The sequence below is a fragment of the Syzygium oleosum genome, unplaced genomic scaffold (assembly GCF_021117445.2).
Source record: "Syzygium oleosum isolate NSW1041296 unplaced genomic scaffold, Sole_v2.1 Sole_v2.21, whole genome shotgun sequence".
NCBI classification, from domain to species: domain Eukaryota; kingdom Viridiplantae; phylum Streptophyta; class Magnoliopsida; order Myrtales; family Myrtaceae; genus Syzygium; species Syzygium oleosum.
In genome coordinates this window covers 3,676,586-3,943,625 of record NW_026607505.1, presented here as the reverse complement: position 1 = coordinate 3,943,625, position 267,040 = coordinate 3,676,586, and the positions used below count along the sequence as shown (strand labels likewise).

Sequence of the window (267,040 nt, the reverse complement as noted above, 5' to 3'; positions counted from 1 at the left end):
ACTCCGATCTGATTGGTCGGAAATCTGACGTGGCAATTTTTTATTAGTATTTAAAGCCGACGTGGCTCGCCAGAGAGTACAGTCAGCGTGCAAACAATAAAACGACATCGTTTTATTCACGATACCTACACGGCGCCGTTTTATTTAGCTTCTTCTCCCCAAAATAAGAACCATAATCCCCAAATTGAAAGATGGAGGGCGGAAGCTCAGCAGCGGCTCACATTCGGGATACCTAACCCGCGAAAATCAGAACCTTAAATCCCCAATTATCAGCTCGCGCTTGCAGATGGAGGGCGAAAGCTTCAGCAGCGGCTCACATTCGATTAAAAAAAGCAAATTAGATGGTGAGTGTTACTGTTTTTGTGGGTTACCGAGTCCGAGAAGAACATCTTGGACTCAATTAAATCCCGGGAGAAGATTCCATGGATGCGGCAGGTATAGAGAAGGCTCAAAGTGCAAATATTTCAAATGGGTTGATGCCAAATTCTCCGGTCGAGCCACAGAAGTGATCTTGCAGCTACTTGAAGGACGACATCAACCTCCACCTACATTAATGACGAGTTAGATGATGTCGACTCAATGCAAGCTCAAATGAAGGGTTTAACATCTTTAGTCGACCATTTGAAGGGGGAAGTTTCAAGGCTGAAAATTGAAAGAAACTTTTATCGAGCATTGATTGTGTTGTTGTTCTCTTGTGTAGTATATTCAAATTTGAAGTGAGCAATGAGAACAAGTTTGTATGTCTACCATAATCGAAGATGTGGAATATTTACTTGTATTTGGTCATTTGTAAGTAAAGTGTGTTACTGGTTTGCTGCAAATTGTATGGAACAAAAGGTTTTGTTCCAATCTATGGTGGAAATGGAAGGTTGGAGTTGGAATTCATTGGTTGTGAGCACTTCAAATTTTTTTTGCTTGGTTCTGTATTGTATATATTGGTTTGCTTGGTTTTTGCATCAGATGTAATGGTTTGCTGCAACCATTACTGCAAACCATGAAGAAATTAAGGGGTGGTAACAATTCACGAGTAACTATTTCAGTGTCATAAGTTGTAAATAGTGATCGTTTCAGTGTCAAGTTTTTCTGAAAGTGATCATTTTAGTGTCAATCGCGATGAAAAAGTGATCACTCGTGTTGCATGAGTTTAAAAATAAGAACAAGCCAGTTTCAACTATGTTTCCATTGGCTTGCACTAGTCGTGGTGCATGTTGTTGCACCAGTTGAGTTGCTGGTGCATCTTATTCTTGCACCAGCTCATACAAGTGTTGGTGCAAGAAGACGCACCAGCACCCAGAGTTGCACCGAGAGCTGTGTTGGTGCAACAGGATACACCAACAGCCACAATTGCACTAGTGTTGTCCTAGTGCATCTTGTTCTTATACCAGTACTTGTATTTGCTAATGTAGGAAGATGCAGCACCCACAACTTCAACCAGCAACAATAATCAACCAACCACTTCCAAAAACAACATCAGCCTCATAACAAGGTGCAAGACAAGAAAATAACAAAAACATTGTTGCCATTGACATTGATTGGTTCTTTACAAAAATAAACATGTCCATAAAAAACATCAGTCCCCCAATCAGTCAACGATCCCCTCCCACCTAATATGTCAAAGCGAACACATAAAAACAATGACAGCAATCCCCATCAGTGAAGATACCATGTCCAGCACTCTCCCATTAGTTAATATGCACAACACCCCCGGCTCCTTTTCCTTTTGCATTTTTGAATTGATTCATAATTCGAGCACTCTTTCGAACTGGACACGTAGGTTCGTTAACTGGCATTTCTGTCACATTCTTCTTAGCATCAACATTTTTTTTTGTAGCACGTGTCATGTGTGGGGACCTCTCCGTAGGAACATTGGTCCCATGATCAGTCGGTTGAGATGGAACTAGTACTGGTTCTGTTGGTTGAGATGGAACTGATACAACTTTATTTGTTGGTGGATGTTTCGAAGCTGTACTCGCTGTCTTCTTCTTCTTCTTCTTCTTTGTGCTCTTCTTTGGCTGCGCCCTTGACTCTTGAGTTGGCCCACCTTGAGAGATAAGCACCTCCGAACTTCTTCCAAGCTACAAGAACATAATTATATTGTTAACCAAATGAATCAAAATACCATAAATTAAATACATGAGTCCTACAAAATCTTACATTGAAAATAGTCATTCCAGTACGTTCATTTGTGTAAATCCCATAACCATATTGCCTTATTCTTTTTCCAAGAACCCCTCTTGTACGCTGTGGTGCATCACTTTGAGCAACTTGTGGAGAAGCAATTTGTGCAACTTGTGGGTGAGCAACTTGTGGGGCTCCCTGTCCTTGTGCAACTTGTGCAGTTGGTCGTCTTCTCACCTGAGAAATACATAACAAAATTAAACTCAGTCCATAAAAGACAAACACAACAATGTATAGCTTACTGGATATTTTTTCCTCGTTTGTTCAACAGTGGACTCAGTTGTTATTGTTGCTGTCCTGCCTGTACTTGTCCCTGCACTTGGGCCTAGAACAGGGCCTTTTGTTGGCCCTTCAGTAGGCCCAACAGCAACCTCTTCAGTAGGTGTTGTTCCTGGCCCACGATCAGCTCTTGCAACAACTTCTTGTTCACGTTGCCTTTTCAACTGACAACCTTTCTTATTGTGCCCTTCCTTGTGGCAATAGGAGCATTTTATCTTCACCCCGGTCTTACTCATCCTTTGACTTGATGCCTCTCCCTCCTGTATTTTTCGTTTTTTCTTTGGCCTTCCTATTTGCTTCTTTAGTGGCAAAGGTAAAGGGCCTTCACAATTTGTTGGCTCCCAAAATTTGCTACTTCGGATAGGCTGTATCATGAATTGGTACGAATTAAGGTATGAGCTTTTTTTGTACCAATCATGTAGGTAATCCTCTGGCCTTTCTTGCTTCATCAAAATGGCACAAATAGCATGGGGACAAGGAATTCCACTTAGTTCCCAGGCTCGGCATGAACACTTTCTTCTATCTAGGTTGACCACATATTTATCATTATTGTGAATGATCTCATATCCATTTTCTCCATTCCAAACCGGATGGCAGAACCTACTAGCAGCAACGTTCGCATCCAATTTCTTTACAATTCTAGGACCGCATTCTCTGCTCCACTTGGTAGCCTCATCTCTTTGCATGTGCAGTCTGGTCATGACCATAACGCGAATATCATCAAGCATGCTGATGATTGGCTTGTACCTGGCCTCTAAAATTCTGCCATTGAAAGCTTCACTGAGGTTGTTGTCAATTATATCACATTTAAATTCTTCACTGAAGAAAGCCCGACACCAGTGCTTAGCTTCTGTCTGGAATAGTGCATCAAAGCCTTCCTTTGTCAGCTGCAACAACCCTTGTTTGGCTAATCTGAAGTCAACCATGTTAGTACTCTTCGCTATCTGCCAAAACTGCTTCTGCAGCATATCTCCTTTGTAGTTCTTTGCCCAATTTGCATATATGTGTCTCGCGCACATTCTATGCTCAGCATATGGCATAAACTCAGCCAATGCAGGAACAAGTCCCTACAAAAATTCAAATCAACAAATACAAGTCAGAAAATACTCAAGTAATTAATATTAAAAGGGAATTAATTCACAATGGTATTACCTTTTGTTGGTCGCTCATGAATGCCCATCATCCCCCATCGTTTATGTCAATGTCAACCATTAAATTCTTGAGGAACCAGGACCAAGTATCATTGTTCTTAATCTTGACAACTGTCCAAGCTATCGGAAACATTTGATTGTTGGCATCTCTCCCCACAGCAGCCAACAACTCCCCCTTGCATAAACCCTTAAGGAAACATCCATCCAATCCTACAACTCTTCTACAACCAGCCAAAAAGCCCCGTTTGCATGCATCAAAACAAACATAAAATCTATCAAACCTAGGCCCACAATCAGGCAGTGGCCTCTCTACAACCTCAGCATATACCCTACTAGATGGGTTTTGAACCACGCATTCGCGGGCATAATCCCATACCTGCGCATATTCTTCCTTGTACCGACCCATCAAAATTTGCATCACCCTCTGCTTAGCTCTCTTGCACTGATTCCTCGACACATTAACTCCTACCTACTCCTTCACTAACTGCTTAAACTGAGGGCATTTGATCTCGGGCATTGCTTTGATTGTATTGAAAAAATGTTTCGACAACCACACACTTGTTACCCTTTTGTTATCAAAATGAATTGAACAAGTATGTTCCTCCTGGAATGACCTAATCTGGAATGACCCATTCCTACTCACAGCGCCGTACAGCTTCCAAGGACAATTGGGTTGTGAGCACTTAGCTCTCACAAATTCCTTCGTATTTCTAATGAATTCTATGCTCCTCTGTTCAACAATAGAACTCTCCACAATAGCTTCTTTTAATTGTTTTGCATCATCAAATTTCATGTCGACACACATAACAGATTTATCGACATTTGGATCATAGCAAGGGTACTTACTTTTCCTTCGACAAACAGGTTCTTCATTATCATTCTCTGAACCAGCAGTTTCATTGCCGCAACTTTCTGTATCTTCACTTCCATTACCTCCAGCTGGAACTCCATCCAACTCAAGCCTTTCTCCTAAAACTGAAAGTTTTTTTCTGAAAAATTCCCTTTGATTTTGTCTTGACTGTTGGAGTTCATCATCGTCTTCATCACTTAAGAAATTGACAATTGGCAAAGCTTCATCTTCTGACACACTATATTGAGCAACTTCCCATTCTAATCCAACTAAGTCTTCATCAGCCACATCTTCAACTGAGACTTCACCCACGTTTCTATCAAAATCTGTCTCCCTCTCCTCCCTCACTTGGCTCTCATGTTGCCCTCCATCTAACGTAGACTCATCCCCAACCTGATTACTCGCTTGAATATGATCATCATTTCCATCATCCTCATCAGCCTCATCATCACTATAATATTCAACATAGACCTTAGCTTCATCGCCGTGAAGATAATGGTAAATGATATCCTTAATACCATTATCGTCACTAAAAAATCTCAAACCACCATTCAATTCCTTCCCAGGAACACAATAGTGCAATTTTTGCACTTTGCATCGACAAATATACACTAAATCCCTCACAAAATCAATATATGATGGCTTCCCAACATTGACGTAAATAGTACATTGATTCCCACCACAATATTCCCAGTCGTCAGCGCCAATAACAAACTCTCTACCATAGCAAACAATGACGCCTACATGATTCCCCTCCATTTCGATGCTGCACCCAAAGAATAAAAATAAAAAGTCATTCATTGGGACCACATAGCAGAATCATCAACAACTTTACATTTAATTGATTAAACAATTATCGAAAGAAACAAAGGAAGCCGATTTATTCAATTGATTAAACAACGTGAGGTCCCAACACCCATTTTTCAATTCGACCCCATTTGGTCCCCACAGAAACACTAACTAACTAAATAAAGTCGGGTCCCCAGCACTGTCCCCAGCACTCCAACCAGTTTCCCTTTGCGCTGAGCCCTCATTTTCCCCTCCACGCCCTATTTTTCAATTCAATCACATTCGGTCCCCACAATTTTGCCCTCCCCACAAAAGTAATTAAACAAAAGTGAGGTCCCCACCATTTTTCCCTCCCCATAAAAGCAGTCCAAGCCGAGCCCTCATTTTGCCCTCCGTGCCCCAATTTGCCTGTTGAAACCCTAAATTCTCCACCCAATTGACCCACGGCGAGAACATGACAAACCTGAGTGAAGCGGCTGAGCGACGGTGGGCCAACAAACAATGGCGCAGCTACGACGACGGCCGACCGACGGCGGGTGAGCGACGGTGGGCCAGCAAACAATGGCGCAGCTACGACGACGGCCGAGCAACGACAGGTGAGCGACGGTGGGCGAGCGACGGAAGGCAATCGAGGGAGCTACGGCGAGCGAGGGAGTGACGTGAGAACTCAAGATTCGAGCCCTAATTTTAGTCCCCCTTCTTCAGCGACGTCGTTTTTTAAATGCAGTCCACGTAGGAAAATGAAGCGACGTCATTTCTTGTAGAGGATGGAAAACGACGTGTTTATGTCATTCCACGTGGACTGCGATTTAAAATATTTGCCACGTCAATTTATTTTTCTTTAATATAAATGCCACGTATTAATTTGGCCGGAATCTCTCGCCGTTGGCACCAAAGTGATCATTTTTCCTCCGATTTGGCACTTAAGTGATCTAAATGGAACTTTTGGCACCAAATTGAGCTCCGTACACAACTTTTGGCATTTCTGCTGTTCTTCCCCCATTTGGACCCAAGGCCCAAGGGGAAGGAATCTCATACTCCATTAGGCAAGACGTCCCCAATCTGATTTACACGAACGATGCTAAACCGACGAAAACTAAGATTGACGTTGTAGTACGGGAGACAGCAGGACCGAATTTTTTCCATCCTCAAGCGGTGTTTCATGAAAGAAAAGGCACGAATCTTTGCAGGCGTGAGTTCATATGCAAGATATGACATCCGACATACGCATCTAAGGGGTCATAATTTGCAACATCCTAAACCAAACAAACTCGAACCATTTATATGCAGAAAGACAGTCGTTAGAGTGCCCGCTAAGCCGACATGATTCACACTAATGTTTTATCATGTCCTGTTAATGACCAGCATGTACTTTTGCTCCTCTCCGAGGAAATAGTCCGCCTTCGATGCCAAGATTGCAACGTGAGAGAGTCCTTCGCTATTTCGTCACATCAAAAGTGGCACGGAGATTGGATATCATGACTGGACATTCTCTTTTCTCGTCATAGTCAGCATACTCACCTTCTGATAAGTCAATATTCTCAAATAACATTCCCTCCAACTGCACAAAAGAAAATTTAAAAGGCAAAAAATATGAGTTGACCATTGATGGAAGCATTTTTTATCCCCTCGTATAAACATGTTTTGAACGCAATTTTAGAACTGATCACTTAAGCAAATGCTCTTTACTCATTACTGAGTCAGACCACAGATCACAAAAGATGGCAGGGAGGGACATGATGATTCAAGGTATATGATTGTTGATGTGCCTAGGAGTATGCACAAAGAGTAAAGCAATTTAAAGCATATCTGGACTCAAAGGTAAAAGAATTAACATAATAGAACAGACAAAGTGAACACCCTTGATACAATTCGTACTATTGTACTCATGGCATGGTCTAAAACCTGACGGACATTCAATTGTCAATTCAAGTCTGGGATAAAAACTGATTGGGCATATAAAGCATGAGGCTTAGCGCAAATTAGGAGATCGATACTAATAGTGCCACCCCATGATTACACTTCTTCATCGGACCTCATAAGTCATACCAAAGGATCAAGTCTGCAGTTAAAAGTATAGTCAAGAGAATGACACTCCAAAACGATTAAATAAACTTCAATTAGGCTATCCATGTGAAACTGTACATGGTCGTAAGAAATAATATGTACCCATGACCAAGAGAAATAGACAGCTGTGCTTCTTGCATTGTTCCCTTATCACACGAAGACCACATTATAGGAACATAAGAACATAAACATGCACATATATGATGACATAAATCATTTGATAATGGTGACAGAACGCTTCACCAATGCAATGCGCAGAGAAAAAATCATATCCAACTAATCATCGGTTAAGAGAACTTACAGAGTCAGCCTTCCAAAGACCACGAAAAGAATATTCAACAGGTTCATAGCCTCTGCAGTCAAATAACATCAATGGTGCATATTTCCCTGATTCGCTGTCTTCCTGTGTCAGTGCCCGACCTCGGCCAGGGATCATTGTCACAGTTCCCTCCCTCTCGCAGAACTTGCACTGTGAAGGAAAGGTATACATTCAGAGGATTATCAGCAAAATCAGATGAATCAGTTCACTATTAATTCAAGGACAGTCAAGTAGTCAAACACTCTATATTGATAGCAGCAACTAATTGACAGATGCATTACTACATTCGAGGCTTTGAGCATGCAAATAACTAACTTTTCACCACAAATCCCTAAGAAACCTAACCTATTTGACAGATGATGGCCTCTGCACCGTGTAGAGACAATATGGGGGTTACCTTTTGAACAAGATGAGCGGTTCCCTTGCTATTAGGAATCGGAAAGCTTTCCCCCAGCGTCAAACATGTCTCCTTCTGAGTTACCTCGCCACACCTCCCACATCTCATCTGAAAACAGGATTATTAGCAAACAATGCAAACGCAACTCGAATGTCAATAGCGAAACCGCTGTGAAGGAGCAAATTTGGTTTACAACGCAGAAACTCTGTCTATTTCATGCTCGCGGCGTAAAATGTTATCCTCCACATTAATTCGGGGTGAGATATCCAATGCATTCATTTGTGGAAGGCATGAAGATTTCCACAGGGAACAGAACGGAACGGGATACGATGTGGATAAGAAAAACAACAATTGCAACGATCGTCGTTGTCAGTGCTTGACTAGGAGGGCGTGCGTAGCTAAACACGGCAGGAGCTCACCAGAAAACACAAAATTTCACGCTAACAGCTCCAAACGTTGGCGATCCAGGTACATAACTCAGTTCGCTACAGATTCTAACACGAGTCAACAAGCACGATCGCCAAACCGAACTTAGCCACGCACCTCCGCAGGAACTACTCGTCAAGAGAATCATCGCGATAGGTACGGACGAAGCCACGAACCAAAAGCAAAACGAGGCGAAAACGAAATGCACGCAGAAAGCCAATCGAGCAAGCAAGCAAAGCAAACTCGACGAAAACGATCCGGAAATATCACCAGCCGAAACCAGAGCAATCATCAGCTCGGAGCAAACATAAGATCATCGCAGAGAGGAGGATAATCAGCAGGACTCAAACCGAATGAGAATCGGGGAGCTCTGCGATGCGCCGGCGGCGCGATTCACGCGGGGGCAGCGGAATCGAAACCGGAAGACGGAGGCGGAGGCGACTGACCTTGAAGAAGTAGGAGAAATCGGGATCGTCGCAACCGTTCTGAGGCTGGAGATTGGCGAGGCTCTCGAGCTCGGCGTTGATCTTCAGCATGTAGTTCACCATTTTTCCCCACCTTTCTTCCTCTTTGAGCTTCGAGAACTGAACGAGTTCTCTCTCTCTCTCTCTCTCTCTCGTTCGTCTCCCTCTCCTCAGTCTCACTGGATTGCTCCGGGCGAAACGTCGGGGGGCTTTCTGTGAATTTCTAATTGTTCTGAAATTTCACTTATGTCACTAGCAAAAGGAAAAAAAGAAGAAAAGAAAGCTTATTTACTCATATCACTAAATTTTGTTAAATAAAACTTTTAATTTATTTTTACAACGCGTCTAGATTTGTTTTAGAACGTGTCTAGATAGAATTTTACTCTTTTTTACCTTATCTATTTAATATTGGTCTCGCGGTGATTGCATTTTTAGTTTTTTTTAATTATAAATATCTTATCGCCGCTATATATAATTGATGAAATGTAGATTCGCAAGTAATTTTTCATAATTGATTTCGAAAAGCTTAAACAAAACAAGCAGTATACACAAAATAGGCTTTATATGATGAGAAGAGGTTAATTGAATGGTTTTTTTTTTTACGAAGAAAAAAGATTTGGTCGTAACGGGACTTATTTTGTTAAATAATATAAATGGTTATAAAAGATAATTTATACATATATGCATGTATATGTCTTCTCGATTTTTTAAAGTTAAAATGAATATCTAAATAGGGATAAAGGGAAAAAAAAAAAGGAAAGGTGAAGGAAGTATGGAGGGAAAAATGGAAGATAAAGTAAAAGAGAAAAGAAGAATTATGAGGGAAAAACTAAAATGGTCCAAGCCCTAGAGTCCAATAAACCCGTCCTAATAAGGTAAAAATTTAGAGATTACAAAACTAAGGACACAAGAAATTTAACTCGAACGTGCACGACACGAAACTTCATTCGATTCGGTCGTAGTGCGATAGTAATTTTCTCAACCTTGTTCATATTCGACAAATTTTCAAGAAAATCCTCTTTTGTTCATATAATCATCAACCAAGAATATTATGATATCTCACCAAAAAAGGAAATGCCAATCCAAGATCCATGGGACAAAGGTAAGGACTGCCCCCAATATACCATTTCTCCATTCTCACTGATATCCTGATCTTTAATCAATACATTGCCAGAGATAGTGCCAGAAAATTACCATATTGCAGCAAATATTTCCCTTCTACAAAATTGGAGAAATAATGCTCAGTCATGTCCAAATTTGAGAACCTAAGAGGGGACCCAAAAAGGAATGAATCCACATCTAATTTAAAATAGGGATATCTCATGAAGGGTCATCAATGAATCCAGAGTTCAAGAGGGTTTTTTTACTCATTTTGCTCCAGGGATTTCGTTTGGAACAAGTGGAAATCCATATGGGTTCTCCGAGTAAACTCGCCATTTTGTTCCTAGTATTATTCCTAGTCGATCATGCGTCGGTCGCGCAGTTTGTACGTGGGCGAAGAGATGTTCGGCGAGAGAGCAAGAACGCGGCGAAGACGATCGAGGTTCTTGGTTATCCAGTCTCATGTTGATATGCTTTCTATGAAGATACTGTGATATGTAGGATGCCATGTAAGTTTGACTTGATGTTTTGGCAGACAGAAGATGGGGATGTGATTGACTGTGTTGACATAGAGAAACAGCCTGCTTTGGATCATCCCCTTCTCAAGGGTCACAAGATACAGGTTTTGCTTTCCAACCGGGCACTGCACATTACGCATATTATATCCACGTAAATTAGCATGATAATTCAGAAACCGAGTCTAATTCGCATTGTCGAGCCCTTTCACCTGATGCCAAAAAAAAATTTGTATCATCTAGACTTGATTAGATGCTCGAGAATAATCGTAAAGTTTCTAGTGTACAAGAGATAATATGTAAGTTGATCCTGATGCTGTCCCTATTGACACAGATGAAGCCCAGTCCAATGCCTGAGATGATCAAGACCAAGGATGATAGGAGCAGACAAGTGAAGATTGAGCTAAAGAGCGTGAATTGTCCACGGGGAACGGTTCCGATCTTGAGGACTAATATCACAACTAAACCCACCCCGCCGGTTAACTCTAGGGGTTACGGGTTCGGATTCAGATCATCTCGAGTAGAGGTTGAAGTAAACTCTGCTAATATATTTGTATGGAAATTTGGGGAGGATAAACAGTTATTTTGACAGAAGATGACAAGCTGATACTTTCTGAATTGGCATTTTAATGACACCAATTGACATCTTATTTGCATTACATTGCAATGGGATCTCCTTCATTTGTCTAATTTCGCCTCTTTTTGCTCGGAATTTAACTTTGTGCTTTTATAATTATGTTTGTGTGCGCAGGATGCTTATGCTACAACAATGGACACGAGTGGTGGTTACACAGGCATATTGGGGTGGGTGAATGTGTGGAACCCTAAGGTTGAGATCCCTGACGAGGCGACTGGAGGTTACATTTGGGCTCAAACGGGTCTTTCTGGTGACAAAAACCTCAATGTTGCTGGGGCTGGATGGACGGTGAGGATTTTCCTTTTTCTCCCACAAATTTCAGAGCAAGTAGGATTAATTTCAAAGCTTAAATCTTCTGTGTCGGCAGGTGAACCCGACCGTGTTCGGCGACAATAGTACGCGGTTTGTAATATTCTGGACGGTAATCCAGCTTCGATCGCTCAAAACTTCGACACGTCCCTTGGAAAAGCTGTTTTTCTTTTGTCTCTTCAATCTACTTCTTGTGAAGCTTGTCTACTGAGATATTCATGTCTGTTCTTCCAGAGAGACAACTTCATCAAAACAGGCTGCTTCAATCATATCTGTCCTGGGTTTGTGCAAATGAGCCAACACCAGTACTTAGGAGGTGTCATAAGCCCTATCTCCGTATACGGCGATCCCCTTAAACAGTACCATATCCCACTCCTGATTTTACAGGTAAATTCGCTTGCTAATCCACATATAAGAAGCTCATCTGTTGTATCAGTGAACTCAGGATACACCATTTTATGTCAATATCGTTTTCTTCATCAGCATACATATATCGTCGTGCACGCGTGTGCGAGCATCATATGTACGTGCACAAATGCATGCCACGAGTTTATTTAATATGGGAGTTTTCGCCTCAGCTACTATCTTTTTTGCATAATAACGAAACTATAATCCCATATCTAATGTATTAGTCTCCTGGCGGGTGCAAACACTGCGAAGTGAGAACTCAGTAAATTCCTTCTTTCTAGGAATTCCCTACACGACATCAAGCATTCATCTTTTTTCTGCCACGAATCACCATTCCTTCCCTGTCCTGCTATAACACGTCTCGATTTCATTGCAGGACAGCGGGACGAAGAACTGGTGGTTAGTGTTCCAGGGCGAGGCGTTTGGGTACTGGCCGAGTGACATCTTCACGGAGCTATCGGCGGGAGCTGAGAGCCTGTCGTGGGGCGGCAAGGTCTTGCGGAGCAGGAGCCAAAGCCAAGATCACCAACGGAATGCTTCGGAGCCCGAGATGGGAAGCGGGCACTGGCCGGAGGAAGGCTTCTCGAGAGCATGTTACATTGACGGCATCGGTGTGGTGAACAAGTCATCGGAGAAATCAGAGCCAAAGTCTCTCACCTTCATGACCACCTCGAGGGAGCGCTATGACGTGAGGGTTGGGACCTGGGAGGGTGCTCAGGGATCGTCCCTCTTCTTTGGAGGTAGTTGACTGTGGATTTTGGAGGACCTCGTCTAAGATTAACAAGCACAATCAATCAAGTTCAACGAATCTTTCCAATTATTTTCCTGGTACAACTGTTTCTGTAAGAATGGGGCTACTTCAGCCTTCTAGGACCCTCGAGTTGTCGACGTCGTGTCGATGTTCTAATGGGTAAAACTGCCCGATTTTCCGTCTAACATTGGTTGCTATCCAATTGGCACAACCTCCATTTGCCATTCTCTCAACCAAACTGAAATTACGACTGCCAAAAGACTGCATCAAACTAAGAATATCTTTAGAGACAGATCACTTAGATCCGATGAGGACTCTCTCGGGTACAGATTACTTTAGATGGGAGGCTGCATCTTTTACCAGAACGAGCTTCTCGGGTATAAAATCGGCCCATTGCAACAAAGAAAGTCGTTGCAGACTGGGTTGCTTAAGCCCATAGCCTCGGAACTGGTTGTCCGACGCCCCCCTCGAGCCCTTTGGACTTTACTTTGCTCCGAATCTTTCTTCGATGTATTCTCGGACTTTGCTTTAATGAATGAGAAACTCTCTTCTCATATAGCATGAGGACCAGCATAGAAGGATGACTCTCATGGTCAATCGAATTGATAAGGATTGAGTGTTGAAATGATGGCGAATTGCTCGATAGGTTCTCCAAGTTGATGAGACAATGAGATATATTTTATCTAGGTATGAAGACACTAAAAGTATCAAAAGTTTTGTTCTACACTTACTTTGGTATCAAAATTTTCGCCAGTTCACTTTAATGTTAAATTAGAGAAAAAAAAGATCACTTCAATGCCTCCGGCGAGAAATTCTGACAAAAATACTATGTGAACTTTCTTAATGACATTGCATGAAATGAAGTGGCGGGCTTGCCTAAAACAACGTTGCATGGGCTTCTCTCAAAATAGGCACATTGTGTTTGTCCTCTCTCCTTCTCGCTATCATTCGATCGCCGTCACTTGCTCACGTATTGTCTCTGTTGCTCTCACTCAATTACTCACTTGAGGTTCGTCATTCTCACTCCCTCGCTCAATTGGCTGGAAAAATTAGGGCTCGAATTTGAGCCGCTCGCCATGTTTCTTCTTCGCTGTCGAGCCGCTCGTCATGCTCCTACTTTCCATTAGCAATATTGAGCTATTAATTTTGGGGAAAACTGAATTAGGGTTTCAATTTAGGATTTGTATTTGGGGCAAAAGATGTAGACGACGTCCGAGTATATATTAGGGGTGTACAAATAAATCAAGAACCGTTTGGAACTGGACCGGACCGCCCAGAACCGGTGGTTCCCATGGAGATCGATCTGGTTCTCAATTCCAATTTATTGGAAACGGTAAATATTAGTTTGATTCTCAATTCCAATTTCTTAGCCATTACATGTCATTCTTAACTATACAAGCTGCCTTTAATCGATTCGCTCATCATCAACAATTTTTCGAACTTGTTTTCAACCCAAACAAATATTAAAAAAATGATTTACCTTCTCCGAAATGAAATTTCTTTTAAAAAAAAAAACAGCAATTAGAAATTTCAGCGAAACAATTGAATCCGGCGATCCGCGACGCAAGTTTTGACCTCAACAGCACGCGATGTGCGATAACCGGGATGGCGACTACCGTACCCAAATCTAGTGCGCGCCGCACCGCAACCCAGCCCATTTTTTTGCTAGATTCCCCTTTTCTTAAATTTTTTTTTTAATTTCCTCGAGTGTTTTTCATGAAACAGAGAGACAGATTCACGAACTGCAAACGAGCTTCGCAAACTGTTGCGCTGTCACCAACTCATTTCTCACTTCGAAGCAAGAGATTTGATCAGCTTCGCTAGAGAGAGAGAGAAAGCTGGCGTCTTCCGCACCTCCTCCGCCGGCCCAGACGCAGGTCCCTCTGCCACCGGACCCCGGTAAGCCCGCCTTCCGATCATCCTCCGAATTCCGCCGTTCTCGCGAAAGTGTCGGTCCGGCTGAACACTCCGTCCCGATTTCGGGGAGTCGATCGCTCTCTCGAGTCGAGCCCCTTCGTTTGTAGGGTGGCGAGGTTGATGTTCCTTCGTCTGCCTCGCCCTGTGTTGATTCCGGTGAAATGCCGGAAGGAAGGAAAACGCGATGCGATGTGACGTGACGTGACGTGATGTAATAAGTGTCAGATCGCGAGAAAATTTGCTCGCGACGGAGCTCTTAGAGTGTGTGAAAAACCTAATTTGTTGAGCGCTGAAGCCGCTTGCTTTTAATCCGGTTGGCTAATTCTCGCGGCCTTTGGCTTGGTGGTTTCGTGTTGAGTCTTGTGGAACTGTGCTGGTGGACGGGCGGTGGAAAAAGTTATTCGAGAAGCCGCCTAAGGCGGCGGTGCATTGGGATTTGCCGTCATTCTGACTATGTATTGTTCTGTGAATGCATCGCGAAAGGATTTTAATTAAATTTACACTACCTTGAAGGCTGCTTGATGTAAAGAAAAAAAAAAGAAATTATGTGAATATACAGATTGTAGATTGTCTCGAAGTGAGGCATTTGTAATAGAAAGTAAATCTTCATTTGTAATAGCAAGCAAGTGGGATTTACTTCGTTTTTTCACTTGTCTGTGTCACTCGTTCCATAATACTTTTGGCCTCTAAAAGTCTGCATTTCCATAGAGGTATAAAGGTGGAGAAATTATGAATACATAGTAATTGGTGGAAGGAAACCATACTTTTAACACGTGCAAGCCAAATAGGAACCAAAATGCTTAAACTAATAGGTGGAAGGAGACTACGTGTATTTGAAGAGCATATAAACCCCGTAGATAAGTGATGTGGGACACATTAACACATAGAATTATCCGCTTCCTTTTGCCTCCATATGCCTTTTAAAGGAATGTTGCCTATCTAGCATGTCTACATCTTCTCTTGTTCTTCACGCACCTACAGCTTTTAGGGTGATGTTGAATGTTTTTGTCGTCTTTTATGTTGTCGACCGAAGAATGGAAGTTCTTGGTTCTCAAATCACAATTAAGCTGCTTCAAGTGCTGATTCTTTCTTTACTACTTTGTAGTACAAAGTGTTTCTTTCTTACCCGGGGTCGGAATCCGTCTGCTCATTGTAGTTGTATCAATTGTACTACCTAATTAGAATACACTGTCATGTGTCATTTGTACGCTAAGATCTATTTCATCGAGCTCGAAACTCTCTTCTTTTTGGTTTTCAAATTTGTTCACATACTGTAGGTGAAAAACCTGTAGAAGATGGAGCTCAACTTTCATTGGTTCCCATTCACATCGTTAGTTGTGCAACTCAACTTCCAGCTGAATTTCTGGAACCCTCTTCTGATAGGCAATTAGTAATTGGTTTTGATTGTGAGGGTGTTGACCTATGTCGTTATGGCAGGCTTTGTATCATGCAGGTATGTACTCCTTTTCAACGATGTTGACATATCATTGAGACATCCAGCATCAATTATCATATATAGAGTGATGATTACCATCAAACATCAACCACGTGATTTGCATTTTCACCTTTTTGATAAGGTGTAAATATGACATCACTAACACTTTCACTTTCCTTTAGACGCCCAATCACCCATATTGGAACAATGGATAAGCATAATTTACAGGACAGATGGTTTGCAAATGGGGGTAGAGTCACATAATTAAACTAAAATGTAACAATTGGGCTCAGGTAATGTTAATGTTCAGCTAATAGGCTATGTAATTTCAAAATTCAATGGCAGAGCCAGAGAATGATATGCGTGTGTACATACGCAGATGATCTGATTTTATCCTAAGTGAATGTATGAAGTAATGTGGTAGGTCTTGTCCACTGTAAGAATAATTCTATGCGTCCAGTTCATATATGCTGTTAAGAAGCAATTGGATCCTATTTTCCATGCTGTGTTGCTTCCTTAGTCTCTTTCTGCTCATTGAATGTTGAATGTCCTTTAGGTTTTCGTGCTTGTAATCGAGTAGAGTTTCCAATAGTTACACCTAAGAACTCATTTTTTTGGAAAATTAGAGTTCTTTTCTGATGATTCAAGCATCGTGTAATCTGCAGCTAGCTTTTCCAGATGCTATATATTTGGTTGATGCCATTCAGGGAGGTGAGATACTCATGAAGGCATGCAAGCCTGCACTCGAGTCTACGTACGTCACCAAAGTTATCCATGACTGCAAACGAGATAGTGAGGTCTCTAACTGGTTTTATTTGCTTTTGCATCTCAACCATTCTCACATACATTATGACGCACGGTTCTTGTGCTTGGACATTTGATTTTGTAGGCTTTGTACTTCCAATTTGGCATCAAATTGAATAATGTTGTGGATACTCAGGTGAGCATTTCGTATGAAATTTCAGTCTTATGGTAGGCTTTGTCTTTCGTTTATGCAACTTGATGCAACAATTGATTGAGGAGGCTTACTTAAGTTTATAAAATTATTGGGAATAACAAATTGTTGTGATTTAAGCAGATTGCTTACCACCTTATAGAGGAGCAAGAAGGAAGGAAGCGATTGCCCGATGGTTACATATCTTTTGTCAGCCTTCTTGCAGATCCACGCTATGGTGGTATGGTGCATCTTCTGTTATCGCTCGGGCTCTTACTTTTGGTTGGGGGGCATACTTTTTTGCATGTTCTAGGATCAAGAAAAGTACTCTGGGACAGAACGTTATGGTTTACTCTTGTCTTCCTTCAACTCTTGTGTGGTTAATGATTATCAGAGTGAAGAATGTAGGGAAGAACTACAGTGCTCTTCTTTGATTTTGTTTGTTTGAGGAGTGATCAAGATACTCATCTTGGCTTCTCACATGTCATGTCTATGGGAACTACAATATGAAATGACATCCAAATTGCACATCATGTGGTGTGTTTTAATTTCGTCTTCTCTGGTTTTGATACAGGCATATCTTATCTCGAGAAGGAAGAAGTTCGTATCCTCCTTAGGCAGGTGAGTTGTCGGAATTTGATTAGCTGTGGTCATCGTGTGGAAGCCAATTGTTTTTTGTCTTTGCACTCACTCAACCAAGATTGATATCTGGTTCAGTTTTCGTTCTCATGAGCTGTGATGCAGCAATACTTGACACAAAAATGCTAAATATGCTACAACAAATATCTTTGTTGTTGGAGATTGCTTTGAGCTTTTGCTGCTACCAGTGCATTGCTTTTAGATCAGACCATGCTCAGGAATTCTAGTTCTGATATTAAGGCTATTCAACAACAGTGAGGTCAACGAAAAGATTGTTTTATTTCACCTACAAATGTTGTGGCAATCACAATTTTTACTCTGTAAAAGGGAATTATTAGTTGTTAATTAACTTAGCAGTAGTGTTTACCCTTTCCAAATTCTGCCAAAGAAAATTTTGAATGCTAACTACTATCTCACTAGTGATCTGATCCTCTAGACTCACATACTATCAGCTGAGTTACATTATGGAGTTCTTAAGCAGAAGCCAATCAAGAGATGATAATTTTTTAGTACGGTTCATTAGCTCAGAGTAAATGGCCAGTTAAAAAATAACTCCAGTTTGAACAAATATATTAGTTTACATGTTGGTGATTGTTTCATTTATATGATAGCTCCAGTTGCTCTAACTATGCTCGTGACTACTAATGTGCACCTTTCTAGAGAGCTGCACAATGTGCCCAGTGCAAAATATTCTTTTGCCTTTCACTAATGTGCGTGTTTCATTTACAGGACCCTAAGTTCTGGACATACAGACCACTGTCTGAAATGATGATACGTGCAGCTGCAGATGATGTTCGATTTCTTGTTTACATCTATCGCAAGATGATGGAGAAACTGAATGCACGATCCTTGTGGTATCTGGCAGTTCGCAGTGCTCTTTATTGTCGATGTTTTTGCATCAATGACAATAATTATACTGATTGGCCATCTTTGCCTACAATTCCAGGTTTAAAAATTACAGATAAAAATTTTTGGACTAGCTTTTGTTTATACTGTAATTTTTGGAAACTGCTAGATGCATCGCTTGGGGAACTAGGGCTTGCATTTGTTGACTTTGTCACCCCATCCTTCTAAGTCATTCGCGGGTTTCTGCTGGTATTTAATATGCTCAGAATTAGGATTGAGATGGGGAATTATTCAAAAGATAGAAGGTTCGTGCAACTTTTTTTCCCGTTTTCAAATTGGAGCATACATCAATGACAATTTAGATCGTACAGATGGGTGGAGATTTCCAGTGAATGACTTCCTGAGGTGCTTTTTCAGAGCTCAGCGAAGTTAACTTGGATAGTATAATGGTTGCTTAATGTGACTGGCATAAATCAAAACCGCTATTTTCGGGGCCATTAATGTCTTCTTCAAGTGATGTTGCTTTCTACATTGCATGGTTGCATCAAATTTAAGTTCCAAACTTTTTAAAGGTACAAATGTGCAATATAGAGACGTTACGTTAGCTTAGTGCCATGTCTTTGTTGAGATAAGGTGCCACCTTTTAACTAGGCTTGTAGAAATTGCTTTGCTTGTGGATATGCCATCTTATGATTCACTTTGTAATGCTAATATTTTATTTTTCAACATGAAAATAATCATCAGATTTTGTTGTTAATGACTCGGGATGCATCACTTGCAGGTGGCATAGTATTATAAAAACGACTTAATATGAGAATGTCAAAAGAGTTTTGTACTTTGAATGCTAAAACAAGAGCCTCGACTCGAGGACTAATTTCAGAGTACTTCACGTGTAGATGACATATCAGCAGTGGAAAATGCTCCAGAGGAGGAAATCCTCTCTGTTCTTGATGTTCCACCCGGAAAGATGGGACGTGTTATTGGAAGGAGAGGTGCTTCAATAATGTCTGTTAAGGAATCTTGCAAGTAGATCTCTCTGTCTCTCTCTCTCTCTCTCTCTCTCTCTCTCTCTCTCTCTCTCTCTCTCTCTCTCTGCGCGTGTGCGCTGTCATGACTATCTGTCCTGTTGAAAATACATGTCTGGTTTTCCTTACCGTAGTCTTGCTTTGACAGTGCTGAAATCTTGACTGGAGGTGCCAAAGGTCCACCTGACAAGGTTAGTTACCAATCTGCTGCATATATTCACTGCAATGTAGTTCAATTCGCTTTAGGGAGAAATCCCATTGAAGCTTTTTGGTATGATCTGTTCTGACAACTTCCTCCTTTAATAAAAAGCCTCTTGCTATATATAATTATTGATGCGAGTTTCTCAGGTGGGTTTAATTTCGGTGTAGGTATTCATCATAGGACCAGTAAAGCAGGTGAGGAAGGCAGAAGCCATACTGCGTGGGAGAATGATGGATCTGTAACGAGAGACGGCAGTTGCATCGCTTCTCTCATCCATTGTCTTCACTATTCATGACAATGATGGCTTTAGCGGATATTGGAATTGGCTGTTGAAAAAATTGTGCTTGTTCTCGCTAACTGTACAGTGAAATGCTTCGGTTGCTTTTCTCTCACACCTTCTCAATCAATATGCATACACATTGAATCCAAACTGCGCTTCATTTGGCAGTTGCTCCACAATGAGCTAGCTTGTTAATAGAATTTGCCTTTCTATCCAGTTTTAAATCCTGTTGGCATGTTTATCGCTTCTCGAGGTCGACGCTATGCAACGCTACTCATAGATTCATGACTCAATGCTTAATAATACCGACACTTTCAGCTGTTTAAATGATGGAGGGCTGTTTTCGATCCGATGCCCTATACGTCTAGACTGCCGTCACTTGTTTCTTCTTGCTCGGTTGTCTTCTTGCATCTCTTGTTATGATTACAAAAACCTGATCGACTCTAAAATTTTCCATGGGATTACTACCTCGTCGATCAATGCCATTCTGTGACAGAGTATGGATATATTTATAGCTTGCCATAGTGGCACTTGCGATTTTCCAAACTAAATATACTGAGAGAGAGAGAGAGAGAGAGAGAGAGAATTCTAACTCCGATGTGAAATGTTCAGGCTTATATTCTCGTTTTATTGCAAACCTCTAATTCGCTATCACATTCCTCTACTGGGTTGAAATTGAGCAGAGCAACCATTAAACTCGGACAGTATAGCCGTTCCATAAAACTAATGGCCCACAGAACTCAATAACCATCCAATTCACACAAGTTACCTTACCACAGCATTCATCGACTCTTAATACTTACAATATCATACCAGAAATGCTGTTCGGTGTCCACACAGAAGAAACCCCAAACCGTTTCTCTTGAGACAACATACTTTTGGTGAATACTCTCAAGACAAAAAAATGAGAAATCAAACGAGAAAAGGGAAAGAATGGACGAATTATTTCCTGAAGCTACCATACTGAGATTGGCTAGCAAAGCTTGAGAAGAAGTCATCTCCACTGGTCGCTTGTGATGATGTAAAACCTGACATACCAAGACCAGTCCCTGTACCCATGGCTCTTCCCATGTAAAATGAGGTTGGGGGACCCTTTTCCCTTTCATCCGAACCATCACTTAGCCCACCAACTACACCCACATCTGCAAGTGAAACCTTCTTGGCTGCAAGTTTGTATGAGCAAACAAAACATAGCCACATTAGTAGGCTTGGAGACACTTCCCAACCATAGTGTGAGATTGTGTCATAGTACAATAGGCATAAATTGCAGCGTGCAGTGCGTGCAAAGTGTACGGAGCACAAGAGAGGGGAAACAGCCATTCTACATTCCAAAAAACCAAGTACATCATCATTTGGCTGAGCCAAGAAGGTACAGCAGGAGACATATTCAAAGGAAAAAATGTGTGAGGCTGACCCGAATAATCACAATATGAGAATGAGCCAGATGACTGATTTTGCTAGAAACAATTTAAAGGTGTTCTTGCACCCCCAACAGGACACAATGACTTGAAAGAATTCACAGAACTTCAGCATTTGCATAATTTGTATTCCATGACACATAAACTGCTTCTGTAAACAACCCCTGATAATTCGAAGGGATTGCTAATTAGACCATATACATCCATATCACACATTTATTTTTGTATTTAAGTTGAACGTGTAAGAGTTATAAGAATGAGGCCAGGGAACAACTGCAATGCCACAAGACGAGCTTAGATATACTTACGAGCAGATATATTAAGATCAATCAGTCCACGGCTGAGGGAATCTGCCCAAATTCCAGACTTGACATGGAATGCGTCCTTCTTTGGTTGTGGATTCGAGATAGCTGAAGCCTTCTTACTTGAGTCACTCATGTTGGAATCATCGACGGGGTTTTGGGAAGGTCCTGCTGATGTTGAATCAGAACTGAAAGTGAATGAGCCAAAAGGATCGGAGCTGTCAAAATTGTTCAGTGGAACAGCAGCAAATGGATCCACTATAGGGTTAGTGGGAACAGATTGTATGGGCTTGGTTTCAGGTTGAGTAACCGGAGCTGGCGCAGCAAAGAGGTCAACTGGTGCAGAAACTGCAGAAGAGACAGCAGGTGCAGAAGCAAATAGATCCACCTCAGTCCGCAAAAGAATTCATATAATCAACACATGCGCAAAATCATCGATGTTAGCTTGTGACCGAAAAAAAGAGTAGCTGCCCCTAAGAGATCAAATTCTTCCTTGCAGTGAAAGGATAGCAAGAGTGAGTTACAGAGCCAGTAGTAAGCAGCATCAGATAGTCCACAATTTAAAAACTCAAGATATTTCACCTTCTTCTCAGATGATTCTACTGAAGGAGGTGCCGAAACAAAACTTGCATCAGCGAAAAGGTCAACCTCAGATGAATTTTCATTCAAGGAAGGAGCATCAGTCGGAACAGATATTGGAGCATCCAACAGATCTCCAATCAAGTCCTGCCCAAAAAGATCCACTTGGTTTGCATTTCCAGCACTGGACTCTGCAAAAATTTTAAGCTGACTGTCAGATAGCAAACAGGCTCCAGCAAATTTTCGTTAAAAATCAAACATAAATTTGCTCAAAGGCCTGTCTGATGAGAGGGACATTCACTCATTGAACACTAATATGGGCCAAGGAATAATATCATGCTTGAAGCACAACAATAACAACTTTGAACTATTTCCAGCATCAACAAAACTAGTTTGCAGCTACCCGATAAGAGGATGCTCTCACAACACATGCATTATTTATGAACTTCCGATGATTTTAGGCTGATGATTACAAATCAAGGATCATGCAACTGGCCGCCAACGTCAGATTGTCGTACTCTCAGTCCCACATTAATACCCCCATATTTAGTGAAAAAAGTTTGATTGACAAAATACATTCTTCTGTTGAACTCAGCTCGGCTATTTAAGAAAGGAAAAATAACTTATGAATCATGATCCAACAAACAGTAAAGGAGTAAGGAAGGATGCAGCTAAGAAGCATAGACATTTTCTAGGTAAATAAGCAAATTATGCCTGCCTCGGAGAATCAACAGATAACACGCGAAAACAGAAGGAAACTAAATGAGGAAGAAATAAAACATACTAGATGTGGAGGTCCCTCGAGGATCAAAATCATCAAAATCATCATCATCATCATTGATTGGTGGGGCCTTTGTACTTTGCGAGGGAGTTGGTGATTTTGATGCAATAGATGCCTTAGCATCTTTGCTGCAAGAGAATGTATTCAGAGATATGAATAAATGCCAATACACGACAACATGGAAAAGAAGGCAGGAAAAGCAATGCTAAATGATCTGAGCAGGGAAAAGACTTGGAACGAAATGGATGCAATGACCGTCACACCAAAACCATGTCTTGTTAAATCACCTTTGGTAACAAGTTCCAAATCAACCCACAAATTTTCACACATATGATGTCTGCCCAGATGCCGGTAAGGCCTAAATACTAAAGAAAAACTGGAAGTCGACCAATATATGCAATGCAAGCGCCAATCTTCAGCTAAGAGAAAACCCTAGACAACCGTTAACAACCCTCCCCCCTCCCCTCTTCCCACCAACGGAAACAGAAATAGAAAAAGAAAGGAAAGAAAACGAAAAAAATAAAATAAAAGGACGGACAGAAAGAAGCAGCAGCAATAGAATGATCCACCAGCAACTTATCCTTACAAGAAATTCTATGAGGAAATGTGGATGATCTTCCAGCATATCTGTGAAAATAACTTATGGAGCTCTAACCTGCTAGAGCGAGCAGACCCCATCTTCGACTCACTCCCTTTCTTCTCAGTTTTCCCCCCTTGATCTGCCTTTCTGTAAGAATCCTTTTCCTCTCTATGATCATCTTTATAACTGTCGCTAAACCGGTCACCTTCTCGGGTACTACTTGCACCTTTGTAACGATCACCAGTGTCAAAGCTACTGCTACCAAACGCAGCACCGCCATATTTGCGTGAGATTCCAGTAGACGAGAGTCCAAAGTACCTGTAAGGGTCATTCACATAGTTTATCCACTGAATGTGGTCCATAAATGAATCTCAAAAGCGTAGAAGGAAAAAATGCATTTCGGTGCTTCAAGGAAATCTCACTTGTCCCGGTTTGCTTCAGCTTTATTTCTTACTTCCTGTATTTTATCTTTATTGTTGAGAAGAGCAACAATGTTTTCAGCCTTCTTCCTCACATTTATGCCCATATCCTTCCCACTTGGCTCAACATATTCAAAACTTGAGAGAGACTACACCAAGTAAAGAAGATAGTTAAAATGGATATTAAAAAAAAAACCTTCCCTTCTCCGACCTATGGAAATCACAAGAAGTGTTCTCGATAATATTCATGGTTATACCGAGATTTGGAAGGTATGTTCAATAATGTCGTCAACCGCACGTTCTGAACCATGTGCCACCAAATACTCTATAACAGCCAGTGCCTGAAAAATATTTTTCAGACAGAAGAAAAGAGGGTTACCATACACCAATACTCCATTTGAAATGAGAGAACATCAGTTCAAAAATTGAAGAGGAAAAGAAGATGGAGCTAATGGAAAAAGTGAAGATTCAGCCAACAAAGATGATAATCCTGACTTGAAGTGTTTGACCCATAAGGTATGTAAAACTTTCATGGTAGTGACGATTCTACCTTGTATACATAACGCCAATCCTTTCCAGTCTCGCCCAATCTCGTCCAAAGGACATTCATGACCATTTGACATTCCGTGCTGAAATAGTTGATAAAAAGTAGCTCTTTGAGTTAAATTATAGCAGTTAATAATTACTAGAAAAACAAATAATTTTCTTTAGCCAACCACCAACTATTAAACTATGATAGAAGAGCTTTAAAAAGTGTAAGGCATGAAGAATTACAATTTCTTAGTGGCTTGTGCAATCTCTGCCAATGCAGAACCATGAGGACCCCAGGGTTCGTTGTCCGTAGCATCCAGTACCTTTATCACCAATGCCGATGGAATCATGAGTCAACATATGTATGCATTCACCGACTTGATGTTGTAATGAGCCAATAAATGCTTAATGATGAACAATCAATTCCATCCACCTAAAAAGGTTTATGATGTTGATATAGTGACTTTTTTCTACATTCTAGCAAGTGAACAGGATGTTTGGTGTTTTCACAGCAGAAGAAACTCTAAAGTAACAGGATACCGGGTAAGAAGCCATACTCTTGGCAGAGGACAGAACTAAACTGAACGCACGATGGACAATTAGTTAGATCCTGGCACCTTTCTAATATGCTCTTCATCTAAGCATCTTGTGGATGCTATGGTTAAAAATTAAATGAAATACAATTTGTGGGCCAGGAGCGGCCTCTACAAAGGATGAAGCTCATTGTCGAGAAATTGCCCAAAAGTTGAATCTTGGCCCAAACCCAGAACATTTTGCTGGTTTTTCCACGACCAAAAAAAAAAAAAAAAGCTATCAGCCAGACCATGTAGCATAGTAGGAATTGACTCACTGCTTCTACAGACCTCTCGATGAATTTTTAACTCATGAAACAAGATATCAAGACAGAAGCAAATGAAACAAGGAAGAAAGAAGCTCAACCAACAGCTGCATAAGATGTGATAATGCCATCGGCATTAAAGAAAACAACCGTGCAATACTTGAATATCAATTTTAACAGAGCCATAAACGCCATACAGCATCACTAATTTCACATGCATGCTGCCGAAGGACAAAACTAGTCTGAGCAAATCAGGTACTGCAATGATGCTTAAATCAAAATCTAAAAGCACACAACTTCCAACTCTCAATAGTAAGTAAGCTGTCTGCCAAAGAATGCTAAACCAATTCCAACTGCTGCACTTAATTCAATTTTCCGGAGCATCCGCACATTCCCGTTTCTCCAAGTTGAGGATTAAATCTACCCACAGAGCACCACCGACACCAACATACGCATCCCCAAACACATGAAATCTTAAACATCCGGAAATCCAAGCTCAACCGCCTAGGTCAAATGAAAAGCTAGCAAAATCTTCCGGCTGCGGAAAGCAATCCGCTCCACAAAAGATTACGCCGCGTACCTTCTGTTCGATCTCGGGGACCTTCAAGACCTTCAGATTCACCTCCCTCTTTCTGCTCAAAGAAAGAAGAAAGAAACAGAATCAACCGACGAAATGACGACGGCATTGCACCTAATCCAAGCTTCCGGCGAACGACACGGAATTCGTAATAACCGCAAAAAGAAAAACAAAGAACCGATGAGAATCCGAAGCTCACATTTCTCGAACCGTCTGATCGAAGACCTTCATGAAATCCATGGCGGATCTGCAATCAACCGAAGGAAGAACACGGAGGTCAGTCCAAGCTAGGAGCCTCTCGAATCAATGCGGAGGATTTCGGATGAAGCAAGATCCACGGAAGGGGAAGGAGAAGAAGAAAAAGAGAGAAGCAGATTTGAGTTACGGAGGAGAAAACCACGGAGCTTCAGATGCAGATCTCCTCCGGTTCGGCGGTGATGAAGGAGACGATCCGACGGAAGGTTTTTTTTTTTTTTTTTTGGGTTTGTGGTGGCCTGGTGTTCACAAGCGGAGCGAAGCATCTGGTGATGACGGTGATGATTAAATGTCTTCCACTTCTTCTTTTTTCTTTTTTTAATAAGCGCACCGAAAAAGTCTAGAAATTTAAAATTAATGTCGTTAAAGATATCAAACTGATATCATCTCAGACCAATTCTTATCTAAAATAATCTCATATTGATAGTTTACGGCACATTTATCTCAAATTAATTTTTAAAGTGTGGAAAATTTAAAACTCCGTGTCTCTGAACTAAATTTTCCCTCCTTCAGAAGTTTGAGATCCAGCGTAACTGATGATTCGGATTGAGGTTTTTGGAAATTTTCATGGAACGAAAATTAGATTGATAATTAATTAATTATTATTTGTAAGAGGAAAATTAAATCAATTAAATGTGCCATGAAGTACCAAATTATGATTTTCAATGATATTGACCCGAAAATTTAACGAGTTTTCAGTGAAGTTATAAAGGTTTCGGATAGTGCAATCAAAACATAATATTTGTCTATGACCAAAAAAAAACTCAATATTTGTACATTTGATAAAAATCCCCAAAAAATAAATATCCTTAATTTTTTTTATCATGAAAAAACACAAACTTATACATTTGTGTCATATAATTATGTATTTCAATGTCATGCATGGTATATTGTATGAGTTCAAGTTTTTTACGACACAAAAAAAATTTTGGGTGCTATAATAGATAAGTTTAAAATTTTTAGTGACACAAAAAAAAGTTTGAAATATTTTATCACAATAAATATAGTTTAAGATTTTTTGTATTATTAGACCCAATAGATATCTTTATGATCAAGTCAAAGGAATATTACGTCACAAGAAATATCGGTCCTCGAGAGTTGTGCCAAGTACAAACTCAGGATATCGTATTTTTTTTATATGCATATACTCTCCTAGTGAGTTTCGGGTAATTATATTCAATTTTTTTTTTGAATAATTATAATTTTTTTCTTAATAGGACTTGGCATCAGGTCAAGCCTGAGTACTTGCCCGCGCATGAGATTTTCCCATGCCGACTCACGTGCTTGACCCTGGCAAGGTTGGCTCGAACCTAGTTGTTTTAAAAAAAACCTTTGGTAAAAAAAGTTTGTGTTCGACTATTAAAAATGATGGAAAATTAATTGAGGAAGATTAATGAAAAATACTCATTCAAATAAACCAAACTGTTATATAAGTACATATAAGTACATACTTCCAATAATTTGGAAAAGAAAATTACACTTAGCGGTGCTCTAATAATGATTACACACAGACCACCGTATCTCTGACCATATGATAGCTATTTGTAAAATATTTGTCGTAGACCTATCATATCACAAAATCTATTATCTAGTACTGAACAGGGACACGTAAGGTATCATGGATGGCGACAAGTGAGTAAGTTACAAGCTATGGTGGAGAGAATTGGCAAAGTGATGACTTGCCCCTTCCATCGTTTTAGAACGTCAACGTTATCTTTATGAACTCTATCAATGTTTTTGGAGCAGTATGTTCCCAAGTACAACTCTAGCTTATCAATAGATCGAGATAATGACCTAACAAAAGGCCGTGGGGGTGTTGATCTTCTTACAAACCAAAGACCACACAGGTTTCTAGACTCTATTTAATGGGGACGCTTTCTCTGTCTGTAGCATGGAATTCAATGTATCTAATCGACTGACTTATGCAGGCTATGCAGTATACACATTCCAAAACCAACTCATCTTGCCATCTCCATTATGAATGTGCTCAAAGTATTTGACATATTGCTGAAAACCTGCAAGAAGCCCCTAAAAATTTCAGCAACCCTCAATCTAATTGTATTAACAGCAAGAGATGGGCAACTTTCATTTTGAGTGGTGGACTAGAGTGTCAACACACCCATCGCCTTACATGTCTTCTTCGACATTTGTACATTAATTTTTACCTTATTCTTATGCCCAAAGGGAATTTTAATCTGCCTTCCTATGTCATGTGCCTGACCTCTAGCTATTCAATAGTGTCGGGGGAAGGTTTACTTATTTGTCCTACAATTCCTCCCAATCATTTGGTCACCGTGCCTCGCCGTCATTAAATTTAGCTAGTTGCCTTGACAGAGCTAGCACATATACATTGTTATCACGATACTCATTGAACGAGTTCCATGAAGATTGCATGGTGAAGTCCGGATTGTGCTAGGATGATCAGACACGATATAGAACACGATTAAGTCTTCGTAAGCATAAACGAAATAAATGAAATCGACAAGCGATTTTAGAGAGCAAGAGCGTTTGGAAGTGGTATGCAGTGAAAGATCGGAAAATGGTAAAAATATGAGTTAACCCTGGGCCCTATTGGATTCGGCCTATCACAAAAAGACCCAAGGGGCTTGGGCCCATGGGTCTGACTTGTTCCAGGCCCAAAACAGGGCACAGCCCGTTACCCAGTCCTAAACGTACCCAATTGATTTTATTTAAAAAAAATGACATAAAAGACCTCTGAATTTTAATTAAATATGTAATATTATCCCTGAACTTTTAATTTACTCAGTATAGTCGCTGAACTATTGATTTGTTTAATGTAATCCTTAAAATTTTAGTATATAGTCAATTTAGTTTTTATATTAAACGAAAAATGTTCAATATTATTCTTGATCTCGTTTTTATAAAAGGGTAAGATTGAACTTTTTTATATAGTTCATGGATTTTATTAAATAAATTAAAAGTTTAAGGATCACGTTACATATTGAGTTAAAGTTCGAAGATCACATTGAATAAATTAAAAATTCATAAATCATATTACACACTGAATCAAAATTTAAATGCCATTTGTGTCATTATCCCATTCTATTTCTCAATATATACATATAATAAAATAATTTTGCCCCTGTATTTTCCTCGTGCTGGCTCACCACCGTGCCAAGAATATCTAACCTCTCCGACTTCCCACGTATATATAATCACTTAAGCCCACCGTTTTGCAGCCGCATCCCCTCTCTCTCTCTCTCTCTCTCTCAGACGGAAGCAGCGAAGTGTTTTCGTCTTCATCCCCGATCGAGCACAAAAATGGCGGAGGAAGAGGTTCTGGTGCTCGAGCCGGCGGCCTCGCCGCCGCCAGATCACAAGCGGAAGCTCGACGATTGGGAAGCCGAGGAGGCTCCGGAACCCGTCGGAGAAGCCGATTCCGACTACAATGTCCACGTCTCGGCTTCTGATTCGCTGGATGCGAAGCGTCCTCGTCTCGACGAGAAGCCTGAGGTTCCAGGTAATTCGGTCCCTCTGTGGTTTTTTCACCTACGGCTACTGGCGATGGTAATGTTTCGTAGCTGATAAGCTGGATAGCTGATTTTAGGCGGAGATTAGGTTGAGCTTCAACGTATGGGTAGCTGCGGATATTGGTTGTAAAGATGCAGAAGTAGGAGGAATGATTGTGCTATTGAGTAACTTCGGTGTTTGTTTGTTTGTTTGGATTTGGGCGTTCATTTCGTGCCTCTAATTCACGAAATGTGGTTGACATTTCGTCTTGCTGTGCAAATTCAGTAGTCATGTTAAGGGACTCCCTCATAAACTCGTCGCATGTCTTCTCTTTTCGGCAACAGCTCATGGAAATGGATACCAAGACGACCAGCGAGACGACCCTGTCGAGGAAGGAAATAAGGGAACCGCTGCGAATAATAGCGAGGTCGAAGAATCTCAGGAAGAGCCCAATGAAAGTGGAGAAGCTGCCGATGATGAAAAGGCATCTTCTGAAAACCACGAGGCCAAAGATGTCAATACAGAGTCTCAGGACAATTCGCAAGAAACTTTGAAGGAGGAAGCGGTGCCTTCTGCGGATGTTATCCAACAAGATGTGTCCGTGCAGCAGCTGCAAGTGTCCGATGATGGTCACACTTTGACTCGCAAAATTGAGGTCCCAAATAATAAGGTGAATTTGCGGAGCTATTTGTGTAAATTGTCGGTCGAAGTACATGGAATTCCTGTTTTGCTCTTTTATAGGGCATAATTAGTTTTAACGATATTGAATTATATTCGTCTTTGTAAATTTATTATGCTCTCACAGAGTCAATATCAGAGGTATGTACGTCCGAAGTTGGAAACTTTAACATCAATTGTACTTGCCTTCCCTGTTTCTTAATTTTGGATGAAGAGCACACAAGTTGAACTTTTCTCAGTGAGCAAGAGGTGGCATGTCTTAGCGAGTCTGCTTGATCTCTACGACATACGACATGTTTTTATTACAAGTATGACAAGCGAAATTGTAAGCTTCCAATGTTAACTATTAATTATCAGCTTCAAAACAGAATAGCCATGTGGGAACTTCCCATGCATATATCATTTGCTTCTTTGCTTCATGGAGTCATGTTGATCCTTCCAGTCGAGATTGTGTCATGGTGGGTTGACTTTATAGGCATCAGTTATTATACCCTTATTTATATAGTTTTGCTCTTCTCTTTGTCGTATGGCGTTCAGTACAGTCATCTTCGGCTAGAGTTGTAAGAAGGGATGTTTAAGGGGTAACTAACATGTCAGTGCCTGATGTTAAGTAGTCTTCAAGAGGTAATATCACTTGGATAAGTAATATGGTTTTGGAAGAATGAGATATACTTTTTCAGTCCCTTTCCAGTATTAACTGGATGGAATTCATGTTTAAGCTATGTATAATGAATCTGCTGTAGTTATTGTACTTCATTACCAAATCTTCTCTTCTTTGGAGTTCTACCAAGTTTTTGGTTTTGAGCAAAAGGTGAGATCACACATGTTTGGCATCATGCATGCAGGTTGGTGTTCTTATTGGTAAGGCTGGAGAGACCATACGGTATTTGCAGTACAATTCAGGGGCGAAAATCCAGATTGTCAGAGATTCTGAGGCTGATATGTCTTCTACAACTAGGCCTGTGGAGCTAACGGGATCTTTGGATAGTATTAACAAGGCTGAGAGGCTTATAAAGGATGTCATAGCAGAGGTTCGTGTTGATGCTGTTGGTGCATTTTCTTCCTTCTCTCCTCCTTTTTTCCTCTGCTTTCACATTTCCGATAGTGAAACTGGAGCAGCAATATGTTGCCCTGCTTTAGTTACATTCTTAAAAAGCGGGAGGTGCACATAAAATGCTGGGTACCAAGATCTACAGAGGATGCAAAAAATTATGAAACAAGGGAACTTCTGTTGTCTGGCAGGGTGAAAAAGCGTAGTTGACTTGCTTCCTCTGATTAACTATAGCGTTTTCTGCACAAGTTGTTTGCTTATGCTGATTCTGTATGTTATTTATGATTGAATATATCTTCCCTTGAATGTCGAAACTAATTTGCTTCTTTCATCCGATATATGTGGTTGTAGGCGGATGCCGGTGGTTCCCCTTCTCTTGTCGCTAGAGGCATAGCCACCACATATGCCACAGGGCCTGCAGAACAGATTGAAATAAAAGTTCCAAATGAGAAGGTGTTGCCATATAACTACTGATGATTTGTTGGGCGTAATATGTTCAGACAAGCAAACACACATCTTTTCATGAATTATATGAACTGATTCTCATAGACATTAACTTCTGTGTATGTCTTCTGTGGTATTTCTTTGTTCAGGTAGGTTTAGTTATAGGCAGAGGTGGAGATACCATCAAAGGTCTACAAACGAGATCAGGAGCCCGTATCCAGGTACTTGATGTCATATGTCTTGTCTTTTGGTGTCCAGATATGCATCTAAATCATGGACATCAATAGGTACTTTAATAAGTGTTATGCGTCAAAATCTCCAAATTTATTTATTTCTTTCTTGTAGTTAATACCTCAACATCTTCCTGAGGGTGATGAATCCAAGGAAAGGATTGTCAGGGTGAGTGGTGATAGGAGGCAGATTGATGTTGCCACAGAGATGATAAGAGAAGTTATGAAACAGGTCTGCTAGTTTTCCTTGTTTCTTTGCCAAAACAAATGGCATTGTTTTAATGCAGTTGCATTTTTTTCAATTCCCCATTTGTGATTACTTCTGCTTGCATACCTTCTGATTCTTCTTTATGCAAAGAGAGCCCTTATAATATTGATAAATTGACCATTGGCTTCTATGTGGAGAAAAATATTATTGCTCCTTTATCGTTATTGTTTCATGTTAAACCCCTTTTGTTTATTCATTGGAATCATAGCCTCATAGGTACTTTTAGGGGCCTTTTGGGTGTTTTCACTGTGGATATTTGCGTTTAGCTTATCATGTGCTGTTAGCTCCGAGATTTACGAATGAATGTTGGCCTGACATGACAATTTCCCCCTTTTCATTTTTGCCACAGTAGATTGTTCTAGAAGTGGTACTAAGGAGGCTGTTCTTCATCAATTTTGCCTATCTGCTTGGGAATGCAGAGAACATTGCAGTCATAATAAGCTTCAGATGTTTTGATGTGTGCGAAAATTAACAGAGTGAGGATGACATCTTTTTCTGTCGATATCAAAAGTGTCTGTGGATCAAAATGTAGGTCAATATTGTTAGTTGATGTATCATGTATGTTCACAGGGCAGAAACCATACTTTTGGTAGAGTTAGTATGAAGAGTTGGTCTTAGATATATATATATATATTAACATTATTCCCCTTTTCATAAACTCTAGTTGCATGTTCGATAATCTTTCTGGATTTTGAGATGTCATCGAGAGTAAATACGGACCGAGAATGCAATTATCAGAGTTGTCATAAATAATGATCCATGCCAAGGTCAAGTCAATTCATTTAGGAAGATCATACATTCCATCGAAGATGTCAGTTGCCACTTGCCATCATTTTTCTATCTTGAAAGTGCCGATTTCGAATTGGTTGGCTTATAAAATGCAGATTTGGCAATTGCCTCTCCCGTGGTGTTCGCATTGCTTTCTTGGTGTAGCAATAGACAACCACACTATTCTCTCATCCACATGAAGAGAGGTATCAGGCATTAATTCTACGGATGGCGAATGTTTATGGTTGGTAAGATTGCTTTGAGACTCGAGTAAAGATCATGTCGTAAGCCTACGTTGTATTAACCTTAGCGACCGCTAGTGACTCCCATGTTCTGTATGTGAGGCGTAAGCCGTCATGTCCATATAAACTCGCATCATTTAAATTATTGTGGGGTCCATTCTATGCTTTATAACCTGTTTTTAGTGGCTACTGCAACAGTTGTAGGATGCTTCATTGCAATTTAGAGGCCTCTATTGCTATGTCAGAAGGGTTTGCTTTATACCTTGTATAGAAACCTTGCTTAATGGTTGCCTGGGGTCTATGACATATAGTGGCTCTGAAGTGGCAAGCGCTGTTGTCTGGATGTCTAGAAGTATCGTCATCTGAGTCATGTACATAAATGCTTACTGCCAGGCGTTCTGCTTGATGATAGTTTGAGTCATTAATGCTTGATAACTCTTTTCTTTTGACCTTTCTATAACTCATTGGTTGAAAAAGCCATTGTGGTTCATAAATGAATTTCCTTGTATGTGGTTTTTGTTGTTTATGGGGGCGGTTTTCTTGATGGTGGGAATGCGTTTTGCATCCTGCATTTGTGAATAAGGCTTTAGGAAGTTATCATTTTTGCTTGGTCGCATAAGAGCTTTTGAAGCATTTGCTAAAGAAATTACCTGTATTGCTGAATATTTGTGTTTATCTATTATTGTGTCATGTTAGAAGACTCTTATTTAAAATTTTGTTATAAATTGACTTGAAAATGTCTCCATGATGAGGATAATACTTGCATATGTGAAGGTGTCTTCCATGTTTCTAAGTTTCCCTTTGACATTTATGCTTACAAATTTAGAACAAACGTCTGAACGTCACTGATTTGATGAGATGCGCCTTATTTTTAAAAGTAGAATTATTTCCCTCTCACTTTTGCCTTATCTTGGCATGGCCTTTTGCAACTTTCCTGGTCTAGTCCGGGTGTCATATTCCCGTTCCACCGGGCTGAGACATTTTATCTCCATTTTCATGCATATGGATGTTTTTTCCCCCCAGTCAATATGAATATTGAAGCTATCTATGCTGATTCGATGCGGACTATCACGTGGTCTCTATATTTGTATGAGCTTTATTTTGTCAACCACTTCATGGAGTAGGTCTTCATATTGCTTTGTGTTGAATGGCTTGCTTATGCTTTTCCAATTTACCGATCTTGCTCGTGTTATCTTGTGGCCTATTTTAAGCTTCGACTTCTGTAGATTTTTTTCCTGGTATCTTCATACATGGCTATTAAGTATCTGATTTTCTTATGGGACTGCACTCATTATATACTTTTTGTTGGCCAGACTCCTCGGCCATCACCACTATCCGGTGGGTTTAGTCAGAATGCTTATCGGTCGCGTGGGCCAAGTGCTTCCTCATGGGGTCCACGTGCTTCTCATCCTGGTCACATGATGTCATATGATTATCAGCAGCGTGGACCACATACATCTCAGAATGTCCAATACCCCCCTCCATCTTACGGTGGTTATCACCCACAAAGAAGTGGTTTTAGTTCTGGTTGGGAGCAGAGGCCTTCCAGCATGCAGGGCCCACCTCACAGTGGGAGCTATGATTATTATGGTGGACATGGAGGAAATCAAGCAGGTATTCCTCATTCAGGACCCATTGCTGGTCAATCCGGTGGCCATGGCGTAGGCCCACCACAGTCGCAAGCAAGTTACAACTATGGACAACCACAAGGTCCAAATTATGGGCACCCGGGTCCTTACCCTCAAGTTGGAAACCCTCAGCAGAGTTACGCACATGGATACAATGAAACCGGGTATAATAACCCTCCAGTGCAGCATTCGTATGGAGGACAAAGCTCTCAGCCAGTTTACCCTCAAGCTGCTGCCGTGCAACCTGGTTATGCACAACAATACGGTCCTGGAGGGCATCCTCAGTCTTATGGCACTCCAGGAGCTAGTCAACCTGGCAATACACCTTATCCAGGGTCCAATCAGTCCACACAACTGTACAGTTCGAGCATGCCATCCCAACAAACATATGCATATCCAGCAAGCGGGCCCATGCAGCAAACGTACCAGGCGTATGGGTCTGCACCGGCCAGTGATGGATTTAATCAGCCATTACCTGCATCTGGTGCTGTGTATCCACAGCAAGGACAACCTACTCCTGGCTATGGTCAACCTGCTGCAGCTGGAGGTTATGGATCATATCCTGAACAGCCAGCGACAGCCAATGCAAGCTATGGTTATCAAGTGCCACAAGATGCTGCTTTAGGTGGGGGTCCAGGGGGTGTGTATGCTGCACCTGCTAGCAGTCAGACTCAGCCAGGGTATGCTCAACAGCCGACCACCCAACCAGGCTATGACCAATCACTTGCACAGTCTGGCAGTTATGGTAGTGTAGCTGCAAATGCCCAAGCTGGTTATGGGAAGACTCTATCACCTCAGCCTGGCTATCCTCAGTATGATTCGGCACAGGTGTATGGAGCACGCTGATACTTCTGTTTGACTGTATGTGATATCTAGTTTTAGCATTAGCTTAGCTGTCTAGGTCATTCTGGCTTTCTGAACAGACTGCTTTAAGATTTTCTCTAGAATCTTATGAAATTTTCTCTTGGTTACTCTAATTAGTAAATGTTGCACTGCAACTTCTTTTGCTTCCAGGATCTGCCCTGTCCATTAACTGATATTGGTTTGTAAGGTTATGGAGACTTCTTTCTTAGTTTAATCAATTTAGTTGGCTGAATGAACAATTATTCTCGGAATTAATCTCACTCTTTCTACTTCAAGGAGCTGATGCTACCGTTCTATGTATCAAAGACTGATTAGGTGGACATAGCAACATGAATTAGCGCAGATGTATTCTGTTGGCATGACTGAAGTCCACTCAAGATTATTGTAGCCAGGCCTATAGTTGCATTATCTTCTGACTACTCTGATAAAAACAAGAAGAATGCGAGACGTAGATCCTTCAGTGTATGTTGCTTGAGGTGTTCTTGTTGTGACAGATAGCTAAAGTTATCGTGTATGAGTTGTTTCATACAGTTTTAGTGGGTAAGTTGCATTCGTAGCCACTGCCTTGTTACTCTTGCAACTTTGTCAGTAAATCTTGGTCTGTTTTGTTAGCTTGAAGATTAAATGTCTTTGTTACAATCAAGTCATTTGTCACCCTGCCGTCAAATGGCGCCTTATTTGGGGTCATGGCGGCACGGATGTGATGTCCATGCGGCATTCAAAAGTTTAAAAGAAAAAGAAAATCTGACGGTAACTTCCCATGGCAGCAACCAAATTGAGCTTAAACCAGATCATAAGCAACTAGATCGAGGCAAGAACTGGTAGTTGAAGAACTCACAATCTGCCATGGATGGTGAGTATTGACGGTACTTATGGTCTCCAATCATCTGCTTTCCCTATGTAACATCTCATTTTTCAACATGATCAATATGGGTACTTGCTGTGGTTTACCTTTCATGGATCCATTTCTTCTCAAAATTATGGTGTTTTAGGGGTGATCTATTCAGGAGTTCTTTTACGGTAATGGCTTTACATTTCGAAATGACTTTATTATATTTCCTGCTACCATCAAAGCCATCTCATTCACATCAATACAGATGCTTATACCTTAGGTGATTGCATCATGCCTTAGGGTGCTATATCTGCCATCCCTTCTATATCTTCAGCTCTGTGCAAGAGGAAACATCAGGGTGGGAGAAACCACCGACAGTGATAACATCATTCTAGTGCAAATTTTGAAACCTCAATCTGGAGAACTATCCCAGGGCAAATAGAAGCTACAATGTATGTCATATGGACATTTTTGGAGTTTTGTTATTTGTAAGGTCTAGAGTTGACGATTGGCACGTTTCAAGATTTTTCAAGTTGTGTGGAATTGATAGGTGTCTGAGATGTCAACAATAGTCACTTTTATGGTTCTAGTTGCAAAAGAGAATGTAGTGTTCAAAGACTTTGATCGGGTCTAGATCTGATTTATTATACCTCTGTAGAAGCATGGTTTTCACTGAAGTTTTTGCATGCTATCATCCTGATGATAGTGTCTGCCTTCAATTGCGTGGAAACTGCAACAAACTTGTTCCGTCTGGTTAGAGCAAGAGGCTTGGTCTAATTCGTGAGAGCTTACTGAGTTATATGAGAAGTTTTTCTCTGGTCATTTTAAGTTCTCTCCTTTCTTTTCTTAAATTCGGTGTGGGTGCAAGTTATTCGTTTTGATTGTTGAAACTACACCAAACTTGTTTCTGACTAGTCCGTATGAATGTCAAATGATGTTGTGACGTTTTGTTTTGTCAAAGGATCGAAAGTTGTATCAAAAGAGCTAGCTTCTGCGATGGCAAAGACATATGGCCCCACTCTGTTCGACAGCAACTATTTCGTGCATGAAGCAGCTGCTCGAGAACCGAAGTATCGATGCAACTGGGGAGGTAAGAGACAGAAGTATCGAATTTGCATCGATCCATCACCTTCTATGCATTGACGATTGGATAAATATCCCCATTGCCGAAGGCTTTAATCACCTATTAGCCAAGCTTTTCTTTTTCTTTTCGTGCATATGTACATTATTAGCAAGACATTGTCGCGATTACGCAACTGCATTAGAGTCAAAATACTGGGGCTTCTTTCCATCTCCTTTTTCGGTAGATTGATTAGATTGTCTCTGGGTTTGCTTTAGTGTACGTCGACCGGTCCATCTTCTTGAAGGGTGCACTCCTCCACGTAGGTTTGATGTATTTGGTTCCGATAAAAAGGGTTTGTTCTGGAGAGGAATGAAAGGGCACGCATCTTCTTCAATGAAAGTGAGCCGCCGTTTAGAGAAGTCCTCTACAGAGCCGCGAGAACAAAGAAAACAGAATGCACAAACGTTCTCAAGGCTCGGTGAGTTTATTTGGTCCAATTAAGTTATTTATTTATAAACACTTTGAATTTAGGCTTAAATTTAGGTGTGAAAAAGACTCTAGCATATAAGCGAATTGTAACTCTGATTTTCCGATTATAGTGGATTATTTGTTGCTGGCTCTCCCCGTGAATGTAGGTACCGATATTCGGACCGAACCACATAAATCTCTGGTGTCATTTATCAGTCCTCGTTTACAATATGAGTGTTAAATAAGTTTATAACTTACTTAAACCCAACTCATTTCTACGACTTTCTCTTCATTCTCTCTCGCTTTCACTCGATCTCGCGCTTATTCATTATGCACTTTCACCTCAGTTTGAGTATAAGTTCTTTCACATTTGATTAAACATGAACATGTTTTAATAATATGGATCGGGTTGAGTTAGGTACGGGTCAAAACGGGTTAAATAGGTCTATTTTGATCGGATTATTTTTTACCCGATCTAAACTCCACCTGTTTGACAGGTTCAGAACGGAAGGACCAATAGTGAACATTTCAAAAAACTAGGAGGCCGGTTTTGGAAAAAGATAAACAAAAGTAGGAGAATGGTTACTAACTTCGGACGAAAGTAGAGGTGTCGTGTTGACCTGAGCTAACTTGCCAGCGGGAAATGCTCAGACAGCGCGATTACTATAAGCGAGTTGTTTTGAACGGTTCAACTCCAAAGGCAAAATAGACATTGGCTACCGGCACTAAATTAATCACAAAGGGCAAAATCTTTTTAAAAAAAAAACAGCAATGGGCACATCACCTTCTTAAATGATAAGATTCTTAGGGGGCAAGAAAACAACGCAGGGACCACCTTGGTTTGAAAAATAGGGAATACAATCGAGTCATGCCTTATGTCAATTTATTTTGTCCTTCCGACCCTTACTATTTTCCCAAATAATAATTGCAGCCCTTTATTTTATTTTTATTTTTTAAATAAGGATAAATGCATTGAAAGTTCTAAAACTTGTCACGATAGTGCCATTAAGTGCTGAAACTTTCAAAAAGTGTAACTAAGTCCCAGAACTCGCCACAAAATGCGATTGAGTTCTAAAACTTTCAAAAAAATGTAATTAAGTCTTACAACTTGTCAAATCGGTTCAATCAAGTCTTTCCGTTGATTACATTTTTTTGAAATTTTTAGGACTCGATTGCACTTACATGATAAGTTTTAGGACTTGATTGTACTTTTTGAAAATTTTAGGACTCAATTGCACTTTTGTGACAAGTTTTAGGACTTCCAGCGCTTTTATCCCAGAAAAAAATAATTAATCAAGAAGATCATTAATTTACGAATAGTTGCGTTCAAAGTCTTCTCTAAGGAACGACAATCCATGCAGCGACTTTGTACCGGCTCAATTATATGAGGACGGTCACTCACACTCCCAAGAATATTACTATATGTCGTGGGTCGCTGGACGAGATTAATGTCGGTGCGCACTGTTCTTCGGAATCTTTATTCTTTTTTTCTCATTCAGACCCATGATTTTCTTTTATAATTCGTCGGTCAGAAGTTGAGCGATATTAACATAAATCTGTAATGTTCGATCGTGCTCTTCCGTAAATTACAGAGAATGTTCCCACCGGGTGCCCCTAGAGTTGGTTTTTAAAAACGTGTGGGGACTAATGTCGTTTAGCTCGTGGCTCATTAGAAGGATGAGCACCAAACGACCTGCCGGATCTCAAGGGTCAATTAGGGAAAATGAGGTCATTATGTGGATTTTTTTTTTTCCCAAATCGGGCTTCTTTAGAGTATATGGTTTTCACCGATAGGCATGCGGTCCTGCAAGTAAATGGATTGGAGAGTGGGGACGCTAGCATCACAAGTGGAGTAAATTGAAAATGCAACTAAGTGCTAAAACTTTCAAAAAGCGCAATCAAAGTCCTAAAATTTATCAAATTGGTCAAATCAAGTCCTTAGAGCATGCACGTTCGGTGTAAAAGTAATTCTACAGAAAAGGCCTCATCCATCTTTGATATTCAGAATTGTAGTCATCCAATCTCGATTCAATAGTACGTGAGGCTGCTTGTGTAATTCTTTTTACTATGTATACTAAGAAAGCAATTTCTGTCATCCCCTACATGAGCTTGGCAGCTTCCTATGTTTGATTTACATGGTGGCTTTACAACTTTGGCCTTAAAGACACATTTAAGAGGGAATATTCACAGGCATGTAATGCCACCAAGAACTGAGCGATGACACAGGAACCAAATCGTGGGTCGTATCTGGACGTCTCTGTCATTTAAGAACCTCAAGCCCCAACCCACCCTTCGCTTTTGACCTTTTGAGCGTTCCTTTTCGAAAGCTAGCGAATGACAATGGTCAAGGGGGCCTTTGCAACATGCACTGCTTGACCCCCAAATGGCGGGTGAACATGAAATTCTGGTCCCTGAGGACGTTTCTAAGCTGAGTGCAAGGTTGAAGAAGCAATAAAATGTGTCCTGAAAGCGAGTGTGCAGCCGATTTGGCCAAGAATAGCTTGATTACTACGACGCTCTTCTTCCCGTGAAAGTTTGTCTGCTGAAATCTGGGTGAGGATAGAAGAGTGACCGGAACCCATCACATACATGAAGAAAGAGTCAAGAAGAGGATGAGTTGCAGATGCACAGTACACAGTACGAGCTGGTTCACATGCTTGGACAAATAAAAGCAACATCATGCTCGAGGTTCACGAGATCATGATCTTCAACTATGCTTGCTAAGTTTGTTCCTTTCTGCATCTGTCCCGGATGTTACATCCGCCTTAAACTATCTGTCTCCGTAGAGTCACGAATAATGCAGATACAATTATCATTGCCTAAACTCGTTCGACTGCACCAAGCTAATTATATTTGGAAAATGGTTGAACCTGTGAGTCGGCGTGAATGGTTTTGTCGAGCATTCTTCCATAAGCTAAGTCTGCACAATACGAATATGCCGGGACGGTTTATCTTTTTCCTATGTACAAGAGAAATCTCCGTTAGAGAATCTTTTGTGGTTAATGTTTGAAAGAGGGCATTGAATTGGTCGTGAGGTGCCTCTCTTTCATGCAACTTTTGTGAACGTTGACAGGCCAGAGACGAGCAGACACGCTGATGCAATCCTCTTCACATTCCTTGTCAAACGTCCTTATTTCACAACAAAGTGATACAGGACCAAATCTTCCCTGCCCCACTCCGTCAGATTCCCAAGTGAAACCTCTTAACGGACACTCAGACACACATGAAAAGGTTGTGTTGCGAGTAGTGATGCACATGTCAATGACACAATTTGATGTGAGTCTATACGTGCACCGAACGCACAGGTGGAACATTCGCATGCAAAGCAAGCAATTAGTAGTTGAGAAAGCACATATGCTTAGTGTGTACATACAGGAGATTTGTCGAGTCGATACGTCAAGGCTCGAATTTCATTACTAAGAGACATTCATATGCAAACCTATGCAAAGGCGACTTGACATTAGTGAGATGGTTTCTGATCAACGCTCCGTAATACAATTGAATCTATCATAAGTCCTCTATGCCAACGTACCCTTTTTCTCTCTTTTGAATTCACAGGACTGAGCCCAAGCCCATCTCTACCTATAATCAATTTGTACATGACGTGTTTCGACTTCAAGACGAGCATATGTTCATATAGCAGTTAAAGGTGTAAATTAATTGGTCTAGGAGCATGCAGAAAAGAAAATTCCTAGAAGTTTCCTGTATTCCTGTGCCCATTGAATCCTCCATTGTTTCTTTCAGTCATTTCAATATTGAGCTATACTGCAGTACTGCAATATGGTCTTGCTTCAGCATATATAGTTTAAATCAGAACTCGGAACATAGTTGCCACAGTTGAGAGAGTTCTCCTGAAACCAGAGGCCACTGTTGTCACTGAGGAATCCAAACCCGAAATCCATCATTGCAGTGGCCTCATCGAGTGTTCCTCTGTTGCAAGTGAGCAGTGAAGCCTTGTCGTCCATTGCCAAAGACGACGATGAACTCGAGATGCTGGATGAATTAGAAATGCTTGAAGTCGATACCTTTGAACTCATGTCGATTTCATTAGACTTTATGTGATTGAAGCCTGTGTAAGGATAATAAGGCGAATTGTGAACATTCGCAGTAGTTGCTCCATCATATATAACCTGGCATTCGGCAGCTGTGAAAGTCTCGATCTCCGAAACTGAAAATCCACGGTGGTACACGTCGAGATTTGGCAAACCAGAAGGATGGTTGCTTGCGAACCCAAGGAGAGCAGGGGTGTTAAAAGTGGACATTGTGTTGTTGCTGCCGTTATTAGCCCCCTTAACTTTTCCGGCAAGTCTTTTCTTCTTCAACTTGGTGTTCCAGTAGTTCTTGACGTCGTTGTCTGTTCTTCCGGGCAATTGAGATGCTATGATGGACCACCTATTAAAACAAAAAAAATGTATGTTAATATAATATATATGAATAGTTGCAAGTGAAAACAAAAACAGTGACGAAATTGTAGTGCAACTCTTGTTATTTTGTGTACATACTCTTTGCTTTAAAACCAGGACTATGATGTCTTCTAATGTGTTTATTACTTAACAAAAAGGCGAATCCCATTTCCCGCTCCAAAAGTAGAGATGTTCTGCACTCAATAGCTCCAATTTGATCCTTCAGAGCATTCTTACATGAATTTGACTGTAACTAAGAGAGTGAAACGAGTATCGATTCACTTGAACTTGCAAATAGAGGATGGTATGTTTCTGGAGCGAGGAACTACCAATCATAATTCAACACAAACAGGGAAAAATTAAGCTGAGAAATTGCCTGCTTCCTATTTCATTGTAGAGATTGCATATGATATTATCTTCATCTTCAGTAAAACCACCATGCTTGATATCTGGTCTCAGATAATTGAGCCACCGTAAGCGGCAACTCTTCCCGCACCGTCTAAGGCCTGCAATAGGTAGAGCACACCATTACAATAGATGAGCCAAGGAGTGAGAACGTATAACAATCTGAAATTTCAGCTGGAAAGAAAATAGCTTGAATGGTAACTATGAAGCAAAAAACAAAAAGAAAAATACTGGAAACAATACTTGGAAGTGAAGGAAAGGAAGCTTGTGCAAGAAGTAGCAGCGAAGAAGAGAAACAATAGCTTCCACAGGCTAAAAAGTTTGAACTTTTAATGGAACAGTTTGGCTCAGAACTCCTAAGAGCTTCAAATTTTCTTATAGATTCTTAGTTGTGTTTGCACTCATGCTTATTGATGCACATGAATATCCTAAACCGTTGTTATATGCTCGTTTCTTGGGATCTGAAGGCTCTCTCGATGCAAGTCCAGTGCACAAAGGCCAAGTCTAAGTGGTAACCAAAATGGGTGTCAAAGGGAAGATAGACCTGCTTTCTTGGGCAAAGCAATCCAATTTCCACCAGTGCCATGAGCTTCCAGATAGCTCTTGAGAGTTGCATCTTCTTCGGGCGACCACGGTCCTCTCTTCACGTTAGCTTTGTCACAGCATGGTGCTCTTCCCATGGCTACTCACAGAGAGAGAGAGAAGAGAGAAGAGAGAAGAGAGAGAGTTGGTAAGGGACTCCTCAAGAACCTGTGGGCTCCTAGTGTGGGTTTTATAAAGTTGGTAAAGATTGACTCTGCAATCTTCCCTGACTCCTTCCCTATTTTCAATTTTAATGCTTTTGTTTTTCACATTTTAAAATACATTGCTACTTTGTTCTTTTTGCTCAATCTCAAGTCCTTTAGGGCAAAAAACAACTAATCACATGTTTCTGGACCATGCTGGATGGAATGGCTGATTATTCAATTAGCTTGATGAGACTTGACTTATATTCTAAGGTGAATAAACAGTTGATCTACAATGTCAAGTCCAATGGTTAGGAGTTAATGACGTACAAATTTATCTGTACACACACGAGACTACTTCAAACTTCAAAGGGGCCGGGTTTTCTCTTGTCTTTGTTTCATGTTTTTTCACTTTTTCCTTTAGTTCTTTTTCAAATTTTGGCTCCTCTTTTCTTTTTTTTTTCGGGTTAGCTGTTTCTGCATGTAAACTACATGATCTGTGTGATCAACACGGTATAAATATTTACTTTGACAAAACTGTTTCTTACTTCAGTGAGAAAACTATAGTTTGCTTTATATGGATGACAATAATGGAGGCACACTTTTTTAGCTCATGCCAAAAGCATCAGGTGGTCCACAAAGACAACTCCATCTATTAGAGCTCCCTCCTGGCCTTCTTGGTTCTTTCCTTTTTCCCTTTCAAATTTTGCCTCTTTTAGCAGAAGTCTAAGGCTCTTCCTTTAAAAGTCTACTTACTCCGCGCTTCTCCTCTGCTAACAATGTATCTAGCCGGTGTTTTTCTCTCTCTCCTTTATTACATGTGAGTCTTCCATTGACGCAATGTTTTATCGAATCATAGGACATTAGCCAATAAATATGAGGTAATCTATGCCCTAGGTTGGTTTTTACAAGACATCTGTGCACCTTTCTACCATGAATCTTGTGTACTCCAGACAGCCGTCTACTTATGCAAACTCAAATAACTAACTATTTGTTTTATCACTAATAGAAAACCGATATTCTAGATTTACCTGGATGATGAGCATGGCTTGTTCTATTTTCAATTGAAGCTTGACTGTTTCTCCTATTAAGTTGTTGCGGTCGGTTAAATCATGTTTAAAATGAAATTTGGGTGTATTTTATTCGCTGTCATAGGTTCTAGCCAAAGAGCAATCCAGAGACTTACATAAACAGAAATGGCGGAATGACAAGACTTGAGTTTTGATTACCTCGGTTGAGATACGGACCTTTTCCACTTAACCAAAATCCATGACATTGTCAGTATATAGGAATGATTCAACCTAGCTCTTGAGACATCCCTAAGTACATGCAATATCCTGATATTTTTCCAAAGAAGATGTCCAGCTCTGCCCAGTCTGCATGTCGTCTCTGATTCAAACTTACATATCTCATGTTGTAAGCGTAAGCAATGAAACGGTCAAGTGGTTGAAGCATTCCACTACAACGTACAACCTCGCAGATGTGATGTTATCAACAAGACGAGAGTTTATACATCCTAGTTACTAATAATTCCTACATGAAAAGCTTTAAATATGCAGCAACTGTCAATTCCAATACAATACTATCAGAAACATAACCCTCACAAACTTGAACAATTCACATCTCCCGATTAGTACAATAACACACTTTCCATGAAAAAAGAAGTTGTCATACACATTTTTTGGAGAAATTCCGGCTTAATGAGTCAAACCACGCCAAGAATGCTGCTGACTATTAGTTAGCTTGGAGGAAAATGGTGGTATTTCGTTTCTGTGCGGAAGAAATAAGAAATCAAGGACTGAATCAACCACAATCTAAAGTAAGTGAAAACTTATTGGCTAATCACTAAATGGGTCTCAAGACCTTGACTAAGATTAGCTGGTATTAAGGTGAGAATTCATAAACCGAGTCAATCATACCAACAAAGCTGCATCTTTTATCACGGGGTCGAGGTCTGTTTCTTGTAGCATTCTTAGAGCTCATGATGGAAATCCTGTTTCATAACAAGAGATCTCGAAGGACGATAAAGTCTAAACGCATTAACATACTCATGTCACATCTAATTCTACTCATAAGTTAAGCTATAGAGATTTCTCACCGACTGCTAATTAAGCATATTTAACTACTTGTCATCATTATACATATTATTGCGCAGGACTTAACCGTCAAGCTGCGCCTAATACGTGCACTTACGTTGGAGCGCACATCAATAGACTTTATGGACCGAGTCCGAAAGGAGCTGCTCGGGGTTGATTAACTTCAAGATCATCGCGAGAAACTATGATGAACACGGTTGATTTGGTAAATACCAAACGAAGTGGGTTGTATCTTTCACGTTCTAAGCCTTTTTTAACTCCATCAAGGATTAAGTATTGGTTGCATTACGTACTTCAAACCGAAGTTAAGTGAAGGAAAAAGTTAGGTGGCTTGAGTATTATGCAAGCCAGAGAAACCCAAGTGGAATTATTCTCGTGCCTTGGACCCAGTCTCATCCTGATAAAAGAAATTTAGAAACAGCTTGAGTGGTAAAAAGGAAATCTCTTATTTGATTGAAATGATACTTTATTTTAAACTCTCTGTCATGATCTCAAATCTTTTTTAAAAACCTACATGTTCATTGGTGTGGAATTCACTGTCCAGGCCTGTCTGGGATCCTTTTCAACAGTATTTCACCAAAACCTCTATGCTCACCGAACCTCAGGAAAGGTTCAAGGTTTACTCTTTGTTCGAAAAATATGTACAGATTCATAGAATGATAAAAACCCGCTTTGCGTTAATTATTCGGTAGTTGTTAGCTATACACAATAACGAGCGAAAGTGCAACCGATAAGGGATTCGCATCGCCAAGCTCTTAATAAGCCTTCTTAAGGCCTGCATTATCTAGAAACTGTCCATCTTGGAGAACAAGAAGCTGAGAAGTTTTGGGCCCTATGAACTCTTGACTGAACTGATATCAACCTGGAACTGGAAGAGAACTTCTGTCACGGTATGAGGACAGATATGGGGAAGAGGGGGGTGTTGTGTTGTCTTCTTTCGGGGGTAACCTCAACCTGCACTTGGGATTTTTTCAGAGAATCATTTTGTCTTGTCATGCCACAAAACTGAGGTTGTATCCGAAGCAATTATGAGATTCTTGCCTGTCACTTCACATGGCTGTATCGTGATCATCTTCATCGAGCTAAAAAAGGTCGGACTCTTCATGATCTTCCTTGAAACAGCTTTCTCCATTGGAGTGTGCAGTGACGAAACAAGGCCTGGACTTGGTCAACCCAACGTCGGCATTTCTCTCTTTTCTCTTTTTTTTTGGGTGGGTGATTTTTTTTTCTTTCCTACTTTTCCTCTTCCGTGATAGGACCTCGAGAGAGACCTGTTCAACGAGTGGGACTAATAAGTTATCTTGCAGAACTTCATTTGACCGTGTCCACTAAACTGGGAAGTCGGTTCTCGGGCAGTGCGGGAACAGATGGTTTTTTTTTGTTTATTTATCGTTAATGTTTAAAATGAAATTGAAGATGTTCCCGATAATTAGGGCATTCGTACAATTAATGAGTTACGTGTAACATCGTATGTTTCACAGAGATTTTTTCAATTTTTAGCAAAATTTAATTAGAATGAACAACTACTGTTGTATTTTGATTTGTTCGTACCATCTTATTCAAATGCATAAGTAAATGCAATCGCTCGAGCCTTCAGAGGCCTTCTTTTGTGAAATGAGAGATAAATTAGGTTTTCTTTCATAGATTTTTAAGAAATGAAAAGATCTAAAAAAAAATCAGTATAGTCCAGGTGGACGATTTTACACTTAGAATTGGGAGCCAGACCGAAATTTACCAATTCCAATTTTATGGAACCAGGAACTGGACCGATGTCCCGCGAATCGCCAGAACCAGCCAGTTCGAGTGATTTCTTTTGCTCACCCCGACACTCAACCACGGAGATTAGAGTCTCTAAAGCCTATCGTTAAGCGGTTCGATTAGGCTTTTCATACGTGACGACATGGTTTAGTCTCTCAATTAAGTCCATTTCTGAGTTATTTTAGGGAATTTAATCTCATGAATTACAAGAGATAAAAAAAATTTTAAAAAAAAGCTCGGTTTTGGCTTGATTCCATGCTAAAATCTCATTCTATTCGATTCGATTTCGTTGTCAAAAATTCGAGCCCGACACAGCTCGGTCCGACGTCCGAACCGAGCTAGACCGCAATGAGCTCGCCCCCTAGAACCGGGTCCGTCCGTGGACCGTGGGTACCCAGATTTCAATCTGCGGGGCCTAATTTTAACTCGAGAGTCCTCTATTTTTACTTCAATTGCAAAATAGGGTCCAAACAGCCCAGAAATTAGGAAAGAGGCCCATTTCGTCTTCATATCGGTCCCCTCTCTCTCTCCCTCTCGTCTCGGATTCACGGCACACTCAAGACTCAAAAGGTTCGGTTTTTGGTTGATTCTTTGCTTCTCTTAATTCTATCTTGATGGAGCTAGCGTTCCCTTGCTTCGCGCTGCATTATGTATCCGTTTGTTTCGCCCGGATTGATGTTCAATTCGTGCGCCGGTTATTGGGAATCAATAGATGGTTGAATTTCGCGCTATGGTTGAGTAGAGCTTTAGATGCGGAGGTGTTGGCTCATCATGGAGCGTGAACTCAAACTGGGAATTCTAGCTGTGTTCTTGTTCATGTTATGTGTCCGCGCGTGCGTGTGTACCCCACAGGTTTAGATAGATTGATTGATGATTTCAGGTCTCGGTTCAAGTTCATGTGCTGTGTGCACCATGCTTGGGTTTCTGTGTGGTGTTTGCTCTGTGTCCCTTTGGCCTCATTGAAAATGGGTGTCATGTATTGTTGGCGTGATTGGGGATTTGTTGGTAATGCTTTCTTTGTAAATGTTCCGAGTTTGGTAGGAATGCTTAATGTAATGATGCATACGTGAGGTGTAGAAGATGATATTGTGAACATGCCTCGTATTGCATTCGGGTATAAGTTTTAGGAGATTGTGCATGGCGGGCCTAGACTGAAGTTACAGGAAATTCGAAGACCCTTTTCCCGTTGGAGCCCTAAAACATTTTGAGATTTGTCTCACTGAATGGCTTGTTCACGATTCGCCTGCTGGCTGTTGATTGTGCTTCTCATGGAATGATTTTCAGGATGAGATGACATGACTGTCCTAAAGAGGTATGTGCTGAGGCTGTTCATATCATTGAAGTACGTCACGGCGAATGTCGTGGACCGGAATGACGGGCGGATTGTGGCCACAGCATCGACGGTTGAGCACTCCATCAAAAACTCTCTGGAGTGTGGCAGGTCTTGCAATGCTAAGGCCGCAGGTGTCATCGGAGAGGTGTTGGCTATGCGACTCAAGGTGGAAGGTCTTGAGCAGGGACTCGGGAGAGGCATTCATGTTGACATGAACAAGGAGATAGAGAAGAAAGGATTCAAGAACAGAACAAAGATCTGGGCGATTGTCAATGCTCTAAAAAACAATGGCGTCAAACTCATCCTTGATGAGAAAGAGGACGATCCTCTTCGGCGTAGTTATTAGACGGTTCCTTCCTTTTCACTTTCATCTTGCTGAATGCAGTGAAACCGAAAGATGATTTGTACGAGACTACAATGACCTGTACAAGATGTACGTCTTTGGCCTCGAATGAGCCCGTGCTGGAACGTTGCTCCTTCGGCTCTCGAGTATGCTGTGCTGAATTTGGGCCATCTTTCTCCTCTGTGCCCACAGTATTGGCTCCTGGGCTGCAAACTCGACTAAAGGACTATCGAAGCATTTTAAGATGTGTTCATTTACGATGCCCGGATCAATCACCAATCTGCTGAGTTTGTTTTCTTTTCATTTGGTTTTGGAAGCAGCATTATCGAGCTTCTCTGGTGCGCTTATGTTCGCCAATGAGTGAGCTTCCTGTCTTGGTTTACTCTTGAGACCAAGGCTGAGGAAAGGATCTTTTTTCTGAGTTTTGAAATTGCCTGATTGTTGTACTGTATATGATATCCATCAACCTCTATGTCTAAGTGATTATTTTGAATTATGACTTTATAGAAGTTAAGAGCAGCAGTCTAACTCTAGTTACTATAAATCTCTGCTTCTGGAAACCAGAAAGAGCTAGAAGTCATCCCTCAGGTTCATCACTAAGTGTTAAATGTTGAGATGCACTCATCACCTCCACAAATCTCTACATCAAGGGTCAGTGGTAGCATTGTATTTTTGGTTTGAATGATACAACTTGCCAACTTAAGATAACATTGCCGAGGAAATCAAGCAGCAAAACTCAGACATTTTTGCCAAACTGAAGTTTAACTTGCCAACTGATTCATGATTGTCAATTTATTAGTTACATTAATGACGCGGTGTACCCAATCAATCGCATTGCCCTTTGTACTTTGATCTACAATTCGTGCGCTTGCGTTGCTTCTCCTAGTTTCATTCCGATGTGATGCCCCCAATACATCATCATCCACAAAATACCTTCTTACTTAGGGCTATGACCAATAGCTGGGGAAATAATTTAGATACACTCGAGCAAGTTTTTTTCTATTCCAAAATGTAATTCGAATTATTCATTATTCTACTTTTTTTTGTGTGGATTCAGTGTTATTTTTTTTAAAGAACATTCGCAGATGTTATTTAGTAAAAAATATATCCGCTCATAGATCAATAGGCATAGGCATGTATAAACTCTTCACTTAGGACAATTCTATCGCTTCGTAGGGAAAAATTGAAACATTGTTCCGTGTCAGTAAAATATGAAAATCATTGGTACCGTCAAAACTTGTGGGCAATAAAATTTTGACTGGCAACTTATTTAGCGGACAATAGATTAGTCACTTACCAATTCTTTTGTAAAAGTGAATTTTAAACTATTTCGACAATTTATCAAATGGTAAGTGAACTCAAATAAGATTTTATAATTCTCTATTAAAGTTACAATTTTAACACATTCATAAGCTACATAAACAAATATCATTAAATTAGTGAAATTTGAAGTAGTCCAGCAACTATGGTTGAAATACTGGAAATTTATCAAGAACTGCATAAGTTGTCTGTCAAAATTCTATCACCGATATTGACAGTCATCACTGTTTATCCAACCAAGGAGTAGAATCCTGCCGCCGCCTTCTTCTTCTTCACATATCCTGATAACGTCGCCTCCATTAGCGAGAGAGAGAGGGAAAGCAAGGAGGAAAAAACCATGGCAATGGCGGGTCGAGCTCTGCTTCTGCTGAAAGGAGCAGTACCCACGAACCATCGCCGTCTCCTCTTCACCCGCAACATCGTCACCTTCTCGAACTCCATCCCTCTTGTTCTTCATGCCAGACCCGACAGAGCAATCATCCGTAGCTGCTCAACCTCGAAATCTCCCTCCTCCTTCTCCTCCTCTCTCGAGCCTCCGGACTTGCCTCGCTTGGCTGAAACTGCCCGCATTTCTCTCACCCCCCAGGAGGTATGCGTTACGGTGTACACTGAACGCGCTCCTTTTGTGTTCTTGCGTCTGTTTTCGATCTTTATGCTTCGGTTTCCGTTCCAATGCTCCCGCTTTTTTCGTCTCTAGATTGAAGAGTTCACTCCGAAGATTCGACAAGTGGTAGATTGGTACGCCTCTCTCTATCTCCGTCTAGAAATTCTCGTCATTCGTTGTGAATTGTCTCGATTATGGTATGGAAATTAATAATTAGCAGCATCACTTGAGGGGGGCTTTTTGTGATGATCAGTTTTGGCTTCTTGATGCTGCCTTTCCGAACGAGGTTTACAACCTGTTAAAAATTTCAATTTGGTTTAGTTCACCCTTTAACACTCCGAATCGCAGACTAGTTTTATCCACTCCTCTGTTACGGGCTTTTCAGGAGTTAGCTTAGTTATGCAAGTTATAGATTCCTGTGAATTGGAAACATTAATGTTGGGGATGTTGTTAATTGTGATGAGCAACTCTTTCTTGCAAACGATATAGACATTATCTGGTCCATGCAGTTCAATTTTCGCGATCTTTTTATGCTGTTTTTCGGATGGTGTGCTAATGTCAGGTTTGGACAGCTTCAAGATGTGGAGCTCCAAAGCATCGAACCCGCATTAAGAGCAGGTTCTTGAAGCACTATGAGATTGTTAATTTGTCTTCAAAGCGTAGGCTGCATGTATCTTGCATCTGTTGCAGCAAAGTTGAGAGAATTTGCATTGTTCATCTATAACGTTTACTGGTTGATTGACCTTGTAGATACTGACAGCAACCAATTGCGTGTGGATGTTCCCGAAACGTTTGACAACAGGTCATAGTTTTCCCTTTCGACTCTTTTTTTTCAGGTTACTGTGCTAGTGGTTGATTATGTATTGTTTTTACCTCTAAGTTGAAGCTTGACTTTGTTCTGTAATAGGGAGGCCTTGATATCTTCTGTTCCAAGCTACAATGAGCCATTTATTAAAGTCCCCAAAGTTTTGAACAAGGAGTCGGAGTAGATTCATCCGTCTCCAGGTAAGTTTTTGATATGAAGATGCTTTATTGGCACAACTTGATGGAAAACCTGTGAAATTTGAGATTTTCATATCTTGTTACAAATGACAGCATTGTACACTATGATGAAATAGCAATCTTTTGCTGATCACTTTGCTTTAGCTTATGAATTTGAGTTGGATTGCGTTTCGCTGTATGTAGGGGGTGGCATTGGCGTCCAAGAACTTGCTCCTGTCTATGATTGAACTCGACCAATCATCCATGCTTTAGCATCTCACAGTTGACGGCAGTATTCCACTCCACCTTTCAGACATATTAGTGCCACTGGAGTAAGCTAAGATTTTTCAACATGAGGCAAGATGTGAGTCCTCCATAGGGTCGATTCTTGTTTGGATACTCATAATTATTTAACATTATTTGTTAGAACTTATTGAAGTAGAACATGAAGCTGGCAGTGTTAATCGTAGTGTTGGGGAGTGCTTATCCGACTTTTCCAAGTCGATCACCGATTAGATGATATGTTTGGTCTGGCATTGCTGTAATGAATAATGATGTGTAGCAACTATGGCTTTACCTTGGTGCTTACAAGGTGGTATGATATTTCACTTTGCATTTCAAAGAATCAAGAAGGAACTACTTTGGCACATCCTTAACTACTTCGGTACTCATTTTCTTGCCCCATAGTCTATTATCTGATACAATGTCGAGGCTTCTTTGTGTTATCTGGGTTGTCTTCGCCTTCTCCAAGTTCCAAGACATATGTAAAGCCCCGCAGCTTAGTATCAAAAGCTACTGTCTGCAAAATCCAAATGCGAACCAAATGGGCATGAACATTGGTCACAATAACAAATATGGATCTTGGTCTGTTTACTGATTGTTATATTGATTGTGTGTAAAAAACAGCAGATTCTGAAGGTGGTAAATGTCTTCCATGAAGCACAAACATAGCCTTCTTTTCTACTGCTTTTAGTAGAACATTCCTCAAAGATTGCTTCTGTGTTCCACAAACAGAGCGCGAAAGATCCTCTATAGCTTTTTTTCAGCACCTTGAGCTTCGATGTCGCCTCCGGGTCAAAGGAATCTGTCTTATTGTTTCGATCTTGCTTATATACACGCCCTCGTTGTTTAAGACAGACGTTGTCCTTCTACCTCTCGTTCGTTCGGTCGAGCTACTTCTTCAGGTTGGTCAAGAGCTCGTCAGAAAATTCAATACATTTTAGCTATCTTCTTTTAATTTTCCCTCAACTTTAGATAAATAAGACTAATGGCCATCATATCTCCGAAATAGGACTTACCCTTTTCAAATTGCATTAGACGTACGCAGATTGATTTACTAAATTAATATACGCACTACTTTGTTGTATCACTTAAATCTCACTTTACACGATTATCACTTATCTTCGATGAAACAAGTCAATCATTTCCAATGACAGCCTTATGCATCAATAGACCTGTGAATAACAAAAATCAAGTTTAAGCATAGAATTTAAGAGAACGAAAATCTGCACACGATCTAAGGATGGATAGCTATTGAAAAAGAAAAGTAGGGAAGATCAATTAGTATACGAAAATGAATACAAAGCTATGTATTACCCTCCTTGATATATACAAGCTACAGAGTGAAAAAAATAACTGCAAGCAGTACAAGGGGGTAATTTCCATGAACAAATGCCTCTCTCCCATCTATACATTTATTCTCTTCTCTCTTTCCTGCTGTGTGTCAATTTCTCACCCTATGTGATCTCTGAAAAAGGGTACAAAAGGAGGGCTAGATTCAAGAGAACAAAAAAATCGTGTTAGCGAGCAATTGACTGTTAACAGATGCTATCACGATTGCCAAAACAGCTCAAAATTACTACTATACAGCGACCGATCTTGAATTTCCAGATTCGCCACGTGCCAATTGATTAGTTGTGACTGCAAGATTTTACAAAGTACCAGTCCAGCTGGGAAAATCCACCATTCACTGTCATCCCTGCTACCAAAGCCAGCAATAAGTGGAAAGCATGAGCTTGTGTGTGTGTGCGCGAACTGTGAATAATGGTTTAGACTACAGTGTTACAAGAGAAGGCAATCCTCACAAGCTAATATTCCACGGCTGAAAGTATGGAAGCTTTTTGCCAGCTGATTGAGCGTTGTAGTGAACATATCCACAGAGAAATGCAATCCCCTGGTTCATGCCATATTTGTCAAGAAAAGAACTTCAAGAAATGATTATCAATACTCATTATTTCTCTAGCGCTCATAGGTATATGCTCCTTCGGTTTTTTGTGTGTGCATTTATTCATTGAAGTAGAAGTAGCGACTTACAACATTAACTAAAGATGTAACGTTCCACAGCGCATACACACGAGCTAAGCCTGCAGAACGCCTGGGTCCATGACTGAATAAAGCATTGATTCCCGCAGGGAAAGGAAGAAGAATCCCAAGCGGTAAGATGAACAAAACCAGGAAGGCATCGGCCAACGAAATTGAGTACAACTGAAGCAGAGTCAGCAATACCAAACTGAAGTCCCCTAAAAGTAACATTGAGATGACTAAACCAACAAGATCCTGCAAGAATTCCCAAAACCTTATCAAAAATGATATGAGGGAGAGGATAAAGCTTGCTCAGGAGCCCAGCAGCAGTAGCAGAGCCTCTTTATGGCGAAGTGGTAGAGTGAAAATTTTTCTTTACATCGGTGGATGAGTTGGTGATGTTAACTAAGATGAAAGAATCTGCGTGCGCAAAAAAGTGTGCCTGTGTAAACAGAGTAAAGAACATACCTGGTGGCCAACAGGTTTTGTGTTATGAATCATGAAAGAGAGAAAATAGAATAGATTTCTTTTCTCTTCCAGCATCTGCAAATTGTTCAAGTCTAAGATTCCACCTAAAGTCCTCTTTCGCCTCATATGGGTTTCACTGCTTCGAAGCCGACTAAGAAGGCCCTCCGCCAAGTCAGCCGATGGCATTTCTTTATGAATTCTCCTTGCACTATAAATGTAAGTGAAAGCAAAAGGCAGAAGTGTAAATAGACCACAATCAAGAAGAATATACTGTACTATACACAAACAGAATCAGAGGGCTCTGCACCCTACTCACCTCTGAACATAACTAGTAAGCATTAAATGACTTGAAAGGTTTTGTTATATGTTTGTGGTTTTGCTGTGTCTTCACAAGGAAACTAGCAAATTAAATGATTGGTAAGAGTTTGTCATTTGTTCATGACCATAGGTGAAAAGCACCCATCACAATGTTCTTTGTTATGTGAACATGTCGCAGACTCGCAGGTGTATTGTGCTTCTGTTTCCTTATGCCCTCCATAAGAAATCACCCCCCCCCCCCCCCCCCTGCTTTTCCATCTCTGATAATTAGAACAGTCACAAATACAACAGAGACGAAACAAATGTCGACAAAACCTACTTTCCTAAATTACGAACTTAACATCTTTGATGCCACCATCTTATGTAGGTAGGTAACTAAGGCCAGTAAAGATTAATCACAAGCAAGACCTTTTCCATAACGTCATAACTAGATAGATGATAAGTAATAGACATTTTACTGGAAAAAAGCATCAGAAATTGATACCTTGATCGCTGCTCTGTTCGTGTAGGCTCATGTCTGCTTGGGGAAGACACAGACTGATTTTCATCTTCAATAGCATTCACCAAAAGCCCATACTGGCAATAACCACAAGCTGTTGCCTGGAACCAGGCAAGATTAACACGCACGCCATGGATCCTCAGAGCAGGATTAGCATGAGTTTCAAGCCATCGCAGGACAGATCGAAATGTCACCCTCAATCGTCCACGACGGACTAGGCGCAATTGTGCATTCAAACCGGCCACAAGTCGATACCAAGTCGTAGGTGGAACAGACTGCAAAGTCAAAAGTGTCCAAGTCAACAGAAAATACATAAATCACACAGCAACCAACTGGCCATTAGAACTTTTGTCAACACCATCTTGTAACAAGTTGTGTATCAGATGATAACCTGGCTCAGGAGACAGGTGAGAATACTGTCGCTTTGAAGAGAAAAAGGAGCCACATAACTGCCGTCACCTCCAAAAATTATGGACATTGGAAATCTTTGAAATAGGCGAGGAGGAAGATCACTTCTTTTTTCATCTCCGCCAAGGAAGAAATCCAGATAAGCCAGCATAAGATCAGATGTTGCAGCCACCTATTAACACATAAATCGGCTCAATGTATTCTTCCCCTTTTTCCTTTCAACAGCTAAGATCCTTTGGATAAAAACAAGGAAAGCCCCATGTCGAAAGAGACTTTGCCATCTACGATATTAGTTTAATAGCATGAACAACAAATCACCATTACCAATATGGAACTGCTATAACATGAGTCTCTGAGTAATTGAACAAGAAGATGGGAGTATAATTCATCACAGTCTAGCCAAGAAATCACAAGTTTGAGACACTTGTCAGTAACATGTTCTTTTGGACATTGGTTAACCTTGAACCCAAAATTATGCCTTGAATGTGATTAATGAGAGCACAGGGCCCACAAGTAAAATCAATTTCTATGCATATTATACCATAGAAACAATGTTTATCAAGATTGAAAATCGGACGACTACAGTGTCAGAAGAATTCGGTAAGCAATCAGGATACCCCTCAAATATTTGTCATGAAGTTTTCTGAGTTAATGTTTTTATAAGAAAGTTAAATTTGTCAAAGCACTTAGTGAAAGTTGGTTTGAAGCTTGACACTTTCCGGAGAGTGGGAATTACTCTTGGATGTAAATGTTTTGATTGATACCGTCGATACTTTGTCTTGTCAATGAGCTCGTTTTTTGCTTTGAGCTCTTTTGATAAGAGGGTTGGCACCACTTTAGCGCCTTTCAGTAAATTTCTCTTTACTTACAGGAAAAACAACAAAAATTTCAACCAAAGAACTGTTAAGCATCTCAACTGTACCAGAACCAGTCATAATTAAAACAAATAAAAAGAAGAGAAATAGGGGACGGAAGGAAAACCACAATTACAAAGAAATACCAAATCCATATTCCCATAAACAATTAAAATCTCCAAAAATAGCACACAAGCGAGACTTAGATCCTTCAAAAGATTTTTTAACACCCTCACGAGTTCAATATAAGTTGCTTTTTACATGATTTCACATTCAAAAGGATATTAAGTGTCACATTTTTTCCATTAAGAGATAATAACATTTGTTTGCCACCCGTATTTAACCTTTAGGTTCTTTCATCTTTAACAGACTCAATTCTCTCGCTCATTCATCTTGTGCATTCCTTGATTATTCCTCTCCTAATTTCTCTTGGATTCTCTTCTTACTTGCTTTTCCTCCACTCGTTGTCTAGCTACCATTATAATTTTTAAAGAAAAAGATAAAAGGGAAAGTGAACCCTTTTGATTTCCTCCCAATCTTTACCATCTACACTATTTTTTGCAACTGTGATGGCCATAGGAAACTTAAGTGTTCACCTACCCGAAGATGACCATATAATTTACAGGAGATTCAACCAGCACTTCAAGAAACATATACCTTAATGCCTTCATAAAGAGCCCTTGAACGGCAAGAACGTAAGCAGGCATGATCATATTCTGATCTAACAAATTCACGTAGACGCTGCAACTTCATTCTTCGACGCCATTGCTGCCATGACCATGCAAGGGGATAGCCAAGGACAGAGAGAATGCTATGCATTGCTCCCTCCCACCATTGGTAAGCAGCTAAAGCATTAATCTCATCCACAAATGTATTGAATGCACCTTCATAGCTGCCAGATGAGGATAACAATTTTAGACGACTCATACACTCAACATGGCTCCCATGGACTAGCTAAGCTCGCACCTGAAATCAAGTACTTAAATACTGAAACACCTTAATCTATTAGCATGATCTTAGATTATTTTGCTATTAGCCCCTAAAAACTAAGTATGCTAAATGGTTGATAAAACCTCTAAAAAGAACTTCAAAGCAAATTAGCTAAGAACCCGAAAAAACACTAATAGTGCAAAAGACAAACTAAGTAAAAAGAAAAGGAATACGGCAGCTTACACAATTTCCTTTATTTGCTCTGGAGGAGTATGTGGAAGATACCACGGTTCACTGAATGTATTAGGACCCATGAAATACATCCTGTGCACGTGACTTTGAGACTCCTCTGCTCTGTTAGTCTCCAAAACCTTAACAAATGAAAAATATCTAAAGACTTAACAACTTTAAAGAGTACAGGAAGCCATAAACAATTAAAGAAATACAATACACTTTTATGACCAAAAAAATCAATGCACCTCGTTCAAAGACTCCAAGAAAGGAAAGGAATGATCTATTTGAGAGCCACGCTGCGTGGGGGAGGGGCCTGGTAATTCATCAACCCCAACAAATTTCATTCTTGCTACGCTGAGAACCAGTGCTAATAGGATTAAGAGACCCACAAGAAGAAGACCGAACAACCAAGGCCCACCAAATGTATAAATTAACTCTTCAAGAGCTGTATAACAATGTGGCATGTGATATCTCTCTGAAACGCACTTGTATGGGCAAGGAGTTTCAGAAATACCACCTGTAAAGATGAACATATAATTAAGGAAGGATCATTCAGTAGGAACTAGGCAAACAGACTCGAAAGAACATGAATGCAGTCCACATCAAAACACGGAATATGCGCATGAACAAATAGAGATGAAAGATCATAAATGTGCAGTTGTAGGTGCAAGAAAATCAAGCCAATCTAATGCCCTTTTATCATTACCTCGAACTGCAATATACTCTGCACGACGAGGAAGCTCGATAGCAGGACAATGGTGACAAAGGGATCTATCTGATCCAGTTACATTTTTATATGTTCCAGCTGGACATTCCTGAAGAAGAATAACCGAGAAAATGAGAGATTTGGAGTATATGATACGGAGAGGTCTGTTTGATGTTCCTCATGGCTCCAATTTGACAGATACATCAACATCAAATCAGGAGAAGTTCCAATTACTTCAATCTTTTACAGATGGTGCACACCCTCCAATGAACTATTCACATGACTATATTTACATGAATGCAAAGCACATCATGATAATTACCCAAAAATCAACCATACAGGAACAAGTCCCAATAACTCAGTCATTTCTCTCGTTACTATTTTGCACTGGAAACATTGCTTCAAGTACCATTTTCCTCTACAATATACTACTGGAACAAGATTAACACAACTAAATAACCCAATTCTAAGGCAACAGCATCTCAAATTCTCAATGCTTACCAGACAAAATATCCCGTAAAGCCCTTTTGGACAAGCTTTCCCAGTCAAAGTACCATTTTCACCAACATGGCCATGCTCTCCACCTTGCCCACCCCTAAAGGCATTGCAAGGAAGAAAACAATGAGATTTCTAGCATTTCAACTTCATAATTATGAGAACTGCAAACACCTTGTGCGCAGGTGCTCGTAGAGAGAGAGAGAGAGAAAGAGAGAGAGAGATTCCAGTCACTTTTCCTAAGGCGGAATATGGAACTGTGAGAAAGGAATTGTAGCATTTATTGTTTGTGTTGGAAGAAAAGGACATAATCCATCTAGTTTTCTTCCAGTCATCAATGATTTGGTTTTTTGCCGAAGCTGAGGGTTTCTTAGTGTCAGATTTGATTTCCTTATACTGTGTCGCCAAGAACTTTACTTCAGTCATTTCCTATAAATAAAATTCTCTCCTATCTCCTGATAGTCCCAGCTAAACAAAGAATCGAAAAAGGGATTTGTCAAATCTAGAAGCCAAGCTAAGTTGCACTCAAATCCTACACTTGCATTTTATGTTCTAGACACATGTTGGATTAATATACATTTAGCACATGCGATGAAACACATGGAATGCATCATGAAAGTAAAGAACGCCACATTAATGATTAATTTTTCTCCTTCTTACCGAGGGGGAAAAGGAGAGAGTGAGGAGAACAAGAAAGCTAAAGAAAGGGGCATATACAGACCCAGTATCTATGATTCCTTCAACGCTGGCAATGGGCTGGTACACATCTCCAGTGGGAATATCTGACCAATGAAAGTGAATCCTTCCCCCACCTCCACCACCACCTCCGTTAGGACTTCCTCTACCCCCGATACTAGAAAGAAGAGCAGATTCTCCAAGAGCCAGACCTCGCAAAAACATTAGTACGGTACCACCAGAACCGCCACCAGGACCTCCATCTGGAATATCCATTATATTATATTTTTCCCTCTGAATAGTACAATCAAAACTTTCTCCATCAGCTTTCACTGAGCCCTCAATGGACAAGGTTGATAAAGGGTGCTCTGCAGAACCCATTACTGATTCAAAAGAAAAAATTACATCAAGGCAAAGAATTTGCATCATAAACACATTATAACCACTTAAAGCAAATTCAAATGGAGCAAACTTGTCAATATTCATGGGTCCAACTTAAAGCTAATGAGTTCCATATTAGAAGGAAAGAAACAAAAAAGAATTGAGTGATAATTAACCATATGCTACCAGGGCCTTGGAGTCTCCTTAATCCTTGCCCAGTTGATGGTAGACAAAAAAATATTTAATATATAAGTGCAATACAGGTTATGTTATCAAACAAAATGCCAAAGCATACTAAATCATTTATCCAGTACATACTCAATGTTTGAATTATAAAAGTATGTTCCTGCCAATTTCCACGTATTAACTTACCTATAATTCCCCCACCAGACGTTGAACCTCTAAAACTATCATTTCCACTTCCACTGCCAAGTTCACATGGCTTTTCTGCATTTCCATATGATTTTCCACCCTGGACACATTCACCATTATAGCATCCTGCCCCTCCCTTACCACCATGTCCCCCGCCACTGCCAATCCCCTTACTCAGGAGGCTTCCTTTACCTACTCCACCTGTGCAGCCTGTACAAAAGCCAAAATTTTTCCAGATAGTTCAAACATCCCACATATATATGGGAGGATAGACTTACAATTTGTCTGTACAAGCACCCCAATAAGAAAGGATCAAGGTTTGCATCTTCAATATTTCATATGCTTCAACATTTACTCTGTTAAGCTTTTCCTATGCCACATAGATGGTGAATAATAAGCAATTCAGGTGCATGATTACCATAGTGGTTACCTAGCAACCACTATGGGCAGGTGGAGCATTCTAGAGTGGACCGTTCAAATAAAAAAAATGGACCTGTCAATAATTTAACTTTAAAGAGGTAAAAGCAAACAAAAGATGTCGTTTTTTCAAAGCTTATAGCTTATTCTACAGGACAGAATGAAGAATAACTACTAAACTTATGAGTTATGAGTGTAACCTCATGATACTTTAATCCCAAAGGTACCGAAGGACCAAACAACAGATGTAAAAACTTCTAAATTGCCCCCAGAATTAACATATCCACTATTCAGCAGCCTAAATAGCATAAGTTTTATTTGATCAATGACAAGTTATGAAGTTGCTTCATTAACTTTTGATAATTCAGCTTTCTTCCTTTATATCTACTAAGTATATCAGTTATGAAAAGTTCTTCCATCATTTCTCACAACTCCTTATATTTTGCATTAAAAGCCAAATCAGGCTAACCAGAATAACCATGAAAATGCCCGAGCGACCTGAGTTGTTCCTAGTTTCATTCTGGGTAGATTGGGTATATCAAGCATCTTACACTATGCTATTGTTTGGCTACAATGCAAAGTAAATGAGCAGTTTAAGTGTATTAGTTATGTTTCTGCAACTACACATCCACGTAATCAAGCTGTGAAAAGACATAGGGAGCATAATTTTAGAACCCCTATCATCGCAAACTTAAGCTTTTGTGTGGAAGACAAGGGGCATGAAATGAAGTGAAAATTTCAGATTTCCCTCCTAACCTTCCTCACACAAATTTTAAATTTATCCCATCTTCCACAACCACCCTTACTTTCCTTCCCGCCCCTCCTTCCCAAACAAAGCATTATAGTACCAAGTGCTTACCTAAACCAGAAGCACTAACTGTTCCAGAGGAATGGACGGCAATAGTTCTTGCTCTATGGAAATGAATGATGGATCCTTCTATAAGGCCTTCAACAATTATGTCCTCAACTCGACAGATCTAGAAGTGCTAAGATAAGTTAGTTCCATAACATGAAAAGATGATGAAGCTACACTAAGTAAAATCATAAATCCCAACAAACAAACACCTGGAGTGTGAAAGAGAGGGAAGAGTTCACATTGCAATCTTCAGGTGGCTCAAGCAGTTCCGCTGGACAGTTATGTGATTCGCAGTAAAGTCTTGGAGTTCTGCAGGGACATAACAGAGTAAGCTTAACGTTTTTTAAAGAGAGAAATTTGAGAGAAAAAGTGCTGTCAACAAGGTATAACTAATCCAAATTACATGGCATCTGCTGTGGCATTCTTTGAGGGTCCACGTAAAAGAGATCCTGGACCGACCTTCACATAAATAGGAGAAGTCGTTATTGATATACAGAGAGAACAACTGAAGAGAAAAGCATGAATCCACATGCAATTTAACAAACTCCTGATTCACCACTGGAACGTAAATATCCATCACTTTGTTGAAGTATTATCCCACATCGATTAACAACGGGTCCTAAATGCTCTTTATATTCATGTGGTCTCCTCCACCAATCAACTTAAGCTTTGGGTTGGACTTTCTAACACACTTTGATTACCGAGGTAGCACTATTCGCATGGAACAACAAACCTCTAGCAAACTACTAATCTTGAGAGTAAGCTTCATGCTCAACAAAAGTCATTTATATGCATTACATCTCATGACAGCAAAATAGTTCTAGTGGAGGCTCGAAGGAAGCTTTATCCAAACTCACTACCATGATCTTATTTCTTACTTCTAGCAACATTTCAGAGCAAGTGAAAGTTATTGCTAGCAGCATTTCTAATAGAAAACAGCTTACATGAATACTGTAAAAGAGAGACAAAACTAGCCGCTGTGCCTCAATCCAGTCTCCTGGCCCTGATAGATTCAACAACCCTTGCCCATGAATTCCCAGGTTAGCATTTGAATGTATGACAGAAGATTCCTGCTAAGGAAGAAGAGAAAACTTTCATACCAGAAAGCATCATGTGAAGCAAAGGATAAGAAGCAGAGTGGATTGAAGAAGATACCCTGAGAACAACCAAATTACTGGCCTCAAGCAAGGATGTTGCAACGGTTGCATCTCCATCACCATATATGAGCATTTTGGAATTCCACATCAAGAACATTTTCACAGACATCCGTAGGGCCCCATACACCTAAAGTCAACGAAACGAAATTACCAAAGATTGTAGACTAGACAACCGAAAACAAACAAGCAAGAAAACACGGAATATAAACAGAAGTGCCCATCATGTAGTCCTATAGTTAGTGGTCACAATACATGATGGGATAAAACATGGAAGTTTCTTGAAAGTTAATTGAATAAAGAAGCCAGGCATGCACAATTACCACTCACCCTAATCACAGAGTCACTCATCAACAATTCTTCAGCCAATACTTCAAATTCGGATGAAGCATAATGTTCTAAACCAAAACTGAGGATTCCTTGGTTAAGCAGACTTATCTGGCCTTGGACCTGTATAATGCAGGAACAGAGTAACCGCATAAAATTAATCTACCGAAGAAAAGTAAAGTAACCCCAATTTATCTCCAGCGCAGGAAAAGTAAAGTACAGTGTACGGAAAAACTATCAATGAATTGATTACAGATGCTATCAAGATTATGGCAATTGACTTCAAAGAAGTTAATCTACTGAAGAAAGTAGGCCAATGACTAGCTATAGAGCAACTAATCCATAAGAAGGGAGAAAACTGAAACAGACAATTGTTGCTCCAGAGATATAAAAGGAGCTTGGAAAAGTCCATAAAAGTTTGAAATGCCTAAAGGTAGATGACAAAATAAAGTTGAATAATAGTATACAGAATAACCATGCTCCTGAGAATTTCCAGGAAGAACTATCATCACAATTGACAATAGGCATGAAATGTGACACATCATATACCCAGTCAAATACCAGGTTTTCTTATTTTCATGTCAATTACATATCTGTGTAGTTATGTAGAGACCTACACTACGGGCCACAAGGCATAGATTGATCATCGCAACTCCCTTCTAAATTTTATAAGCGTACGGTATCTCCTGCTATGCCAAAGGTGAGTACTACAGGGGCACCCTCTCCCAACCCGAACACCACAAAAAAATATAATTAAAAAAAAAGCTGTTTAGTCTAGAAGCCATTTATTTGAAAATTTGATCTATGTTGAGGTTCCTATAGACCCATACTTTTCTCTTCTTTCCTCCAATTCAAGCTCTTTCTGTGAGCTTTCATTTCCACATGAGTCCTGTACTGCTTGATGAAATAAAGAGTACTGTGACAAGTCTCAGATAAAACATGATCTCTCTTTCCTGTGCATAGTTAAATATACTTTGTCTTACATAAGATAATCTTATTGTATCTAACTGTAATTTATCTGTGACATGATAAATAGCATTTAGAAGTGTCCCTTGAACAATCGGCACCTTAGAGAGAAAAAAATCCAAACATGATTTCCACACTCCTATTGATGTCACTCTTCTAAAGCAGCTAGAGGCTAAGGTTTTGAAGTCTCGTTGAAGGTTAAGGATGTGGGGAACTGCATTGTAAAGCTATGTATCAGTTAACTAAAAAGCGAAGCTGTGATTTTATACATATAAACTTATTACCGTTAGGAACACTTGCAATTCCTTTTGGAACAATACATGTCCAAAAAAATTACACATAAATGTTTTAATGTGTCAGACAATGGAAGTAGCATGTCTGCATATCATACGGTGTACCCTGCTAACCGTGCAGATTCAACAACTAGTGCTTAATAGGATAAAGACAAAGGGATTTCCACACCTCGCCAAAGGAAGAGAGAGAGAGAGAGAGAGAGAGAGAGAGAGAGGGAGGGATGATGATGAGGAACCTGAACACGACTCCAAAGCAAGGGAACAGAAGCCCTGGCATGATTTCGGACATAAATATTGGTCCACAGAGGCTGATTGGGAAACTCCATAAGAAGCGCCTCTGTATCTGTCGTCATATTGTGATTGTCAATGACAAGGCTCCGTGGAACAGCATCATAGAATGTCCCAGCAGCACCAGCATTTAGTGGGCAGCTAAAACTACTTCCTCCTGAAAGTAGAATAAGACAATGTGCAGTAGAGAGCTATTAGGAAAACAACCACCATTGCCCAAAAACATCTGAATATGCAACAAAAACATTATCAACACCACACCTATTAAAGTTCTAAGACATGTGAGGGTTTAAAATTTCCTATTGTAATATCATGGATTTTCTTGTTATACAAAAATGTCCCAAATCTACTGTCAGATGGGCTAAAAATGATAGACCTTCGCAGAAAATCTCACCATGTACGTATATTGTAGGCTCATCATGCCTACTAAAGACATTGACTGAAACTCTACCACCACCCCCTCCAGCATAGCCATTTCCACCACATGCACTTATCTTGCCATTGCCAGTCCTGCTCTTTGCAATAAAGACGTATAGGTTAAAGGGCAACCAGCTATGATGGACAAAAGAATATAGAGACGGAAGATAGGCTTTTAGGAATAGAAGACAATGCAACAGCAACACCAGCTCAAAAGGGATTCTGGCCTGACACAGATTAAGCATGTGTCTCGCGCAAATAAATAGCACGATAATATTTGAAAGTGCAGCCAGTACATTTTCAGTTCTTAATCAGATTGAGGATTCAAATTCTCATTGACTCGGCCAAAGTTATCTTCCATGGATCATAGCATGGGAATGGAGAATTATTCCATCAGTAGAATTAGATCTATTAAAATGGTACACGAACAATCTTCATTCTTGACACAAGACATGCAAGTGCTACAGCTAAGATACCAGCATGCACTTACTCATATATCTAAATGTCGGGCCAAAACTTTTTGCACAAATCTGACGCAACCGAATGCAGAAGGTCTCCCTCAATCAGATTCAGTGAACCATTACAGAATAACTTCCACAACACAGAACCCAGAAATAAAGAGATTAAAATTTAAGAGAACCTGTCTTCTGAATGATAAGCAAGTCTCAGGGAAAAAATTAGATAACGGTTAAACAACATTTATAATGTATCTCCCAAGTCAAAGTGTCTGTCCAAGCTTCAATTGCTTCAGTTCCATAATAAAATCAAGAGAAAAGGTAAAGAATGATCAAACAAACAGGAGAAACAGGTGCCTGCTACTCCATAAGAGGCGCTTCAGCCAGTCAAAATTGCCCAGCCATATAAAGGTGGACTCTCCCACTCCAAGTCTGAACCAATAATCTTAAAGAAGAAATTTGAAGGAGATTCTCTAGCTTCTATTCCTCCATCAACTAGAATATGAATATCTTCAACAGATAACTCTGAGGAAAGAACTCTATTAAACCTTATTTAACTCAAATAGTAATATTTGTAACCAACAGCAAGAATTACCCAACTTTTCCTCCCTTTGTAGGTTATAAAGTTCATAATGCTTCTCCAAGCTTAGTTGCCAAAGGTTTTATTCCAGCAGTTGCAATCGCTATGTTCCTCGTAGCACAAAAAGCCTAAAGAAAAAAACATAGCTCACGCGACAAGAACGAAAATTAAGACGAGTGTAAGATATAATCTTGCAAGCTTCCATTTCCTTTCCTTTACAAAACAGGACAAGCCTAATTGACCAAAAAACCCATTGATTTGCTAGCCCCCCCCTCTTCCAAAAAAAAAAACGGAAGAAGCACCAATTTGGAAAACTACCCATAGAGAAGCAAATTTTTTTCATTCTTTTCATCTAAAAAATGCCAAAAATGTGCATTTGTAAAAAAATTCCCTTATCCATAAATAACTTCAGGAGAAAACCTATTTACGAAAAAGTAAACACGGCAACATCTAAGAAAACTCCAAATTTCTTGCCACAACGCATCCTATATTTACACACACAATTAGAGAGAGAGAGAGAGAGAGAGTTGAATTACATTTTCTGAGCTTTGATGTAAATGCTGCCCCCAGAACCGCCGCCGCCATTGCTGCCACCATCACCTCCGTCGGCCAAAATACTCCCATTCACCTCCAAGTACACTAACACCGTAATCTTGATCCTCCCACCACCACCACCTCCAAAGTCCGCTTCCCTACTCGTAGTCCCCCCTCTGCTACCGTAGCTACACGGCTGATCGAGCCCCTGCCATGAGTACGTATCCCCACCCCACACGTCCGCCGCTGTCTTCCCTTCCTTCTTATCCTTCTCTGTCAAGCACCCTGCCCCTCTGCCCCCATGGCCCCCGCCTGCCCCATCTACCCCCTGCGGTGTCCCGCTCGTCTGCGCCGGTGGCGCCCCTGCCATAGCCGTCGTGTTGACAGCGGTTCCATTCGCGAAGCTCGCGTTATTCGCCACCAACTCGAACGAACCCGTCACGATAGACGCATTCTCGCCCAAGGAAAAATTGCCGGTGATGTTCACAGCAATCTCACAACCCGCTCGCGGGCAGTGAAACTTCACCGACGGGAGCACGACGAAATTCCCCTTCCCGGCAATGTACACGTCCTTCGTGAGATTCAAATCCCCGACTATCTGACACGTGGAGTCCAAGGAGCCGATGCCGCCGAGATCGTCGGTGCATGAGACGGAGGGCGGATGCGGCGGCGGGGGAGGCGGCGCCGGCGGCGAGTAGTCCTGGTGGGAGAGGAGCTCGTCGAGGTCGGTTACGGCGGAGGGGCCGGTCTCCGCGGAAGCGACCGAAGAGGCGGCGAACCAGCTGAGGATTACGGCCAGGACAATGGCGGAATCGAGGACGCGGGAGCGGAATCGAGCCATTCGCCGGTGCCGGAACACATTTAGAGCTCGGGATTGGGATTCGACGAGCTCGGGAAGCGGAGCTCCGGTTCCGCTTCAATGGAGGACATGGCCGAGCTGAGAAGCTGCGCTCGATCGTGCTCAACGAGCTCGTTCGCCTTCTCGGAGACGATGAGCTGGCGCGAAGAACCCTAGAAATTGCCCTGCGAAAAGAGAATTTTCTCAGAGAAACTTGCAGAGAGAGAGAGAGAGGTGTGCCGAGAAAGACGAAGGAGGTGGGGGGTGAAGATGGAGCTTTTTTACGTGAACTTATGGAGAACGCTGATCTGCGGCAGCGCCCAGGGTAACTCATCTGGAACCGGCTGTCTATTGGTTGGGTTTTTCGGGAGACGAATTGGATTGGAGGAGGAGCGAAGGCCGGGTGGGACTGGCCGTGCTGGATTGTGAGCGCATTAAAGAGAGCCCCACGTCCCTTTAATGGAGCGTTTAGTGCACTCACGCTTATTAAATAAGAGGAGTGAAACCCGACAACCAAGCTGAACCGGAAATGATGGCTGCAGCGAAACGACGTCGTGATCTGAAACTGCCCTTCATTTGAGATTACTTTTCTATCTACCTTAGTATTTTAGGCTCCGTTTATTTCTTTAAAATTTAATTAATTAAAAAATTTCCTAAAAATGAACTTTTGTATCGCTTAAAGTAATTAGCTAATGAAAAGTCGATAACAATTTACGTCTGAATATTTTCGTGAACGATGAAGATATTTTCCGTTCATTCATTATTTTCAAATCGATATAAGTGATTATCTTTTGAAAAGTATTTTCCAATCATTCATTTTTCATAAAATAAATGTAGTCTTTATTAAGAAGCAAAGACAAGTAGCTACAATATAAAAGATTGCGTTTTAGTAACGCGTATCTTGTTATGGAGTGATAATACAAAATCGGCCATCAAAACAATGCTTCAAGTACACTCGTTATTGTACCTTTCCGATAAGTTTCTAAAGACGCTAATTAAGCCATCATTAATATGTTTCCAAAATATGGCATTTTGTTGTACTTCGGCTCATTTGCCGTATTTTGGAAAAACTATTTATTACATATGCAATGGTTTGAACAAATATATCAATAATTATTGTCAATTAGATTTGTTAAGATTCATTAACTGCTAAATGCAATAATTTCACATATCATAATATCTTGAAACACGGGTAAATATTAAACATCAAGGGTCAAATGAAACCGCGAGTTTCTCTATTGTTAATGAATGACTCTAATGAAGAGAGCACATACGGAAAAGCTCAATAAGCTAAGTTTAAGATACTAAAGTCTAAAGCTACCCAAGAGATGTTGCCTCAATGATCGGGTGTTGTTTCGGCTGCATGCACATTGCGAATTTGAATTTCTCTCGAGACAATTTACCTATTTCACCTTAATATAGGGAAAAAACGACATTACATTTCCATGAGTTTATTTGCTGCAATCAGTATAAGCCAAACGATGGAGTTCTTGGATATAAAAATAAATAAATCTACTAACAGTTCCGTCTTCTAACAAGTTATCTATGCTTTCTCAAACCCGATGAGCTGAAATTTATCACATTAATTTATCTCTTGCTTTGTTTTGGGCGATTTCGTGAACTTCTTTATAAACACGTTTTGAATTAATACTAAGCAAAATAATGAAATTTGATAATTAAAAAATATTAAGCAGTTGAAAACTCATCTTAAGCTCAATTAAAATTTATCAATCCCAAATAATTAATTTCTTGAATTTAGATCTCGTATTCACGGGTGTCCTACATACGGGGAAACGCAGAAGTGCAGAACACGCGCGTAGAAGTGCAGGACACGCGCGCTCCGAGGCCGTTCGGTGGGAGCAGCGCGCGACGTGGAGGCGCCGAGCCCCGGAAATCTTTCCTGGTAGAGAGAGAGAGAGAGAGAGAGTATATCTCACATTACCCAGCTGTAGCAACGATCTGCGTCACCGACGGAAGATGCTGATGCTGGGGGGACCGTTTGACTTGTATGATTCCACGAAAGGGACACGCCCGATTGGTCCGTGAGGTCGACACGAGCGGCAACGTAATTTCCCCTTTCGGGGGCCTAGAGCGACGAGGGGACGACACGTGTGCCGAGCTGACTCAGCAAGCCCCAGTTGTGGCTGCCTTGGCTGTTAAGTCTCTTCTGTGAGGAAGATATTTCAATTTTCGTTTGGTATTTTTTAACGTTGTTTTGGTAACGAAATCCGAGACAATCTAATAAATTACCTCTCTCGTCTCGCGTCCGATGATCAAAGTGCTGTTACCTTCGGAAGTAAGGAAAATTACCCAAAAAAAATAATCATAAACCAGTTGCACTTTTACTAATCTAATCCTAAACATTTTAAAGTATTTTTATTTGATAAATTTAGTCCTAAATCTTTTTAATAATTTGCCTATATAGTCACCCGATCAATTTTTACAAGAAATTTATGATATGGATGTTGATCGTCCTACGATTTTTTTTTTATTTTTTGTGATTTTTTTTAGTGTTAACGTCTAGCAGGGGTTGCCGCTCACTAGCCGAGACCTAGCAACCATCGCCGCCCACTAGGTGAGGGCTTGCAGGCCCAGTGGCCGGCTGAGGTCACCACCCTATTAGCCTTAACACTAAAAAAAATAAAAATTAAAAAAGAAATGAAAAGAAAAGAAATCTAAAAAAAACTCCCATCGGCATAGGACATGCCACGTAAGATAGCCGGCGTCTATATCTTCAATTCGGGTCAAAATTGACCGGATGGATTACATTGACAAATTGCTAAAAAGTTTGGAATTGAATGATCACAATTACAGTAGGCCTAATATAATAATCCTAAAATAGAGGGGCCGCATTGTACGCAACACATTCTTAAATACAATAATGTTGACCCGGTGCGTCAGCTAGGAAACAACGTGGCTATAAGATCATTTATGCTAACGTTAACTAATCAAATCTCAAGTCACCGTCCATAGCCAAAACAAGATATCAGTTTAAATAATCCGGAACTACATGACTTTTGGGCATACTTCTTTTCGTACAAGTCATTATTATATGCTATCATTCCAAAGATATCAGCTGTACCAGTTCTATACTACACTGATAGGAATGGTTGAAAGTTATGGCCATAATTATTTAATAAGCACTTGATGCATCAGCCTCGGCAGTCGCCATGTTCATCTACATATACTCAAGGATCAACCACACCTTTGAAGAACAAAGACCCCATTTCAAATTTGGCAAAGTCTTGGAGGAATGCAAAGGACAAACCACAAAAAAAATCCCCACCCATCTGACTCAGGAATCGAATGCAGGAAGTTCAAGCGCCTGCTATGATTTGAACAAAGAATCCATAGTTTCTGCACAGAGAAGCTGATGGTGTGTTTCTGTGACTCACTTTTCGGAAATCATGTGTAGATACAATGCCTAAGGTTTCTACTACAAAAAATTGCTATCTACACAGACCTGTCGGATTTCTCGAGTTACTCATCAAATCCTAACTGCTGTCCGACTCTAATCCTGTCATTAGGGCACCTTTTACAACTCGAGCTTAAACACACCACAAGCTCTCATTTGAAAACAGTATTATGTATTTAGATAGTGGCTCAGGCTACTACATACTTCTCTGTCTCTTAGTTTTTCCATGGCCTTTCTCTCTATTCTCCTTATCCACTCCTTGCTTACATTGAAAAGTCTTCCAATTTCTTCTAGTGACTTAATCTGATTATCTTTAAGCCCATATCTCAGGATGAGAACTTGCCTCTCTCTAAAATCCAAGCCACTCAAGAGTTCTTGAATTTGGCTCCTCATGTTTTGCCGTAAGACCGTTTCCACAGGGCTTCTCAGAGATGGATCAGGTGTAAATTCCTGCATCACAAGTTCAAAATTAGTAAATGATCCAAACTGTGATAAACATTCGAAACATCAAATTAAATTTTTATTTCTGAGTGAAACATCAAATCAAATTTTAAATCAGAGGGAAACAGACTCGGGAATCAGGGTGGGCAATATTCAAGTAATAAGCACCCATATCAAAGATGGATTATCTCAGTCATAAATCACCGCCAACTTTCGTGTGTACTAATGGCTCTGTCTACAATTCCATGCCCAAAAACACAGGATGGTACCCCTCGAGGATACTACTTATCTATGCATTTGACACCCAAAAAAAGAAAAGAAAGGAAAGTCTCAAACATCAAGGTCCTAAATGCTGATGATGAATGATGAGGAATGCACGAACGAAGATGAAAGAGAAAAACTTCTTTGCCAACCGTATATTTTGCACTGATGTAATGTCCCATTTTTTGATCTATTGAGCCGACAACTCTTAGGCATTGGCTAGCTGATCTGACTTTAGCCACAGAGAAGCCAGTGAACTTTGCAATCTCCTTATCGTCAGGATATTTCCTGTGTTGGTTATTAAGGGATTTCCGAGCCTTCTGTATCTGATTCACTGCAGTGGCTAATGTGGTCTGCAAAATACAGAAGGCAGAAGAAAAAAGTTGGAAAGGAAAAAGAAACAGGAAGGCAGAATAGAATCCATGTTCTTGCTCTTGCAAACTTGCACTGGCAATTTAAAGAGGAAAGGTACCCACAGGAATTCGGATCCCTCTAGCATGCCATGCCACCATTCTGGACATAGATTTCCTGATCCAGTACTGAACATAGGTGGAAAATCTGTAGCCTCTGGTGTGGTCGAACCTTTCTGCACCACGAAGCACGCCCATATTTCCTGCCTGTAAAAACGCAACATTCCACCCTGTTTAATTACCAGGAACTAATATGACCAAAAAAAAAATACCAGGAACTAAAACATCTGTGAGAATAAAGAGAAGCCTGTCACCCATTTTGAAGCAATTATCACTCATATAAAAGAAAAAGGTTTCACAAAGAAGTATTCCGAGTTGCAATTAATTTCCCAATGGTATTAACTGAAATCTTTTAGAATTCAAGGTGAAGAAGGGAGAAATGCATGTGCATAATTGTTTTATTCAGAACGCAGATTCTTTTAATTGTTTCTATTTATGTTTGGAGATCACACCATTGGTCATTATCACAGTCAAGGCCAGGTTATTAACCTGGCGTGGGGCTCCAGATTGGTTGCAAAGCTTGATCTTAACTACAAAAATGATATAGATGCATTTACGAAATGAGATACATTCCACTCGGGAGTAAAGAATGAGGCAACGCCACTTCAGGCCAGACAGAAAAATTACATGAATATGTGGTTCAGGTGAATTGCCTAGGCAAAACCGGTAATGCCTGTAAATTATTCACAAACAAACAGCAGTCTCCACGAATTGCTGCCGGCAGGTAGCAAGCAGACTCTTTGCCAAAGTCAGTATGACATTTAACATCCTTTCTAGCACAAATCAGCTTATTATTAGCATGTGCAAGCTCAGTTTGCAGAATACTATACGACTGTTTCTGTTTGATGTCAACTAGAGAGGACTACCAAACATGGAGACGACTATAAACAATTTATCACTTTATGAACTGGACAAAGGAGGCAATATTGTCCATTACTATCCATCTCTATTCAGTATATTCCAAAAAAAGGAAGCAGCAGAAATTTTTCCATGGCCTGAGGGTAGGTCCTGCTCTAGTGATGTTGGCAAGGTACTTTCACAGTGAGCAAGAGGTCCCAGGGTCCATTACTGGAAACATTTGCTCTCTAATACAAGGCTAGGCTGTGGTGGGAGCCTTATGTGTTTGAAAGGCACTTCAAAGAAAGAAATTGTGAAAAATGAGAAACCAAAAGAGCAAGACCTGAATTAGATCTTCATGTGCAATACCAAGACCTCTGTAATTCCTTGTAAGAAATATAACTAACGAGCGAGTGCTCCTCAAAAGCTCATCCCTGCAAAACCAACCAAAATGCAAGTTCTGACGCAGCACATTTTCATCAACTCCAGCAGCTTCTGCCCAGCAACGCAAGCTGGGCACCTGCCCTCTTTCCTCTTCCAAGATTGTCCTTATTCTCTCCAATTCTGCAAGCACCTGTATCAAAGTCAGAAGCAATTAAGCAGGGTCCCTTGAGATTTACACGGTGATAATGTTTACTAGCTCACAATGACCTTAACTCCTCTTGACATTTCAGCCTCATTCCTAGCAATTATCGATCTTCTTCTCTTGGAGTTTGATGATCGTCTGTGAGACGAAACTGAAGGTTGCTGAAGCCATTTCTGATTGGCAGTCGAAAGCAATGAAAAAGGAGAATTTTGGTTGGGTTTTGCAGATTGTCTCTCTCTTCTTGATTTTCTCATTTCTCTTTTCCCTGACCGAATGATTGATCTGACATGGTTGTCCCTTTTATTGCTCATCTTCTTTTCCACCACGGCATCAGATACTTCACAAGAATCTGGGGCATTGAAAGCTTTTGACAGACAGGTATGAAATAACTTTAGAGCTCCAAGTCTTCCTAACTGTAGCAAAATATCTCTCTCCAAGTTTAACGCATCTGAATCTTTGAGGGTTTCCTCTAATGCATTAAGATTTTCCATTAACAAACTAAAATGAGCTGCCTTGACTGATTGTAAGCTAGTATTGCCTTTAGAGTTGTTTGCTCTGTGTGATATGTGAATCCCACCAGTATCACTGTTTATACTGCCAAATGGCCTCTTGCCAATAGTTACCTGCAAATAAGACCTTCAATTAGATTCCGTGCACCTCACATCAGTCCTGTGACACTGACAAATTTGAACCGGTGACAAGATGATTTTGAGTTCTCTGCAACATACACACTAGCTGACCAAGTGCTTCTCTCTTTCTCTGTGTACTGTTAATTGCACTACACAGATGATTGATGGCAATAATTGACACCAAGAGCTACACCAGAGGGAAGTAATGCCTAAATGATGCCACAGCAACTCCTCATGCTGCGCCACAACTGATATTGGTTCTTCATTTAGGTGGTGAATAGTGAAAATAATGACGACAGTGATGATGACTATTGGTGATGAAGTGATGGCATGAGTTCTTCTAAAAAGAGAAGAGTGAGGGACCTTCGTATTCGTCATTTTGGAGAGATCATCTTCCAAAGTAGGAGCGGACGCAGACGAACATTTACACGAACTCGAATGGTATTTATGGCAGGGCTCAACCTCCTCAGCTATACTGGACAGAGAATACAATCTTCCTGAGCTAAAAGCAGCTTCCTTGCCTCTGACTGAAAAACCAAGAACTTCCCATCAGTGCTAAAGAAACCAATATAGCAAGAAACAGGGTGATGATGTATGCCACTGGGTGTCAATACGCTAACGTTAAAATGCATTCAAAACACGAAGCTCCAAAAGAAGTAAACTAAACAAGACCGACAGTCACAGTCAGCTAAGCTTCTAAATGGGTACCACAAACCTCTATCCAGGTGTTGCTTACTACGAAGACTCATGCACATGCAAGTCTCCAGCTAGTTGCAACTTGATACTAAATCCCATTAGTCGAGGACGACGACAATTCATCTATCTAATGAACGATCAAAGTGCTCACCAGAGGAAGAGATTCGAGTGGGCGAGCTGGAGAGGAGGCGAGACTGGACAGGGACGACGCACTTGAGATTGAGCCTGAAACCCATGCCGCCCCCCATGGAGGTGGTTGGATGCAGGGGAGAAGCAGAGAGGAATGGTGTCCATTAAAAATTGCTTTTTATAAGCAAAGGTGAAGTTCTTGAGAAGAAGAGAGAGAGAGAGAGAGGCTTTGTATGTTGCGTAGCAAGTCTGCTTTTGGTTGTTGTCGCTTCTCCACCACCGGTTCTTCATCTTCTTCTTCTTCTTGGTATGCTTTTTGCTTCACTTCATATCTTCTGTTTATTTAATGGAGAAAATATGAAAAAAAGAAAACATGAAAATATCTTAATTAGACTTTTTATTTTTGATAAACTGTTCTTGACAAAGGCTTAGGCTTTGGTTTAGAAGATTGGGAGGGGTCGAAAATGAGAAATAAATGTGGAAAACATAGTAAAATTTGGGATTTTTGTGAGAAGAATGTAGAAGAAAATTTTCCTTTCTCAAGTAGGGATTGAGATATTTACTTTAACACTTGGGGATCATCCTTAAAATGAGGAGAAAAAAGAAAAATAATAAACCCATCTAGGATAAATTTTGTGAGTGTGTTTGTTTGCGAATAATCAACGATTTAGTATATATTTTCGTAAAAAAAGTCATTTATATCGCTTATAAAAGTGAATTTTATTTTTATTATCGATAAAAGTGTTTAAACATACATTGCCGTTGATAATGATTGATCAATTATTTTAAGCGATATAATTAGTCAATTTTGAGGAAATGTTTTGCAAATCGTCGATGTTTTATAAAGTATTACGAATTTAATATATGGATCATATCATGTATTATAACGTATTTGTTTCACAAAAAATAAATAATTTGATAAATATTTCTCTAAATATTATCATTTGTATTGCTTATAAAAATAAATGAATGATAATCTCATCATCTGTGAAAATATGTATACATAGATCATCGTCCAAAATAAAATATTTTTCACTAACTAATTATTTCAAGCGATATGTGAGTTCATGTCTGTCAAGATATTTTCCAAATCATTTATTGAAACAAACGAACCTTAAATATGTCCAAAAAGAAAACGCTAGCGACCTACGTGTGCAGTTAATAGCTTGGTTTCACGATGGCAGTGTAAATACAAGGAACAATCTTTAGTAAAAGCACATCTACGGAAGATATCGTACTTAATTAGTGCTTGCATTAGATCAATCATCCAAGACTCTAGTAGCAATTTGTTATAAGGAATTGAGATGATAATAGATTTCTATCGACCATAGTCTCCTCCCATGACAAACAGTTATTATAATTTGACAATGCTGGAATTTTCATGCTCAATTTCCCAGATTCGGCCAGGATGAATTACTGGAGAAGTCTGTCCCTTCAGAAGGGAAGATGGAATTTCCCAGGAAACCAAAGGAGCAGATCCTTCCTGATATTTCTGTCGTTATTTCCACTGAGAATGTTGACAACACACATCTTTTTACCCTTTTGCTTTCTCTAAATTCAGAATATACAAGGAAAGACCAAGAGAGATTAAAGATTGCCTAGAAATATACAAAAGAAAAAGGAAAAATAAAGGACAGCAAAGAAGGCATCAATACATGCAAACAACCTTGTTCAACACAAGATCGTACAGCAGTATGATGCTAAAAGTCAGCCATCATTGGGACCTTCTCCTTCATGTGCTTTGGAAGCACCCTTGTCTGCAAGCATGCTATTCTGACATTGCTGCAGTTGGGGAGCGACAAGTAAACTCTTTTTACTCTCTTTAGGACAAACCTGTAGATTTGCACTATTTCTGTCTCGATCTTCTTCGTGGGATAGCACGGCACTCCTTTCTTCAGCAGCTGTACTCGCGCTTGCTGAAGCAGGAGCTCCCGCTTCGCTGCCTGCTGGACAAGGGTTTGAGTTCAATCCATCTTTAGCACCACCTAAAGACGTCAAATTATTTTTACAAGAGTCAGTGAAGGAGATAAGTGAAACCTGACAGACAGCTTCAAGAGGAGAATGGTTTTCCATTAATGCTTTCAATTAAGAGGAGAACTAGCTACCTCAGCTGGTTGGACCAAGAACCAGAGTTTGTCCAGGCCAATTAAAAAAAGAGTGGATTTAAATGATTGAATCAAGGGGCAGTCTAGATGTATCGTTCTTTTATTGTCATAATCTAGATGTATCCTTCAATTTGGTCGAACAAAGTTTCTTGATTTCCTTTAAATTAAAATGTAAGCATGACCCCAAGAAAATATAAACTGGAGAAGTATTCATCAAAAGAAAATTAACCACTGGAGAGAAAACAAAAGGGTTCATGACTTTAATATTCCTCATAAGTATTAATCTAAGTTGGTTTTTCGATAAAAGGATTTTTTTGACAAGTGTCCCATGGTATTTATTAAATACCCCAATAAAGAAAATTTGTCATTTCCAATCCAGTGTCCTCTCAAACTTCTTGCAACAAGACTAGTAACGACAGACGTGCTCTAACAGCTTGAGCCCCTGTATTTTCTGATATTTTCGTGTATATGAGAAGATTCCTCTCAAAATGTTATGCAAAATAAAAAATATAATATAATAAAACAAGGTCCTTAGTAAAAATACAAGGATGTGTTGAATTGCAACCCAACCATCTAACAGCTTTTCTTGACAAACCAGGCTTTATAAGCCAGCTTCCAACACGTAGAAGCATCTTAGTGTGGTCAAATTTTTGTTCATAGTGAACCTGAGTTAATTTCATTTGCAGCTTCAAAGGAAAAAAAAAAAGAATAAGCAAACAGAAATGTGGTAAAAAAAAATTACCAGGGCATGCAGGGCTGGTGTTAGGTACAGTTGCAGGTGATGCTGTTGAAGAGGGCCCGACTGTTTTTTTCATCTTCGGCTACATAACGCAACAATAAAATATTCAGTCATTACTTAGCTTCAATTAGTCCACAGAAAACAGTGCGCGCGCACGAATCAGCCTCTAAAGAGGAAAAGGCATGGACTAGAGTACAAGAAGCTGTCAATGTTCATTTTATGCAAAATTTACCAAAGCTTCTGCACAATTGAATATAATGCCAAACAGAGGTTTTATCAGAGACAATTGCAATTTCCCTCCTTCCAAATCATCACACTCGAGTAACATGACATGTGAGGATTATTTGCTCCCTTACCTTAACATTTTCTTCACAGTACTTTACAACAGCTGAAACACTGGCATAACGGCCTTGCAACAGTGTGTAGGCCCACAAAAGAAGCTTTCTGGGAATGCTAACATCAAGAATTTCAACCCCTTCCGTTGCTGTTTGAGATTGTATTCCCCGTATCAACTGATATGGCACTAGATAAAGATTCACAACAGATGGCAGCGTTATGGAGGAGCTTTCCCGGTAGAAGTTGTATGAGCATCTAAGAAGATCTCTTGCAGTTTCGAGATTTCCATCTGAGGCTTTCTTTACTATAGTATTCTTAACCTTAGACAAAACCGGGCCCCATCTTATCTCCAGATGTTTCAATTGGCTTGCGTCCTCAAATGAAGGATTCCACAATTCACTTGTCTGTAGATCTACACAAAGGAACTGTCTGTTTTCTAGCCCATTATCTGTCTGATGAAGATCCTGGATATCAGATGAAATTCCAGGTTCTAAAGGTGTGATCAATGCCAAACCAATGATAAGAGATCGACACCAAGCGATAGAAGCATGCCTGCAGACTTTTGCACAATTACTGTTTGATAACTTTGGATTTTTAAAACGCTTCCGAACCTTCTCATTGATAGCTTCGATAGTTTCAAGCTTGCCATTTCTCTCAAGTGAATTTATATATTGGTGGAGATACCTACACCAGACGTTATGACAAGTGCATTAAGTAAAATAGCAAACCGAAGATTCAGGGCTCAGTATTTATTGATACGACAGAAAAAGTTGGGAGTGGTGAATTGGAGAACGCACCAGAATGACTGGAATTCAGAGACAACCAAACAGATAAATTCTACAGTTGTTCATAGTGATTACAATGTATTGGTCATTGAATGATTCATATCACCATGTGCAAAATTGATGATTCGCATGTGTTTCAGCATATAGAATGAACTCATCTGACAGTCATACTGAACTAGCAGCCAATTGGCCTTGTAATTGACTAGGAATTCATAAATAACCAATTCTTTTAACGACAAACCTTTGCCTATTAAAGCAGCTAAATTCTAAAGTACAGGCCCTAATTCTTAAATACTCAATATTCTTTCGTATATAAAGCATAACTTACCCATATAGACTGCCTTCCGACACTTCTGAGCCTTTCAATTCAGGCAAACTGCAAACATCGGGCCATAGATTCCCCTGCTCCATGAACAAACCAAACAGCTTTTCCAGAAGATGCTCAGTAGTGTTGGTCCCTGAGTTGAGAATGTCAGCCTGGAGCCTTGATGCTATTATGGCCTTAATATACCTTCCAAGTGCAACTGGAACTAAATCCTCAATGCATAAGCAGAACTGTGAGAAATATCAAAGCAGTCCAAGTACAAAAGAAGAAAGCCAAATGTCAGGATCAGCAGAGAAGAATAATGAGGATAATATAAGTTGCAGTAGAGACTAAAAATACTGAATAATCAATGCAGCAATTTAGTGGTTCCAAATATTTGGTGAAGATGAAATGGAGAGAACCAAGTATTATTTAGCAAAAACTGGCTTAACCAGATGAAAACAACTAGAGAGAGATACTGTGCTCGAATTCAAATTATCTCCACCAGTATTGTCAATCACAATTTTTCTTACCTAAATTCAAGAAATTTGTGGCATACTGTAAAACACTCATGTTCACCATTCAAGCACTGAGTAATGATCGTGCAATACATTCTGAAGAAGAGCGTTCAGAGTATAATGATGAAACTTGACTTTTACCCTTTTATCAGCTCTAATAGATATAAAAGCCTTGTCAAGCGTACAGATATCTCTAGCCTCCTCCAATAGCTTCAGATAAAACAGCAAATATTTCCGGATGCACGTAATGAACTTTCTCGAGCTTTCTGGTAAATTAACCTCAAGGGATTTCTTGTTTGCAGTAATGCCAGGGGTTCTGCGTCTGGTACACACAAACAACTGGCGTAAGAGAAACAAACCATGAAGAGAAACTGGAAATCCAATAAAAAAAAATGAAGGCAGATACAGAACATCCAGAGGTACTTTCCTTTATCATTCAAGATTCCTTAATGAAACTAGCTATAGCATGCATTTGAATTAATTATAACTTCATCATAAACCTTTCTAAAAAAATCTAAGGGTCTTAGCTAAACCAATGTGCAACTATAATGAAAATCTCCTAATGTCACCAACAACCCAATCCCCCAATCTCTATCCGAGACTTATCTATTCATAAGCTGCCAGCATATTCTCCATGCTCCTATACTACTTCTTAAGCAAATTATAGTGTCTTCCTTCATCCGAATTTCCACCCAGATATTGTGAGAAAAAAATTAAATTTACAGCATTTCCCTTGTTTTACTGATCTCAAAATCAAAGGAACAGGAAAAACCCACAAGTTTCTTACGTTAAATCCACTAGCCATTGTAATACGTATAGCAAGAAGAAGATATGTCAGAGAAATACCTTCCTTTTTTAACCATCCCATCAATCTCCCACATGTTAAATGTAAATGCAGAGCGAGATGACTTAAAACAAAAGGACAGCTCATCTTTTGCCCTTGCCAGATCACCACTTTTGCCTCTTCCGTATAACCCTTGAGCAAGCATATATCTGGCCTTATGAAAATGTTTAAGATCCCCCTCAATACAGGTTTCAAGGGCGGAGAGACAATCACTGTAAAGCATGTTCCAAGCATCTTCCATCTGGCGCAATTCCTCAGGCTTCCTCTCTGGATTTATTTGACAACCGATCCCTATAATATTTACCAGAGGATTGTATACTTCAGGACCAACTTTCCCAAGAATATCTGTTACTTCATTCCTTGTTGACTGATTGAAGGAATACGATGAAATAACCTGAGATGAAAACAAATGGTCAGCGTAAAAAATGGTACAATCTTAATAGTAAATGTAGCTGAAATAGAAAACTTGTCAAAATATAGAATCTAGGTGATCAAATTGACAAAGAACAAACCTTTAAATACTCCAAATTCTGGTGTCCATGTTTACAAAGCAACTTTAACCGTGAAGCATGCATCCTGTATACAGGATCAACTGCTGAGGGATTCAAAGCAATAGCCTTATCATAATATGATAATGACCTCTCAGGCGCATATCCAAGCTTTTCACAGAGTTTCCCCATGTAGAATGCATGAGACCAATCCTGTCTGCAGCAGGCAGCCAAAGCATCATTGTAATGATGATGATGAAATTTAAAGCTAAAGTAGAATGGTCATAAAGAATCTTAGGAAGGCAAGTAGTATTACTTATTCGCAAATGCTTTCCTAAAATGTTCCATTGAATTCTCGCAAAATTTTGTCCATGCTGCATCCTTTGTGGGTAGAACAGATCGCTGGTCGAACAAAGGGACCACGTTCTGAAGGCTATCATAGTATACTAGTGCCAATAATTCATGAATCTCACACTGAAATCCAAGGGAGAAAAACTGGGGATCAACATTAATTCATCAAAAGAAATACGGCAAAAACAGAAGCAAAATAGTTATATCACATCAAGAAGTTCAAACTTGATATCAAGTCCATGTCGACAATATGCCACCATAAGGCACGCTACCATGAGAATCTGAAAATCTCGAATTACTCATAATAAGATGTTAGAACCACTGATTTGATTCAAATACTGACTAAATTGAAAGCCCAATCTACACTAAATCAAGTGTCAATCTCATTGCAGCCATTCTCCATGGCCCCCATTACACCCAGCCTTAGGAGAATCAATCAGTAGGACTCATGGAAATGCAATTTCCGCTATCAGTGGTATCACCAAATATAGCGGATGCAAGTAATTAAACAAGATTCAGTTCTAAAGATTGCATTGCAAAAAACCTCGTAAGTCACCACAGTCAAACACTCTTCAAGTACATGAGCTTTATAAAATTTGCTGCCGATTCAAAAAAAACCCACAGGAGCAGATATTAGGACAGAAACCACAAACACCGCAGTCAGACACTCTTCATGTACATGATCTTTATAAAATTTGCGCCCGATTCAAAACAACCCACAGGAGCAGATACTAGGACAGAAACCGCAAGCAAAGTACACTACTCTATTCAAGAAAAGTTGCCAGAGAAACAGTATTTATCATACCGATAATTTATGAGACAAAAGAAAACTCTACCACTGCTAACATATACTGTATAGGAAGCAGGTAAAAATAGGAACCTGCTGATCTGGTGTTTTTGCTAGAGCCAAACTCATTAGAAGGCACCGCCTACTTCTTCTCCGACTTGTTTCTACTCTTTGTGATAAAGCAGCATTTTTCCTCCATCCCAAAACATTTATATGCTTACTGCCATCATTTAACAACAAATCTACCTCCTGTTTGAATGAAGAAAAAGAGATTTCCTTCAGAAATATCACCATGACCAGGAAGATTACAACTTCAACAGAAGGGGTTCAATAGTAGTGTGCATAAGTTGTAACTAGTTCAGCCTACTAAATTAATAAATTTTACCTCATCATAGATATTTGCAAGTCGTTGCCAACTCTCGAAGCGTAAAGAGTTGTATAACAAATCAAACTTAAAAAGGTTCGCATTTTGCTGTACAAATTCTTCACCTTCCTTTGTAAGAACAAAGCCAGGCCACTTATCAGATGCACTCATTTCCTCGGATTGAGCCAGGAAAAAGTACAAATTCCGATAAACATCAAGATATGGTTCAGAGCTGCAATTAGATAATCATTCATTAACACAATTAATTCTAACATAAGAGATCATAACTACAACTGAGCCAAAAGATAAAAGGCATGACCTTCCTACTACTGATTTCTTGTACTGCTTGAGGCTTCCCGTGGTAGAAAATATCATCTTTGTCATGGTTTCAAGGAACCCATCAGATCCAGCTTCTTCTGAGAGTTTATCTTCACATAAATCAGGATCATCCAGAAATCTATCAATCGGATTTCCATCCAACACATTTCCTGGAGGTTGTGGAAAGTGTTTGCGTATAGCTCTTAAGACTCTGCGAAGCTTGACTAATCCAGTTTTCTGTCACAAAAACATGCACAGTCAAACAGAAGATTCAAAGACAGAGTGATTGATGTGCAGTTTCTCCAGGAAGCAAAACTTTTGCAAAGTAGGACTCGGAAACAAGTAAACTTACAGATGACACCCTAGCAGAAGGTAGAATATACTGGAAAACATCAGCGCACTGCTCTTTGGTCTGATATTCTCCGCGACTAGTATTTTTGTGCGTGGCTAACTCATCTTCATAGCTTGAGTCAGATCTAAGATTTAGACCATATAAGCAGAAGAAACACTGATCCAATGCCTGATCAATTTTCAACTCAAGTTCTTCTCTTTCTTCCTCGCTTAGTTCATCCTGACATTCCCTTGATTGGTGCTCCCCTCCTTCAGTATTCTGATCACAAGCATTGCTGCATACCTTTTGGTGTTCGACCTCCTGACTTTTATCATCAAGGGACGAAATGCTGTCGGAATTTACCCCCTTAGAAAGATCCTTTTCCCAAAAACTAGTTTCACCGACTTCCTCACATGCAATTTCCAGATCTATTCCATCTGTTTGTCGGCAACTATCTTCAGACAGCTGCATATTTTGTTGAGTATCTTCCCCATTTGAAGAGTGAAAACAGGATTTAAGCTTCATATCCAAGGCCAACAGATGCTTTATTGCGAATTTAAGAAATGTCCCTTCCTCGCCTTCGCCACCCTCTCCCGCACAGCAGATCCCATATTCAGCCAGCAAATCATGTATTGCCACGATCAAATCAACCTATAGTGATAAAATCCGAAGCATACAGTAAAACTATCATCACATGAAAGAATGGACGATCCCCAGGATTCAACCTCATTGGAAAGTACACAAAAGGGGAATGGCTAAAACTAACATAATAACCAAAGAAATTTGATGTTAATAATGATCACTCACTTGTGTTTTAACATCTGCACTACCATCCAGGTGTTGTAATTTGCAGAACGTAATGGCTGCATCAAGAAAGGCGCTTCTTTGCTTTTGTTCAGTCTGATCAACAGTCCCAGACCCAGAAAATGTCCTACAGGAAAGTGTTCTTGCAACATTGCACATAGCTGCCAGCAGCAAATACTGAATATCTCGAATGCTGCTCTTTAGAATGGCAACACCGTCCTGCAAGAGCATAAGATAGAATCATATGTGGCATGTAGAAACAGTACACACAACTGGCTATAACAAAACAAGTATCAGTATTGATTGATTCTAATCTGTAGATCAGATAATAATGGCCTTTCTTTATTTTTTTAACAAATTTGTGGCGGAAAAGATAACAGCACACCATGTAAATCTTGCTTAAAGCGCCACCCAAAGATGGATAAATCACCACATTCATGGTGCAAATCTTGCGCAAGGCACAATATCACAAGCATGATGTTCAGGAAGCGGTACTTTGTAAAGCTATAGTGCAAGGTTCTCTTTCCTAGATGTTCACTTTCTTAACTGGACCCCAGAGGTTAACAATACAACTCTAATATCACGTATATCCAAGATGACAACACCAAACTCCGAGATCTGGAAACAACAGAGCTAAGATGCTCAAGAAAGAAATTTACACATTTTGACTAAAACTACCATTTTGTAAGCCACAAATACCACTCCTTTGTTATTAAGGGAATTATATGAAAACATATTCTTCATTTACTTAAGGATGCCTCTACTGTGCAATGTTTCCAAAACAACCACAGTATATTGCAGTACATCTAACACTTATCATTGAAAGGAGGGGGGCAACCACAATGCTAACTGTACAAACTGCTCCTCCTAGTTAAGTCAAGTAAAAAAACGAACTTACACAGTCTCCATCTTGATCAATGAATTCCTTGGCTTTTGACACACATTGTGAAATTGCCTTTATTTCTTCAACAACCAAGCAATTCCAGTGCTTGGTAAAACTTTCTTTTGACTCTGTTTCAGATGACGATATTTGAAGGGACCCTGATTTTCTCTGGAAGAGTTTACTTGACAAATGAAAGTCATCGACACCAGCTGCTACCACTAGTATCTGCAGCTTCCGCTGATGAGATTTCAAAATGACCTCTATATCCATTGGTTTTGTGCTCTCACCAGCCTTAATCAATGTGTCTAGGGCCCGTAGCTCAATATAGGTCATCCCCTCACCATTTTCGCCATTAGTGACTGACAAGGGTCCCAGGTCAATGTGAACATCCACCGTACAGAAAACAAGTGGAGCAAGCTGGTTAATGCAGTCAAAATATAGTTCTTTTTCAGTCATATCTTCCATTACTTTCTCTAGCAACAGATCAACCTTTAGCATGTTAATCTCATAAACAAGCCTATCAACTGTTAGCTCTTTGATAGTCTTGCAGTGCGGCAAACGGACAGATGACTGACCAATATTACTATCTTTCCTTAATAAAAGTGACAAGGACATGGAAAATTCTTCAAGAGCTTTAGCCTTGTTGCCTTCCAAGAGAGACACCCGTCCACTTAACCAGAAGAACCGAATCCAAAAAGGAATGTTATTCTCTACTGGTGGACAAAATGGTACTATATCCTGATACGGAGACGCATCAGAAGATAAGAGGTCAGAAACTTGAAACTTTTCGGCTAAAGAAAAACTCTTATCTCGTGATGCACTACATGAATTTGAAGGATATTCCAAAGCCACCTGCTCGATTATCTTACAGAGTTGATAAGAAGCATCGGAGACAAAATCAGAAAGCCCAGACTCCCCAGAAGAAGTTAAACCAATGTCATAGTAAAGTTCGGCAAGAAAAACATTACATTCCAGGGTCCTGTCCCGGCCCCAGTGTCTTGTCAACTTCTCCAACTCTAAGAATTTAATACATGGATCCTGGTATGTCAGACTTCTAGTTGCAGCCGCTTCCAATAGCAAGTGAGATACATGGTAAGCCCCATAATTTTTTGAAGTTTCTTTCACAAATCTTGTAACATCATAGAACTCCGACTCCACTGAGGTGGCAGACTCATGACATACTGTAGAACAGCTACCACAGCCATTAGTACCTTTATCATCTGATCGCACAATAAAAGGTTCTAAAAATTTAATGACTTCTGCAAGATTCTTACTAGTAGCAAAGTCTGATCCTTCCTTTCCTGGTTTACGACTCCTAAGACTCACAAGACGAGTACTCCTTCTTTCTTGAGGTTGTTCCTCAAAATTACTCACTGCCTTCTCCTTGAAAGTAATTGCTCTTTCCACATCAAAATCACCCTGAGACATACCTTCAGCAACTGAATTAGCATTAAGCACTTCATTGTGCAAAGGCAGGATTCCATTTTCCAAGACGGAAGGCAATTTAATATCCAAGCAAACATCCCCAGATCTAAGCTCCTTGTCATCCCTTTCAGAACCACAACCACTTAAAGGAACTAAAATGTCCAGAAGTCCACTAACGATGGAGCTCCATGAAGCTTCCACTAAAAGCAACTCCACTTTCTGATTCAACCTCTTGACAGGAGCACCCATATCAGGATTGTCATCGGCTGCTTTTCTTTTATCAGGGAATTTGAGACGGACATGTCTAGGCTCCAGCTTATCAATACCACGAGGAGCAAATGGGACCGTTTCTGTTTCTTCAATGGCACTTTTGACTTGCAAAGCACGAGAATGGGATGGCCAATGCCTCAAAATCATCTCTCCCACAGAGAGGCATGCAACCTCATCACCAATTGCTATAAGAACTTCCAGTAGCTTCTCCATGCAATTCCCTGAATAGGATTTTCATAAGTTCGCCAACTATTAGGGTTAAAAACGCAAGTGACCAAAAAGTGACTAAATAAGTTCAAACCAAAAAGGACCTGAAAGTGAAGTAGCAAACAAAGAGATCACCGTGAAAAAACATGATCTTACAATTATTGGGACTGCACAAAAGCCCTTGCTCAAACGCCCAACGTGAAATGCTTAGCAAGCCCATTGAACATGACAATGTACCAAGCTGGTTCCAGATAACAGAATCTTTGGCATCAATTTCTACAGCTTGTAGATAACAGTGCAACGCTCTTTCATAATAAGCAGAACCTTGTTGAAGGAAGACTGTAGCAAGGTTCTTCAGAGCCAAAAATCTGCAAAACTACAAAATTTATGCTCAAGAAAGTACTCTAACTAAAATGCAAAATTTTTTGGAATCAGCCAAGAAATGTTTCACTAGCACAAGCATCGCCAGGAAATCGTTTTCATAGTAAAAAGGTGCACAAAACAGTTGGACGTGTTGCTTGCCAGCACTTTGGGATACATAAATTCTTGCTATGAAAAATCAGCGAGTTACAACATCAGAGACATTAGGAAAGGAGCATTAACCCAAGTGCTTAAGTGGTTAGAAAAGTAGTCTAACGACGTATTCCAAGAACAACATTTCCTCTGTCAGATAAACTATGCATCATTTTTGAAACACATGGACTGGAATCGCGTTCATTCAGTTAATAGAAATATGGTAAATATCGAAGAACTTGTCCAAGAAGTTGATCGCATCCTACTAATTGTGGCTTTCCTGATTTTATCATGTCATGGATCCCTGCCAGTAGTAAATTGATCAGGACTTCAAATTTAAATGTAATTTAGGAAATGTAATAGCCTTTATACTGCATCAACTGCATATGTTCAAGAAAGAAACTATGTTTTGGCATGTCTTCATTCTGCATCAATTTAAATCCAAAGAACACAACTTTCATCCTGCAGCCTCTAGATAATACCAGAAACTACAAAGGATACACTAAAATCCCAAAAAGCTATTTTGGCACGTCTCCAAGACTACATCAAAACAGGCTTTAACCCCATAACATGAAGTTGAAATGAAGTAGAGCCTGCGTGTATAAAACCTGAGCTGCAAAAGATGACCGTCACTAGCACCAGCATTTACCTGAACAAAGCAAAAGAAGAAATCAGCAACAACAAGAGTTGCATCAACTGCGTATCTTCAAGAAAGAAGCGTTACTTGAGCACTTGATATGAGGGGATCCTTGAGGACAGTTTCCAGCAGTTCACACGCCTTCTCATATTCCTTAGCATGTAACTTGAGGAGTCCTTCGTGATAAGTTTGCGAAAGATGGAATTCCTGGAATAAAGGAGAGACAACGAAAACTTAGATCAAGAACAGACCCGCTTTGCATCTCAGAAGTGTGGTCTTTGATGCGATAACTTCTTCGGTTATTAATCGCGCCTCGATGCTGTTCATAGTCGCCTCCGGTGTCAACATACATATATTCTTTCTTGGTAAACATTCCCTCCAAACAAAAAATATAGATGCTCTAGCCATGCTTCACGGTGCGAACCCTTTCTCGAGGTTCGTCCTTCTGAGCGAATGTCGCACTCCACGAGTTAACACAACACTAAAAAAAAAACGAACATTCTCCAGTGCAATTCATCCTATAGCGAAACCGAAGCGCTTCACTCGCAATTTACTCCCGAATCGGGAGGAACAGGACTAACCCATCAGCTCAAGACTCGGACACAGATAACCCACGAGGCGACAAATCACATGGCATCGTCAATCAAGACTTCAACAGTGGAGGGTGAGGGCAAAAAACCTAAATTCGGCACTTCTTGAGATGAGGGGCATACCTGGGCTTCCTTGGAGGGCGCCAGAGGCTCCCATTGCCCCCTGGAATCCGTGTCGTTGATAGCAGCGATCGAGAACTGAGAATTAACGAAAAGCAACAACAAAGAAATCACATCCCGGACTCGATGAAGATGGAAGGGCTTCAAGAAAACAGGGGACAAAACAGTTGCTGCCCGTTAATCGTCGTACCATCTCGAGCTCTTTCGACAATTCCTCTGAGCGTTCTCCGCGCGAGTGCGTTAGACTCTGTCTTGTTGCTGCGACAGAACCAAGTTAGCGGGCGTGAGTTCTTGGGTTCTGTTAAGGCTTTTGGTTGAGTGAGCCGGACGAGGACGAGAAGGTCGGCAGCGGAGAGAGGTTTCCTTTTTCGCGTCGGAATAGAACGGCGGAGAACGGCGGAGCTCGGCGCCGTTTTGGGCCGGAGAAAGGAGCGGTGAAGAAGCGGGCACCAAAAGAAAAGTTCGAGCCAAAGGAAGCAAACGACGTCGTGTGATCGTAATGTGCTACTGATCTAGCTAATTGTGGCCCAACGGCCCACTAAATGGATTTGTTAAGTAAGTATCCGTAGATGTCGAATTTTAATTATCAATAATATACAATATTCTCTTTATTTATTTTTTTTGGTAAGGTACAATATTCTCTTTATTTTTATATTGAGATTGAGATAAGAATGTTTTGGTCATGCAAAAAGTGGCCACCGGATTTCAAAACTAGTTTGGTATGCATTACTGGTAATCGGTTCCGGTTCGATCCAATTTCTGGAATCAAAGACCGGAGCGGACAAATTGATCACTTTTCATACATAACTTACAATAGCTGTTGCAATCATACATAACCTACAATAGTTGTTGCACTTTGTGTTCACATCAAGTTTCTTCCTACTTACAACGGCTAGAAGGGCTAAATTACACTAAATAAAAAACATTTGGATATGGGATTTATTATCCAATTGTAATCATTTAGGGATTTGTTTGTGCTGAATCTCTTAATAAGACAAATGCCTAACGGGAAACTATTCGTGCCACCAAATCTCTCTTAACAGGACAAATCGCTAATACATACTTTATTTATTTCGCGAAAAATAAACTATTCGAAAAATAATTTTTTATATTTCTTAAAATAATTATTCAATTGGATATTTTTATTATCAATTTATTATTTATGTTTAAATATTTTAAGTATCGCAACCGTGAATTTGCAAACTCACAGAATTTGACCACTCATTCCTTGAAATTTTCAAAGGGTGTGTTTGCTCCCGAAAAAGGAAGATGCATTTTGAGGGAAAAAAATATTTTCCTTTTTTAAAAATTAAAAAAATTCATTTTTTTAATTTTTTTAATTTATATTTTCTTTTGACCGTAAAAGTTTCCGTTCGTACGAAAATCCAAAAAATTAATTGACGAGAAACCTTTTCACTTAAAAAAACACATTCCTCCCATTCACGCGAGAACATAAATACCGCCAACACATTCCTCTCCGGCCAACCGCCTACGGCTAGATCTGGTCGCCGGCGACCACCGCCTGGGGGTCACGCGACCCCGGCGACCACCGCCTGGGGTCGCTGGACCTCGGGCGTCGCCTGGGTCTCGCGACCTAGGCGAAGCGTTGCCTGAGTCGCGCGACCCAGGCGACCGCTCGAGGTCCCGGCGACCCAGGCGGCGGTCGCCGGGTCGCGCGACCCCGGCGGTGGTCGCCGGAGTTGGGCTAGCCACTCGGGCGGCGGCCGCCGGCCGCCGGTTTGGGGAAGATGAACAGTGTTGATGAATAGTGCAAGTTGCATTCCGAAAATGCAACTTCTCAAAGCACCTTCAGAGGTGCATTGGCCAAAGGTCCCTTGGCCAGCATTCCAAATGCAATTGCATTTCCCCAAAATGAGTAAAAAAAATTGTCAAACGCCATTTGCATTTGGCCAAGGGACTTTAGAGGCCAAATGAGCATTGGGAATGCTGAACCAAACGGGGCCTACGTCAAGCACATTTGTTCCTTCCATTCCATCAAGCACATCAAAAAAACACAACGCAAAAAACGACACGTCGTTCGTCTTCGTCCCTGAGCGGTACTGCAACTCAAACCCGTCGTCACTCACGCACGCTCTACGCTGTGCCGATCACCTCCTGAGCCTTGTGCTGCACGTGCTGCCCGTACTCCCTCGCCTTCTCCTTCACGTCCCCCGCCGTGTCCGCGATCTTCGCCCTCGCGTACTCCACCTGCTCCTCCCCCGCCGGGTGCTTCCCGGCGAAGTACCTGTACATCCACGCCAGCGCCGCCGCCCAGAAGCCGCCGGACGCCAGGAAGCCCGCTGTTATCAGGGCCGCCGCGATCCCCGCCGGCACGAGGATGGGGCTGAACAGCACCATGACCGGCGTCGCCACGATCAGCGCGATCGCCGTCCCCGTCAGGGTGAGGCTGGAGAGGACGGACAGGGCGGCGCCGACCGTCGTCGCCGTCGCGACCTTCACCACGTGCCGCGCTGGCGGGGACGCCTGGTGCCCGATGTGGCGAACGTCCGTCCTGGGTCGCTGATCGGACATGACGGTGATGGGCTCCGTCGGAAGGTTTTTTCCGCTCGCGAAGTTCGTCGATGGAGATTTCGCTCGAGACTCGAAGTGGGGAAGCGATGCCGATCGATGGAGATTCGGGACGTGAGGCTTTGTTGCCAAATAAAGGAGGTTGGCGCGCGACACGTGGCGCGCTCGTGGCGCTGGGATGGTGGGGTGTTGGTCGCCGGGGACACGCTTGGATCGCGTGGTGCGAGGAGAGCAGCTTTGCATGGATGAGGGTCGACGAGACAGCGACACGTCGCCGCCGGCCCGACGACGGGTGTTTGAGTAAAGAGAGAAAAACAACAACGTAGCCGCACCGAGAATTAAGGGTGTCAAAAGAACCCCCTAAACATGAGCCGACCAGCCCTAATAAGCCACCGGGGATTATATGAAACTTTTGAGCTGGAACTGTCAGGGGCTAGGCAATCCCCTGACAGTCCAGCATTTCAGAGCTTTAGTGGCTCAAGAAAGGCCTGATTTAGTCTTCCTGATGGAAACTAAAAACAAGAGAACAGTTGTTGACAAAGTGAAGAGGAGAACCAATTTCCAAAATATAGAAATTATCGATCCCGTAGGAATTGCAGGGGGTCTGGCAGTGATGTGGAACGAAGAGGTATCGGTGATTGTGGAAGATTCATCTAGAGAAGTAATTAACTTGCTATGCAGGGATCAAGAAAGTGGAACTCTCATGCGTATCACCTTTCTGTATGCCCCCACAAGCTTCCAGGATAGGCTCAGGCTGTGGAGCCATTTGCAGATGATAAGTGCAGCTAATCAACTCCCTTGGATATGTGTGGGGGACTTTAATGAGATCTTATACCATTGGGAAAAATCTGGGGGTAATGGAGCGGAGCACTACAGACTAGTAGCATTTCAAGATTGCTTAAACAGATGTTCACTCATGGATATTGAAAGCAAGGGATGTGCATTCACTTGGGCCAACAACAGGGAAGGAAGTGCACTGGTGCGGGAAAGGTTAGATAGGGCCCTTTGTAATATAAGCTGGAGAGTGTGCTTCCCAAATGCGGAAGCCTTTGCATTGCCTGCAATAGGGTCCGATCATAGTCCAATTCTGTTGTCCCTCCAACCAAACAGGATTAAAAGGAAAAAAGAATTCAAGTTCGAGGCGTTTTGGCTGGCCGATACAGAGTGTAAGGAGCTGGTGAAAGAAGCTTGGGGTGAACTGGAAGATAACCCAATACCGTTTGCTAGAAAATTAGAAAAGACCACTGAAGCCTTAAAATTATGGAGTAAGCAGAAATTCTCCAATGCCCACAACTAGATCGAGATCCTAAAAAGAAGACTTACGATCCTTACAAATTCAGCAAATGGAGGTACAAGCAGAAAAGAAATGCAGCATATCAAAATGCAAATACAAAAGTTATGGCAACAAGAAGAGCAATATTGGAGTATGCGATCTCGCATTAATTGGATTAAGTGGGGAGATAAAAACACGAAATATTTCCATGCAGCTACTGTCCAAAGAAGACAAAGGAACAAAATTTCAATGCTGAAAATTGATGATAATTGGTGTAGAGACCCCAAAGTTATTAGCCAGCACATTGCCAGTTATTATGACTCCTTGTTTAAGACAGTGGGTACCAGGAACTTCAATCCAATTCTAAACCAATGTTCCTTTCCTAGCCAAGAAGAAATGAATGAGGCTTTGATGGCACCGGTCACCTTAGAAGAAGTAAAACAAGCTACATTTCAGCAAGGAGCTACAAAGGCCCCGGGACCTGACGGGATGAATGGCCTATTTTACCAGCATCATTGGGAGGAATTACAGCACGATTTACACGGACTAGTCAGCTCCTTCTTCCAATCAGGACACCTTGACCCAAAGCTTAACAAAACACACATCGTGATTATCCCTAAAGTTACATCCCCAGAAAGCATCACACAATTCAGACCTATCAGCCTATGCAATTTCAGCTACAAGATCATCTCTAAGGTGATGGCCAATCGCCTTAAGCCCTGGCTCCCAAAACTCATAGCAATAGAACAGAGCGCCTTTGTGAGCGGGAGACAAATTCAAGATAATATTTTTATAGTCCAGGAGATCCTTCATCAGCTAAGAGTTCGGGAGAGAAAAAAGAAGTTCCAGGCGATCCTAAAGTTGGACATGCAAAAAGCTTACGATAGAGTTGAGTGGGACTTCCTTTCTGCTAGCATGAAGAAAATGGGCTTCTGTGAAGAGTGGGTGTCGTTGGTGATAGAGTGTATCTCCTCGGTCACATTCAGTGTAAAAGTGAACGGAGAACCCTTAAAGTACTTCCAACCTTCTCGGGGAATTAGACAAGGAGACCCACTATCTCCTTACTTGTTTATAATTATGGCGAACATGCTGTCGTCCCTACTAAGAAAGGCAGTAGATGATGGGAGTTTGAAAGGCATCAAACTAAACAGGAACTGCCCTACTCTGTCACACTTGTTATTCGCTGACGATGCTATCTTCTTCCTGGATGGGAATATAGATGAATGTCAAAATCTGGCCAATTTCTTAAACCAATACTGTTTCGCATCGGGACAAGCAATCAATCTAAACAAATCCGGGATTTTCTGTAGCGCGGGCTGCCCTCAAAACCTTAAAAGCAACTTGGCATCTCAACTAAGAGTACCAATCATTGAGAAAACTGGGAAATATCTTGGCATTCCATCAGATTGGGGTCAAACAAAAAAACAGATGTTCGCGTGGATATTAGCAAGGGTTAACATGAAGTTGGAAGGCTGGAAGGAAAAGCTGCTCTCTAAAGCAGGCAAGGAGATCTTAATCAAAACAGTGGTACAAGCTCTTCCCCAATATGCAATGTCCGTATTCAAAATCCCCATTTCGGTGTGCAAGGCAATTGAGCAGAAAATAGCCTCCTTTTGGTGGAAACAGAACTCATCTAAATCGGGCATCCACTGGAAAAAATGGGAAATACTCAAAGAAAGGAAAATAGATGGTGGATTGGGTTTTAAGGATCTAGTTACTTATAACAAAGCTATGCTAGGAAAGCAAGCATGGAGACTTGCTCAAGACCCGACAGCATTGTGGAGCCAGCTTCTCAAAGGGATTTACTTCCCCAACGGAAATCTATGGAAAGCTACAAAGGGATCCCGGCCCTCATGGGGGTGGCAAAGTTTACTAATGGGTAGAGATGCCTTAAGCCCAGACGTGAAATGGCTGGTCGGGAATGAAGAATGCATTAACATCAGAGAGGATATATGGCTGGAAAGGGGATTGATAGGCGGCCCAGCAAACCGAGATGACCCACAAAAAGTCGCAGAACTAATCAACCAGGAGACAAAAACATGGGATGTTAATCAGTTACAAAGGATGTTTCAAGGGGAAATTGATAGTGAAATTATGGCCATGCGGCTAAAGCCAATCCCGGACAATGATAGACAAATTTGGACAGGAAACTCATCAGGGGAATATTCGGTAAAACAGGGTTATTCAAAGCTACGAGCTGTGTCAACCAAGCTAAATACAAATCTAGCGTCCTCCTCTTATCAGCAGCCCCGCTCACTATGGACAAAGATATGGAAACTACAAAACGAGCCAAAAATCCGGTTCTTCCTGTGGTGTATGTGTCACAACGCTCTGCCTACTTCAGAGAATTTATACAAAAGAAAGGCCTTACCCGACCCTTTATGCCCAATTTGTCGGGAAAACCCAGAAACAACAGAACACATATTCGCCCATTGTAGCTGGACAATCAACATTTGGTCAGATTCGAGGCTTCGAGTGGACGTATCACCAGCAAATTTATCAAGAATGGATAAATGGTTTGATGAATCCCTTACCAACATCACAGAACAATCTGGCCGTGAGGTGCTTGCAGGAATTCTCTGGCAAATCTGGAAGGCAAGGAACGCCTGGGTTTTCCATCATATTAGCCCACGATCGGGAGCAATAGTTGATGAAGCAATTAGTCTAAACGGTAACTACCGGGAGCAAAACTTACCTGTGTCGTGGAGCTGGCGGGCGAAAACCAAGACAGCGCGATGGACATGCCCAGAACAGGGGAGCTGGAAATTTAACGTAGATGGGTCGTGGATCGAAGGGGAAATAGAGGGATCGGTGGCTGGGGTATGCAGGGATCACAGAGGTGTGTGTTCTGTGGGGTTTGCTAGAGCTGCATCTCGCTTCCTCCCCGCTGGAAATTGAAGCCTGCAATGATGAAGGAAGCTCTGCTTGTTGTTTGGGAGAAGAGCGGCGACGAAGAACAATCCTACGCTGGAATTACAGCGTGCGATCAGACAACGCAGCTGCAGTAAAATACACCCTTGACCCACTTTGAGCCCATGGGCTTTGAGGAGTCTGTTTGAGGAATGCAACAAGTTACTCTCCCAATTAAAGGGGGTTTCTCTAGTCCACTGTCCGCGCGAGTCCAATCAAGTAGCGAGACTGGATCGCCAAAAATCATCGAAAAGGGAAGCTTCCGGCCAACTGGATGTCTAGACCGCCCCAATCTCTTTGGGATTTATTTTGTATTGACGCTAGTCATCTTCACTCTTGTAATCCGTTGTTTAATGAATGAATGGAAATCTGCATTTCGACCAAAAAAAAAAAAAATGAGCCGACCCGACTCAACTCGACCCAAACATGAAATTTTTATATTGAGTCGGGTTGGACCTTAATTTATTTGAGTAACTGTAAAAATAAGGCTTCAGCTTATTTTGAATCTACCCGAACCTGCCCGAAATAAGCCCACCAGAAACAAACGAGAACCTTTTGATCTTCTTGCTCCCAAGCCCATCCGAAACCTCTCATCTTCTTCCAGAGCTCCGCTTTCTCTCTCTAGCGGATCTCGTCTCCTCCCCAGTTTGACTTACGCCACCTCCCTCGATCCACCGTCATCGTCATCCCCTCCCAAGCATCGAGCTCGAACCAGGTCAGTCCTCGCAAACCCTAACTCCCTCCCGATTTCGTGAATGAAAGCGGGTCCATTGTGCGGCGCCAACCGCTACGTCAGGTAGCGGATTCTGAATTGTGGGTCTTTCGAACCATTTTATTGCGGGTCCATCGTTCTTGTTGTGTTTCGGAGATTTCTTGTCTGGTTTTTTTGTTTTTTCCTTGCGCGGCCGTGGATCGCGTTAACCTACTTGAATCTTTTTGAGTTTGATCGTGGATAGGCTTTGAAATCTCTACTGGGTAGATGCGCTTGATTTGATTTCGGCTCTTTCTCTGTTCCTGTTTCTGTCTGCTTGTTTCTATGGCGATGACTCTGCTGAAAGAATTCACCCACGATGCTTTCGGCAAATCCAGTCCGACTGTTATCTCGTTGAAAAATGGGAACTTGGGCTGGAATTCCGAATTGATTTGGTTAAATTTCATTCGAGCAAATTGCATCGCCACCCATGGTGAAAATTAGATTTTTTTTATTTTTATTTTTTACTTCCCCATGTTACAGAATTTTGGAAGAAGGAAAGCTACACAGTATGCAAAGAACTACGTTGTTCTTATTGCATTTTTTCTCTTAAAAAAAAACTTTACATCAGATGCTCTTCTTAAAGAGCTAACACACGACAGTTAACAGCATAAAAGAAAGTACTCCACTAACCCCTAAAAAACAGCAACGTGCAAAAATCACCTATTGACTTGGTAAAACACAAAGCCATGTTCTACACCACTACAAAACAGACTCCTAATAACTAGGACGCTAAATAATTGACAATTAAATAATCCACGTGACTCAACATTCCCTCCCTTAAACTGAAAGTTTGCTAACATTCAGTTTAATACAACTTCTGGACACCAAGCAGGTTTCTCAGCTTTTGAAATGCAGCCAACTTGAGGGACTTGGTAAAGATATCAGCAACTTGATCCTCACTTCGCAATAGATGAGATCAATAACTCCTTCCTTCGTCGATCCCTCAAGAAATGAAACTTGACATCTATATGCTTGCTTCTTCCATGTAAAACAGGATTTTTGGAGAGCTTTATTGCTGAACTATTGTCACAATAAATCACAGTAGGTCCTTGGCTCTCAACATGAAGTTCTTCGAGAATTTTCTTCAACCAAATAGCTTGACAAGCGCATGAAGTTGCTGCAACAAATTCAGCTTCAGTGGTTAATAAAGTGACAATCGGCTGCTTCTTTGATGACCATGAAATAGCTCCCGAACCCATCATAAATACATATCCGGAAGTGCTTCTTCTATCATCTTGATCTCCGGCATAATCACTATCAGTGAAGCCCATCAAGTTTGAGCTTTCTCCCTTCTTGTAGAGCAATCCAAAGTCAGCCGTACCTTGCAAGTATCCAAAAATTCTCTTGGCAGCAAAGAGATGCATCTCAGTAGGATGCTCCATGTACCTACTTATGAGACTCACAGAATACATTATATCTGGCCTAGTTCAAGTTAAATACATCAAGCTTCCCACAATTTGCTTGTACATGGTACTATCAACTCTCTTTCCTTCGCGATCTTTCACTAACTTCAAACCCACCTCTGTTGGTGTGCCAGAAGAATTGCAATTCTTCATTTGGAACCTCTCTAAAATGTCTTGCACATATTTTCTTTGGGAAATGAAGACTCCACCAGCAAATTGAACAACTTCTATCCCAAGGAAATAATGCATCTTTCCAAGATCAGACATATCGAATTCAAGCATCATAGACTGCTTAAATTTTTCAAGCATAGCACTATCATTTCCAGTATAAATCAAATCATCAACATACAGGCAAACAATAAGCATCTTCCCTCCTTCTCCAGTTTTCACAAAAAGCGTATGCTCATATGGACATTTTCGGAGACCTTCCTTCAGAAAATAGGCCTCTATACGACTATACCAAGCTCTTGGAGCTTGTTTTAGTCCGTATAACGCCTTGTTTAGTTTGTACACCTTGTGCTCACTACCAAACTTTATATAACCAGGAGGTTGATCAATAAATACCTGTTCTTCCAAGTCGCCATGTAAAAATGCCGACTTCACGTCCAACTGGAAGATAGGCCATGAATTTTGTGCCGCAAGTGCAATCACCACTCTGATTGTGTCATGTCGGGCAACCGGAGCAAAAACTTCTCTATAGTCAATGCCGAACTCTTGCTTGTAGCCTTTTGCGACTAAGCGGGCTTTGTACTTATCGACTTCACCGTTCTCCTTTAACTTCGTCTTGTACACCCATTTCACTCCATTGGTCTTTTGCCCTTTTGGAAGCTCTATCAACTCCCAAGTATTATTTCTTTCAATGGCTGCAATTTCTGCATCCATCGCCTTACGCCATTTTGGTTCTTTAACGAGCATCTTCGAAAGCTCTTGGATCGCAATCCGAAAATAAGGCAAAATGAGTAAAAGGGTCTTCGGTTTGATCGATCCCGAGTTACCTCATAATCAGTCATCCATGCGGGCCTTCTTCTAACTCGTCGAGGTTCTTTGTTCATCTCCTGTTTCGAGAGGCTGAAATACATTCATTGATTGCTTGGTTGTTGCTCATTTTCTACAGGTTCTGCATTCTCCAAAGGCTGCTGCAATTTTTCTCGATTCTCTCCATCAAAATCAGCTTGTATTTGCTGTTCAACTTTGTTTTCGTTCCATAACCAGAACCTCTCTTCATCAAAAATTACATCACGACTGATGATAATTGTCTTGGTGATAGGATTATACAATTTGTATGCTTTTGAATGTTCACTAACACCAAGAAAAATGCATTTTTCACCTTTGTCATCAAGCTTGGTCCTCTTCTGATCTGGTACGTGGGCAAACGCTATACAACCGAAAATTCGAAATGCTCGACACATGGTGCATTGCCCATTCCAAGCTTCTTCGGGCGTCATATTTTGAACAGCTAGTGTGGGGCTCTTGTTCAATACATGAATGCTCCAATTGACAGACTTCGGGCCAAAAACTTCTTGGAACACTTGCTTCTTGCCAAAATGGTTCGTACCATGTTTACGATGGTGCGATTCTTCCTCTCCGCAACGCCATTTTGCTTTGTGGCGTATAAGGCGTCGTAAGCTGTTTTCGAATTCCATGAGTCTCACAAAAATTTATGAATTCTTGCGAGTTATATTCTCCACCACGATCGCTGCGAAGAGTCTTTATAAGCATGCACGCTTCTTTTTCGACCGTACTTTGAAGTTCTTGAAAGCTAGAAAAGCTTCAGACTTCTCCTGCAGAAAATAGACCCAAGTTTTCCGACTATAATCATCAATGAACGTTATAAAGTAACGTTTACCGCCATTTGATGTTGGATTAATGGGTCCGCATGAATCTGAATGTATCAGTTCCAGCACCTTCTTCGCTCTACATGTTTTTCCTTTTGGAAACGGATCTCGATGTTGTTTGCCAACAACACACTCTTCACAAACTTGAGAAGGACTTTGAATTTGTGGAAGACCGGTTACCATATTCTTTTGCTGCAGCGTCTTTAGACCACCAAAACTCAGATGTCCATAGCGAAAGTGCCACAACCAGGCTTTGTCCTTCAATCTCGCAGAGCAACACCATTGATTGGTGTCATCGAGATACAATGGAAACATCCGGTTTGTTGTCATGTTGACTTGAGCAATTAAGCCCAAGTTTTCATCTTGAATTCGACAAACTCCATCTTTGATAGAGATCTCATATCCCTTCTCTTGTAATTGACCAATGCTAAGCAAATTGGTTTTCAAATCTGGAACAAAGTAAACATTAGAGATCACCTGAGTAGAGTTTTCTTTGGTGTGAATCTTAACGTTGCCTTTGCCCATAACAGAAACAGAAGATTTGTCGCCAAACGTAACCGTGTTACGGAACGATTCATCCAAGTCGAAAATACGGACTTATCTCCACACATGTGATTCTTTGCACCGGTATCTCGATACCACAAATTTCGATGAACCTCTTCTTTTGTATGACAGACCATCAAAAGCGAAACTTCTTCTGCTTTCTCTGCAAAATTTGATTTTGCACCACGGTTTTTGTTAAGATTGGTTCTACATTCGGACTTGTAATGGCCATACCATGTGACATCTATAACATTCGACATTTGACTTGTCGAAGAACTTCGATTTGTTGCCGTTTGGATAGTTGTTGTCACGGTTTTTCGCTTTCCATTTAGGATCGACAGCGTGATCCTCATTTGATTTATGATATGACTCTTTATCCTTCCATCTCCCTTTCCCACGATCAGGACCTTTTGAATGGGCTACTGCCTTTAATGCTTGTTCCTCTTTATCTTGCTGGACAAATTTTTGCTCATGAACCAGCAAAGAACTCTGCAACTCATCAATTGAAAGATCATCAATATCTTTAGATTCTTCGATAGAACAAACAACGAAATTAAATTTCGGTGTCATTGATCGAAGAATCTTCTCGATGATGGTGACGTCCTCCATCTTCTCGCCATGAATCCGCATCTTGTTAGCGATCGTCATTGTTCTCGACAAGTAATCGGTAACAGATTCATCGATTTTCATGCGTAAATTCTCAAATTGTATCCGAAGCCCTTGAAGTTGCACGCGCTTTGCCCTCGCGTTCCCCTGATACTTTTTCTTCATTGCATCCCAAATATGCTTGGAGGTGTCTTTGCAAAGAATTGTCTCCAAGGTTGATCGATCGATAGCTTGAAAAAGGTAGTTCTTGGCTTTGAGATCCTTCAGCTTCAATGCATCCAAGTCAGCCTTTTGTGTATCCGTCAACACCACTCCAGCCGCTGGTTCTGCTACTCCAGAATCGACGACATGCCAGTACTCTTTCGACCGCAAGAAATTCTCCATCAGCATGCTCCAATGATCATAATGACCATCAAAGCGAGGAATGGCAGGCTGAACGAAATTATCAGTGGCCATTGAAAAAGTTGCTGCTGCGACTTTTCACAAAGGTATCTCACGTTCAATCTCTCCTTTTTCAAACTCACTCTTCTCACAATTTGGCTCTGATACCAGTGTTACAGAATTTTGGAAGAAGGAAAGCTACACAGTATGCAAAGAACTACGTTGTTCTTATTGCATTTTTTCTCTTAAAAAAAAAACTTTACATCAGATGCTCTTCTTAAAGAGCTGACACACGACAGTTAACAGCATAAAAGAAAGTACTCCACTAACCCCTAAAAAACAGCAACGTGCAGAAATCACCTATTGACTTGGTAAAACACAAAGCCATGTTCTACACCACTACAAAACAGACTCCTAATAACTAGGACGCTAAACAATTGACAATTAAATAATCCACGTGACTCAACACCCCAGTGGTCCTCCGGATGATTTCGTAGTATTATCTTGGTATGAAGTATTGAAGTGTCATTTTCAGTTCGAATTTGCTATTGCTGGGTAATTTGAGTGGAATACTTTCTGCTTAGTGTCCGATTCCTGTCGGTTTGCTTGGATCACAGCGAAAGAACACAATTGTTGACTTTCCCTCCGCTTCCTTAGGCCGCGAAGGCGAGATGGCCCGGGATCTTCGACGGCGTCGATCCCGCCACTGAGGATTGGATTGTCGACCAGATGCACATCGTAAATCTTGCTCCAGATTAACTGAATCCCATAGCTCTTCGTTTTGTTTTCGCTTCGTGTTAAGTTTGGTGAGATTGAATCGGTGACGGCTTGAATTAAGTGGTTAATCAGTTCCTTTGCACTCTAATTATGGAATTTCCGGATGGGTTTAAGTGCGCATGTCATGGGGAGTTCGATTGGATCAGTCACACGAAATATTGATGAAAGTGGTGTCTGCATTGTCGAAACTCCGATGACGTCTAATAGTTGCTTCATCCTTAGATAGCTGCTGTATGAGTTGCTAGAAGTTAATCTTTTCCTGAAAAGGTTAGCCATTTATCACTTTGGGGCAAGGCAGTCATGGATTTGGCATCTCTGTCATGTGATGTTGTGCACCTATTATGGTTTGTTGTAGATTAGCCGATCCAGACAGATTTCGAGTAGACTTAGGTTTGTGCACTAACGAAGCTATGGGACAGCATGAAGATTTTGAGCAAAATAAGGTGCTCATAAAGTTATTGAGAAAATGAATCGATAGCAAGAAATGATTAGTAAACCTCTAAACACGAACCCGACCCGAACCGACCCGACCCAACCCGAACACGACCCGATTGTCTGGCTATATCATGTTCGGGTCTTGTTTCGGGTCGGGCCAAGCACATATATTCATTGTTTCGGGTCTGGTCGGGTATCATGAAAACCTGACCCGACCCGACCCATTGACACCCCTACCGAGAATCCTAAAATTTCTGCACAAACGTTATCTGTTTCGAAATTTTTGCAATATATCCTCTAGGATATTTTGAAACTTATTAGGCTCCGTTTAGTCGTCAGGATAAAATTCTGAATACGATAAATTTTATCTTATCCTGTGTTTGATGTCTGCCTAAGATAGGATAAAGTCGGACATATGAGGGATATAACCCGGATAAAATTATCCAATGGGGAGGTGGGACAAAAGTGGATATGATTTCTAATAATCATAATATAAAGGTTAATTTTCTCAAATAACAAACTTGTTAAATTAATAAAATTAGAATAATATTTGAATTTTAATATAAAAAATTCAAAATAACAAAAAAAAAATTGTTTTTTTATTTTTATTTTTATTTATATCAAAATTTCTTTATATCTTGTGATATAAATTTCATATATATAAATCAATACTAATGTATTTATATTTATGACATATTTTAGGTATATTAGTATAATTTACTATTTAATAAAATTTTATTAGAGAATGATTGAAGGGGAAAAAGGAAATAAAAAAATAAATAATTAAAAAAGAGAGGGAAAAATGATAAAAAAAAAATAAGCAAATAAAAATGAAGTAGGTAAGAGTGTTGTGAGATATTTTTATCATTTTTATTTGTGCAATTTTTAGGTTCATTTACACTGATATGACGTTCATAACAAATAAGGACATGATAAGATGTGAAAATATCCGGCTTTATTTCCGCAATTCACCAAACAGTATATAGGATATGAAATCTAAAAGATTTACTATATCATATCCTATCCAGTCTTATCATGGCTAGAAATCTAGACAAAAAAACTCAACCTTATGTGATTAAAGATAGAAATCACGTTAATTATTTACGGAAAAAAAATGAAAGAAAACTAAATAGTGAAATGAACAAAAAATGAGGGGCCTCTTTTAAGGCTTCATTTATTTCGCAAAAAATGAATACTTCAGAAAAAAAAAATTTCAAAATCGATCGCATGTATCTCTTAAAATAATTAATTAATAAAAGAATTGATCCCTCCTTTTCCCTTCTCTCTCATCTGGTCCTTAAAATGATGCTTTTTCAAATTGATTTACAGACAATATCAATGTCATTTTCTTTTATTAAGTCCTATAGGAATATGATATGTCTTTTCAGTAATAGAGGGATGAGATGGGCTTTCGATATAATTGAGTAAGTATCTATTCGAAGAAGATTTGCGCAGTGTCTGATTGCTAGAAATACATGCTTCATTTCCTTTTTTTACTTTCATTTTTCCTTGACTATAATTAACTTTTACATTTTACAATTGGACAAACATTGCAACGAATTTCAAAAGATTAGGTGTAGTTACAGAAATTTTGAAACATTCAGGGGTAATTTGGTACAATATGGAAAATATCGAGGGTATAGTGTAAATCTTTTAAATTTGTTGGACGTGTTTGCCCCTCTCAACCGAGTGCCACCTAGTCAGGGAACAGCAAGTGACCAACTTTCATACTATAATTTGGCTAGAGTGAACGTCGGGGTACATTAAAATCAATTTGAAAATATCAGTTGGATTGACGCTGAAATTGATATATTGGAGGGCAAATTGCAATGATCCTAAGAACTCGAGGACAAATAATAATTTTTCCCAAACCATCTATCAATCTGAGATGGTTAGGGAGCATTTGGGAACACATTCCCAAAGTCATTTATGTCCCTAAAGACCCTTGTGCAAATGCTAAAGTATTTGGTGAGGAAAATTGAAAGCCTATTTGAAAAATGCAATGCATTTCCGAAGTCTTCCAAAGGCTTTTTTCGCTAGGCCATTAGAGACTAATATTGGGCATTCTAGCATTTTCGAAATGCTGGAGCTCAGAATTAATGAAGTTTTTTATTTCACTTTTGCCCTCACTTTTGTATTCCACTTTTGCCCCTTAATGTTGCACTGTTCATCATATTTCCTGTAGATTTGGAATTCACGGAGGTGGTTCTGAATAGCTGGACCGACGCCGGCGTGGGGTCGTGCTATGTGGGAAAACTATGCAAAAAGTCTTAAACTGGATGAACAAAATGTACAAAATGTAAAAGTCCTGGCAAAACAGGTAAAACAGAGCTGGCAACGATTCGAGCAACAGCACTAGTTATGCTTTACTATATCCCAGAGTAGAAACGCAATCCACATACTCCGTGTTTATGAGAATGTAGGACATAAGTCATATATACAAGACATACATAACTTCAACATATGATGCACAGCATATAGTTGCAGGAGGCAAAGGAAGCCAACCTGCCATATACGGGTTACAGAACGGTGGCAACGTCATTAGTGCCAGTTTCATCTTTAGAGTTCTCTCCATCCAGCAACGGTGTTGATGGCTCTTCCTCATTCTTGGCTTCAACATCTCTAGAACCCAGGAAGCTGGGCTGGTTGGTCGAAGAAAGCAGTCTTGCCCACATCCTGTCGGTTATGACAACCTTCTTCTGCGCCTCAGTCACACGCTGTTGACACAAAACACAGTGCAGAATACAGTGATGACAAGGGGAAAATTATCGATTCAGTGGTATCACTATTTTACGTTTATATTAAATCAAAGTAGAACAGGATCCGAATCTGGCCCAGATGGCTTCACATGTGCCTAGATATAAAGCAGTGGGGTGCTTCTTGAAGTAATTGGATGTCGATGCACAGCAGTACTAGGTACAAAATGTTGATCAACATACATTGAAAGGAATGTAAGCATGTTTCCCATTGACGGGTCCGACGGTGAAGCCCGCATATCCGGCCATTGCTCCATGAATTGCACTGTGTGCTAAAAGTGTGCAGTAAACATTGTCAGATGCATTGCTTGGAACAGCCCGGATCATGTAGGTAGGATCTGCCAAAACACTATGATAAGTTCAAATTCATTCCAGGGTTATCTAGCTAGGCTCAAAAAAGATATAACAAAATAATAAAAGACAAAAAGAGAGGAAGAGAAGGTAGAGGAGCAACCTATGAATTTGAGGTTAATAGGCATAATGTCCTGAGCCGCAAAATGATCCTATATTCACGAGAAATTGATACATGGTGTCACAAAACAGGGGGCTTGAAATGATTTTGAAAAAGAAGAAGATATACTCAAGCATCTTGTTGGTACAGTTGGTATCATAATTATCACCATAGAACTATAGTCCATAATCAAACAATACCTTTATTCTCTGAGATATCCATAAACCAAAATCACTACATAGCTTGCTTCCTAAACCCTCTAGCTGAATTCTGGTCTTCTGGTTCTTCAGGATTAAGCCCTCTGCTGCTCCTTCAGCTATCACAATAACCATGTGTCCATTTTCTTGAAGCCTTTTCTTAATATATTCCAAAAGACCACCTTTTCCTTCAAGAAAAAACGGTGACTCTGGAATGAGGCAACAATCCACATCTCTGCTGGCTAGAGTAGCATACATAGCAATAAAACCTGAAAGATGAACCCCAACAAGATATTAAAAGAAAAACTACGAAGAGAGGGCTGAAAAGTAAGAAATGTTGTTGATATGACAAAGGAAGCTCTGGATAAACACTGGCTGCAAGATGAATGTGCATAGACTAAAAATCCAGAGTTTCGACAAGGCATATGAGTCTCACCACTTTGACGTCCTATTAATTTCACCACTCCGATACCATTATCACAACTTTCAGCTTCCACATGAGCAGCTTTAATCGCACGCTGAGCCTCCTCAACAGTAGTATCAAATCCAAACGATTTGTCAATGACCTGAATAAATAAAACAGATGATCCTAAAGTTAGGACAGAACAAGCTAGTTGTGCTGAACCCTCCAAAAGTTGTCGACAGCAAGTACCGGGATGTCATTGTCTATGGTTTTGGGGATCCCAGCAACAGCTACTTTGAGGCCACGCCGTCTAACTTCCTGACAAGAGAAGACGTCTACACTAGTGATTTATACCAGACAAAAGATGTACGAATAAGCATTATATCAAATGTAGAGAGGTGGAGAATGCCCCACCATAAAGGTGATGGTTCCAGAACATTCGCATCAATGGCACTGATTTGAGCGGTAAATATGGAACTTTCAAATTTTAGTAGTTAATGACAAGTAGCTCTAACCATATTTTTAGGTTGATGGCACATTATAAACATAAGGAGGACATGAAAGCAACCGTTATTAATCCACTGTTTCCCAAAAAAACTCTGCTTTTTAAGGTCATCAAAAACTAAACTGACAAAGGAGAAACTAGAAAAATACAGTTTTACTGACGAATGTTAGAAAGTATGTCAATGTTCTTAATTATTAGGTTTCTCCATGATTATTCACCAGCAGGACATGCTTCATTTCAAAGTCAAACCCAAATACACCAGAAAGGCTATTATGTCAATACCCTCATTTTCAGAAGAAAACCCAAAAGATTAGCACAAAAAATCAAGCCTAATGGAGGGTTCAATAAATATAACTTGAAATGTACAGTATGTGATGCAAAAAAAACATAAAAAGATCGTTTCTAGATTCTATGAGAAATTTGCAGATTAAAAATGCTTTTCCTCATTAGCTAAAAAACTTGATGCATATATCACATTTTACATTTCCAAAAAGGCAAGTAATCTCATGGTTCTTTTCTCTGTGTATGCAGTTGGAGATTTAGGAGTCAGGTGGATTAAAGATGGGAACAAAAAGGTCTTAAGGAGAGGACCTTTTCCTTAAGACCAGTTTCAAAAAGTTGGAATGAAAAGGCAGTCAAATCTGACCAATCCTGATTGCAAGTGTGGAAAAGTATAGAGAAGGCGAGACTAGACTGGCTAAGCAAACTTTTCGACATGATCTTAGGAACCAAGCAAATGATAGAGAAGCGGAGAATAGTACTATACCACATTTCTGTAAGAATAAAGGAGACTTGTACAACTGTCCAAACTATCAAGGCATTAAAGAATGAGTCGCATCACGGAATTGTAATTTGTAAGAACCCCTAGTGGAGCATCAGCTAGGGCAATAGACTCATATTTGAAGAAACCAATGTGAATTTATGCAACAAATCATGCCATCTACTTATTGAAAATGTTGATCAAGACACTTGAGTCTGTCAGACAAATGGCAACACAAAATGCATAAATCACATCCTGCAACACAGAACTCTACCTCATAAACTAATTCCGCTGCTTTTTGAGCTCCATCACCTCCAATGATATAAACCTGGGCCATCATAAACAACAGTCATTTGAAGCATTCAAGGAAATTAAATAAACTTAAGTTCATTAAGAAAAAAGGGAAAAAGGGTTAAAAGAACTCGAGAAAGGTTAAGAAACAAAATACGTTGAACTGACCTGATTAACACCACGATTCTGAATGCTATCAACTATCTTTTGGGTATCATAGCCACCTCGTGACGTCCCTAGGATGGTACCTCCACGTTTATGTATGTTATTGACCACTTTGGGTGTTAAATTAATGTAATCTCTAGAATAGAAACCTTTGCACCCTCCCTATATGTAGAAATCTTAAGATTGTCAATTAAGAATACCATATACTAAATAGCAAGATTTGCATGCAAGAAAAAACTACGACAGAGAGTATATGAAACTTCATCTGCAGGGTGATGTTGACAATGTCCATGTAGTAAATGTTGTCAATGCAATGAGAATGTTCTCCTTCTCATGTAAACAGCGGAGGATCCTCAATGCAATGAGAATGTTCTCCTTCTCATGTAAACAGCATGGAGGATCCTCGATTTGGCCAAGAGATGTCCGGAGTGTGCTTACAGATATTTATAATCCATCAAGTACCGATGGTCCCAAAGCAGAGCATTTACTCTAAAACCCAATTACTCCCCTAACCACTACAATTTCATTTCCACCATCTCTAGATTTCTTCTGCACATCAGGTAATATGAAGCTATGCAGCCCATATCTTCGTTCTCTAATGACTGACCAATTTCTATTCCAATGATTTGCCACAAAAAACAGTTATTCGTTTAAAGCAGAAAAAGGATCAGGTATGCATAAATGGAAGGACTAAGGAGAGAATCAAAAGGAATAACCCCGACATACATCATTTGATTCAGCTGTCATATCTGGAAAATAAGTATAATCTGCTAGAAGCATGCAATGACATGATTACTCACCTCCACTCCCAGCACTTTGCTGACACCATACATGTGGTAAAGGCCACACACAAGTTCCCTGATCACCGTGTTCACCCCCGGGCAAAGTCCCCCGCATGTCACAATACATGCATGCACTTCATCTGATTCAAAGTACACCTGACCGGTTCATACATTACAAATGAGGGAAATGACTTATCACTTCTTACAGCTCCAAGATAATTTGCAGTGTCATACATACCCTTTGGCGAGGACCAGCACGTCGAAAATGAGTCCCTCTTGGACTGCTCTTGTGAACAACGATCTACCGACGTTTCAAGAAAGAGATTAGAATGAATGGTCTAAAACTTGAAACTCAAGACTAATTGTTACATTTATCCACAAATCATCTATGGCTACAATCAATTAAAACACCCAAGACCTGAATATATTGGTTGTCTAGCAAGAAAGAGAAAATTTTCCAGTAGCTATTGAGGACTGCTGGTGCACCTAAAGAAGCAGAATATGTTTTTCCCCGAAAGACAGATCATAATCCAGTTCAATAGAAGAACTTACAGTTTGAGTAACAGTGTCATCCACGTTCACAAAGTATTGCCTGCGTTAGACAAGAATATGTACAGTCATAAGCAATGAAAACGAGTGAATTATCAATAAGAAATTTCTATTAGATAAATAAACAAGAAACTCCCACTCACTTGACCGCTGAATATGCAGGGTTGGACTGTAATGGATTGGGATATGTCTGCAATTTAAAAATAGGGAGAGGCAGATTAAATTAGTATATAATGAAAGGGGGCTATGCTGAAGAATGCAATTCCACTAAACCCATATTCATACTGCCATAAGCTCATTAAGGGTGCATTTGTTTCGCGGAAATGAATTGATTTGAAAAACATTTTTCTAAAAATAATCGCTTCTATCTCTTACAAAAATGTATAAAAGAAAAATATTCTTATTGTCCATGAAAATGTTTAGACATAAATTGTTGTTGATAATGAAAAAATTCTCATTGACTTATTATTTCAAACAATACAAGTAATCATTTTTAAGGAAAATGTTTTCCGAATAATTCATTTTCTGTGAAACAACTGAAACCTAAAAATCTATGCATTATTCAGAAGAAGATTAGAAATATGCGTGAATATAGACATTGTCTAAGTTCAGTGGCAACTTCTAACCGTTCCTGAAAATTAAAAAGCATCATCTCATCACCCTTGAAATTTTTTACTGTCCAGAAGCACTTGCTACTGCCAATTCATACAGTCATTCTCACTTGCCTAATTAAATTGAATATATGCTACGGCTTAGTTAACCAGTGGGTAGGTGATATTCCAAAAGTCAGCATGCGATGTCTAAATTCACCTCTACATCTAACTTAATGCTGAATTGGACTAACTAGTGTCATCACTCAATTCATCTTGACTATAGCGAACACATGAAGCTACATAAGAGCTTTTTGCTCCCTCAGAGGATCGATATGAGTTCAATCCATCTTCGTTGCTGGACAATGATTTCCCCCACAAGTTCCCCGTTCAATCTGATTTTTAAGTCGATTAAAACCGAAAGTTAAGTTGCAACCTTAGCAACTCAACTACGCAGCGGACATAAGTTCATTCTTCACAATATACAAGCACATAAACACCACTAACACATGTACATGTACTTGGCCACGGTTTTTCCAAAACCGATTGTCCAAAAACCCGAGTCTCTATCAAACAATCCGAGATTGGGAGTGTGATCACTATTGAATGCCATGAAAACGAGCTAATAGCTGAAATTAAGCACATTCCTTGACACTACCTAGCACTAGCAGACTCAATAGTGAAAGACAGTACCGAAATGCCGGCGATGTAATCAGACAGGTGAGGCACGTCTTCGAGCACGTAACCGGCATCGCCGGTGATCACCTTGAAGCGCGAATCGCTCGAGGGATCCATCGGCTCCAACCTCAAAACTCGCGATGCTCCGGAAGAAGGAAGCACCGGTCTCCTCGAGGCTCGTTCAGGCTACCGAGGGGGTTGGTCTCGAAGAAGACTATCGTCCGATTCCGACGATCGATGCGCGACGGCGGATTGAAGCGAGCGGGAGGAGTTCCATGGAAGGCGCAGGCGAAGGCTGCGGACCTCGGGAGGAAGTAGTAGAGGCTCCGCCGCCAGTCGACAGGGTTGTGCGGAGTGACGTGGAGCGCCATCGGCATGTTTACTGCGGCCGCACACTTGCCGTTTCGAGCAGAATCCTGTTGGCGCGGCATTTCGATTTCTGTGACGGTGGGTGGCGTCGTCCGCGGGGATTTTAGCTAACTGGTCCCCTAGGGAACCTTCGAGAAAATCGCAAGAAAGACGAAAAAAAAGGAAATTAAAGTTTTTGACATTTTTGTATACTTCTTTTCCTGTGAAAAAATTACCTCAGTATCGTTATTTTTTAGATTTAATGTATTCATTGAAATTTTCTTACAATTAAAGGTAAAAATAAATAAACGTATCGTCTCATATTATGCAATCTTGTTAGGTTGTAAACCAAAACCTCACATTAGAAATGGCCCCCGGTTTTTTTTTTTAACAGTGACTGGGCATAACAATTTTTTTTGTATTAATTGGCATCTTAATTATTGATTGAATTTTTAATTAATTTAAAGAATAAGAAAAGAATATAAAACCAGGTTTCGCGTGGGCATGCACAGCCCGTCAATGTCGCGTGCTAACGAGGCCATGATCAAATTACAATGATTCACCTTATAGTTTAATTTAATTACAATGGTTACAGACATAATCAAATTAAAAAATACTCATGTAAAGTTACATATTTGTGAAACGATAAGAAAAAATAACCCTACACTAATTTTTGAGTCATAAAAAACGCCAAAATAGTACACCTGTGGCAAATTGATCTCAAACTAATATTTTGATCACCATAAATCTCAAATTAGTACACATGTAACAAATTAACCTCAAACTAATTTTTAGGTCACCAAAAATCTCAAATTAGTTCATCCGTGATACATTTACCTTCATCAAGCTTCCGCCAATTTTTATAGTGAAATTATTAAGCTAGATAACACGTGATAATAACTTCATTGATGTGACAAATTCACGTGAAAATTTACAACACTTTCTCTCTTTGTTTCTTCAATTATCCCTAATTTGAAAACAAATAGGGCTCTCTCTCTCTCTCTCTGCACTCCAATCCTTCTTTGTCTTTCTCTTCATCAAGCACACTCCTTCATCGTCGTCTTCATCTTTGTGATTAGGTATCAGAACTCATTCAAGCACAATGCCTTTGATTTTTTTTTTCTCGAGCTTGTTTGGCCACTCATCCAAATCACCAAATTAGGATGTTCAACAACTTCAATTGGGAGTGATTTAAAGAGAAACACGTTATTTTCCAACTCTATCAACGAAGTTCATCGAAAGATGATCTAGGTTTATCGTGCTCTGAGAGAGACAGAGAATGAGCCCTATTTGTTTTCAAATTAGGGCTAATTGAAGAAACAAAAAGAGAGAGGTGGGGATTTCCACATGGACTTGCCATGTCAACTGAGTTACTGCCACGTGTCATCCGGCTCAATAATTTCACGCTAAAAATTGATGGAAACTAATGAAAGTAAATGTGTCATAATATACCAATTTAGGGTTTTTGATGACCCAACGATTAGTTTGAAGTAAATTTGTCCAGTTTGAGATTTTTTGTGATTCAAATATTAGTTTGTGATAAATTTGTAATAATGTACCAATTTGAGATTTTTCATGGTATAAACCCTTAAAATATAATCCGAATTCAACGCTAGTTGTTATCTTCCAAATTTGCACTTTTAAAAAAAAAAATTGTCTAAAAAGTTCCAAATCTATTATATGACGACCAATTCAGTCTTAAACTTTGTAATTCAGTCAATTTAGTCATATATCTTTTGACAATTTATCAATATAATACCAAACTTTTTTACTATTTACCAATATAGTCATTCCGACTAATTTCAATTGGAAATCGCTCATGTGGACAATTCTTGCAATTTGTTTAAAAATTTGTGATTTTTTTTTATTTCCCTTCCCTAGCCTAGGTGAAGGTGTTGCGGCCTTTGTCAACGGTTAGCAACCTCTACCAGCCATCGTCGAGACTCAAGACCGACAAAGGGAAATAGGAACAAATGAAAAAAGAAAAGGCCTATTTTCAATTAAAAAAAAAGCACCAACTTTACCTTGAATGACAGTTGTGGCCTTAACTTTTTTTTTTGTCTCATAAAAAATCACTAACTTTCAATTAAATCCTAAATTTAGCCCGAACAATTTGAAAATTTGACATTACAGGGGTCAGATTTGGGATTCGAGTAAAGATTGGTGCTTTTTATTGAGACAAAAAAAAGTTCGAGCCAGAGATGTCATTCAATGTAAAGTTGGTGTTTTTTTTTTAATTAGCCCCAAAAGAAAAAGGAAAGATGAGAAAAGGAAATGAAATGAAAGAAAAAATCCAAAAAAATAATAAAATGAAAAAATTGTCCACATTAGTGACTTCCAATCAAATTTGGCAAAAAGGACTACATCGACAAATCGTCAAAATGCTCAGAACTAAATTCACCAAATTAAAAAAATTAAAACTAAATTGGTTATCGTATGGTAGATTTATGACTTTCTGGATAATCATTATGACTTTTTTTTTTTTTACTTCGTGCATCTTCCGAGGCAGGTTTTTGAAAAATAAAAATGCAAATTGTGTATGTTGAAATGAATAACACGAGACGAGTGATAAAGAAGTTGAGATAGTGTATACTTTTGACTAGACAAATGCAATGGCCACTTCAATTTCAAACTTTTCAAAGAAAATTCTAGGATTAATATCACGAAAAACTCAAAACTGGTATACCCGTAACAATTTTATCCCAAATTAATTTTTTGACCACCAAAAACCCCAAACGGGTACATCTGTGACAAATTTACCCTCGGTTTGTTTACGTTAAATTTTACTGTCAAATTGCTTTGTTAAATGACACGCGGCAATTAACTGACCTACCAGTTTTATGTTTTACCTTCCGTTTGTCATAAGTGTACCAATTTGTGATTTTTTGTGGTATTAATCCAATTTAACGGAAACTAATGGAGGGTCAATTTATCACAAATGTACTAGTTTTGGATTTTTAGCGGTAAAAAAATTAGTTTAGGGTAAATTTATTACAGGTGTACCAGTTCGGAATTTTTTATAGTCAAAAAATTAGTTTTGGGTAAAATTATCATAAGTATACCAGTTTGGGATTTTTCATGGTATTACCCCAAAATTCAATAAAAAAAACCCATGCATGTACTTGATCAACAAAACTCGATACACAATTCTAATATACTGGACGTCTACTTACTTTAGGTACACAAAGCCTGCCCATGATCAATTACTGTTGGACTTTTTAGGTGCAAGAACATTACTTTAGATCCCATTTGTTTCGTGAAAAATAAATTATTTGAAATTTATTGCTTGAAATGGTCAGGCGATGAAAAATATTTTCATTATCGACAACAATTTATATATAAATATTTTCATAGACGACGAAATTTTTTTCGTTCATCCGCTTTTATAAGCAATTATCTTTTAAGAAAAATATTTTCTAAATTATTTATTTTCAGTGAAATAAACGAAGCTTCAGATATGAAAACACATCGCTTGCTGGTTTTCTTCAATCATTTTTTAAAAAATACAAGTAGAGACTTCGCAGAAAAGGATTGTATTCAGGGTCTAATTGACAAAAGAAATATTTAGAGGACTTGATTGAACTTTGTGCAGAAGGTTCGGGGCTAATTCTTTTTAATTCCAGGAGGTGAAGTCACAAAAAAAAAAAGAAAAAAGAAAAAAGAAACCGTAATTACAGCGTGTCCATGCCCAATAAGCAGAATATGATTGGTCCGTCATACATCATCTCCGCGACAAGTCATATTAAATTTCCAGACGAGATTTGTTAAATTGATATCGAAACGTTTTCGCTTTTTCCAACTCCAACTCCAACTCCTCCTCCTCCTTCAAGAAAGCACTAGAAGCGGAAGCGGAAGCGGAAGCGGAAGGTCGCCGGAATCGGATTCTCAATTCGCTCCGATGTCGTCTCCGGCAGAGTAACTTCTCTCTCCATATCCTCTTCCTTTTGCTTTGCACGATACGTCGTGCTCGCAGTCTATCATTGCATTCGTCCGCATCTGCATCTGGTCGCCGTCAGCTCGAGCATCGTGTAGTTTCATGGCGGTTTTACTGGTTTCCTTGGCTCGAATTCGTTGAAAAAAAATTGATTCGGGAGCTTCGAATGGGGAAAAATAGTGGATCACTGGGTCATGCTGGGGAATTTAACTGAGAATGTTCGAATCGTTGGTTTGGGAAGGTCCCGCAGTTTATTTCGGGATTTAGGCTTATCGAAGGCCAAGATGAGAATTTGATTGCATATGGGATTTGATAGGAAAAAATTTCACGCTAGTGCTTGGATGGGTTTTCTGTGAATCAGAGGTAGGCGCAAGAATCTGCATGCTGAAAGTTGGTGGAATAAGGCTAGGTCTTGTTCAATGGCGATAAGGAATAGACGATCCATAACATTTCTGGAATGGATGCAAGTCTTCTTGTTTGTTAATGGCATTGTCTTGTGGGACACAACTTTTCTCGTGGGATCACCCGTGGGTAATATCTGGGAAGCTGTAGGAAATTTGAAAATTTGTTGTAATGGATGCTACGTTTAGGACATTTTTACTGCACTGTCGTTTTAGTGCCCAAGTTCACGAGGTTAGGAGAATGTCCACATGTTCGATCATTGGGCTTTCTGTTCTGGGACAAGAAGTACACTAATGTGTATCTCTTATTGTTAGGAGTCAGGACCTAGGGATAGAGCTGTTCAGCTCTATTCTACTTTACTAATGCCGAGATGTTATAGTTCTATTGTTGTTGTTGGATTTTAAAACATTGACAAAATGGCACTCATTTTGAGTAGATTATTTTTTTGTCGGATTTTGACCGGTGTTGAGGAATAATGCCTTATATTTCTCTCTGCATCTGTTTCAGATTCTACAATTCGCTTCCGCCAATAAGCAAAGCTTTTGGAACCATATGCGTAGCAACAACAGTGGCATTTCATTTGGGATTGTTCAATCCTTACTACGCTGCATTAATGTATGAACCAGTATTCAAACAATTCCAGGTGTGGGTTATGTCTAAATGAATTCCATTCTTCTTCACATATTTTATTAATACACTTATTTTGTTGGGTGATTTTCTTAGATATCTCTGCCAGTAAACTTTAAAGTTTGTACCATATTCGCTATGATTGTACCCATATCATGCACTAGCCAGTTTTGTAATTCGGCACCTTCGTCATCTTGTTTTTTTGAGAAACAGTCTAGTTCCCTGAAGTTATGTTCTGACTTTTTTAGCAGAGACAACAATCTGTTTCCCTGGAGTTAGTTTCTAACTTTTAGCAGGAAGGTTCTGGCTATTGCCTGCCCATAAACAACCAGCTTGCTTTTAAGGGATTAAGGGTTATCGAAGTTTCTTAAATCAAGTGAGAGAGAAACCATCACTTGTAAATCAAGGAGGGAATTACCATGCAGACACTTATCTTATGTTCTGATGATATTATTTTTAATTAGATGTTTAGAAGATGCCTGATTTCTAAGAGTACCTTATGAAGTTTGTCTATATCTTCATCTCCAATTATTTACTTGTCATTACATTTCTTCCTTCGTGTCTTTATTTTCTGTCTTTGCTATAATGTTGATCTCGACACACCGTTTCCACTTGTATTTGTTTCTCAGGTTGAAGTAGAATATCTGACAGACATTTTATTCATTTTGTAGGTCTGGCGGCTTTTCACTAATTTCTTTTTCCTAGGGAAGTTCTCTGTTAATTTTGGAATTCGTCTGTTGATGATGTAAGTGCCTCATAGATTATGTATAAAAATGTATTTTGTAAATTGTTGTAGTTCATCCATTACTCGTGATGTATGTGTCTGCTCGATTAAGGATTTATGAAATTATTATCTAGCATTATAGGCTGATAAGTCACGTCCTACCAGTAGAAATAGACATCTGTTGTTGTGGTAATTTAGGCTAGTTGGAGAACTGCCACTTCAAACCTACTTTGTTCTGTGTAGTTTTTTAGACTGCTATCTTTCATTGTTGCAGAGCCAGATATGGAGTTCAACTTGAGAAGGGCCCATTTGAAAGGCGAACAGCAGATTTCCTATGGATGATGATTTTTGGGGCGTTCTCCTTATTGGTCCGCATTCTCTTTAATAAACATTTGTTGCAATTCTTGGTTTACACCAGTTAAATGGTTGATTCATCAGTTTTCTTGTAATTAATTTGTGCTTTAGGTTTTAGCCGCCATCCCTATACTATGGACTCCCTTCCTGGGGGTTTCTTTGGTTTTCATGCTTCTATACGTATGGAGTAGAGAGTTTCCAAATGCGCAAGTCAACATTTACGGACTGGTAGCTCTGAAGGTATGTTGTCAGCTTCCGTAAAAATGGCTAGTTTTTCACTGTCAGTATCACTTCAATTGTCAGTATGCCGGTCCCTTGGTACGGAATAAGAGACTTGTTTCGCTTTGTTCTGCAGGCGTTTTACCTACCATGGGCTATGCTTGCATTGGATGTTATATTCGGTTCACCTATGTTGCCAGACCTTCTCGGGATCCTTGCTGGACATCTCTATTACTTCCTGACCGTGCTGCATCCTCTTGCTGGTGGGAAGGACATGCTAAGAACTCCAAGATGGGTGTATCCTTTTTTTTGCATCATATTTAATTAGGAAGAAAAGGTAGCTAGAAATAAGGGTCAGAGGTATTTTGGGAGCTCTTCCTTTAATATAAATATCTGGCTTTCCAGTGAGTGTTATTAGTCCAGCCATCTGATATCATTAAAAACAGATCGCAAAGAAGTGTCGTACCCCTAGGTCTGGCACATCCTTTAGCTGCAAACAGAAAAAGGGCCATGCAGAATCCAGTCCATTAATGGTTTGAGATTGGACAGGGTGATTATGATTGGCTATTGCATTCCTGATACATTGCATGCATTTATTGTGTATTCCATTTGGAGTTCGAAGGATATTGAAGGTTCTTTGATCTCCGTCCTCATATTTGCTCAAGCAAAGTTTTTCTGAAAAGACATCGTCACCTGTAAATGTCAAACTGTGTTTATTTTGCTCTTTTAAATAATTTAGCATAATGATTAGATATTATGTCTGCTTCCATGGTTAGATAGTGTAATGCATGCAAAAGGTGAAATGGGATTGTAAATGGCCCAATACTTGTTTAATTGGAAATGCCTTGTTTATAATCCCTTTTGTTGTTAAAAATTGAAACTGCATCATAAATGTTACAAGCATATGCAGTATGTTCTAATTCTGTCTGAAAACTAGAGATTGGACTTTGGCATATGACTTTAATCCTTATGATGGTGAGCTCCTTGACCTCAAGCAGACACAAGCTCGTCACAAGATTGCGGTTGGGACAGCCGGCGCAAGTTCGCTCGCAACCAGAGATGGCAACTGGGACGGCTTTTAGAGGAAGAAGCTACCGGTTGAACAGATGATCTTTCTTTCTGGTAGCTTGGAAAGTGATTGTGAATTACTGCTTTCTTCTACTTAGAAAATAGCATCAGCAGGAGAAACGGAAAATCTTTTTGTAAGAAACTAGGCTTAAGTCATTAATCAATAGAGCTGATTCTTTACATCCTTACTGCTCTTTTGCAGCTTGCTTTGTAACATCAGTGGTTTCTAAAGAACTTCTACTTATTTACATCCTTCCTGCTCTTTTGCAGCATGCTTTGTAACATCAGTGGTTTTAAAGAACTTAGAATAAGCTCTCTCTCTCTCTCCCTCCCTCTCTCTCTCTCTGATAGTAGTTTAGACATGGGACATTGGCATTTTTTCATAAATAATTTGACAGCAAAAAAAATCAGTTCCTTGATTTATAAAATGGCACCTAGTTAACTGAAATCTGTGTAGAACCTAGTATTTTTATTTTCTCTGTATAGACGGTTTTGTATATCAAACAAGATAATGCAAGGCCTTTTAAACCTTCTAAAGATCTTCCATTCTAATCCTTTGCTATGATTACTTCCTATCTCCTTTTCTTTATTTTTAGTGTGGAGGACGGATGCTCATGTGCATTGAGCATTACCCACATGAGCGCAAGCACATCCCCCTTTGCAAATTTTAAGTAGAAGAAAATTTGATTTAATTGAATATAGTTAATTAAAATGGGCTTATGAAAAGGTTTGGTACCATACAATGATTAAGAATAGATATGTCGTTTTTTTAAAATAATAGAATTTGCTTTACCTTTTTCCTGTGAAAACATCGTTGTTGTTCCTGTTCACGATTTCGATGAATTGGTCGCGCGCTCGCACCATTTCCATTTTTCATTTTTTTCAGGAAAAAAGAAATGGCGGAGCAATTATCAATTTAAAGGTACATAAATAATAAGCCCCTTTTGAAAGGTCGGAGTGGGTCCCGCTCAAAAAGAAGGACAGAGCACCTTAGAATAATCCACGCTGGAGATGTTGAATCAGGAGAGCCTCCTCATCGGTCATCGCCCACGCGCGCGCGCGGCACGCGCCCCACGCGCCTTCGCGAAGCTTAATTCGACGCAACCCCCCCTCTTTCTCCTCCGCTATAACTTCCCCCCGTTCCCTTCCCATTTCTTGTCGAAAACCGAGAGCTCTTAAGCCAAAACCACCACCGTCTCCCTCCCCCTCTCCCCCCCCTCTCTCTCTCTCTCTCTCTCTAGCGAACGAAGATGTCGTGGCAACAGTACGTCGACGAGCACTTGATGTGCGAGATGGAGGGCAACCACCTGACCTCCGCCGCCATCATCGGCCAAGACGGCAACGTCTGGGCCCAGAGCACCAGCTTCCCCCAGGTTCATTCTCTCTCTCTCTCTCTCTCGCTTGCTTACGCGCCTTCTCGCTTCGGGATCCGTTGATCGGGCTGTTGATTCTGTGTTTCCTTGTGGTGGCGGTGGAGTCTCCGATAGGTTCCTGGTAATCTGTGTGATTTCGGCGGTTGTCGCTTGCGCTTGACGAGTTTCTTTTGTGGAATCGAGTGTTGAATGGGCGGAGGAGCAAGATCTGTGCTAGTGTGATTATGATTCGATCGGTTATGCGCGTCGGATTCGACTGTGACTGGTGAGTACGGTGTGGTGGAATTCAGGCGTGTCTGTAGATGGACTTTTGACCGGATCAGCGACCGTGTTTTTGTGCGATGTAGTCTTCGGAGTTATGTGCGACACTTCACATCCCGTGCGGAAGTTTGAGGAGATGATGATGATCGGTGTTGTGTTGTGGTTGATACTGTTTTGTATCCGTGTCGTAGAAGAATGGTGCGCGAATCACCGAGAGCAATGTGGGATTGTAACTTGAGGCCAACTAGTCGTGACTGGCCATTGATAGATGACCTTACTAGATCCAGTGTTACGTGTTCTTTGATTAACGTTCTAGCACGCGAGGAAATCCAATCGACTTAAAGGAGAAAGGTTGGAGGTAATTAGGCTGAAGATTGGCGGTGTATCCTCTTGGAGGCGCATCGTTTCATCTGATTAGTGAGTGTCAATTGGCAGGATTTTATTGGTTGGTATGCACACGCGTGTGTGAACTGTAAAGGTTGGATTGCCTCGTCTACATGATGAAAGATCGGAAGGATTGTCAATTACGAGACTGGAATGAAAGACTATAAAAATTGTTCTCCCCTAATGATCGTGCGTTCTCTCTTAGTGTTTGATGAGTATAGGTTTCAAGTTGTCTTATCTCGATACAAGTATCGGTTTTTTCCCTTTTCACTCGCGTTGCACATGTTGCTCAAGTAGATAATACTTTCTGCCTGCGAAAGAAGCATTGCGTATGTCAACACATTGGATACGAAAAATATTGCATATTCCACGTGTTCAGTTAGTTAGCATGAAATTTTATGAAAAGCATTATTATTTTAAGTAAGTTTTATCAGGTTATAATCTTTTTTGGCATAAAGCAATCCAGTCAAACAAGAGGACTGTACATTGGACAGAATTGACATGATTACCCTCTCACCTTTTTAATTTTTGAAATCTTCCCGTTCTTATTGGAATTATGAATATGACTTTTTTGGCTGTGTGTTGCTCTGCAGTTTAAGCCTGAAGAGATAGCTGGAATAATGCGTGATTTTGATGAGCCTGGGTCGCTTGCACCCACTGGTTTGTACCTTGGTGGCACAAAGTACATGGTGATCCAAGGCGAAGCCGGTGCTGTTATCCGTGGCAAGAAGGTAAGTTTGTCGTTGAGGCATCACATGGGATGCTTATCCTTTTCATGTTATAAGATTAAAAATGTTGTTTCTTGCTTTGTGTCAGATTTCAACTTATTGCCTTGCTTCCAAGTGGCGACAGGGATATCACTTGAATGGATTTTGTGATGCTCATAATCAGTTGAATCGTCATAGTAATTGTCTAGCTGAATTATATTAATTGACTCAAAGCGCAAATCTTGTGGAGAATGAATTCCCCCCTCAATCTTCTGTTAATGATTAAGGGAGTAAGATCATTGTAAATTTCCTTTTTAGCTAGGCCTTAAGTGGTTTCTGGTTTTGCTGGAACCATTACCAATTTTTGCCTCTTACTTTGGAACATGTAAATTTGCTTGACGTACTTTTCCTTTAGTGCTTACTTATGCGTAATAAATTTCTAGTCTCTGACGTTTCGATCTGCTGAACTTAACAAGTGAACTGTTCTCTGCCATGTCTTGTACTGTTGGCTGCTATGTCTGTATATTATACTTCTTCCAATCCTCGCCCCTTGGTCCTTCACATAACTAAGTTGATCTCATGCGATTTCAGGGCCCTGGGGGTGTTACCGTCAAGAAGACAAATCAGGCCTTGATCATTGGCGTATACGATGAGCCTATGACAGCTGGTCAATGCAACATGGTTGTCGAGAGGCTCGGAGACTATCTAGTCGATCAGGGTCTTTAGGCATGTCCGCAATGCATTATGGGATTTTTTTTGGTTCTTCCCTGTTTTTGTATTGAAAAAGTCCGTCGCTTCTTCCCCTTTCTTTCTGGAATATACTGGGCTTGCGTGTCTACATGAGGTTGGAGTTGTTGCAGTTGATGCAGTTTCTTGTTTGGGGACATGGGAACCTCTGAGTACAAGAAGGTGGTTTGTTATCCGAGTGGAGATATTTATGGCTGTCTTTGTTTAATGAACCTTTTTTGTCCTAAGTTGGTGTTCTACACGGAGATAAAAAAAAAGCTATTGGTCATCCGAATGGAAGTACTTATTAATGAGAATTATGTTACAAAGTTCTCTCAGGCACGAAAAAGCATTTCCTAACACTCGTAAGCGAGACTGTATTAACTTAAGGGATATTTTCATAAAAAATCTGACATGTTTATAATAAATATTTTTTTCGTGACATTAAAAATCTTATATTTATACTCGGGTGACACATTTTGACATGACGTTGTTACTAATGTTTTTGGACAAGTGATGCAAATGTAGAGCCACGTCAGAAAAGATTTTAAAATAAACTAAAAAAGGCAGAATAAAAAAAATCAAACAAGAGGAGAGATTGCATATGGTAGGAGGTGCCACAGCCGTTCCAACTTTGCCGGTGAGGGTCGTCGAGCTCCATAGGCTGTCGACCTTGCGAGTAAGTGGAGCTCGGCCCAGATGGTGTCGAGCTTGAGTGGGGCGGCCGTACATCAACAACACGAGAAACGCTTCTTCTTCGTCATTTGCTCGGGCAATGATCCAAGCATGGATACGTTCCAAAAAAAAAAAAAAAAAATCCAAGCATGGGTTGAGCTCTATATTGTCTTAGACATCGATATTTTCAACCCCACCACCTACGATTACTCAAGACTCTCCTCTAACTCTCAAGCCCTCCCTCAATGTTAGCAAACCCTCGATGTTAGTGGTCCGCACTGAGAATCAATCAAGGCTGATACTCTAATATTAGTTGTAGATTAGGCTGTGTCGCAAAATCGACCTTCACTATACTTAGGTAGTTATAATGTCTTGCTAGAGACCGCTTTATGATTTGTGTGGGCCAAAAATCATTGGCCGATTTATTCATCCGTAAAAGGCACGTTTGAAATTCCTTTCGATTTCAATATACACATGGATCCTGTCTAGGGTTCAATATTCCGTTGCGTTGTTTTTCGTTGATGAACCCTTCACTCGAGCCATGCTGTGAGCTCGAGCGGCCACGAGCTTCAAAGCCAGTTCTAACCTTAAAGCTCGCGGCTGCCATGGCTGGCTTTGAAGCTCCCTGCAGCTAGATCATCGTCTTCAAGAGACTTGCCCCTCCTCTCTGTCTCAACCCTCCTAGTTCATTTGCGCAAATTTGAAATCTCAAATTTGAGAGCAAGCGATGACCACCTTGCAGGTGGTCGAGCAACAGCAGACAAACGCCGTCGGAGGTTCATGCGGCAGTGGGCAACGCCAGAAGAGCTTTGGTTGAATGATCGCGAGCTTGAAAACGATGAACAATAACTTTCAAGACGGTAAATAATAACTTCGCAATATGAGGAGCAAACTCCACATTTGACTCAAATAGAGGCACATCCGTGAGATCTAAGGTCTTAACCTCGTTGATTGCCTATGGGGGTCGATGGCCCTTGACGGCAAAGCCGGAACACAATGACGCCACCATCCGCAATCTCTCTCCTTTAGTTTGATTTTTTTTCTTTTTAATTTTTTTGATGTGCTGAGTGAGATTCACGTCATAATTTTAACAAACTATTTTTTAATAAAACCGTGACGAGGTAAATATGTCATTCGGATACAAACTTAAGTTTTATGGCGTTACAAAAAAAGTTTGGGATAAATTAGTGGATAGAAATAGAATAACGGTAATGGAGAACGTTGGCTCATATTTTATTTTATTTTTTAATTCGTTTTGGTCGCAGGCTGATATTTTAGTTCATTGAAGATTTGAAGTCATTCGCGCAGAACAATTCTATCAGCTAAAAAAGAATCTTTTAATTAAAAAAAATAAGAGGGCAAGTTAAAGTTTGCTTTGGCAGACAACATAAACGTGCCAAAAGAGACGTGCCGTAGACTAACTACGCACGGGCATTCTGCCCGTCTCCTGAAGGAAAAAAATCGAGTCACTTTAAAAAATTTGACCCCAATTGAATGAACTCGAATGTTAGTAAATTCGAAAGTAACAATCGAGTATTTAGCATATTCAATCATAAATAAATATTGTTTTGCAATGATATAGCTTCATATGCAATTGAATTGCAGCTTAAGTTTCGATCTGGTCCGACACCAAACATAAAAAAAAATTTGACTAAATAGTCAGGAGCAAGGTAAGTCAGCCTCCCCCCAGTTTCCGGACGGTATTGGGTATGCCAACATAATAACAATAGTCCATTGGAGGACGTCCTTCCAGAGAAATCAAAGTTTTCTTGAATGGAGGATAGATTGGAAAATCGAACTTGTTACCTTCAACTTTCAAACCAAAAGTCAATCGGTCAACCACCTGGCGGAGAGTTTGCTAACAATTGGCCAAAAATCGCCCCTCTGTTTACTTTTTCAAAAGGTCCTTTCACTTTTGCTCGAAAGTTAAAAATGCCCCTCTGTTTTTTTTTTTTTTCAAAAGGTCACCATTAGTCCTTCCATTATACTTCTCTTGTCGGTCGATTTTTGCGGACATGGATTGCTAACATAGATGCTATGATGCCACATCAAAACACATAAAAAAGGCAAAATTGAAAAAGAGAGAGCATTTCGTAACGATCGCTATATTTGTAAGCTCGAGTTCTAAACTTACAACTATCATGGTTGTTCAAGTTCAAATTCATGGCCATGACCGCTCGATTTGAGCTCACGTTTAGCATGGTCCTAGACCTTGAAACTCCCTGCTAGATCTTTTTTAGCCGCGAAATTCACGCCTCACTGTGCCCATTTTTTTTTAAGTCGTGATAAAGAAAATCTCGAGACAAATGGCCCCTCAATGATTGGGGCATTGTGTTGCAATGATTTTGGCCACGTCGAGTTTCGAAAAAGATCAGAGGGAAAAAGAAGAATGAATCTTGGCTAGAGGGAAAGTAGAGTCTAACACTCCGAAAAAATTGGAAGAAAAAAAAATCGCATCAGCGGATAAAATTATAAACTTCACTTCCGAAAATAATTAACCGCGTTTTGATGCCACGGCAAATTCCGTAAAAAAAAAAAATGATAAGAGGGAGTTTAAGAGGGCGATTTTGATTTTCGGATAAATATAAATACGATTTCGGACGTTGTCCCCTCGCAAAGAAGAGGAGACAAAACAAAAACACACTTGCATTTCTCCACTCGCGTCCATCTCTCTGTCTCTTTAAATTTCCCTGGTCGGTCGCGGCGGCGAGTTGTTCACGGGGAAGAAGAAGCAGAAGAAACGAAGAATGGGGATTCCATCGGAGATGAGAGATTTCTGGGTGAACAGCCGGAGGATGAATTCGTTCCCGATCGCTTCTCCAGCTGAAGAACGGAGGATCCAAGCCGCTCGGAATTGCACTCAAGGTCCCTCCCTCCCTCTCTCTCTCTCTCTCTCTGATTCCATTTTCGAATTGGTTTGATTCAATTCGGTTGGAGAATCGATTGTTGTCGATCATCCCTTTTTGGGATGACGAGAATCATCGCGAAACTCATGGCCATGGACGTAATTGAAGCCGATCGAACTGGGTTTGTTCTGTTGGAATTGACTTGTTTCGAAGTGCTGCTTTTTGCTCGCCGGACGTGGTGATGTTATGGAACTCGGTTATGATTGCCATTCGAACGGTGTTTGAAATGAGTCGTGTGGTTGCTGATCAGTTTGTTTGATCTCGATGCGATCTGGTGGCTTGGATCGTGTTGGGTCTTTTGATGTGCAGAGGGTGCTCGTGCTGGGGCGAGGGCGGCTGCTATCGCGTGCGTCACCAGCGCCGTGCCTACGGTACGGAATGCGATTATCTCGAGATAGTTTGGGATATGTCCTGTTTGACTGTGATTTTTTACGCGTAGAATGTGGAGATATCTTGAGATAGTTTCGGATAAGGTCCTGTTCGGCTATGATTTTAGGCATAAGCTGTGGAGTTCTTTTGTGCTCTATAGTTGCTAGGAATGGGGACGTTGTTTCGATAGCTTAATTGCCGGTTATAAGCGCTGAGATGTTCCTTGAATGTCGAATTTCTGGATATTTGTGTATGATATACACTTTAGTTGCCGATTGACAGACTTCTTTATGAAAAATTTGTCAGAAAAGCTGAACGTATTTCTCAATTTTAAGCTCAACTCGTAGTTAAGAATGGAAATTGGCATGTATTTTTTTTTTTTTTTGTGTCCTACTGTAACTCTCAAAACTCACATTTGAAACTAAACGTCCCCACCCCTAACCTCCCCCGAGAAGGTGGGGAATCAAACTTCCCACCTCACCCTTCCCAAGTAGGAAGGGTGGCCAATGGGGCAAACCCCAGTGGTTTAGGATCTACTTAACTCTTTTATGATGGATTGCATAAACTCGGGTGAAAAGGAGAGTCATTGTCTAAGTTTTGTAGCTTGTGTTAACATAAAGGTGGTGCGAAATGGTTGCAAGGAACAGTGAGATTTGCTTCAGTATCATTAAATGCGTATCCTTTATACTCTGTCGTGGAGTCTCTTGATTTCAAATGCCTGATATTGGTGCTTTTACAAGCCAAGTTTTAGGTCGTTCGTTTTGGTTTTTGAACCTGGAACTTGGGTTCCTAAAAATCCTTGCTGTAAGTAATGATACCCGCGCTATCAATTGGACTACTTTGTTGGCAGGAAAGTTCATTTTGGCTGATCTCTTGTCCTTTTATTTTGAAAATTGGGTACTAGCTTAAACTTTCCTTTATCTCTATGACGATTCTGTTTGTGCCAAAAAGAAAACCTGTTTTCTAAGAATAAAAGATGCTTCTGTAAGGAGAAACTCAACTCTGCAATATTGCATGTTGCTTCATCAATTGATTATGTAGCCGAACAATCAAATCATCAGATATAAGCATGTGGTGTTAATGCCCATTCAATCCCTCGAGTGTTGATGCTCCTTCTCTATTTATGTCGAGAATGTGCTGATTGCCTAAAACTGCTTTAAGCTCCTTTTGTGTATTCCTTTCTTCAGCTCCTGTTAAGGCTTAATCATTGTTACTAGTGTTGATGCATGTGGGGCTTCCTTCCTCCAAATTTTCAGTTGGTCGTTTGCCGAGTGGTTCCTTGGGCAAAGGCGAACCTCAATTATACTGCACAGGCACTCATCATATCAGCAGGTATTCCTGAATTTACCATGGCATCTGAAATATATAAATATGCTTAGTTCAGTGCCAAATACTCTCCATCATGTGGAGCTAAATATGGATGAATGAATGTTTTCTGTTGCGAAAAACTGAAAGTCTCATTTTTGGATTGACAGCTTCAATTGCTGCATACTTCATCACTGCTGATAAAACCATCCTCGAGTGTGCAAGGAGAAATACACATTATGACAAAACAACCTGAGAGCTAGACAACTTAAGAGCTGATGGATGATTTCTTAGCCCCTGGTGCTTGCATTAATCAAAAGATGGTGCAACTTGTTCTGGATAAGCTTATGAGTGTCTCCTGTACATACTGGGAGTGTTTTCTTTTGGCCAGACCGTAATAATTATAACATAGCGCAGCTGCACTTAAGAGAAGAAGAAGCATTTTTTGGGTAATTGATGCGCAGTGAATTTCTGTGGAATGTTGATTTTGCACTCCGAAAGCTCATTTTTCTGCATGGAAGTTACTTGTCTCTGTCTCTCGGGCGCACTTGCGTGCACACACGGGCGCAAGCTCTTTCAACTGCATCTCGTAATTGTGAATCAAAATTGCAGTCCGGTGGCAGGCTAGAACTTTTGCTTTATTCATAAAAATAACAAATTTTATAGCCTGGATTTCTTCTCCTTGTTTTTATCTTACCCTGAAGCCTGTAGTAAAACACTTGTGCTAGTAAAAATCAAATAGAAATTGGTGACAGTGGGTAGATGGCATCTGGTACATTAGCTTGTGTTCATGAAAGAGATCGTTCAATTAATGTTTGATGAGTTAAGCCAGAACGGATTGTCTAGTTTCTATTTCATCCATTTTCCAGTTAGCGGCAACTGAAAATTAAGGGGTGATGAAGATTTAACTTACTGCTGGGTTCCCGTGAAAACATTCGTCCGACAATCTCATCGGACTACGAGTCTGAATAACCCATGCTATAATGAGATGAGATCCTGTATCCCCGTCGGTGTCTCCATTTAAGGCCTCGTTTATTCAAACTGTTCATCCACGTAAGTAAGGATAGTTATGAGATCTATGACTAATGTATCAATGATTCATCCAAATAGGGTAGAGGATCCTTGTCCCGCTATAATGAAAAGCCCTATCATTATTCTGTCGAACTTCATAGTCCATTGAAGAATTCAACAGGCAACAAGGGCCAGAAAGAATGGCAACAGGATCAGGTTGCAGTGAATAACCCTAACAGATTAAGGGTCGCATGACGGTTTGAAAAATGCCAAAAACTGACATTTAAACATTTCATTGTCCTATTGTTCTCTGTTCCAAGCATTGGAAACGTAGATCAAATGCGAAAATTAGCTATGAATTTATTTTGTCTTCAAACTTTAATAACTTCTGTTTGAGCCAGAAAGCATGCGACCGCCATCTATGCTAACACCAATTATATTCGCCACGGCCTTTTTTGAAGAGAAAGCCAAGAGATGCCAACTCAAGCATCTCTATGTCGTTTTCCCATCACCAATAGCCATTTGAGAATCAGTTTTTCTTCCTTTTGTGTTGCTCTTATTGAAGTTGTGGCAGTCGAACTATGCTTTAGTCCGTAAGCCTTGAAGCCACTTCGGGCTTCCCCGGCGCCCGGTGAGCCAGGCCAAGACAACACCAAACTAGATGGCTAGGGTTGCCTCCGAAGACAGGGGAGTAGACTAATCCGGCGAGATAGATTTGACCCGGGAAAGTCATGAACTGGTTTGAAAAATGACCGAAAACCATGACCCTTATTTAGTTGAACATGTTCATTCTATCTTGTGCGCTATTGAACACTTCTCTGTTCCTCAGGCATAGTAGTACGTATGATCAAATGGGGGAAAATTGGGGGCTCATCCCGAGCCATGAAATGTAGACCTGTCAATTTCTGTCTTCAAACTTTAATAACTTCTGTTTGAGCCTCAGAAAGCATAGCGATAGATTGCATCGGCCACGCCATCTTCATCGTTGCTAACACCAATTATATTCGCCACGGCCTTGGTCTTCTCTGATCCATTACTGAGAGCAATGCCAAGAGATGCCAACTCAAGCATCTCTATGTCGTTTTCCCCATCACCAATAGCCATTACCTGAGAGAGAGAGAGCATTGTCAATGGAATGATAAGAAGGCTACATGATGACCTATTTGCAATCTCATTGCCCAGGCAAGATGAAAACAGTTCTTTTTTTCAGTGACTCAATAAGACAAAAACAAGTTTGGCAATCGAACTATGCTTTATGTTCCGTAAGCTTCTTGATAGCCACTTTCAGGTCTTTCTCCACTTCACATGGATCTAAACTAACTTCCAATTACAAAAATTTGTGCTACTTAAATTTTGCTTGTAGAATTTATAGACTTTTTTCCTCTTTGACAATTAGCTTCCTCCTTGTACATCTGGTAGTTGTAATAAAGAAGCAAAAGGCAAAAGCTTCATCCTGAAAAAGTTTGAGAACTCTAGGCCACAGATCAAATCTATAAATTATTTACCACCACATTATCTTTAGTAAACGACTAGGGTAGCAACCAAAAACTCCGAAGAAAGGGAGTAGAATAATCCAATGAGATAGATTTTGAGTGGAAATCTACCTCTTTTGGAGCAACCCCTAAATGATCAAGCAGCATTCTGACCCCACTCCCTTTAGAGGTTCCAGGGGGGACAATCTCCAGCATATCAGGCACAGATTGAACCACATTAGCACGAGCTCCAGTAGCTTCTGACCAATATGGCCGCAAATTTGTTGCCACTCCCTCAGCGGTGTCCAAAAAAATCATTTTCTGCAAAATACCGTAAAATAGGCAGATAAAAGATGCATCTCAGGTAGACAAGCAAGAGACGAGGTGGCCTAGGACAGCATGTTAGGATGGTAAACAGGTCTGCAAGTTTGGTTCTGGCTGAGAATAGTACTTGTGAAGGGGCTAAAATTTGATAAATGGACACAGAAATTTGATTAGAGTTTGTAGAGCAGTTTCGGCTGAGTATTGGAGATGTAATAAGGGGATTTCGAAGTTGTATTGATCTTAGTGCATCGGTAAAATGGTCAGATCATATTTGCCAGTTGCTATCTTTCTAAGCGTACCACTGTACCTGTATAACTGCAGCACCCAGGAGATCCTCAATGGAGGGCATGATCTCCGCCTGCAGACATAAGATTTATCATATGCTGGGACAGCCAATCTTCAGGTATGATGAAAAAGAATCTCAAAGACATTACCTTTGGCTCACGGTATATTGTATGCAATGAGTCCACAAGAGGGTGTTCAAATAGCGTCAAGCAACGATCCTCACAGAATGCAATAAGTGGAATTCCATGCTCTCGAGAGTATATAAACGCCTGCAATTTTACTGGGAGTGACATCTCTATAGTAGATTAACAAACAATAACAAGATGATGCAAGTGGTCAGAGACTAAAATTGACGAAACATTATAGTCAACAAATTCTAGGGAACGAAAAAATCGAGTAGAATATTAGCACCAGTTCTGCTCCAACCTAATTGATTTCTCCTATATTCCAGTTCTGTATATTAGTAATCTGATGCTTTTATATTGTCAATGACAGAGACATCTTTTCAAAGAAAAAATGAAGCACCAAAAGAGATACCTCTCGGCACACATCAGGATCTAAATTTCTTCTATAAATTTCTCGTCCCTGCCTACCATAAACAAGCAATCCCTGCAATTGAAGAAAGACAAGGAAACAAGATATGTGAAAGTGTCAGCAAAAAGAAACCATTCTTCATAAAAAACCTATTTATACCTATCTGTAAAGCTAGGACTGAAAGGCCAAAACACAAATAGATGTTAACCTGTACGAAGACACCAGGAGTAAACTGAGAAATGACCCCATCTTTACCAGCTAAATCTACCGTCTTCAGGATATTAATGACCGCCGGACGTGCCTGATCACAAAAGACAGATTGAGATCCAATGACCAACAAAACGCTGGGAGGGGTTTCCAAACTCACAAAAAAATGAATCAATTTTAAATAGTGTCTTGGAATTATAAAATGAAGGAAGATGTATCATCTTAGTAGAAAAGGGCTATGGTGTAGGTACTGTGGTTATTTCAAACAAATGATAAAAGAAAATGTCAAACTCTATCGCGTTCGCACCTTTCCAGTAGCAATAACCACTTTGACACCCCTTGACAAGGCCTCCTTCAGAGCTTTTGCATTTGTTAAAGAGATCCGACTTTCACTGTTGAGCAGTGTGCCTAGCAAAATTTGTCAAAGATACCGTCACAAGCTAAGTTCATGGAAGAAGAGAGAAGTAGAGAAACACAGAAGGGCTGTCTCACCATCCATGTCGCAGAAGATATAGCTGAATTTTGGTTTGTAAAAGCGAAGACTGCCTTCTCTTTTCCTGTCTTTTGGCAAATCAGCTGTAAGATTGCCTTTTCCTTAAACTAACATGGGAAGCAAGACCAATTTACATCCCAATGCAACATCTTAAGATAAGTAACTAGGTTGTCAAATAATCAAGCAGTTAAATTACCATCTGGATTCTCAGCATGGGGATCTATGTCTGTCTTAGAGTCATATGCACTTTGAATTAATCCTTTTCCTTTCCAACCGAGGCTTTTCAGAAGAAGTTCCTCTTCCTTCTCCATTTCTGCTTCTGCCTCTTCGCTCAGCTCATGATCAAAACCCAAAAGATGTAACAGTCCGTGAACCTGCAAAATTGCAAGGTCTATATTTAACACATCTCCCCTTTTATTGGTGCACTCTTTTCCCCCAATTCACCGGGTTGAGAGGATCTGTATATGTTGTCCACGTACGTCTTATTTTCCTAAAAAGTTTCAACAAGTGAACACAGTAGATAGTCACCCCATGCTAACACTCTCCCAAATCACTGCCCAACTAAAAGAAGGAACAAGGGAAATGGAAAAAATGCATCACTTTTATCCAGTTCATTGAAAAGCATTCTTATGGCAAGGCGGTTTTCATCATACACTCCTCTCCATACAGAATCAAGGCTAAAACTTGAAATTACTAACCTAGTGAAACCTTGGACTTTGGCCGATCTAAGGTAGTCCATTCGCAATAAAACTGAAGTTATGCTATCTTGAAGCAAGGTAGCTCGAATAACTGATTTATGAACAAGAAAGACGTCCATCCAGGGAGGAAAAAAAAAAAGAATGGGTTCAGAGAGAATGGGAGATGGTCTAATTGATAGATGCTGACATTCACCAGTAGCTCGGATCGAGTCTCATCACCATTCATTTCTTCTAGCCCTCCCCACCTCATCTATGATCTAACCCAAGAAGGAAAGAGCAGAAAAAAATATGGGTTAAAGAGTCCATACTAACCATTAGGATGCGTATCTCATCGAGAAGAGTGTGGCCTCTTTCCTCGGCTTGCCTTGCAGCAGTCTCAACAGAAATTACAATGTCACCAAGCATAAGCTGTAATTGATGGAAATATGTCAAGTATCCATTCATCGAGGCAGCTTATCTGGCAAATAAAGCAGCACTCTTACTATAGGGAGCTTAAGCTCCGGGACGTGTTGTGACATAGAGAGAACATCAGTGGCATGGTCCTCGTCCCTCCACTCCTTGTTCAACTTCCGAATAAAGTCGTCATTGCAAAGAAGTACAGACAACTCCACACATTGAAATCCACCGACATCGTCTATAGCAGTGTCTCTTGTTTGGTAAGTTGCATCCTTCAAGCCATCAAATGCTAGTTTCATTGCCATCGGAACATTTAGACGTAGTAGTTCTGCAATACTCTGGAAAAATGCATATAGAAAAGGATAAAACTGCTTCTCTGGAAAATCATAATAGACTGCTACAGTGCAATGTGAAAGAAGATTGTCCCTCAAAACAAAGAATTAGTCATGTTACATCAATGATAAAAGCAACAATAAGTAAAGAAATAATGCATCACTTCGGCCGGTATCCGATATCGGACTTACCCTCGAGCTCTACTAACTAAACATATTAGTTCTACCACTTCCTCTGTTTTTCCCCCTACAATTCTACTTCTTCGTCTGTTGGATAGAGAAAGTAAGCCAACTGAACTTCTAAACGACATTATGTGCATCATAACCAATCAGCGTCTGGCTCGAGTAATTGAAGTTCCAATCTTTAAATGAGGGTCAAGCTTCAGGAACTAAAAGGCAATTGAACTCTTCAAAAGCAACATTGGTATATGCAAGAGTACCAGAATTTCAGGATCATCGGGTAAGTCCCCTTCGATGCAAATGCCGACGTTGAGCTCGAGCTCCCTCTCCTTGCTCCTCGCAGCCCTCCTCCTCACCTTCCTGTACTCCCTCTGCGACGCCCAAACCCTGCCACAAACACCCACCAACCGCTTCTCATTCCCCGCCCCAAAAACCCCGACTTTACTCCCAAGCAGCGAAGTTCCCAACGGAGACGGCGGCGGGGGCGACGCCGCGCCGCCGCCGAGGCGGACGGTCTGGGGGTGCAGGGCGGCGGCGGAGGAGGCGAAGGGGAGGGCGGCGCGCAGCAGGGCGCGCGCCATCTCGGGGTCGCGAGGGCGGAGGACGCGGAGGGGGGAGGAGCAACGAGCGAGCATAAGCGTGGACGGGGGGGAACTTTGGGGAAACGGGTCGTGCGGGCTTTTTCACCTTTGTTCGCTTTGAATTGATGTTGATTGGGTTTGAACATTTTATCATTCTATGTTATTTCGCGTGTTCATTTTTTATAAATTGTTGTTATTGATAAATGTGTACATTTGTTTGCTGTGTTCACTTTCATTTTGCTCAATTGAGAATGCAGCAAAAAAAATTTGGCCAGTTCTCGAATAGATTCAAAGCTGATTGACAAGGTAAGCCTTAGATTTCAAGTGCGTCCGACTCTAAAATTGCTCGCCCCTCGTGAGCATGAATTGGAGGTGAGAGTTGTTAGGAGTTATGAGTCTAATTTGGCTTACATTGATGCGCTGCTCCAGTTACTATCCCTCTATATATCCAATCGAGGACAGACTCATCCTGTGGCCTTCGAGCTCGACGCACTTTTCAACCAAGTTGGTGTTGAGTAGGGATGTCGTGGGGCGCGGCTTCATTACTGGGACCAAGATACTTTAGCAACTCATTTGGATGGCACCAATCCGTGAACGACATAAAATCTGGTTCGGGAAATTGCCTTCCCATGTTGTCCCGTGCCATGCCGACATCATGAAAAGAGGCCTGGCAAGGTTGTGCCTCTAGAATCCACAATAACATTGCGACTGATCATACAGAGTTTGTTGAATTGATCTCGGCTCGTTTCAACTTCTTCTTTGAGCGCAAGAACAAGGGCCCAAACTTATAAGTGTCGAGCGAATCTGGCGGCGGCGTCATGGCGCCCTCCCGAACCTCCCCAACGTTAAACTAAATTCCGATGCTGCATGATAAAATAGAAGGCGACATCTTGTTGTGGCAGCTCACAACCGTGAAGGACAGGCTTTAGGCTCTTGGATTAGGAGTCTCCATGACGAAACGCCGTTCCAAGCGGAGGCACAAGCTGCCCGGGAGGCCTGCGTAATTTGCATAGAACAAGGGTCTACATTACGTCCTTATTGAAGGCGACTGCTTGGTTCTTTGGGAAAAATCATCACCGGACAAGTGGCGGATTTTGACAAGTGGCGTATTCATCCGTGAATTGCCGATATCAAGAGATGCTTTTCTTCTAATCCAAGACGTGTCGCATCACGGGTTCCTTGTGATACTAATCGGTGATTCGCGATTTAGGACACCCATCTCGTTTTGATCATGTTAATAGTAGATGACACTTTGTTCACTTTACCTGTTTTATCGTTTGCAATTGTTGTATTTTGATTTTTGTTGAGGATGACATGCCTAAAATTCATCGATACATATAATTGTCCATGGAAAAGGTTTGCTTACACTTTCATTTATGGTTCTTTAAAACTAAAAAATATACTAATTTCCTCGGCACATCTAGAAAAGAAGCAAGACATTTTCTTAAGCAAAATCAACGAATCAAACAAGCTTTCTATCTGACCCCCAAAAAAAAAAAAAAACAAGATTTCTCACCAAAATTGCAAACAAGCTTAAGCCCAGGGGGCAAAACGAAAAGTGAAGAAATTTCATGGGGTCGAATTGCAAAATATTTTTCATCGGAAAATCGGATATAAGAGAGGCGGACTCATTTATCCGGAAGATACGAGTCGATGGGGGACAAGCGCTCGCTACGAGAGGGAAACAAACTCGAAACGAGAGAGTAGCACGCGAGAAACCTGTCCGCTCTTTTCGCCGGCGATCTTCGCCGTTCGCGGCGACGGAGGATCGGCGAACGACGAGCGCTTTCACCGCGATCGGCGATTGACGAAGGAGCGAGCCTCTCTTCTTCGCGCGCTCGGGAGGGAGGGAGAGAGATTTGTAGAATCCGGAAATGGAGGATCGCAGCATAATCGAGAGGGAGAGGCATCAAATCGAGCAGATTCGGGAGCTCGATTTCGAGGAGCTGCAGGTCGAGGAAGTCGAGGACGCTCACGACTCGTCGGACGACGATCGGCGCACCGCGTAAGCAATCGGCACCTCCTCTCGTGTCGTGCTGTTTCAGTGAGGTTTTCGAATCAGTGCACGAGGCTGTTTTTGCGGTTCGCTCGCGGTGCTTTCCGGTGTGTCGAGTTTTTGTGTCCGTTCGTGTTCGACTGTATGCTGATCATGCGAGGTTTTTGGTGTGTGAACTTAATTATAATTGAGATGCTGCTGCGAAGCAGTATGTAGCTTCAGTATATTCATGTGTCTTGGTTAGGAGCTGAATCGTACGTTTCATTCGTTGCAATTTTTTTGCTTTCATTCACGTATAGCGGCAATTGGTAGTCGCCTTGAAGATAATAGTGTCAAATTTATGATATATACACGTTGGCTAGAATCTAGTGATTAGACCTCTATACGAAGTACTGCCTCTTTGTCACTTCACATTGATTTGGGAATCGAGAGAAATTTTAGGAAATTCTGCTGCCTTCACTTGCCGTTGATTTGAGTTATTTTCTCTGGTCCACTCATTTTTGTATCCTTGACTTGATTATTCATAATTTAATGGACTACAGCGCTCGGGGTCGTGATGGGGCAAGTGTACCTAGTGAATTTACCTTCAACCCCAGTTTGGCTTCGTTGCATACGTATCTTGGCGGTAGGAATTGAGAATCCGGTGGTTCTTGTTGCTTGTAGTACCTATGCAGTACGATAAGGAATACTGATGTTAGTTGTGTCTTAACAGAGGTTGAAGACACCCACCACAGACTGGCTTTCTTGGATGGTGGTGCCATCCATCAGTTACCCTTGCTCTATCTTGAAGGTAGTCCTTTACCTTGACTTATAAGTGAACTACTTATATTGTGTTGTTCATGTCCATGTTAAAGTGGATTCAGAGGCTGAAAGACACAATTCAAATATTTATTAGTTCATGTATTTAGATGCTCTACTTATTTTAGCAGTATTCTGCACAATGATGATCGTGGAACATGAGCTTAAATTCACTCTGATTGAGGTAGCTGATGGGCGACTTATATAGTCACAGCAGAACAACTAATCCAAATTGAACTTCCTTCCCTGGCAAATAACTTAAGTGGAACGATTGCTATGGTCCAGCTTGTCAAACTATCTCTGTGAACCAGAGAGAGATTTTCCATTCAGGGTGAAGAAATCCCTCTAAGTAAAAGCAGGTTAGCTAGTTTCTACGGTCAGAATCTGTAGGAATTCTGATACTTTTTTCCATGATAATCAAAGACCTTTGCCTGCTTTGAATGCATGAAGCTGTCAAGCACCGGGAAGAAGTAAAAGTCACGTCTCTTCTATCTGTCCATGTTTCCCTTTGATGGTTTTGGTCCACCATCTCAACTCACTCGTTCTTTCAGATGCACATGCACACCTTCTGTTCTGTTTAAAATCTCTAAGACACGGCTTTTCTTTGATGTCAGGAGTTGTGCTGTTCCCTGAAGCCACCCTTCCTTTAAGAGTTATTCAGCCTAGCTTCATAGCTACTATTGAGAGGGCATTAAGCCCAATTGATTGCAATACTCCTCTTATGATCGGTGTCGTATGTTAAAATTTGACTTCTGTGAATACTGTACTTGTGTTGTGGATTTCCTTCTAATTTGAAAAGGATTTTCAGGTTCATATTTACAGCTATCCTGAAACTAATGGGTTAAGGTTTGCAACAACTGGGACAACTGCTGAGGTAGCGATGCCGCCTCTCCTCTTGAATCCATACTCATCATCTACTCCTTTGTCTAGTTCAAGTTTTGTGGTAGGCACTGTTTTTATATGCATTTGATTATGTTGCAAAACTTGGTGCAGATTAGGCAATACAGGAGACTGGAAGATGGTTCACTAAACGCAGTTACTCGCGGTCAGCAACGTTTTCGCCTGAAGCGATGTTGGATTGATGCAGAAGGAGTGGTTAGAACTTAGAACACTTTTCATGTCCTCGTTAAGAATAAGAAAAATTGTGGAATGGAATCATCCTTCAACTTTTCATTTCTGCTGATGTCATCTTCTGGCCTACATTTCTTTAGGCATGTGGAGAGGTGCAGATTATTCAGGAAGATTTGCCACTGAGGGCTCCACGAGATGCCTTTGGGAAGTTGCCCAGACCAAGTGTTCTTAGAGATAATGATATTTCAAGAAACCGTCCAGAAAACTCTCCTGCTAAATCATTAAGATTTGCTGATGGGGACGATGACTCAGAGGCACATTCTGAAGATAGCTTTGAGAGTGCACTTTCGCTTCGTGAACGTAGATTGCATCAATCTGCGATTGATTGTTCTTATGGATATGATGTCATGGATGAATCAACAAGCAGTGATGATGAGAAGTTTGTTTGGGAATCAGAGTTCCGAGAAAGAAGATCTCATTCTCATCATCATTCAGATGAAAAGATTTCTGGAAATGCTAATGGATCTGGGGGGCAATCTCACAAAGCGTCGTGGGGTTGGACCCAACGAAAGGCTGCTACTAGCAATTATGGTATTCCTAGAGCATTCTGGCCGCACTGGGTGTATCGCATGTATGACTCATATAGCCTTGCTCAAAGGGTAGCAGGTACTGGCTTCTGTTCTTCCAATCTGATCTCTCCAAGGTCTTTTATTTTAAACAAGACATTACTACCATTCACAGCTGTACTTACGTCTTTTCACATATTGCTTTGATTAAGTCTGGAAGTTGAAATATCCGGTGAAGTACTACCTCTCTTGTTGATATGTCCAAATTGTTACCGGACATTGTTACAACTTGATGATTTGAACTTGCGAATGGGAGATTCATTCATTTCCATGTGAGAAATTTGGAAGATTTGGTAAATTGGCTACTATTTGGCAATACTACTGAGCCAAGTGGGGCAAGCAGGAGGTGCATTTGCCCCATTCTATATGTTATATTGTACTCTAACAAAATAAGTAGTTTAACCATTTTAGTATAATCATTTGTAGGAACAGATGTGGAATAAGTTTATTATTATATAGTATAAAGTGCTAGTGTTAGTCTAGTGAAGTTATAGTCGTCTCTTGCATTCTCGCTGACAATATGAACTGAGGAGGTTGCATAAAACACTGAACTTGCAGTGTTTCTCTTTCTTTATGCCATTACTTTTATCATGCTATATTTTATGTTGTGATGAAAGACATTAAACAGGATTTTATGGTTTACAACAGCACTGCTTAACATTTTATTTGGCTTCTGCTACTTGTCCAATGGTTGCAGATATGTGGAAACAGATAGTTGGAGCACCTGCAATGGATGGTCTTGTAAAGAAGCCAGATCTTCTTTCATTTTATATTGCCAGCAAAATTCCTGTTTCCCAATCTACTAGGCAAGAGCTTCTGGATATTGATGGGGTAACTTATAGATTGCGGCGGGAAATTGAGCTACTGGAGTGTTTTGATCGCATCCAATGTAAAAGTTGTCAGGTAATACTATATTGTGATATCTTGGTGATTAGGTCGCTGAACTGGTTATCCATTTTATGGGAAATAATTCGTTTAACTTACTTGTTACTTGCAGACTGTTATTGCAAGACGAAGTGATATGTTGGTGATGTCCAGTGATGGTCCTCTTGGTGCTTATGTGAACCTACATGGTAGTGTACATGAGATAATGACCCTCCATAAAGCAAATGGCTTAGCACTCATAGGGAGGCCCGTCACAGAATACAGCTGGTTTCCTGGGTATGTCATCCCTTAGCCTTCTTTTACACATTCGCCTTTGAATGAACTGTAAAATAGGAATTAGTCACTTAGTCTGAGTCTTGTTGAAAAGCTGAGGGAAGTCCCTTCAAGATGGGGTTTGTTGGCAATGATAAACAGCTCTGATGGGACTACCTGACTAGAGAGAACTGAACTGTGTTCAGTGCCCAGAAGTTCTTTGGATTAGGTTGTGTTGTCTAATGTCCTCAATAAGAATTTTCACAACAAAAAAATGCTCGAGAGGGAAATTGAACTTGAGAATTGTCTACCCTACAGATACTCCCCACGCCGATGCTTTATTTGAACTTAGTCCTTAACTTGTAAGTTGACACCACCTATTTTTACACATGGAGCATGCTTTATCCTCCTGACAATACACCAAAATGGGCTATGTGGAGACTAGGGCCTTCCCACAGAACAATTGATTTAAAAACTTGCTTCTGTTTGGTATGTTGAAACAAGGTTAGGTCGGGATTTTGTTGTTTTTCTGGTGATGAGATGTCTTCCGATGATCTGGTAAATGAGAGGAATAAAGTTGGGATGAAGAGAAGAGTCAACAAGATGCAGTCAATCCAGTTTTTTGGGAAGTGAAAACGAAAGAGATGTTGATGGACCATTTTGAACTCTTCTTTACTCAAATACCCAGAGACTCGTGGGGCAACTATTTTCAGTCAATTTGAGAGAAATAGTATCCGAATCCCTTTCTTGTATAAGTAAAGCTGTGGCGGATGATAAAATAATCATCATTTTGCTGTAGCTAAAAGAATGTCAGGAACTTCAGTTTTATAACTGCGTCTCCATTAGGCAACTCACTTAAATTGATAAACTCTTGTGCAAAATGATTGCATGCAGAGGAGGTTGCTTGGGCTCAACTGAGTTATATTGATTAACAGTAGATTGTGTTGCCTATGCTATATTCAGCTCCCCTGTCTCATGCATAAGCTATATAAGCTCGTATGGCACAGTTGAGTTCTTGAGCCGCTCTTTTGCAGGTATGCTTGGACTATAACTAACTGTGCCGCTTGCGAGACTCATATGGGTTGGCTTTTTACAGCCACAAACAATAAGCTGAAGCCCAGGTTGTTTTGGGGAATCCGAAGTTCTCAAGTTGCGGATTCAAATCATTGAAAGGGCGTATCATATCCTTCAGCGGAGAAGATGAATGTGGCTATAGTACAGGTACAAGAAACACTACCAGGTAGTCCCGGTTTTCTTCCTCACCTACTCCTACCTTTTCTTTTGCTCCGTTTGTCTCGGAGAGTCGGATTAAGAGCGTATAGTAGTGGAATGTTGTAAAGTGATTCCAATGTCCGTTATAATGGCTAAGAACGTTTCTTGGTTTAGCCTTCATTTCTCTCTTGACAAGAACCTATTTAGTGAAAGAGAAAAAAAGGACACGGGTACATGAGATGGGAAATTAATGCAGGTGATTACAATCGTGACAATGCAGAAATCACGGCAAGTTGGAGGACTCTTCTACAAACAGTTAGATGAAACTTGTATGCCACGAGGTCAATTAGATTTAGGGGTGAGCATACGGGCCGATTTATTTTGGGAATCGGCCCAAACCAGACTTACTTGGCCGCTTCAAGGCCGGTTCTTAAGGGGACCTATTCGATTTTCGATTCCAAAAATTTAGAACCAGCTTAATCGGTTCAGTTCCGGTTTCTATATTGTTAATAGGTCAGTTCTACCGAAGAATCTGGAACTTAGAACGTAGCTTTTACCTGATGAGTTTTTAGGTTTCTCTCTTTTTTTAAATTAGAAAATGTTTGTTGAAATTGAATATGCTTGACATATTCTCAAACAAAAGAATTATAGTCATGTTATAAAATTTTAAAAAATAGAAATAAAAGCCGCTGCAGGTCCAGGGGTTGACCTTGGAATCAGCCGCTTTGGTTCCAGGCCAGGGTAGGTTTGAACTATAAACTGATCCTAGCAGGGTAAGGTTTGAGGATGAGGTTTGGAACCTATTTATCTTGACTCTAATCTCTCTTAAACAGAATCGTGTACGTTCGACCTAGTGATCGATCAGTTTTGGTTGGACCCAAAGAAAAAACGAACAGTTTCGGGCGGGCCTAACTTTGGACACTGAACGAGCAGCCATTCAAATTCCTCGCAGCTCCTAAAATTGAGACGGAGTTGGACGGGCTGAGTCCCCGCTCGAACCTGTCCAACTGAAGTTACATGGATTTTGGGAAAGCACTTAGGCCAGGCCTCGTGGACATGAAAAGCCGTCCCCCCTATATTGGGCCAGCGCCCAAGCCTTGGGCACCCAATGGCTGAGTTGGCCTAGAGATGCCAAACTGGCTCGCGCGTGGCCCATTTTATTAGTGGGCCTTTCCAGGCCTTCTTTTCGTATTTTGGGCCTATTTGCCCAGTCTGCCCAAATGATGGGCAAGCCCCTATTACTAATGTCAATCCTAAACATCGCTTATTTGAATATTGCTGTATCGATGTGGATTTGTTCCGGGTACAAATATTACTGATGCTTCTGAGATGAAAAAATACAACAGACACAAATACTAACTAAACTCAATAAGGGAAAAAAAAAAAAAACTAAGAAAAGGCACAATTAAGGTCATTCTCGATGGGATGTGAACGGTGAACTTCAAGCGGGATGCGGCAATTTCAGCCCAGTCAGCTTCAACGATAGTTTCGGTATACAGGGCTGTACATGCAGCTTTCTGCGTATTTGACAAGGTCGTCTGGACGAGGAAGATGGGAAGCCAAACCTAAGAAAGCCAATCGATGCTCAGCACGATTGCGAAGGCAGGGGATAGTATCGGTGGCCTAAACAAAAAGGCGAAGGAGTTAGAGAACGACTTACCTAGTTCATATGCTTTGGCAGCGACGCTTGCTGCGATGCGGGCTGATATCTTTCTGATATTGGAGAACGGGGGATAGATCAGTCCCTTCTTGAAATTTTCAGGTGTTGCTTGTGCGGCCAAAGCTTCCGCTGTTCCAACCAGAAAATTTTGTGAGTTAATAATGATGATGATGAACCTATTTTTAAGCTCAGGAATGGAAACTCGACGGAGGGAGAAGTACGAGTCTAGGTATTATAAGATCAGTCAGAGATATGCTGAATTCCAAGTAGTTCATATGGAAAGATGGAACAAATGAATACTTATGTCTCAGTGCACTTACAGGCAGCCAAGAGCATGTCATCGTCCACACGGATAGCGCCAGATATGATCAATCCCAATCCAAATCCAGGGAATATGTATGCATTGTTTGCCTGAGTAACATGAACAGCGGCATGTGAGCATCAGAATAGATGTGAAAGTTAGTTCTAAAGTGAGGAAACTGCAGACGATAACCGATGGAAGTAGAAAGCAAGGACCTGTCCAGGTACATAAGTTTTGCCGTTGTAGTTGACTGGGTCAAATGGGCTTCCACTGGCAAAGATGGCTTTTCCCTGAAAATTTGAAGGAGAATGGAGGGGAAAAATTGATGGTAAACTTGGAACATCTTTCTTCACCAATAATAATCAGATACACAAAATAACCGAACAAATTGCAAGTCAATGTACCTGAGTCCATGTGTAAGCTTCTTCAGCTGTACACTCAGACTGGGAGGTTGGGTTTGAGAGAGCAAGAATTATAGGCTTCTGTACGCAAAGAACAACATTGATAGCAGATAGAGTTGGGTTAGCCTCTGTGTGTGTGTGTGTGTGTGTGTGTGTGTGTGTGTGAGAGAGAGAGAGAGAGAGAGAGAGAGAGAACCTCATTCAATGAAGCCATGGCCTCGACCACTTCCTTGGTGAAGGTTTTGCCCATGCCTGATGATCCTATCAACACTGTTGGCTTGATCGCCTGCAGAAGTCACAAAATTCAGATTACAGGAAGAACTGATAGCATTGGTCATGGTCCAATTAGTGCACTGGAACAATTTCCTAAAATTACACACCTTGACAGCGTCTAACAGGGTTTTGACAGGTTCATGCTCGTGAGCCCAAGGCTTCTTAAAGTGCTGAAGCGACTCCAAACGGGATCTAACAATCAGTCCCTGCAAACGAATGTCACAACATTTGATAGCAGCTATGTATAAGATGTTATACATCAAAAGATATTCCTTGACAAGCAGGAAATCCGAACCAGGAGCTCCATGTACCTTGGAGTCCACAAGCCATATCTTCTTGCGTGTCTCCACAACTGGAGCTTTTGTCTGCAATAGCAACGTGTAAAATTTAGGAAGGCTTACCGCACATATTTTTAAAAGATTAAAAACACATAAGGTAGCATCTGTTCACCTGTTTCGACATCTCTAGGGCGATAAGCTCGGCGATGCCAGTTCCGGCCTTCAATGACCAAAGAAGAAAGGTGAGCCAAGATGCAGCACAAGAGTTAGATACATGGGATCAGCATAGAACTGTAAATGTGTAAACAATATGTGAGCTAGGACTAAGAAAATGAATGAATGAAAAAGGAACCGACTTCTTTACTCATGTATATGAATAATTTTTCCCAACTGCGAGCTCAAGAACAGATTGTTACAGCCCAGGAGAAACTTCCATTTTTTAAAAAGGCAATTCTTGTTGTAGGGGAGAGAGAGATAATTATTTGGCAAAAGGAAAAAAAAAAAAAAGAGCAAATTTGCAAAGAGAAGCAAGAAAATGCGCAGCTGCAGTTATTATTAGGACAAGATAACTTAAACACACGTTTTTCAGACTGAGTACATTTGGCGGGAAATATAAATGCTCAGGAAAAATAATTCAAAGTCTAACCTCTCCTGCACCCAGAAATAAGAACTTCTGTTCTGCTAGCTTTCCACCAATCGCTCGAAGAGCAGAAATAAGTCCAGCAAGCACCACAGAGGCTGTACCCTGCGATTGTAAAGCAGAACTTAAAATAGCCAAAACTTTACTCCATCTAGCTATATTAACTGCATCTGCATAATCCAGCACACGCTCTACAAGCAGAGAGAAGAATTCATTCAACAATTTACCTGTATATCATCATTGAAGGCAAGGTGTGTATGCCTGTACTTTGCCAATAGTTCAAATGCATTATGGTTTCCGAAATCTTCAAACTGATAAGCACTGATTATTAGCGTCAATAGAGACGTGATATTATAACATAAGAAACTGTGTGACTCACTTGTACGAGGACTTTCTCTCCATAATTCTGTTTAACAGCATACATGAACTCATCAAGAAGTTCGGCATATTCCTGCATTATGTGAACAAGTTAGCAATTTGACAGAAGTAGACATACTGAAACAAAATTAACAGTGTTTATCCTCGGTCAATACTTTACAGTAGGTGGAAATAAGAAGCAATTATTAAAGGGAAGAGGGAAGGGGGGAGTAAGGAAGAAAAACTGATAAACCTGCCCGGTTGCCCTTTTGTGCCTGAGACCGATATAGAACTCATCCTTCAACAACTCTTCATTGTTTGTGCCAACATCAATGGTTATAGGCAAGCACTGCAAGACATAAATAGCAACTCCAAGTTTTCACAGCCTGCTTAGGAAGTTTGAGGTGCTTCTCAAGTAGCAATCACGCAAATTATTTGGTACATAAACTTTCAGAATAATAATTTTCATTTTTCAATTTGTATAGAGACATGCAAAAACAAATTTAGACTCGCATTTTAGCTCTTACTGAATACGCAGATGCATTTAGACAATATTCTGGTTAATCAATTATCGAATCGTCATATGCATCTTAATATCTGTTGGATAGGCTTAAATTGAAGATACATCAGTAAGTATATAGTTACCATGTCCATCCTGCAAATTAATTACGTGTGATTTGGCTATTAGAAACAGATACCGGTGGTCGTGTCTACCTGTTATCTTGTGCTATCCTAGCACTTTCCTAGGTGCGGATCTCATGATAGTGAGGGTCATAACATGAATTACAAATTAGTGCTTCTACTTCTAGCAATCCTCCAATATTCCTTCTAGTTCTGACTTATGGAAGCAGTTAATACATTTTTTCTGACTGTACATCCCTTAAAAGCTCAACATGAGAGCATACATAAACATAGACCAGTGACAAGAAAAGGCTTACCGCTGAAGGACGAAGTCCTCCTAGTGCTGTATATAAAGATAATTTACCCACAGGTATCCCCATACCCTGAAAAGAATATAATACTGTTAGTGTCCATCCACTCGGTAATTGTATGCATCTGAGATGACGAGGTTTCAGTCAATGGTCTTTCCTAATGTGATCAAACAAACTAGAGTCGGTTACCTGGCAACCAAGATCACCAAGACCCAGTATACGCTCGCCATCAGTCACCACAATAACTTGAATGTTCCTCTCAGGCCAATTTTTCAATATCTCAAGTATCTTTCCCCTGAATAACGAAAATCACACAAGTCAGTATACACTACTCTGGTACCAGACATATTCAAAACACCAACACAACAGGCCTCCAGGTGTTAATACTTGTCTTTTAAGCTGATAAAGAGACCCTGAGGGCGCCTATATATGCTGCCATATTTCTGGCAAGCCTCACCAACTGTTGGAGTGTAGACCACAGGGAGCAACTCCTCAACATGGTCAATGAGAAGCTTGTAAAACAGCTTTTCATTCCTTTCCTGGAAGACATAACCAGTTGGAAATGTCAACCAACAACTAAAAATTTCTCATCAGCAATTGTAGCATGGCGACACTTGGTTGTCATCAGTCTACAGCTGATTGTCCATCTTTCGCCAAAACAGAGAGAAAAGATATCGATTATCGCACTTGACATGGATATCGTTACTTTCTGGGATTTCTGTTACATCCAAGTCATGCCTTATGCCAAGGAAATCTTACCTGAAGGTCCATCAAGGCCATGTATCTCTGCAGTGGAACTTCATATTGGCGAAGTGTGTGCATAAGTCTCTTCTCCTGATAATGAAATTCACAAATGACTAAGCAAAAGAAGCCCAAAGTTGAAATTGAGTAACGGATTCTAGCCAATCGAAATGATCGCCAGAACAATACTGAACAAAATAGGACCAATTTCATTAAGGTTACCTGTAGCTCCTGGCTGAGTATAGCTGGGGGCAGAAGGCCGCGCAGATAATGAGCATCTCTCTCTTTTTCGTTGAAGGCTGACCCTTTGTTGTGGTGTGGATCCCGCAACAAATTATAACCGCTATAACAGTAGGAAGGAATAAATAAGGCTCTGATTCTTCAATCAAACGTACCGGACTAACTATGGAACGAACTAAATCAAAGTTGGAATAACAATCTTTACGAACTTCAAACTACTAATACTTAATTAGTGAAACCGCAACGTTTTGAATTTCTAATTAAATCTCAGCTTCTTCGGTCGAGCTCGTCACTGCACCACCAGAAGCTCTGATGGCAAGCAATTGAAAACAGAGGTAGTACTATTTCCTCAATAGATATGGAGGAAATGATCACCTCGAGGAGAACAAACAAATCTACAGCGTTGTATTTTTATTTTTTTTACCGGGAAAAAAAACTCCACCAAAAGAACAAATTCCTTGCATGTGATCTTACTCAAAAGCTTACATACAGGCTCGAATTTAAAGCGCAACTTCACGAAAAAGGCGAGATCGTCATTTACTTACGAGCATGGAGAGAGAATATTCCACACCGGATGTAACAATCCCATTCCAAAACTCACAGCACGATGCCGGAAAAGCGTAATTTCAAGAAGCAAAATCCGAAGCCACTTAGATTGAGACAAAACGGACATCATTTCTAAAGCCTACTCGTGCAAAAACCCCGTTCATCGAAGGAAGGAAGGAAGGATTTACGAACGAAGAACACTCCGATCCTTTGCATCGTAAACTTGCGGTCCACGTAATTTTGCAAATGGAAACTCAAACGAAACACAAGAAGCAACAATTTCAGCTCAATAATTCGGGAAACGGGAAAAAGAGAGAGAGAAATGACATATGCATGCTGAATTATCATCGATAGCATGACAAGATCCTGTCCAGTCGTCCAGAAGAACGTATTTACACTATCGAGACGAAGCATCTCGATCAAAGCAAAGCGCCACAAAACGCAAAGTTACGGCAAGATCATCAGATTCCAGATGTCGCCGGAAATCAAAAAACACGGCGTACGGTACGGTACCGTCGGGCCGTGGAAAACAGCATTTAAAGCCACAATGACGGTAGGTGCGCGCGAGACTCACCTAGCGACGGAGACGGTCCAGGGAGTGATAAGCTGATCCTCCGTGGCGCGATCCTCGCCATAAGCGTCCCCCGTGCCTCCACCGGGCCCAGCCTTGCCGTTACACCCCGCCGACACCGCCGAATCACCTCCTCCGCCGCCCATGGCAGCCGCCGACGACGACGCCGCGCTCTCCGCCGCTCTCCGCCTCCGCCAACCTCCGCCGCAGCCGAACACGAGCCTCTGCAACCGACAAAACAAGGTACACTCCGACGACCGACGACGACGAGAGCGCAAAGGGAGGGAGGAAAAACGAAGCAAGCGAGGGAGAAATCGCGGGAACGGGAAATGCGGTTACAGCTGGCGAACGGATCGCTCCTCGAATGAGCCACACGGAGAGAGAGGGAGAGAGCGGGAGAGGAGCAGCGGTATTTATAGGAGGAGGGAGAGGCGAGTTATGAGGGTGGGGAGTCGACCGGGGGGATGTTGACCGGGGAGGGTGATGCTGCGAGGTGGAAATGGTTGAATCCGCGGATGGTTTCTTCTTCTATCTTTTTTTGTTTTGTTGAATAAATAGTGCGAGCGAGAACGTGCATCGATTCTTCAAAAACATGGAGAAGAAAATGATGATGATGATGATGATGATGGGAGTTTGGTGCGTGGAAGAAGGAGTGGTTACCAGAAGATGGCGCCCCCGCAGTGAAATCATTTGCTTTTCCCCCACACAGCACAGACAGAGAGAGAGAGATTGAATCGAAACGGTACGATTTCGCCGCGTTCGCAGATGACGGACAGAAATTAGCTCCGCGCCTTTTAAATTGTTTTTCATTTTTCATTTTTTGTTTTGGTAGGAAGCAAATTAGTATTATTCTTTTTTATATCCGTCCTAATTTATACTTTCACCCTGTCTCTTTACAGAGCGTGGCGTGGAGTCGAAACTTACATCTGAAACTAAACGTCCCTGCCCTTAATCCCCTGAGAAAGTGAGGAATCGAACTTCCCACCTCTCCCGGGGCAAACCTCGTACTGAAAGCAAATTAGTTGAGTGTATGGTGATTAAGAATAATGGGGAAATTCCAAAGAAACCCCCTGAGGCGGGGGGCCGTTTTTCACAAAAGCAACTACCACAGTGGTGCCTGCTTGTCGTCTCGAAGAAGCCCTTGGGATTGGTGATTTCGTCTCCATTCACCCCCCCCCCCCCCCCCAAACTCACCGGCGGCGCTGGAATCTTAGCCTCCGGTCGATCAGCACGCATGTCTCGCGACGCGCCCGTTTCTCTCGCCGTCATGGCCAGGGGGCATTTCCGTCCGAAGCCTTCCGAGCCTGAACCCCCCCCATTCGAGGGGCGGTGATCCTTAGTTCCCACTTAGTTTATGGTTATGCCGCATCTGTTTCGCATTAAGTGTCGACTTAGACGTGAGGAGGATAGTGACGTGACGTGAAGTAATTACAACACGTTTGGTGATTTTGAAGGAAAAAAAAAGAACTATTTCTGTGATTGGATCGGGGGTTTATGAAGGGTCCCCAGTCCCATCTTATCAAACTTTCTTGAAGTTCAGTGTGCTGCAGTTTTGGTGGGCGTTAGCACTTAAGCGCAGATTCGAGGACATTTCCAACAGTTTTAACGTGGCTATGAGAACCTGTTGTCTGGTAAAGCTAACCCCAAGAAAGAAAATCCAATGCCCTATCCTATCTTCCTTCGCAATCCTCTGTAATCCATAGATATAACACAATACCAGATTTTTATAAATAAAAAAAAAGTACAGAAAAAATTGAAAAGGTGGCCCTTGGCTGCCGTATAATATAAGCTAGAAGAAAAGCACTCTCGACCTTAAAAGCCATATCCAGAAATTAAGACAGTAAGAGAAAAGGTCGATGTTTATGTATGAATGCTCAATTTCTTCACTTGCAATCAACATAGCTCACACGGTCTGTATGTATGTGAGAACAACTTCTTCTTGTTCTTCTTCTTTCTTTGCATTAATCCATCTTTCTTTGCCAGTTTAGCCTTTCGCACCGCGCAAGGAAGAGCGTTAAAACCATTCAAATACAGAATCACGAGCTTACCTACTCCGCATTTCAAAATCCGAGGCCGTGTCTTTTCCGATCGAGCCGTAATCATGCGGGGTGCGGAACTAACCGGAGTCGAGCTTTTTCATTGAGGTACGTAAAGTCACGGGACAAAATATCCTTCGAGATTGCTGATGCGGGAGCATCGAGTTCCATCGATCAATTGTCATGCTCAACTTCGAACTCCTCAATTGATCATCATTCCTACAAGAAAGGCTGATTTCGGTTGCACTTTGACTCGATGGATTCAAGTTGAAGATGTCGATTCCACAAGAGAGTTGTTGACTTAGTAGACAAGTTGTCCATTTCATGGTTGTCAATTGACTACCTAGTTGTCGATTTACAAGTTCATTACCAACTCCGAGACTACTAATCAACTATCTAGCAACTAGAAGCTGTTCTAAACGATTTCCTTTACTATTTGTCAATCTTTCAAGATGTCTATTGGGCTGTCCAGGCTGGTGAACGAATTTAGAGTCTATAATTGTTTACTTTGCATCAGGTCAAATGTCTTTAGTCTTAATTTTACGAGTCTTAAGTGTGTTATAGGTTTCAAGAGTCAAATTTCAAGTTTCCATGAATTTTAAATGCATTTTCCAGTTCTTAGGAGTTTGTTGTGCTCTCTAGTTCCTATGTCTTTATTAGTTGGGTAGTTCTCATGTCTTTAATGCTTGGTCTATTTCCTATGTAGTAGTTCCTCTATAAAAAGAGGCGAATTCTCAAATGTAAAAAGATAAAGAGCTGAATATTAAGAATATATGATATTTACCACTGTGGGAGCGAATATCTATTCTGGTTCTTTATACCTGGAATGTGGATTCTTTCTTGGCGATAAGCCAAGAAGCCATTTATCCTTAACTAGTAGATTTTCTTTTAGGCCTTGGTGGTGAGCTTTTCCTATTCCAAAGTCATTTATCCTAAGCAGGTGTTTCGTCCTTTAAGCCTTGGTGGTGAACTTCATCAATCCCGATCTTTATCCTCGGCTAGTGGCATGTCCTTTAGGCCTCGGTGGTGATTGTAATCAATCATTCATCTATCATACATTATCCCCTTATCACTCAAAGCACATTCGCTCGCCCCGCACCCGCATCAATTACAATGTGATCGACTTATCTATGAATCTCGAAATCTCGTACACATCCAATGTTGCCGACCTATACGCCCGGTGATGGTTTTGTCTTATGTTGATATTAGCTCGAGGTCAGGTTCTTCTTTAGCTAGGGGCAATGATGTGGGACAAGTTACGAAAGATTTCCAAGACCAGACCGATCGGCGTAAGAATTCATGATTCGCGCCAGTTTCTCAATCGCCGAGTATTTAGTTGTTCTATTGGGATGGAGAATAGTTCAATTTTACGTATTTAGCTAGGGGTTTAGTTTCCTTTTATTTCACTTTAATATCTTGAGCTGTAGTTACATGTTCAGCAAGAAGTCTCCTTATGATAAATAGGTTAGTTTAGGCCAAGGACCAGTTCATTTAGGAAAATTGTCCAAAAAGTTCTAGATCTATTCCATTTTTGCCTATTCAGTTATAAACTTTTTAATTTTTTCAATTGAGTCCTAAACCTTTTAACTTTTTTGTCAATTGAGTTCATTTGGCAAATTTTGATCAGAGATCACTGACGTAAACACTAGTCATCTTATGTGGCGTCACCGGCACTAATATGAACAATTTTTAATAATATTCTTATATTTTTTTGGATTTATTTTATTTCTTTTCTTTTCTTTCTCCTCCTTTTTTTTTTTCCTTCTTCCCTCAGGCTGGTCGCCGGACCAGCCAAAATGCAATAGGTTTAGAATTTTCCGGACAATTTTCCCCGGTTCATTCTTCAAGTCATATTTCAATTCAATTCCATAGAGAGAGAGAGAGAGAGAGAGAGAGAGAGAGAGAGAGAGAGAGAGAGAGAGAGAGAGAGAGCCTCTCTTGGTTTATCCTTTGCCTTCTCAACTTGAGTTGGCAAGATTTCGGAGATCAAGTCATGCACTCATTCCTTTCCCAATGTTCGCTGCGTGACAGGTTCAAAGCTTGCCGGTGAACGAGTTGACTCTTCGGTAAAACCTGGGTATCACGTTGAAATGCTTGCTTCGCCGTTGCCGTGAGTCGAAGGAAAGGATGATTGGGTGACTCTTTGCTTCTTGATGCGTCCAAGGTATTGGAAATTCGATCTCGTTCGTCGCATCCGTTCGGCCTTTTCACATTAAGTTGGACGGAGACGATGCTCATTGCTCTCTGCCAAATCATTTTTTTTATCTCTCTCTCTCTCTCTCTCTCTCTCTCTCTCTCTCTCTCTCTCTCTCTCTCTGTGACAGCAGTCCTGCGGTACCAAGCGTTTGTTTTTCTATTGCTAAGATTAGGGTCAACTTACAACATGGGTCACTCAAATCAAATTTACAAAATAGACGTGGACAAGTCGTAATGGCTAAAGGGGCCGCCAATCTCTCATCTCTGTTCCTGTAAAACCAATCGCACGGCGTCTTAGGCGACCCTTGTATTTTGCGCAGAAATTCCAAGGGAAATCTGGTCGCTATTGGCCTGTTATTTGTTCTCATCGGGACAAAACGGCCGAAATGGACCAAAGCAGTTGGAAAACCGCATACTTCGAGCTGAGAATAGCTTTTGACCGGAGAAATGCTTGCATGACCGTGAAATAGTGTGACTGTCATACCTCAGCCATAAATATTATGCGTGGAAAAAACAAAGATGGAAATCAAAGGCGATGCTTTTCACAGTTAATGTGAGAAGGCTGAACGGATGCTCAAAATCTTGTCCAAGCACAAGTTTACATTCGTTCTCCTTTACTTTTATTTGTAATATTCAATTTATTGTGCGAAGAATATCAGTCAAAAAAGCATAGCTTTTCACAGTTACAGTTGGACAAGATTTTGTCAAATATATCGTGCTCCTAAATGGGGTTTTGTTTGTTGAGGAGATCAGACTTAGTAAGACTAAGATGGTAGGGGATCTCTCCTCTTTCACACACGTTTTGGTAGGGTCAAAGCACGAGCTCTCCAAGGGCTTGGTGACTGGTGAAACCTCATTGCTCTTTGAAACTAAGTTTCAACTCGTGGACTCCTGGCATTCTACCAAAGGCACCTAACCAAGCTTGGACTCACCATATATGAATATGGAAATTGGGCAGATCTTGACGGTATCTTAGTAAGAACGAGCTTGGTGCATGGCTTAGACTTCTTCTTTTTTGGTGCATGGCTCAGACTTCAACAAATAGAATATCGCCGAATATGGTCATCGTCAATAACGTCACCAGACGTTCTGAATCTGCTCCCAATGTTTCCAACCAGGCGGCTTGCCTCTCTTTCAACGGGTTCGTCCTCTTAAGACAAAACGTACCTTTTACTTTAAAGAAATAAAGAAAGAACGAAAGAGCCGTAGGGCGACAACAGTTGATATCACAAGTGCCCGTTTATATTGCATTTGCGCACAACCAAGAGTTGCTCTAGTCAACATGGAGTAGTTTTCTTACGCGCAACTAGTTGAGTTTGGTACCATCGGCAAGGAACATGATGGCAAGGAAAACTGATCCGCTCTGAATGGAAAACCCAAATCAGATGGCATTTACTCGTCATTTCAGGTTCTCGTAATTTAGACGTGGATTGGGTATCAATACATTCCTTTGTGATCTTGAGTCATCGTAACATCACCTCAATGCTAATGAAGCCTTAGAACAATACCTCTTGAAAGGTCATGCGATCGATTACTGTCTGATAGAAACCTCCGGCTCGCTGTCGGCAACACCACACGATGTTGGGAACTGTTCAGTGAAAGGTGATTCAGCAAAGGCGCCTCACCACATGCACGAGTACAAGACATCGCGACAGCTTTAGAAGTTCGAAATGAAATGGTTATGTGCAACAATCCATCATCTTCCATGCACTATATCTGTGCAAACAAACTCTTGCTGAAGCAAAACAGGTCTTGATGCTCATGAGCTCCTGTTTCAAGGCATCGCATGACTTGAAATACCAGATTAATATCCATTTGCCACCAACCATTGGTACTACTAGTTCATTACTGAATGAAAGCATGCTTGCTCTTCTATGACTTCCATGGCCTAAATACGCTCAACAACGCACCGAGCTGAAACAGGATAATACAACACAGGTTAAAGCATGATTATTCTGGGAAGAGAGCCCAAAAACACAACTGTTTGCTTGTGTGAACAAGAAATGCCAGACACCAGATTCATCTTCTCAAATAATCCAAGTAAAACATCCGAGGAAGTCATCTGGTCCAGCTTAATCAATCTCCAAGCAGCACACCTTTGAAATGATGCACTATTGGAAGTTCCTAGATTTACCATACCACGGGCTAACAAGTACTCTCACACTTTAATCCGAGACAATAAGCCGGTGCATGCTTCTAGCAAGTAGCAACACTGATCTTCAGTACTGTGTTTTTGGTTTTCATTACTTCATCAGAAATTTTGGTGATACTTGTCATCGAATACTCCACACATAAAAACAGACATTGGACTTCTGCCGTTCTTTACTAAATTCATGCAACAGAAGGAGCAAATCGGTGCTATTTCTGTCACTTGTATTAAAATTGGTGTCTACACATCCCAAATAGCAATTTAACACCTGCAACAGCTTAATTTCTGGCAGGTAAGCTAGAACAACTTCAGGAGACCTAAAAATGAGATAAAACAGGGGAGAGAAAACAGTCACTACAATGGGCAAATAAGCAGGGAATTAAAAAGAAGTGAATCACCACACAATATGTCAATGAGGAACTTCAGGTAGTACCCAATAACAAAGATGACCATTTCTTTATGCCTCAATAGATCAGCAGATCGTTGAACCCCCAATCTGCACTTAAAGCCACTAGAAGATCAGGTCATAATCGTCATCCCGTGTCCTGCACATATTAGGCCCATCGCAAGCCCTGAAATGACATCAATGAAGTCAACAAATTAAAATACTACATTTCCTTATGCTACTGATAGCAACAATATTCCTTGGTAATTAAATTGAACAATAGCCGACAAATATTCGCGAGCCCTCATTTATTTACTCATCTCTCCAGAAAATAAAAAAAGCTCATTTTTAATGGCATTCCGTAATAGCAATTTAAACTAATAGGGATGGAAAAATAAAATAACAATTTAGAAAACTGACAATGCCTCAAATAATTATTAAAAAGATGAAAACATACGATATTTCTCCTTCTTTGTGCCTTGGGCTGTACTCAAGATCTCCATGTTCTTCGCCAGTAACTTAGAACCACAAACTTGAAAAAAGAGTTTGAACATAACAATCATATGACCCTCAAGCCATTTAGAGCTGATGCAGGATCCACTATGTAGTGTACATGCAGATAGTCGTTCTTGTGTATTGCTTCCCTATTTCTAGAAAAATCAAGATGAAAATGGAACACAAGAATGAGATATTGAAATCATACATACAAAATACTGAGTGAGGAAAGAATAAATCTTTCCCACTTCTATCAAGAACAATGTATCAACTTGAACAAGATAAACACATGTCAAATTGGCCTGATATCTAGAAACCAAAAATTTCTCTTATATCCACTATATATTCACAAGCTAGCCATCAACTGGGATAGAAATTTGCCTCAAGCTCAGCGGAAAAGTTTATCTTGCAAATTAGTTTCCCATTGGCCTGATCACCAAGTCTATGAGATTGCTATGACAAAGTCCACACATGCAACTAAAGATACTGCTTGCTATATATATCTGCCATGCTGCAAGCTCTTAGCAATGATCGATTCGAGCTGCATAGGAAGCCAAAGGTTCAAAATTTGCAATCACAATGACCACAAGATACCCATGTACTCTATAGTCAAAACAGAGACCAGATAGCTACAGAAATGCTAAGAAGTTTTAGACTGTAGCATTTGGAAGTTTTTAAAACTAGGACGTGAGAAACCAAACACAAACTGTGATTGTCTTATTGATGGATCGACATGATCCCCTTCACACGACATGATAAGGTGTTCCAACGCAAAATCTAAATACGAATCTATGTTCATTTTAAGTATAAAAACTAGACCACATGAAAACGAAAAAAACATAAGTTACTTTTTCAGCTCAGACAAATGATCTTACATGGGAAACAGAACTGCCAAGGACCTGTTACCATGACCGACAACCCTGACTAAAAGGAAATCCTCGGAAACACACACTTCCTGTCATATTCACAATAACGAATTTTCCAGATCCACCAACCAAGCAACATAGTAGCAGATTGTGAGAGACCAAATACACAGTTATCATATCTAGCTAATGAAGATAAAGAAGTAATTTAGATGCTGCTTAATATTATCGCAGAATAACCGCTTCAAAATTAAAGAGAAGCCGAACAAAAAGATTTGATGGTAATACAAATGACAGCCTATATGTAGGTTTTCTCTGATGGGTAACTCAAAATCACTGAGCTCAGAAAAAGGATGAAGATCACAGACGCTTGAGTCCTACAGAGGCAAATACATAGCGTCTAGCTTAGAAAGTTGCAGCTTCACTGAAGCATCACAACTGAACACTTGAAAAGTACCACTTACAATCAAGACCCGACCTGCACTGCATCATCAACCAAGTTATATCTTCCACATATACAAATTCTAGTCGGGGAGCATCAAAATATTCGCCTCATGATAGAACAATGACGGCATTTTCTAATAAGCATTTTAATATGATTGAGACAGTGCAGAGTCTTTTCTATTAGAAGTGTTGCGATGAATAATGAAATATACTTTTGGCACTCATAAACTATCCATATGGTTTGGATTTGTTTTGCCGTTTCGTAAGTGGGTGGTAGATGGTAAAAGCCGAATGCCGATCATCCAAATGATTCATCGATATTCCAACGGTGAGGACAAAATTTGGTAGCTCATGAAACAGTCCGACCATAGCATACTGAAGCAATGTAGAGATTCTTTGCCCATTTTTCCTGAAAAGAAAGAATCAGGGAAAAGCATATGCTCATTAAAATATCCAAGAAACCAGCACAGATTGATGCCTGACAAAAGAAGAAAGAAATCACCTTGACATGTGTACTAGGAAAAGCAGAAGTTCGTAAGGTCTCTTGGGTTTCATCTGCTGGCTTTCTTCGAGGAATGCTGAGGATAAAAGCAGCCTGATCTAAAGTAGCAGCCGTTGATGTGATGCGGTAGCCACCGTCCCACCTTCTATGAATGCCTTCACTAGGATAGAGAAAATCTAGCTCCACAACCTAATGTTGTCAAATAAACACTCCAACCTTAAGAACTGGTTTTAGTCTCAAAAAAAGCAATCAAATATTAAGGCAAAATAACAACAAAACCTGATCAGAAAACCCTGCACCACGGGACATGATGACAGCCCATCTGGTCCCAGCAGTAGCCATCGATGTGACAAAAAAGCCTTCCCTCCATTTTTTATTAATCCACTTGAAGGGAAATGAATCGCTTACTTTATATGACTGCTGCAGATATGGAGTTCCTACCATTTAGGGTATAACAGAAGTCAGAGAAACAAATCTATGATCATTTCAGAATGTCATCGTCTTTAGATCCAATAACTAACCCTTAGACATAACAACTAATGAGCTGCCATTGTTAGCTCCTGCAACTGCAGTAATATAGTAGTTCTTCTCCCACTGCTCCATGATCCACTCCTAGAAGAAAAATGCAAAAGGCATCAATAATCTCTTCTGCTAAAACATAGTATTAGATAACAGTCCTAATGTTCCATACAGCAATGAGCAAATACTCAGTGATTCAATACCATAACAATAAGTACTATATGCAACTGCCTCAAGAATTTAAATGGGTGGAGTTGCATGCTTATACTATCACACCATCCTAAGCGCCCACATGTAACCACTGAAAGAGCACGGGGCAATGCCAGAAGCAATCGATAGGAATCCTTTAAAGAGTAACAAACCAAGAAGAAGCGACTCGTCACACCACAAACTACTGAAAAAAGTATGAACTGTTTCACATCAGTGCATAGCAAGTCAAAGATCCAATGAAACTAACACATACATAACAAAAACAAATTCAAAAATCGATGTCCATAGTCTTGATAGTAAGAGGAACCTTGTGAAGAAAGCAGGGTGAGAGTTCATAAACTTGAGCAGAGAAGCCGGTGCCAGCATCCATTATTAAGGCCCAAAGGTTAGAGCAAGAAGCCACACTGCTGATAAATAACCCATCCTCATTTCCCTTCTCGATATGTTGCGATAACCGCATATCTGCCACATTGTAGTGATACCTAACCATATGCAGAGAAAAAACGATGAAAAAACTTTCCTTTGGAATACAAAGAATTCGAGGGAAAATGAGATATGCAGAAAACCTTTGCTTCATTGGTCGACGAGCACTATAGACACTTATCCATTGTGTAGCAGGCATCCCCATTCGAACCTTCTTTTTTGGCTGTTCATCTTCTTCGTCTTCCAGTGTCAATCGTCCTCTTTTATGTCCAACCTGACAGACAAGCTTCAGAGCACAAAGCAAAGTAATACATGTCACAAAAACGCAAGTTGTTTGCTCTGCTTGTTAACCAACAAGCTGCAATATGTTCGTAAAAAAACGTAAGTACCTTCTGAGCACCATCAGTATTGATCGGCCTAATATCCGGATTAGGGCCAATGATTCCATCGAAGAGAGAGATATATTTAGCATAGTTGGGTTCCTCATCGAATTTTAAGTTCACCACATACTCAACAAATTGTCGGAAAGGCTGAGGGCAGAAGCAACAGAGTGTTTCTGGGGAAGTCGCCATCTTCTTTTTGCAGACAAGGAACCCTTTATTGTCTCCCTAAGGAAACCCATAGGTAAGGGTCAATGGGTGATTTAGGTAAAAGCAGCAATTTTACTCTTTTTAAATTTTGATGACTTAAACCTGATATCCTTGCCAAGGTAAACGTCCACGCAAAAGAAAAATGAGAGTGTAAGCAAGTGATTCTAAGTCATCTCTCCTGCTGCCAACTCTACCAAGATGAGCATGCACACTGGCATACCGAACTGTCCCTCTGAAAAAATACAAAAGAAGCAACAACACAGAACAATCAGTAAGGTATCCAGACAAAAAACCATGAAATTCTAACTCTTCTATAAAGCATTGCATTGAAGTATCAAGCTAACCTAAAAACATCTGGACGTTGGTCATATTCAACGTGTAGGCCTGTCGAACTATCCCTCCACCTGGTGGCTGCAAGGCCAAAGAGAAAATAATATTGACATTTAAGTAATGCACCAATGACTTGTGGCATGAAAGAGGACTAAAAACAGCTAGCACACCTAAGCCAAGATCAACCAGAAACAGCTTTTTCTCTTCAGGTGTTCCTGGGGGACCAAGCAGAAAATTCTCAGGTTTTACATCACCATGCACATATCTGCAAAAAAGTCACCAGCAATATAAAAACCTGATATGTTCAACAACAGCGCAATCAAATGACGGGCAGCACAATCAAGAGTACAATTATGACGACCCGCTTCAACTATATTGTTTTTACATGCACTTGCACGACAAACAACCTAAGCGGTTACTCTTTTACTTGATCTTGTTTTGGACGATATAGGCGTGAAATATAAAACTGTCACTTCAAAACACAATCAAGAAGCATGAAAACTAGAAAAAATAGGAATTTACCCTCGGAAGTGCATCTTCTCAAGTATGGAGATTGCTTCGATCGCAATACAGGCAACCATTTCAGTTGACATGCTGCATTGCAATACATGCAAAAAATCTTTAGGACACAAGAAAAGGAGAATTTGCAACACCTTTTAGCAACTAATCCGATAAAGAAACATACGAGTGAGAGTTGTTATTCCATACGTCCCATAGACTAGGCCCAAGCATATCCATAACCTGTTCACAACGTGAAGTTAGCTAGAATTACCGAATTTGCTAAACCGCAATTTAAGAGTCACAAACATACCATGACATAATAGTCACCCTGCCTCCCCTTGTAATGTACTCGCGGTACTCCGTGACTTCCGCCAAGAGCACTGTTTAACCAATAGAAGGCAAATGTGGAAACAAAAAAGTCAGTCCATAAATTGCCTTTGTAAGTTAAATCTAAATCAAAAGACGTCTTTGGAAACATACTTGTATACTTGCCACTCGTGGGGCGGTCCATAATTACATCCTTTACTGCTTCTATGCTCAAACTTCAGCGCAACCTAATAATTAAGTATCATAACGGACAGTTTAAAAGAACAGACAGTCTTTACTTTGACAATTGAAAACGTAAGCCTGACACAAAATTCATGATAAAAATCAATAATTCCGAACCTCAATAGCCCCTGGGCCAGTTCGCTCGTTCGAAGTTGGACCAACTCTTCGCCCAACGTATACTTGACCAAAACCACCCTTTCCCAATTTTCTATCTATCCTGTATAACGGCGAACCACCGACCTGAACCTGCATAGACAGAAAACTTTTACTATCAGACAGCATTTTCACTTGTACCAATCTGCCCGAAGATACAGATACGCATAATCAGAAGGACACAGAATCGCCCGCAATCAAAGTCATTAAGGCAAACAAAAAGACCCATAAGCTGCTCTAAAAGATCCAAAAGGAAAGTAAATCTTTTGTTGCAGCTCTTCAAATGGAGGGTCATAATGCTCCTCAGTGGCCTAACAACACCCGAAACTCCGAAAAATTCAACCGTTGATTACAGAAACATCGAACTGCTCCTACGTTCTCCAGCAACCCACCAAAATTTCCGATCACGCAAACCACAAAGACCCAAAAACAATCTTCACCTTTTCGGGAAGAGGAGCCGTACTCCCCTCGTCTTCAGCTCCGACGCCCTTGTCGCAGCTCCGGCCCCCGCTATCTCTCTCGGCCATTGCCGCCGCTCGCCGGACTCCAAAACCCACCCTCCTTCCCGCGGCCCGCCGTCAATGTCGTAAGCTCCCGCCCGCCTGTCCGTACGGCGGGCTTATCGGGGTTCCCCGGCAAGGCCCCTCCCGGATGAGCCACGCGACGCCGTGGACCCCCGCAGTCGGCGGCGGCGGCGGAGCCCAGCTTCAGGCGGCCCGAGGCGGCGACGGGTCGTCCGCGTACAAGGTTCGGGAAGGTTCTGCAATGGCCTTGGGGTCGCGCTTTGGAGCGGATTTGTGGGTATTTTCGAGCATGCGAACAAGAAGACAGAGAGAGAGAGTGAGGAAGGGGAACTATATACGCTTCCAGAAAGAGGAGGGGGACAACGTCGGCCGATGAAAAAAAAAAGAAAAAAGAAAAAAGAAAATTGAACAAAATTAGGGCTTGGTGGGAGGGAAAGTTGGGAGATCCGAGCAGAAATTGAAAGGAATTTTGAATTTTCCGGTCCAAGATTGATTTTTTTTTTCTATTTTTCTTTTCGTCTTTACGAACTTTTTCCCAAAAATAAAAAAGAGAGAGAAAGAGAACAAGATTGTTGTGTGCGCTTCCCTTTGCTCTTTTCCTTTTCATATCATTTTCGAGCTTTTTTTTTTATGACTTTTCGGCGAATTTACATTTTGTTGATCGCATCCGTTCATCTTTTCGTTTGGCCAAATGCTTCAATCTCGTTGTTTTTTTGATCGTATACCAGAATTGTTCCTTTACATGTTTTCTAGAAATGTTGTTCTACCTTTTAAAAAGTGTCATCATTAGTTCTTCCATTGTATCTTTTCTTTTCTTTTTCTTACTGATATAGCTCGCGACCACCATGGCCAAATCTTAAGCTCATAGCAATCATGGTCGCGCGAGTTTCCAAATGTAAAGTTCGAGGCCTTGGCCTCTCGAGCTACGTGCTCGCATCGGCCATGTCTGCGTGAGCTTGGAGGTTGCGGCAGCCAGCTCAAACATGGCTGCTCGATTGCTGATAGCCAATGAGTACAAATATTTTTGCATTGTTGCGAATGTTATATTTTGTGGGATTTTTATTTATTTGGAATGGTACGAAGAAGAAAGAAGAAAAAGAAGAAGAATCCCCGGGGAGAGGGAGAGGGAGAAGAGAGTCCACACGAAAGAGAGAAAATTCACATATGAACAAAGAAAGAATGTCCACATAAATCTTAAACATCGGCAAATTCCATTATTAAGCCAACCTAAAAATAGTCGGTGACACTCTTTGGAAAATAAAAAATGGTTTTAAAGAAAAAAGAGTACATGAACAATTTTGATTTTCAAGCAAAAATGTAAGGATTGCTTGGCGTTAACTTAAAACTCGTTCGACATGAATGTGTTGTAATATAACTCGGGCATTGAACCTAGTGGCCATTCTTCTTCTTTTACAAGACAAGGTAGGACATTTGACTAAGCAATAGAGACGAACGCGAGCTGAACTTGATGCTTTGACTGGTAGAGTTATTTAGACCTGGATAATGAAGTGGCATTCAATTTTTGAGGTTTCAATTTGACTTGACTTGGTTTCAAAATACCTGGTATCCATTTCTGAAAGTTTCCATATTTGACTTGTTCCAAAATAACCTCCACGAGCTTGATTGCTTCAACCCAATAACCTCTTGAGCTTCATCACTCTGACCTCATAAACGTTGATGAAGATATTGGCTTGCAGGCGAACCTGCGTTGGTTACATGTGCCCTTTCTGAGGGGCATTTTGGTATAAGAACCACCATAACCCTAAATCCCTCAAATGGCATACAAGAAAGTACTTGACCGGTTTGCTTTAGACCGCATTTGGTTGGATTTTTAGGGAAAATCTTTGGAAAAATGCAGAGAAAGGAATTTTCCAAAATGCAAATTGTGTTTGTTAAATTATAATTTAAAAGTGCATAAAGCAACTTTGGTAAAAAAAAATGTTTGGAAAAATTATTTTTGCAAAGGACTTTTCTTATTTTTTATTAAAAAAATGAAAAAAAAAATCAAACCTTTCGCCGGAGCCAACAAAGGGCCGCCAGCGATCCCAATCTGGCGCTGGTAGCCGTTGTCTGTGTTCGAACCTCAAGCGGCCCCTGGCATCCCTCGGCGAGGGCGGCCAAGGTCACATGACCTCGCGGGTCCATCGTCGGCTGCTCTCACGCAGAGAAAATGAATATTTATAATGAGGGCAAAATCGAAAAACCAAAAAAATTGGTGAGGGTAGTTTTGGAGGAAAAAAAACTTACTAACCCTAGGGACAAGCATGCCGAGAAAGCTGAAAGCCCAAGACTTGCGTTAAGCTTTCAACTTTCCCAAGACACCCAAAATTTAGCCCAAGGGCTTTGGACCCTTCGTTTGAGTGGTCAGGATGCCCAGCATCTCCCACGAAGTTCTCTCATGCCGAATTTGAGCTCTTGCACCGCGACCTCGAGTTCACCGTTCCAATTTCGCCTCCTTCGATGCTTATGGACAATTCCTCAATTGTTTCTTGGATGTCCACGACGATGATCTCCATCTTCGCCATGCAAGTCTGTAAGTTACACAACGCATGATCCAAATGAGGGGAGGAGACACATTTATATACAAGTATAAGCTTAACCAGAACCGTAGATTTCTTCTCGATTTAACAGTGAAGATGTCGCCTCCCTATCTAGACGCCACCTCCTTATTGACCAATCACCCGCGTAGGAATTAAAATATGGTATATTTACAATATTGCCCGCCCCTAGAATATTCTCAAGAATACTATAGAAGTTTTGCCTATTTTCTTTAGATGGTTTACGGTCCTTAATGCATGGGGAACCTCCGGACCGTGACACATGCTTAAGACCCGAACCAACTAAGCTAGGCATTATTATTTGTTCAACGACTTTAATAAATATATATTACATGATTTTGTAGTAAATTATGCAAATGCTCAACCCTCGTTCAACCTTTGAACCGGTGACCCGCGAACCAAAAGCCTAATCAGTTGTTTGATGGGGCTAAGCGTTCATTTGGTTTGGCTTTTGATGAAAGTATTTACAAAAATGTAAAGAATTTTTTGTTGGAGAGGGTTTTCGAAATACAAGTAGTGTTTGGTAAATCGTAATTTAAAAATGAATTAAGTGGCAACTTTGGTCTGAATGGTATTTGGAAAAATCACACTTTGTAAATGACTTTTGCTATTCTTTTTTTTAAAAAAAAAAATCTCAAAACCGGCAAATAGCTCAACGGTAGGCAGCCCCAGACAGCCCTCGCTGAGGTCGTAGGGCTGCCGGTGCCAATTCTGGTCATGTCTAGTCCGTCAGTTGCTTGCTAGCGACTTGAGCCCTCCGACGGCAACATCGCGCGAGATAAATGCATTTCCCGAAAAAAAAATATATTAACATTCCGAAATTGCTAAAAGCTCAAAGCTCAAAGCTCAAAACACCTTCGGACCTGCCTTGGGTTAAAAGCATTTAAAGGCATTTGGAAATACAATTGCATCATCTCCTATAACTCTCGAAAAAAAATTTCAGGCACCATTTGCCTTGGGGCAAAGGCCTTTGGAAAAGTTTTTCCAAACGCACCCTAGTTTAAAAACACCTGTTACCAACGAGGGCAAGCAGGCCGTCGCTTGCTCATGACGGCAGCGACTCTTGCTGGTGGCCTGGTGAGGGCTGGCCGCCCTCATCCTCGACGAAAGGGGAGGTCCATTATTGAGTTCGAACATTTTTCAAGAGACTGAAATTATGCGACATGCAGCCAGCGCAACCAGAATCAATATATTCGGTTGAAGATACAACAGCAGAACGAATCATTTCAATTTGTGTTCAGTTGAGATATGATCATTGTTCGAGTTGTATTTGGTTGAGATCTTTTCACATGTTCTAAATTCTTACAGCTTCTCACAAGCTGTACATATATATGTGTGTAAGTCAATGTAAACTATATCAATGAACTTAATCAGTTCCTCAGAATTGTCAATAACATGCTTCAGTTGCTCAAGCTAGATATTTGGTTCAAAGAACATCTCAACCGTCTCAAACTGATCTCCGAACACTAACTTAATATCTGGCCACCATAGGAAAACGTGTTGAAGCTTCTAAAAGAGGTTAGTCGGATGCCGAGCAAGTCGCAACATGCGGCTTCGATCCATCCATCGATCCAGAATTGATGAATATACAGTGCCAGAAAAAATACCTTCTTTCTTGCTTAATTAGATCCTGTGGTAAACACGAGTAATTTGGTCCGGTGATTTTGCAGGCATCGGAACTAATTTAGAATCCTCAGAAGCAAAAGAAAATCATCAAAACCATCCGTGTCACAAGACCCTACCTAGATAAGTTCCAATTCGAAAGGATAAGCCTTCCTGAGTATGCTGTTTTCATCCTCGCTTTATTCCCTGTAACTTTCGCAAACGGGGATCTACTGGCTTTCGCTCCACCATCATAATATCCGGTCTGGCCCATGAGGCAACGTATGAGAACCGACTATAGGCTCAGGTGCCCATCCATCGTTTTCTCGTGCATATAAATCCAACTCCAGATAAATTGTGAAAGACCATAATTCGAAACCAGCACGCAAATCAGGCAAAGGCATCATGTTCTCTTTCAACAATGCTGAGCCACATATATATTTCTAAAGTACTAGATACAGTTTCAAATGCCATACATTACAAGATACAGTTTCGTTGGCAAAACATGCCATACATACATGTAAAAGACCCTTAGACAGAATATAGACACCTACGGTAATCAACCAGCTTCAAATACCCTGAGATTTTGGCCCTTGTTTAAGTGGGCAAGAGATTTACCAAACTCTAATCTCCTCGGAACCAGTACCTAATTTCCTTTCCATCCAGTTAATTATGTCCTGACCGATCTCGTCCCTCTCAGGCTCAAACAGAAGATCATGCAAGAATCCTTCATAGAGCTTAATGTCCTTAAACTTGGACGCTGCTTCATTGTACAAATCCTGGGAGGCCAGTGGATCAGTGACCCTATCTGCGGTTCCATGAAGAACAAAGAATGGAACAGTAATGGACTTAATGTTCCGCATCAGATAAGAGGATATCCTTAAAATTTCGTGGCCCGTTCTGACCCTGATGGGTCCAGTGTAGACTAATGGATCAGAGTATTTGGCTAATAGAGCCACAGGATCTCTTGTCACAGGGATTCCCCTTTTGTTAGCACCTTTAAACTGGAACCTTGGTGCGACTAGAGAAAATAGAGGAGCCACAGCCTGTGTGAATATGGGAAAATAGGATTATTACACAAACACAGGTAGAACAACAACCAATAGAAGCATCCAAATTACGCGGGCTAAGTTTCGTTTGTAAGGAGCTCTTGATGACAAGTTAAACTTCAATCCAGTGTCCAATAAGATTGTTTGTAGGAGTATGATTTCGGGCATCAGGACTATCCAGTCTAAAAGTCCAGTACATGTATCATATGAGAGAGGAAAGACATACCCCAACAATCGGGTGTGCAGGTTTCACACGTAAAGCTGGTGAGGTTAATATAATTCCTTCCAGCATATCTTCAATATGAGGATATGAAGCGGCCTGTTCAAGGACACATGCAGACTAATTTCATCAGGCGATGTTAGTGATACAGAGAAATTATCATTAGATGTCAACTGTCTAAATGCACTTGATGATCTAGTTCCCAATGTTTACCTTCAAAACCACCGCCCCTCCTGTAGAGTGACCAAAAAGGAAGCATGGTATACCAGGGTTGTCTGATTTGATCTTTTCCAAGAAGGCCCCCTGAAAGAAATTATATAAATTTGCAGCATTAGCTGAATCATAAAGCATGCAAGTCTATAGGCCAACAAATTCTAGTCTAGATGAAGCAAGTTCATCATTTGAGAGAAAAGCCGAAGAAGCAAACGGCAGATTAACCAGTTAAGCTGTCGCGGATGAGTACTAAACCTTACACGATCACATTGAACCAGTACAATGACTCACATGCTAGATAAACTAAGCATCGAGAGTAAAACCTATTATTCATGTTTATTTGATCAACATCCGTCCAGTTATCAAAATACTTGCTACTTTTTTCTCTTTCGATTTAAAATACTGAATCTCAAGAATTTTTCATCGGACAAGAGCATAAAGGAGCATTTCAATTAAACATCTTCACACTCACTCCAACAACTTAATCTCTAGTTTTCAAGTGTCCCTCTAAACTGCAATGCAAAATTCATGACGAATGGAGACTACAGCAACGATGGTGGGAAACCAAATCATTTCATTTCATTAATTGTCTCAAAAAGAAATGAAACAAGAGTTTCCTCCAGCTAGAGGAAAGGAATAAAATATCAATGGTATGAGAGAAATACTTACGGTGTCAGCAACAACATGATCTAGTGAAGGAACATACCCATGCAACCCGTCGCTGCCCCCATGACCTATATCATCAAAAGGACAGCTAAGTACCTTGATGCATCCCAATCTCAAGAAGAAGGCTAAGAAAGATGATAATGTCATTGGGACGAAAATAAATAATGTCATCTTAGCCATTAAGTCATTTAAGGAGAGTTTCCAACCCAAATCATACCCCTGACAAGAAAAGCACTCGCCAATAACTTTCAAACACTCCCATTACTACGTGATGCCATATCCAAATTTACTTTGTTTAAAAAATAGATTGTCATTTTAGATGTAATGATAAGCACAAAATGATAGAGCTTAAGAATACAATACCGATCCAGTCCATTGCATAAACACCATAGTTGCAGGATGTTAGTTGTTTTGCAAAATGGGCATATCTTCCGCTAAACAACAAATCAAGAACCCAAATCGGGCAAATCAGCTAAACTTCCAAACAAAGAATGAATCTGTGGTTGGGGGGGGTGGGAGGTTGGGGGGAGAGCCTTTAATTTTTGGCATTGATAAATTTACCTGTGCTCATTAAGCCCATGAATAATGACCAATATCCCCCTGAAGCAACATAACAATCAACATAAGAAGCAATGTTGGAGGAAAAGTAGCATGAAAGCAACTGAAAATGATGCAAAACAGTACATGCTACAGGTATCAGATCTGTGGCATGAAAGCCACAACAATCAGGGAGCCATGCAGCACCTAATCCTTTATATAGTGATCATCCTGGCTGCCAAAGTTAAATTGGAGAAGGTAATAGATTCACTTAAAGAAGCCTTAGACTAACCAAAGACAGTTATCAGGAAAGAAGTAGTCTCAGTGGGCAAAATGAACAACGCGAGCAATTTAAAGAGGATGTAAAGTGTCATAACATGGTAACAAGGAAAGGTAGCTTTAATGCTTGAAGCTTAAGCTAGAAAACTTCTCCATTTCACGAGTATTCAAAGTTAATGCTTCATAGTTGCTAACTTTAATACAGCGAGAGCTAATCATCTAGGGCCTCTTGACAAAATTTCAACCATGCAAACTTCATCATGGGAGAGAATAGTCGAAAAGCATACACTCCTGTGGCTCGATAGTAAATCTACTTCACTGCACAACTTAAGAACCAACTAACCAAACAATTCTTTTTTGGTGGGTATATACCAGCCAAGCAGTCTCTGGCATTTCCACGGTTTAAAAGATAACTTCCAAAATTAACCAACCTAAAATTCAATTCTTTTCTCAGCAATTTACAGCGTGACATGACATTGATGCTTCAATGAAGAAAAAAGGGGGAAAATAGAACTGATTTGTACTCGGAAGAAAGATTCAACTTGGATTATTCAAGTTTGACAATATTCTGGCCATTAATTTTCCTCGTTCGAGTGAAGAAAGCACGCCAACCTCTCGCATCGACACCCAACAAGGAGAGAGAAAATAAATGTAGAATGAAAGGGACTTCATTCACGCAGAACCAAAAACAAAAGTTTTTGTTCAAAATAAAGAGAACTACAACATATCAACCAAGCAATGGGCATTGGAACCTATCAATGACAAAACACATGGCCGGAAAAACACGTAGAGATCGATGTATCCCCAACTGAAACAACTTCAAGTAGTATCAACAATGTGACAATACTTTAAACAAGGCCCAAAATTCATGCAAACATTGATGTATCGCCCCCTCTTAACCAACCTAAGCACATTCATTGGCAGTTTGAGAAATGGACCCGCAGAACCCACCAAAAAGCATCTTTGCTCCTCCAGTTCAAGGTATAGCTAACACATAACATCCAGACGCTGTTAAAAATTCACAACAATCCAGGATACAGATTCCGTGATCTATACGAGACACTCGGAAAAATTAAGCATAGACAATCAGACGCAATCGTCCATCGATTCGGTCCTTCAATATCAACATACTCAAAAACCCACTGTCGATGGAAGACTGGCAATAACAAAATTCTCCACTACCGCGCACCAGAACAGAACAGTCGCCATCATTCCAAACAGGGACATCAAGTCCCCTTTCAAACCATGACGAAATTTAAAAATTGCCTACGCTTTGCCCATGAAAAGAACACTCAAACCGCTCGGAAAAAACCACGCATTTTAAACTACAAACAAAGCAATATCATCAACCTTAAACGAACTGATCGATGTTTAGAAAAAAGCGACATAAACAACTCACCTGACTTCACCGGTCGCTGGGAACCACGACCTGCTAAAGAGCGCGTTCCTCCGAACGCCGTAAAACAGGCACGTGCTCCATCGGCACGCGCGGACGCAGCCGTCGTCCTGGCAACCCATCTCGACCCCTTCGGCGAGCGCCCTCCTCCTCTCGGTATCCTCCTCCTCCTCCCGCCGCCTGAGCTTGGAGTGCGACGGCGGGGAGAGCCGGCCGTGGTGGTGGTGTTGGTGGTTGTTGTTGCGCCGGCGGAGGAGGAGGGAGAAGAGGAGGCCGTAGACGAACGCGAGGGAGACCTTCAGCGCCCGGAGGATCGGGATGATGCGATTGCTGGCGCCCGAGGTCAGCTGATCCACCTCCATCTCCGCCGCCATCGCCGCGGCTGACGTTCCCGCCGCGCGGCGGAGGAGGGAGCTCGGGCGGGGGAACGCCGGGTTGCGACCGCACCACACGCGCGGAGGAGAGAGATCGAAGAAGGAAACGAAGCGGAGGTTAGAGAGAGAAACAGAGAGAGAGAGAGTTTACGGGCGAGGATTTGATGCGCGCATTCAATTCTCTCTGCTTTACGACGGGACCGATGAAAGGAGAAGGAAGATGACAAAAGGGCAATCATGTGAGGCCGGTACTACCTTGGGAACCGTACGACCGGCCCCCCAGCTGAGGGCTCCGATCCGGCGAGGACGGGCCTATGGGGGCTTACCGTGGAACCTCGTTCGTTCGTAGGTTGAGTTTGATTTCGCCATTCTACGGTGGAAATTTTCCTTCAAACCTATGGATGTCGTGAGTGTTATCTGAGGGGATTAGTCAAATGTTAAATTAGCACTTTCATTTTTTCCGATTATATTAATAATAATTGCCGTGTTTGGTACAAGTATATATTACTCGTAACACATATTGATCTTATAATTTGAATGGATTTAGCTTGAAAGTCTTTTGTGCAATCTGGTCTTCGCTTGAATTGTATGACGAGATCTTTTTACCGTTCGACATTACTTATTCTCTCGAGATGCTTAGCCAATCTTTGAAGCTGCCCTTGCTCCCTTCCTTCTTGTGTCTTTAATGGGTTTGCGTCTTTTTATTTCCCTATATAAATTATGCAAAGAGGCGGCACATTGAAAATGTCGGGTCGAGATTTTGACAGAGAATGTAAATTGTTATGTTAGTAAAAGAATTATATTATGCATATCGAATGAGCTAGAAAACTTGAAAAACAAAAATTAAAAATTAGAGAAGGAAACAAGAAGAGAAGCAAGAGGGCATACTAGAAAACTATTTCTATCGTGTACGAATCGAGCATATTTATTTGTTAGTTCACACGAAATTCAAACCTTATTTTCCACGTCCACCAAACATGATCCTTTGACTTGGCAATGGGCGCACGTCATTTCCTCCGTCGAACTCCGGAGGTACCGATTTTCCTTGTCGGAACGTGGAAAATTCGAGGGGAGGTGGGCCCCCCCGTGATTCGGACCGTCGAGATCGTGGGCGGTCCTTCCTCCACGTGGCGCGAACGTTCGTACGGTCGCGACGGGGGAGCGAGGTCGAGGTGAGCGTGGGTGCGGCGCGGGCGCAGCGGAGAGCGATGACGTGGCGCTGAAAAGCGGCCGCGGGAGGAGACGGGAGGCGGTGATTGGGCGACCGCGTGTCGCGCGACGGGAGAACAGGGGGAGCCGCGAAGCACGGGATCGGCGCCGGTCAACTGATTCTTTTATTGCTTGTGGTTTCCGGGACAAGCTAGTCTAGTCTATGTTATGACCGCTCCTTCAAAGAAAGCAGGAGGAAAGCTGACGGAACTTAGCAAGAAATTATTGAAAATTTAATTGCAAAAATGATTAGAGATGAGACAGCTTGTCCGTTGAACTAAGCTAATTCATAGGTCAATTTAAGACAATAAAATATTGACAAACGTTCTTAGGGCATCAATAAAAAAAATATAAAAATAACACAAATAGTACGTGAATTTTGACCTAATAAATATTGTGATTTATAAACTTTTAATTTATTCAATATTATTCTTAAACTTTAGTTCAATATGCAATGTGGTCCCTAAACTTTTAATTTCTTTAATGTGATCTCTGAACTTTTGGTACACGTTCAAACTAGACCTTGGAATATATGGAAATTTTCAATGTTATCCTTCCATTAATTTAAGTTTAGGAACAATATTGAACATTTTCAAATAGTCAAGGGATCACATTAAACAAATTAAAAGTCCAACGACCATATTGCACATTGAACTAAAATCGAGGAACCACATTGAACAAATGAAAAGTTCATGGATCACATCACATTGGGCCAAAGTTACATAGATCATTTATGTCATTATCCCAAAAAATTAATAAGCTACGAAAATGTCGCGATATGATAATTAATAAATTCAGTTTTCCCTTTCTTTCTTTTTTCGGTTTATAAAACCGTGTGATACTTGGTAAGCATGATGCTAAACATAGAATAGCATTTAAATTTCCGATGCTATTGATAAATATGAACTGTACTCGCCACGCCAACTCGTTTGTCTTGTCTGAGAACCCGCTCACGTGGCATTGATTTGGTCGCTATAAATGGCCAGGCAAGAGCCACACGAACGTGCAGGTCACGACTAAGGCGTCCTGTTTTTCTTATTGGGGAAGTTTACAACGTAAGGCTCCTATCGCGAGATCTTCATCGTTCATATTTAAAAGGAAAAATAAATAAATAAAAAAACGAGGATTTGCCGCGTAGCCGAGGCGACCTTAATCCAAATTGAATCAACTATCGATGTCATGTTGAGTCCTCGCCAAAAAAAGCAAGACTCTTTCCACACGTTTCTTCGTGCGTGTGGTAGACTCAATCCATAGAACTAACAATACCGTAAAATTAACAATAGGATAAATACTACAAAAAACCAAAAACTATACTCGACAAAAATGTACTGCATTTTTTTTATTATCAAAAACCCTAAATTTGTCCATCATGACACGGATATCCCTAACTTTTTATGTCACGAAAAACCCAAACCTAAACATGTGTGACATAGTTACCATCTATTAAGTTCAATTCAGGATAAATCTATGGACACAATTTTTTTTTTGGTATTTGTGCCATAATAGATAAGTTTAGAGACAAAAAAAAATTTATGGTATTTATGTCATGGTGGGCATAATTTATGGTTTCCTTTGGTATTAATCCTTATCAACAAAACCTCCTTGGAATCCTTCTAAATTCGCGAACACGTGCCCGAAAGTGGTTGGCCACGGAAAGACGGAAGATAAGTATTTTTCTAATTCCACTATTTAAAACAAAATCTTCGTTAGGCGTGGCGTACCCAAAAGATCCACCTTAATTTAGTTAGATAACCTCGTTTAGCGTTTACACATCATCTAACGTTGGACCGCCCGATCCAAGAAAGCCCAATCGGACGGTTGGGTTCTTCATCGTGCGGCCGAGACCAGCCCACGCCACCCGAAATAAACCAGATCTTTCGTCTGCGCCAACAACGCTGCATATTCCATTCCATATTCTCTCGCAATTCGCTCCTGCGTGAATAATGAAACGAAAACGAGCATAGAAAAAGGCACAAATTTGCCCTTTTTCTTTTTATAATCCCATTTTGTAATACATTGAGACGACCAGTTGCTATTGTGGGAAAAGATGATTCCTGCTGAAATGACGAGAAGAGAGGCTATCCTCTTCGTATAGTGGCCGGAATGCGAACCGGGCCGACACCCGATCCCTCTCTCGCATTAGTTCCTTGACCACCAGATTCTCGGTCCGCCACATGTAAAAATGTCCCCGCGCATGGATTCTTTTGGGACCATCCGATGCTCGAGTTGGTTTGAGTTTGAGAGAAGTGAAATTGGCAGAGTAAAAGCCGATATATCACGAATGGTTTCATAACTAAGGGGATTGATTCGTGGCAATCTATACTTACATGGGATAAGTACACCGGAAGGTTTAAAACTCGTAGCGAAAATATAGCGAAATCCTAAAATTTTCAAAAGGTGCAGTCAAGTTATTATTCTAATTTTGCCTATTTTGTTTTGACGGAGACGTGGTGTTTTCTTTTATTTACTTTCTTAAGACACGTGGCGCCGATGGGCCGCCCACCGAGCGCCGTGGGACCCGCCCCGAGCAGGCGGCGGTAATACGCAATTAATTACGGGGATTTGATGGAAGGAATAGAGAACATGATAATGCAAAATTTGGGAGGGTTGATGGCAAATAGATGATGGACGTGAATATGGGCTGGGCCGAGAGAATGCTGCCGCATTGAGGATGACCAACTTCCATGTTTCATGGACTGCCAAAGGAACTTTTTACACACGAGGCTACAAAAGGATGACAAAATCACACAAGCGCCAAGCTACTCGTCTCTTTTTCTCGTCCTTTTGGCGTGATTTAACAAGTGTTTCGGTAATCATTAGGTGTAAAGACAGAGGTACGTCTCGGATGCGTGAATTAGAAGATAATAGCACGTTATAATTTATACCGATGTCATGTTTTGAGAAGTTATAATTGCTGAGATTGTTTGATAACGCCTTTCTATAGCCAATTTCATTTACTAAACATCTCGTAACTGCGGCACATCCAAAACTGGAACAGCTTTTAGAAAATTGCCGCCATTTCTGTCCCGTAAACTAGGGGAGTAACACGAGGAGGTTTTTTCCTCCATTTTAAGCGGCTTGAATCGAAAATCGAACCTCACAAACTATCTTAGTCAGAGTTTCATTGAGCAGCCGGTAAAGCGAACACAATACTCTATATTAGTTCTCTCGACATATTTCGTGATCGAGAGAACACAATACTCTTTCTAAGTACGATCTTCACACCTTGCACAAACAAGCTCTCCAATATTCAGTGCAAATCACACATCAACGATGGGTCATCATGAACGCATAAAGGGACATAATACTACTTAAAAAAGTTAATTTCTTCCCTGTCGGTGAGGCAAATGGAGGTCACTTTTGCTGCCCCGAAAAGGTTCCAAAAAGCGTTTTTGCCTCTTCGATCAAACGAATCTCGCCCCGTCAAGGCCACTTTTGGTAACGAGTTCGGCACCAAAAATGCGATTCATACCCTCGCCAAGCCAAAACGCCGTTGCAGCCCTTTTCCTTTTCCTCGAGTCACCTGCGAATTAATTGCTCAACATTGAAAGAGCTCTCCAACTTCGTCTTCTTTCGGATACCTCCAACTCTCCCTCACATGTCTTGCTATGCTTCTCGTGAAATGCTCCGAATCTTTGCGTGTGTCTGCTCTGTTCGTCAGCTTCTGCTCGTTTTGGGACAGACAAGACTCGTTTGGAACGCCTGGGTCCCTTCGTTTAACCTAATCTCTTCGGACATGCATGTGCATGGTTGGGGAGGAACTGAGAACATCTCGTGAACACCCCACAATTTCCTTTTTTTTGTTCTTTAATCCTTCTGCGCTTTCTGTATGAGCGACACCATGTAGAAATAAAGCATACCGCAGAGGATAACGTTAAGATTCGAGAGCTGAAGCCACCCACGTTCTTTATCTTGTAGCTGACGCAAAGTCGATCGTGCTTAGAACAGAAAACAAAACCTCGATTCTTAAACTTAATTAGATGTAGTTATCCAAGGAAGATTAGTATACTTACAAGCATTGACTCGAGCTGAGTTCATGCACATAAGTTCAGTAAAGGACAAAGCAAGAACGTTTAAACTAAGAGTCTTGTTTACCCTAAACACTACGAAACCACCACCGTCGTTTTATTGCCGAACGAAATCGTTCTAATCGCGAGTAGATAATTTGATATATGAGATGGAAACTGCTGAGAAGTGAATTTAAAGCTTGGCCGAAAGAGAGGTGCATTTATCCTTTGTTGATCTTACAGATTGATAATATGAGAATCCAATTAAAGCTGACCACAAAAAAATGCAGAAAACTCAGCGACTAAGCAAAAGCGAACCAATGAAACCCTTCCATGTCCGTGTGACTTGAGAATGAGGTAACTGAACTAGATCATCGGCCCCCACACAGAAAAAGTTACCCACAAAAGAGACATTGGAAGGTTATCTTCATGAAAAACCCAGTCTCGCAAGACTCTGCCGACGGTCCACATTCAGTTCACTCTTCTATTTTCCCCTAGAGAAATAGTAATGTAATCTGCCTATATATTCGCACACATGGTACCTTCCTTTCTTATTTCATTTCTCACGTTAACCTTAGCTTGCTGCGTTTGCTTTACCTTGATCACAAAGCTTGCTTCGAAGTTCAACTCCAATGGCGCCAAATAGAGAGACCCCCATCGGATCGTACCCTAAAGCTAACGACGACATCCGGGACAACCCTCCGAGGCTTTCCATGGAGACCCTTCAGAGATCTGTCTCTGACATCACCTCCGAGCTTAGCAAAGAAGCCATCCGCGGAGCCGACGGTGAGGCGAGGCCACCGCTGCTGCCGATCTATGAGCTGGAAGATGCCAAATGCGAGTGCTGTGGGATGTGCGAGGAGTGCACGCCGGAGTACGCGAGCCGCGTCCGTGAGAAGTTCTCAGGGAAGCTGGTGTGCGGGCTGTGCGCGGAGGCGGTGCGCGTGGAGATGGAGAGGAATGGGGGGAAGAGTTGGGAGGAGGCGCTCAACGCACACATGAACGCATGCATGCGGTTCAACCGACTCGGGCGGGCGTACCCGGTGCTCTACCAAGCGGAGGCCATGAGGGAGATCTTGAAGAAGAGCTCCAGTGTTGGCGGTTCTAGGGCCAACTCCGTTAGCCCCAGAGGCAAAGGCACACCGAAGAAAGCGGCCATCGCGAGGAGCTCGAGCTGCATTCCGGCTATCACGAGAGAAACTACGACAGAACGACGGTCAATTGAAGCGGGCCAAATACTCACGTAGATCAGGTTCATCGTTGATGAGCCTGATACCATAGCGAATATGATAGTAGGCCTCGCCATGGATCTATATATCGCATGCATCGGTCTATATATACAAGCCTCATCTTTGATTGAAGAATGTTAGAGATGTTTAGATATCTTCTAGAGATATTTAAGATATTTCCTCTGATTTTCTGTATCTTTTAACAAAGAAGTTGGGCGAGTTCAATTAGGAGAGACGAGGGTTATGATCGATGGTTAGTCATGTGTGCGCGACCAATATATTTTAGGATCTTATACATCCACGGATGTATATAATTACTTAAAAAGGGTCGCTTCAGTTGCAGAAGCGCAAGCGGATTCAAGCATGAGCATCAGAGCTATCAGTTGTGTTCTCTTTTTTGGCTAAGATATTAAGGAGATTTGAGTGTACTCGAGTCGCAAGAAAAGTTGAGTCTCTTATTATCTCGCCATGATCCATAAATTTCGCCGTAAAGAACCTATAACTACACATCAACTTGAGCGCGTTGCGCGAGATAATAGGACATAATGAAAGAACTTCAGTTCTAAATCTAAGCGAAATGATTAGAACGGGCTTATTACGAATACCAAAAAATAAGCAAAAAGAAGATATAATAAACCGAAGTGTACTGCAATTCAAACTAATTTGGCACCTTCATCATGTAACGAAACAAACCTTCTTAAAAATCAAGTGACCACAGATGCTTACGGGACAGCGTTTGTCGAGAAGAATGCAGGAAAGCCAGGCTTTACAATGAGAATGAGGCTTTTTATGTCTATTTAGTCGTGAACCTTTCAATTGTGCCAATTTAATCTTAAACCCTCTGATATTTTTGTCATTTTAGTTCTAAACCTTTTGACCATTTGCTGGTGTAGTCTTTCTAGCCAAATATCCAAATAATAGGTCCAGGATTAAATTGACATAAATAAAGGTTTAAGACTATATTGGTAAATCGTCAAAAAATTTTGAACTACATTAGCACAATTGAAAAGTTTAGGATAGAATTGGCTGTTGTACAATAAGTTTAAGACTATTTTGACAATTATCCCTTGTGTCACCTTTAAGCTGATCTTTAGAAAACACCGATCAATATATATTTGTAGGGAAGAACATATAACCATGCATGGATTCGGTTGCAATGGAAGATTGTTCCCCGCCCTATACATTTATGAAACAATTCATGGACTTTGGTGATTATAGCCGATTTCGTGTTCACAGAATGAACCGATCGTCCACATGTTCCGCACCCGCCTCGCGCAATGATTATCGTCTCTGAAATCTTCGGCAGCGCGCACAGAAATTAAATCAGTTTCCTCTTTAGGGAGCGTGCAGTGCCACAAGTTTAGACTGCTAATTAATATTTTGGTTACCTAAGCCTCCATCTCGAGTTATATCGTCTCGGCCATAGAATACTTTTCGCTCGTGTTTTTTTCGATTACAGGACCAATGACTTGAGTCTCTAAATGTGAGAAGATGAAATCAAGAGAGAAGCAATCAAGAACAGGACCGGGACAAATTCTCAGATCACCTATTCAATCAGGTCATAACGAGGATGGAAGGGCCCGTCATGAAAGGTTCAGCCTCGCAATGCATCGTTATATCGGTCCAATCTGCGTCGCATGCACAGTGGTTGGCAGTCTCTCTCCCTCTGCTGCCTAACGGCGAGGCAAGCTGCTCCCTCCCCGCATGAGGCGAGCGATGGCTGGTAGCAGTAGTTGCCGGGGAAGCCTTCGATGGCCGTGTCGAGCTTCTTGACATATCAAGGTCATGGCGGGGGAGAGAGAACAAGACCCGCCAAGATCACTCACTCTCGGTTGAGTTACCAAACACCAACTAACCATCCGTTTTTAGCAATGCATCAACAAATCTCTCTTCACGTATACGACTCACGTCGTCACGGAAAGGGCAAACTTAAACCTCATCTCTATTGTTCATCAGATGAACAACGTCGTTAAGCACAATCGGTGAAGCGCAAATTGGTGAGGGCACGCACAATTGCAGGATGAAATGGCATACCGTGATCCCGACGAAGAAAAAATATAATTAAGCACAGGCATAATAATACATAAACAGGGCACCGAACAAAGTATAAGAAAGGAGGACAAAAATTTCTAGACCAGTGTCGCTTCTAATACCATAAAACTAACCGTGTTCGTGATTTCTCTATCGCCTAAAAAGAGGACAAAAGAAGAGAGCCATTCGCACTAGATCTTCAACATAGCTTAGTTTCAGACAAAAGACCAATTGACAAACATGAAGCAGATGCAGTGAGCATTCTCTTCTTCATTCAACACCTTCCAAGCTACCGCTCTTTCGTAGGAAACCGGCCTCCCCATACTTGACAGGCAAATACCACCTTGGAGACACATGAAACCCTGTAAAAAGAAAGCAACCTGTTAAGTGAATGAAGGAGACAAAAGTGCCGGTGAAATGGCCCGAATCTCAGGTAAAGAAGTATTATCATTCCTAGGGGTTGCAGTCGCACTTCTAAAGCCTCCAAAAGATAAAAGTCAAATAAACTATCGTATGCTTATTCATGTATCAAACGTGCTATTTCAGATTCCTGGGGATTTACCTGCTGCATTATCTGGGGGAATTCCGAGCAGAGAGTCTTTCTTCCATTGTCGTCAAAAATCTTTTCCAGGGTAATGTCTTGCAGCGCAATCAAGGTCGTTTCCAGCATGTCAAGTCCTGCTTGGTTAGAAAATGTGAAAACCGGTGCTGCCTGCAAACGAGAAGGAATAGCAACTCATATGAGATGAAAAAAGGCTATGGAAAAATAGATTATAAACAAGGAGAAAGAAAACTCGGTAATGGTTCAATGAACTGATTGATCTTAGATTTTTCTAAAGAGAATGCAGAAACAAATTCCATCAATAGGCAGACAAAGAAATATTCACTAGAAATGACGAAGCGTCGGTGGGAAAATATTACTCTGAGAGAGCAGCATAGGATTGCATCGGAGTGATGCCATAGATTTTTTAGCAAAGAATCACCACCCTCATTCTTGAGTAATGCCACGCCGAGATAGGACCTGGAATCATTTCACTTTGGTCAGTTTCAAACATGCAATCAATTTTACAAAGTAGACTAAAATCACGGTTTCTGAAGATAAATGAAACGGGAATATTCTCGTTTGCTTGTGTACTAAGCAGGACATTTTCACTCGCCAATTTCTACAGTTCTTATGGTAGGTAGATGGCTCATAAATGAAAAGCACACATAAAAATCCATACTAGCAAGACCAACATCGAATAGTAATATTAAAGAGCATTAAAGCATACGCACCTGTAGCTTTGGCATATCCAACGGGCAAGCGTATGCGCTTCAGGAGAGCCGGGTGGCGGGCGAAGACTTGCATTACAGCCCAAATTCGTGGGTGAGAGTGCTAACGCCACTCTCTGAACAGATGCTATAATACTTCTGAGGTATTGACGAGCCATGGATGCCACATTATCTTGAAGGTGTAATTCAAATGCGAATTGGAAGGCTATAGTCATCACAGATTTGGTGCTTCCACTATGACCAGAATTTTCGCCGACTGCTTTGTTGCCCGTAGGCCCAACATCAAGAGCTGAGGCAAGATCGAGTGTCCGGTTTGGGCTGGAGGCATCCTGTATATTTGTTGAATTTATGTTAAAGTGCAACCAAAAGAACAAGAAAGGATAAAAGGAAAAGGAAAGAAAATAGAAGGCAAGATTATGAACTCTTACCGCTCCTGGATCAAGAGGAATGATGCGGAATCCCGAAGGAATAATGGGTGCATCGTCAGAAAAGGATGCATCAATTGGAGCGAAAATAAGTTCAGCACATGTGCCAACAGCGTTTTCATCCACTCCATTGCAAAGCTAGAACAAGTTCAACCAGGAAGGAGCAGGGAAAAAAAACATCAATAACGTGTCAAAGAGAGGAGTTGGTCTGAGCGTTCAATATGGAAAGGAAGGACAAGACTTACTTGCAAGAGAAAGATGTCACTGGGTATAATCATGTCGTCCCGATAGTGGCCCATGTTTTCAAGTTTAACAACCTCCATAAACTGTTAAGACAATCGATCTCGGAATATTAGCAATCTTATTGGAAGATAGAAGTAGCATAGGCCACCGATGGCAGGAAACAAAAGCAAATTTTACTTGCCTCTTCATGCTCAATTGTGTGAGCGAGCGGAAGAATAACCTGACTCCCGAAGCCTCCAATTCGTGTCCCCGGCATGTTGCATGGACTAGCTTTAATTGCCGCGGCAGAATACGCCTCAATACTGCTGTCTGCCCACTCTGATCGATGCTCTCGCAAAAACCGTAAGAGAATTGCTGGAGGCACATTCTGAGATGAAAACGAAAAAAAGAAAAGAATCAACAAAAGGAAGGAAAAGGAGTTAGGATCGAATGAAATGTGTTATCAAATTTAAAATTTTGGAATATGAAATATAAGCAGTTCTTACTTGCAGCAGCATGGATGCTTTTGCACACAAGACCGCACTAGTCATAGAAGGAAAACCACTTGCATAAGAAAGGTTCACGCCTGCCATCTTGGCCGGCGATGAGTTGATGAGAAGAGTAACATCATCGACACCATCACTTTCCAACATAGACCAACCATCGTCCATAAATCCATTGACAGCTTCGTTAAAACCCCTGTCCAAATAGATAGCTTACTTTAGACCCATGAGTTCTTAGACTGAATAAAGGAAAATTTTGCACATCGGAATATTGTAATGAGAGCATGCCAACGTACTTGCTCAATCGCTGACCTAAAGCACGCAGTGCCGCAGGTCTTCTTCCCCAACCAGTGACATTCGGCTGGGAAACTTCTTGAGAAATCTGCCTCAGATGGCGTAAAGCCTGGGTAAATATAGGAGAGTTGTTAGAACGTCCAGTGATATTTTTTGCCCTCACTAGCTGCTTTAACTTTCTTATCTATCAAAATTCTTGTTGAAAAGAAGTTAGTTCACATCGACATCAATGTCTTTAGAGCAGGAACTAAAAACTTACAAGTACTCTTTCAAATTGGCAAAATCAAAGTCAACAAGAAAAGCTTACCGCCATTGTTGTCCTTTGTGCGAGCAAAGTTGACGACTCGTAAAGTGGGCGCAATACTTCAGGCACGCTCCATGGCTATCAGAAATTAAGCAACTTTAAAAATTCACAATGAAAGATGGACTTCTTCACCAATGAAAGCAGGTGACCATTACATACCTCTAAATCCACGTGATCAACGATATGAATTATCGATCCACCCCCTTCACAGGGCCGGATCAGATATCCACTGGGCAATATTTCAGCTCTCACAAAATGCTGCACAGGAGGCATACTAGGACCATTTTGGGTGTTGTTAATCGATCTTTCACATACCTAAGGCACACAGAGATGAAAAAAACATATCAGACAACCAAGAAAAGATATAGAAAAGAAATAACTGATTATGACATTAGAAAAACAAAAGATATTATTTTATCAGAGAATTCATAAAGAGCATACCACAAGACTCCCATCCTCCATTACAGACGTGTAGCGCAGCAACCAGAAATCACGGGCCGGTGCCAGAGTGGTAGGCGCATAGAGCTAATCAGAGACAACAGGAAATCAATAATTTTAGTAAGCAATTCTACCAGCAATTCTTCAGCAGAATCACAGCCCAAAAGTTACATTTCAAACCCACCTGCATGTACAGCAATTCGACAGTCCCACCGTTTCCAGACGACAGCACATTTGCAATATCCACAGCTCGGCAATCACGATACCACGAAGGCCGATCTTTGAGGATATCAGCAACCTGTGGAGAAGGTGGCACATTGAATTCTACGACCCTTCAATTGAAAATTTTAAAATTCCATATGCAATGATAGTGAAGGACTCACTCTTGAAGGTTCTAGACCCACGAGGCCGCATGCACGTGCTGCCACACCAGTGCAACCATGAGAAATAGCAATGATTCCAATGGAATCCGGACCAGGCTGCGTAGAGGGTAAGTAAAATCTGGTTAATGAAGCAGGTCTAACGAGGCCAATCATTACGGTGTTGCTTCGCAGATTCAGGTCAAGCATCCTCATATCTAAATCACAACCTATACCAAGTGATTTTACACCGTTGTAGCATTACCTTCATCCCAGGCAATTGGACCCACTCCACAGCGGTTCCAGTGGCCTTCGATAGAAACTCTGTTAAAGTTTCCTCTGCAATGGACAAAAGTCTGCAAAAGACACGAGCACAATGTCATAAGCCAAGCCAGATGACAATTATAAAGCACGAAAAGACTCGATAAAAGCTACACCACTAACCCTGCAGGGCTGGCATCCCTTGGTGGATGCTGAGGAGTCAAATGGTGCTGACCACTGGTCACCACCGATTCACAACTCGTGTCAGTGGTGGCGAGGGTTGCCTGCAAGACATAGAAATAAGCTAAAGAATGCTTCACTGACACACATTATAATGTTTTTTTTTTTTCACTAGAAAGGGGAAAAAAACAAAATGTAGCACGCTTATCTATCTTGGTTGCTCTTAACCTGTGGGAGCAAAACACATCGTTTAAATGACTTGAATATAGGGAAAGGTTAGTTCGTCGCAAAAAATCATTAGAATCAAAAAAAGTTCAGTTTCTTGTAGTGTCACCGTATCCGCTTCACTAAGCAATAAAAGAGAAAGGAATGAAAAGAGGTGGCGAAGTTCCCTCACATTTTGAGTCTGCTGGCGGAAATAACTGTTCTCATACACCAGCTGTGACACTTGCTTTTGCAGCCTATCATTCTCCTCCATTAAAAGCTTGTTCATTGCAGTCAGCTTCCTATTCACCGCTTGAAGGCGTGATGCTTCTTTTCTCTGCTTCTCTCTACACCTGCAAGATCAAAGGATCAAATCGCTCAAGGCTCATAGCAAACAATAAAAATTAGTAAGTACCAACTAAATAGGGAGCTAAAAAACAGTAGAGATCTTAAGGTAGGAATGAATTTCTCAGCCACTTATGGAGCTAGACCATCTCTCCTGTAGCGTAGACAACCACCATCTCCGATGGCAGCGAGAGATTTCAATCCATAAGATACATTAGATTACTCGTCGACAGAATTTCTGACGGATATTCAAAACAAGATAAGCTAACATAGATTTGAAACTGACAAGACCCTTTGCCGATTAGTTCTTTCACCTTTCATTGCACCGAGAATAAGAATCCAATACCCACCTGGCCCAGACTCCCTACTTGATAACTCCCATCGATGTTTTGTACAAATTTGCAGATGAAAAGATGATCCAGCTATATAAATCCAAGCTTGACTCGACGAGAGTAGCACATTTAAGACGACATACCTTCGATTCTGAAACCAAACTTTGATCTGCTTCGGCTCGATATTGGAGAGAATCGGGCATTCTCTAATCAGCTGTTGTCGCCGCAAAGAACTTGGCTTTGGGCACTCATGATACAGCCTCTCGAGAGCTTCAACCTGTTCGGGCGTGTACCGCACATATTTCCCGTTGTCGATCCCCATCTTGTCCTTACAGGCCGATGTCACCGCCATCATCACTTCATATTTACCCAAAGGCGCAAAAAATTAAACAAAGATATCTCAAATACGCAAACATAGAAGAACCTGAAGAGAGAGCATGCAAAAGTCCCCACCCAAAAATTCCAAAACAAAACATCCACAAACTAAGACTGAAAGAAACATTTCCCTATATGATCAGTGAATCAGTAAAAAAGCCCACTAACCACTCGCGAACACAGCTCTACAGACACGCGTATACTATGATCTTTCCATCAAAGATTCATTTTTTCCACTGTTTGAATCAAGTTCCAACTGACCAAGAACCGCGTAAGGAGCACTCGCAGCGAAGATCTTACCGGGTTGCCAACCAACTGAATCGGCAAAAAGATGGCCCTCCTCAAAACCCAGAAGCTAGAAAGACCCCCGCTTCATTTTAAACGAGAAAAAAACGAGTCTTTCTAGAGAGAGAGAGCCCCCCCCCGTCAGGACCACACACCCTCTTCTCCTCTTCACGTCGTGCGACCGTCCTACTTCGAAGGAGCCAAAAACGAGCAGCTGCCCCGAGTGAGCTCTCGCCGCGGACAACTCTCCTCTGTCTGTCAAGTGGTGGAAGCTTTTGGAGCCATGGAGGAGGTTGTCGTGTCACGCGAGAAGTGACCCAACTCACGAGTAGACAGAGGCGCTTTCAAGCTTCGTTCTTGTATGTATATGGCAACAAAAGAGTGGGGCGGGGCGGGGGGGCCGGGGGGAGAATGATATTGGGATCGGGGATCCCTGGGGACGCCTAAAAGAGAGAGAGAGAGAGTGAAACCCCCATATACCAGACAGACAACGAGAGGTGAAGAAAAGGAGCGTTTGGTTTGTTTTCACATCACCTCTCTTTTCCTCTCTCTCTCCTCCCCCTCCACTTTCGCTTTTGTTTTTGTTTCTTCTCCCCCTTTTGTCGCTGTTGATGATGTTGTTGTTTTCGTTGCCTCCGAAGAGCCTTTGGTTTTTTCCCCCACCTCCTCCTCTTCTCTTTTTCCCCTCACCACCACCACCCCCAACGTCATCATTACATAGCCTCGGTGTACATGCGAGCTCGATACGCATGCCCATCTCATCCGACGGTGCATGTGAATTAGGAGCTCGCGCGCGCGTACGGCGCGCGCGAGCTCCTACTGCGTTCCCTCCCGGCCCCCTTCCTTAATATGTTTACGCAAATCTCTTTCGATTAAACCGACCCGTGTTGAATCCGGAGTTTATGAAAATGGTTCATCCGGGTGACTTGCCGATCTCCGGCGCCGTTGTTCAGCCATCTGTTTTCCCGTTTCGACCTGTTTTTAACCCGGTGCAACTGTACATCACTTTCGAAAACCGATTCAATATCCAATGCTTATAGTCGGCACATTCTTTTCCTCAAAAAGCTTGTAAGCCCTTAACCTAAAACGGCACGTTCATGAATCGACAGGATGAGTATCGCATACCCTACGGGCGATTCGCTTTATCAGTTACGTACGCAATTTTTCTCCACGTAAATTCTCCGGAGCGCGCGGGGGCGGATGAATATCCAGACGCGACGCGAATTCACGAGGATACCGAGGTTAAATTATACATGTATCGTGAGATTTAAGCAAAGCATGAGCTGTTTTACAACGAGAGGGACAGAGGTGGATATAATGATATCATGATGCGCGTGTGGCCCTACGAAAAGAGAGGAAGGGGAATGTTTTGTGCATGAGTCCTGTGTCAAAGGGACAAAATAATGAGGGGCGATTTGCATGCGTCTCGACTTCTCGTGCCCCCATCATTCCCCCCCCCTGTTTTTGTGTATGCCCTTCTTCCCCTTCATAAGAGGCGAAACCGTAACATTCGACTTTGCGTAGACAGTTCACTAACTCGGGAGACCAACGTACACTGTTGTTAGGCACAAATTCCTCCTCTTCCTCTTTTTTTTTTTTTGGGGTGTTTGTAAATTTCCTCGTACGGTTTTAGGGATTCGAATTTTCGTTCTGCCGAGGAAGGAAAGAGGGGGCGAGAAAATCGATCTTTCCGGCACGACTCGAATCGCCCCGGTCGTACACGATTCTTCGTTCGCGACACCGCGAAGTAGGAATTAGGGACGCGCCTTTGATAGCCGTGAAAATGGTTGGGAAAATTGACCTGAGCTTTTCGCTCTCTTCGCTTTCCTTATTTCGCTTCCATATCAATTCCTTCCGAATAAGGGGGATAGCGTGCGAGTTTCCATTTTCTTGTACCAAGACATGATCGCAAGGGGTACGGTTTGAGCTAGGGGTGAGCGGTTCCAAGTTCCGTACATGTTCTACCTAAAATCTAAAATCTACTCGTTGGAACATATTCATAAGTTTTTGGAATATAACCCACTACAAGTTTCAGGGTCTAACTTAAGTTCCATATGTATTATTAATTGAACGATTGCAGTGAATCATCAGCTTCAATGACCACCACTTGCTTCTATAATCCACTGACCATAATCCACTGACCACGACTTATATTTAGACATACGAAGAATATGAAACATTAACGAAATAAAAGTTTAGTCGTAAAATGGAAGCTCGGACTAGTGGTCCCAAATCATACACTCATCATCGGAAATCACGGAATACCACAGGATCACGTGAAGACATAGATAAAAGAAAAACATAAAAAACCTTTTTTCGCGCTACGGGCTAAGCAGACGAACATATTGACCACCAGTAAGGTTTCACTGTTTCGGTCCTCGACGCGGCATTTTCGACGAAATCGCATGAATCTGAGTATTGACGTTGCTCACTACTTTGAAAACTCTTTGGGTATTCCGTGGAAATGAAAACACCATGCCTCATAGAATTGTTCTAAAAGGGGAGGGAGAACTAGGGGTGAGCAGTTCCCGGTCTGGTCCGGTTCCAAAGTGGAACCGGGAACCGGATCGAGAGAACCGGTTCCCAATTTTGGGAACCGCGGACCGGACCGGACCGTCGAACCGGACCGGACCGTCGGTCCGGTGCGGTTTCGGTCCGATCCAATGGAACCGGTTACTTAGAGTTTAGGGTTTTTTTTTGTCAAACACTTAAGGTTTGGTTCACATTTTACTAATTTTTGTCAATGAAGTTCACTTAGGGTTTAATTCACATTTTACTATTTTTTTATCAATGAATTTATGATAATGAAGTTCACTTAGAATTTAGTTCACATTTTATTAATTTTTTTAAAGAAAAAAATAAAAATAAATATATATTAAATAGTCGGTCCGGTCCGGTCGGTCCGGTCCGGTTCCCCCTTGGAATCGGGAATCGGACCGCCCGGAAACCGGTTCCGCTTTTAGGAACCGGAAACCGGACCGATAGTCTCGAGAACCGGACCAAACTCGTCGGTCTGGTCCGGTCCCGATTTGGACGGTCCAAGTTGCTCACCCCTAGGGAGAACTCCAAGCAAGTCATACACATTTTTACCAAAGTAAGAGTCAATGGCAAGTCGCGTCAAGGATGTCATATTTCAAACCACAACCTCGGCGTTTTTCTCCCTCCTCAATGGTATCCATCGTTGAAAATTTTTCGAAGGAGCACTCTTGACAAAAATTATATTAAAATTTTTTAAATTTTTTTTTTTGGGGGGTGAGTTTGACAATTTTAGGATGAAAAAGGGGGAGACAATGGCAGACAAATTGAAGTGGGGTTCGATCCTCCAAATTGTGGCGTCCATATGAAGATTGGCCCATGCTTTTTCACCTTAAGTTTTTTTTTCCACACACAAGTACCAAACTTCTCGCTCGAATTATATATATATATATATATATATATATATATATAAAGAGGACAATAGTTAAACACGAGACGATGATAAACAAAACAGAGAACGAACCCAATCGAATAAGCGGAACGTCCACGTCGTGTCGCGCTCGGACCGTCGATGCCGATCCGTAACCCGTTCCAAACAATTGGCGAGGCGCTTATCGGGAAAAATCGGATTCGCCCTAAGCCCTAACCCCCCTAAGCTCGGGAAGATAATAAGGTCGCGAGCAACATCGATGGCTCAACTCGAAAGACAAAAGGCCCTTTTCCGCGATGTCCCTTCCCTTTTTTTTTTGCCCATCTTTCTTATTATCATTATTTCCTCTCCCCTTTTTTTTCGCCCTTTTTCGGACAAAAGAAGGAAAAAGGATCGCAAGATGTTTTTTGTGTCAACGGGCGTGACGAAATTGGGATTGGCCGGTAAAAGTGGCAACACGCCCCGCCACTCTCGCCAGTAAACTTAGGAATTGGTGCGCCCTAATTCTTTTCAAATTTTTAATATTTTATTTTATTTTTGAATTTTATTTTTGACTTTTTTTATAAATTTTATTAATTTTTTTTGGGGGTGGGGGGGGTTAGTGGAGGGGACGGAGATAACATGGAATTAGTTTTTTTTTTCTTTTTTTTGGATCGAAAGCGTGGAATTAGCTCGACGGTAAAACTTTTCCGTGGTCTCCCGGCGAGTGGGGGGGCGACACGTGTCGGGGCGGTGCTTGGCGAAGTGTTCTGGACGCCAGCTCGAAACATACCTTCGGTGGTGCGCGTGTCGTTGGTGGTGGGGGGGTGGTGGATCTCGGGACCCACGCGCGCGGGGCCCGCACGCGCGGCACGCGCGGCCCTTTAAGCTTTACAGTCGTCAGGTGGGCTGCGTCGTGTACCCCGTAGTATTTTTTTAAAACTATTTTTCGCCACTATATAATATATTTCCTCCTGGATTTTTTTTATTATTACATATTTCATCTTTTAATTACGAAATTGATTTATTTTTTAAAAAATAATATATACGATTTCTTTTTCTTTTTGCCTTATAATCTCCTCCTCAAAAGGAGCACGAGATTCTCCTCCGCCACCCCACGCGCGCTCAGCTTTGAGATCGCAGGCTCGTCCCCCCTTAAAAAATCGAGGGAAAAAAAAAATTAATTTATGAACCCGATTATATAGTATTATTGTTATTATTACTTTGAATTTTAATTGATATGATATGACGAAAATACGGTTCGAATGGTCTGGTCTAAGCATTCTACACGTCGATCTAGACTTTTTTATATTTTTTCCGTGGTTGTTTACCAACGCACCATTTACTTTGACGAGTGCTTTTATAAATCAAAACGTGACCACCCAAGAATCACTATGCAGAGCATAATTCAATTTGTCTAAAAAATAACGAAAGACCGGGTCATACATTGAAGGCCGAGTCCCGAACCCGTGCGATTCCCCTGATCCGACCCGTGACGCGGCTCGTGATTCGTGGGCGCCACGGCATGGACCGGTGACCATCCTAAAGGTTGTTATCCCATGGCACGGCCCTTTCAAAGGGACCGTCTCCGGTCATTAACCGTCATCGATCCATACATCACGAGGCGCTCGGGGTTTCAGAAGTCTTCCGATCGACAGGATCCACAACACGTCAAGTGGAACCGGCGGAACCACTGTACGTCGTATACGCCCTCGGAAAATACGCGCGCAACGAATGCGGGGGCGGGAAAAAGTCCTCCCCGATGGGCGATTTCGAATCCTTAACGATCGCCCCTTTTTTGCCCCTTTTTTGCCGCCGAAGATTAACGGGGGTTGTCCGAAGATCTTCCGATGTCTCGCACTAACTAGAAGATAGGGAAAAGGGAGGAAAAAGGAGAGAGCGCCCCAACGCGACAATACTTTTAAACGAAAGGCACGCCAACGCCAAGCACAAGTTAATGGTGGGGAGTGCCAAGAAATTTTGGGCGAAAATAAAAATAAAAAATAAAAAAAAAGGAAAAGGAAAAAGGAAAAGAAGAAGGAGAAGTGCGGGAGTGGGCCGACACGACAGGCGAGACCGGGGGGGCCCACCGAGCGGCGTAGGGATAGGGGAGTTGGGGGCCCAGCGGGCCCCGGACCGAACCGACCCGATCCATACCCGACCCGATCCTCGATGCTTTGCTGGCAATGATATGATATGAGCTACTGTCGCCGTCACCTTCATTCCCCCCCCCCCCCTTCTTCTTTTTTCCCCACTCCATCGAATTCTTTTTCCAGTTTTGCATCGACAGAAAGGAAAAGGAGAGAGAATATTCGGCGGCGGGGGGGGCGACTTTCTCGGGACGCGAGCCTCGGACCCGCCCGCCCCCTCCGCCTCCTGGGAGCATGATCCACGTGGGGGGCCGCCGCGTGTCCTTGACGTGGCGGGACCAATCCCGTTGAATCGTCGTCAGGGATAATGGTTCCGTTCGACAGCGTGTTCATGAATCAAATCCCTAATCGAAAGATCGACATCTCGGTCGGCATGTCTCGAGCCGTAAGCACGACGGCTGATGCATCTTGCTTCGTAAGCTGGCTGGCTGGCTCGCGCGAGAGACGGAAACGGGTGTCGGCAGCGTGATTTGGAAGGGCCCCCTTCTACTTGCGCGGGATGTCAATGACAGACAGCAATGGATTCGACCCTTTTTGGTTAAGCCCTTTTGTTTACGCTAATGGCGCTCTTTGGGGGAGGTGGTGGTGGTGGTGGTGGTGGTGGAGGTGGAGGTGGAGGTGGAGGTGGGGCCGTGGTTTGCACTACAAGCTAGCCTTTTCCATTGGACTTTTGACGCTGCGTTTGGAAGCAAAGCCCGTGGTCAACATGAGCCTAGTGCGACCCTCGTTCTACCCATCGACCCCAGGGGGGGGGGCGTCTTCGGGGGTCCATGATAATGATAATGAAAAAGCATCGGCAAGAGTCAGCGTAAGCTGTACATCGTTTTCGTGTTATGTATGATTAACAGTTTGATAATCGAACAACTCGTTATCGAAAATACCTGGCAAGTGCTTCGGAAGCACACATCGAATGCACGTTACGGCAACATTGCCCGTTTTAGGAACGCCCGAAAAGATGCGCGGGGCTATTGCGATAGATGTCGCGAAATTTGTTGCAATACGCTTGAGTTGTAAAACTTTCGTTTCATGTGTTTGAACTCTACACCTTGTCACGGTCGTCCGCTTTGATCCTTTGTTAGCTTTATTAGATTTTAGTGAACGGAATCGATGGGAGGACGTGGGTGTATTGAAGTTACAAATTTTAGTAGGATTATTATAGGGGAGACGAAAATTCTAGGACTCGAGTGCATTATCACGATAGATTCTATGACTTTTATAGTAATTATCCGATACTCAAGTTGCACCAACTCAAATCAGTTGGTGCTATTTTTTATGTTTGTACGGCTCATCAAATCATTTGCACCTTGCGACCTCTTCTTAAAATGGTCATCGACAGCAACCTACTCAATGTCGGGCGACAAACCAGTAACACTTGGAGCTCAACTTGAAAGAGAGACAGAGAGAGAGAGTGATGCTCAATGAGGCACTTGGATTTAGACCTGATTTCAAGCCGTTCGAGTTTTCATGATGATCCGAGAGGCAGGACCATATTCAAATCAGGAAATGGCGATATATATCCATCCGTATCTCGCACCGTACAATTGCAGTCCCATGCGCTTACTCGGAGCTCCAAACACGATCCTTTTCTTTACCAAATTCTCAAAACATAAACTAAGCACGTGCAACAGCAAGACTTTGTTAAGCTGACCAATCAGTAGAGCCGCAGCTAGTTCAGCTTGGCGTAGTCAACCGGCGATTGGGGTGTGGTTCTCTATGCAGATATCGCGAGTGTAATTGGAGTGTGGCCACCATATTAAACTCTCAAGAGTCTCGGACTAGCGATTGGGGTGTGGTTCTCTATGCAGATATCGCGAGTGTAATTGTGCGAGAAGGAACGGCCACCATATTAAACTCTCAAGAGTCTCGGACTAACGCGCCATAAGAAAGAAACAATTACATGCATAACTTTCTAAGTTCCAATCGTTTCCAGCAGTTACAATTAAGAGGTGAGAGCATCTAAAGCTACAAGAGTTGCTGTGCAGTGGCAACTGAAGTAAACTATACCAGAAGCCTAAGAATATCGTAAGAACATTGTCCTAACAAGAAGATAATAGTTAAAAAACTAAAGAGAGCTCTCAATTTTACCGGATACAGTAGTGTCCCCTCATGCTCGCTGTGCTAAGATAAAACATAGAAACATCCAGAGCCAAAAAAAAAACTGTAGAAGAAGAAGAGAGAGGGAAAAAGAAGAACCATTTGCTAGCAATTTTTAGAAGTCGTCATCTCATATTACTGCCAGGTTCATCCCTATTCATGTGGGAAAAATCTGGTAAAGTAATAGCTCTTTTTCTTAGTTGGCGTCCCTTTCTTACCAGGTTTTTTGTTCTTTTTGCGCCACCACTTTCTTACCAGGTTCAAGACTGTCAAAGACCAACCGGCAATCGTTAGTGCGAAACAGCATGCTTAGATTTAATAGCAGCAATTCTTCTTTCCTTGCAGTGTCTCCGGACCTATGCAGTGAATGAAAGAGATAGATCGGTTAAGCCCGGATGCCATTCAAACAGTGCACAGCCTACTCAAACGTGCAACACCTGAAAATAAATAAGAACTATGAGACAGCATTGATGCATGTAGGACCTTAGAGCTTAACAAGAATCCAAAGGGAATCCCAATTTGACCCCATCCTAGTCTCCTAGAGGCCCACTTAATGGTGGGAAACAGTACATTTACCAACCAAAAAGGTGATAAAACAGAGCACCAAACATGCCCATAATTTTGTTGTGTCCTGGCTGATAGATGACAATTTCATTTGATAAGGAAATCACTTCATACTCAGTCTGGTAATGATTTCGCATCAAGAATACAGGGTTCATAAACATAGTAACAGCACAAGTAATGAGATGGCCCAGTGTCCAACTTCTACTCAAACCTAAGTTCACGACTACCTCCAAAGAGCCCATTTTACATCCTCTTCAACCTAGAAATTACCATTTGCTCTTTCATGTAAAACAAGGATAAACAACGACTTTGATTGTATACTAAAGAGCAACAATGCCTCATTGTCTAACTTATTCATTCAATTGTTTTTGTGAAGACCACCAGGTAGAATTTCTTTGTGTACCATTTGTGCATATCCTGAGCAACAAAGGGCACGCATGATAGATGCTTTTCACCATTGGGAATGGCTAATTTAGCCCACATGCTCATCCAAAACACATGCCAAAGGATGGCTGCCTTTGATTACCCTCTTGCAAGTTCACACAATGACCAACTCCTAGTTACTATAACCAAATTCAAGGCAATATCAGGGCTGGCTGTTGTGAAGTGGATGCAGTAGCTGCAGATACAGATGATATTGAAGTGATAAATTGCTGATGTCTGGTTTCTAGAAATCTTGACGACACATTATACACAACTTTTGCGATCTTGCTGTCTTTTTAGAATCTCGACTAAATAATTGCATTTTCACGTTCATATTATAGTGTCACTACTTCAAAGAAACTACAAATGCACATGGAAAACAGAGAGAGAGAGAGAGAGAGAGAGAGAGAGAGAGAGAGAGTTGTGAATTAAAAGAAAGATCATTCACTTCTAATTACCTATTTGCCATTCACATATTCAAGAAGGAGACGATCAAGCTCAAAATGCCGGGAAAGAAGTGTCTGCAGCAAAGAAAAAATAGGAGAAAAAAGATGAAAATAGTCCGAACAATGGTACAACTGTGATATAAAACAGATGAGCAATAAATGACCTAAAAGATAAATTGAGCAAGAAAAAGACACCAATCATCATCATAGAGAGCATACACAGGTAATACTAAGCAGTTTGAGCACGGAAATTAACAGTTGCACATAGTTCAAGCATATGGTTAGTCAGCCAAGGTATTATTCACAGAAATTATGTTCGTCATCAGAAATGACATTAGATGGAGAGTATTATTCACGGAAATTATGTTCGTCATCAGAAATAAACAGTTGCAAATTAAATACTAGGAGATAACTAATACAAAATATACCTTAGTAATGGGAGGATAAAAAATTTTGACTCCAAGATCAATATCTGGAAGGCGTGCTATTTCTGTTGCGTTTTCAAATAATATGTATGTGGGAAGCTGGGCCATGTTCCCTACGAGAACAAAGTTTACCCACATAAGCAAAAAAAAAGATCAAATTAAAACCAGCCTACCTTCTCAAGAGAAATAGAATATTGAACTAAAAAATAAAACTACCAAGAGATATTCCAAATTTTTCTGCAACAACAGGAAAGAGTCCAAGATCCACTATCGCAAAGGACAAATTTTTGTTCGAGTATCTGTAATGGAAATCCAAGTAGCAACATTGTAAGAATGTCAATTATGGAAGCCATATAATAATATGACGTAAAAGGCTAATAATAAAGCTCGCAATTGAAACATGGCAGGTCTAGGATTAGATAAGAAACATACGTTATTGAGAGCTCAGCAAAGCATCGACTTGCTCGAATGCACGAAGAGGAACACGAAGAGCGAAACTCTACCTGCCAGCAATAGTTTGGCTCTTCCATTATTATAAGTTAAGTGCAAGTACCAAAAATATTTGCAAAGGTTCAAAAGAATATAAATGAGCCAACAATTGACATATTACTTCTTAAAAGTCTAAGTCCATTACTCAGTGCTACTTCCCAAAATGGGCTGATTCAAGCCAATTTACATCATGAAACGCAAGACATTCAATGTTACATTCAATTATAATCATTCAGCAAAAATGCAGTCTGCTCTTGAGCATCTAAGGAATCTGAGAAAAGGGAAATTCTCAAAAAGCAAATTATGACAATTTTTTGGAACAAACCAGCCAGAATCTTGATGTGCCCCCATCGCTCAGTACTGTTTCTAATTGCAGTGGAGTTAACTTGCTTGCCGTACCTACAGAACAACCAAATGGTAAAGAAGGAATCAGCAAAATCATAATAGAGACAAGTCAGATATATATTTCTAGTGCGCTCCATATCAACAGATAGCCACTTTTGATTGCAGTACAGAGAACTGGGAGGGAACTATAGCACAGGAAAATCAAATATTTCTGGGTAAGGAAAATCAAGCATTCCCATACCTAAGAATTGAGACGCAGGTTGCTGGGTTAATGTAAATATCACTGCAAAAGAGAGCCAGATAAAGACAACATTAAAGGGGCTAACCGCTTCCAACAGTATTTCAATGCATGGTTATTTTATGCAAAATACTGCATCAGAGAAATTAGTGGAATCATCAATGCTTGGGTTGCAAAATAGGTTCGTAGATCATTCAAGGATTCCAGAAACGAAAAGCAGAGTTAACAACTCTGTATGGCGTACCCAGGAATATCAGAATGTACCAGAGAGCCAGGTGGTAATCAATCACTAATGTTACAACAACAAGGAAAACCTGAAAAGTTACATAAATTCCAGAAAAAAGTTAATTATGAGAAATAATAATGAAGACAATGAACGTAACTGGACTGTCACATGAAAACTGACGATGAATGCTCACTAAAATCCAACTTGTTTGTTTTGGGCCTCAAGTTCGAAAATGTTCACTTGGTGTCATAAAGAATAATTGTGTGCAGTTTAACTGTTTCGATCTTCAAGATTAATATAAAGGTATGGCCAGAAAAAAGATATATGGAAACTCACATGCTATAACAAGCTTGCATAAAACGATAAAAGTAAAGAACTTTGCTTTAGCAGCATCAGGAATCAGAAGCAACATCAGGGGTACCTTTGAGAAAAACAAAGAATCAGCTACGAAGGCCTCCCATGTTTCTTCACGCACAAGCTATGCCAGAGAGAAACAGCTAGAATAAAGAGCCAGTCGTAGATTGCAATCTTCAGGGGACTAAACACTAGATCATAACAGCAAAAGTCCAAAAGCTCCTCAATTAGGGCTTAAAAAAACGACACAACTCATTCCACCAATATCTTGAAGTCAGAAGTACCTGTAACCATTTGCCTTTTCTTGATGATATATCAAATCCTAAAGGTGGCTTAAGCTATTAGGTGGATGAAGCGACGGGTTTCATAAAACCCTACTTACACCACAATAAGAAGTTCTGCAGGGCTCGGGCGGAGGCAAGACAGACAGGAACTGGATCAACGACGAAAGTATCTTGCACCCAGAACACCCATAGGGGGGGCTTCGGACAAAGAAGAACATATACCACGTGCAGAATACATAATTGAACTGAATGAAGTATGTTCCAGCTCTAATGCCATGTCTAAGCATCTTCAATCCAAAATCTTTGCCCAATCAGGCGAATGAACCCGCACTCTCTAGCAACAAGCACTCATCATTATCTACCCCGAGCTTTTCATCCCAACAACAGGCAAATGCCACCCAAGTTCCTCCCAGATAATTTCACTCGCATTCCCCCAAAAACCGCATTTTTTTCGCGGTTTCCACTAGAAAGAGAGTCAACAGTCAATCTACACGCTAGGCAAGCAATCATTAAGGCCAAACAAAGAGTAATTTAATTCGAGGCAACGCAACGCCGACGAGAGAATCCCGAAAAAGCGAGAACTCCTCGAGGCAACCCCATACCTTGACAGCAGCCAATGCCAGAAACGCCAGGACCGCCTGGATTTCCTGCACCGTATCGAAAACCTCAAACGCATCAGGTCAAAGCACCGATCGCTGCCGAGCTCAAAAAACGCCGATGACCGTCACCGAAATGCGAGGGGGAGAGAGACGGGGAGAGATCGAGAGGTACTCGGCGAAGGAGGAGGTGAGCGATGTCGGGAGAGAGGACGAGCGCGGCGGAGCAGCGGATCGGGATGTAGGAGAAGAAGGCGAGGAGGTGGAAGAGGTAGTACGGCTCCGCCACCGCCGCGCTCAGCCACTCCATTTCCCCGGCGGTGCGGCGCGTGCCTCGCGTGGCGCTGGAACTGGATCGGTGTCGGTTTCTCTTAGGGCCGGTGGCAATGAAGAAGAAAGGCCAACGACGGTGCCGGCGATCTTCTCTCTCTCCTCCGACCCCTCCCGTGAACAAACTCTTTTAACAGTCCTCCGGTTTAAATTTATCAATTATTTGTTTTAAGTTAATTACCAATAATCATTTGATTATCTTAAAACACCAATTCCTCGTATCTTTGACCAAAAAAATAAAAATTTCTCTCGTATTTCGCTAGTTGTTATTTACATTCTTACTGACCCTTTAATGGAATTAATAACCATCTTGCGTAGTTTACTAAGTTTTCTACAATTAAGTTATCAAGTCGTTTTGAGTTACTCGATCAAATGAAATTCGTTATGCACATGCTTCGTCATTTTGTCCTGTTTATGTTTAGTTCCGCAGTAGGTTATCTGTTTTTGGTTGGGAGATGCTCTAATCCGAGCAAAGGAGAATTCAGAAAATTCTTCACGCAATTGCATAGTGTACGCTTTTCGTTTTACGCAAAAAAGAAAAAAGAAAGAAACGCCCCTAGAAAAATGGATGACAAAAATTGTGAACGAGACAAAAATTATCGTCGCATGTGAGCCCAATCCCACTTGATCTAATGACGGAAACTTATTGGGCCGGCACGAGTCGGGCGTACAAGGATGGGCCCATTCGGCGAATTGGATCATACATTGAAGCCCAAGTATTTCCCACTCTAGTGATAGATTGATTTTTCCTACAATCCGACGTTACTCAAAGATGGATTCTTGGGAGAAGCAAAAAATGTAATAGCTGGTTAGCTTGAAAGGAAGGAGGAGGTGATCTCCATCGATTGAAAAGAGGGTGAGACATTACTTCGAAAACGAGAGATTTCCAATTTCTTTTTGGGGGAAGAAGGATTGCAATTAGCAAATGGGCTTTGGAATGGGAAGCGTGTCGCCAACGTAATAGGCCTTGCTCTTTCCCCTTTGGCAATATCAAATTCCAGTCCGAAGTAATTTTGTTAAAGGCTCCGTTTGTTTCACGGAAAATGAATGATTTGAAAAATATCTTCCTTAAAATAATAACATTTATCTTTTACGAAATGAACAGATGAGAGATACTTTCATCGTTTACAAAAATATTTGAGCGTAAAATATTGCCGATAATAAAAATATTTTTTATCGACTAATTACTTCAAGCGATGGAAACGACCATTTTTAGGGAGGCACATTTGATTGCTCGTTCTTCTCTTATCTGCATCTAATAAACTCGATTTTCGTGCGTGTAGAAAGATCACGACTTTAAGTTCCAAATGAACAATTTGAATTTCTGAATAAGTATCAGGATCGTGGATTCCCATAGAATGGGCTGAACCAAAGGCTCGGATATAAATTTACAATATCTCGCTTGAAAAAAATGCCAATGTAAGTGATTCTTGAGCCATTTGAAAAAATTCAAGACCAGATTTTCGTGATATTGTCATTTCATCTGTGGTAAATGTAGCTTTCTCGATTCTTTCAAAATTTGAGGGTTAAAATTTAAAGTTACATCTAGGCTATGAATAATAACCATTCTATTTTAAAAATCAATTTCTAGCATTTTTATTTTTGTTCCTAGACGAGTTTCTGAGAAAAAAACACGTTTGATAACGACGCAAAATTTCTATTCCCGAAACAAAAATTTGTTTGATAACGGTACAAAATTTTTCCCTCTCGGGTGACCGGCAAGTGGACGATGGGTAGATGGCGGCGGACGCTGGGCCGCGAACGGCGAGTGGCGGATGGCAGGGGGAGGCAGTGCCGAACGACGACGCGACCAGTGCGGAGGACGGCGACTGGAGGTGGCTAGCGTCGAGAAGCAGCAGGAAGCAAGCGACAGCCGGTGGCGAGAGGGGGGGCGGACAGTGGTAGCGAACAGCGGGCTACAGACGGTGGGGGGAGGCGACAACGGACGGCAACACGGCCAATGTGGAGGATGGCGGTTGGAGGTGGCCGATGTCGGGTAGCGGCGGAAAGCAGATGATGGGAGGGGGGCGGCGGCGGGAGGAGGGCGGACAGTGGGGGGAGGTAGCTGCGGAAGGCGACGCAGCGAGTGCGGAGGACGGCGGCTAGAGGTGGCCGGCATCTGGCAACGGTGGGAAGCGGGCGACGAGAGGAGGGCGAGGGTGGGAGGAGGGCGAATGGTGGCAGCGAATGGCGAGCGGCAGACGGTGGGGCGAAGGGGCGGCAGAAGGCGACGGGGCCAGTGCGAAGAACGGCGGCTGGAGGCGGTCGGCGTCAGGTAACGGCAAGAGGCCGGCGACGACCGGTGGCGAGAGGGGGGCGGCGGCAGGAGGAGGGCGGCTAGAGGAGGGTGGGAGATGGTGGGCGGCGAACAGTGGGTGGCGGCCCACAGTGGGCAACGGTGGGAGGAGGGCGGCGGCGGAAGGAGGGTGGCCGGTGGTGGGAGACGGTGGCCGGCCGACGCTAGGGGGGGAGACTGCGAACAGCGAGAGGCGGCGGCCAGCAAGTGGGCAGCGATGGACGGTGGATAGGCGACCGGTTAGTAGCGAGGGCGAGCGATGAGAAGAATTTCTCATTTTTGTTCCAGAAATAGAAAAGTAGAAAATTTTTACTTCTCATTTCTATTCCAAACCTAATTCTGAAATCAAAATTTGTTCTAGAAATCGAAAAATGAAAATGCATTACCAAACGGATTTCTGTTCCAAACTTGTTTCTAGAACAAAAAAATAGAAACAAAATGATTATCATTTGTAGCCCTCGTGATCTATCATCCGATTTGATCAAATTAGATACCTTTGGAAAGAGCTCAGAAGCCTGATTCAATTGTACCATTGAATCGAAATTTTAATGAGGTAGACTTTGGTCAAACCCGAGTGATATATCATTCCAGGCAAAAAAAAAAATACTTAACAAGTGATAACCAACTTTAACCTAGGTAAAAAGGTATAATGACATAAATGATCCCTGAACTTTGATAAAATATGTGATGTGATCCTTGAAATTTTAATTTATTTAATATGGTTCATGAACTTTAGCTCAATGTGCAATGTGGTCCACGAACTTTCAATTTATTCAATGTAATCCCTGAATTTTTGGTATACATTCAACTTAATCCATGAACTATACGAAAATGTTTAATGTTATTTTTCAATTAAACAAATTAAAAGTTCGTAAACCGCATTGCAAATTGGTTAAAGTTTATAGATCACATCAAACAAATTAAAAATTCAATAATCACATTACACATTTAGTTAAAATTTGGGGATCGTTTGTATCGTTTTCCTCGGTAAAAAAGGAGACCAACTCACCATGGAGCTTCGAAGGTGAAACCACTTAAAGCCGGACGTCCACTCCCACGTGACCGGCCACCGGCGGGGACACGCGCCCGCTCCGTCGCCCGTGGGACGCACGTGACCCCGGCACGTGCCCTCGCGCCTTGGAAAAATGAATACGGCCCCTCAGGATGAAAGAGGGGGGGCGGGGGTGGCTTGACGTCAGCATCGCCACGTGGCATTGACCACCGTCGGTTCTGGATTCACGTGGGGTCGCTGACACCGCCCCTCCCTCCTCCAGCTCCGTCACGTGCACTTTGGGGACCCCACCGCCGTACCGCCTCGCCCCTATTTTTTTTTTTAACATTTATCGCAAAAAGAAAAAACAAAGGAACGCCGATAATAAATAAATATCTCGCTTAAAAAAAAAGCGGAATAAATCGAAATTAAAAAAATTATAAAAAGGGGGGTCCTCGTCTCTCCTGGTAGATGAAACCTCCTGGCCAAGCAACGGCCTGGGTGCCCTCTCTTTTTCAGCCTTTCCTTTTAATTCAAGCAAAAAAGTGGGAAAAAAGTAAAAAAAAAAAAAAAGCTGATAAATCGAAGCATGTGAAAATAATAAGAAATGAAAAAAGGTGGCAAAGTATGGAACAAGCAAGGCAATAAATACGAAAGATGATAATATCTTATCCTTTATCGTGACCGGGCTCTAGTACGTAGTTTCAATGTTCATGGGGATCGGTGCTTGTTATGCTCAAGGAATTTACTTTGGAGTATTCACAATCACGAGGTTAAATGCTCTTTTTTTATTGTATTGATTAAAGGGACAAAAACCATCAAAAATTTTAAATTAGGGTTACTGTCGCACATTTATCTCGAACTCTTTTTTAATAACATCGGAAATCTCGAGCTATACCCACTGTGATACGTTTATCCTAAGCTTTTTTCTGGTATGTAAAAAGCCCCAACATTGTACCTATATGACTCATTCACCCTCCGTCAAGGTTCCGTCAGATGATCTTCCAGCCATAACAACGTCGTCTTTATTTCACTTAAGTCACATGGGGCGCCGTGTCACACCGTTTGCTTTCCGGCGTCCGTGTAAGCAGATTTTCAACTGTATTCATTAACGGAGGGTAAATGCGTCACACAGGTACAAGTTTGGGATTTACGGTAATGTGTATCACAATAGGCGTAATTCGTAATTTTCAGTGGCTTCTTCCCTTTATTAAATCGACGGATATCTTTTGATAGCTTGGCTAGACGTTGGAGATTCTAGCATGGGTAAATATGAAAGTTTTCTATCAATGTTATTATTACACCAAAGTCAATATGTTGGTTTATAAAAATGTATGGCATCTCGCCATCGCTTTGCTTCGATACAATATGCACGGGAATCGTGATATCGAAGTTTAAAGCATGCACGTTTCGAGTTGACTCAAATAACTCGGGCATTTGACTCTCTCTCCCTCCTCCTCCTCCTCCTCCTCTCTTTAGTTCGATTTGTAGATCGACCTTTAAAAATCACATGGAGAGCACGACTTTCCCTCTTTCTTCACCAATAGGGCACGAAAAATAAGAGGTCCGAACGCTCGAAAAGGGTTAGCCGAGCAATCGAACGTTTGATTTCGAAAATGTGCAAACAAATTTCATGTTCGAAACACTTTTTCTCCCCGTTCAGAACGTCGTTCTCCAACTCAACAAATGCCAACTCCGTCTCCCCTATAGTAGAGCTTTTTAATCCGATGCATGTGGGCGAACATAAACTTCTCGTGTATATTTGTTGGAATCGGTCAAATGGAAGATTCGGGTACCTCGTACTATTTAAAAACCCATAAACCTCCAAAGAAACGTGCGAGAATTATCATAATTTGCGCACGGAAACTGACCAATGATATCGCGCTACAACACTACAATAATAATAATGCGAACTTGAGAAGTCGTTTTCTTTTTCAATCGCATTTTGATATTCCAATCTTACAAATCGCTCTATCTTATCGAGAAAAACGACATTCCGATTACGTACTTCAGATCCATCTAAGTACTTTATATCATAATAATACGACCGATGTCAACATCACTGCAATATTTGCATTGTTTTTCAGCTAAATTTTTCAATAAAAAAATCACCACGGAAATATTTTCTAAAAATTACGGGAAAATCATTTCAATATCTTCTTTTAGAGCCGGATCTTGGAACCACGTTGCCCCTGCTCCCGAATTTCGAAACAGTAGAATCGCTCCTCGCTCCTCCCCCCCGGTCCGACGTGGCGATGCGGGCAGGAAAAGTGAACACCGAATTGGCAGGCTCCCCCGCAGGGCGAGACACGTGGGCGAGATCCCGGCCGTCCATCTCGACGGTGGGCCGAGCTGTAACCGTCGTGCTGACAAGTGGGGGCCCCGCCCACCCGTAGAATAAAGTGTCGAAACGAACGGGTGCTTAGATTAAATTAACAATAATAATCCCCGGATTTTAACCTTAAAAAAATTGTCCGAAAATCAGAGAAAAATAAGGAAACAATAATAAAAGAAAAATCCGCAAAAATTAGAGCACGGTTCCCGAAATTTTTTTAAAAAAAAAGAAGAAGAAGAAGCAGAGGAATCGGGCTGGAGTGTGGACTTGGACGGTAGCGACAAACCTGCTAGATCGGTTCGCGAGGGAGGAGGAGGGGGGGGTTGAATTTTGAACGTTTTAATTAATTAATTAATTGGGAAATTAATTAATGAGATTTTCGATTTTTAGATTTTAAATTATTGATTTTGATTTGCTCCGCGAAAAATGGGGGGGGATTCGCCATTTTGACCCTGGGCTTCGTGGGGTGGGGGAAAAAGATTAGTTGTTTAAAATTACGGAATTGCCCAGTGGCTGCAAGATTAAGCAATGTGTACTTGATTGCCGGGGGGCCGCATTGGGATCAAATGATTGTGTGCGGGTACGTGCAGTGATTATGGTTGTACAACGGCGTGATCATCAACGTCATCACCCCGTGCACGTGCCCCCGATTTCCCGATATCTACTATACTCGACTCGATCGGTCATTCAATTTGTATACGAGATAATAGAACACAACACGACACAATATAGCCAGAATATACTCATTCATGGGTAGCTCAGTTGGTTAGGGCGTACTTGAAATTGTGTGGTTAGCGACCTATTCCCAGGTTCGATTCTCCACCGAAGACTTGTGATTTAAGTGGGGGGGCAATGGTAGTGGGTTGCTGTGCTAGTCTCCCCCCGAGGAATAGTCGAGGTGCGTGCAAGCTGGCCCGGACACCTCGGTTATCAAAAAATAAAAAATAAAAATAAAAAAAAATATATAGCCAGAATATGTACTTGCCAAAATAAATTAAACCCTTGTTTTGATTTTATTCGATTTTTTACCTGGCTAGCACAAATTGGGTCGTTTCATCACAGATGTGAATCGAAATGGATTGCAAGGGTGATTATGATTCGATAACATGGACCGTCGAACGTAAACACAATTAGAGAGCCCTTTGGGTCGGGCTGAACTTTTAGCATTTCTTTGGTTTACTCAACCGAATTCTTTTTTTTCTTTTTTGGGAAATTATGCTAGGGTTTTTTTTTTATAAGTGCAGAAAAAATGGATTTTATCTCCTCGCTCAATTCAAGTTTGGTTGCAATTCAATGTTATCCGCTCTATCTTCAGCCAGCCATCTGAAAAAAGAGTTAATATATTATTGTCGGAAGAGGGGGCTACATAATTTCGGCAGCAAAATAAATGTCCCGATAAAATAAAAAATAGAAAAAAAAGGCAAAAAAATGTTAAAATTCTCTTTTTGGTAGGTGCTCAACGTATCTCCACCACCTTACTTAGAATGCGAGTGGCCCTATCCAAGAGCAATCACGTTTACACCATCTTTGGTAGATGGTGCCATCTATCTCTCGACATGATGTCGCAAACCATATCCAAAAATCCGTCCCCACGAAAATATGGCAAGTCCAGAGCGAATCTCTCGAGATTCAATACCTTATAAGGCGAAGCCATCTGTGTACCCTTTTACGCGTATATATTCGCGGAATCGGCAGCACGTGATACAATTCTCTATCGCCATTCGCATGGAGAGAAAAAAAAACTTAATCCATAACAATAATAATAATAATCACCCTCGATATATTATTCTACGCGAAAATAAAAATAAAAACGAAAAAAATTAGAAGAAAGTGTCTCCAAGCCAGAGGGGGGAGGACCAAAGGCAAAAAAAAAAAAAAAGGGAGGAGGAGGAGGTCCCCCAAAGCAAAAGGGCATCGATGTAACTGAAAAATTAATTTTCAATTTACCCCCTTTTTTTTTCCTCCATTTCTTTTTGGGGAAAATCGAAAAAAAAAAAGCGAAATTAAAAAAATTCTCTGAGATTTTTTTTCTTTTTTTTTGCGGCTTCTTGATTCCACTCCTTCCCCCCCACCGCACCTTATTTTCCTCACCTTTTGTTTTTTTTCTTGCCCTTTTAACTTTCGTTTTTCTCTCGTCAAAACTCCACCATTTCAGCTGTCCGCCTGTCCCCTTCAAACGCAAATAAAACCTCCCTCTCTCTCTCTCTCTCTCTCTCTCTCCTCAGAACCACAACTTTCTCTCTCTACCTCCTCCTCTCCCTCCCCCTCTCTCTCTCTCCTCGCGAACACTCGCACGCCAGCCACACTGTCTCTCTCTCTATTTCTTGGCATCTGAGTTCGGAGGAGGAGGGGCCATTCCCGAGGATGGAAGCGCCGGAGATCAAAATGGAGGCACCGGAATTCTTCCAGCCCGGCTTCTGCTCCCCGCAATTCGCCCCCGAGAGGCGCCATTCCCTCGACGGCAAGGCCGCCGGCGGCTGCGGCGACCCCTTCACGGTCGACGACCTCCTGGACTTCTCCACCACCGACGACGCCCTCGGCGGGGGCGGCGGCGGCGGATGCGGGGGCGGCGGCGGGGGCGGCTGCGGCGACGGGGCGTTCGATAACGTCACGGGGAGCTCCACCGACTCCAACGTCACCGCCGTGGACAGCTGCAACTCCTCCTTCTCGGGCTACGACCCGAATTTCGCCGACGGCATGGGCGGCAGCTGCCGCGGCTTCGCCGAGGGTCACTTCTCCAGTGACCTGTGCGTTCCGGTAAATTATCATCCCTTCGAAATTACAGCTCACGTTAATTCTCGCGAAAAAAAGATCACCTTTTTTTTATATATTTTAATTCGCTTTATATGATACGTTACTTGTACGTCCTCTGCTAGTGTTCTCGTGCTTTGAATTTTTTTAGTCGATAATATTGAAAAACTGCGGGAGCGTTAATTCAATTCACGTGAAACTTTTCAAGCACCGGGATATAAAAAAGAAAAACTAGGTTAAACGTAATTATTATAAGGAAATAATCTTATTTAAATTGCTTTTGATCAACTCCATTTAGATTGCCAAGGAAAAGGGAATGCTGCAGCTTGAAAAAGGAGCTGAAATGGTGTTCAAAGTTTACGTAAAGAAGGGGCTGTTGAATGTTGAAGAATTTCTTGTTTTTTCTTAGATTATGTGTATCTGCTAGGAGATGAAAAAGAGTGATTTTTATTGATAATGATTATAGTTTTATTGATTTGTGTTCGTTCATTTGTTTTGCAGTATGATGATTTAGCTGAGCTCGAATGGCTCTCAAACTTCGCGGAGGAATCGTTCTCCAGCGAGGACCTCCAGAAGCTCCAGCTGATATCCGGAATGAAAGCCCGGCCGGAGGCGGCCTACGAGACGACCCGTGAGTTCCAGCCCGAGCCCAACCGGGGTGCCCCGACGATATTCCACCCCGACGTGTCGGTGCCGGGCAAGGCCCGGAGCAAGCGCTCGCGGGCCGCCCCGGGCAGCTGGGCCTCGCGCCTGCTCGTGCTCTCCCAGGCCGACCCCTCGCCCGAGGACGAGGTGGCCGCCGTCGGCGGCGGCATTGGCGGCCTCCCGGGAGCCCCGCGGCCCGTCGCCGGCAAGAAGACCGTCCGGGCGGCGCCGAAGAAGAAGCCGCCGCAGCAGGGGGGGCTCGACGGGCCGGACGGGCCCGGCGGGGAGGCTCGGAAGTGCCTGCACTGCCAGACCGACAAGACGCCGCAGTGGCGCACCGGGCCCATGGGCCCGAAGACCCTGTGCAACGCGTGCGGGGTGCGGTACAAGTCGGGCCGCCTCGTGCCCGAGTACCGGCCCGCGGCGAGCCCGACCTTCATGCTCACCAAGCACTCCAACTCGCACCGCAAGGTGCTGGAGCTGCGGCGCCAGAAGGAGCTCCAGAGGGCTCAGCAGCTGCACCAGCAGCAGCAGCAGCAGTTCCTTCAGAACCATCACCACCAGAACATGGTCTTCGACGTATCCAACGGCGAGGATTACTTGATCCACCAACACGTGGGGCCCGACTTCCGGCAGCTGATGTAGCAAGGATAACCTTAGAGCGAGTGTAGTGAAGTGAACGAAACAAGCCGAGTTTGAAGGATTTTTTTCTTTTTTTAAGTTGCTAAGTTCATTTAGTTCCTAACTTTGATTTTTCTCGAATTGCAGAACTTTTTTTTTCTTATTTTTTTTTATAAACTTTTTGGCTTCATGCTCTCGAGGAGTAGCTTTTTGCTAAGCTAGCAATTACTCTGCAAACCCACTTTTTTTTTTCTTTTGATAAATTCAAGTAATTTTTAATTTGAATTTCTTGCTTTTTGTTGTTGGGGACACACGAAGGATTGCGTGTAAAGTGCATTAGATTGCACGAAATCAACACTTTTTCTCTTTTGTTCCACAGGAACGATCACTTGCTGCTGAATTAGGAGCTATAAAGAATCCATGCAAAAAATTTGACATTCTTTTATGTATGCGCAATTATGTCCACATCCCCGGTTAGGTTAAACATGAGCAATTCAAATCGAAGCTAAGGATGTATCTGTTTCGGGGAAAATTTCGTGATGAAAGAAAATGTTTTCCCCTTTTGCAGGTTAAGGCATCCATTTTCCTAACTTTAAGCGTGCATATTTTTCTTTTGATCGTAAATGGTTTTCTGTTGATCAATCATTCTCAGAAAGCCAAACGTGCGAAAGCCCATAAAACTCGAACAAACACGCCCTAATTTGACTTTCCTTACGCGCGCAATGAACTGCATCTTCTTCATTGCATGAACATTCATGTAGATGTATAAGCACCATGAAGAACACGCGCGAACACGAGAAATTTTGTCAACCCATAAGTTAATTACTATATGTCTACATTATTCGTTTTTTCTTGATATATACTTTCATCTTCATTGCTCTTTTGAGTGTGGACTGAACATTGTATGGCCTCCAAGAAGGACAGCACTCGATGTTGTATTGCCCTCTTTGTGGGTATGCATCAATTCAAAGTTGGCTCTCATTTCAGTTCCCCTACAAGAAAGCATAATTAGGGAAGGAGTTATATGCACATTATTCAAATGGGTCCTCAAGCAATTCATAGTCACAATAATAATGAGAAAAATAAAATACAATTTTCTGGGTCAAAAGTTTCATTAATGGCTAAAGGAGCCTACCATAATGAATTTCATTGGTAGTTAATGGATATAGCATCTGATCATTGCTAAAGAGAGGTCAACCCCCCAAATAACGATAAAAAGGAAAAAAGAAGAAGTCGACTCTCTTTTGCCCCTTTGGTTTAGCGCTATGATTGCGCTACTGAAATGGTTGAAGGGAAATTCGTAACGAGAAATCAAAATCGTCGCAGAAAAAATAGGCTATGCTTTTTATTTTATTTTTGAAATTGTATTTATTTATTTATGCATTATATGTGTGCTGTGGTGTTGGAAACGTACGTCGGGAACACCTCGCGGGACATTGCATTATCTCTTTGCCGTAAAGTAGGGGAGGAAACATGCCATGCATTGCAAGCATGGCGCTGTTGGACAACAATGCATGAATTGCAAATGTGTCATGGGCAATTGCTAGGTCTGTTCGGAGCTTGTTGAGAGAATTAATCTTTTCTTTTACACACAGCTATACATTAAATGTGCAATTTTCTCTCGTTTTTTTAAAAATTAAAACGAGTCATTTTTCCCGGACGGGTAACGATGCTATAAATATACACGGAACTGCTTTCACCATAATTGATTTTTCCATGCAATATGTCAAGCTAGATTGTCCGGTCTTTCACAGCATTTTTCTACCCCCAAAAGCCATATTTCATTGGCGAAATCTTCGGGGGAAACGACACCACACGTGGTGTGATTGTCGTACGGCGTCCACGATGATGCCATAGCTCAAGTGAACGTCTAGGGTTCGTGAAATTCCGTGCCTGCTTTTAGGAGCTATATCGAGAGTTCATTAAATTTCGCCACGTTATATATCAGGAATTGAAATCCGAGTTATTCTTTTCAATCCCGTCATCATTCTTAGGCAATAATTTTTTCGGGAAAAATAAAATTAGACTGATATTTTAGGTTGAGTTGTTGTGAGACTTTCGCATTTTCAATCTCTCTCAACCCTTTCCTCTCTAGTAGCGTTGGCGGCCACCACCGATAGAAGAAGGAGGGGGGAGGCGCAGTCACGTGTCTGGGCACCGAGCCATTTACTCAGAAAAGCACGGACGACGCCGTATTCAGCTGCCGGTCACGTTTCGCCCGTCTCCGAGGCACGTGATCACATGAAATGAACGCGCGGACGCGACGCTGACAAGCGCGTGACTGACGCTCGGCCACGTGGGGGCTCGTCGTGGAGTTGCCGGTGGTGCTAATCTTAGGGGGCGTTTGGCAACTTGCTAAATAGTGATAATTTTTGTTCTTTTGTTCTCAGAATCAGTTTGGGAACAGAAATTTAAAATTTTTGTGCCCGAGCACAAATTTGGAAAAAATTATTCCCAGAATCAGTTTTGGAACAGAATCAAGAAGCAAAAAAAAGTAGCTTCTTGATTCTGGAACAATTTGTCCATTTCTGATTCTTCTTGGTTTTCTTCTACCTTTTTTATTTGTTCTTCATCTCCTGCCCGGTCTGCCACCGGCGACCGGCCAAGGCAGGTGAGGGCGGCCCTCGTCGGCCCCGACGACGGCGAGGTTGGCCTCGCCAGATCTAGGCGAGGTCGGCCTCGCCAGCCCTCAGCGACGGCGAGGTTGGCCTTACCCGGCCAAGGTGAAGTCGACCTCGCCATCGCGACCGGCGAGGGCGGCGGCGAGGGCATCGTGGCCCTCGCCGACCATGGCTAAGGAAAAAAATAAAAAAAAGGAAAAAAAAGAAACAAATATTAAAAAATTCAAAATATTATTAATAAAAAGAAATTTTGTGTAGTTACCAAACGCATTTCTGTTCTTTTTCTATCCTAAGAATAGAAATTTTAGGCAGTTACCAAACGCCTTCAAATGCTTAGAAATTGTTCCCGGCCACAGAATAAAAAAGAATCATTTTTTAGCAGAATCAGTTCCCGAGCACAGAATCGTTGCCGTGCACACCCTTAGAAATCTACATGGGATTTAGTGACGGGGTGACCTGCGATAACCGGTGGCGGGGATTCGCCACGGGTGCAAAGAATGTTCAGGAGGGAGAGCGAGCGGTCAGTCGGGTCATCGGCTTGCGGTTTCTGGTGTTCCTCGGTTGGGACGGTTTCCGGTTGGGCTTCGACGCTTCGTTTCTTCCGGAGGGGCGTGGCTCTTTTTGTTCACGTGATCCCCGGCTAGTTCCGCTCTCGGCGCGTGTTGTTTACTTACTGCTCCTCCTGTTAAATTTGCACCCGCAAATGTAATATTGGGGTGAACATGATTTCAGACTTGAACTGAGAACCGGAGAACCGGACCGGTGAAACATATCCAGTTTTAGTTTCTAAGATATGCAGGGTAGGTTTCAGGTTTCAAAAATTGGAGAACCTAGAACGAGTTTTTGTATTTTGCTTGTTCTATATTTTCGCACAATCCTGCAGTAGCGTGTATTCCATAGCATCCGATAATGAGTGCGTAATTTGGAATTGCTAATATTAATTTGTACCGTTAAGACCCCACTTATCTATAGAAATCGTCGTTTTTTTCCTCCTAAAAAAAAAAAACTCACAAGCCCTAACATACACTTTTCTCTCCTCCACAATCTCTTGCCGGCCCCGCCCTAGCCCCCCGGCAGTTGCCGACCTCGGACCGAGGGTGGTGAAGGTTGCTGCCTCGGATATGGTCTAGATTGAGGTTGGGCAACCCAAATCGCAGTGACGAGAGGCACCAGTGGCGGTGGCGGGCAGAGGCGGTAGAGACGGCAAGGGGTGGAGAGAGAGAGACTATGCTGTGAGGTGAGCCTGACTGAGTAGAAGGGTAGAGGAAGAGGGAGGGAGGGGAAAGCGATGGGGGTAGGGTTTTGGGGTAAATGTCTTTTGAGTTTGAAGGAGGAGATGCAAATTAGAAGTTTTTAAGAGTCAAGATGGTTTCGAAAATGTGTGTGCTAACTTTAGGTTTAAGACGGTTTTTGCAATTGTCCTTTTTAAGTTTATTTCCTCGCACTATCTCTGTTGAACTTTACAATGACATAAGTGAAATTTGATTTCCATCATTTCTGCACGCTAACTTCTTTTGGGTAATTGATGCATTTTGATTGTAATCCGACCAATTCTATCGCAAAATGCCAACAAGGCCATTGCACTTGTAGATTTCACATTCGAATCATAACGTCTCTCATTCAGAGTAATCATCTCGAGGGCCGATGCTCGTCCTTATACGGACGACGCCCTACCGATATAATTTACATGCACTCAAAAAGATTAGTCTTGCCCGAAATTCGGGTGTCGATATTTTATAAAAAAAAAAGTTTAATTCATCTAGCATACCGGAAGCCAATCACATTTGTTAATGTGATACTTATACTTCCTTATGTACCAATTTCACTAGTGAAACCTCTTATGACACTTCACAGCATCCCTCTGGTTCCAGTAATATTGTACCACCATGGTCTCCCATCGGGTATCTTTGGATTCCATTTCCACCAGCCTAATCTTATTTATTCATTGATAAATGCAGCAGACAGAGGAAGTTTTCTTTTTTCTTTTTCATTTTCTTGATTATATAATCAAAGGTCGACACTCGACAGTATATGCACGATCCCATGCAACGCTGATCCAGATGCCTCTGTTGCCCTAATTGTTTAACACCTCTCTCTTTGTTCATTTTAAATACTATAAAGTCAGAGACAACCATTTTTCTCTGCAAAAGATCGCATGCACTCGTCATCTTCCCCTTCGGAAATGGCAGGATGAAAAATAGAATGAAATCGCCATGGAATCCGTCAGGGAGAAGGCAGTGGCTGGCTGCAAAGTTTTGAGCAAGATAAAGATGCTGCTGAGATTACTGTGTCATTGCTATGATAATCATATTAAATAAATTGCTCGAGATAATCTATTTCGTACGTTATGATTAAATTAAAAAGATAGTGGCAGAAATAGAAAGGAGGAGAGCAAAGTTTGCGGTGGTCACATGCATGTGGCCATCTTCTTCATCGCTACTTGCAAGCTCCTCGTGGATGAGTCAGTGACTGAGCGAGCCAGAGGATCTGTTTTTTCTTCTTTCTTTTTTCATTTTCTGGTGTGTTTGGTGTCATATTCTCAGAGACACGACCACCATCTTTTAGTTTTGAGAAAATGTTTTTCTGGGTTTGTGAAAAGGGTTGCTTCGTGCATGGACACGGTGGTGAGCTTTGCGTATTTTTCTGGAAAAAAAAAAAGGCGGGCATTTTTCGGATTATGTATAATTACAACTTAAGGGGAGGAATGATGAATAATTTAAAAAATGCTTCCCTTAAAATGAACGCTCGTATCGCTCACTATAATTGGTCGACGAAAGATAAGATGTTTTCGGTATCGACGACAATTTTACGTCCAAATATTTTCGTGGACGGTAAATATATTCTTCAACCATTTATTTTTGTAAGCGACGTGAGCGATCGTTTTTAGGAAAATATTTTTTAAATAATTTATTTTCCGCAAAATAAACGCGCATATGAATGGATTTTCACGAAGTTCATTGCCGTTGAAAAAGATATAAGTCACACATTCGCCGTTGAATGGTTGTAGGTGAGAGGATTCGTTTACAAAACTAATCCCGGACACGCATGTCATTCATCCAAACATTAAACGGCGGTGGACCTAATAACAATCCCGATTATATTATTGTAAAACAAGAGGAAGTTAGTGGGCTTCCATGCATGGCGGACATTCCCACGTTCATTTTTTCTTTCCTTTTTTTTTTAATTTTCGAAAAACTTTTAATGTCCTCCCTTTACTATACCATTCTTTTCAAATACTTTTAATTGATCTATATAAGGCTAAACAATTTATGTTTAAACATTTTAGTGGACGATGAAATTATTTTTCATTCATTTATTTTTGTTTCGTGAATCAAACGGAACCTCAAAATTTTTATTAGTCCCACAATTGCCCAGGCATGGCAATGAATCTCCAAAACAAGTTGTTTCGAATTAAACTCGTGCTTTTCTATATCCAATTTGTATATATCCACCAAACCCCACATCGATGAAAATGCATTTCATTTAACAGGCATGTCACGCGGCGGTGATACGTGGAGAAGCCGGCCAATGAAAACATGTGCTTCAAAATTAAAATGTGGAAATTGGCTAGAATGCATATGGCGCGGATAATATGATCAGTCGGAATTAAGGCGTGGATTTTGATTAATTTTACTAGCTTGTTTATTTTTCTTCTTTGGGTGCAAGGTGGAAATGTCACCAAGAACGATTCCAATGCAATAATAGACTATCATGGTCTTGGACCTTGACCGTGCACGAATGCTATTGAACAAAGCATGAGCTCAAGATCCTAGTGGATGGTGTGTAGATTGTGGGTCAACCAAAGCTTGAACCCACAATACTATAATGCAAAGTAGATAGACTGAAGACAAACCTTTCCCAAAAAGCTTTTGATTTGCTCATTGAATTGAATGCGCGTGAGAGAGAGAGAGAGAGTTGCAGAGTTGCTTAAGGGGGGAGCCTCACTAGTCACATGCGAGTGTATTGTCACTAGGGAGACAAAGATGCAATGGCCAAGGTTGCTTTCGATGGAAAAGGAGACATTATTAGGAGAGTCAGCTCCAAATCAGCCCCACCCCTCTAAACTTTCTCAAGTGCGCTCCACGTTGCTTGTAAGATATTCATCATCCTCACTTGCTTAGCAGTCACAACTGCTGCTTAGCAGAGAGACCTTCTGTATCATTCCCACACGTACCCACCTCTGGATTTTCACTAATATACCCATGAAAATGCAGATGAAGTAGATAACATTTTGCATCACAGAAGTTGAAAATCTCAGCATTTTTTCTATCTGATCATATTCTGACTTAAATCTGCTCAAGCAAAACTGGGTCTGCAAGATGAATTATCCTCTCTGTCAATTCTAAGCTAAAGAAACACGATAACATAGTCTATGCACCCTAAGGAAACCGTGCCACAGCATCGTTTCATCTCATTTTGTCCGAAAAGAAACAGAAAATTGCACAGCCAAGTTACACGGCACCAATTTTAGGTCTGAGCATTGCCAGAATGTCAATTTCATAAATAAAAATGAGAGACACGAGGCAGCGTTTCCATCAGTTAACCGCTTCCTCCTCCTGCTCCCTTATCGAGGCACACTGAGACCTAGCTCTGCAAGTTGGAGTGAATGTGTAAGCAACAGCTCGAATAAATCTTTCAGACTAAGTTTGGACCTCATTGACAACCAAAGGTACGCAGAGAAGATGGTCAATCAAGTAATGAAAATGGATAAATTATCAAGCATCTGTGCCACATATATGTCATTGGTTATTGTAACTCAAGTATGATAAGAACCACTTGCAAAATTAAAGTATTGAGCTCCTTGACCATGACAGGGGAGTGCTCGTAAGACGGTTCCAGTTTAGGTTGGTTTAACTAGCGAGCATTAGTCATGAACCGTTTTCACTACACGGCACGGCCAACTACAGTTACTGCCCATCCACATGCAAGTGGCAGTTTCGACCTGAACTCTCGAGAAAACCTCAGCATGCGCCTAAATTGGAACAAAGCGCCTGAATCAGAATTCTCTAAGGTTCATCCAAGTGCCTTCGGAAAAAGGTTGGTCGGCTGTAAAGAATGCTCAGACAAATTACTCCATACAAAGCTTAGAGAAATCTAAGATTTTCATATCGGATTTTCCATATTTCTAGGCACAATAATGAAATTAAGAGAGATTTAAACAATACTTGTCCACTTTCCACCAGCAATCACATTGACCCAGCTTGGGAAGGGGCTGGAAACAGGCAAAAGTAGAGAGAAATTCACAATTGAGGGTCAAAGGCTGAAAGGTTGCAGATTTAAACAGGTGTTTAGTATTTGGTAAAGATCAGACCAAGAATTTGAACATCTCAACTTGATCAAAATCTGCTAGATCAGTTTTTCCTTCCTTAAAACCTTTGGAAAGCTTGTCCATTTATGCATGAAACTTTGTGACATGGAAGGACAGAACTTCTGGTTCATCCGTCCAACAAAGCACTATGAAGTTCAATCCTGGAACAGTGATTGTCTCAGGATACCCACAGTATCCCCTCAAAAAGGAAAACAAGACGGAAGAAACATTTTACAACATGCTTGAAGGTTTGTCTCTTCCAACAGAAGAAGGAACGACAAGTTTGAAGATTTAAGCAGAGCTATGATTATTCGCTTTCATCACAGAGTTAGCTTTTTTCATCTTATCCCCGCAGAGAAGTCATCTTCCATTCCACTGTTTTTGTTCTTCTTCTTAGGATACCCTAAAATTTATTCCTCATTTCACAGTTCTAATTCAATATTACATACTGGTGTTACTACAAAAGCAAATGAAAACTTGACATATTTATCTTACTGAAGGGGCACGAGTAAGAGTCAATCTGCCGGCATAAAGGTTTTGCCTAAACATGATACTGTTAAAGTGATGTGAAGCACCAACAGATATATCATCCTGTCCATCATGATCAGGGTTGTGTAGAGTCTCAGTTCAGTGACAAGTACTGAATTTTAACGAATGAAAATAAGACGCAAAATCCAGAATTCGTCAACTGGCTCCGCAAAACTTCTTTATAATGCGATTGCTTAAAGAAAGCAAGAAATGCGGGCATATTATGGTTTTCATCATGCAGTTGTCTCGACTAAGAAGATACCAACTTCATATACCAGCTCATTTAGCTATAAAAGGTTTAGCATAGTGTTCACAAAAAATCTACCATAATTGGGCATTAGAAACAGAAACGAACATGTTTAATGCTCTTTTTCATTATTAAGTCTTCTCAATTGTGTACTTCTCCAAAGTCATATACCTCTGCTTATTTTCCGTACTAAGGAAATAAGCATACATACACCTGAGCTCCTTTCTCCTGTCATTCGCAAAATCAAAGGCAAATCACAATTCCCAAATCGTAACGTCTATGAATGGGAGTCACAAGTGGGGGTGTCAATTTATGTTAATTATCATGTTAGTGTCAATAGTTTGGACCATTATCATACATTTGACCGATACGGTGAAAGTTTGACTTTTGCCATCAAGGAAAGGGTTCAAAATCATGTCAAATATTGGTAGTTTTGACTTAATCGTACTGGTTTTCTGTCAAATTTGATTTTAGTTTTTCCAGTGCTCATGTTTAATTAGATAGGGCACTTCTGCTCTGTCAAAAACATCTCCCATAATCAGAAGTACAGCAATGCTTTCTTCCTCAAACACCCAATACTTCTTTCAAAGGGTTCAAACCATTCACCACGTGCTAATGACAAACTAAAAAGGTGCACTCATATCAAAATCAAAGCCAAAACTGGGTAAGAATTACATGCTGCAAATTAGAATACATAACGTAACAATAAAAAATTTGACGGTAAAGCCACAAATCTGCCAAAGGTTAGGCACTTTACAAGCATGTATATATTTGCAAGTTGTCCATCATTGATTCTACCCAGCAAGAGTAAACGCACTTTCTCTGTTTTTTCAGACAAAGTACCCAGTATACGTAATCGTTTAGGATACTCCTTTGACAATAAGTAGAAACCCTCACCCGTATAATGCTTTGGCAATACTCCATGTTCGGTGAAATGCCAATATCCAGTATCAATGAAATTTTACAAAAGGATACCACTCATTCCAGTATCTAATACTAATTTAACACCAGCAATACATGCCTTGCTATTACGCAATCCTCCACACCAAACACAAGAAAGGATAAACATACATGCTAGCACCAAAACCTGGTTCATCTTATTTATAGGTATCCCAAAGAAAGCATAACAGATGCATAAATGCATGAATGCATGCATGTGTTATATATGCATATACACCTATCTAGCCCGACCAAGATATGAAGAGTGACAAGCTTAAACTTAATCTCATTCCAACGAATCTTTCCATCAATATTCATACTTCCAGGAAGTTTCAAGAAGTTACAAAATGGCATTGCATCCAACAAATTCAATTTCAGCGAAAGTAAACATCGCCCATTTAAACAATGAAATTGCATTCTATCGGTGCACTAACAGTGCAAGCGGACAAACCCAAGATAAGACATAAGCAAAAAAAGAAAAGAAATGAGTAGTAATAAAAGGTTGCTTACAGATAACAAACACAAAACATTTGGAGATTTATCAAACTCCTGGGTTCGCACTGCAGAGCATACCCTGACACATCGACCTCGAGCTCCTCGAATCCATGCCGAGGCACGAAGTGAGCCTCGCCGACGAGACCGCCATGTGCAACGGGAGCATCGATTGAAGACAACCCAATTGAGAAAACGACCTGAAAATCAAAACCCAACGATCAAAATCTCAACTTTAGCTACTAAAAGCCATCACCATCGACAAGCCGAAGAAGGGGAACAACTATAATTTGCTCAAAAGTGGACCGTGACCAAAATGATAAGGACCTACCAATCAGACATAAAATTAAAACTACGGAATACGATATTCGCCAGAGCAATTCAGACATCAGAAACCATGGAATACGACTCTCGCGAGAGCAGTTCAGAGACAAGGGAGGAGCAAAATCAGATTTTGGAAGAGATTCAAAGGAGAAGCTTGCCTGGTCGGAGTGAGAGACGAACGAGCAGTGAGGAGAGATGGCGAGCAGGTGGGTTTCAGGGTCGGCTTGCAGACGGTGGACTTGAAGAGGGAGAGAGCCGGCTTCGTCAAAGATCTGCAACGAGAGGCCATTGAAGTGGACGAGAGAGAGAGAGAGCGCGAGGGTCAGAGAGAGAAGAGGAGGAAGAAGAAGGGTTTTGATGGGGTTTTGCGTTTTAAAGGATTTTCTTTTTCCCCGAATTCTTGGGAATAAAATTGTCTAGGCAATTTTATGTTTTTGAGATTTATTATATCCGACAAATTTTTTAATAAACTTTAGACCAGCGGGTGACATTCATGACCAATTTTTGTATGCTGAACTATGACAAAAATTTGAGATTTATATTCGGTAATTTTTAATGAACTTTTATTGACCGATCATGTGATATCCGTGATCGATTTTTCTACATTGAACCATGATAAAAGATTTTGACGGAAAAAAAAAACTATGATCAAATTTTGGTTGAATCGAAGTTAGGCCATCATATAAGAATTTTAGCCAATCTAATACGCATATTAATAAAAACTAGTCTTCTCATCCGATTTTAATTAGGGTTTTTAATTGAACTATTGTACACGGCTAATTTGAAGGATATTATGTCATCAAATTTTTAATAATCCCTAGTCAAACTATAAAAAAGGAGGCCTTCTCTCTTATATTAAAGTACAGATACATCACCAAAAATTGAATTTTACATGAGTTATCAATATACTTCTCCTGTACTAAGCATTATTCCCTAATTCGCATTGGAAGAGGTGGGGATTGAGCCGTTTAGACGTGAGTCGCATATTCTAACTAGGAAAAAAATAGCTGCGTTTTCCAATCGCGATGTCCACATCTGCAAAGGTCTGGCTCGGTGGGTCGGATGACTCCTCTGCTAGCATTACTCTTCAACCCATGTCTCATCGTCTCCTATTGCGCCCATTTATGCGACCAAAACAGAGATCGATCGACTCAATAATCTCCTCGAGCCATCGGAGACAGATTCCCATCTTAAGAAAATCATGCCCCACGCCACTCCTCACCAGTTCCCATTAAAGCAAAAGAAGACAACCACATAATGATTCTTGGCATGACAGCAATCACACAATCTTGTCCCTTCCCTTTCATCAGTAGATTCATCAGAGTACGAGCTAGTTTCCATTTTGCTGCAAAATGATCCATCACTCAATGCTAGTGTATTCTGTCATTTCCCATTTGAGAACAGCACAGAATAAAAGGAAGCGCACAAACACATAAAGTCAAAGCACATGACTTCATTTCAGATATCGCGCTTAGCAGTGAAATGGCTCATTTTGGGTCAAAAGCATGTTTAGCCATAACAAAACAAAAGGGCAATCAGCCAAGCTCATTGGTTCACATGTTAAAGCAACATCGAGAATCTAACACATGGAGAGCGAATTCCATTATTTTTACCGTTCTTCAGTGCAGATTGCCTTCAATCTGAATGTTACACAGGAGAGCTACGAAGAGAATCAAGACGACTGACCTTGGTACTAAAGACTAGAAACGATACAATAAGTTGGCAAAAAAAGAGAATGGTTACTGTTCCTTGCACCCCGATTGCACCTACTAATGATATATAGCTCAGGTAACTAACAATTGCTATGCTGAAAAGAGGTCAACTAAAGAGTGAACCTTGCTGTCACGCCACTAAATAGGATTTACGTAAATTTTGGGAAGCAAATTCTTCAGGCGTGAAACCATTTGTAGAGCAGAAGATAATCCGTCAACGGTGTCATAGGAGGCGCAACTTTCCTGTTACTGAGTCCACTAATTCTTTCGGTCCTGCTCAAAGCAGCAAAATAAAGCAAAGAATGAGAAGGCATCTAAGTGGTGACATACAGATTCTTTGAATGGCAACTTCTGTTGTGACAAATTTGCTCCGAGTTGTTGATTACGACATCGATTCATTTTCCTATGAATTTAAAATAAGAGGGAGTCAACCAATCCCTCAGAAAATCAATCTATAATAACGGAGGCCAAGCAAAAGACATCAATCTAAGAATTGTGAAGCTACAATATAGGTACCATTATGTCGACTAGGACAACTAAATATTGACTAGAATTACCAGGTCCAACAGCAAGAACAGTCCTTGAACCAGTTGCAACCTGGGGAAAGTATTTTGTCATTAGTATAGCATCTTAGGTATAACAGTTGAAATTCGGAGGAAATAATGCTAAATGGCTTGGAGAGAAGGGAAACGACCCAATATTTCTAGCAAGTAGTAAACAAATAAGTGAAGGTTTCACTGATATATAAGCTACATATAACATACAGACAGGCAATGCAGGAAGAGAGCGCCCCAGCTTTGTAAACTCAAAGGTTAGGCACTATAGTCCATATATTTAACTGTTCTGCGATTTTATAGAAGGCATCTCTAACAGGTATTATTTGTGAGGTCTGAATCTTGCAAGAGTAAACAATTGCTTAAGGTGATCATTGGATACTATTCATATTGATAGTACATGTAATGTGACCAACACTATTTGTTGACTTATATGTAAAAATAAAAAGCTTAGGCTGCCTTTAAGTTGACCAAGCATCTGCTCCATATCCAACCAGAAAATATAAGACCGTTCAAATTCAAACATAACATCATCATTGCTGGCCATTATGATATTAAGCCACGGATACTGTTACCTGTGTTCGCCCAGCATCGGCGACAACAAAAGTTGGAAGACCTATGCTCTCAGCTGCTTCCCTTAGCTTATTCCTGAAAAACCCAACAAAAAGTGTAATAGCTTTAGCCATATTCTTACAAAGATAAATTCTTGAATCATGGTTAACGAAGTACAGGAAGTTACTAGACAAATGGAGGATAGGAACATTACAAATATTGAAAGTCACCTGCTTACATTTCTTGTTGACTTTTGCACGTACAAACAATTTTCGGTTGTCCACATTGTTCCCACTTTCTCAGTAAAAAACGGTCACTGCAATGAACAAAATGGATAACGGGACTTTGACCATGTTGGCAAGAAGTAGCGATTGGTGTGATGCAGTTCTCTATTGATATAGCAACATAAAATGCTGGTCAACGACTATCAGATTATCTAAAAACCGCACAGACAAACGAATACTTCGAGTACATATAAAACACGTACTTCTTTTTTGGTCAGACATTAAAAATACAGAATGAAACAGTCATATTACATGCACTATAAATAACTTCCCTTGGTCGCATCCTCAAAATCCAGTGAGCTGTCGGTTGACTGACATTAACAGCAAGCAAAACGTACGCTTAAACATCATCTTGTCTCACACTTGAAGAAGATTGTATGATTTAATAACATATCAGCATCAAAGCATCACAAAGGAACGTGTTTTATTTCTCATAGAGTCACATCAATCAAAAAAGAAGGAAAGTAGCAACAAAGTGAAGGTCTTTCTTCAATTGGACATGTTCCACCTGAAGAATCATCACATACCTCTGCATCAGCGCCCCGTACATCCCCGTGGCAGCATCTGGAGTTCATTAGAAGAAAGCTAATCAACATACGGGGATGGAAAGAGAAAGATTAGCAATAAGAGAAAGAATCAAGAGTCTAGACATTAACCGGAGATCTAGGTGTCTTACGAGCACATTGAGAAGCAATCTTCCCTTGTCCCATCTTCAAGTCCTGCCTGACCACTAGAACCTGCAATAGGCAAGCTCTTCATAATTAGAGTCTAGACAAAACTTGCCCTGAACACACCATCAAGTAAGTATCATCTATTACAACAAAAATTGCCAGACGAAATGAACGGGGATTGTAGACAAACATGTACAAACACATTTGGTGAATATTCTCATCCAGTTGAAATGCAAGGTAGTAATAATGGAAAAAGTAAACACCGAGACAGCTCAAAAGAACACCATTTTAAGGTCCTGGTCACTTCCACTGGGGACCAGACACTGCTCTTGCCGCTTTCCTGGCAAGAAATTTCTCCTCCTTGTATTGCTCTTGGTGGGTTTTGATAAGTCAATGAACCATCCCAAAATGAAACCAATGATGAGTCCCGGAACGAAGTTCTCCGGCCTGAAACTTACGGCAAGCCATTCTTTCTCTTGCTTCTTTGGCTGCTGCGAGTGACATAAAAAATAATTCAAAACCCTTGAATGAAACAGGAAGAAAAAAAGCATACACCATGAGCACCCAGTTGCTTGGCCTCTCGTAATTTTCTGAGAAAAGAGAAACAAGAAAGACCCAATGAAAAATCCCGAAACTTCCCTCGATTTCTCGTCATGGACTAAGAAGACAGACGAATGCACCGATCTCAAGCAGCTTTCGCTGAACGAAAACGCAGTACAGCGTGGATTCTTGACGTTTGCACTCAACAATTTCTCGACTCACACTCCCCCAGCAACCAAGCGACGAAAACCCATCTAAAACAGGTACAGAGCGTAGATGATTCGAGGGAATCAAAGAGAAGCGAGTCACCTTGTTACGAGATTGAGACGACGAAGCAAACATCGCCACGGTCGGAAGACGCTCGAGCAGTAGCGACTAGGTAGCAACACTGGCAAGCGGGCGGACAACGAGAAAAGAGGGAAGAACGAAACAGGGGGGGGGGCGGCTATAGCCGAGCTTAAACGCTGTCGTCTCACAACCTTAATTAACACGCGACGGCTTCTAACCAGCGTTTTGTCGCTAAAATGCATAAACTATTGCGTTAATACCACGAAAACCCCAAATTGATATACTTATAATAAATTTATCACGAATTATTTTTTTGATCATCAAAAATCCCACAATGATACACTTATGACAATTTTACCCCGAACTAATTTTTTGACCACAAAAAATCCCAAACTGGTACACTTGTGACAATTTTACCCTAAACTAATTTTTTTACCACTAGAACCCACAATGGTACATTTGTGACAAATTTACCCTTCGTTAGTATCCGTTAAATTGAATTTAATATCACGAAAAATCAAAAATTGGTAAACTTGGGAAAAATTCCAACTCAGTACCCAAAGTGAGGCCATTTTCTCAAAAAAGGGTCCAAAGTGGACATAATGTCAAATATTTGACATTATGTCCACTTTGGACCCTTTTTTGAGAAAATGACCCCACTTTAGGTATTGATTTGGAATTTTCCCATGAACCTGTGACAAACATAGGAGTAAAACCCCAAATTGGTACACCCGTCAACTACCACGTGCAATCAAACTTAGCAATTTGATAATAAAATTTAACGGAAACTAACGGAGAGAAAATTTGTCACAGGTATACCAGTTTGGGGTTTTTGGTGGTTAAAAAATTAATTCTAGGTAAAATTATCACAGGTGTATCAGTTTAGAATTTTTTGTGGTAAAAAAAATAATTTGGGTAAATTTATCGCAGGTATACCATTTTGGGGTTTTTCGTGATATTAACCCTAAACTATTTCATGACAAACTCCTAATTACAATTTGTTGACCAAAAATCGACACGTGCCAAGACGATCTAACCTCAAGATGATTGAGGTGCAAGCGAGATTGCTCCAGGGTTTTGGACAGATTTACTTTATTTCGAATTGATCGGTTATACCTGTGAAAATGGCCAAATCGCGTACCGGTCAAACCGTTCGGCATGGCCCCGCTCGCCGGTATCAATTTTAACAAATCCGGTTTGAAGTTCACCATAGAATCGGGAAGTAAAACCCTAGAGTCCAAAAACACACCCTAAAAATCGAAGCCTTGTACCTCAATCAAGATGGCCCAAAGAATATGCCGCACTCTTCTGAATGTTTACCATTACCTATCTCTATAGCACATGCCAATGCATAACTTGCCTTGTGGTCAACTATAACACCGCACAAGCAAAGACCAATTCCAGCCAAATTCCTCAAGAACACAAAAGCCCATTACTTGCCCTTCACTACTTCGTTCCCTCAGCAAAACTCTTACAAAAGAATCTCCATCCCTCCTTTATATCTACAGAAACGCCATCCTTACCAACATTTCCTTAACTTCTCCAAAACCACACCGACAAAAGCCCCCAACCAACCTTTTGCCCTTCTGCCCTTTTTAACCGCCACGACCGCCTCTTGACCCTATCCCAATCCCAATGGAGTCCGTTGCCTCCAACTCGACGCCCCGGCCCGGCCGCCGCCATCATCCGCCGGGCGAGCTCCTCGGGCCGCCCCAGCCGACCGTGGACCGGATCGTCCGGGCCGTCAGCCACCACCTCCTGCTCCTCCACCGCTCCGAGTCCACCTTCTTCGTCCTCGGCGCCACCGGCAACGTGTACACCGTGTCGCTGTCGTCCAGCCCCGCGTGCACGTGCCCCGACCGCGCGACCCCGTGCAAGCACATACTGTTCGTCTTCATCCGCGTGCTCGGGGTCTCCCTCGACGACTCCTGCCTGCAGCGGAGGACCCTCCGGCCGTGCCAGCTCCAGCGGCTGCTCGCCACGCCGTCCTCGCCCGACGCGATGGCGGGGCCCAGCCTCCGGGAGAGGTTCCACCGGGACTTCTTCCGGGCGAGGGCGAGGCCCGACGGGGCCGGGTTGCCCGAGGAGGTCCACGTCGAGGACGGGGCGTCGTGCCCCATCTGCCTGGACGAGCTGAAGGAGAGAGGGGGCCAGAGGGTGGTGGCGTGCGGGACGTGCCGGAACCCGGTGCACGAGGAGTGCCTGCTGAGGTGGAAGAGGAGCCGGGGGCGGCGGCCCGCGATCTGCGTGATCTGCCGGGGGAGGTGGAGGAGGGCGGAGCAGGAGAACGCCTACGTGAACTTGGGGGCTTACGTTAGCCAGGACGATCAAGGGGAGAGCCATCAAAGCATCTGCGGTGCTTTGAGTCTTCAATAGCGATCTGCCATTGAAGGAGGAATGGCCGAAGGGATCGATGCAGCGGACAGAACAGAAGCGATGTTAACCTGCGAACACAATCGTAGGATGTCGATGATTGGTGTGTACATATGCAAATGTATAGCCTAGCCTCAAGTTAGATGTTCCCCAACTTATTTTCTGCTGACCGAGTAACTTAACCGTTCAAATTCAGGTTTCTGTTTTATTTGAGATTGTTTTCTTTTTCATGGAACAAAATGCTAGTGGAAGCAACCTATTGCGCAACGTTTGGCAGTGGTGCGTAACGTAAATCCGATACCTTCATCTGGAAAAATAAGTGAAAGAGATTGGCATTTGCTGATCGACATTAATACACATCGGTGGCACATGGTTCCCAAATCCGAATTTATCGACCCTGATTTTGCTCAAGAATGTCCAGTTAGCCAATGTCATGTGTTACGAGCCATTTTTTGGTATATAAGTGATTGTGTTCTGCTGTAAGATGAGTACATCGATAATGAAAAAGGATACATTTATGAGTTTCGGGATGCAAAATGTTACAAAAAACCATAGATTACTGTTTATACCAAAAAAATAACCGAGTTGTTGACATGAACAAGCATGCGTTTGACATGTGGGTATGGACAGTCACATGAGTAACATGTGAGCATTATCATTCACGTGACGTCTTATCGACGATCGAGATTGGCATTTGCTGATCGACATCAATACATGTCGATGGCACATATTCAATTATCCATACATGACGATGAAGTGCCGGCAACCATTGATATGGATACCGACAATGGGCGAACGGCAGAATGCCATCCAAGTTCTTTGAAAGCATGAGAATCATGGGGATATAATTACCGATTCGAAATTAAGGAATTGGGACAATGGAGTAACCGGCAGATGTTCACCTAAGGACCATGGAAGCGCGACTACAAAGTTCAAAATCAGCAAAGCAGTTGAGATTGAGGAGAAATGAGCGTACTTTTTTTTGAGGGAACAGTTATCACTTGAGAACAAAATTGTGCGACAGTCATTACTTGAAAAGTTAAATAACAGAGCAACAACCGTCCAAAAGTAAAGTCGTGGAGCAATGGACACATAGTTTGGTAAAAGCAACCGCTTGAAAGGAGAATCATGGCATCATGAGAGTGCAGGCACGGATTTTTCGAAGGAGGAGTGTTAAATATGTCTTGAATTTTATGTTCTCGGTCCGGTTTAACACCCGACCCGACATATTTTTGTGCGACCCGAAAATTGAGATTTAGTTCGCGACGTGGAGAGTTGGGCCGCCCAACTCGTAGCAAGTGATGTTTCGGGGGCTACGCCCCCGAGGAAATTTTTTTGGGAGCACTATTTATACCGCGGTTAGGTTTTCTCATTGTAGAGAGAGAGAATTTTATTTTCGAGAGAGTTTTGTAAGCGTGAGCTTTTGTCATTGTTTCGACTTCCAAACTGTACTCTCTTTGATTATAGTGGAATTTTGTCTTGCCTCGCCCGTGGACGTAGATCACGTTGTGATCGAACCACGTAAATCCTCGTGTTCTGTGTTTGCTTTTCCGCGTTTGCTACAACAAGGAGGAACATTGAAGCAATCGGTGAAAATCATATAGGTAAACGTAATTGCTGAAAACTGCCAGAAAGCAATTATCACCGGATCATAATAAATACCATCAGCCGTCTATCTTTTCAATATCTTTACTTTTCTACACTGTACTTTATTTTCATAGCCGCAGCTTGTCAATTTGTGCCGTCGATTAAATTTTGACATGTAATCTCTATCTCAAGTGATGTTTCGTCAATTAAATTAAACCGTGTAGTCGATTAAAATTCCAGCATGGTTTATTTACATCTGATTACTTCATCAAGTTTGTATATTCCACGTCTTGTCGCTGATTAAATCCCGGCATATTTTGCGTTTGTGTAGTTTTATTCTAATTAAAGCTGTTGATTCCTCTTGTACGTGATATTTCATAATTCTATTCTCTAAATTTTTTCCGTACCAAATGGTTCAATGATCATCATCATCGTCATCATCATCATCGACCCAGATGAGCCAGCAGAAGAGAATTACAACTGCGACGGACCATTGGCGAGTGATGATAGACGGTAAGGCACCCATAACGTGTCGCTCACATCATGGTTGATTGTCGTTGGCTCACGCAATGCGCCATCCGAGACGTCCGATCTTTGGCTAACCACGCAGGCCTCATCCAACCAGCTAGCTATAATTACGTGTCCCACAAATTGTCCCTTTTCAAGAAGACAAGCATCATCTCCTCTTTTGACCTTGGCCGTTAGCCTTATCACGTCACCGAAAGTTGGATTAGAACACGGTCGCAATTTTTTCTTTTTTAAGGTCTTTGTCCTTCCGGATATGCTAATTTATAAAGGAGGTAAGTATATTAAAAGTCTTAAAACTTATTATAAAAATATAATTAAATCCTAAAACTTTCAAAAAGTACAAATGAATCCTAAAACTCATTACGAAAGTTCTTCGGTTGATTGGATATTTGAAAATTTTAGGACTCGAATATACTTTCGCAACAGATTTTAGGATTTGATTGTACTTTTGGAAATTTTTATGAATCGATTGCACTTTTGTGACAAGTTTTAGAACTCAATTGTACTTTTTGAAAGTTTTAAGACTTGATTACATTTTCGTAAAAAGTTTTAGAATTTTCGGCGTATTTATCCCTTTATAAAACAAGGACCATAAGTTTGGTCATTACCAAAAACAAAAGACGAATCTTTAATATCTTTTTCTTTTCGAGCGTCCTAATAACCATCATAATTAGTATTATATTAAGGCTTTGTTTGTTTTGTGAAATTTTTTTTCCTAAAAATGATCATGAATATCACTACAAAAATGAATGAACGAAAAGTATTCTCATCGTCCATGAAAATATTTACACATAGATTCTTGTCGATAATGAAAATATTTTCCATTGACTAATTATTTCAAGCGGTACAATCAATAATTTTTGAAAAATATTTTTCAAATCGTTTATTTTCCGCGAAACAAACGAAGCTTAAATAACTATTTTGCTACTCTTATCATCTTCTCTAACTTCGAAATGTCAATAACCCTACTAAGTTACTTATCTCGTATTCACTTTACCGTAGAAAAAAAAACTCTACTAAATTACTTTTTCATCGTTGATCAATAATTTCCACATTAACAAAGTTTGTAATATTACAAATAACCGGTATACATGGACTTTCATTTCTACTCAAATAGTCTCAAAATGAAAAATCAACTTATTTATGAAAATAATTTCGCTTGCTAAAAATAATACTAGGTGTGTATCGTTATCTAAACCCCACTCATGTGATAAATTTGTTGCCTTGTTGATGCACAAGATAAAAGTTTACTTTCAAATACGATTTGGAACTATATGTGATTAAAATGTACTTTCGACTTATAAAAAATTTAGTACATTCTCTACGTGGACAATAGCTTTCTACGTATTTTTTATACGGTTGAAAGAATGAGAAATTAGCAGTTTCTCAGTATGATCAAGAGTCTCCATCTTCATCCAAAGAAGTGAGAATTATTAGTTGTCACTAGTAATTTATCCATGCATTTGATAAATTCTTATGGAATGAATACCTAAGACTTTATCTTTAGATGAAAATAGTCATATATTTATGAAATTGATGACTTTTACATAGGGATAACAACACAAACGATCCTTGAAATTTGACCCATTGTACAATGTGATTCATGAACTTTTAATTTATTTAATGTGATCTCTAAATTTTAGTCTAATGTTCAATAAAGTCCCCGAATTTTTAACTTGTGCAATGTGGTTCCTAGACTTTTGATGTGTAGTCCCTGATCTTGAATTAATGAAAGGATTACATTGAACATTTTCATATAATTCATGGCCCAAATTGAACATGTATAAAAAATTTAGAGACTACGTTGTACAAATTAAAATTTCAGGAACCGCATTTCACAATGGGTTAAAGTTCAAGAGACCACATTGAACAAATTAAAAGTTTAGAAATAACATTATTTATTTGGTCAAAATTCAGGAATTTTTTGTGTTATTTTTTCAAGAGTAACTTGTGGCATTTTCACCACATTAAAAAAAAAAAAAGCATTTCTCTCGATCGCGCGAGACACGATAATTACCATTTTGCCACTGGCGCGCTTCTACGTGTCCTATAAATAGCTCCAAAGGGCGCATAGAACTCGAGCACGTCACTGACTGAGCTAAGAGACGAGGCCGGTCCTCGTCAGGTCTTCCTCTCAATCCGTCGCTCGCCGGAATCCATGGAAGCGCCGGCAACTTCTCCGGTACCCGGCAACCCTTCTCGCAAGGTGGTCGCCGTCGCCTCCGGAGAAGCTCACACTCTCGCTCTCACCGGTAATCTCGCCGTCGCTAGCTCACTACCCAATTCCTCCCCTGAATCGGGTGCCTTGCCATCTTGCTTTTACTGGAATGAAGTTCCAATTTTGAGAGACACAGAGAAAGAGAGAGACGGTTGCTAGCATCATCTGCTGTAAGAAGTGTTTGATGTTAGAAGAGACATGTCCGTCTGATAATTCCTCGATGTGTTAGTTGAAAAAAGATAGTAAAAAACGATCAAGACTGGGTCGTTTGTTTTCTTGTTGAAGGTAAGAACACGGGTTTTGCATGTTCCACGGGGCTGTTCGCAATTTTATGGTATCTGTGAGATTTCCCTTCTGTTTTTGTCTGTAGCTTAAGGCTTTTGTGGTGTTGTTGATGATGTGAAATGCAGGGGATGGCGTTGTGTATGCATGGGGGAGAGGACTGTTTGGGCGGCTCGGGACCGGCTCTGAAGAGGATGGGCTTTTCCCGGTTCGAGTCAAGTTTGATTTCCCTCAGGACAAGAGGGTCAAGATTGTGGGAATCGCTGCTGGTGCTTACCATAGTCTTTGTGTTGCAGGTTGGTTTGATGTCCCGGTTGAATTTCGAGTCTTAAGCATACATGAAGGAAATTAAATTGGTTTGTTACTATTGCTTGTCGATCAGTAAACTAACTGTCCGTAAACTGTTTCCAAATATCCGCGATTATTATGTAGTGTCCAATGTGTAAATGTTGTTAACTATGAGCTGCATAGTCAGTGTTTGAACATATTCAACAGAGGCTTTCGCAATTCGAAGGCTGTTAAATATAGTATGGATTTCCTTGCGACATTTGCTCGCTTCGGCTGATCAAAGCTCTCCAAAGTGAATAACCATGCTGTGTAGGGTTGACACATGTGCCGTACATCTAGCATGGATGGTCATTACCCGTTAGCGAATGACAGTTTGCTTGTGTTAGGTGATCTACATTCTCTTGTAGCTAAGCATTCAAACAAACTCATTTGTGAATTCATTGGTTTCCTAGGGAAATTACAATCATTTCCCCGTCTTTGATGACACGGGCTGTGAGCATCATGCTACCTTGCTGTAACCAGGGCGCCTTTTCAAATGAAAATGTCATTGTATATAATCTTTCTGTGCAATGCTCAAATGAATAGACGATAGGCCTTTGTTAGTTAGAGTTAAGAGTAAGGTCGGAACAAATTGGAATGGATCTTAACTGAAGTAAAGCATGTCTAATATGTGACGTGATCTCCAATTCTTACTCACTGAAGTTTTCTTTGGTTCTCTGATAAATTGCAGATGATGGATCTGTTTGGTGCTGGGGCTACAATCTCTGTATCCTCTGCAAATCTGTCTGCTTTCTATGATATTGTTCCAGTTCGTTGCAGAATCTTTATTGAATGCGTAGAATTACAAATTTCATCATCCTTTTCTTGAACTTGTTGCTAAGTTCATCTTCTGTTAAACCCTTGACCGATTCATGGACGGACAACTTGGTGCCAGTGGAGACAATTCTGCAGTACCTTGCTTGATGAATGAATTTAACGAGCTGGCTTCTCCCAAATCAATGACAAATGAGTCAGAAATGAACAGCAAAGCATCACTGAAGGTATCTGATATAGTTTGCAATATTTCATCTGATAAGGCTAGGTGCATTGTATGAAGCACCTCTTTAATATTTTGTAAATCATCTGCATCCATTTTGACTCCGGCAGGTTTGTTCTGTTAAAGCTGGCGGTATGATGTCCTTTGCAATAGATAATCTCGGTGCATTATGGATGTGGGGAAACTGCCCACAGCAAAGCAGCGACAACAAAGAAGCGTTCTCTCTGGTGAGCTGTCCTACACCAATTCCAATGTGGGATTTGCATGGACACATTGTAGTTAAGGTAGCTTGTGGAAATGAGCATGTAATAGCACTGGTTAGTACAGGAGAAAAACATGAGGGGGATGATTTAGTGTGCTACTCGTGGGGTAGCAATAATCACGGTCAGCTAGGCTTGGGAGATAAAGAAAGCAGACTTCACCCCGAAATCATAAAAACATTCAATGAGGATTGTCCATGGGCAGTTTATGAGGTAGCTTGTGGGGCCTTTCACACAGCATTACTTACCCATAGGAAAAGACCAAGTGACACTTCAGAAAGTATGTGCTGGACATTTGGACTTGGAGATAAAGGACAGCTTGGACATGGAACAACCCAAAGTACTTTGGTTCCAGAACCTGTAAAGCAGCTTCCACAGCCTGTATATTTGATCTCTGTTGACTGTGGCTTGTTTCATACCAGTGTTGTTTCATCAGCTGGAGATGTGTGGTCATGGGGTATGGAAAGGGGTCTCGGTTTATGTCCAGAAGCTAGTTTTGCAGGTGGAGACGTGGGTGATGCTATTTTTCCCATACTAATTCCATGTAACTGGAAATATGGACCTAAATTTCACGACCCAGTTCAAGTCACTTGTGGTGCGGCACATACTGTTCTTGTTGCAGATGATGGATACAAGCTTTGGTCTTGGGGAAGAGGAAGGAGCGGAGTCCTTGGCAACGGAAATACAATAGATTGTTATGCTCCGACTTTGGTTTTGTGGCCTCCACCAACAGAGGAATTCGAGCAAGAGGAGAGTTCGGAAGACAAAACCATGGATAAAAGTAGCAATGGAACCACTGAAATGGAGAGAAAATTGTCGCTTGCGACGGAAGAGATAAAGTCTCTCCAGTTGAGACTTTCTAAAATGGAAAGATACACGAGCATGCTCCACGGTTCGATCTTTGGGAAACCTTTCAACGAGCAAGATATCCCTTTGCTGTCACAGAATTCCGGGACTTTGGACATTGCGAAAGAGTGGGACGACATGTTAGAGTCAGCCGACCGCGGTAAGCTTATCAGAATGGAGATGTTCTACAGGAACATGCTTGCCGGTGTGAAAGACAAGCTTATGAAGAGGAGGATCAAGGAGATCGTACAGGAGTGTCTCCAGGCCCCCGGTCCTGGACAGTAGAGTCCTTAAATGGACCAGAGTGGACGAGGACACGGTTCATTTATCATTTAAGAGAGGGTCATGTATGTCTGTTGTATTACATGCTTATACAGAGTGCATCACTTCATCTGCTGTCAATAGGCGAAAGCTTTTGGTTCCGAGAAGCCCGATGTGTTATTCATTTCTTTACTATGTGCGAGCGGCGGGCCAAGGCATATACCTTATTTCACTAGTCTTATATGTCAATCTCGATGTACAGTTTTCTCAAGGCATTGTTATTGTACGAGCTGTTGCGCCTTAGCGCATCCGTTTTCATGCTCGCTAGCTCTAACCTTTGATTGCAATTTCGGCTTAGCTAACTACATAGAGAGGGCTTTTCTCACTTGTTTAAGGCCATAGTAGGCTTTCTTCCATCGGCAAAGAATAGAGGGACCGGAAGTCCGATGGGATTTTAAGAGATATGGACTCCGGCGGTAAGAAAGAATCACTCAGTGATTCAATCGGAGCAAAAGATTGACGTAGAGAAGGACATCATAGGGATGCTAATGGCACTATAATTTCTTTCCACAATTTTGATGCGTAAACACGTCGAAACTAACCGTAGAATTTCACTCTTTCGCTCTGATTTTGCATAATGGCAGTAGCAAATACATATGTAAAATGCTTCAGGAAGTAAAGTATTCACTGAAGTGAATATCCATAAAAACCAAGAAATCAGAATTTTTCTAAGTATGGAAGTCCAATAGCTTTCCCATATGGGTTGGAAGAGGCGCGTGTCAATTGTGTAATTTTCTCAACGTATGTGTCGGAAGTATTACGGTAAATTTCCGTAGTAAAAAACTCCGGCAAAGCAGCGAAACGACAGCTCCGCAAGTAACAACGATCCCCAAAACGCAGCGTCGTCGACGTCAAATTCACTCGTCCCGCGCTGCGAGCTAGTCTGTTGCGACATCTGCTTGCATTTCCAAAACCCTAAAAACCCTCCAGAAAACCACCGTCCTCCGGCGCCGATGCCGGGAGGAGCCGCCGCGTCGGACTCCGGCGGCGGTGCGCTGGTGCCGCTCTCCTCGGAACGGCCTCCTGTCTATCCTCTCCGCCACTCCGTCGGGCGTCCGGTCTCCCCTCGGGTCTCCGTCTGCTGGGCGCGCGGCAGCTCCCTGCGCGTCTCGATCCTCCAGCAGCAATCTCCCGCGGGCGGCGAGGGCGGCGCCGGAGGGGAGGTCGTCGAGGTCAAGCTCAACGGCGGAGATGGGGAGATCAGCGACGCGCAGTGGAGGAGGATCGCTTACGGTTCGATGTCCCCGTTCGCGATGCTCCAGAGCCGGAGGAGCTCGGTCTCGGCCTTGTCGAGGATAAGCCCATCTCCTTATCACGTAGATTGGTAATTTGTCTTTCGAGGAAAATGAAAGATAGTCATTTCACCCAGCTCATTGTTATAGCGTATTGAAATTTACTTCCGTTCAGCTCAAGTCATTTCACATCACCTAGATATGCACTGATGTTCGAGGCCCATATTCTGATGATGCAGGTGGGAGTTTGTAATGGAGTACAGCAAAGACATAAATGCACTTCTAGGTAGTTCGAAATCTACTCCCGCATCGGTTATTGAAGATCCGAAAGCAGTTTTGAAGGTGTGTTCGATTTTTTTCTTTTCGGTAAATGTGGTCTCTCTGAAGGCTAATTGTAATTTGAGATTTGAAATTGCAGAAAAGTGAGAAGCCAACATCTTTGAAAGCTGCATGGGAGTTGATGGAATTGTTTTATGCCGATAAGCTATCTCAAGCATGGTTACCGGAGCGACTTATTGATTGGTTGGCTGTAATGATCTTTCTTATATTTATTTTCATTTGAGTAATTATTTCATCATGGGAAATATATTGTCAATTTTAGTACTCTTAACGTTTGATATGAACCTACATGCTATGCATCTCATGACAGGATTATGATAGCCTATTCTCCGGCTCTTGTGCAACAGTCCACTCTGAACTTGTGGATTTCCAAAATGAACTAATAAATATTCAGGTAAGATTCTTTTCTCCTGTGTTTATTGGGCCGTTAAATTCAATTTGGTATAAAGGAGTTTGGTTTTGACTTGGAAATTGGTGTCTAGCCGTGTCAGCTAGCCAAAAGTTCACAAAAATCTCAACTAATGTATAGGAAGACTTCTATCGTGAAGCTTTAGTCATTTATTCTTTTGCGGTTTTCAATCCTTTCATACATAATGAGCTTTCACTGGATAGTTTCCAAGTACCGTCTCCTTGCTTGGTCCTTAAAATAGAATTTGCTTACGCCATTGGAAGTGAGGGCATATAGCTTGTTTTATGATCTGTTTTAAGTGTTGTTAATTTAATATCTGATTTCACTGTTCATGATTAGGTGGTTACGTATTTCATGCAAAAGTCTTAAATTTTAATTGCTTGAGAGTTTGTTTTCACTGGGAATTCTCTGTTAAGACTTAGGATTCCCTCCTTATATGAATATTCCATCCCTGAAATCTGTGCAGGTTATTGAGGACAATCCTAGGTACTGGGAAGTGATAGGGTCAGCACTTGCGGTTGGCTGGTTAGAGATTGTTGTTAGTATCTTCTTAAAGTTTGGGACTTTCATTTGTGGAATCTTGTCTTCTTGTTGTTGTTTACTCTTGAAGACATAACATCAGTATATGGGATGCAGCAATCCATTTCATTTCCTTCTTTTCTTCTTATATACAGGTTAAATTGTTACATCTCCACGGGTCTTATCAACTAGATCAGCTTAGTAGTCGTGAGGTGGGTGAATGCAATTGTTTTCCATATGATTTAACCTTCATCAGGTCGAAAGACAATTCCGATTTCACGTAATTTGACACTAGAATACTTTTTCACTTGCATCTCTAATATCTTCTCCCTTATGGTTGTGGGACAGGCTAATTATATAGCACAGAAATCAGAAAGTAAATTGATTATAGATCTTGTTATCTTATAGAAATGCCCTGATGGCACTAGCATTAGTAAAACGAAAGGTAATTTTCCTGAAGAAACTTGGATTTGTATACAAATAAATGATATATGACCTATTGAAAGGAAAATTAATGGTGCATGTCGAAGGAGATGACTATGTGGTTGTACCAAGGTGTCGCAAATAGAATATTCGGCAAAGGCATGTATAATAGGTATTGGAGTCTGTAAAACGACAAATGGCACTTCATTGCAAAGTGATACGAGCAGTCTTTTTAGTAAATGGCATGTATTTGATACAACCATAAAATTTTGCAGAGTCTTAGGGGTCACCTATGCTAGTCCTCATCCTTTTTCATTGTGTATGTTAGGTGCTCAAACTGTATCAAGTTAACAAATACACTAAAATGGCTAGTTCTGTGGACTCCTTTCCACGATTTGCTATGTCTCTCATTTTTTTTGAATGGAAATTTTTTTTCTCCTGAATTGTACAGACAGAGAATGGACTGGTAGAGGCAGTTGCTGTTCTTATCTCAAAAATGCCACGCATGCGTCTCGAATTAGGAGATGGAAGATTAGGTGAATGCTATAAAGCTAAACCTGACTTTATTAAGGTAAGCCACCGAGAATGCATCAAATACCCTTTTGGTGATCTTCTGATTTGGATGCCTATTTATTGCTTTAAACTTCGAGGCATGGGAGAGATGGAGGGCACGAATTACCAAGCTTGACTGCAGTGCATATTGGATCAAATGTAATCATCTTCAGACAAGAGAAGGCTTGAAAACTTTACTGCAAATAATGCTGGGGAACTCCAACGGTCTTTCATCTGCGACTTATCATTGGCTGGAGCTATATGTTTCTCACTTCTTATACGTCAGGCCATTCACAGTGGTAAAAGCCCGTCATTCTTCCTCCGGAAAGATACATCTTTTATTTAGGTTCAGTTGATTATGAATAATTAGCTGAGGATGTTACGGCATGTGATTTCATGAACTCTTTTGACAAAATTTAGGGTCTTGAAAGCATGCATGGCCTTGCGCAAAAATGCATTCAGTTGAAACCAGTGCCTAGATCCCAGAAGTTGATGGGGCTTCTTCTTGGAATTCTCGGGGAAAATACAGAGGTAACAACTATTCATTAATCAAGTGTTAAGTTTCTTGCTCTTCTTTCTTCATGGACTTGACTATGAGGCACTTTGATTTGCTAGGTTGTATTAGCAGAATGCTCTAAAGAGTTTGGCCCTTGGTAAGTTACTCAGTTATCTAAATGCAATTTGTAGTATGTTGTTTTTGGGCAAATGACATGAGCCATGTAAATATATTTTACTGATGAATAGGATGGTTGCACATGCCATAGAGTTGATGACTGCTGGGAGTGATGAAGCAGAAAGTCTTTTATGTGAAGAGCAATATAATTTGGGGGAGCTCTCTATACAGGAGCTCCATCGACTGGTCTACGCTCAAGTTCTCTCTTCTCACGCATTTACATGGCAGGTTAGTGCATGTTACTCCACCTTCTGAACTGTAGCTTTTCAATCTGCATTTTCTTAGAAAATATCTGGGGAAGGACATATTTCATTCCTTTGAACAAATCGTAGGGTGCAAGCTAATTTTAGCTGCATTTCCTGATGCCCATGCGGTGGTTGAGGTCCCTGGGGTTGCTTCTTGTGGTTTATCCAATACAGGAAAGATTAGTCAATAGTTGATTGGGCTATTGGAATTGTCATGGTTGGCCTGTTTGGCACAACTGTTTCTAGCTGGTAGCTTTTAATATGTCTGGCACCTAAAAAAGAAAACAGCTCAACCTGGTTAATGTCAGAGGCATAGTTTATCTGCTTAGGTTCTTGGTTATGCTTCTTTTACGAGTGAATTCTGTAAACAATGTCAACTTACATCTAACGTGTGAAATGTAGGATTGTAACATACCTTGGTTCATAACTTTTGTCATTCTCAAAGAGAAAGCCATAAACATACAAGTTGGAGACTACAGTTTTCAGTCACTAAGTTTAGTCAAAATCGTAACTACGAAAGCCAAAAAGGCTAAATTTGCGGGGAAATTTTAAAAAGATCATCCAATGTGTAGCCACTCAAACAGGCTAATTTGCAGCTCTCTTCTGCTCATTTGTCATTGTTATTATTTTGACTAGTCCTAATTTGTTTTCAGTATGTCAATGAAACATTGTATTTCTTTGACAATCTCAATGCTATAATGCCTCCAGATCGCTCCAGTTTATTTGACATCGTGCATGAAGCAGGGAATGGGCTTGTTAGAGATTTTATTGTGTAAGCAGCCTGTTCAGCATAATGAACTGCTACATAAGGTGAAGGGTTCATCTTTTGGTCTGTTTTCGGTCACTACAGTAACATGAGTGTTTATTATGTCATTAGATTACTGTTTTCAGTGTTTTCGTGATGTACACATTGGCTTATTGTATGTACTATTGCCTGGCAGAATTTAGAGATTTGCCGTTTATATGAACTTGACGATGTCAGCTCTCATATAATGAAGGTAACTGTATGCTTATATGGCACTTGCGTTGAATAGTTGGAAATGATATTTATCAGTTGATTCAAATAATCTGTAAAGAAGCGCAGTTGAAGCAGTTCTGTCTTATGTTAAACCCCTAATTGCTCAAGAGTTTCGACCCCTTATGTGCAGATTGCTGGTGTGCATCACTGGAAGCTTGGCCGAAAAGGTGCTGGGGTTTTTTGGCTCCAACAAGCTCGGGATGAAGTTCGTCTTCATAAAATTGCTCAACAGCTGTTTGCTTCTGTGGGAAAGTCTATTTCAGATGAAAGTTTCAAGGTGGTTATCAATTTTTAAGATTTTTCTGGCAGGTTTGAGGCATTAAAAAATCAGATGTCACATGACTGTTTGTTATATAATTCGTTAACCCTACATGAATTGGTATCTATTTTTTATCCTCTCCTTCTCTTGTGGTTCAGCAATGGGAAGGTCTCATTGAGTTGCTGGGTTCCGAGTCTAAAACTGCTGGAGGTCTTGAGTTTCTGCACAAGTAAAATTCATCTCTGTATACTTTTCCTGCTATTTGCAACTGGTACAATTTTGTTCTACTAATGCAAGTGTGTCCATCACAGGTACAGGGACTTCAAGAGGTTTCTTAAGCACATTCATGATGGAAAAAACATAGAAGCTGCTCGGCAAGCTGTCGAGTCCCTTATGTTGGTATGTGAAGCCTCCTATCACGTGACTTGTGTATGCAATCTTTTTAAAAAAAATACTAGTGAAAAAGAGGAAGCAGAACTTGCCATACTAAATGTATCGATCCAGGAAATGTAGAATGTGCAATCTGGGTAGCTGGTGGTCCTTAAAACACTGCCGATGTAGAAAAAGGAGTCCATGGAAAGAACCTGTCTTCCATCGACAGCTTACCGGAAGTTTAAATACTGGAATTTTTGTAGTTGCATTTTTGTTTAATTTTTTTTACGAGTGAGGTTGTATTTGGCTTCTGTGTTTTCTTGTTATTCATCCCATATACCTTTATAACCTGCAGCTTATGAAAAACCCTTCTACACCTCAACGATTTTGGCTGCCTCTTCTGTATGACTCGGTGAGCTCTCTTACTGCATACTTCTTCTGTTCTGTATAAGCATGGGAGAACCATTACTTACTGAGTGCAGCCTCCAATTAGAGTAGGCTTTTGCTTGTATTTGCTCTTCTTCTGAGCAATGTGTTGATGGGTCGAATTTGGTTAACTTTGCTATTGTATGTTGCTGTTGATTTGCCCTCACATTTGTATTGTTTGTTGTTGGTTTACTTGGCCCTTACTTGGCATGTCTATCCGTGATTGAGTATTTGATTTACTGATGATGCTTTTTGTGCAGTTGATTTTGCTTAATTGGCAGGATCGACCTTTATTGAATGTTGCTCAGACCAATCTTCTGTTGAATAGACTGCAAGAGCTATCCATAGCGAAGCTGCGTCCGGACTTCATTGAAGCCGACTTGCCATCTCAAGCCTTAAGCTCCGTAAGGCTAGCCCTTGCCACAAACCTTGGACGTGCTATTTTAGAAGAATGATAGTGGCAATCCATGGGTGTTTTCATCACTCAATGTATATATATTTGGATAACCTTTGCCCGCTGCCAGACCTGCTCTTGCCTGGTCCATCTTTAGTGCCAACACAGTTGTGGAGCCCGGTTGGGGACATAAACCATTGAGTACGAGTTGACTTTTGTGTAAGGCTAGATTGGTTTGACTGTAAATTTTGTAATCCTAGTGCTGCATTAAATCGAGTGTACAAGTCGTAATGCTTCTGAGTATATTTGATTTTTTCATGAGAAAAATATTTGATTTTTTCATGAGGAAAGTACATTTTTCCCACTCTTTGCACTTGATATTTTTCTGTGCTGACTGTTTGTCTGAGGGCAGGCCTTTGTTCGCTACTCTGGCATGTTAGAGTTAGTGAGATGGATTTGCATCTGTGAGCACATGAGCTCATACTGGAACATAGAAAATCTCAGTCGCCACTTGCTTATTGGTGCCAGTGTTATTTAGAGAAAAAACAATGGTCTCCATTTGCAGTTGTAACAATAGATAGGTTGGTGTTGACCAGTCGACTTGATGTTGGGCTCGGACATGCTACGCCGGTCAGAATATCCGGTGCCAGTTTTCCAGGGAACTGCTAGTGTTTTTTGGCCCTTCTCAATCTCTGTGGTTGTCTTGATATTTCAAAGATGGAAGATTGTACTCCTGAACTCTGATTTTTATGGTAGAACTGTATACTTCTCTAAACTTTGTGTTTGGCCTTCTGGATTCGCTAAAATTGTTAGGTGTTAAGTTGTATCTTCATGGCAGGTTATTATTAGGTCGATTTTCACGATTTTTCTCCAAGCTTGGTCATAGTTTGTCCTGAACCTCTCAGAACAGATCGAGGCCATTCCCACATGAGATGGTGGCCGGAACTAAGCAAGTAGGGGTGGCAAATGCTCGAGCGGACTATCTCGCCTGCTTGGCAGCTTCTTTTATTGTCCCATCCGACTAGAATTTGACTATCAATCCCTTGATCTGGTATAGGTTCATTCCTTGCATCACTAACGAGCTCTAGTGGTACTAACCCCTATATGGCGTGGATGATTTCTTCGTGAAAATTGGTAACAAAAAGCTTCTCCCCAAACCGTGCTTACAATTTTTCATTTCACACGGCTTTCCCTATATAAATTTCAAAACTTGTCTAGTTTTGAATATTGCGGACACAAAACTGCAATGAAATGTGCGTATATCTGATCCAAATCTTGCTAGGTATTAGGACCAAGCATGTGCAATGTGTAGTCACAGATACTTGGCGATATTATGCGTGATATGCTGGAAAAATTGTGCAAAAATGATGTGCCTCAGGCATCTTCCAGATTGTACAAGTAGCATTCCTCGTCTTCGTGATCAGCTTCAGGTCTAACTTGGTTTACAATTAAATTCAGCATCACATAAATCTCTTCTGAACTAGGGTGTGTTTTGTCGCGTGCTACGAATCTATGAACGGTTCCGGCTATCTCCACAAAGCTAAGCCCCGGTGACTTCTTGACGCCTCTTTGCTCCATCGCTGCTCTCATTACTTTGGCATCATCCCAACGCTTAACCACCGCGTAAATGTTCGACAAACCAATATATCGACCGTCATGATCCGGATCTAACTCTATAAGTTTCCTTCCGATAATCTCTGCAATATCTAATCTCCTGTGGTTAACGCAACCGTTGAGCAGCGCACCCAACATTGAAGCGGTTTGGTCCGTCGGGATTTGACCCACGAACCGGTAAGCCTCTTCCAGACGTCCTGCGCGTGCCAGCACATCCACCATGCAAGCATAATGTTCTTCCTTAGGAGCCATTCCACGTTTATCTAAACACTCGAAGAAATGCCAAGCCTCGCAAACTAATCCTCCATGCGCACAAGCACTCAACAAGCACAAGTATGTGATCTCATCGGGCTTGATCCTGGTTCTTTGCATTTCATCGAATAATCTGAGGGCATCTTCGGCAAATCCATGCGTGGCGAGGCCTCCGATTATAGCATTCCAGATTAGCACGTCGGTCTTATTCACAGGTACCGTGTCAAACACCGCTAAAGCCTCGTCTATTGCTCCACATTTGGCATACATGTCTAAAAGGGACGTTTGCAGCATCAGAGTCGTCGGCAACTTATTCTCCACTAAGTACCGATGCATCATCTTTCCTTTCTCAAGTGCACCTAAGTGGGCGCAAGCGCACAATACACTCACCATAGTCACCTCGTTGGCCATTGGTCCAATGTAACGCATTCTGTCAAATAGTGCCATTGCTTCTCTATGCTCCCCGCTCTTGACATATCCATCAATTAACGAGCTCCATGACACGACGTCGCGCTCCGGCATCGAGTCAAACAATGCACGAGCGGAATCCACGTCCCCACACTTAGCATACCCATCCAACATGGAATTCCACGAAACGGAATTTCTGTTAGTCATTCCATCAAACGCCTTGCGTGCAGATACGATGTCCCCACAAGACGCGTACATATGGATCAAGGAGTTGACGATGAACCTATCCGATTCAAACCCAGATTTCGCGATATGGGCATGAATCGATTCCCCATGTTCCAGCTCCTCCAAACGAGCCACAGCCTTCGCAAGAAATGGAAATGTCATATGACCTGGCAAGACTCCTCTCCTCAACATCTCAACAAAAAGCGATAAACATCTGTTTGGGTTCTTACCTTTTGAATGCCCCCTAATAACTGTGTTCCAATGCCAAGTCCTTGAGCTCGACAGTTGCATCAGAACCCGGCGGGAGTAGCCTACGTCGCCAGCGCTTGAAAGTGCAGTGAAAGACAGAACTCCTGATAACAAAGGGTCCTCCTGGGACAGGCCTAAAGTGATCAGTATCGAGTGGATTTGTTTCAACTCGGTCATCGATTTGCATTTCTCGAGAAGGGTCGTCAGAGTTTCGTTCAAGACGCCATTTTTGCACAACCACGAAACATTCGACATTTAAAGAGTGGGAAGCTGAACGTTCCCCGTAACAAATTCTGTCGTGTTCACGCTCGGATGAAGCTGGAGAGCGAAGAAACATGTACCTTAATCAGTACTGCCAATTAGTTTCACCTGACGCTTGCGATGCGATCTCAGATGAAAATACAGAGGACTTCTGTTCACTTCTTCAAACCTTATTCACAGTAAATCTTGTCCCGGGACATCTCTGTCGAGCGCTTTATACCGTAGCTTCTGATTATGAGCGTAACATGGAGCTTTTGTTTCTTGCTGAGTGGGCATTTTCTGTTTGAGAATTGTTTCTTGGCTGCCCAAGTAAAACAGAGGGACAAGTGCAATAAAAGTTTTGAAACTTATCACGAAATGACTTGATTTGATCAATTTGACAAATTTTAGGACTTGATTGCACTTTCGTGGTAAATTTGAGGACTTGATTGCACGTTTTGAAAATCTTTAGGACTCGATTGTATTTTCGTGATAAGTTTTAAAATTTAATTGCACTTTTTGAAAATTTTAAGACTCAATTATACTTTTGTACAAGTTTTAGTGCACTTAGCTCTTGAAAAAACAATTTTGGTCAAAAGAGTGACATAAATAAGCACAAACTTCAGTGTTTGATCCAAAAGAAGATTGACTGACGCTAATTTTGCGGCTAAACGCAAAATTCTGTAATTAGTATCGGCACGTCGCAAATTTTTGGCCTAGATCGTGCCGAAGCAAAAAGCTGGTAATTTTCTTTTGATAAAAAAGCTCATTAAGAAATTGATCAATTCCATCCATGATGATATAAACTTTCATGTCATTTGACATATGAATCTCAATTAGCCCTTGTATACCATAACACTAGCACTATTCCTTTTGTTTTTTTTGTTGTACGCTTGACATGCTGTCCTGCTGTCGTATTCACGGACAGAAAAGAACTCAACAAAGATTTCGAGAAAGGCGAGGAAAACTGCTTTGCTTCGAGCGAGCGTGCCTAAGAATTCCAACGTTGTTTTGCAGCGACGTACTTATCTTGCCTCTGTACGCTAAATTTGTTGCTCGTTGTCATATGCCGTGCGCGCCGTTGTGTATCATTACGCGAGCAAAATCTCCCCTTTGAATTGCTGCAGGAGGACCCGATCTTCATAAGCTAAAATGAGTTCGTCTTCTGCTGTCAGAGCATTTGGTGCAGTTGTTAGGCTTGCGCATGGAGTTCCCTTCAAACTCCCCATGCCTTTCTCTCTCCAAAGAGGTACTTCTCCTTCCGTGGGAGTGTGTGTTTCTTCTGCTTCTTTCTTCTTTTTGGTGGGTGTGTGATTTCGGTTCGTTTCGATTAGATAAAGGCCTGAAAGATGTCAATCTTGTATTCAGGGACTGCTTCATTTGGCAGAATTCTGTCGTCTTCAGCAGTTATGTCGCGGAACACTTGGCGGGATTCGTTGTATGCAGTGAGATTTGATGGCGGCAATGCGAGAAAGATTTGGACTTTCTCTCCTGTTTGCATGGGCAGGAGGTCTTGCAAAATCGCTGGCAGAAAGGTACCTTCTTCTTCATGATCATGCCTTTTGTGGGCTTAGAGCTTGTTCTCTTCATTTTTCGGAGTGCGCAGCAGCCAAATCACCTAGTGTAGGTAACCTGTTTGATGAAATTCCTTGCTAGCATTACAGAAGCTAACAGTCGATAGATGATTTTGATAATTAATTTATACTATGGTTTCTCGTGGCAAATATTTACATTTTAAATTGCTTATGTTATTACCTGGAATCAGCGTTTGTAACTTGCCTTATTGCAGGACGCCCAAAATGCCAAAAAAGCAAAACTTTTTTCAAAGATAGGGAAAGAAGTCGTATCTGCGTAAGTTAGTCGCTTCATTTTCAATCTGGCTGCTTGATGTGATAAAAGACTGCTGATAATGAATGAGTGTCTTTAACAGTGTTTACTTGAATGGATCCTTGCTACATGACTATGCTACTTGTGTTTCTTTCTTTTCAAGGATACAACAGTTTAGTATGGAATATTTCTGTATCCATAATGATCAATAATTTGCGGTGGTCTATTTTTGTTCGATTTGGATAGTAATTGTTTTTCTTTGTTTTTTGAAGACTGCTATGAGGGTAATTACACCACTTGTTACAGGGTAAAGAAAGGCGGCCCAAATCTAACATCAAATACAGCTTTGGCTGCTATACTCGAGAAAGCTAAGGAACTGGATGTACCAAAAGAAATTCTAGAACGCAACATCAAAAGAGCTTCTGTAAAGGGGCAGGAGTCTTACATAGAGAAAATATATGAGGTAGGTGAACGATACCGCCTATATCTTGTAATAAGAATTACCAATTTCAAGGACTCCTTGTACTTGCTTTATCGTAGTAATTATCAACACAGCAATGCTTGTGACTTTCCTTTGCCTACTATGGAAAGTGAAGTTCTTCTTTTGTTCTCAGGTGTATGGTTTTGGAGGAGTCAGTATTGTAGTTGAGGTGTCCACTGATAAAGTAAATCGGTCTGTTGCAGCTGTTAGAGAGGTAGTGAGGGATTACGGTGGGAAAATGGCAGATCCAGGATCTGTCATGTTTAAGTTCAGGCGTGCCCGTGTTGTGAATATAAAAGTTACTGATGCTGATAAAGACGAGCTCCTCACCATTGCTCTAGATGCAGGTGCAGAGGATGTCATTGAACCTGCAATATATGAAGATGATGCAGATAAAGACACATTGGAGAGGTAACAATATTTCATTTCACTATAGGTTGATCTTTTCTAATGTATATCTCTGTCAGATTCAACTAATCCACCGGTCAATTTGATAGTTTACAGCTATCTGACCATACTTATCACAAGATTGCAAATTTTATGTATATCCGTTCTACTTATTGCAGTTGCGGGGATCGGTTTATCAAATATTCACTGACTAGAGATATCAGAACTATTCCTCTAGCTTCTAGAATGACTAATATCATGTTCACAATATGATTATCTCTAATTGTCTACTGGTAGCTGTTGAAGTGAATTACTGAAAGATCTTGGAAAATTTGATGCAAGGTAAAAAAAATGCCTGTTTCCGAAAAAAGAAACTATTTTGTAGTCCAATCTCTATTATCACTGAAAATGGCGATGAAGTGTGCCATCACTGCAAATTGTCTGCTACTGCTGCTAAATGTTCAATATTATCTTTGCAAAATCCAACGAGCCTCTCTTTTTGTCCGTGGTAAGGGAAAAAAATGCAGTCAATGTTTTTGTTGGATCTGGCCACTATCGCTACGTAGTAGCTGCAATCACCTAAATCTGCAATAGCATAGATTTGATAAATAAGATCAGATTCTGCAAAGATTACAATGTAGCTTCAAGTTTGGGAGTTTTCAATGTCTTGGGCTAAAGGATTAGGGTGCATTATTCTTCACATTCCCCATCACAAGATTTTGGGTCCTCTCAGGAATTTCTGGTTGGCGAAGAAATAAAAAGTAGGCTTTTGACAATAGCTTCAACCTTGCTTCATCCTATTTCATTCACTTTGTTCCAATATAATATGATCAGTTGTCTTTGTCATCTATATATATTTGTATGGAGCAAGTTCTTCAATTCAATCTTTTGTTTCTCAAAAAAATGGTAGTAGCATGGATATGACTACCCAAAACTAGGTCCAACTAAATAATCTTTTGTTGCAGCTATTATAAAGTTGTAAGTTCACCTGAGAACTATTCTGCAATTCTTTCAAAGCTACGAGAGGAAGGAATAGCTTTTGAGCCTGATAATGGGTCTGAGCTACTTCCCATCACCACCATTGAGGTACATCTCAAATTTTTAGACTTTATGGTCCTCTGCTACTGGTCATTTGTGACCTTCGTCCACATAGACTACACTATTTTCTTAAGGTTCATTCATTGGTCCTCTGTCTTGTCCCTTTTGTCTGCCTGCATTCAGCTTATAATAAGCAAAAAAAGGTTTCTCCTGGTATCTTGTCCTAACTGTACTCTTCATCTCTGTTTCTGTTTTTTCCGTGCTTATAAGAAACTGAAAATGCTTGTCCAGCTTCTATCGGAGGACAGCGCTATAGGTTCGCACTCTATTTGCTGTTGATATGAGCACTGTAATTATAAATCACACTCGAACATCCTTTCTTGTGATTTCCATTTTTAAGTTTCGGTTATTCTCTTTTTTGACATTGATGGAGGATAACACATATCAATGAGCCTTGAGTTTTCTCTGAAGTGCAGAATAGTGGTTGCGCATGCACACATTTTTTTTCTTTTGAATTTCCATCATTCCAGTAGACTTCAGTGAATTTAGAATCGAAGTTTGCTGTTCATATTGCGTATAGATGTGGGAAAATACTTAGGAATGAAAAAGAAAAAACATTCTCGACGTTAAGATGGAGTACTAGAAAATTTGTAAGATTCTCAATGATCAAGTACTTTAAGCTGATTATTTAATTGCAAGTTTTGGATATCTCTACATAAGGGCTGGCACATTAGTAATATTTGCTCGTAATGTGCTGGTAGCGCATATCTCAAGCATCTGGCGCATTGGTAGCCGTGTCTTCAAGGCAACTGCCTTGCAGTTAATGTCATTGATTCATCCGGAGATGCTGTGGTTTTAAGTGAAATATGTGATTAAAAAAATTCCTGGACAAAGATGCTGCTCTGCTGTCCTCTTTGTTTGATTTATGGTTTTAAGAGAAATATTTGTTGTGATAATTTTCAGGTGGATGATGAGGCAATGGACTTGAACAAGGAACTAATGTCAGGACTGCTTGATCTAGATGATGTTGACGCAGTCTATACGGACCAGAAATAATTGAGTCGCCTCATCACCATTTAAATGACTAGATGCATACTGCCAGTAGATGATACTGATACAAGCTGCACCAAGCATCAAATTTGTTCCGACTCTGTGTTCATTTGTTAGTTTACACAGTCTGTGTTTTCTTCATTTTTCTTAAGGAGAGGGGGATGAGGGGTTTGCGAGTGTTATTTTTGATGGAGTGTGTTATACCAAATTTTTACCGATGGAAGAGGAGCCTTCTGATATGCCCTACTCGTTCTTGGGTAATAAGTTCTAGATACTCGAATGCAATGGCCACGGTAATCATTTTCTGCTCAGTGGGCATTGATAGTCTCAGTGGCGATTTTCCTTTCGTTTCTTGTCTGTTTTTAGAGGGAGGTTGCCCCGGGGTGGTTCGGGGTTCCCGATGATGGGAAAAGTCATGAGACAACTCTTTGGAGAGGACCTTCATATCAGTAAAGCCCTCGCCTTAGATGGTATTTCAGCTGCCAGACTCTGAGGTACCAGTTGAATTTGACATTTGTGTTATGATAAAGGTATAATTGTTTTGTTCGAGTACGTCAGTGCACTATATATTGCCCTCATTTGTAACAAACTAGTGCTTCATTGGATCGGTCTGTGCTAACGAATTTCGAGACAAACCTTGATGCCGCTAACGCGGCTGCCTTCTTCAAAGAAAGACTACTGTAAGTACTTCTCCACTGACAATTTCTTGAATGCTAGTGACTTTTTCTTTTAGTTCCTCTATATGCCTTATGTGGTTCACTTTTATCCTAGATGTGAATATTCTGAACTCCTGTTGGCGGGGAGCTCAATGGTTGTTAGCTGTCTACTGATGTTTTAGGCTCTACTGGTGGCTAGTTAGATGTTGCAGCCCGAGATTTATCTGCAAGAGATCCTCGATCTTCACGGAAAAGCAAGCGTCATACGGTTTGCGAATCATAAACCATCATTACCAAGACAAGCACTACGTATAGAATTAAGAAAGAATCCGTAATTCCCGTCTGTGAGCAGCATCTACAGCTGAGCTTATTGTTTTCTTCTAGGTGGTTGGCAACTACCTTGTAGATGTAGCATCGCTAAGCTGCTCCTAGGATGATACTTGGCCTAAGCTTCGAGCTGTCGCGGCTTTCACATAATGCCGAAAGATGTTACGACTTGAAAACACTCGATGATGGCACATACAACTCGGTGACAGCATTACCGGAGAGACCGTTCATTTCAGATGTTGGGTTATTCGGATCTCGCGGGTTCATAGCTTGGCCTGATAACGGACCTGCCGGCCCAGTAATGTACCGGACCATTATAGACCAGTACCTCATAAAGAATTGGGCCGTACACTACAAATTGGCTAGAAGTTCTGGGACCAGCGAGTCTAGAATCATTGCTCTTAATGATGTTAGACACCTACTACGGTATAAGAGCATGGGTCAAGCTGGAAGTCATTCAATCATTAGAAAAATCCTGTTTTCATCCAATTTTCCATCCAACGACGACATGCGACTTCCCGTGTACCAGCATGTAGCATTACCCTCTTTCCTTGTTCCACTTTCACCTGCACAGTTCAGAATTCACACACACTAAAGTCAAAAAGGTGCTTCTGACACATGCCTACGTACGTAGCACCACAAATTGCGAGACACACCCACTTCCCCACAGTCCTTTTTTCTTTTGTCCCTGACCTCCTGATGACATCTTACAGCCATCTTCTTTCTTGGGTACAGCACCCGGAAAAACCCTCAAACAGCTGAACGCCATGAATGAAAAATCCGGTCGTTTCTTCAATAAATGCCTGAATTGACAACATTGACACTGATGGTTGAGGTTTGTTTGGACAACGGAGCGAAGGGTGTGTGAAATTTCTGGTTGGTGTCCATGTCTTTGCACAGTTTCAGCCGCCGAGAAGCCAATCTCCTTTGGGTTGGGGGGGGGGTTGTCTAGGAGAGAAGACTCCCGTTCTTCTTCTCAGCAGATCACATGGTCTGTCTTTTGACCGTCCACTTCTTAGTTTTTGCCTAAATCCGACAGATGTTACTGTTTAAGGTAGGGTTGTTTGTTCCCTATAGCACACGAGTCCACTGTAGAATTTACAAGTCGCATCCAGCCCGTACATTTTGGACGTTGAGGGGATATTTTCAACAAATCCGGACTATTTATAAATTCGAATACGGACTGTTGGATGTGACGGTACTCATGTGAGATATAAAGGGCGCTATGTTTAAGATAGAATTTAGCAAATGCAGGTACTTAGTGCCCATGCGATGCCTCCCAGAGGTGTTACTCCGTCGGATTTTACTTTTAGCATTCAATTAAATTCTTATTATGAACATAAGGCAATTTGACTTTGGTTTCCGATGCACAAGATCCTCATAGAGGCGAGCGAAGAGCATTTTGCTAAGATAAGACGAATTAAAAGTTCGGGAGCGACAATGCAAGTTATATCAAAGTTCATGAACCATTCGTATAATTTTCCCCTTTTTTCTCGTGGGGAGAGAGAAAGAGTGTGTTTTCCCATGCCGAAACGAGGCAGAAGATAACATTCCTAACGTAGCAAGAGCTTCATAAAACATATCATAGGAGAACTTTGGACTGACAATCAATTGAACAAGTGAAGATATCAGAGATGTCATCTTTATACTTAGGTAGAGGGATGTGGATGAAAACAGTGCTCAAGAATTTCCCCTGTTGAGAAGGCATTCAGAGAGAGAGAGAGAGGGAGAGAGAGATCTTGAAGCTGTCAATCTGAGGCAGAAAAGACACGGCAGCACCTTCATTAAATGAGTGAGGAGATTTGTCTCTCTTTGGCTGCTTTCGCCTTTGGGGCAGGAACCAAACTGAAAGCTTTTGTCTCTGTCCCACCCTCGCAGATTGTGGAAAGATGATGAAATCTTTTCACCCTTTTTTTCCCCTCTCTCTCTCTCTCTCTCTCTCCATATTTTTCACTTTTTGGAGGGGGGGAAAAACAAATGAAAGAAGCACCAGAGAAAAAGGCCAAGCTGCAGGTTCCAATTTTTTGCATTCTTTTTGAAGTGATGAATTACGGCTTTAAAAATTCATTATGTAAAATTGTTTTTTTTTTGGTCAATTCACCGGCCCCACGGGACAATTAGATAGCCCAATCAACAAGCGATCGTTTTCACACTCAACAGTAGGATGGATCGAACCTATATCGTCCATTTATCCGCGTGCGTACACGCATGCTCGCTCCTCAATCATCGAGACAATCCCGTGGCGTATGTTGCGAAATTATGTAGCAATGTTTTATTTCCTTAAAAGTGTATACATCAACTTCGATGGAGACTACATAAACGATGCCGAATAATGGGTTTATCGCGCATTTGCTAAAAATGAACAAATCCATCTTACTTTTTTTTTTTGCTTGTACTTAAAAAAGATTTGAAGTCAACTTCATTTTGCATCAACGTGTGCGGAAACTTCATTTTCAGTGCATTCTTGTCCTTTTGCTTTGCATCCACATCTAAGTGGTGTCTTAGCCTTCGATCCTATATGAAATGACTAGAGTAATTATCTTATATATGCGAAATACTTACTTTATCAATGGCAAATTCTAAATTATGCTCCAACCCCCACATAAATCATTTTGTGGCCAACAGAATAGAGACTAATAATTAATTAAATGAAGGGTCAATACCATGAAAAAATCCCAAACTGGTATATTGTGACAAATTTGCTCCAAAAATCCCAAAACTAATATGCTTGTGACAAATTTACTCTAAAAAAAACACCACAAACTCGTACACTTTCCATAAATGGAGGTTAAAACCTCAAATTGGTATATTCGTCAACTGCCATGTGTCATTTAACTCAGTAATTTGACAGTAAAATTTAATGAAAACTAATGGATGGTAGATTTATTACAGGTGTACCAATTTGAGGTTTTGGTGATAAAAAATATAATTTAAGTAAATTTATAACAGATTTACCGGTTTGAGATTTTTTATAGTATTAATTTTTAAATAAAATACCAATAATTAATACAAAATAAGGAAATCATTTTCTCACAAGGCCCCACCACCTTTCATTTTCCCTCACAAATTCTAAGGGGGGGGGGGGGGGCACAAAAGCGAACTGTCAGACGGTAGGGCATCGACACATCGCCATCAGAAGCGGAGGGTGGTGGTGGTGGTGGTGGGGGTGGAGTAAAAAGCAAAGCCTTTTTCCGATCTGACGGCTGACGTTCCATCATGCTGCGCCCCCACGCTACGCGCCTTACGTGAAGCAGTCGACATAGCAGTAGCGCTAGCGCGCCCCATCACCATCATGATCCCCTCGTCCCCGAGACGTTAGATGATTGGGACCCACACGGCGCTGCGCGTATGCATGTACGTATTTTGTCGGTTTTCTTTTTGTTTTTTTTGTAAGAAAAAGCTGAGAAATATTATAGACATCAACGAAAATTAGCTCGAATTGGATTTTCAAAAAACATTATTTCAATGGAAAACCTGAAGCGTCCAATTTTCTTAGGTAGAGACTTGAAGTGGATCTCATTTGAAATAAAGGTCCGAAGTGGTTATGTCAGTTTTCAAAGAAGCGAATCCCTTTCCGGATGGTCAAGGGTGTTTTCGTCCTTTACTCTTCTCTTCATTTTTTTCGCCTTTTTTCCTTTTTTCTTTCCTCTTTCTTCTTTTTTCCTTTTTCGGGTTTTTTCTTTCTTCTTCACGCCGACCATCGGCGATGCTCGGAGAGGGCTGGGTGACCCTCGAGGCAACTCGCCTTAGGTGAGGTCGGCCTCGTCGGAAAAAAAAAACCAAAAAAGAAATGAGAAAAAAGTAAAGAAAAAATTAAAATTAAAATTTTCTTTGGATAAAAATGCCATTGACTGGCTGGAATATTTAGCAGGCTGGCGACCGGCGAGGTTAGGCCCTTATTTAAAACTGCCGTGTCTACTTCATGCTCTTATTTGGAATTTTCCCATATTTTGATCGAGAGTGAATTCAAATGATAAAAATAGTGTGCGATAAATATATACAAAAAATAAAATTAAGGGTAGCTTAAGGAAAACCAGAGAGATTACAATGGAAACATCATTTTTTTTTTCAGTTATCTTAGAGAAATAATCACTTTACAATAGATTGTTTCTATAAGTTTTTACTTATATATATATCCTCTTAAAATAACATTAGGTGTATTAAATTTATTCTAAAAAACAATATAACGCCGGTAGAATTAACGAACTTACTTAAGTTTTTTACTTACAGTTTATCGAAAATTACATTGCTCGCTCTCAACATGAAATGATATTGTTGAAACAGTCGGTCATACGTGTTGTTCTACTGTATATGCGCGTGACGTGAAATTAATTTAGATTATAATTGAATAGAATACGAAATTGCGAATTTTTTTTATTAGAAATCTTGCCGTTGTTTTGGAAACATTAGAAAAAGGCTTAGAGCTGATAATGCTCCTTGATTGGACTAATCATGTGTGGTTCTACACGTTTCTTAAGTACAAAGCAGACAATCTGTTTCTCTTTGCTCCAAAGACCTGTTCTTCCTGGAACGACCACAGGAAACTTATCAATTAAATCATGCTTACGGGGGGGCATAGTTGCACGTGCACAACAATCAAACTACATGATCAAACTGAATGAAATGACAAAAATTGCACGGAGCCCGTGTCCGGGCGACGGAATTTGCACGACAGAACGGAGTGTGTCGAGGAGCACATCAAACTGTCCGTGCGGCCGAGAGTCTTTACGATGAAATAGGCGAGATGGCATAATTGTCGACGGCGCCGTTCTGACTTTGAAAGTCGCCCGATCGCGTTGTTGTAATTTACATTAGGTGGCACTATGCATGAGGAAGGTCCAATTTTGGCTATTAGTGACAATCTTTTAGCCCCCCTCTTGTGAATTTTTCTAATGATCTCACCACTATTCTGAGTGTGCATTAGGTCAAAAGTTCTTTTAAAAGGGGAAAGCATCTTCCTCCAACATCCACTCACTTTACAAAAGCAGCCGCATTATAAACATTGACACAAACTCCTTAACTAACTCTATAAAAGAAGTATCCGATGAATTATATGTGTAATATATATGACAAACGGGAAAGATCAGAATGATTTTACGTGATTTGATCGGCATGATCTTGGCTCCAAATAATCAGTAAAATTATGAATGACAAATTATGATGAAATAAACGTGACAAACTAACGCGGAATTTCCCAAAATTTTAAGCTCGTGTAATTCAAGTAAACTCAAATAGTTTCCTCACCCAAAGGCAAGTAAACCAACTCATTTAATCTGATGCTCGATTAGCTAAACCATTGGGATTATATTCGATATACGAAGTGCTAATGCTTTGTTGGACTGAACTATGCGAAACTTACGTAAGCCTACCATTCCATACCGGATTGGCCTGGAATAAGGTTATACATGTTTGCCCCGTTCTTTCTTCGGCAATGCCTAAAGGTCTTATATATACTTTTTTTTTTACCGGTCCGGAATAAAGTTATACTCGCGTTCACCCTGTTCTTTATTCGGCGGTACCTAAAGGTCTTATATATACCTTTTTCTTATGGAATCATTTTATAAGATTAGGTCTACATCGTTAGCTAACAATTGGATGCCATTATTTCCACATACGAACAAGAAAAAAGACAGCAACATGGAGTTGTAAATTCACCTCAATCATTTCCCTTATTAGCAAGTGGCGACTATAGTATTCTAACATCGATGGTCGGGACTTCTTAATCGTGGGACTCTTTAAACAAAGGTTAAATTTCTAATCATGGTCGGTTCAAATCAATCGGATTCTGTGGCACCCCAATTGCTGATATCTTAAGATAATGTACCGTTCTTTCGATGTAGAATCCTGGTGAAAAGTACATGTGATCGGGATCCATTTAGGATTTTGTAATAATCTAAGACGTTGTCTATAATTGAGGAACAAGCCGATTTTGATGACCGCCTTTCGATTTGCCGACTGGTCTCTCTCTTCCGGTACGAGTTTGATTTCGATCGTCATCGTTTCTTTTGAGGTTGTGCCGACATGAAGAGGTGCGTCGTCCGGTCTTTGTTTGGTGTTTGGATATGGATTTCTTATGCTAAAATATAATGTTTGGAATATGTAAAATTTATGATTTGACGTGAAATTGATGAAGTCAACGTCAATTATGAATTGAATTTTCTTGTTGTGCCGACTCCGTTTGTGAAACGATTCAGATCAATGATGAGACATGTGGTTCAAGTGGAGAACTAGCTAGTCGGATTATTCTTCTATATTTCGGGTTTTTAATATGGATTGACAAAACCCATTTTAAAAAAAATGTTTGGGATTGACCCTTTTGTATCAAAACGGCTTGGTTTAATCATAGAGCAATATATATATATACACTTGTATATTGTGAGATTTTGCGAAATCACTATCAACTGGTCTAAAAGCTTAAGCTAAGTTGTTAAATGAATACGTGATTCAATATATAAATATTCTATCACTCGCCTTCATGCTTAGTTTGATCGTTTCGCCCAGTACTAAGCATGGAAATATGTAATTGAAGAGGCAAATAGGGGTTTGGAAAGATTGGAACTCGGGATTTCTTACTCTGATACCATGTGAGATTTTGTAATACTGCTGTCAATTGTTCTAAAAGCTTAAACTGTTAGGTATTCAATATTTAATTATTCTATCATATGGAAGCACAAGCCTCGTACTAATCCAACCATTTAATGGGGTTCTAATACACATCCTTTATCGACAGTCAGAGACATATACGGCTTAGCTGTTCCATGAAGTTTTATGAGTTATCGAGTTTTTCACACGATAAACAGAATTTTAGTTAATTGAATTGTTCTTGAATCTAATAGGTATAATCTAGCTGTTTGTGGGAAATTGCATGATAAAGAAACCTGATCACCGAAACATATTCAATTTGGAAAGTTTATATCTGGCTAAAGCTACTTAAATGCATTGGCCCAATATCTTTTGTACCTTAAAGAACAAAAATTAATCTAATCCAAGGTTCGTTTATTTCGTGAAAAATAAATGTTTTGAAAAATATTTTTTTATTATCGCTTATATTACTTGAAAAAATTAGTCGAAAAATGTTTTTATTATCAACAACAATTTATGTCCAAACATTTTTCTTGACGATGAAAATATCTTTTGTTTATTTATTTTTAAAAGCGATACAACAAATTATTATTAAGAAATATTTGCCAAATTATTCTTTTTTCATGAAACAAACGAAGCCCAACATAATCCTTTGCAGGGATGTCTGCGAAATTAAACAATTATCTTTTTGTGCATGATTATTTACACCTGATACATGCTTGTCCATGAAAATATGGGAAAAATTTCAAATAAGAGCATGAAGTACCCCAATTTTCTCAAATAAGGGTATGAAGTGGACCTTATGTCAAATAAGGGCCGGAAGGGTCATGTTAGTCTTAAATAAGGGCTTGAAGTGGCCATGACAGTTTTAAATAAGGGCCTGATCTCGCCGGTTGCTGACCGATTAAATATTCCGACAGATCAAGGGTATTTTCGTCCAAAGACATTTTTTTATTTTTATTTTTTATTTTTTCTCGCTTTTTTCATTTTTTTGATTTTTTGCGGGCCACTGGTGATGCTCGGAGAGGGTTGGGTGAGGGTCGCTCTCGTCTGATCTGGCAAGGGCCACCCTCATCGGCCACAAGCGAGGGTAGGCTTGCCCAAGGTGAGGGTCCCCTCATCGATGTGAAGCCGTCCCTCGCTAGCCACTAGAGAGGCGACCCTCGCCTAGCCCTCTTCGGGCATCTCTGGTGGCCGGCGACCGATGAAGAAGAAAGAAAAAACCAGAAAAAGGAAAAAAGAAAGAAAAAAGGAAAAATGAAAAGAAAAAAAGAAAAAAAGGGAAAAAAATTCAAAAAAGGGGGGGAAAGGATGAAAATGCCCTTGACCATTCTGAAAATCAAACCATTCTTTGAAACTAACATAACTAATTCATGAGTTTATTTGAAACAAGATTTACTTCAAATTCTTATAGACTTTTATTTGGGATTTTTCCTGAAAACATGAAAGGAAAAGGATTTTCAAAATATTATATTTTAAGAAAAATCTAATGCAAGATATTGTTGAATTAGACCTATTAACAAATTGCATCTAAAGCAAGATTTGGTACACGCACTAACACCGTGGTGTCCTAACTTTAATCAAACTAGAAAAATGTTGAATTAACTAATGTTGGGTCTGCCATGAAAAACAAAGAAATCTCATTCCATATCCTCGAAAGATCATGTTCAACCCCATCATCCATAAGGATTGATGTGACGCATTCTGCTACTTTTCCTTATTTAATGAATTTCATTTTCCTAGGGACTATTGGTTTATCTAGAATCTTCCTTGCTTTGCTTTAAACAATATATATAGATAGATAATGACTTGATAACTTTAAGCCATTGAACTTTACCAAGTCTATTTGGGTTGACCGCTACATATGAATCTTATAAGATATTGTTTTTTGGTCGAAGAATCTTATAGGATATCAAACTTTTATATTTATTTAATATGAAAAATCGAAACCTTTCAAAAATTACAAACATTTATAAGTAGCAAGATCTATAGTTTCCTCATAATTTTTCGAAATGCGAATTAATACTTTCTAATTTCAATTTTTAGAAAAAAATAATTATAAGTTAGAAGCAAAAAATTGAGTTTATTACTTGTCCATGTTTCTCCTAGTATTTCCATTTTAATTCTTCATGAAAACCCTATAAATGCTATGATAAGATCGATAATCAACTGGGCACACCCGATCCACCATGCCAATGGAGGACATGGCGCCTATGTGGCTTAAGGAAAAATGTTTTGACATGGCATTTATGTGGCTTAAGCGAAACAAAGGCGATGTCATTTTGGCTAAAAAATCATTTGACTGAACATTAATGGAGGGTAAATGTGTCACACAGGTAAAAAATTGGGGTTTTTTATGTCACAAGAAAAAATATAGGGTAAATGTGTCACAGTATGTATAGTTTGGGTTTTCTTATGTTGCAAAAAAATTTATGGTAAATATGCCACAGTAGATATAGTTTGGGTTTTTTTAATGATTTTTTTCCCATATTTTTTACTTAATCGAATTATTAATGTCATTTAAATGGTAAAATTAATCGCGTCTTACATGTATAATTCCTATCTAAACACCGATAACAATTATTTAGCCGAGCGGGGTGATGTATTATTGACTTTAAATAAATTCCAAATTTTCTAACACATTTTTCATTGGGAAAAAAGTACAAAAAATCCTAATTATGCCAACTGTGACACATTTTCCTAAACTTTTTTTGTGATATCAAAAGCTCTAAATTATGCCTACTATGACATATTTATCATAAAATTTTTCTTTGTGACATAAAAAATCCAAAACTTATATATATGTGACACATTTACCTTTTATCATGGTTTTGTTCGATAATTTTTAAGCCAAAACAATGTCATTTTTATTCATTTAAGCCGCGTGGGCATCACGTCAACACCGTCTATGTATGCGAATTTTTAACGGTTCTCATTTACAATGTGTTGTACATATACAAATTTGAGATTTTTGATGTCACAAAAAAAATTTTAGACTCAACGTATCACAGTAAATATAATTTAAGATTTTTGGTGATTTTTACTTTAAATGGATTCCAAATTTCCTAACACATTTTTCATTTGTTACACCAAGTCACCAACTATCCCAATATAAAGTTTTAATTTCTGACTATGACCGGCAATCATTTTCTCCGTACAGAGACAAAAGGATTGCCACTTCGGGACCTCAAAATAATAAGTGCAGGCACCTTTTAACCTCACAGGAGTCAAACATGACGGGGCGGTCTGTGAAGGACGGACACGTGGTGGAGAGTACGACTGCCGACAATCGTTATCGATGCAGTCAGCTTTCTGGTGAATGGGGGCAGTGAGACATGGATGGTGACCCGAGCCCGTTTCTCTCGCCAGTGACCGGTTTTACCACTGTCGTACGCCTAAATTTAAAGGTAACTTTTTTCCAAAATTATACTTAAAATTATACCTTAGATAGAAGGATACTTGACGCTTATTCTCTGCTGTGATATATTTACCCTAAATTTTTTCTTGTGATATAAAAAATTTTAAATTTATATCTATGTGATGCATTTACCCTCTATCAATATTCCGTCAGATGATTTTGTAGTCAAAATAATATCGTTTTCATTTCATTTAAGATTCCATATCAACAACGTTTATTTTTCGGCGTCAATATAGACAGATTTTTAATGGTCTTTATTGACATAACTTTGACAAAGGGTAAATGTGTCACATAAATACAAGTTTGGAATTTTGGTATTATAGAAAAAAATTTTAAGATAAATGCGTCATAATAGATATAATTTTAGATTTTTGGTGGCTTTTGCGTTTTTCTTTTTCATATTTTTCTTTCCTCTTTTCTTGCTTCCCCTTCTTCACGTTTTTGCCTGTTTCTCATCCTAGTGGTAATGGAAAAACCTCTCCATCGAAGCATGCTTGAGCCACCACGCTTCCGACGTCGCTCAAGCCTCCGGTGTCGTCGCTAGCCTCAGCCGATCCTTGAGAAGCCATCGCTTGAGTTTCCCAGCAAGCCCGATCGCGTAACTGCGTCCCTTTTTGTTTGGAGTGCGCAACAGAAGTCCAATACTTTAATCTGGAGATATCGCCAAGAGAGAACCCAAGTCCGAGCCGTATAACATATTCAATTGGACTCACATTCATACAAAAGCTCAAGCACACAATTCTCCGATGTGAGATTTTTCTAAAACAATTCGCATGTGCATCTCAATAATCTCTTATTCGCGTGTGAGCTCATTATTAGGTCTGTTCCTTTTTAATCCAAGTAATCTTCTGCATCGACATGTCTAAACTTGAATCTTCAACGCCCACCTTCCTCTCGTCTTTCTTTAGATCCAACCATGAAAGTTGTTATTGGGACTGCGTTGCTACATTACAATGCACACCTTTAACCCCGGTCTCTTTCGCTAGACCAAATCATGAGGCTGCTTGGAAAACGATTATGTCACGAGATTCCTTCCTTGATTGATATGCAATGGGAGTGAGACACCAATCAATCATCGACTTTGATATTATTTGTTGGGAGTACCCAATAAAGTGGGATATATTCACCTGGGGTGATCGCCAAGAGAGAGTTCAAGTCTAAGCCAGTCAACATATTCAGTTGTATCCATATTCTCTTAAAAACTTAAATTAATGAGTTTTGGGCCAACTAACATACAACACTAAACCAATATTTCAATGTAAGACTATTATAACATAACTCACACGTGCATCTTAACACTTTTCTTTCTTTGAGTCTAGCGGCTTGGCCATGACTCACAAGGCTCCCGATCCCAGATCGACCATCGATAAGCTTCGTCAAAGGTTGCAAGAGGCTGGCGAGGGTGGTTGCGACCTACGTAGTTGGAGCATCGAGACAACTCCTACATTTTCCATGACACGGAGAAAGAGATACCGAGGAGACGGTGAGGGCCCATGAGGGTAACGACGGCGGGCATGGAAAGGCAGCAGGGACTCATTAACAGAGACGCGACTGTGGCGGTCGTAGGGTTGCCGCGGAGGTTGAGGGGAGCTATGGCTCAATGTTCCATGGAGACTGAGGATGTTAGATTTGCAAGTTATGAGTGTTACCCAAAATAACTTAACATTTTCCTTTCTCTTGAAAGCTAATACGATGATAAAGCTGACCGAAGTATGAAAATTTGATACAACGGCGACCATGGATAACGGATAACTCATTTGCCCATGAGGATACGAAATGATCAAATTTGGGATATGCGCTTAATCCACACACGTGTAAGCATCAACCGCTGAACAATCTCATAGATTTGTGAGTATAGCTTTCACTATCCCTATATAGACATATGCACACAGATAGGATACAAAATAGTATGGTAGTGGATGGAAATGAAAGATGAAATGGGGGCAAGAAGAAACAAAGATGATAGAAACATGAAAAAGAAGGGGAGATACAGGAGTGGTGGCCAAGCTTCCCTGCGAGTCACCATCTTAATAATTCAAAATGGTCACTCTCTCACCATCTTTCAACCCGTCGACACATGTCAAGGCTATTCAGTGTTCCCAATACGTTCTCTTCATCCGTACAACCTTTTGAATTTGCTAGGGCATATGTATCGTTTAATGTGGGTCGGTCGGCCGAAGTTAAATCAGCCAAGCACCTGTCATGCGTAGCCACAGCTCAGCCCCACATGGTTCTGGAGTCTGCTCTACTGCATGTTGTTCTTCCTCTCTATATCTCTGCTTGAGCTCAACGGTAAACTACACTGGCAACAAAGCGTGACTTCAGTTTCATGCTGTTAATTTTTGAAAATGTTAAATTCGCAAAAACTCAATGATTTGATAAATATTTTCTTAAAAATGATTGTTTGTATATCTTGAAATAATTAGTTAAATAAAAATATTTTCATTAACGACAAGAATTTATATTTAACTATTTTCGTTGGAGATGAAAATATTATTAGTTCATTTTTAGGAAAATATTTTAAACTTTTTTTTTTCGCGAAATTAACGGAACCTAAATCATCTAAATTTCGCCGTGGAAGCAAACAAGCTCGTCTTGTTTCATTGGCTTAAGTAAGTTTCCAATCATTTACTTTGGTTTTTCCTTCTTTTTCCCTTTCTGGATATGCATGGAGTGACTTTTGCTTTTTACTTTTTGCATATCTCACAATTCACATGCTTCGGCTTTTCTTTTTTTAATTCCAATCATATATAACTTTCGTTATATAAACATTAACACGTAAATTCACATATGAATCTTTCATGATTTGTGAAATTTTGGTATTTAAATTTCGACAGGAAGTAAAACAATACTAGAATTTTGCTTTTAGTTAAGTCTAAACAAACAGGACTGGTAAAGTGTGAGGAATTAGTAATCTCACGGGAAAAACATTAGCTTTGAGGAAAAATAAAAGTATTATATATGGCCTAACAAGTGAAGTTAATTTCTTTTTTGGAGATATTATTAGATAATAAGGATATTGTTTGATATTTTATTATTTTCTAGGATAGCTAATTTCTTTATAAGATTATTTTCTTTCCTATGCAAATTGTTCGGGTACATATACCCTTTTATGATAAAGTGTAATGTCAAGTCAATTGAGTAAAGATATAGTCTTTATTGACTTGGCGAAATTATCAAGAAAGTCCTAAACCTATTGCATTTGTGCTAATTTAGTCTTAAACCCTTCAATTTTGTCAATTGAGTCATAAACCTTTTGACGATTTGCCAATATAGTCCATTTGGGGAATTTTGATTGGAAAATCATTAAAGTAGACGGCACCCGTTCTACATGGTACTGCCGACGCTGACATGGACAATTTTTCAATAATTTTTTTTTGCTTTTTCGTTTTGCCTATGGTTGTTTGCCAGCCACTGGCCACAGGCGATTGTCGGCGAGGGTTGACCTGGCCAGATTTGGCGAGGAGGCCCTTGTTGGCACTTGCCCTCGCTAGCTATCGCCTATGGCTGGTGGCCGGCGACTAGCCATTGGCAAAAAGAAAAATGTAAAGAAAAAGAAAGAAAGATTTTACAAAATTTATTAAAATTATCCACGTCAGTGTTAGTCGTGCCATGTAGGATAGCTGGCATCCACGTCAATGATGTCCGGCCAATTTTGGCTAGATGGACTACATTTGTAAATTATCAAAATTTTTAAGATTAAATTGACCAAATTGAAACATTTAGGACTAAATTGGCATAAGTATAATATGTTTAGGCCTTTCTTAGTAAATTTCCCTTATTGGCTCTTTCCCCCTCTTTCTTGAAGATCCTAGAATATTTAACAATTTTCTACGGTGAATATAGAATAAAGGCCTTTAAAATCACATTAGAACGAATTATGTAATGATCGATTGCATTACACCAAAAAAATACCTTTTAACACTATTCAGTCACGTTGATTTTAATGAAAACAGGTGCAATATCATAAAAACTTAAGAGTGCTACAATTTCAAGATCTAAAATCATGTGTATTTCTTCATCCATCTTAATATGGTGAACGCCCAAAGATCGAACCAATCAATCACAAGAGACATGGTATGGTCACAGGGTGTGGCTTGATTTGATGTTCAGAGAGACCTAATCGAAGCAAAAGGCCATATCATGCGTATTGAGTTGTCCATCCTTAATTTACTGCGATCCATCACTGCTCGTGTCGTTTCTCTCCTTGCATGGCTACCTAACGAGAAGAAGATCGACAAGTCCCTTGGGGGGGTGTGTTTTTCTGAGTGGATATTTAGGGTTTCGTATGATAAAAAGGAGTGGATATACATGAATGGTGTTGTGGGGAGCAGGTCGTGCAGAGTAGATCCTTATTATTGATTTACTTTGTCTTTTGACAGGACGAGCAATCACCTCGAAGCAACCTCGAAGCGACCTCTCGCAAAACAGAAAGATGGCTTTGTTTTTTTTTTTTTTCAAGATGGAAAAGGACATCAGTCCAAAATATGTACAAAAGAAAGAAGAAGAAAAGAATGTAAGTAAGTTCATAAAACCATAATTTTGAACAAAATCATGATTTTGTCTCTTTAAATCAGACCCAAAGCGGCAAATTTCATGTTTGTCGCAGTAGGTTCAATACTGAAGATGATGAAATTCTGATTTTGTCACCTTTGGGTATGACCCAAGGCGATAAATTTTTTTTCGCCTTAGTTACCGTAGGGTGTTTTTCTTGTAGTGAGAGTAACGTCACGGAGCACTTTGTAAGAAGTGAACCCAATGTAATCCCTCCATCATTTATTTAAGAGAGTGGGGAGTTAAAATCCACAAATCAACGGTAATTAAGGTTGTTTTTTTTTGGTAAGGAAGGGTAATTAAGGTTGTTTGGTGCAAAACGTTGGGAAAATTGTCCAAAAAGTTCTAAACGTATTGGACTTTTGCTAAGTCAGTCCTAAATCTTTTAATTGTGCCAACTGAGCCCTAAACATTTTCACGTTTTGCTAATTGAATCCATTCGGCCGATTTTGGCCGGAAATTGCTGACGTGGATGCCAGCCATCCTATTTGGTATGGTTGGATAGTATGGCTAGCGCTGATGTGAACAATTTTTACTAATATTTTAATATTTTTTTTTATTGTTAAGGCCGGTAGGGTCTTGCGGGTCACCGGCCAAGGCCAGGCGACCCCCACTGGCCATTGGGCAAGGGCAGCGAGGCTAGTAGGGGTCGTCGAGCCTCGGCCGGCGGTCCCCTGCTGACCCGTAGCATTAACAAAAAAAGAAAAAAAGTAAAGAAGTAAAAAGAAAAAGAAAGAAGGGAAAAGAAAAAGAAAAAGAAAAAAGAAAATATTTAAAATCTATTAAAATATTATTAAAAATTATCCATGTCAGCGATTGGACTTGTCACGTAAGATGGTCGACATCAACGTCAGCGATCTCAATTGGCAAAATATGAAAATGTTTATAACTCAATTGACACAATGAAAATATTTAAAATTAAATTGGCAAAATTTTTGACTAATGACACAATGGAAATATTTAAAATTAAATTAAATGGCAAAATTTTAGGACTTTTTGGACAATTTCCTCGCAAAACTTCCTTTGCTTTGGCCATATATTTTATTTCTCCTTTTTTTTTCTCCATTTCAAGCTTTAAAGGACCAATTAGAGAACTGAAGCGACAGCTTAAAAAGTATCTGTTCTATAAGATCCAATATATGAATAGGGACATAGTAATTAATTACACTTATGTTGCACATGGACAAGCTAGATATGACACACTGACATTCCATATTTTTTAGAACATTTCGTACATGCATTAGTTTTGCCATGTTCGAATTCTCAATATTAGATGCAGACAAGTTGCAGCTAAAAGTTCAGTTTTTTTTTTCTCCACTTGACCAAATTATGGCTAATCAAAGTACAGCATGTGTCACAACTTGTAATAATAGAAATAAAATAAAGGGACAGTTAGGTGACCAATCAAAAAAACATGGATCGACAAAATGCGACGCCCCATTAAGACATGTTCAGTCTGCTAGGTTGCATCCCCTAGGAATTAATCAAGTAGCCATTTTGTAATCATTCTTGCCATAATGTTAATTAGGGAAATATGTGCTTTATATTCTGTCATGATGTGGCAAATCGTCAACCCTTCTTCGTTCCGAATCTTTTTAGGAATGTGATTTGCTTTGATGGGGCAAGTTGAAAGATAGGTGTCAGGGAGAATTTTGCCAAATGGAGCACATGCTTTATCATTTGTTTATAGATATGCCAGCTTTAATTGATCAGAATGTTGGGAATCTTGAGATAAGTTTACTTTTTTAAAAAATAATGTCTGTATTTTTACATGCACATAAATTTACAATCATTTAGATGGGGCAGTGCTTCATATAAAGTATATCAATAACTTAAATGGATGCTTTTTATAGCTGAAAAAAATTAGAGACCGAGCCAATCCAAATAAAGGTGAGAAATACGTGATTCGATTTTTAAAGTGTATATTACATAGAATACAAGAAAAGTTGCATTAAATTTATTATGTTTGAAAAGTTGCAGTAAAGTATGTTTGAGAAATCCATGTCATCGATTTCTAGCCAACATTAATCGAAAAGGCTATATTGGCAAATCATCAAAATGTTTATGACTAAATTAGACAAATTAAAAAGTTTAGAACTTAATGAGCTGTCGTACTATTGATTTAGAACCTTTTGAATATTTTTTTCTAAAATTATAATGCGACCATAAACACACATCTTAATGACCAATTTAAAAGAAATGTGAAAGAAGTTCTCTATGGTAACAATTATCGCACTAAAGCATCATTTATGACCTCATTTCTACTTTACCCAGTAAAAGGGTGAAAAGATTGTAAGATGACCATCATAACCATGACTATTATCATCATGGTTCCTTCATCATTTCTACAGGAAGAATCAAATGTCAAATCAAATCTTAGCGACCTTATGGTATGCCAAATGGACAAATGACTTTAACAGGAAAGAGAGTTAAAGACCAATGAGGTTTGATGTCGGGAAAGATTCTTGCTAAATAATTGTAGGCCTCGGAAAATTCAAGATTTCCTATGCTCCGTCCCTACTTTTACATGCTCCTGCTTTTGTCATAGATATATTTATATGAATATGCTGGAGACCACTCTTTATATTCGTGTTAATGGAAGTCCAAGAAGTCACCCATGTGCCATTCTTATGCGATGTTTTCGTCATAGGAATTTTTTATAGAGCGATTCTTATTAGGTCCATTACGATTAGGGTTAATACAACGACAAACCCCAAATCGGTACACCAATAATAAATGTACCCCAAAATAATTTTTTGACCATAAAAAATTCTAAATTGGTACACCTGCGACAAATTTACCTTCCGTTAATTTCCGTTAAATTTTACCGTCAAATTGCTGAGTTGGATGACACGTGACAGTTGACAGGTGTACCGATTTGGGGTTCTACCATTCGTTTGTTATATGTGTACCAATTTGTGATTTTTTGTGGTATTAATCCAATTTGACATAAATTAATGAAGGGTAAATTTGTTACAAATGTACCAATTTGGGATTTTTTGTGGTAAACAAATTAGTTTTAGGTAAATTTATCACAGCTATACCGATTTGGGGTTTTTGGTGGTAAAAAAAATAGTTTATGATAAATTTATTACATGTTTATCTGTTTGAGGTTTTTCGTGATATTAACCATTACGATTATAAGACAAAAGCCATATATATATTTTGCTTTTGTATAGTTGACATGTGGATGAATAAGAATACTTAAATATCTCTTGTTAGTTGTCTCATTCATCTATGATAATGTTTAAAAAGTTCTTTACACCAATAATATACCTAACGATTATGTATATATGAAGTCTTCAAAGAACGAAATAGAAAAATAGGCTGGGAAAAACAATCTTCACGAAAAGAGAGACAAAATCTGCAACTAGCTATAGGCTACGAAAATCACATTTCCCACTTTAAAGTTAATTCTACGATTCATGAGTATCTTTGTTTGTGCATTGATATCCATGTTGAGTATATATCTGTTTTGATCAGACATACTGAGGACATACTGTTTGAAAACTGTGAAATGTCTTGCTTAATAGGTGATTTAGGAAACTGCTAATAAAAGATAAGTTATTATCAGAATGTTGGTTGAACTAAATAATTTGACCAAGTACCATCATCAAAAGCAATGAACTCACCCTTTGATATTGAAGTCATCGAGCTTCTCTATGAAGTGAACCTACCTACTCCACTTATGAGTTTGGATAAGACTAGAAATAATTGGGACGAAAGTAGTGATTATACCTATATACTCCTAATAGAGTACATAGGTTAAACAGAAAAACCTTAGACTAATAATATGATAATTCCACCGATCTAATTTCTTGAATCCATTGAGCTCTGTAATAATTTTGAGAAGAGAAAAAAGTTGAAGGAAAATTTGTTGTTTTTACTAAAAATCATTGGCAAAAGAACACCAGAAGTGCCATAAGTTGTGTACGGATGTCACTTTGGTGCCAAGTCGGAGAAAAATAGATCACTTTAGTGACTCCGGCCAAAATTTCCGACAAAAAATTGACCTGGCATTTACATTTAAAAAAAATGGTGACTTGGCATTTATATTTTAAAAAAATGGTTTGCCTTGTACACATGGAAATTAGGTGGCTTTTTTTAAAAAAATTAAATTTAAATTATATTCAAATAAGGAAAAAAAAAGAAAAAAAAAGAAAAAAAGAAGGGAAGCAGCAGCAGGCGAGGGCTTACCGCCGCCCCACCACCACTGGCCGCCGCCCCACCATCGCTGGCCGGGCGAGGGCTTCTGTTGCTCGACTCAGGCGAGGGTTGCCCTCGTCGGATCTGGCGAGGGCGACCCTCGTCGGCGTTGGGCAAGGGAAGCCCTCGCCGGCGGGCGAGGGTCGCCCCGCCGTCGGCAGGGCGCCCTCGCCCGGGCTTGAGGGAAGCCCTCGCCCGAGTCGGGCGAGGTCGAGGGAAGCCCTCGTCTGGGCGGGTGAGGGCTTCCCTTGCCCGACGCCGGCGAGGGCAGCCCTCGCTTGGGCCCTCGCCTGAGTCGGGCGTGGGCGAGGGAAGCCCTTGCCTGGGCGGGCGAGGGTCGCCCTCGCTAGAACCGGCGAGGGCTTCCCTCGCCTGCCCAGGCAAGGGCGACCCTCGCCGGCGTTGGGCGAGGGCCACCCTCGCCAGATCCGGCAAGGGCAGTCTCGCCCGACGCCGGTGAGGGTTGCCCTCGTCGGAGAAGAAAGAAAAAAAAATAAAAAAAACATAAAAAGGAAAAAGACGAAAATATCCTTGGGTTAAAGTGTCGTGAGGTACATGTGTCACAATGAGTATAATTTGGGGTTTTTAGTATCACAAAAAAAAGTTCAGAGTAAACTTGTCACAAATTGCATAGTTTCGAGTTTTTTGTGTAAAAAAAAAAGTTCAGGGTAAATTGTCACAAGTGTTATAGTTTAGGATTTTTGATGGTATTTTTTTTTATTTTTTAAAATTATTTTAATATAATTTAAATTTTATTTTTCTAAAAAATTACACGTCAGCGGACTAAACGGCTTTGTTTTTTGTTTTTAATGCTGACTGGAACTCTTCGGCGAGCCTTGTTAGCGCCACGTCGGATTTCCTGCAAGCAAATCGGAGTTGACACTAAATTGATCGTTTTTCAAAAAAATTGGCACCAAAGTGATAAAAAAAAAGTTATGGTACCAAAGTGACCTCCGTACACAATTTATGACACTTTTGGTGTTCTTTTGCCAAAAATCATTATTACTTTTTCGCAATATATTGACTAAGAGAGCTACCCATAATAATGATCCATATATCAAAAGAGCTGTGTAGCCAAATGTCATCAAACTTACATCCAGCACTAATTATTGGACTTGGAGAGCAGGTACTACTATTTTGGATTGATGTATTTAAGCTAAAAGACATGAAGTAGTACAGTCTTGGGTAAAAATACTACTTGTCGCAGAATTGAGCTTTAGTAATTTCTAGGGTTATCTAAGATACACAACCATATGATAACCATCTATTTTCTCCAGACACGCTACTAATTTTCACTTGCCCACATTGCAAGTCTAAACACATATCTTGAGTTATACGTAAACATTAGAAGTGGCAGAAAACTACTAAGCAAGAGGAGCAAAATGACTGTTTCGCTGAAAAGTGTTGACAAAGCACCTTTCAAAGAATGGATTGATGAACCAATCGACAAAGGAAATGAAGGGTCATTTGTTGATTCTTGGATAAAAAATATGAAGTGATGAGAAAATTAAAAGTATGAAGACAAGAGGTAATCGTGACCAGCCACGTAAAAGGGTATTTGAATGTAAAGATAACGGGAAGATAAAATTTAACAACTGTTGATTGATTGATTGATGGCCCTTTCTACAAACTATGAGCTAAGCATTTATATTACCACCGACAGTTAACAATGGTTATAAAGAAAGCAAATAACATCCTATGTGACTCCTAGAAATTAGCAACATGTATTTAACCACTACTCGACAATCATAGCTTCATCACTTGCCCACGTCGATAGTTAATTCCATAGCTCGTTACTCCTGTTCCCGACAGTTTAACAACCCATGTTTCTTGGCCATTATCATTTGTCGCTTTCGAGATTTATGGCTCCACGATGGAAAAAATCGTGATGGCAGTATCCGAGATTGTTGGCTTCATGACTTGAACACTTGTCTTGTCTTCGATTGATTGATCTTTGCTCCAGCTTCTATTCATTCGTCGGCTCTTGTTCATTGACACTCTTGACTCGACACTTAGTAATTTTTTCTTGTATCACCTATCGGCATCTTCTCGTTGCCTTTGTCAATAGTCTATAATTACCGACCAAACAGACGTAGCAAATTTAATCTCAACTGTGCCTACTCGGTCTCTTTCAGTCCGAGTCAATGGTTAGAGACTTGGACATTTTTGGGTATCAACGATGATTAATTTAAAAGAAATGTGAAAGAAGTTCACCATTGTAAAAATAATCGGGATAAAGTATCATTTGTTACCTCTTTTTTACTTTACCTATTAAAAGGGGAAGATTACATGATAACCATCATAATCATGATTCCTTCATCATTTGTAGCGGAAGAATCAAAATGTCAAATAAATTTTTGGCGACTTATGGTATGTCAATTCAAAAGGAAAAATGACTAACACGAGAGAGAGAGAGAGAGTTAAAAGACTAATGAGGTGTGACGTTGGAAAGAATCTTGCTAAATAATT

At 40.9% G+C, this 267,040-nt stretch overlaps 32 protein-coding genes and 1 pseudogene across 55 annotated transcripts; 15 read left to right on the top strand and 18 right to left on the bottom strand.

Annotated features, from left to right (window-relative positions):
* Window positions 1-6,444: 6,444 nt before the first annotated feature.
* Window positions 6,445-9,057, bottom strand: LOC115670917 (uncharacterized). Of its 4 annotated transcripts, none has more exons than XM_056320990.1 (5): window positions 8,903-9,057; window positions 8,031-8,138; window positions 7,616-7,783; window positions 7,393-7,460; window positions 7,084-7,309 (listed from the first exon to the last, which is right to left on the bottom strand). In XM_056320990.1, the coding sequence occupies exons 1-5, from the start codon at window positions 9,002-9,004 to the stop codon at window positions 7,291-7,293; spliced, it is 465 nt and encodes a 154-aa protein (XP_056176965.1). In that variant the 5' UTR covers window positions 9,005-9,057; the 3' UTR covers window positions 7,084-7,290. The 4 variants fall into 4 exon arrangements, with proteins under 4 accessions (XP_030448180.1, XP_056176965.1, XP_056176966.1 ...); XM_056320991.1 differs by having other exon boundaries at window positions 7,417-7,460; XM_030592320.2 differs by lacking the exons at window positions 7,084-7,309; window positions 7,393-7,460 and adding an exon at window positions 6,445-6,808.
* Window positions 9,058-10,331: 1,274 nt separating this feature from the next.
* LOC115671320 (uncharacterized) lies at window positions 10,332-12,638 on the top strand. Its single transcript, XM_030592857.2, has 7 exons — window positions 10,332-10,463; window positions 10,557-10,643; window positions 10,871-11,068; window positions 11,288-11,461; window positions 11,541-11,594; window positions 11,717-11,869; window positions 12,267-12,638. Exons 1-7 carry the CDS (start codon window positions 10,332-10,334, stop codon window positions 12,636-12,638), a joined length of 1,170 nt encoding a protein of 389 aa, XP_030448717.2.
* A 1,728-nt stretch (window positions 12,639-14,366) lies between these two features.
* On the top strand, window positions 14,367-20,135 carry LOC115671104 (uncharacterized). Of its 2 annotated transcripts, XM_030592585.2 has the most exons (10): window positions 14,371-14,540; window positions 15,836-16,011; window positions 16,659-16,790; window positions 16,883-16,933; window positions 17,072-17,168; window positions 17,502-17,548; window positions 18,296-18,512; window positions 19,309-19,438; window positions 19,586-19,628; window positions 19,807-20,135. In XM_030592585.2, exons 2-10 carry the CDS (start codon window positions 16,006-16,008, stop codon window positions 19,879-19,881), a joined length of 798 nt encoding a protein of 265 aa, XP_030448445.2. In that variant the 5' UTR covers window positions 14,371-14,540; window positions 15,836-16,005; the 3' UTR covers window positions 19,882-20,135. The 2 variants fall into 2 exon arrangements, with proteins under 2 accessions (XP_056176963.1, XP_030448445.2); XM_056320988.1 differs by lacking the exon at window positions 16,883-16,933 and having other exon boundaries at window positions 14,367-14,540.
* A 569-nt stretch (window positions 20,136-20,704) lies between these two features.
* LOC115671208 (clathrin interactor EPSIN 1) lies at window positions 20,705-26,467 on the bottom strand. The gene is made up of 12 exons (XM_056320993.1): window positions 26,345-26,467; window positions 26,144-26,191; window positions 25,948-25,999; window positions 24,773-24,852; window positions 24,549-24,627; window positions 24,256-24,339; window positions 24,002-24,147; window positions 23,655-23,897; window positions 23,003-23,127; window positions 22,223-22,409; window positions 21,646-22,034; window positions 20,705-21,082 (listed from the first exon to the last, which is right to left on the bottom strand). The coding sequence occupies exons 2-12, from the start codon at window positions 26,182-26,184 to the stop codon at window positions 20,862-20,864; spliced, it is 1,647 nt and encodes a 548-aa protein (XP_056176968.1). The 5' UTR covers window positions 26,185-26,191; window positions 26,345-26,467; the 3' UTR covers window positions 20,705-20,861.
* A 2,924-nt stretch (window positions 26,468-29,391) lies between these two features.
* Window positions 29,392-36,090, top strand: LOC115671044 (uncharacterized). Its single transcript, XM_030592496.2, has 7 exons — window positions 29,392-29,680; window positions 30,015-30,340; window positions 31,194-31,379; window positions 31,751-31,852; window positions 31,993-32,064; window positions 32,189-32,305; window positions 34,665-36,090. Exons 1-7 carry the CDS (start codon window positions 29,482-29,484, stop codon window positions 35,823-35,825), a joined length of 2,163 nt encoding a protein of 720 aa, XP_030448356.1. The 5' UTR covers window positions 29,392-29,481; the 3' UTR covers window positions 35,826-36,090.
* A 5,804-nt stretch (window positions 36,091-41,894) lies between these two features.
* Window positions 41,895-43,744, bottom strand: LOC115671334 (transcription factor RAX2-like). Its single transcript, XM_030592877.2, has 3 exons — window positions 43,559-43,744; window positions 42,986-43,115; window positions 41,895-42,598 (listed from the first exon to the last, which is right to left on the bottom strand). Exons 1-3 carry the CDS (start codon window positions 43,692-43,694, stop codon window positions 41,998-42,000), a joined length of 867 nt encoding a protein of 288 aa, XP_030448737.2. The 5' UTR covers window positions 43,695-43,744; the 3' UTR covers window positions 41,895-41,997.
* Window positions 43,745-48,057: 4,313 nt separating this feature from the next.
* Window positions 48,058-49,548, top strand: LOC115671336 (uncharacterized). Its single transcript, XM_030592881.2, has 2 exons — window positions 48,058-48,163; window positions 48,878-49,548. Exon 2 carries the CDS (start codon window positions 48,889-48,891, stop codon window positions 49,270-49,272), a length of 384 nt encoding a protein of 127 aa, XP_030448741.1. The 5' UTR covers window positions 48,058-48,163; window positions 48,878-48,888; the 3' UTR covers window positions 49,273-49,548.
* Window positions 49,549-50,813: 1,265 nt separating this feature from the next.
* LOC115671335 (glutamyl-tRNA(Gln) amidotransferase subunit C, chloroplastic/mitochondrial) lies at window positions 50,814-52,799 on the top strand. The gene is made up of 6 exons (XM_056320829.1): window positions 50,814-51,178; window positions 51,287-51,327; window positions 51,756-51,811; window positions 51,944-51,995; window positions 52,101-52,198; window positions 52,379-52,799. Exons 1-5 carry the CDS (start codon window positions 50,927-50,929, stop codon window positions 52,180-52,182), a joined length of 483 nt encoding a protein of 160 aa, XP_056176804.1. The 5' UTR covers window positions 50,814-50,926; the 3' UTR covers window positions 52,183-52,198; window positions 52,379-52,799.
* Window positions 52,800-53,707: 908 nt separating this feature from the next.
* On the bottom strand, window positions 53,708-68,196 carry LOC115671333 (uncharacterized). Of its 2 annotated transcripts, none has more exons than XM_056320828.1 (22): window positions 67,105-68,196; window positions 65,511-65,626; window positions 65,065-65,273; window positions 63,573-63,692; window positions 63,244-63,372; window positions 63,033-63,158; window positions 62,492-62,547; window positions 62,298-62,397; window positions 62,092-62,209; window positions 60,816-61,025; window positions 60,109-60,445; window positions 59,394-59,487; window positions 58,893-59,001; window positions 58,432-58,703; window positions 58,196-58,323; window positions 57,680-57,914; window positions 56,152-56,340; window positions 55,746-56,035; window positions 54,944-55,151; window positions 54,488-54,730; window positions 54,259-54,347; window positions 53,708-54,155 (listed from the first exon to the last, which is right to left on the bottom strand). In XM_056320828.1, exons 1-22 carry the CDS (start codon window positions 67,941-67,943, stop codon window positions 54,005-54,007), a joined length of 4,368 nt encoding a protein of 1,455 aa, XP_056176803.1. In that variant the 5' UTR covers window positions 67,944-68,196; the 3' UTR covers window positions 53,708-54,004. The 2 variants fall into 2 exon arrangements, with proteins under 2 accessions (XP_056176803.1, XP_030448736.2); XM_030592876.2 differs by having other exon boundaries at window positions 53,708-54,152; window positions 67,105-68,195.
* Window positions 68,197-71,205: 3,009 nt separating this feature from the next.
* LOC115671317 (RNA polymerase sigma factor sigC) lies at window positions 71,206-75,685 on the bottom strand. Its single transcript, XM_030592854.2, has 7 exons — window positions 75,427-75,685; window positions 74,943-75,106; window positions 74,016-74,573; window positions 73,708-73,938; window positions 72,534-72,674; window positions 72,210-72,410; window positions 71,206-71,805 (listed from the first exon to the last, which is right to left on the bottom strand). The coding sequence occupies exons 1-7, from the start codon at window positions 75,521-75,523 to the stop codon at window positions 71,524-71,526; spliced, it is 1,674 nt and encodes a 557-aa protein (XP_030448714.1). The 5' UTR covers window positions 75,524-75,685; the 3' UTR covers window positions 71,206-71,523.
* A 1,284-nt stretch (window positions 75,686-76,969) lies between these two features.
* On the bottom strand, window positions 76,970-89,549 carry LOC115671267 (calcineurin-binding protein 1). Of its 4 annotated transcripts, XM_056320819.1 has the most exons (20): window positions 89,314-89,547; window positions 89,127-89,201; window positions 88,501-88,620; window positions 88,385-88,425; window positions 87,420-87,631; window positions 86,636-87,277; window positions 85,377-86,542; window positions 84,482-84,697; window positions 83,696-84,325; window positions 83,345-83,580; window positions 83,047-83,257; window positions 82,755-82,910; window positions 81,840-81,997; window positions 81,548-81,740; window positions 81,038-81,429; window positions 80,333-80,513; window positions 79,698-79,924; window positions 78,605-79,268; window positions 78,252-78,330; window positions 76,970-77,389 (listed from the first exon to the last, which is right to left on the bottom strand). In XM_056320819.1, exons 1-20 carry the CDS (start codon window positions 89,314-89,316, stop codon window positions 77,112-77,114), a joined length of 5,880 nt encoding a protein of 1,959 aa, XP_056176794.1. In that variant the 5' UTR covers window positions 89,317-89,547; the 3' UTR covers window positions 76,970-77,111. The 4 variants fall into 4 exon arrangements, with proteins under 4 accessions (XP_056176794.1, XP_030448647.2, XP_030448648.2 ...); XM_030592787.2 differs by having other exon boundaries at window positions 85,377-87,277; XM_056320820.1 differs by lacking the exons at window positions 76,970-77,389; window positions 78,252-78,330 and having other exon boundaries at window positions 78,870-79,048; window positions 79,137-79,268; window positions 85,377-87,277; window positions 89,314-89,549.
* A 1,538-nt stretch (window positions 89,550-91,087) lies between these two features.
* Window positions 91,088-91,927, bottom strand: LOC130140729 (oleosin L-like; annotated as a pseudogene).
* A 7,144-nt stretch (window positions 91,928-99,071) lies between these two features.
* LOC130140750 (uncharacterized) lies at window positions 99,072-101,819 on the bottom strand. Its single transcript, XM_056321058.1, has 3 exons — window positions 100,622-101,819; window positions 100,132-100,276; window positions 99,072-99,618 (listed from the first exon to the last, which is right to left on the bottom strand). The coding sequence occupies exons 1-3, from the start codon at window positions 101,430-101,432 to the stop codon at window positions 99,072-99,074; spliced, it is 1,503 nt and encodes a 500-aa protein (XP_056177033.1). The 5' UTR covers window positions 101,433-101,819.
* Window positions 101,820-104,910: 3,091 nt separating this feature from the next.
* Window positions 104,911-111,161, bottom strand: LOC115671271 (ATP-dependent 6-phosphofructokinase 6). Of its 2 annotated transcripts, XM_030592795.2 has the most exons (13): window positions 110,712-111,161; window positions 109,572-109,618; window positions 109,432-109,471; window positions 109,118-109,180; window positions 108,898-109,035; window positions 108,101-108,259; window positions 107,916-107,969; window positions 106,626-106,694; window positions 106,410-106,539; window positions 105,977-106,242; window positions 105,780-105,828; window positions 105,509-105,663; window positions 104,911-105,286 (listed from the first exon to the last, which is right to left on the bottom strand). In XM_030592795.2, the coding sequence occupies exons 1-13, from the start codon at window positions 110,811-110,813 to the stop codon at window positions 105,089-105,091; spliced, it is 1,470 nt and encodes a 489-aa protein (XP_030448655.1). In that variant the 5' UTR covers window positions 110,814-111,161; the 3' UTR covers window positions 104,911-105,088. The 2 variants fall into 2 exon arrangements, with proteins under 2 accessions (XP_030448655.1, XP_056177066.1); XM_056321091.1 differs by lacking the exon at window positions 109,572-109,618.
* Window positions 111,162-114,835: 3,674 nt separating this feature from the next.
* LOC115671272 (derlin-1) lies at window positions 114,836-118,624 on the top strand. Its single transcript, XM_030592796.2, has 7 exons — window positions 114,836-114,959; window positions 115,888-116,023; window positions 116,679-116,752; window positions 117,006-117,099; window positions 117,197-117,325; window positions 117,441-117,601; window positions 118,303-118,624. The coding sequence occupies exons 1-7, from the start codon at window positions 114,943-114,945 to the stop codon at window positions 118,412-118,414; spliced, it is 723 nt and encodes a 240-aa protein (XP_030448656.2). The 5' UTR covers window positions 114,836-114,942; the 3' UTR covers window positions 118,415-118,624.
* Window positions 118,625-119,566: 942 nt separating this feature from the next.
* LOC115671273 (profilin-1) lies at window positions 119,567-122,112 on the top strand. The gene is made up of 3 exons (XM_030592797.2): window positions 119,567-119,745; window positions 120,984-121,121; window positions 121,689-122,112. The coding sequence occupies exons 1-3, from the start codon at window positions 119,623-119,625 to the stop codon at window positions 121,821-121,823; spliced, it is 396 nt and encodes a 131-aa protein (XP_030448657.1). The 5' UTR covers window positions 119,567-119,622; the 3' UTR covers window positions 121,824-122,112.
* Window positions 122,113-125,103: 2,991 nt separating this feature from the next.
* On the top strand, window positions 125,104-127,531 carry LOC115671274 (early nodulin-93). The gene is made up of 4 exons (XM_056320754.1): window positions 125,104-125,363; window positions 125,714-125,775; window positions 127,030-127,105; window positions 127,249-127,531. Exons 1-4 carry the CDS (start codon window positions 125,246-125,248, stop codon window positions 127,332-127,334), a joined length of 342 nt encoding a protein of 113 aa, XP_056176729.1. The 5' UTR covers window positions 125,104-125,245; the 3' UTR covers window positions 127,335-127,531.
* Window positions 127,532-128,809: 1,278 nt separating this feature from the next.
* Window positions 128,810-133,723, bottom strand: LOC115667607 (endoribonuclease YBEY, chloroplastic-like). 2 transcript variants are annotated; one of them, XM_030589165.2, is made up of 12 exons: window positions 133,271-133,723; window positions 132,585-132,836; window positions 132,415-132,510; window positions 131,601-131,778; window positions 131,404-131,487; window positions 131,219-131,319; window positions 130,913-131,005; window positions 130,708-130,779; window positions 130,320-130,439; window positions 130,193-130,243; window positions 129,694-129,882; window positions 128,810-129,196 (listed from the first exon to the last, which is right to left on the bottom strand). In XM_030589165.2, the coding sequence occupies exons 1-12, from the start codon at window positions 133,643-133,645 to the stop codon at window positions 129,029-129,031; spliced, it is 1,779 nt and encodes a 592-aa protein (XP_030445025.2). In that variant the 5' UTR covers window positions 133,646-133,723; the 3' UTR covers window positions 128,810-129,028. The 2 variants fall into 2 exon arrangements, with proteins under 2 accessions (XP_030445025.2, XP_056177094.1); XM_056321119.1 differs by having other exon boundaries at window positions 131,404-131,472.
* A 1,507-nt stretch (window positions 133,724-135,230) lies between these two features.
* LOC115671270 (uncharacterized) lies at window positions 135,231-140,604 on the top strand. The gene is made up of 10 exons (XM_030592794.2): window positions 135,231-135,596; window positions 136,130-136,212; window positions 136,300-136,377; window positions 137,000-137,118; window positions 137,194-137,259; window positions 137,379-137,480; window positions 137,597-138,122; window positions 138,780-138,985; window positions 139,080-139,243; window positions 140,254-140,604. Exons 1-10 carry the CDS (start codon window positions 135,466-135,468, stop codon window positions 140,387-140,389), a joined length of 1,611 nt encoding a protein of 536 aa, XP_030448654.2. The 5' UTR covers window positions 135,231-135,465; the 3' UTR covers window positions 140,390-140,604.
* Window positions 140,605-141,676: 1,072 nt separating this feature from the next.
* On the bottom strand, window positions 141,677-148,076 carry LOC115671269 (NADP-dependent malic enzyme). 3 transcript variants are annotated; one of them, XM_030592793.2, is made up of 20 exons: window positions 148,032-148,076; window positions 147,375-147,595; window positions 146,237-146,357; window positions 146,033-146,107; window positions 145,661-145,812; window positions 145,463-145,568; window positions 145,280-145,345; window positions 144,595-144,690; window positions 144,364-144,435; window positions 144,212-144,295; window positions 143,991-144,089; window positions 143,517-143,564; window positions 143,378-143,431; window positions 143,174-143,272; window positions 142,990-143,079; window positions 142,797-142,874; window positions 142,608-142,682; window positions 142,412-142,502; window positions 142,092-142,220; window positions 141,677-141,996 (listed from the first exon to the last, which is right to left on the bottom strand). In XM_030592793.2, the coding sequence occupies exons 1-20, from the start codon at window positions 148,059-148,061 to the stop codon at window positions 141,908-141,910; spliced, it is 1,875 nt and encodes a 624-aa protein (XP_030448653.2). In that variant the 5' UTR covers window positions 148,062-148,076; the 3' UTR covers window positions 141,677-141,907. The 3 variants fall into 3 exon arrangements, with proteins under 3 accessions (XP_030448653.2, XP_056176937.1, XP_056176936.1); XM_056320962.1 differs by lacking the exons at window positions 147,375-147,595; window positions 148,032-148,076 and adding an exon at window positions 147,197-147,307; XM_056320961.1 differs by lacking the exons at window positions 147,375-147,595; window positions 148,032-148,076 and adding an exon at window positions 146,800-146,945.
* Window positions 148,077-155,722: 7,646 nt separating this feature from the next.
* LOC115671268 (casein kinase 1-like protein HD16) lies at window positions 155,723-160,552 on the bottom strand. The gene is made up of 16 exons (XM_030592789.2): window positions 160,157-160,552; window positions 159,681-159,809; window positions 159,495-159,568; window positions 159,325-159,394; window positions 159,199-159,254; window positions 159,036-159,107; window positions 158,684-158,778; window positions 158,528-158,594; window positions 158,286-158,415; window positions 157,983-158,201; window positions 157,737-157,879; window positions 157,478-157,652; window positions 156,963-157,053; window positions 156,721-156,878; window positions 156,442-156,630; window positions 155,723-156,348 (listed from the first exon to the last, which is right to left on the bottom strand). The coding sequence occupies exons 1-16, from the start codon at window positions 160,241-160,243 to the stop codon at window positions 156,289-156,291; spliced, it is 1,815 nt and encodes a 604-aa protein (XP_030448649.1). The 5' UTR covers window positions 160,244-160,552; the 3' UTR covers window positions 155,723-156,288.
* A 4,256-nt stretch (window positions 160,553-164,808) lies between these two features.
* On the bottom strand, window positions 164,809-169,309 carry LOC115671227 (uncharacterized). 2 transcript variants are annotated; one of them, XM_056320934.1, is made up of 7 exons: window positions 168,764-169,309; window positions 167,110-167,148; window positions 166,912-166,982; window positions 166,552-166,616; window positions 165,883-165,972; window positions 165,676-165,789; window positions 164,809-165,446 (listed from the first exon to the last, which is right to left on the bottom strand). In XM_056320934.1, the coding sequence occupies exons 1-7, from the start codon at window positions 169,132-169,134 to the stop codon at window positions 165,015-165,017; spliced, it is 1,182 nt and encodes a 393-aa protein (XP_056176909.1). In that variant the 5' UTR covers window positions 169,135-169,309; the 3' UTR covers window positions 164,809-165,014. The 2 variants fall into 2 exon arrangements, with proteins under 2 accessions (XP_056176909.1, XP_030448591.1); XM_030592731.2 differs by having other exon boundaries at window positions 165,676-165,768; window positions 168,764-169,307.
* Window positions 169,310-174,755: 5,446 nt separating this feature from the next.
* LOC115671189 (uncharacterized) lies at window positions 174,756-175,943 on the top strand. Its single transcript, XM_056320999.1, has one exon. It carries the CDS (start codon window positions 174,983-174,985, stop codon window positions 175,595-175,597), a length of 615 nt encoding a protein of 204 aa, XP_056176974.1. The 5' UTR covers window positions 174,756-174,982; the 3' UTR covers window positions 175,598-175,943.
* A 1,675-nt stretch (window positions 175,944-177,618) lies between these two features.
* LOC115671188 (homeobox-leucine zipper protein ATHB-8) lies at window positions 177,619-183,709 on the bottom strand. 2 transcript variants are annotated; one of them, XM_030592675.2, is made up of 19 exons: window positions 183,425-183,709; window positions 182,893-183,106; window positions 182,266-182,425; window positions 181,872-181,972; window positions 181,693-181,783; window positions 181,452-181,547; window positions 181,253-181,366; window positions 181,072-181,155; window positions 180,790-180,945; window positions 180,634-180,708; window positions 180,329-180,435; window positions 180,036-180,228; window positions 179,732-179,917; window positions 179,553-179,633; window positions 179,311-179,445; window positions 178,886-179,211; window positions 178,532-178,631; window positions 178,173-178,322; window positions 177,619-177,972 (listed from the first exon to the last, which is right to left on the bottom strand). In XM_030592675.2, the coding sequence occupies exons 2-19, from the start codon at window positions 183,102-183,104 to the stop codon at window positions 177,826-177,828; spliced, it is 2,514 nt and encodes an 837-aa protein (XP_030448535.1). In that variant the 5' UTR covers window positions 183,105-183,106; window positions 183,425-183,709; the 3' UTR covers window positions 177,619-177,825. The 2 variants fall into 2 exon arrangements, with proteins under 2 accessions (XP_030448535.1, XP_056176973.1); XM_056320998.1 differs by having other exon boundaries at window positions 183,565-183,687.
* Window positions 183,710-190,983: 7,274 nt separating this feature from the next.
* LOC115671251 (uncharacterized) lies at window positions 190,984-195,871 on the bottom strand. 2 transcript variants are annotated; one of them, XM_030592760.2, is made up of 11 exons: window positions 195,604-195,871; window positions 195,435-195,479; window positions 194,616-194,672; window positions 194,213-194,282; window positions 193,972-194,013; window positions 193,711-193,784; window positions 193,329-193,399; window positions 193,113-193,195; window positions 192,900-193,009; window positions 192,484-192,546; window positions 190,984-191,475 (listed from the first exon to the last, which is right to left on the bottom strand). In XM_030592760.2, exons 1-10 carry the CDS (start codon window positions 195,736-195,738, stop codon window positions 192,484-192,486), a joined length of 750 nt encoding a protein of 249 aa, XP_030448620.1. In that variant the 5' UTR covers window positions 195,739-195,871; the 3' UTR covers window positions 190,984-191,475. The 2 variants fall into 2 exon arrangements, with proteins under 2 accessions (XP_030448620.1, XP_030448624.1); XM_030592764.2 differs by having other exon boundaries at window positions 190,984-191,394.
* A 7,785-nt stretch (window positions 195,872-203,656) lies between these two features.
* On the top strand, window positions 203,657-205,714 carry LOC115671103 (GATA transcription factor 12-like). The gene is made up of 2 exons (XM_056320953.1): window positions 203,657-204,137; window positions 204,633-205,714. Exons 1-2 carry the CDS (start codon window positions 203,745-203,747, stop codon window positions 205,419-205,421), a joined length of 1,182 nt encoding a protein of 393 aa, XP_056176928.1. The 5' UTR covers window positions 203,657-203,744; the 3' UTR covers window positions 205,422-205,714.
* A 6,611-nt stretch (window positions 205,715-212,325) lies between these two features.
* On the bottom strand, window positions 212,326-216,182 carry LOC115670945 (protein NONRESPONDING TO OXYLIPINS 2, mitochondrial). Of its 2 annotated transcripts, none has more exons than XM_030592354.2 (3): window positions 216,015-216,182; window positions 215,551-215,732; window positions 212,326-212,608 (listed from the first exon to the last, which is right to left on the bottom strand). In XM_030592354.2, exons 1-2 carry the CDS (start codon window positions 216,143-216,145, stop codon window positions 215,582-215,584), a joined length of 282 nt encoding a protein of 93 aa, XP_030448214.2. In that variant the 5' UTR covers window positions 216,146-216,182; the 3' UTR covers window positions 212,326-212,608; window positions 215,551-215,581. The 2 variants fall into 2 exon arrangements, with proteins under 2 accessions (XP_030448214.2, XP_030448215.2); XM_030592355.2 differs by having other exon boundaries at window positions 215,614-215,732.
* A 1,254-nt stretch (window positions 216,183-217,436) lies between these two features.
* LOC115671327 (uncharacterized) lies at window positions 217,437-220,594 on the bottom strand. Of its 2 annotated transcripts, XM_030592868.2 has the most exons (8): window positions 220,479-220,594; window positions 219,914-220,120; window positions 219,635-219,695; window positions 219,486-219,522; window positions 218,913-218,990; window positions 218,698-218,770; window positions 218,126-218,165; window positions 217,437-217,841 (listed from the first exon to the last, which is right to left on the bottom strand). In XM_030592868.2, exons 1-8 carry the CDS (start codon window positions 220,509-220,511, stop codon window positions 217,792-217,794), a joined length of 579 nt encoding a protein of 192 aa, XP_030448728.2. In that variant the 5' UTR covers window positions 220,512-220,594; the 3' UTR covers window positions 217,437-217,791. The 2 variants fall into 2 exon arrangements, with proteins under 2 accessions (XP_030448728.2, XP_056176709.1); XM_056320734.1 differs by lacking the exon at window positions 220,479-220,594 and having other exon boundaries at window positions 219,914-220,419.
* A 1,399-nt stretch (window positions 220,595-221,993) lies between these two features.
* On the top strand, window positions 221,994-223,100 carry LOC115671242 (uncharacterized). The gene has a single exon (XM_030592753.2). It carries the CDS (start codon window positions 222,093-222,095, stop codon window positions 222,831-222,833), a length of 741 nt encoding a protein of 246 aa, XP_030448613.2. The 5' UTR covers window positions 221,994-222,092; the 3' UTR covers window positions 222,834-223,100.
* Window positions 223,101-227,023: 3,923 nt separating this feature from the next.
* LOC115671219 (ultraviolet-B receptor UVR8) lies at window positions 227,024-230,454 on the top strand. The gene is made up of 5 exons (XM_030592721.2): window positions 227,024-227,197; window positions 227,574-227,741; window positions 228,464-228,499; window positions 228,649-228,773; window positions 228,880-230,454. The coding sequence occupies exons 1-5, from the start codon at window positions 227,104-227,106 to the stop codon at window positions 230,158-230,160; spliced, it is 1,704 nt and encodes a 567-aa protein (XP_030448581.1). The 5' UTR covers window positions 227,024-227,103; the 3' UTR covers window positions 230,161-230,454.
* A 574-nt stretch (window positions 230,455-231,028) lies between these two features.
* Window positions 231,029-237,399, top strand: LOC115671079 (nuclear pore complex protein NUP85). 2 transcript variants are annotated; one of them, XM_030592554.2, is made up of 18 exons: window positions 231,030-231,520; window positions 231,668-231,770; window positions 231,847-231,957; window positions 232,078-232,161; window positions 232,643-232,714; window positions 232,851-232,907; window positions 233,570-233,689; window positions 233,769-233,969; window positions 234,091-234,201; window positions 234,286-234,323; window positions 234,415-234,571; window positions 235,297-235,398; window positions 235,530-235,586; window positions 235,737-235,883; window positions 236,024-236,094; window positions 236,177-236,264; window positions 236,593-236,649; window positions 236,924-237,399. In XM_030592554.2, exons 1-18 carry the CDS (start codon window positions 231,150-231,152, stop codon window positions 237,116-237,118), a joined length of 2,142 nt encoding a protein of 713 aa, XP_030448414.1. In that variant the 5' UTR covers window positions 231,030-231,149; the 3' UTR covers window positions 237,119-237,399. The 2 variants fall into 2 exon arrangements, with proteins under 2 accessions (XP_056176711.1, XP_030448414.1); XM_056320736.1 differs by lacking the exon at window positions 232,643-232,714 and having other exon boundaries at window positions 231,029-231,520.
* Window positions 237,400-238,385: 986 nt separating this feature from the next.
* On the bottom strand, window positions 238,386-240,286 carry LOC115671081 (pentatricopeptide repeat-containing protein At5g08305). 3 transcript variants are annotated; one of them, XM_030592556.2, is made up of 2 exons: window positions 240,147-240,268; window positions 238,386-239,928 (listed from the first exon to the last, which is right to left on the bottom strand). In XM_030592556.2, the coding sequence occupies exon 2, from the start codon at window positions 239,845-239,847 to the stop codon at window positions 238,432-238,434; it is 1,416 nt and encodes a 471-aa protein (XP_030448416.1). In that variant the 5' UTR covers window positions 239,848-239,928; window positions 240,147-240,268; the 3' UTR covers window positions 238,386-238,431. The 3 variants fall into 3 exon arrangements, with proteins under 3 accessions (XP_030448416.1, XP_056176712.1, XP_030448415.1); XM_056320737.1 differs by having other exon boundaries at window positions 240,175-240,243; XM_030592555.2 differs by having other exon boundaries at window positions 238,386-240,286.
* A 645-nt stretch (window positions 240,287-240,931) lies between these two features.
* Window positions 240,932-245,433, top strand: LOC115671082 (probable transcriptional regulatory protein At2g25830). 4 transcript variants are annotated; one of them, XM_056320732.1, is made up of 8 exons: window positions 240,934-241,083; window positions 241,173-241,294; window positions 241,414-241,580; window positions 241,835-241,896; window positions 242,179-242,335; window positions 242,487-242,764; window positions 243,706-243,826; window positions 244,742-245,433. In XM_056320732.1, the coding sequence occupies exons 2-8, from the start codon at window positions 241,198-241,200 to the stop codon at window positions 244,832-244,834; spliced, it is 975 nt and encodes a 324-aa protein (XP_056176707.1). In that variant the 5' UTR covers window positions 240,934-241,083; window positions 241,173-241,197; the 3' UTR covers window positions 244,835-245,433. The 4 variants fall into 4 exon arrangements, with proteins under 4 accessions (XP_030448420.1, XP_030448417.1, XP_056176708.1 ...); XM_030592560.2 differs by having other exon boundaries at window positions 240,932-241,294; window positions 241,433-241,580; XM_030592557.2 differs by having other exon boundaries at window positions 240,932-241,294.
* Window positions 245,434-267,040: the final 21,607 nt, after the last annotated feature.

Bases quoted from the DNA above. Each gene is read 5' to 3' on its own strand.
- LOC115670917 (XM_030592320.2), bottom strand. From the start codon at position 9,004: ATGGTGAACTACATGCTGAAGATCAACGCCGAGCTCGAGAGCCTCGCC. The intron at 7,784-8,030 runs GTAACCCCCATA...TTTCCTTCACAG, and splicing joins CCGCTCATCTTGTTCAAAAG to TGCAAGTTCTGCGAGAGGGA. The intron at 6,809-7,615 runs GTAAGTTCTCTT...TCTTTTGTGCAG, and splicing joins GTCTTTGGAAGGCTGACTCT to TTGGAGGGAATGTTATTTGA.
- LOC115671320 (XM_030592857.2), top strand. From the start codon at position 10,332: ATGGGTTCTCCGAGTAAACTCGCCATTTTGTTCCTAGTATTATTCCTA. The intron at 10,644-10,870 runs GTTTTGCTTTCC...CTATTGACACAG, and splicing joins TCAAGGGTCACAAGATACAG to ATGAAGCCCAGTCCAATGCC. The intron at 11,069-11,287 runs GTAAACTCTGCT...TTGTGTGCGCAG, and splicing joins CATCTCGAGTAGAGGTTGAA to GATGCTTATGCTACAACAAT.
- LOC115671104 (XM_030592585.2), top strand. The intron at 16,934-17,071 runs GTGAGCATTTCG...TGATTTAAGCAG, and splicing joins ATAATGTTGTGGATACTCAG to ATTGCTTACCACCTTATAGA. The intron at 17,169-17,501 runs GTATGGTGCATC...GTTTTGATACAG, and splicing joins TGCAGATCCACGCTATGGTG to GCATATCTTATCTCGAGAAG.
- LOC115671208 (XM_056320993.1), bottom strand. From the start codon at position 26,184: ATGGATTTCATGAAGGTCTTCGATCAGACGGTTCGAGAAAT. The intron at 24,340-24,548 runs GTAGAATCGTCA...AATATTTTTCAG, and splicing joins ATTGGCGTTATGTATACAAG to GCACTGGCTGTTATAGAGTA. The intron at 21,083-21,645 runs GTAAGTATATCT...ACAAACTTGCAG, and splicing joins TGATCTTAATATATCTGCTC to CCAAGAAGGTTTCACTTGCA.
- LOC115671044 (XM_030592496.2), top strand. From the start codon at position 29,482: ATGGCGGAGGAAGAGGTTCTGGTGCTCGAGCCGGCGGCCTCGCCGCCG. The intron at 29,681-30,014 runs GTAATTCGGTCC...TTTCGGCAACAG, and splicing joins CGAGAAGCCTGAGGTTCCAG to CTCATGGAAATGGATACCAA. The intron at 30,341-31,193 runs GTGAATTTGCGG...TCATGCATGCAG, and splicing joins TTGAGGTCCCAAATAATAAG to GTTGGTGTTCTTATTGGTAA.
- LOC115671334 (XM_030592877.2), bottom strand. From the start codon at position 43,694: ATGGGAAGAGCACCATGCTGTGACAAAGCTAACGTGAAGAGAGGACCG. The intron at 43,116-43,558 runs GTCTATCTTCCC...TACCTATTGCAG, and splicing joins TGCTTTGCCCAAGAAAGCAG to GCCTTAGACGGTGCGGGAAG. The intron at 42,599-42,985 runs GCAATTTCTCAG...TTGTTTTAATAG, and splicing joins TACAATGAAATAGGAAGCAG to GTGGTCCATCATAGCATCTC.
- LOC115671336 (XM_030592881.2), top strand. From the start codon at position 48,889: ATGACTGTCCTAAAGAGGTATGTGCTGAGGCTGTTCATATCATTGAAG.
- LOC115671335 (XM_056320829.1), top strand. From the start codon at position 50,927: ATGGCAATGGCGGGTCGAGCTCTGCTTCTGCTGAAAGGAGCAGTACCC. The intron at 51,328-51,755 runs GTACGCCTCTCT...TGCTAATGTCAG, and splicing joins ATTCGACAAGTGGTAGATTG to GTTTGGACAGCTTCAAGATG. The intron at 51,996-52,100 runs GTCATAGTTTTC...GTTCTGTAATAG, and splicing joins CCCGAAACGTTTGACAACAG to GGAGGCCTTGATATCTTCTG.
- LOC115671333 (XM_056320828.1), bottom strand. From the start codon at position 67,943: ATGGCTCGATTCCGCTCCCGCGTCCTCGATTCCGCCATTGTCCTGGCC. The intron at 59,488-60,108 runs GTCTGTATATGC...CAATGCCTTTAG, and splicing joins GAAGGAATCATAGATACTGG to GGGTGGGCAAGGTGGAGAGC. The intron at 58,324-58,431 runs GTGCATTGATTT...TCATTTGTTAAG, and splicing joins TCTTGGAGTCTTTGAACGAG to GTTTTGGAGACTAACAGAGC.
- LOC115671317 (XM_030592854.2), bottom strand. From the start codon at position 75,523: ATGGGGGGCGGCATGGGTTTCAGGCTCAATCTCAAGTGCGTCGTCCCT. The intron at 74,574-74,942 runs GTCCCTCACTCT...TCTTATTTGCAG, and splicing joins CCAAAATGACGAATACGAAG to GTAACTATTGGCAAGAGGCC. The intron at 71,806-72,209 runs GTTGGCAAAGAA...CTTGTGATGCAG, and splicing joins ACATCAGTGCAAAATATACG to GAATTTACACCTGATCCATC.
- LOC115671267 (XM_030592787.2), bottom strand. The intron at 84,698-85,376 runs GTAAGTTCGTTT...ATGCTCTTGCAG, and splicing joins TTGATCAAGATGGAGACTGT to GACGGTGTTGCCATTCTAAA. The intron at 79,269-79,697 runs GTAAGTTATGCT...CGTCTGGTGTAG, and splicing joins TCGGAAGGCAGTCTATATGG to GTATCTCCACCAATATATAA.
- LOC130140750 (XM_056321058.1), bottom strand. From the start codon at position 101,432: ATGGCCACTGATAATTTCGTTCAGCCTGCCATTCCTCGCTTTGATGGT. The intron at 100,277-100,621 runs GTTATAGATGTC...ACTTTGTTCCAG, and splicing joins CGACAAGTCAAATGTCGAAT to ATTTGAAAACCAATTTGCTT. The intron at 99,619-100,131 runs GTATCTCGATGA...ATTCGAAAACAG, and splicing joins ACAAACCGGATGTTTCCATT to CTTACGACGCCTTATACGCC.
- LOC115671271 (XM_030592795.2), bottom strand. From the start codon at position 110,813: ATGGATCCCTCGAGCGATTCGCGCTTCAAGGTGATCACCGGCGATGCC. The intron at 109,472-109,571 runs GTGAGTGGGAGT...TGTCTAACGCAG, and splicing joins CCTGCATATTCAGCGGTCAA to GCAATACTTTGTGAACGTGG. The intron at 108,260-108,897 runs GTGAGTAATCAT...TTCTACATATAG, and splicing joins GCAAAGTGCTGGGAGTGGAG to GGAGGGTGCAAAGGTTTCTA.
- LOC115671272 (XM_030592796.2), top strand. The intron at 116,024-116,678 runs GTGTGGGTTATG...TTCATTTTGTAG, and splicing joins CAGTATTCAAACAATTCCAG to GTCTGGCGGCTTTTCACTAA. The intron at 117,100-117,196 runs GTCCGCATTCTC...TTTGTGCTTTAG, and splicing joins TTGGGGCGTTCTCCTTATTG to GTTTTAGCCGCCATCCCTAT.
- LOC115671273 (XM_030592797.2), top strand. From the start codon at position 119,623: ATGTCGTGGCAACAGTACGTCGACGAGCACTTGATGTGCGAGATGGAG. The intron at 119,746-120,983 runs GTTCATTCTCTC...GTTGCTCTGCAG, and splicing joins AGAGCACCAGCTTCCCCCAG to TTTAAGCCTGAAGAGATAGC. The intron at 121,122-121,688 runs GTAAGTTTGTCG...ATGCGATTTCAG, and splicing joins CTGTTATCCGTGGCAAGAAG to GGCCCTGGGGGTGTTACCGT.
- LOC115671274 (XM_056320754.1), top strand. From the start codon at position 125,246: ATGGGGATTCCATCGGAGATGAGAGATTTCTGGGTGAACAGCCGGAGG. The intron at 125,776-127,029 runs GTACGGAATGCG...CCAAATTTTCAG, and splicing joins TCACCAGCGCCGTGCCTACG to TTGGTCGTTTGCCGAGTGGT. The intron at 127,106-127,248 runs GTATTCCTGAAT...TTGGATTGACAG, and splicing joins GGCACTCATCATATCAGCAG to CTTCAATTGCTGCATACTTC.
- LOC115667607 (XM_030589165.2), bottom strand. From the start codon at position 133,645: ATGCTCGCTCGTTGCTCCTCCCCCCTCCGCGTCCTCCGCCCTCGCGAC. The intron at 132,511-132,584 runs GTAAGAGTGCTG...CATCAATTACAG, and splicing joins CGGAGCTTAAGCTCCCTATA to CTTATGCTTGGTGACATTGT. The intron at 131,779-132,414 runs GTTAGTATGGAC...GCAATTTTGCAG, and splicing joins ATGAGATACGCATCCTAATG to GTTCACGGACTGTTACATCT.
- LOC115671270 (XM_030592794.2), top strand. From the start codon at position 135,466: ATGGAGGATCGCAGCATAATCGAGAGGGAGAGGCATCAAATCGAGCAG. The intron at 136,378-136,999 runs GTAGTCCTTTAC...CTTTGATGTCAG, and splicing joins ACCCTTGCTCTATCTTGAAG to GAGTTGTGCTGTTCCCTGAA. The intron at 137,481-137,596 runs GTTAGAACTTAG...ACATTTCTTTAG, and splicing joins GGATTGATGCAGAAGGAGTG to GCATGTGGAGAGGTGCAGAT.
- LOC115671269 (XM_030592793.2), bottom strand. From the start codon at position 148,061: ATGATTTCACTGCGGGGGCGCCATCTTCTG. The intron at 144,436-144,594 runs GTTTATCAGTTT...CACATAATGCAG, and splicing joins ACAAAAGGGCAACCGGGCAG to GAATATGCCGAACTTCTTGA. The intron at 142,683-142,796 runs GTACATTGACTT...TCAAATTTTCAG, and splicing joins AAGCTTACACATGGACTCAG to GGAAAAGCCATCTTTGCCAG.
- LOC115671268 (XM_030592789.2), bottom strand. From the start codon at position 160,243: ATGGCCGAGAGAGATAGCGGGGGCCGGAGCTGCGACAAGGGCGTCGGA. The intron at 158,779-159,035 runs GTAAATTCCTAT...ACTTTTTTGCAG, and splicing joins GAGAAGATGCACTTCCGAGG to ATATGTGCATGGTGATGTAA. The intron at 158,416-158,527 runs GTTAGCTTGATA...GTATTTTTTCAG, and splicing joins CAACGTCCAGATGTTTTTAG to AGGGACAGTTCGGTATGCCA.
- LOC115671227 (XM_056320934.1), bottom strand. From the start codon at position 169,134: ATGGCGGCGGAGATGGAGGTGGATCAGCTGACCTCGGGCGCCAGCAAT. The intron at 167,149-168,763 runs GTGAGTTGTTTA...ATGTTGCTTCAG, and splicing joins CCAGCGACCGGTGAAGTCAG to GGGGATATTGGTCATTATTC. The intron at 165,790-165,882 runs GTAAACATTGGG...TGATGAAATTAG, and splicing joins GAGGGGCGGTGGTTTTGAAG to TCTGCATGTGTCCTTGAACA.
- LOC115671189 (XM_056320999.1), top strand. From the start codon at position 174,983: ATGGCGCCAAATAGAGAGACCCCCATCGGATCGTACCCTAAAGCTAAC.
- LOC115671188 (XM_030592675.2), bottom strand. From the start codon at position 183,104: ATGATGGCGGTGACATCGGCCTGTAAGGACAAGATGGGGATCGACAAC. The intron at 179,634-179,731 runs GCAAGTAAAATT...TTGTCTTAACAG, and splicing joins ACACAATTGAGCATGAAGAG to TTTATGGAGGTTGTTAAACT. The intron at 179,446-179,552 runs GTAAGTCTTGTC...AACTTGTTCTAG, and splicing joins GTGACATCTTTCTCTTGCAA to CTTTGCAATGGAGTGGATGA.
- LOC115671251 (XM_030592760.2), bottom strand. From the start codon at position 195,738: ATGGAGTGGCTGAGCGCGGCGGTGGCGGAGCCGTACTACCTCTTCCAC. The intron at 194,283-194,615 runs GTACCCCTGATG...GTAACTTTTCAG, and splicing joins ATTCTTTGTTTTTCTCAAAG to GTTTTCCTTGTTGTTGTAAC. The intron at 193,785-193,971 runs GTATGGGAATGC...GTTGTTCTGTAG, and splicing joins ACCTGCGTCTCAATTCTTAG to GTACGGCAAGCAAGTTAACT.
- LOC115671103 (XM_056320953.1), top strand. From the start codon at position 203,745: ATGGAAGCGCCGGAGATCAAAATGGAGGCACCGGAATTCTTCCAGCCC. The intron at 204,138-204,632 runs GTAAATTATCAT...TTTGTTTTGCAG, and splicing joins CCAGTGACCTGTGCGTTCCG to TATGATGATTTAGCTGAGCT.
- LOC115670945 (XM_030592354.2), bottom strand. From the start codon at position 216,145: ATGGCCTCTCGTTGCAGATCTTTGACGAAGCCGGCTCTCTCCCTCTTC. The intron at 215,733-216,014 runs GCAAGCTTCTCC...TTTGATTTTCAG, and splicing joins TCGTCTCTCACTCCGACCAG to GTCGTTTTCTCAATTGGGTT.
- LOC115671327 (XM_056320734.1), bottom strand. From the start codon at position 220,180: ATGCTTTTTTTCTTCCTGTTTCATTCAAGGGTTTTGAATTATTTTTTA. The intron at 219,523-219,634 runs GTAAGACACCTA...AATGAACTCCAG, and splicing joins GATTGCTTCTCAATGTGCTC to ATGCTGCCACGGGGATGTAC. The intron at 218,991-219,485 runs GTATGTGATGAT...TGTTCATTGCAG, and splicing joins TACGGGGCGCTGATGCAGAG to TGACCGTTTTTTACTGAGAA.
- LOC115671242 (XM_030592753.2), top strand. From the start codon at position 222,093: ATGGAGTCCGTTGCCTCCAACTCGACGCCCCGGCCCGGCCGCCGCCAT.
- LOC115671219 (XM_030592721.2), top strand. From the start codon at position 227,104: ATGGAAGCGCCGGCAACTTCTCCGGTACCCGGCAACCCTTCTCGCAAG. The intron at 227,742-228,463 runs GTTGGTTTGATG...GATAAATTGCAG, and splicing joins CCATAGTCTTTGTGTTGCAG to ATGATGGATCTGTTTGGTGC. The intron at 228,500-228,648 runs GTATCCTCTGCA...ACCGATTCATGG, and splicing joins GTGCTGGGGCTACAATCTCT to ACGGACAACTTGGTGCCAGT.
- LOC115671079 (XM_030592554.2), top strand. From the start codon at position 231,150: ATGCCGGGAGGAGCCGCCGCGTCGGACTCCGGCGGCGGTGCGCTGGTG. The intron at 231,521-231,667 runs GTAATTTGTCTT...CTGATGATGCAG, and splicing joins TCTCCTTATCACGTAGATTG to GTGGGAGTTTGTAATGGAGT. The intron at 234,572-235,296 runs GTTAGTGCATGT...TAATGCCTCCAG, and splicing joins CTCACGCATTTACATGGCAG to ATCGCTCCAGTTTATTTGAC.
- LOC115671081 (XM_030592555.2), bottom strand. From the start codon at position 240,060: ATGTCGAATGTTTCGTGGTTGTGCAAAAATGGCGTCTTGAACGAAACT.
- LOC115671082 (XM_030592557.2), top strand. From the start codon at position 241,198: ATGAGTTCGTCTTCTGCTGTCAGAGCATTTGGTGCAGTTGTTAGGCTT. The intron at 241,897-242,178 runs GTAAGTTAGTCG...CACTTGTTACAG, and splicing joins GGGAAAGAAGTCGTATCTGC to GGTAAAGAAAGGCGGCCCAA. The intron at 243,827-244,741 runs GTACATCTCAAA...GATAATTTTCAG, and splicing joins TTCCCATCACCACCATTGAG to GTGGATGATGAGGCAATGGA.